The sequence below is a fragment of the Manacus candei genome, unplaced genomic scaffold, assembly GCF_025592945.1.
Source record: "Manacus candei isolate 608988 ecotype Guabito, Panama unplaced genomic scaffold, ASM2559294v1 h1tg000018l, whole genome shotgun sequence".
Classification (NCBI taxonomy): domain Eukaryota; kingdom Metazoa; phylum Chordata; class Aves; order Passeriformes; family Pipridae; genus Manacus; species Manacus candei.
The window spans coordinates 8157482-8445839 of record NW_026138066.1 but is presented as its reverse complement, the minus strand read 5'-3'; the positions used below and the strand labels follow the sequence as shown (position 1 = coordinate 8445839).

The following is a 288358-nucleotide window of genomic DNA, read 5'->3' as shown; positions in this document are numbered from 1 at the left end:
CACTTGTCATAGCCCATGCAGTCCTGTGGTAATGGGTTCTGCAGGTCTCTCAGCCCCTGCCGCCTTTCCACAAGTACCTCTGTCCTTGCTTTGGCGGTGCAGACAGTACCTGTCTGTCTGTGGTCCTCTTTCAGAGGTGCAGCAAGAGCAAAGCAGAGAACTGAGTATGGGATCAGTACCCATAGCCTGCTGCTACTGCTATCTTTGGATATCTTTGCTATCTGTGAGCCTCTGTTCCCAGGCTTGGAAAGAACATCCAGCGATGGGGCTGGCTGGGGAGAGAATGTCCTAGGAAGGGGACTGGGGAGGAGAACACAGTGCAAGGGGCTCTACTTCCATCACCTGCCTTCCTTCCCTCCTTTCCCCCTTTCCTCCTCCTCTCCCTCAGGTATCCCCCCATCCCCATAATCTTTGCTCTGTGCCAGAGTAGTAGGATTTGGCTGGATTTGAGCTGCTGACTGCCAGGGGTGGTCATGTGGTGCTCACAGGTTTTAAACGAGCTACCATCTCAAGGTACATCAAGTTCTGCTGGGTGTTGGCAGGTGCGGAGGTTGGAAATTCTTTTTTTTTTCTTTTTTCATGTTGTTTTCATGACATGGTGAGGAGCAGAGGTATATTTCTGTGGTGGGGATCAGAATGATTGATCTCTTCGTGCTATGAAATGTGTTGATTATATGGTATGAGGTTATGTAAGTGTAGGTACGACTCGAAACAACATTGTTTAGCAACTAATGTATGCAGTGTTATCACAAGAAGTGGAGCTAGGATGTGCGCAACTGGCATTATTTGGAACTTGAGATCATTGATTAGTAATGACTTGTTTTGAACATAGTGCTGCAGATGGAAATTTTGTGAGGAACAGCAGTTCTCAGTTGGGTAGATGCTTGGTGATATCTACATGATAAGGGATTGGTGGTCCTCCTGGTGAAGATGACCAGATTTTTCCTCAAATCTTAGCTACCTGATAAAGGACTGTCATCCTCCTGGTGAAGATGTCTCTTTTTGGTCATCCCTGAAGTACTGGCATGCTGAGATTTGGCATAGAGTTCCTATCCAGGTGTCCTTAGATGACCAAAAATGCTGTTCTCAAATCCAGTGCTAACAGAGAGAATAAAACCAGTCAGGCTTAGCCGCTTATTCCAGAGCAGCACAGCGTTCCCTTACCTAGCCTGCCAACCTGACCTTGTCCCTTCCTCACCTCAGTGCTATATCATTGGCATAGGAAGCCCCTTCCCCTCCTTTCCCCAACCTTGGCTTGTCTCCTTGGGAAGCACAGTTGGATGAGTGTAACCACCCCAAACCAGGCAGCCACCAAGGATGCTCAGGTGCCTTTAATTCAAAGCTTGGGCTGTTGTAGAAGACACTGACCTCTTGCCACATTGGAGTAGTAACTGAAGAACTTGCAGATTACGTGTAATTCTGCATGAGATGCGTTAGTGTGAGTGGACAGGACACTCCAAAGAGATCCAGTCCACTTGGCTCTTGTCAGCATTCTTGATGTCCATGGGAGGGCTGGGCATCTCACGAGGCATCAAGGGGTGTGTCTGAGCAAGGTGCTCTCTGTGTCAGTGCAGGGGAGTGAGCGCTATCAGACAGAAAGTTGTTTTATTGCAAGTAAATGTTTAAAAGAAACCAGAGAAGCCATTCCCTAGTTGCATTTGTTTTTTTCTCTATCGAATACCAAAGGAGGTCAAGGCAATTAGACCAAGTAGGTATTTTTTGATATATCATAGGCGTCTCAAAATGGGGAGACGTGCATGTCCTTCCTCCCCGTGTGCTACACTCCTGTATTGGAGAAAGGCTTAGGAGAAGGCTTGCTTTGGGTGGCTAATTTTGGGGCAGCTTCACTACATTTGATTTTCCTCTTACATTGAGCTCATCAGAATATTTCTGTGGAATGTCAGTGGAGCTACACTACTGTAAAATCCAGCAAAGCTGAGTCATCACATCTGCACCACTTGGATCTCTTCCATCTCTGTGTAGGATGAGAGCTGTTGCAATGCAACAATATAACCTCTGAGCATGTCGTGAGTGTCACTTCCTTCATAAAATAAAACAAAACTGAACTGCAGAGTCCTGAGGGCTATTGCTCAAGGATGTGAGATAAACACTGGCAGGTGGAATATGCTGATGTGGGCAATGTGAGAAATAATCTGATCTGGTCCACCAAGCACTGAACTCAGACGAAGGAAGCTAGGACTCCTTCTCCCTTTCTACTGCTGACTTGCTTGACTAGTTGAGCAAGTGACTTCATCTTCTTGCCTGTTCTGGATAATAACATTTTGGAGCATGGATCGCTTCTTACCATGACTTTTTGTAGTGCCTGGCACAACAGTAACCCAATCTGAGTGGCAGAGTTTACCTGCTGACATAAATAACCTTAACACATTCTAGGGCCTCTCCAGCCTTTGCCAGGCTGAGAAATGATCTCCCAGAGGCAAAGAAATTCCTGTGCTTCGCTCTGGACTGTGTCAGAAAAGATGAAGAAACAAAAGAAGACTGTGGTGCAGCAATGCTGTGCTGCCATGGCATCGCCCTGTGGAACAGCACATGTGTCATGGGTCTGGGTGCCTGTGAAGTGCTCTGCTGGGTGGGGGTATCTCATGCTGAGTCTCAAGTCCTCTAAGAATTTTGACTAACAGCCTATACACCCTAATTCTAGGCTAGGTTCCTTCAAAATCCCAAACCACTCATTCTCCCACAGCAGTGACATCCATATGCTCGCTATTGTTCTTCATCCTGTTTTGCCCATTTTGCAACATCCTTTTCTCCTTCCTGCACACCTCTGCTCCAGATCTCTCCCAGCAATGCCAGGCAGTGCATTCACTCTTCCTACCCTTCACTGCACACCTCATGCCTGCTGTCTCTTCTTATCTGCATGACTATTCGCTCCTATTCCCCTTCCTGGCCATTGTGGTCTGTCCCTGGCCACCTTACAGAATGCCTAGCAAAAGCCTCCCATTTCTGTTTTCAAGCTTGCTGGCTTCACAGGCAGGCAGGACGCTGGGGTGTAACATGCTGGATCAACTCTCAGCACTGCCTGTTAGGAACAGGACACCAAGGGACATGCATCAGAGAACATCCCCTGGACCATCTGCTGCTTCTTGGCCGTTCCTCTCCTCCCTGTGCTTCAGCTTGCATCCAGCCAAGATGCTCCACCTCATCTCCCCATTATTTATCTTCACCTTATCTCATCTCACTTTTTTTTTCCTAATTTTTTTTTTCTTTTTCTCAGACTTTTGTGTGGGCAATTTGGCCAGAAATCCCCAGAAATCTGTGGGATTTCTTTTTCTGACCAGGAAAGCCAGGCAACACTGGTTTATAAGCCCTTTGCACCACACACTTTTCAACCCTCAGAACAAAAGCAGAACCACTATCCTGCTTACCTTGATCACAGTACCACTGAACTGCTTGCTGAGTGGAAAGCAGGTCTGTCCACAGCTGGCCACACACTGTGTGCTTGTCAGCATCCAGCACCTCTGCGGTATAAATAGGCATCTATAAATAGACAAATAGGCACCTTTCCATTCTGGAAATCCTTCACTTGATGGAATCTGTCAGGTTTCAAACTGCACCTGGTACTCTGTGGACTCTGTCACAAGTGCTCATAAAGAAGACCTTCAGTGTTTAACTAGGACTCTGGAGCTAAATGCACAGTGTCTGAGATATTTATAAGGTTTTTAGAATGACAGTTGACAACTCACCTAGCATACAGGTAATATCACTGTCCTAGATCTTTGCACCAGAATAAGATACACATTCAACATTACTAGTTATCTTCTACTTGTGTTTTGTAATGAGGAGGTGTTTGGTGGTCTGACCAGGAGTGCAGAGACTGTAACCAATCTGAGAGGTTCGCCTTTCGTATGGGTCCAGCAGGTGAAGGCTGAGGGCCTGAGTTGGGGAAAATTGAAGGACACAAAAAGGGAAATGGCTTTCCCAGCACCACGTGGCTCTCACAAACTGTTCAGTGCCAGAGCCCTACATACCTGATGCTCAGTCCAGATCTTTTGGCAGCATAGTTGCTGCAGTGGGGTAACTACAATGACTGATTTACCCGGCTTGTTCTGAGCAGACAATTAAAATATCATGGTTTCCACAGTAACATCACTACTGCCATACTGCACCAACCTCACTTTACTGTACCCTATTCAGTTGGAAATGCAACTTACAGTAATGGATATGTCACGTGGGAAGAGGGTGAAGCTTCCCCAGTCTTGAGTTGAGCTGAAACTTGAGTTGTTGAGGTCAGAAGACCCCTTTGGCCCAGCTCACCTGACCTCCTGCATGACACAAGCCTTAGCAGTCTGACCAAGGAGCCCAGCAAAGAACTCAACAGACAAAGCAAATTCTTGGTGGCTGCCTTCATTTGATGTGAAAGTGGTTTGCTTTCCAAGGGGCTGAAAAAGTAAGGACTCTAAAATTGCCAAGAAAAAATGATCTCAAAGGGACTCAAGTTTTCCCATATGAACATCACCAGCTGGTAGGAAGGCAAAGTACAGAAGCACAGGTATCCATAGCCAAGACCATACAAAACAATCATGTGTGGTCATGCAGAATCTGACAAGACATGTTCACTTGTATTTCATGTGATCTGGCAGGTGAATTTCTTCAGTGCCTCCCCATGCCACACTACTTGACTGCTTTCCAAAACCTCAGAGGAGAAAGAAATCAGGATTTCTGCTGTTATGTCTCTTGCACTGGAGAAAAGGGTAACGTTAGGTCAGAGAACGAGCTCAGAAGCCGAAGCCCAGTATTCGAGTTCCTTCTCTATGAGAAAAAAGAGAAGACCTATTTGCCTGTGGCTCCTGCTGCATGCCCCAACTGCAGAGACACACAATTTACAGTCCTGACCCCTTCACCTTTCTTGCTCCTCAGAGGATAAAATGGTTTCCTGTTTATTCCGATGGGCAGCTGTTGTATCCACAGGGGAGAGCAGCACTCATGGCTAATGTGGCTGATATCCAGACATGTTTTGCAGAAGTTGCTTGTTTGTTTACTGGGCCATCCAGCAGCTGCTGGAAGTCCTGCCTTTTGGAATAGGATACTCCCAGGCAATTCTCAGATGCTAGAGCATGGGAGAGGACTTGTTCCCCCCACACTGGGATCAGCAGGCAGGAAAGAGGTCCTGAGGGTTTCTTCAACCTCTGACATGTGCTGAAGTATATCAGGAGCTATAGAACCTCTTTCAACTTCTCCACCTGGTTCATGTGTGCCCCAGGAACGTTCTGTATTACCCCTGGGAAAGCAGAGGCAGTGCTCTGCCTTGGGGTCTCATAACCTCAGCTAATGCTACTGGGCATGGGTTGGGGATGCCAAAGCTATGAAATATCCAGGACCAATCAGGGAAAATCCCTGGAGTCAGTGCCCAGACAAGAGAAGTCTTGGGATGTAGACAATCCCTGGAAATCATCATGGAAATATTATCACCATGGGAGTCACTCCTTAGGCTGCTTTGGCGGTGACTTGGACAGAAGAAAACGTCCCAGGATGTGGAGGAGGCAGCTCCTGGGATGTTCTCTGCCAAACATAAAATCACCAGGGACCATTTTTGATCTCCTCCATCAACCAGGAAGAGGCAGTTAAAAATGAAAGCCCATGGGAAGGAAGCATCAAAGACAATTAAATGCAGGAGAAAGACAAAGTCTGCTGCCTCTGTGTGTTTCTCTTTTGACATCAAGAGTACTTTTCTTGTTTACTTTCCTCCTTTACATCTGCCTGGCAGGGCTGTGGTGGCTGTTTTTGTTTTTAAATGCTACATTGACCCAGATTTGGAGCAGGCGGGTGGTGATCTAGGCAGTGGGTTTGTGTCTGACTCTACTTATGCAGTCAGCTCTGAATCGCTGAAATGGAAAGAAATCAAAGCCTAATCTCCAGTGACCCATACGCAGGTGTCAGAGTCACCATTAGTCTGGAACTGGAACACTGAGATACAGGCTGAAAAGTGGGAACATGGCAAGAGCTAGTCTAATGAATCAGTTGTGCCCTTCGGTCAAGCAATATGTGGTAACAACCCTGTATATTTACTCAATGGCTTTACTTTTCAGCAGCACCTCCTGTGTGCACCTTCAGGATGGAAAAGATGCTGGCTAACAGGCATTGCAATAGTCAAGGGCTTTGGAGAACTCCTATAGAAGTGATAATTTGTTTTAAACATGTAATCCATCTGCTTATTACATAAAAAAGGATGTGAACGGTTCTGTTCTGGGTCCTACAGTGAGCAGTAAGAGGTAGGTGAAATCTGTACAGCCCAAATGGCTCTAAATGAACTAACTTCTCTTGTTTTTCTGGCTCCTTTTGTGGGCTTCCTCATGTGAACGTGATAGCAGAGCAAAGAGCTGTTGGTGCAGTTGGAGGCTGCCCAGACAGGGCATGTGAGAAGATCACTTGGTGCTGGTGGAGGCAAGGGAAATACAAGGCTAATGGGAGCTGTTGAGAGGTGAGAGGGGAGATCTTGTGTTAAAGCATGCCTGTGCAATCTCACTCCTCAATCCTAAACTGGGTCCCAGCCATGACTTGGCACCTTTCAATCAGTAACATATCTATTCTTTCAAATCCTTTGGTAGTAGAGAAGTCTGGTCATCTCTCCTGCAGAGGAAAGAGTGGAGGCACAGAAAAGCATCATGTCTTAGCCCAAGATGCACAAGAACTAACAGCAGAGAAGGATGGATGAAATCCAGCTTCTTTAATCCCAGGCTCTGCTCAGGGGGATTTCCTTCATCCTACAGATGCCATATCCATAGTATTTTCCACTCCTCTTGAGCTCTCTCCTCTTCTTTAAGAGGCAGAGAAATATGTGCCATCTCATGAATCTTCACCTCCCTAATGTCCCCCTCTTTTGTTGTTAGCCTTAGAAAGGTAGCTTTCCCACCTTTCTTCCATGTCAAATCATCCTCCCCTCATGAGCTGAATGACAGCCCTCTGTGTGGAACACCACTGATCTACAAGAGGCTACTGACATAGTGAACAAATCCCCTCTGAAGAGTTTTGCCTGGCTGATCAATATTTGCTGCTGCTTCAATAATATGTCCTCAGCGACTTTAATGAAATAAAAGCTAATTTTCCTGCTCATGTCATTCGTACTGATTTGTGGCAGGATAGTCTTCCCGGCACTGATTCCCCAGGTTCCACTCTCAGTCCCCATGTCAGCAGCTGTGGTGTGCCATGCTCACATCCCTGTTATCACGCTCTCACTGTGCCTTGCCTGTTCTTGTACTCTCTTGTGCTCCTTGCCTGGTGCCCATTCCTGTGGTGATGTATGGCCTCATCCTGGGCATTTCCTGAGAGCCACCAGTGGTCCCCCAGTCACCCCTCCGGGGCCTCCTCCACAAATCATTCCCTCTTTCTCCTGGGTGCAGCACCCTGCTGCCTCATGAAGCTGCTCACTGTCTTCTGGAGGTGAGTCAGCCAGAGCCCATAGGTAACTAAATGATAGTGGTGCTGTGTCCCTTACAGGCTTCCAGACAAGAGGAAGGGGGGAATGACTCCACTTAAAGAGCTACCCAGAACTGTTATGACTGTTGGTGGTGATCATGTTTATTGCAGCAGGATGTCAGGAAAAGTCCAGATCCAGGCCTCACTATCTGGAAAGAAAGGAATCCCTGCTTCAGTGCATTTCAGCCAAATACGTTGACAAATAGCAGAGGTGAAGACTGTAATATGTTAGTGAGAGAAAAAGTGATTGCAGTGCATCTCTGCAGAAGGTAAATGGGTTTCTGTTTAAGCATAAGTTAAATATCAGAGGAATGATGACCTTACAAATGAAACACAACACCCTCAGGGGCTTATTCCTACCTCAGCCACTAATTTACTGTGTGACCTTCAGTAGTTCATTCAAGCTCTCTCTGTCTTGATCACTTTTTTTGTCAAACAAGCCCAGTGACAAATTCCTTTCTTGTAGAGGTCTTGTGAGGACTATGCATCTCCATGAGATCTTGACATGATATACTGAAGGCAAAGTGTTTTTTCACCGAGATTGCATTTAATATCCTCAGTGATGTCATGTGGCACATTAGCTCTCCAGTGCTAAGCCTGGAGCCTCCCACTTAAAGCCCATCCCACCTGCCTCACTCGAAGGCGTGTGTTGCCCTTCCGCAGCCACTTCTCAGCACAGTTCCTTCCTCTCCCCCTGCTTCCTTGGATACCTTTTTAGCCTCCCTAACACCTCCTCCCTTGCCATAGCATACAGGTCTTCAAAGAAGAGCCCTTGCCTTGGCACAGATAGGCAGAGCCAGTCACTTCCCTTGAAAGGGAGATGTTGCCTCAGCAACCAAAGTTTTGAAGTTGGGCAAAGTTCTGAAAAACACCCAATTGTGATGGGAAATGACACTAAGGAACAAATGTACCACGTTGCCATGGCAGCCTGAATATTTCCATGGAACGTGGTGTTTTGAAATTATAAAAAGACTGAGCTTCAAGTGAGTCCAAGTAACTTAATGCCTTTGTCAGGTAGCTGCACAATGCCAAGTGTCTGGCGTTTGTGTTTTATACCTGGTGTGTGAATGACTCCATCACTTCTGAAATGGAAGTAACTTCAGCTCCAAGTCTGACAGAGGAGTATTTGAGACTGCAGGTTTTTCTAGGTTGCTTGGTCTGGTATTGATCTGTTAGGGTTATTTCTGTCATTTAATGTCCATCAGTACTTGGTTGTCTTGGTACTTTCCACATCTGTGTTTTATCTGTTATTACATTTGATGCACTCCTATGTCTCAGTGTCTGGGCTAAAAACAGCAGGTGATTTGTTCAAAACTGTGGGTCCTCTTACTAGTCCCACAATAATCCATGTCTTTCCTTTGAACCATGAGGTGTATGAGTGGCTTTCAGGGGCCACAGTCTGCTTCATTCAGCTCTGTGAGCTGAACCAAATATGATTTTTCTTCATCAAGTAGGTGCTTTCTCCTCATTACAGTGAGGAAGAGGAATAACCAGCCTAAGGGTATTTCTGTGTCTGTTGAACAGACTCACTTTGCAAACCTAAAGGTGAACTGAACTCCTGTGAGAGTCTGTAAGACGATCCAGATCTGGAGTTCATCACCACTTCCCCTAGAAAGGCCTGATTCTCATCTGTCATCTTCTGGATAGGGCTTCCTGTGACCTGTGAAGTGAGAAGATCAGAAGGAGAGCAAGAAACTGGATTATGGTGATCTGTTGCTGTTATTCTTCACAGTCTCAGGCAGCCAGCCCTCTGGTAAAAGCAGTGTGGGTAGGAAAACGGCTGTGAGACACAGAAGAAAAACAACCACTGGTCTAGTCCTGAGAAAATTGAATCCCAGACAGTTCATGGAAGGAGGCAGATTCTCAATATTAAGCTAAGAAATCACCTGGGGTCCTGACACCACATTTTGTTCCTTGCTGCTAAACCCTTTCTGAAAGCTAAGCATGGGGACAGCTCTCTCAACTGGGAAGAGCCAACCAATGCCTTTGGCAAAGTCAGCTCTCCTCTGTTGGCAGAGAAACACCCAGCCAAGCACCCACAGTGCTATCTATGGGTGCAGTGAGGCCAGTGATGGACCCCCATGTGCCAGCTTGGGTTGGATGCATGCATTAAGCACCATGACGTGAGGACTTCCCACCCTAGGCTGGGCCACAGCTCAGGGATCACATTCCACCATCTTCTGTGAAGACCTTTTGTTCCCCCTCATCCACTGGAACGTATGTTTCTAATTGCCCAACCCACCCTTGCATCATATCATCTGTGGTTCTGCTTCATCGTTGTTAGCCTCCTCCCCGTTGCTCTGGGTGGTCCAGTGCTGTCTGCTCTTACTTGTACACTGTGTGGGAGTGACCTAATTTGGAGAAACTGTAGAAGGAGCATCGGGAAGCCCGCAGGGGAGTGGGGATTTCTGTGCTCCTTGGCAGCAACTCAAGCCACGTACCCATCCCCTGCAGCTCCCAGGCTCTCATCCCTGGGTCATCTACTTCCCTGGTCCATCTGTGCATCCCACCCCAAATGCTCTTCTCCAATTAGACTATTAAGGAGATGGTTTATCTCAAGTGCTTTGGAGAGGGCGTCTCTGTTCTTCATTGCTTGGCGGTACAAAGGTTTCTAGTCTCTCACTTCCCCTTGACAGTTTTATTATGGAAATATTTTTTACTTTGGACTCTGTCTTTTGTGTTGTTTTTGTGTGGCGTTTACAATAGGGGCTCCTCAGTGCTTGTTCTCAAGCAGTTTCAATGAGAGGCTGGCTTCAGACAAAACACACAGCTGTCTCCGAGGAGGCAAGCAGAGAAATGCCGACTGTTTCATGAGGACACGTTCTGCTCAGTCCCAGCTCCCCAGCCTCCAGTATCCACACCTGCCTTTTCTTCTCTTGACCTCAGTGACTGCAGCAGACTCAAAGGACAGGACTGGTCCCGTGCCCCATGACAGGTTCCTCTTTGCAGTGCCCTCCCCATGGTAATTGACACTGCAGGGCTGTGAGCTTCATCCCTCATGGAACTGCTCTCCACCATTCCACCTAATTACTGTTCCTTATCTACTGTTTGTACAGAACCATGCCAATAGATGGAAAGGTATGGTACATACTGGGCAGATGAAGATGAGATCTGGAAAAGAAATGGAAGGAATGTGCGATCATTTTAAGTATTCACTTGGGTTGGAGTCCTTAGTCTGAGCCTGTTGATGTCCCATGGTAGTTTTGCTGGAGACTCTTTCCAAAATTACTCAATAAAGAAACCGTATAAAATCTATAATCATTAGTACATTTGGGATTGTTCCAGTTTACCAGAAGTGCTCAAACCTACAGCAATCCCATTCAGGAGGCTTAATTTTTGCCATGAGTGCTAAATATTTTTCTGAGTCCCATACATTATAGACTTACAGGGACAGAAACCTCTCAATCTATAGAAGAAAAAAGGAAAAGCCTATTTCAGACAAGCATCTTTTACTGAAATGAAAGTATTGCCCTGCCCATAATCCTGTCCACCACATTTTGTTGTTTTATACAGAATGGGTCTGTCTTCTGTCTGTGTATCCTTCTGTCTAAGGGTATCACAGTCACCGTGTGAGGAACAGGGGATTGAAAGTAGATGGCATGTAACCCAACCTGAGCCAGTCACACTGCCCCAGTGGTGGAGGCTTTGAGGGAGTGGGATCTTTGTAGGATGTTCAGATAAGAAGTGAAGGTCTGCTTCATGTTATATTAGTATTTTTCCCTGGTGTTGTAGTTTGTATTAGAAGGGATGAGTAAAGTTGAATTGGTGGGAATGAAGCAGAAATGGTTTCCTAGAGAAGTCCCAGTGGATCCATGGTGGTTGCTTTGCTAATATTTTATTGCTCAGAGTTGACTCACTCTGTCCAGAGGGGACCAGATCAGCACTGGCAGAGTCTGTCTTGAAGGACAGAGCCTGGTGACGTGAATTTTTCCAGGATGATGAAGATGGCCACATGCCATTACCTCTGACAGTTCCTCACAGGACCTGTCAGGAAGGTTTCTGCAGGGTGACTCTGTGCCTGCAGTTTTGGTGCACTGCTTGAGTTTTAATGTATGCATGAGTTTGTGTGTCTGTGCATGTGTGCACTCATCTGTAACTTATAAATTACCATGCCCCTCAGCCAAAAGATGCTGTAGCTCCTTGTTCCCAAAGACTCCTGAGAACTGCCAGGTGAAAACTCTATGAGCATAAATAACCAGGGAGACCTGCAATTTCCCACATCCCAAAATAGGAAAATGGCTGCAATTTCTCTCCATACTTAATTGTTTTGTTTTGGTTTTTTTTTAAAGGGGGTTCATGACTGCATAAATCCCCACTTTCTTGTCTCAACAACTGGCAGAAACCTCTGTTTACTGTGTGTGTACAGATGTGCAGAACCAGCCCCAGTCCCAGGACTGGAACAGTCGATAGGGCCCTGCCACCTCCAGACTGTAACTGCAGGAATTTGTTATGAAGTCAGGGAAGGAGGAGAGGGGGAGGAGGGAGCTGAAGGTCACACAGGATTTTGGTACCTGTGGGACAGAGGAGAGAGGGTGGCATCGCTGACTGATGAGCTCAGATGAGGAAGGAGAGATTAGCTATTTGGTGCTAGTGGTTGCCACAGATTATGCAGAAGAAAATATGAGAAAGGTCATGGGGAACATACCCATAGGAGGAAGATCGGGGAAGTGACACTGAAGACATGACAGAAAAAGACAGTAACTAAGGAGACAAGAGCGTGTTAGTTGTGGTGGAGAGCAGAGGAGACCCCAGTGAGGCTGGAGAAAAGATGCCAGAAAGGAGATGCTTAATGAGGGACTGGGGACTCTGCAGCCAGTGCAGGTTCCCGATGGAGGTAAGGCAGGTCCATCAGACCAAGGCAGGGATCATTAACTTGTGCCACTGTGCCACCTACACCTGTACGGATGCAGGGTTGTCCCAGTAGGGACAGTTCAGCAGCCCTAGGAGTGACAACAGGACACAGGGCCAGCACAGGCACCTCTGGAGCTATGGGCCACAGACCACCTTGGCACAGCAGGAGGTGGCTGCTGGGTCTTGGTGCTCTGTCTGAGGAGGAAAACCAGGAGACATGAACAGTGACAGAGCAGCAGTGAGCAGGGTTGGGCTGGGGCCAAACACAGCTTGCAACCACTATAAAAAGTATTGCTGCACACGCACAGCAATAAACAGATGCCAGCTGTTGGTCAGCCACGTACTTGGCCAAGTCAGAAAAAGTGCCAGCACACACCAAGATAAGCACACCCTGCCACTGAGCAGCGTGCTTTCTCCCTGATTTCCTCTACATCAGAGGGACCTTTAGCCCTCAAACACAGGGACTTTTGTTAGCAGGAGCTTCTCTTGGAAATTTGCTCTCTACCTAAAAGGTAATTGTCCTCCATTAAGGCATGTTGTGATATTCCTGAGGCAGTAGGACTAGATACAGCCCAACTCCTTGCCACCAGAGCAGAGTCATTCTTGTGCCCCAGGAGAGCTAAGGCTGCGCTATTCCTTCTTGTCTGTGTCCCTGGGGGCCTCTAGTTTGGTCATGCACTGAACTGGGCTTCACCTATGACGATTTGCTATCATCCAATGGGAGATAGAATGGCGAAATGGGGTTTCCAGCAACTCTTTCCTCAAAAGAGCTCTTATCCCTCAAGATAGGAGCGCCAGCATCTCCTCTTGGGACTGACTTGCACCCAGCCCCAAGCCTGAAGGCACTGTTGCTGTGCAGACACAGTGGCAGCATAACTCCCACATCCAGGGGAATGTGCAGAAGGCAGCAGAAAGAGATGAGAGCATGTTGATTAACACTCAGGAACACCTGAAATCAGAAAGGAGGCGGGAAACGTTATCTCTAAGTACTGAGGCCATCAGGATGGAGCTGGAGTACTGCTGAGTGGAACAAGCAACGACAGGTATACAGAAATAAATTACTCACTCAGAAAAAGGTCAGTCACACTTGATTTGCCAAAGCCAATTTGTGGTGAGTGTGCAAGCTGTGACATGCAGCAGTGACCACTTTCAGATGATTTGTTTTGAGGCCACTGTGAATCCATGGTCTTGGGAACAATTGCCCTGGAGCCTTCAGGAAGTGATGGCTAACCCTGAGGAGGGTGGATTTCAGCAAAAATGGGATGGAGGGGGGCACAGGTAGGGGTCTTTGCATTGCTAATAGGCAAACCTGGTAAGCAAATGGGAAATTTTAGTGAAATCAAAAAAATAAGGTTTTTTTTTCCCAAACTTCACAGAGAAAAGAAGAATCCTGGGATTTCAGAAGAAAAAAGTCCTTTTTTAATTTTCAATACTACATTTTTCACCATAACCAGCAATGGAAATTGGTGAAGATAGCATTCACAGAATCAGAGAATATTCTGAGTTGGAAGGGACCCCCAAGAATTATTGACTCCAACTCTTAAGGGATGGATGCCCATACGGGGACCACACCATGCTCTAACCAACATTTATTTGGGAAGGAAGAAAACAGATAATTTCTGAACACATTAAAGGAAAAGCCAGATGACTTTCCATAACAGTGTTTTGCCATGCTGTGTCCCAGGTCTCTCTCAGTTTGCACAGAGGGTTATTCCATGAGTGCCCACTTAGGACACCCTTTGGTAACAACATCCTCTCAGCAGGATCGTCCTGGGACAGCTCAGATAACAGAGCAAAACATTTCTTCTTCTAAAAACAGCTCCCAGGCAGTCTCTGGGCACTCTGAGTCTGATTATTTAAGTGGTTTTTGAGTACAAGATGTGATTTGGTCATTACAAACTCCCATCCTTAAATAAATTTACACTGGTGTTTCACGGGAATATTTACTCCTGCTTCCCTGAGTTCCAGATATTAAACAAATGGATTTTGCTTAATTAAAAGCACTCTGCAGGGGTGGTCCCTTAGCTGGGATATGGGGGATGGAGGATGAGGAAAGGAAACAAATAGGGGAAAATTAGATGTATTTCTTCTTCTCTTGGAACTGCAGATTTGTGTCAGGATCCCCCATTCTTCATTTTTTTATACATGGGGTTGTTTGGCTTCGGAGTTAAAATCCATAAAGCAAAACAATTAATTTGAAGTTTCCCACGTGGATCTCAAAGAGAACAAGATATTCTTTTGTACTGCAGCACAGTTGGGATTCTTCCATTATTTTTTCTTATTTCCTTACCCTAGCAGAGTGGGATGTATTTCTGAAAGGTACTATACCTCTGTCTTGCTTGAGCTGGACTCCCTGTTTCATGACAGAGAACAAGTTCAGTTGAGAGGGGTCAGGACCTTTACAAAAAGTGTAGTGTTACCACATTGCAGAAAACCTGGATTTAGCAGGCGGATGATTACCATCACAACTGACCCTGCAAATGAATGTCCTCAAATATAAATCTCCAAGATTTAAAAAGATGCTGGTGTTGACTATTAAATGGAGTCAAACTGTTTAAAACACAGTCAGAGGATTAATGCTGGTGCTGCAGCAGCCTCCAGACAGTGGTTCTCAGCCCTTTTCACTGGTGTGTTATGTTTGTTCCAGCTCTAGGAACAGCGCTGCTCCTAGACTCAGCACAGCCAGAGTGTTCTCCGGGATCATGGATCTTGAAGGCATGGCAGCTATTACAACTGCATAATTTCCAAAGTAGGTTCATGTGATACATGTCGGTGGAGCTAAGGGGAACGTAAGGCAAAAACAGCCATGGTGCTGCAAATCCAAGATCCAGCTTTCCTTTGCCTCTTCCAGCAAGCAGTTTTGCACACGTAAGGAAGAGTACAGCATACCTAAGTGGTCTTGCCTCAGAAGAACTCTTCTGAAAATCAGTAGTTACAGGAATTCCTGAGCCAGAGGATGCTTCTGGGCAACTATGTTTAATAATCACCGGAGAAGCCAGTTACAGCTACCACAACACCTCATCAAGAAATTCCACTGAGCAATAATGAGCATTTTTTGGCAAAATCCAAAGAGTTCTTACTGCTGTCATTTTAACTACATTTTCACACTTGGCAGTTTTCAAAACACTATAAAACTATAGAAGAGTGAACTGAATGCAATTCTGCCTGTGTTGGATTGTGAGCTGAAGCTGAATCTGGTGTTTCGGCTTGGCCTCTGTTGCTAGAGAGATAATACTTTCAGCAGCCTGGTGATGAGCAAAAAAAGCCTCCCGACCGTAAAGGAAACTGAGAAAACAAATAACTCTCAACTCTGTTATTACTATTTATGAGATTAGAATATTTCCTATTCTTATGAAATAATGTGTAAAGCTATTTTCCTAGAAAACTTTTGCAGAGCATCTCAGCGCTGAATTCTATGACCAAAAAAGGGTTTCTCAGTGTTTCTGAAATGCTTTTCCCAAATCCAGGTAGCATATAGGATTTTACAGTGATCTTAGACACTTGTTTGGCCAGTGAACACATGGGATGTCACAGTGTTCTCCAGCCAAATGATGTTCCTAGAGCCTTGTCTGATACTGAGCTTACCCCTCCATGCAAGCAAAGGTTACTATGGAGCATTCACCTTATGAAAATTTTCCTAAAGTGATGGTAGAGGAAAAGGTTTAAACAGCTGTTGAGAAAAGAGGGTTATGCAGGAGTTAAATAGTTCACATAATAAGCAAAGTTTAAGAAGTAAACCAAACATTAGAAAATAGCAAAACAACAGAAAGAAAAGCAGAAATATTTTGAAATACATCAGTGCATCCTCATGGAGATGCCCTTTATGGAACCTAGTGCCACTGGATTTGCTCTCTCCTCACCATTTAAGGAGCTCCTTGCATTTTCTGTGCATCGTTGCAACATTGATCCTAGCGTGCAAAGAGTAATTGTGTTTTCTTTTAGTGAAAATCTCCAGCCCCCAGCTTTGTTTCTATGGCCTTGTTCTTGTAACCATTCTTGAGAGGGTGCCTTATATTGTTCCACTTATTCATTAATAACATGTGTTGTGGCTTTTTCTGATGTAAACATTAGCCAGGCTTTCATGAAGTTTTAGTAAACTTGTCCACCACCACATACATTAAGACGAAAAATTATTGATGACCCCTTTTGCAAGCCGTTAATGAGGGAGGACATGCAATTTGGCTGATGAATCACAAGTTTGCTGTAGATTTAGGCTATGCCTCTGTCCATCTCAGTGGAGTCTGTCCCCTTCTTCTCCATGGTAACTGCTCTGCCTCTGACATCACTAGCCAAAATAGAGCAGGGAGGTTAGAAAATCCTGAGGGGGTGTGGGGTGGGGAAGAGTAGAGACAGACAGAATGAAAATATACTTCCATAAGGAAACTTCCTTGATGCTTTAGTCACCAGACAGTGTCCAGTGCACTGATCAGGCAAAGGATGTCTGAAATCTGAGAAATGGTAATATCAGCATTTTAGAGCTGGAAATTTGAGTAAGATTATTGAGACAACTTGGAAAGCAGAACAGTCTGTGACTTCTTTTTGGACTGAGTTATAAAGCACTCGATCTGTGTGATTTTCTTTCTTGGCATCAAAACCCCTCTTCTTCCCAAAGGGGATAAAGACCTCGCCGTCGGGAGTTGAAAAAGTTCTTTGACAACTAGGGAAAGGAAAGCCAAAAGAGCATAAATCTCAGATTAGATGTACTAAAGCAGATGCCAGTACCACTCAGTCTTTATCACAACCCTTATCTGTGATCTGGGATGCTGCTTTTCTAAAGCCTAGACCCCAGAAACCATGAACTAGATGACCATCTTAACTTCAATTAAAAAAAAAAAAAAAAAGAAAAGGAAAAAAAAAGAGGCATACTTTTTATGTTAAAAGAGACAAATTTGACAAAAAAGGCCTACATAACTTGGAACTTCAAAATCAGAAGGAAAGAAAATGAATGCACGGTTTCTCAGCTACTAATATTTTGGAGTTCAAAGTAAAATTGGGAATTTCCTAGACCCCAGTTTAATGCTCTGGAGCCATCAGTACTGAAATTTGGATGTCACTGGAGGACAGAACTGCTTAGAAGTTGCATTGAGGGATGGGCGGAGACAGCGAGTGTGGGGAAAAGGTTAAGAGAATGGGAGGGTGTTTAGGCTCATCTCTGTTCGTTTGAAAAAGGCTGTTAGGCTTGGGAGGGTTAAGTGTTTCCAGTGGAATGGAATCTCAGCTCGAGCCTTGTCAGAGCTTTGATGTGACAACACGTATAAAATAAACAGCAGTGGAGCGTTAAGATGATGCACACAAGGCAGGTCTGTGCAATGTCGGGATCATTTTAGATCACTTCACAAAGTGATTATTCCTTTTTGACTTGCATGGTTAGCCAATTTTAAACGTCCTGAGCACTGTTTCATTTAGGAGAAAAAAGCTAATAATGGAACCCTATATTTTCTTACTGCAGCCCTGCTTTATTTACACAGACAGTACATGAAACCCTCTTTACTTAGGCAGAACAGGAATGAAACTGGAGGAAACAGTTTCTTTGTTCACAACTCTGAGGCAGCATTTAGTCCCAAAATCTTTTTCTCTATGTTCTTTCATTTCTGTGTTTTTCCTTTTTCAGTGCCGGCTTTCCCCCACCCCACCCCATAAACCAGATGTAGCAGACGTTTTGTTTATTTTTACTGTAATAAAATGCCTTCTAGGAAATTTAGAAAGCAAGTTGTCCAATGAACAGCAGAAAGAATGCAATGTGAGTTCCTATAAATTTGTATCCACTGTCCCTGTCTCTACTTCCACTCAGAGCTCAAACAACACAGACAGTGATCATGTGGCTGATATCCATTTGCAGTTTGGCTTGACTGCTTATCAAACTGGAAAAATAACTGTTAAATGTATGCTATGGCCTTTCCCTCAGCAAGTTCCTAGCTTGAATATCTCCACTTGGTCATTGATTTTCATGCAACTTGTAAGAAACGGTTATGTTTGAGGTTTTCACTGTAGAAACTAGGGAGGCTGACGGCCAGACAGCATTGTCTCGTGTCTCATTTCCTTAGGACAGCCAGATGAAAACAATAAATGAATCCACTTTTTTTTTTTAAATTATTTTATTTCAGTGAACTAAAGAATGAAAGAAATAAAGAAGGAGGGAAAGGAGGGAGGGAGAGAGGGACGGAGGAAGGAAGGAAGGAAGGAAGGAAGGAAGGAAGGAAGGAAAGTATGGGGAACAATGGGAAAATTACATTTTAAGCTAATGTGAGAGGAGAAAGGAAGAAGAGAATGAGCAATTGAAGAGGAACATAAACAAAGAATAAAAAGTAATCTACACACAATTTAGGTAAAGGAATTTTACACTGCTTATTTTATAAAATGAATTTAAGCTACCTTGCAACTACAGGTGTGATTAAATCACATTTCTCTATTAAAGTCAAACATTAAAAGATAACACAATTTAGTTACACCATTGGCAGAAACAGCTGTCAGATGTCTGCTGTCTCTGTTTATTTTGGTAAGTCTAAGTTTGGACCTTTGCACATATGCACAGCATATATATCTTAAAAGGACAGGTGACATGATATGGTCCGTCCTTAAGAAGATTTTAGCCAGAAGCTTAAAGATACATGTTCCAAAATGCTTTTGGCTAAAAGGATGGATATTACACTGTGGTCAAACACCCAGTGTTGAGGTTCGGACTGGTGTCCAGCAGGACCAAGGGAAGTGGCAGGGAGCTGTCAAAGAGAAGCAGAAGGTCCTAGCCTGGGTCCTTGGCTCAGCCCCCGATCTGTAGGAAAGGGACCTCCAACCACCTCCTTGGCCCCCCTTGCCTCTCTGAGATGAGGGTCCCCCAGATCATGCAGAGTATCTGCTGCCACACGGCTTTAAACTCAAGATAGAGAGGTACAGTGTGACCAACCACCCTCTGAGCTTCCTGCCCTAACCCGTGCAGTGAGGAGCATCCCTTTCTGCCTCTGCCCCTCTCCTCCCTCTGACATGATGGCTGCCCCTGGTGAGCAGAGAGATCATGCCACCCTCTGATGGGCACACTCCACCTCCAGCCTTCACGGTCATGCACATGTAAGACAAAGGCTGTACCAGCACTGGCAATGATGTGCAGAAGTATTGTAGGCCACTGGTGTGCAACCTCGCAGGATGACATCTTCACTAGCTCCAAAGCCCAGGAGAGAAAATGGCACAGAGCAGGAGGGAGGAATGCAAGCAGTCATCATGGGGTGATTCAGATATGAGCAAGGCAAGCCCAGAAGCACAGACATTAGCTCAGGGGTGATGAGGAAATGTCAGCATCTCTTTCCAGATCAATGTGCTTCATGAGTGGGCACCTGAAATACCAAGTGCACAACTCCCACCTCATCTTCTCCGTCTTGCACTTTCACCACGCCGTGATGTGTGGCCTTTGCAATTCGTCACCATGCTGCAACCACTCCATGGGGTCACAGAAAGCTGCACCTAACAAAGAGTAATGGAGCATATAAATATTTTTAAATTGGTGAAGAGGCAAAGTACAGATGACAAGAATCAACCTGAGAGCCTAACCCCAGCTAACACCACAGCTGGGATCCAGCTAAAGGAGCAGAGAGGATTTAGTGGTACACCTCTGGGGATGAGCCGGCAGGCTGGCTACCCTTTTAAGGCAAAGATGGAGGTCTTTTTTCTAGATGGATCAGATAGTGTTGCTGCCCATCTCAAAACCAGGCAGAAAATATTTTGCTCTTTGGGTTCAACTGTGCTGTTACTCTTCTGTGTTTCAGATAAAGCTTTTTTCGGGGCACTTAATTTGTGCTGATGTGGCTGGTTCAATCATTGGTACAGAGTTTCCTAGAGGTCTGAGCACCTTCATAAGGTCCCCATGTGCCATGAGAGCTTCAGGGGAGGGAGCTTCCAAATGTTGATTAACGTGTTGGTCTCTCCCTTGTCCTGGTTAGAGCTACAGATATGTCAAGTGACAAGTGTGGGTTTGCTCCAGCCATGTGACAATGAATAAACCCTGACTGTGTGATTCAGATCATGCAAATGCTGTGTGATCTGAGTGAGGATGCAGGGGCTGAAGCGTAGGTTGAAAGAAAGTGGAAGAACCTGCAAACTGGTGTCCTCCTTATCAGACAGAGGAGCATGTGTTGGTTAAAACAAAATGTTTGTTTTCTCCAGCAGTGGATTCCCTGTTTCATACTGCCTGTGCCCTCAAGTTTGCTTCAGCAGACACGCAGTGAATCAGGTTTCACATTGTTCGCATTTGATTTCAGCACTGTGTGCCAGGCAAAAGAGATGGGGTGGGTTCTGACTAAGTCCTACAAGAACAGCAGACTTAGATCTAAAAAGGAAATGACAGGGAAGGCGGTGAAATTATCTTAATTGTGGAGTTTGTGGATTCCCTGGTGATTTTTGGCATCTGTACTCAATAGTCCCCTGTAGCAATAGACACATTTCAGAATGCAGTGTGGAAACAGCACTGCTGTCTGGTTGGGATGAGCACTCCCTGGCTGTGGAGGGCCAAGTGGCACAGCTTGGCTTGTGGAAGGTGCTTTAGGAGGCAGAGGATGTCTGCCTGCTTGTAAGCAGAGTATGTGACATGATATAATAGCGTGGCTCACTGCCATTGGACCCAAGTTGTAGCTATTACTGCAGATAATTACAGGTGTTTCAAGTTTGTCAGTGTGCTTTTTCCAGAACTGTGTGTCTTAGCACATTTCAAAAGAAGCAAGCAACCCACAATAAGCATGCTAATCAGCAAGTGGCGCTGATGAGAGACACCAAAGAGATGCTGGAGGACAAAATGCCACAAATGGTTCACAGGATTGGGCGTTGTGACTCTCAACCAAACTCAGATCCTGCAGTCAGTCTCCTGTCTTTGTGGGGTGACATTTCTGGACTTTGAAGTCACATTTTCTGTTGACACCTTTGTGTGTTGAAGATGAGCCCTTGCTGCAATCCCTGGTGTGCAGAATCAGATGTGGATGGGCTAGTACAAATCACTTCTGTGGCAGAACAGAACAGCACACAGCCTGCAAACCCTGCGGCAGGCAGGCACTGGCTGTGGACACGCAGCCCGGCTGTGCCACTGTGCCTCTGGGTGCTGCTGACTGGGCTTTGTGAGGCTCCTTTGGAACAACCATGTCCTTTGTCAAGCCAGGCCAGGTACATGCCCTGCACAGGAGGTCCCAGTTGGAAACCTGACTCCTGGGAATGCCAGGAGGCTGCTAGGACTGCTTCTGGCTGAAGGAAGTGACACCTCACTTCAGAAACAAATCACAGAGTCTTCTCTTTCATATTCCTATAAACCACATAAAATCCATCCTTCTTTTCCTTTTTGTTTTTCTGGGCTCTCTCCCAAGTGTGCTCTCAGAATTTCCATGAATATTAACACACAGCATAATGGAAACAGAATTAAAAAACACATCCCATCTTTTTTCTTGATGACCTAAGCTATTTTAAGGTGAGGGTGTCATGATGGACGAGCAGGGAAGTTCATTTCCATTTTAATTTCAAACTTCAATGGAGTGGGTCACCCACTTCATTCTCTGAATGAGGCATCCTGTGCTGAAAGCTGTTATCACTAGGCTTGGCTGCATTAAGTGCATTACATTAACTTCAAATCTCTTCACATTATATTTAAACTCTAGGTGTGCCTACTGGATGGATTTGCAAAGGCTACTGTTAGCCTAGCAAAGCCAATCTCTCTCAAGGAGCTGCTCCTGTTACGAAAGGTGAAAAAAGTTGTACAAAATTCTGCTTAAAATGGTAGAAATCAAGGCCCTGGCTGGGACTGAGAGAAAGAGGGTACTTCTTAGTGTGTCTTTCCAGTGAAGTTAATACTGGAGAGGTAGAGGGGGTTGTTTGTGTCAAACTGAAGGAGAAAGCTTTACATATATTTATCTCAATATAAAAAAATGTTTCAGGTCATCCTGAGGTCTTTTTGCTCAGGCCAAGAGAAAACACTTCACCACTGTCTTGTGAATCTTCTGGGAATCTTACTTTTTATTTTATTTTCTTTAAACAAAATTGCTAGCCAGCTATCAAAACCTACTGTTTTGAAATTCAGCGACTAGAACACTGTTTCAAAGACTGAAGTCACTCTTAAAATCTTCAATGTGATTCAGGCTTTTCCAAAATGGAACATCTCATTTTGCACATGTATAAGTGACATTGCATGGCATTTTCAAAATTCCTTTTTTTTCTTCACACCTTTTTTTCCCCAGCCAAAATTATTTGCTGATTTTGACCCAGTTTTGCAAGTTGTTCCATTTAGTGTTTGTTAAAAAATTTTCCAGATGATCTAGCTGTGGTTGGGTCAGAGGCCAGGAGAAGACACAAGCTCCAGCAAGGGCTGTGTGAGGAAGGAACAGAGGGGCAGGGGTGTGAATGGTTGAGCAGTGCCACAGCAGCTAAGGGTCTTGGCCACTGTCCTCATTGCGGATGTTTAAATTCAGCAAATGGGGTGTCACAACAAGGGCAATGTTCAGGGAACAAAAAGTAGGCGGAAAACCTGGAGTGCAGACGATGCCAGAAGAACTGACAGGAAACAGAGAAAGAGTTAACTGGAACAACCAAAATAAACCATGAGTATATTTTCTGGTGACAGTAAAGCCACACTAACTCATCAGCTCAGTAAGCAAATGAATGCAACAAAAGTGATTTAAAGCAGACTCCGAGTCTATGAAGACGGGCATGCAGAGGGTTAAGCTCAGCCAGCTGAGCAATATATCTTTGCCTGAGCTGGCCCAAACAGGAATGGGGAGAGGGTGAAGTCCCAGTCGCAGGCTCAAATTTTTTGCCCATTAGACTGCCAGTATTAAGACTGTGAGCTCTCAATCTCACTTGCAATAAGCCAGGCTCTGTTTGCATCCCTATCCCTATGGCGGCTACAGAAGCCAAGCCCCTCATTGCCCAGACACATCCTGGAGTGGGTGATGCGAGGTGCTGTGTACGCTGTGTGGTTCCAGGTGAACAAAGCACTGAAAGCACAGACGATATCCCCCAAATCCACTCCTGCCCTTGGATAACACCATGCTTCTTGAAGGTAAAGCCTCTGTGTTCAGACACTGGCTGGGTTTCTTCACAGCCCAGGGTCTGAGCCAGCCCCCTGTGGTCAGGTGGCAATGCCAGACCCATGGCATGAAGCAGAGATGAACTGTGGAGGACAACGGGGGCCGCCTCTGCAGGCAGAAAAGGAAAACAGAGACAGGAGCACACTAAAACATAAAGAATACAGGAAAGAGTTTCAGGAAACAGCACTGTAAAATCTTGCAGTCAGTTTTCCCCTCTTCCCTTTTTCAGTGGCCATCCATCCCTCTGTGCTGGTCTGGGACAGAAGCATTTGGTTGGGACTACACAGCACTGAGATGTCACAGCACTTAGAGCCAAGCAGATCCTCTGGACCCATGGGGACCTGTCCTCCCTCTTATTATTTACATCTTGGGCTGGCTTCCATGGTAAACTATGATAGATCTGTTTCTCTTCATATCTGTGTTTTTCTGTGATATTTAAGGAGGAGAGACATCCATGGGAAAGAGTACTCACCCACAGGGCTGGGGGAAGCCCACATATTTTAGGTATTCCTCAAGGATACAGAAGTTATACAAGGATAAAGGAAGCCCAGCAGCTTTGGACTTGTGCAAGCAGCGGTGGAGCGAGGCACAAAAATAGAGTCTGGTGATTAAAATGTGAAACTTGTGATTGCCTCAGTCTCCCTTGCTGCAGATCAGGTATCCCATAACTTGTGTAGAGGACATAATACTCTGGCTGTTTCCTTCTCCACAACTCTCCTGGGCCAGATGGAACCAGACGTCCCAGGTGTCTTCTGGTCCATGGTGCCTGGGTGGGAGAGGCACTGCAGTACCACACTGCCACAGGGAGTATACCAACCTCCACAGCTGCTGCTTCCCACTGCAGCCCTTTCCCATCCTCCCTGGTATGCTGGATATGTCTGTCATCACATAACCTGATCTCTCAAGCATTACACAGGAGGATGCTTGGGAGATCTCGGGAAGGAATATAGGGCCTTTTACAGACAGGAGGGGAGGAACAAATGGTACTCATGTCTCCAGGGTTAATTCAAGAGAGTTGTTGTAAGCTCTTGTTTCTTCTCTACATAGAGGAATAATTGTGTAGATCTTCATCTAGAGTAAATCAGCATTGCTGCATAGCCAAATGAGCATCCCTCAGCCAGTAAACTGAGAGCATCCTTCTCAGCTCAACATGAGATCAAAATCTTTAAATTCCCAATGGTACCACTGCTCCAGTAGCTGTCTCTGGCTTTGGCTATGTCCTATATACTCTGCCTTTATCTCCCTGTTTCTCATGGGTCCCCTTTCATTTTATGAATGCTTTTCCAGTGAAAACAACAAAACAGGTAAAGAGCTCTTGGGTATGCTCAGAAAGGAAGAATGACTCCACAGTGAGGGGTCACAGCTCGGCCGAACCATGGTCAGGTCTTTGCTCTAGGCTTCCCAAGCTTTTAAGCCACGAAAATAAGGGTTAATAAAATAAGCATGTAAGCTCCCCTAGCTCTTAACCCATGAAAATAATTTCCTGTAAAAATATCAACTGAAAGCACGAAAGTCCAATGCTAGGGAATGTGGAAGAGTCTTAACACCTTCATGTAGTTTCCATTTCATCCTACAAGTATTTAAGTGTGGTTCTGCCCTCCCTGAATGGTGCACGTAGATGAAGGATGCTCTCTGAAGCACCACCTGGAAGAAGGAGTCAAGCTGTGCAGTGATTGGTTTTGTACAAGGCTGATCTCTTAATGAGGAGGAAGCAGCACTTGGCCAGCTCTTGACTTAGGGTGATCACAGAACACCATCACCTCAGCAGAAGAAGGGGACAGTATAGGCCCCAACCTGACCAAGAACTGCTTGGAAATGTAGAACAGAAAAAGGATTAAATAGCAGTGCATTCTGTTTTTACAAGCAGGGAAATATAAACAAAAATAAGCTGACAGAAACATGTCATGGTTAAAATGAAACATCTAAGCAATGTATTGTTTTTAAACAAAGTATAAAGATCTGGTGAAAAAGGTAGAAAGGTTTTAGCTCTCAAAAAACAATGCTGCACTCTAGGTTAGCTGATTACTAGTCTAATATCTTAGTTTAAATTAAAAAATGTGCTGTATGTCATGCCAGCAGCTGCAGGTACACAAACCCAGCATTGCTATGCCATAGACCCAGGGTACCCCCTTCAATGAAGGAGAAAACTCACATCCCCCAGTAGCCTCTCATGGATACTTCAGGTATGCATTGGACTCCTTGGTTTGCTGATTTGACTCACGAAGTTGGAGGAAAATGAGTTCAATCACAAAATAAAAATGGTTATTCTGCACTAAGCTACTGAGCTGATCTGAGCTCTAGCATGGGAAAGACAAGAGCTTGTGAATGGGTTGATTCAGTTCAGAAGAGAATGGGACAAGGGCACTAAAGAGCACAGGGATCTCTGGAACATTATGTTGAGGAGGAGGATGAGTGATGAGGTCTAATGCACCAGAGAGCACGTTGTACAGGGGTTTCAATTCCACTCAACACCTCTATCCAGAACTTTCTATATATATGAGGGACAAACATTTGAGGCCCCTTTCCCACCTTCACACAAGGCTTTTGCTGTCCTTCACATGCCTCCCCTCTCTGGCTACAGTACATGACTTCGAGCTATTCTGCCTGACTTTCTTGTATCCCCTCCAGATATATTCTCTGCCACCCTGGGATATTTCTGCTGTTATCAGTGAGTATTAAGCCCTATTTTGAATGGCAGACTAAAGGGATTTTTCTGTCAGATACAGACTTATTGCCTTTTGTTGACCTGATGCTTTCCATTCTTCTTGCCCAAACATCTCCTTGACAGTTTCACTTTCCACAGAGTAACAAAGAAATGGTTCTCCCCAACTTATTGTGCAGAGCCACTAGAATGGCTCTACTGGAGCTGCATTTCTCAAACAGAAATGCCCTTAGAGCAGTTTCACAAGCTTTTAAAATCCAAGAACCACCTTTCCTTTCTGAAAGGGCTCCAAGGACATCCTATGCTGTGTCTCCATGGAGGTTTTCATTCACAATCCAGTAACAATTAATCCATTAAAAACACATCTATTCATTTTCTTTATTCCATCTATTTATGTATTTTGCATCTCCTACATCAGAAGAATGCTGAGTGGGAGTAGGTTAGGAAAGAAGGGGGTTTGCAGTCACTGTCCTGGTCACAGTACTATCTGATGATACAATTCTTTAAGGGATGTTTCTATTTTTTGCTCTGAAGAGCTCCAGTCCAGCAGATGAGGAACACTACCCAAGGACCTTAATGCTTTCCTAGATGATGAACTACTAGTATCTTCCATTTGCCTGAAACTGCTTAGCCTCCCTAACATTTTTTTCCCTAAAAATAGTCATATTAAAACTGAAGTTTTGTCTTTAGAGAAGAGGAATAATCAAACCCTGAACAAAGCAAGAGATTACAGGTTTAAGAGAGTCCTTACAAAAAGGACTGAAATTAGGGAGTGCTAATACTTTCTGCTGCCAGCCACTCATTCAAACACAGCCTAGGTCATTAGCAACTGGAAGTATTTCCTGCCTGCTGGAATTTTCATTGAGCTACACAAATAGAGGTGAAATGGAGAGGCTCCTTAGCACAATGGCCAGATGCCAGCATCACAGCCCCCCAGTATAATTTTCAATGGAATTGAATGGTTCAAATGGATTATGAACAGCACATTTTTCACATGGCCTAAGTATCTTCCTCCACAGTCCTCTCCTAGTGGTGAGTAGCTTGCCTTACTGCTATCACAGCTGTAGCTTTTTTGTGGGTAAGTGGAAGATTTCACTCTTACGGGCTGCCAATTAGGTGGCTTTCACTACCAGCTAGAGCCAGAAAGATCATTAAGTGCAGCCTTTTGTCCTGCGCTTTACAAAAGGAACTATCAGCCATTCCAGAGGAGAATAAAGACTTCTCCTACCTCCTGAAGTCCAAAATATGAAACAGAATTAACTTTCAAAATGTTGGAAATATGTATTGATTTACCACAATTCTTGTTTCCCATTTAAAGAGACAGCTTGCCTTTTTTGTATGACCACTGGCATTTTATTTTAGTGGTTTGGCTTTTTCCTGGATCTCCCCTTATAGTGTTAGTGCAAGCTGGTGACCAGCTTTCACTCATAGGATAGACATTTCTTTTCCTGCTACTTAGCATAACTGTACCATTTTCTTTTCTCAGAAACGTAATAATGTCTTTATTAGGAGGCTGACATTCAGGTATCAAAAGACCCTCTAAATTTGGATTAGACAAAAACCCAGGCTATTCATCACTTGTGTTCATTTGCAAGTACCTTCTCGAAGAGCAGCGGTCAGATTGTTCATGTCCTGGTCATATCTCAGTTTGGCAAACTTAAATTGAAGTTTGAGCTGGAATATTTTTATTGATTCTCAGCCTAAAGCTTTCCCCAGACTGTTAAACAGATGCCACATTTCATACCAGATGTGAATTTCCTAAAATAATTCTTGCTGTACATAGAGAGGACTAACATAAAGCCTTTGAAGTAAATAACAAAACCTGTCATCGATTCTGGATCATATATCTATGGGATGTAGAGATATTTGCAAGTTCTTTGGGATAAGAATACCACATAGATGCAGAATATCACTACAGACCAGTAGAAGAGTCTGTGATTCATTTAAGATAGAAATCATTATGCTGTCTTCAATGGGAGATATATTTCAGAGAAATATGTATACTAAATGTATTTTTACATCCTTAGGAGATTTTGGAATGACAAATATTCTTCTATTCCTTCATTGATATGAATCTACTGGGGGGCTTCTCTTTTCAGTTTCAACATTGGCAAAAAGTACACAGCGAAGTGCTGAATGATGACCAATATCCCCCAAGGACAAGTTTCATCCCAGATGATATATCCCTGAAAAAAATCCCCACTTTCAGTGGATGGGCATGACATCATTAAAAAAAAGCTCCTTTAGAAAGTTTCTGCCTGGGAATTTTCTTACAGACAGTTCTAAGCACAATCTGCTACTGAGAAGGAGACTGGGAGGTATTTGGCTCCTGCCAGGCATTGTTTCTTACTTTGATTAAGCTCTTAATCTTGTGTTTCCTCTGTCAGTATCAAGCTCCAGAAAACTGCCTTATTCAGATGCCTAAAGGGAAATAAGATTCAACTTCAAACAAACAACAATCACTGCTCCATTTTTGATCATAATCTAGGGGGAAATGTATCATGAAGCATCGTGGCTCGATACCTCCAAAAATCAAGTTTAGGAGTCAGAATTTAAGAATCTGTCAGAGCTAATCACTTCAAATAATGCTGGAATAGAAGATTGGTCTCACCACAAGAAGCAATTGCAGCAGGAGATAAAAAGATTACATGCTGAATGATCTGATGTGAATAGGAAAGATGCTATTCTTAAAGCCTTGAGCTCCCATGATGCAGTATTTCAGCTTTGGACCAAAATGGTAAAGCTAAACTAGAACTGTGCGCTGTTAACGTCAGAGCAATCAGCCTCTGGGATAAGAGTAGAATTCCTACTTGAAAAACAATTTTTTTTGTTGAATTGTGATTATTAGTATTTAAAACAGCAGCAATTAGAGTCGCTGACTCCGAGCCACACTGTGCTAGGCTTTATTCCATGCATTATAATACATTGCCATTGCCCCAAGGACCACAGAAGTGTAAACATACAAAACAGAAATATGGTTGCAGGGGATACAGAGAAGAAATGACCTGTCAAATGTTTAATATCATATCAGCATCGCAGCCAAAAATACAATATGGGGTCCTAGTCTGCTACTTGCTTCAGCTAAGCACCGCCAAAGCTGTCTTCCTGCAGAATTCATTTTACTTTAAAGGAATCTCAATCTCAATGAGACTTTATCCTTGTGGGAATGCAGAGGCAAATGACAGCAGCTGTGATAAGGTAAATCCCACGTGTTAATCACCTGTTCTGCTTTCACCTCTGAATTGAAAAGCCTTTAGAATGAAGCCTTTGGAAAGAGATGTTCCTAAGGGAACACGAAGTATGCCCAGGTCTTCCTAGGATACATGGGCACCTTTTCAGGGAATTAAAAAGAGTGCTCTACAGATGCTCAGACATCTGAAGAACAGTGAAAGTCAGGCTGGCAGGTTGCATTCAACCCTAGTCGAGCTGTGTTCAGGAAAGGTGAATCCAACAGATAGAGAAAGGAGTTTCTTGGGGAGATTAAACAGATGCTGTCATATGAGGAGAGACCACAAGAGCCTATCTCTTGAGTCTGGCTTCAGCTAAGCTCAGCAGGAGGAAAATATCAGGTTGGGAGAACAGCTGTTCAAGTTATAGGATGACGTTAAAAAGTGGCAAATGAGCAAAAGTTTTCCACAAATGCATTTAACCTTAGAGCAACCCCTGCTGACAGGACTAGTGAGGCAAAAACTAGTGTTGCTTTTACACTGGAGTTTGTGAACTGGCTGTTGTGATGTGCTTTGTTATGGAAAAGGGAATAGAGTTAATTGGTCCTCCAAGGCCTTTGTTCTGAGAAGATACTGCTGTTCTTCAAAAGACAATTTTCTAGAAAAAAAAAAAAGCAATGGATTTTTTAAAAAGCTCTGTGTTCCATAGAAATCTTGTAAAGTCACTTTTCTCTTGCAACACCATGAAATATTTTATAAATATGGGGATATCTGATAGCTTCTTGAAGAGTTTCTTGTGATCATTGAGTAATTTGGTCTTTATTATTCTTCAGCTGGACATTTCACATTTTTAAAAATTATACTTCTAAAACATGAATCCTGTTGGCCAAAAAAACACCCAAAAGTTCCCCCAAAATGCAAGAAACTGAAAGAGAAACTCTCTCCACCTGAAAAGCAAATCCACAAACTGCAGTTATCCTGGAGTTTGTAACAGACATATTTATAGCAATCTTTTGACCCTCCCCCCTGCCCAAGATGATTAATTTTTGAGAAAGTTTGAAGCCTGCCTTTAAAGGATGTCTTTACTACCACATACACCCATATATGTTGCCTCTGTGGGAAAAAAAATAATTATGATACATTGCGTTGGCATTGGTATATTAATCACACATATATGATCATAATTCTTGATAATGCAGCATAACAGTATAATACAGCATTAAGGTAGAGGTCTGATTACATGTCATTCAGCAAGGGTTGAGCCACTATATTTAGACGCTGACAAATTTGAGAGAGTACTTATCCATCTTCCTGAGGAATTTCTGCAGCTCTCCTTCCTGCAGGATCTGAAGGCTTCACATCAGCTGGGCATTTTGCTCCTAGTGCTCCTCCAAGATAGGAATGTGATGACCTCCCCATTCCACACCTGCCTCCCAGGGCTCCCGGTCGCTGCTTGCCACAACAGTACCAACTCTTTTCCTGGCTCTCTCAAGGGCAGCAAAGACCTGGTGTCACCTGGACTGGGCTGAAGCGAAGGATATGTTCCAGGAAAACTGCATCTGTGATCATGGAGATCTGGTGTCTCTGGTACAGCATCACCCAGATGTATGTCCTAAAACAATAGTTTGACGTAACTGAATCTGATTCTTAGTTAAAACACGGGTACTTTCCTTTTTTCCTACAGCGTATGTAGGAGGGGAGGAGTAGAGAGTTCTTGAGTAGGTGTAAATGTTCCCCTTCAAATTCCCCTTTTCAGTGCCCCAGTGTAATTGCAGTTCAGGGCACTGTGTTCATCTGCAAGGTAGCCCTAAGGAAGCATCCTTACCTAGGAGACATGAGGTCCCCACATCCGCACTGCTGCTGAGACACATTTGCTGGGAGCTAGAAGAAACTGCTCACATCTAAGAAGAGGAACCGTGGTTACAAAGCCCTCAGGGACAGCAGAAGTCAACTCAGCAGTGACTTTCCCAGATTGAAAAAGATCCACATCCTGGACAGACCTAGGGACTTGTAGTCAGAGCCTTTTTAGGAGCTTGTGAACTGACTGTGGAGGCAGACCCATCAATGTCAAAAGCTGGAGGAGGCATCAAAGGGCTGGCAGAGAGGTTGGCAAGGAGAAGCTGCAAGAGTGAAGATAGCCCAAGAGAGCCAGGAATTGCCCATCATTCAGCCCAGAGCTACAGCAACATGAAAAGACAAGGCAATCAATCTTTCTAACTTACTTGGCTACATGATCAAGGAACATTAAGCACTGCATCATAAGGTTGCTGTACTTGGAAAGGTATTTCAAGTCCACAGTGTACTGAACCAGAGCATACTGAGCAAGGCTGGATGGTAGGTTATTGATTGATTCTTACAGAGACAACTAACTCCTCAGCATAGCAAGAAAGGACCACACATAAAGATCACGCACATGAGCTATACAGCTCTTCCCCTCCTTTAATCAGACCCCAGGATCCAGGCAAATGAAGCATATCTGAATGTCTCTGGCAAGAACACAATTCCACAGAGCACAAAGACAGCATGGTGCAGGCAAGGTTAGAAATAGCTGAGCCAGAGGACACAGGAACTTAATCTCACTTCGGCACAGGGACCTATCTATCCGTGCTTTGTAACAGGTGGACAAACAAATAACAGGATCATATTTGATTGCCCCCCTCAGAAATGTCAGGTCATCATTGCACGGGCAGCTGACTGAAAGGAATGCATTTTCAAAATCACTGCATTTAGCTGTGACTAAAGCTAGCTAATGGGAAAGTTTAATTTATTATTGTTATTCATGGGGTTGTGGGTTTTTTTGCATTTTTGCTTTTAAATCACTTTTCTGGAAGAAGAGAAGTGGCTTCCCTCCCACCCACCATCCCCCTCCTCCAGCTAATCAGCAGTCAGATTTGCAACTAGTTACAACCTGAAGAATAAATAAGGTATTTCTTTTTGCTAATCAAGAGAATAACTTCTGCATATGCTTAAACATCTTAGTATAGCAGAATGACCATTCACCATTTTCTAAACAGTTACATTTTTAAAATTCCTAATCTACGTTAATATAATTTTTGACAAAGCTGAGAATCCAGAAAACTAGCATTTAGACTGATATTGTTAGCTAAGTCAAACCACATTGCATGTGCTGGAGAGAAGTCATTTATGAAAACATTTTACATTAAAACGTATGGCTTGTTCTCCAAAGAAAACATGCTAATGGAAATTATTTTCCTCTTAGAATTCACCAGGTCTGTCAAATCAGTAGATCTCAGCCTAATTGTAAGTCCAGGCTTTGAAGAGAAAAACAGTTTGCCCTTTTTCGTTGTCTTTTCTACTTCTCAGCTTTGACTGGGTTAAATGTTGGACTGATGTAAACTGGAAACAAAAGCAGAGAAAATGTTATTCAGCTGCAAAAGGGATCACACTTGTCAAAACGATCCACCGCTTCAGTAAACTTTCACTCCTGGCAATTAGCCAGTTCAGCCAGTTTTTAAAATTTACAGCAGTTCATCTCTCCTGACAACTGTTATTTTTAAACCTCGGTCCTTCACTTTTCTTACCCCCCAGAGGAAACTGTCCAGATCCTTAAGGCTGACTGCAGCCTCTGCAGCCTGAACTATCTGTGCTCCCCCGAGGCTGCGAAGGCAGCTCTTTTGGCTAGGGTACAGCAAGGTATAACTGGCACTGCTTACTCAGGGAGAGGGAAGGTGAAAGAGGCAGAAGATGCTACAGGCAGATGTTATAGAAGAGAAGGAGATAGCTGCCCAGGTGGCCCACCCTGAGTTAGATGCCTAAACAATTCACTGGGAGAATTAGGGTTTGCAACTGGTTTCCTTGTAGAGTAAGACAGAGCCTAAACTAGCCAATACACATCTGAAAGGAGAGTTATGGCTGCGTCCCATCCTTCTCAGATGCTTTAATGACTGAGTTGCTGGGTGTAAATACTGCAAAAGATCAAGGTGCTTGAATACCACTGCAAGAGACTGACTACCTTTTAAAGCATGTACGTAACCATGACTTATTTTTGTTCGGAAAGTAGCTTATGTTCTTCCCATATGGGTGTATGTGAATGCAGCCCCAAAATAACAACCTCCATTTGGTTGGGAGTGAGAATACAGAAGAATGAGCAAAGCTGTAAACAGCCAAATTCTCCAGGGAAATAAGTAGCAGTTAGGAGTTCATAATCAAAGGCTGTTTCATGCCTTTATAGGTATTATTAGACTCCTAAAGGAGCAAGTTAGACTTGGAAACTCCCCATCTATGAAATTTGCTCTGTAAAATCTTGGATGGAAGTAACATATCATCTCACCACCAAGTCTCAGATCCTGGGGGAGCACTGATTAGCAGTTGCTGAGGAAATCATCTCAAAAGCAGTTCCCACAGATTTGGAAGGTGCATAAAACTCCTGTGGTTGCTGGGGAGAATGCCCAGGGATTGCCCCGAGGCTCACAGCAGACAGTGCTCTGGGCCAGAGAAAGAGAGAGAAAAGTGCCCTTGGCAGAAGATACATAAGCAGTCAGTAGCTGGGGACACAACACTGAAGGACTGTGTAGGGCTGAGGAAGTAAAGACTGATGAGGACTCCAACTCATGCTGCCTGAAGGGCAAAGCTAAATGTCCAGAAGAATACACAGCCTCAGTAGCAGCTGGTTTATCCATTTCAACAGAGGCTAGGAGTGACCTAACATATGTATAGCATGGATGATCCCATGACCAGGACTTAAGAAAAGCTGGGACTTAAATTATCTGCAGTACAGACATGCTCTCTGATGAGAGACCTGACTCAGAATCACACCAGCCCTGTCCTACTGCCAGTGTGTAGGACACACAGAGTTCATGGCCAAAACAGCAGACTATTTCCCTCTTCACATACTGGAGTCTCTTGAATTGCCTCTTAAAATCAAAAACTGACTTTTTTCCCTCCCCCCATGCTCCTCTGCTGCCTTTTGTGCTGTTAGGGAGGGGCCTCAGTCTGTTCCCAGCACAGGATGGCTATTAGCACTTATACCAGCGCAGACTGGATGGGGAAGCATCATTCCACCATTAAGTGGTAACTGCAACATAGTGTTGCCTTAGCCCATTGTTTCCCCACTGTGTTCTTCTCCCAGGTAAGCTGTGTGCTAAAGCATCCTCTGCACAAAGCTGACGTGTTGCACAGTGTTTGGGAGATGTCGAGTCCCATCTTCCCCCACACGCATACACAGCTTTCTGAACTACGCCAGCACTGAACAGAGATACTCCATTCATCAGCTTCTTGTATTTATTTTCATCTGCCAAAAACCAAATCCAAGCCTGAAGGCTTGCAGGAAGATCCTGGAGTCCAGATTGAGGTTTCAAATAGGAGTAGAAGTCACAGATATTTATACTAACATGTACAGTTTTGTGCATGCAGAACATATTTGAAGAAAGTCAGAATTATCAATTATATAGCAGATTTTTACTGTATCTTTAATGTTCAACTCTACACCCACGTTCATGTTCAAGCTGGCTAATATGTTTTGCAACCATATGGAAATGCCATGTTTTGGACCTGCTGTAAAAAATATGGTATCAATAAAATGCCATATTTCAGTTTTAAAAAAAGTATTGAAAGAATAATCTGGTCTACCAGCAATGAATACAGATGGGGAAATTGCACCAAATTGGCTTTATCAGTAAGGAAGAGAGGGAAACTGGAGAGCACTGGCTGAACCCCATGGCTTATTTAGCGGCGGACTCTTTGTGGCAGGTATGAACCATCTCCAAATTCTCCCCAAGCAAGTGGAAAAGGCACTCTCCAAAACTGACTCCAACCAATGTCTCAGATGATTCCATTTATCCATTATATGCCTCTTCCCACAAGTTTTTTGCTTAAAACCTCTCTTTGGAAGAATAGGGAATTGTATTTTTTCTGGATTGCTGACTATACCAATGCACAGACCACTCATGAGACTCTGACAGTGATGCCAGACTGACATTTAAGAGTTAGACTGTGGATGTGGTTTATTCCAGCAGAAATCACTGCAGCCTTTCACCACTGAGTAGCTACTTACCCACAATGTACTGAAATACTTTGCAGTTACAGATGGGGGCAAAAATGACTTCTATAGGTAAACTGCATTAGTCTGTCTATAAGCCCTACATCCTGACTCCAACAGTAGAAATATAACCTCTTAGTCTGTTGCGGGTAAGGTCCAGTGTAAACTGTGATTTATAAGATTGAATATCTCTTCCAGAGTGCATTAACAGGCTCTGACTCTACTCTCTTCTTTTAACTTAGATGGGGATTTGCAGCTGTGTAAACGAAATGAGAATTGCATCTATATCTGTGCCAAAAAAATTAGCTAAATATACAAATAGGCTGAAATGAATATGATTTAATCCTCAAAGCAGACACATTTTGAAGGATTTTATTTCCTTTCCCTTCTAAAAGACAAGCTCTTTCTGTAGTCTGTATCTACAGAATGATACTGTTTGGGGGGACCCACTAGCTCTTCCTTTGGCTTAGGGACTATCATGACCCAGATCAGCTAAGGTAAGGAGCAGCCTCTGTTTCAACACCCTTATAAAGAGTGGGGAACACTTGAAGGAGCTTGGTGGGCAATTTTATCATCCCATGTACCCAGGACTAGTTGCAATCATAAACCAGATTCACTTCCATCTAAGGAAAGACACTTACCAGCAGGTTGTAATAAGGTTCTCTCTTGCTGGTCATTATGGCAAAAAAATGGAAGAGGCATGAGCCCATATGATGTTCATGAGGAATTGCATACCCAGTGGGCAACTGACAGCAGCCTGATATCAAACATTTATCTGTGGCTTGCTAGCAAAATGAAAATTCACTGGGGCAGGATGAGAGGAGGAAATCCCTTCAGTGGGCGGAGGAGTGTGAAGGGATGTTGCCATTTTGGAAGCAGACTCATAACCAAAAGCTCTGCAAGCCAATATTTCTCAGATAAATCACACAGAGGATGGTTTAGGACATGGTGTCACTTGCCCAGCCTGGATTAGCTCTGTGACAAGAATGCCTTTATCTCTGCACTATGGCATTCTGCTTTCAAGAAGCCAGAGAGGACACAGCTCATTCAGCCATGTGCTCGTGGCCTTTGCAGAGTCATGTCAAAGGTGGGCTTGGGGCCCTTCTGGCAGCATTGTTGGCTTCAGCTAAATCTGCCTGTTTAGTAAGGTAATGTCCCCTAAATTCCCAGTGTGCTGAGAGTTTCCTGTAAGTGTGCAGATAGATGTGTGTGTAAGTGCGGCATGGTAAGACCATGAGGGGAGAAACAGAGAAGGTTTTATCCATATGTGGCAGTAACTCAGTCGGGGGAGGTGAGATGAGCAGGCAGGAGAGGGCACTCCTACTAAAGCAAATGGGAGCACCAGCCCACTCAAGACATGGCATTTAGTGTAGCTTCTGCCACATCTGTGTTTGTGCAGGAACTGTTTCACATCAGGTGTATGGTTTAATGAGAGGGATCTACCTTGCCTTGCAATAGGCTGGGGCACTCACTGGCTGAGCTGGGAGGACTGGGCTGCAAATCTCTGGGGACACAGTCATTTATCATGAGCTGCCCAGATTCTGGCATGAGCAGTGGGTCTGGCTAGAGACAGCAATCATCTATTGCTTATGTTAAAGAAAAAAAAGGAAGCAAGAAAAGAGGTTAATGCTGCTTACTCTTGATAAAGCTTTTAGCTGCAAAATGTCACATTCTTCAAAACCCAATCAGGCAGTCATGCCCTAGGCTTTAACAGCTGTAACTCTAATTGGACCAAGAAAATTAGTTGATCTGCATCATGAAAACACAAAACACAGCAAAAAACCACAACACACATGCTAATCGAGTTAACATGGTGAGACGGTCATGAGTGTTGACTTCATTGCCAGTGTGGCCTTTACAGCCTCCCACAGATGACAGAGCCTGCTCTGAACTCTGCCTCCGAAGTGCTTGAGGCCCTTAGACACAGCAACTACACCAAGCTGCTCCATAAAGAAATGAAGTTTTAATTACTGCTATCAGTCAGACTTCAAGCAGTGGAACAACCAGCTCACCCAGATGATTAACATTCCTGCTGCTGCAAGAGCATGAGTCCAGCCTCATGGAGGGAGGCAAATGTTGATTGACATCTTCCCACACTCATTACGCTGTTGTCTCCTTCCCTGGAAGAAGGGCATGCTCCCTTTTGTCCACATCTGACAGCACCATACATCACCTCTTGGTTTCCTGCAATATTAATCCAGTGGCACCACCAAGAATAGCTCCAGACCTCAGGACAAGGAGGGAACTGCCCAGGGTCAGATTTTAGAAGCAAAAAAATTATTCCAAGAGACAGTCAGATGGACAGCTTCCCATTTTAAGTTGTGAATTCCTTTTTTATTTATCTGCACTGCCTCCCAGCCCTCTTCATAATGGCAGACTAGACCTGGATTTCTGTTTGTGAGAGTTCCCTGCAGTGTTGTGTCTGAAGGGTGAGATGTGCTGCAGCCTACTCTGAAGGACTCCTGGGATTCTTGTCACAGAGTTGTTCATGAAAAACAGGGTTGTTCATGAAAAACATCCGCTTGGATTATTTAGGGGTTGCGATGGTGTGTTCTTGCAGAGTTCTAGAGATGGAAGAGGATCCAAGATGGTACATCCCTGCCAGAAGAGGACTGCTCCCTACAGGGCACTTCCCAGCATCTGAGTCTGTTAAGCTTTATACAAGCAACAAAGAGCAAAGCTGTTTTCAACACTTTCCCTGGAGATTAATCCAAAACTAGTCAGATCCCAGCATTCAAAGACTGTCATAGTATTGAACAGAATGTTCTGCTCCTCAAAGAATGCCAAACAGTTCACTCTCTTCCTTGATGTCTGCATCCTTGGGGTGTTTGTGGACTATAGTTATCTCCTCTGTTAATATCCCTGTTTAAAGCTTCTCCCATATGCAAAGGCCTTTCCATCTATGGAGGGATGGATCTACGGATGCTATCTCTTTCAGAAAAAAGGTAAATTTCATCAGGCAAAGAAATTGTTAATGCCATTGGAGATTTTCTACATGGTCCTGTATGTTTACCAAGGAGCTATGAAATCCTGCTTCCATGCAGCATTTTTCCTCTTGGGCCCTAAAATCTTTTAAAGAGCATACAACACAGAGGCCTTTCTTCAGGCTCTCTTCAAGGCCATCCTCCCATGCATTTCCTTTTCCAAATGTTGCTGCCTGTTTTTCACAGGAACAGTAATAGGCAAAAGCCTTTCATCTGCCTTTAATTTGGGCAGAAAAACTTTTAGGTAGCAGATGCTTTTGTTTTAGTTACTCATTTCACAAAGGAGTTTCTCTGCTATCTACAGGAAAGGTTTTATGGGTATCTCACACATTAAGTTGTATAATTCCATGATTTTTTGAGGTATCATTGTATCAACAACAGCTATCTCAAGAGACCAAAGGGAAGAAGTGTTCTAGGGTCCATGGGAGAGTGTTACAGTCATAGTCACTTTCAAAGAGGAGTAGTCCCAGCAAAATATGGGGTCCCCACCTCTTGAATCATCAGGGATGTGATGGTCAGGTCACACTTCCAGTGGTTTGGGTTTAGTCCCTGCTCTAAACAGGGCAAAATGGGGATGTGAAAAGCAGGTTTCTTCCTTTACAGATTCCTGCAGTGGATTGTGGCAGGGTGTGACTGAGAATAGAGGGAGATGTGACCATCTGGGAGATGAGAGTGATCTAAGTTGGACTCCAAGCAAGGAGCCACAGGACACCCCACCATTCTCCAGTATGTTTCTGGTAAGCTCCCACACTCAAGCTCCTTATTACAAAAGATGGCTGGCCAGGGTCACCTAAATAGTAGGTAATTGCATTTCAAGGCTCTGACAGTAACCAATTCAGCGAAACTGCTTGTGTTTAGTTTTCTGGCTGACACACCTAGCCAAGGCCAATTTGCTGCCCGCTATTTCTCTCACGTCTCTTTAGCCACTTGCTTTGTGTTTCTCCCTCCCAGGGAGCATCTGTGCTTTTTGTTGTTTTCAGCAGTTAGCATTTAACACAACTTGATCTTACTGTCTTCTCTACATATCCCTTCTCTCCCTAGGCTGCTGATGCAACCATGGTTGATGCTTTTGAACCTGGATTGTGTGCATATCTCAGGGTTACTTGTGACTGCATGCTGGGCTTCAAAAAGTAAGTGCCTTGTTGGGGTCCTGTCTGAGAACTGGAGAAGGGCCAAGTGCGTCCAATTCACTATGCAGCCATCCATATCCCTGGAGTTTCATAATACTATCCATCTGTTCTTTCACTTCCTTACAAGAAAGGATTGTGGGGTTACAGAGGTACCAATTAGCACATCTTGTTGAGGCTGTGTTTAAAAATATTCACTGTCCATCTGTGTGGAGAGAAAAATCCATTTCTGTAATATGGTTGTTTTCCTTCTGACACTTGCTGTCTGCAGTACCCAACTTGGAACAATGAGTGTTGGGAAAAAGGGAGAGCTTTACAACCAGTGGGACTGGCCAGAGTCAACACTGGAGAGTGAGAGGGAAATTTTGGATGCAGGAAGGTGGCAGAGGAAGGGGAAATATTTGTAATGTCCCTCTTTCCCACCACAAATACCACTGGAGACAAAGCCTACAATGGTATGGTGCCATGCTTGAATTGCACTAACAGGACTCTGTTAAGTACATTCTCAGTTGTATCTTGCTGACCAAAGAGGGACTACAAAGGGTGGTTTTGCAGAGTGCAAGCACTGCATTGACCACAAACTGGGATTTGTTTGTCTTACAGATGTCCCTAAAGGTCTCATGGCAAGAGTGCCAGCCATTCCCCACAGCCACTGACTTCAACTCCATTGTGCTTGGACACCATCTGTGATCCTCTTTCACTACCCCTAGCAATGGTGGACAACAGAAAGCAGTAGATGTGTGAAAGAATCTGGCTGCCCTCTCATCTGAGGGCGGCTTTTGGTCATCAGGCCAAATCCAAGAAAATGGCTGGCATGGAATGCCTCTGAATCCCTTTGTAAGCAGAAAGATCGAGGGGGGTAGTGGATAGAGAGGAGAACAATGAGCAGCTCTACGCCGTCCCCCTACCACCCCCTACAAGGCACCCCTTCCAAGAGCCACTCAGCCCATTTTCAAATTTATGACCTGTCATCTTCCTTCGCAGAGCTGGCACTTTCCTCCAGCAGCAATGGAGCACTGTGAAAGGCACTTACCATGTCTCCCGTCACTCCCTCGAACACCTGGGATTTGCCTTCCTAGCTATGTCTGCATGCTAGGTTAGTCTTGCTGCTGGTGCTATGGCAGGGAGAAATGCAAAGCAGCCGTGGCCATAGAGACACTTGAGAGAAACAGCAGGCAGCAAATCATGCTTGGCTGTGCAGTCCATGTAGCTGGGCCTACACTTTGCCCTGGACGCTGTTACAGCCCCAAAAGGCAATACTCTCTCTACACAACTCTGGCCTGATGTGTCAGACTGTCTCTTGGGAGAGGCAGTGGTCAATGAGCAAGGAGAATGCTGTCTGCTTGTGTTAGGTAGCAAGATCTGACAATGTGAATAAAGCTGAGGGACAACTCTTTTACCACACGCAGATACAGGATATGCCAGGACCTCTCTGCACTGCAGCTATGGGACAGTTAGGGAATACAAAACCTTTAGTTTAAGCAAGACTTAAAAGTTGTTCTGTAATATATTTCTTGGCTATTTATGAATTTGTGTGATCTCAGTGCAGTTGGGACTGACACCCTGCAGTCTTAGGTCTGCTTAGCTTCTTTCAGCAATAACCAGAGGGGAGGAGACAGTACCTGCCATATCGTTCTTACAGCTACCTGCAATTTTCATCTCAGCGTCATAACCTGGGTTTGATCAAAAAGGAAGCCTGAAGGGAGCTTACAGACCCAAGCCACCAAATGTGGGAGCCTTTCAGTGCAGGCTGGTGTGCAAGCAAGAGTATGATTGCCCAGGTGCTGGCAAATAGACCATAACCTTCTTCATTGTGAGCTCAGCAGGCTCTGGGCAGGCTCTATCAGGAGCGGCAATCCCCTCTAGAGGTGTTGGCACAGTGTCTGAACGTCCCTTCTTCCCTTCCCTTTGCAGATCCTTTTACATGATTCCTGTAGGCCACAAGCAGGACAGCTGTGAGACAGGAGTTGGGGCAGAGGGCTGGAAGGGCTGTTAAAGGGAGTTTGTGTACCTGTTCCCTTTCCACAAGTATATCCACTTTCAGGATAGTCAGGATGAACTTGCCAACTCCTTCTGTCACCTTCCCCTGCTTTCTCCTATCCAGAGGAGGAGAAAAAGTGGAAGCACCCCAAAAGAATGTGTATGTGTTCTCTTTCGTTCATCAAACCATATAATAAATTCCCTGCAGCTCAGTGTCTGTAATGCTGGAAAACTGCATCCTGGCTAGAGATGATTTCTGTATAGAAAATAGCTGTTCAGCCACAGAGCAGGTAGTGAACTGGCTGAGCTCCTCACCTATTTTGATGATCTTAAAGAAGCTTGGTAAGGTTCACTGAGAAACATATCAGGGCACATTTGGGATGTCAAGGCACTGAGGGATACCAAAATATTACTACCTGGGCAGCCAAGGCTTCTTGCTTCTGTGGTGGCTATGTGGGAAGTCCTAGCACCTCTGACTAGGTGCTAATGGGACACTGAAGGTGTTTGTAGCAATGTCAATGCTGCCTTGCCAAGCGTTTTGAAGCATGAGTCACCTCTTCCTGAATCATGAGACTGGCTTACAAGTTATTAATATTTATTTTCTGACTGAAAGTAGGAACGACCTGCCTTTACTTCCAAACCTTTGAATCTGTAGGATTAATTCCAACGATGCTTCCTGAATTTTGTCAGCATGCATGAAAACTTTGGTTTGCTGTCTTTGTGTTGCTTTCGTTGCTTTAAAATAAAAATAAAACTGATGGGTTTTTTCCTTTCATCACACAGATCCAAATCTGGAAGGACTCATCAGCTGTTAGGAGGTTTACTGTAAAACCACAAGGATTTGCAGTGGTTATTGAGCAGCCATATGCTTGGCTCAGTGCGGTGACCTTTTGCACCTCTGACCAAGCTGCCTATCTGTCCACTCTAAAGCTCTTCTGCTGGCAAGAGTTTACATTAGCTCAGCTAGAGTGAGGACATTGGATTTATTCCCTTTTGCCCTTTTCAGTATTCACAAATAAAAATTGTCTAGCACAATAGATACAGTTGCTAGTGGAGTCTAAAAACTTCATAACTGAGGATGCAATAAACCAAGAAGAAAACACATTTCCAATCAACCCCATATGCTGGAAAAGTATCTTGGAGATTCATTCTGCTAAAAAAAAACCCTGACTTTTCTTCACCTTTCCCTTTGCTTATAGGGAGAGGACAGAAAAGCCGCTTAGCGGTTCACCTGAAAACACTTAGTGCCTAAAACTTCCACGCTTCCTATTGGCAATGAGAGTGAAAAGCTTTTCCTTGGAGCTACAGGACTGTGCCTCTGTGGTGCAGACCTGGAGCACATGGTTTTCTAAGGCTGGGTGTGTAAGGGCTAAAGCACAGCAGTCAGGCGGTCAGACATCCTACTTTTAGTAGTGCTCTGTGTACCTGAATTATCCTTCATTGGCTGCTGATGGTGGACAAAACCACTGAACCAGTAACCTTTCTCAGGGCATGCTCTGAAGCACAATGGATGGGGTGAAGGGCATTTTGGAGGCTCCCTCTGTTGCCTAAAAGCTGGTGAAGCTTCCAGAAAGAAGTGCAAGGCAAGGGGGAGGCTTTGCAGGAAGCACAGAGCTCTGGCAGATCACTGATTTCTGATTGACTGCCAAGGACATGAAGTGATGGTTGACAAGGGTTTGCATGTTTGAGAGAAGGGAAGTGCCCTTTCGCACCTTCTCAACCTGTTTGTGGTTGCATAAGCCTGAAGGCACAGAGCCTGAGGTTGCTATGCCAACTTGCTGAGTTCCTCCCATCCACTTGCCCTTCTGAGCAATGGGGCAGGCCTGGAGGAGTGGAAGTTCACCCCGAAATGATCCATCAGTGGCAGAGGGTTTGCTCCATCAGTGGAGCAGACTGAAGGGCTCTGCAAAGTGTGTGTACTCCTGGCCCTTGTGCCACCAATGAGGGAATGCACTAGAGCAACTGGCTTGCAGCACTTCTGCTTCCTTATCCTGAGGGCTTTACTTTTGCTGCTGAATTTCGTTTCAAGTCCTCATTGGGAGCGCAAGGCCTGTGTTGTTACCCATCAAAAGAATCACAAGCACAGCATGAGTCTGTGTGCCTGCTTTCCTTTCTGTAGCATTAAAATAGAGCAAAGTGCCATTCAAAGACTCTGAGAAGGAGGAATCGCTATTTCCAGGTACTTACATAAACTATCTTCAAGTGCAAAAGTGGAAAAACCTGAACTCCTTAGGTTCTCCTCCTACCCCCTTCCTTAAGAAGGACACTATATAGAATTAGCTTGTATGGTAAAAGGGTCTTCGAGACAGAACAAAAAAGCAATGTGGCTTAGGTCTGTACCACATGGAAGAGGGTGGCAAATGAAGCAGCTCCATGTTTTTGCATCCTATCTTAATTAGCAGTGACTTCTAGCACAAATTGTTATGGTTAGCCCCTTCTCTTTCTTTGTTTGACCTGCCACATAAATCACAAACCCTTTTCTCTACACTCTAGCCCTATCAGGAATAGAAATCCTGATGGGTTAGTTTACCAGTAATTAAATTTGTCCCTTCTGTTCATTTCACGGATGCAGTTGCCCTCTGCTTTGAAGCAAAGTGCAGGTCAGTGCCAATGGGAGCCTTTAATAATCTGGTCTTATCTGGCACTGAAGATAGAAAGTTTTCTTGCTAATTGTATTATTGCAAAATTATCTAAGAGGAACAAGCTCTTCTGGACAGAGGGAGGTTGGAAACGTGCAGAGTGATAGAGAAGGTAATGGGTAAATTTATACTCCTGCACACATCCTCCGAGCCTTCAGCCAGAACAAACACACAGAAAATGCCTTAGATCTGATTTCCTTTGACTCAGCAGCTTGCTTTGTCATTTACACCAGAGTAAAAGCTGCTTTGATAGGCTTTCATGTCACAATGATAGCTTTTTACATTGCTAAAACTGGGGTGCCAGGCTAGCACAGACTCCAGCCTGAGCAGAGGAAATGGGCTTGTGGGAAGCCCTACTGCTTCTGCTGGGCAGGGCTCGAGGTGGATGGCCCAGCCTTGAAATCCGGCCCCTGAGGAGGCAGGCAACAGCACTGTAGGCTCCATACAAAAAAGAACTGCTTGTAGCTGTTGCTAAAAAAACTGAATTTTCCTGATTCCAGATCACTGGAGAGATTTGTGGGCAGAGGAACCAGACTGGTTCAGGAAAGTTCTCCAGTTTCACATCAACTAAAGGGACCCATTCAAATTTGGCCCCTGTCAGTAAATATGTGAAAATGCAGAAGCTTTAATCTGACTTCTGATTTTTTAGTTAAACAAATAAGATACTAGTTATTTCCACTGCAGAGAAAAATCTGACCCTGCAGCCTGAGGGCCTCTTTTCTCCTGTCTAGTTGGGTTTAATCTTGCAGTTTTAAAGACTGTTTCATGATTTTGAGGACCTGACATATATTTGTGGAGAGGCTGTAGCAGGCAACACTGCCTTTTAAAAACTGGGCCAAAGCACTTTCGTGTTCTGGTTCCTTTCAAGGACACAGATGAGATTATTGACATGTCCATTCACTGTACTTCCCAGGAAGGTTTTGGTACTCTGCAATGAGTTTGTTATGCACACATCTCTGTGTGCTGTGTCACCTCCTGGCCATACAGCTGATGCCTGGGGCTGGGGACTGAGAACTATTTCCAGTTGTGCAGCCTGAAGGCTATTATTTGTGTGTCCCTTTGCAGACAGATAAAACTCATTCTGCTCATGCTCTGAACTGGCCAAAAGCTATATAATCTCTCAACAGGACTAATTAGCTCATGCTCCACAGCTTGCTCATTAGTAATGGCTGCTCAGTTTTCAGTTAGTTTGTAGTGTGGGTAGAGGGACCTTAAGTCAGGAGATGCTTACCCCGAGTAACCTGGGAGTAACTGCTTAAAACCTGCATGCACATTCAGGTTTTCCATCTGTAAACTGCTAAAATATTGATGTTCCTGCTCTGCAGGGGAGACTTAACCTAGGGAAGCAGCTTCCTAGATATTTGCAGAACACGTGGAGATATTAACAAAAAAGTTAGACTGAGTGCATAGTATTACCATTATTATTATTATTATTATTATGGATTTTACGTTGGTTCTTGAGTACATGATTGCAGTCCTCTGAGAGGGGGAAACAGAACAAGAACAAAATAAATATAAAAGAACAATCTGTCATTTTCACCTCTTCTTCCCTCAGAGCGATTCCCATTCACTGTCTTCCTTTCATGATGAAAAAAGGTGTATAATATCTCTCAGATCAAAGGAACGTGGCATTTTTCAGTCCCCAAAACATTCTTATTTTCTTAATGAAAGGAACTGTAAAGCCCATGCTCTAACATAGGACTGCTCCTTTAGATAGAGGAAGGCACAGAAACAACTAACCCTGTGTAAAGACACGGTGCCCTAATTCATGTTCTTGTTAGCAACCACAGCGAACCCAAGTACCAAATAAAACCTGTGCACAGTCATGTGGTTGTAGAGCCAGAGCCACCACGAAGCTTCAGGGTTGTGGTTGTGCAGTCTACCCACATGGCTTCAGGGAGCTCCATTGGATTTAGACAAGCTTGTCAGCCAGGCATAAAAAGACAATGGTGTGAGAAGAGTTGTGCTAGAAGGACATACTTGTAAAGGCTGACAGGTTTTGCAGGTGAATTAACCTTGTTTTCTGGAGGCACAGCTGTAGATTGAAGGTGTTGGTGGAGTAAGGAAGGAATGTGAGAAACCAGGTCCTTAGAGAAGAAAGTTTTTGCCTTTGACAGCTTGCAAGGCAAAGAGGGCTTCTCATTGGGAGTGTTTATATGGAACCAGCTCATACCAAATATAGTGGCCAGACCCAGACTTGCAATTGCCACTTAATGGAGACCAAAATAGAAGAGCTGGTTACAAGGCAGCATCACATGTGCTGCAGAGGGCTCTGGCTTGTCAGTCTCTGTTTCATCCATTTTTCATGCATCTCCTCTTTTTCCATTTGTTTTGTTTTTTTTTTCAGCTGTATCTGATGAGCCTTAATTGTACTTTTGATTAGATATTTTTCCATGAGGACTTATGCTCTCCTCCACAGTCCTCTTCATCTTCCTCCAACTGTTCCTTCCCCTCTGCTCTCCTTAGTTGTCCATATTCCCATTGCAGGTAAAAATCTTCCAGAGATGATCATCAGCCCTTGTAAGAGGGTCAGAACCAATAGTAAAACAGGGCAGGTAAGGACATATCTTGGGGATCCAAGCAACATCACTGGGGACACAGCTACAGAAATGGCCCAAAAGGAATTATTTTTCTCTCTGTCTTTTGGAAGGTGTCAGTCAGGGGAGAGTTTTGGGGGCCTTTTTGAATAAACCGCTTTCTACCAGCATCATTCAGCAGGAGAGATCTGCTTTGGCTCCTTCACAGGTGTTAATCTGCCTGGACAAGGACCTGGGAGCAGGTAGGGAAGTGGGACGGTAAATGGAAACTGGAAATCATGGAGTATATCTACGCCCACTCCGTGAAGCACTCTGTGTTCACTGTCAGGTGAGTGCATGACTTGTTCTTCTGCTCTAGCAGGATCAAAAGCTACATGGATGGATGTGTTGGGGATTGCTTTCCTCCATCAGAGCATGAGAGTCTACAAACCACCCTTGCCTTAGAATTCACTGAGGGTAAAGAAATTACTTGTACACTTTGGTTGTTTTTTTCCCCATGTCCTACCCTGAAGTATTTTAAAATAAGCTTTTTTTTTTTTTTTTTAGCTTTAATTTTGCTTCTGAATAATTTTTCAAATATGGGGAGTTTTAAAAAGTTTCAACAGTGGAATAAAAATGAAAGGATGAATGCACGTCTGGTGAAGAAATCTGGACATCCTGTGTTGGTGGCAAAAGGAAAGGAGGGGGGGACCAGAGATGCAGTTTTCCTCAAAAATATTTCATTAAAATGAATGAAAAACTAATTCATGTCAAGAGAAGAAGAGGTGACTTGAATTCATTTTTCACAGCAAAGTAATGCTTTTCCATTTTGTAGGGATCTCAGTAAATACTATTAACACATTTTGCACTCTGGGATGCTGAGAAATTACAGTTATACACAAATTCTGTGACAGGACAAAGAATATAAATCAAACCACCACTTTCTAAATGGTATGCCTTCTCCAGCTGTATTCTCCCAATTATTACTGTTCTCACTCATAACTGATGATCATTAGTTATTTTCCCAGTCACTGTAACACCCCTGGAGAGCCCTTCACTGAGTTTAAATGCCGGGAGGGGGTACAGGTAATGCAGGGTCAGTAACACTTGCAGCTGTTCATCTATTTGCTGTTCAGAATATGACTTGGTACCTGCAGCTTACTGAGTTCTGAACACTAACTTTTCAGCACTGCTCAAGGGCAGGAGCAGCAACCAGGAGAGATGAATGTGGGAGGGAGGGAAGGAAGGTGAGGGGGTGGAAAAATGAGCCTGCTTTACTGAATAATGAGGGGAGTAAAAATGAATGGGAAAAGAAAGAGAAAAGCTGGTTTAAATATTTAATCTCTGTTGCATTTGCTTTCGAAGAGGAGACAAAAGCCTTGGAACATCTTTTGTCTTGAACTAATTCTGACCAGAGATGAATGGCATGTGATTGTCACTTCTGTCATTTGCCTTAAGGTGGAGAGAAACAGACTGGTCCTGCTGCATCAGCCCATCACATCAGTCTCTGTCTCCAGCCACGGCCAGTACCTGAAGCTGCAGAAGGCATTAAATTACTCATGACAGTGACAGTTCAGCCTCATGAGCCCACATCTCCCTGGATCCTGGTGCCAGCATGGTCAGTGTGCATGCTGCCTGAGAGCTGCACCTGTTTTCAGGGAGGTGGAAGCTCCTTTGAGGGGTCTGAGAAGCAGTTGTGTCTCACCACAGAGCAAATTGCTTCATTTAGGTCTTCCCCATTTGAAACCAGCTGGTTAGTGCAACACATATTAGTTGTATTTTCCCCTTGTATCTCCCCATTCCTCTGTGCATCTTTCTACCCAGCCTCTTTCTGCAACATTTCTCTTCCGCTTCCTTTGACTCGCCCTCCCTAGTCCTCCCTCTCTTTCCACCACTGTACAGGCAGAACCAAAAAACATGCAGCTGTCTTGTCTACCAGTCACAGCTGCACCAGTACCTTCCAGCTGAGGCAGCCCCACAGATGAGCCAGCAGGACCTGCATGCCAACATCAGACACAGCAGCTACATGTGCTGATGAGCCACTGCATCAACAAACCATGGAACCATAGAATGGTTTGTGTTGGAAGGGACCTTAAAAATCACCTAGTTCCAACCCCTCTGCCACGGCCAGAGACATCTTCCACTAGAACAGGTTGCTCAAAGCCCCATCTAACCTGGTCTTGAACGCTTCCAGGGATAGGTCATCCACAACTTCTTCGGGCAATCTGTGCCAGTGCCCCGCCACTCTCGTAGCAAGTATTTTTTCCCTTAAATCTAATCTGAATTTCTTCTCTTCCAGTTTAAAGTCATTATGCCTTGTCCTATCCCCACTCCATCTTACTGGTAGGCCCTCCTTAGGTACTTGTGCTAAGGTGTTCAGCACAGATTTCTCTTCTCCAGGCTGAGCAACTCCAGATCTCTCAGCCTGTCTTCATAGAAGAGGTGTTCCATCCCTCTCATCACCTTTGTGGCACTCTAGACCCAATCCAACAGGTCCATGTCCTTGTTGGGGCCCCCAGAGTCGGATGCAGTATTCCAGATGGGGTCTCATGAGAGGTGAGCAGAGGGGCAGAATCACCTCCCTCAACCTGCTGGCCACACTGCTTTTGATACAGCCCAGAATATGGTTGGTTTTCTGGGCTGTAAGTGCACACTGTCAGGTCATGTTGAGCTTTTCATCCACTGACACCCCACGTTGTTCAGTTGATATAACTCATCTTCCACACATTCTGTTTCCCTTGTCTCTCACACTGGACACCCAAAAGCTATGGTCAGTGTCACCCAGTGAGGCAAGCACAGCCCTTTGTAGCAATGGTGGTTCTCTGCAGCCTGTCATCCTAAGAGAAAGCCTTAGACAGATAAAAACCTCATTTAGGCTTTCTTTATAGACTGGAGGAGTGGGAGGAAGAAATGCCTCCAGAGAATAATACATTGTAAGCCTGCCTTTTAAATTGGTAAATATCTGTAAGCCCTAAGAAAGGCTGATAGTTTCTGACTAACCAGAGGCAACTGTTGAGACTAGGGACTTTTCCTCTCATTTTGGCAGTGACTTTGTCTCTCTGATTCACTTATTCCCTTTATAACCCTAAAAGCAAAGAGGTGCTGCTATTTCTATTCCTCAGATGGGGACAGATATAACATGACTTCTCCTTCAGAATCCCTCAGGATGCCTTTGAAAAAGTAGGGATTTTTTTTGAGCTCTGGTCTCCTGAGCCGTGGGGGAAAAGTATGAAAGCCTGGCTTTTTGTCAACTCCTTAACTGGGAGCACACCATAGTAAAGGAAGCTAAAAACACCAGTCTAAAAACCTACAACAATGTCTTCCAAGCCTCTGAAGGTTCATAGTTATCAATTATCTTTTGAAGGCTTACTTCAAAACTAATTTATATTTTTCCTAGCTGTCTGATAAGAGATCAAATAAAGCTAGGGTGAATAGTCAAGTATGTTCCTATTTTATTTTGATATCATTTGAGGAACTCGACTGGCTACTTGAAATGCTGGAGAGAACAGCTGAGTAGGAGTTTGGACGCGGTGAAGCCAGCTAGGCAAGAGTTTTGCATTTGGTTTTCAAAAGAGCTTGAGTAGGCTGAGATTCCAGGCTGATGAGATGGTCTCCTTGATGACTACACTTCTTTCTTGGTAGAGAACTCAGTTCACTTGACATGTGAGCTACAGGGATGAAAGTGGAGTTTATTTTCTGTAGCATTACAGGACTTGACCTTGCTGATTTTTGTGGCAGTTTCTCCTGTGGCAATGACACCAAGATGCTGGTTACTCTGTTTGAATCTAAGCTACACAAATAGCTGACCGGACACCAAAGATGGCAGCTTTTGGTCCAGGTTTGATCTGAACCAATGACTTAGGAATGGGAAGCATCATATCTTATGCCAAAAATTTTTCTGAGCCATAAAAATACTCCTCTGCTTTTTGCCAAAGAAAAAAGGCACAGGAGCTGACAAAGGAGATCTGGTACTGTGGTCTAAAAAGAGCTCAGTTCAGGTCATGACCAATTACCAGTTCGGTACCAGGTGAAACACCAGGAGTGTTTCAATGGTGCTCTGCCGAGCTGTGCCCTTCCTTCCCAAATCTGAAGTTGTTTGCAGGAGCTGCTGCACCCTAAATTTGATCAATGCTGTTTTGCCTTTGTGTTAGCCTGGGAGTCCCCAAATGCACATCAGGACAGCTCAGGACAGCCATGACCGACCTTAGTGGCAGCTGCTGCCTCTCACAGACAGTTACAGCAGGACTCATCCCACAGCCTGCACCGTGTCCTTCCATGTCTGTCGGCACAGAGACACTCACAGGAGTGTCAGACCATGTGCCTGCAACAGCCACGAGAGGAGTCCTCCTCGGCAGCTGCTGCGGCTGCTGGCTGTGGATGGCTGCTGTGCAGCGCCAGGAGCGCGGGCAAAGCAGGGAAGCGTTATTCCGAGGGTGGCGACAGAAACCTCCTTGTGCTCCGAGAAGGGAAAAAAAGCAAAGCGTCTCAGAAATTCCTCCAAAGCTACAGGATTTTTTTCACGGGGAATAGGGGGAGAGAAAAGGGGGGGGGGGGGTCATCTGGAGATGAAACGTACATGGTAGTTGGAAGAATCTTTGTGTTCAAAAAAGAGTAAATTTGCTCAGAAAAGGAGGAGGATTGCAGGATACCTGAAACTATTTTCGCATTTGGAAGACTGTGCCTCCCTTCCATTTTCTTATTGTCAAAATACCTTGAAAATCTCAAAGTGTTTTTCTTCCTCTTTCCCCCACCCCGCCCCTGATCAGGAGTTTTAGGTGGGAAATGCTGAAATAGTTCATTTCAAATCTTTCAAAGTCAATCTTTTTGGCATCTTTTAAAATACACTCATGGATCTAAACTATTCCTTTAGCTCAAAAAAGAGAGAAAATTCAAGGTCATTATCAATTAAATAAATTGCAAGCACAACTTTTCATTTGGGGTTTAACAAACTGCTTGGATTCACCCTATTTTTAATTTGTTTCTGTCTGTTTTCTGAGTTTCAGTTCCCCACACTTTCAGTTGTTTGACCTTTTTTTAACATTTCTATTACCCATTTGTAGTTTAGTTTTTCATTTATTTAAATATTAATGAGAGAACAGCAGTTGCACATTATTCTTGTTTCTCAATTAAACCAACCAGCCATTCTAATGTAAATGTTTTTGAGGTTGAGGAAACAGGAGAAAGTATTCCATACAGCAAAAGCATTACAGAAATCATGGACAGAAAGTCCCTACTTGGGGAATGAGTCAATCTGCTATCTAGCAGAAAAGATCAGCACGGAAGTATAGAGCCTTTAGAAACAGCTTATGAATTTAGAGCTTGCAAAGTAAATGAATTCTCTATGTCTCTCATACACACACGCTAACTCATTCCCCACACATGCATACATACAGGTCTCTGGTGGAAAGACAGGGAATGTGCAGTCTGCGATGCATATGAACTTTCTGTTTAGAGGAGAAAAGATTTTTCCAATAGGCACAAAATCCCACCCCCTCAGCACCCCTCCTTCCCCTGTGTCTGACACTGACTTCAAGGGAGGAGTTGAGCCAATTATCTGTGAGTCCTACAGAAGAAAAATCTGCAATTTGCCAGTAGTTGTGAGAGTGAGAAGGAGAAAGGCAGCGAGGGAAGAAGAAAGACTTAATTGGTAAATATAAAGAAAAACCCCTTCTGTCCTAGAAAGAGAATATTTTAAAGCAAATCTCAGACCAGCAGAAAAGAAGCTTGTGCAGAGGGATGTACCAGGCAAGACCTGGGGAAGCGTAGACAACTTCTATGCCTGCACTGATCTTTCCCCATAGGGTCTGAGGCAGCATAGAGGCAGGGTGGGCCAGCCAGATGCACCCACTACCCTGCACAACTAGGTCTTGCTCCTGAAATTCTTTCCCCCTCAGCAGAGCCTACGCAACTTGTAAGAAAAGACAGTGAGGGTGGGAGAGACTCTGCTTTTCCTTTTCTCGAACTGAGGCTGTGAAGGAAAAGGCTCATCTCACCAAAGGGAAAAGCTGTCACTGGTTCTGAGACTCTTCTTTAGCCCATGTCGATTGCCTGATCCAGTAACTACCATTCATGGGATAACACCCTCTGGAGCCCTGCAGTCCTTCCCAATCCTGCTAAGTTCTTGGAAAACACTGGAGAAGAACTGAGCCCAGAATAAGCAACGTGGGAGCCACAGAACAACAGCCTTTTACAGCAGCAGCCACCCCTGATTAAAATTATCAGCTTCATCAGACTGCACCAAGATCCAGGACTGCTCCTCCAAGGAAAGAGAGGTAAGAAATCAGCATGGAGTTTGGGATGAAAGTAGGAAACAAACATCCCACGGGAGTGATTTTGGTGTGCATGGAAATTACAGGGACACTAACAGTGATTAACAAGTGACAGGTCTGTTATGCATGATAGCATTTGTGTCTGCCTATGTCCTTTTTAGCTGGGTGCAGTGATTTACTCTGGGGTGGCAAACAGAGACAGAAGCAGTAGCTGGAGATGGAGGAGTGCAAGAGAGGTAGTTCAGAAGTCTGTTCATGGATGGGGAGTGGTAGGGAGCATACGCCCTGATGGGAGGATGGAAAACTAAGGTGCAATAGCTCTTGGTAGGTTGAATGAAGAATATCTTCCTTAGATATCTCTCTCTGGGTGCTCAGAATCAGATTTGTCAGTACCTCACTGGAATTCAGTCGAGCACTCCTCAGAGCATACAAAAGCAGGTTTGTTGTCATTCACCTGATGCCTGCCTATGAAAAGAGCAGTGGTGGTTACCGGGTAGGAGATGACACGGGGAGTCAAGATAAATGGGATTTAATGATTAATTTGTTCTGCTGTTTCAGCTCTCTCTGGGCATATGAGCCTTTCCCTTTATTAAGAGGAGATAACATTAATTGTTTATATTTCTATGGCATTTTGAAATCCCTGCACTGTACCAATATAAAATACTAATGTAAAATTTCTAGCATCAAGCCAGTGTATAAAGCAGAAGGTATCACTGGGAATTAATCTATGCTTAAGAATTTAATAAACTGGAAGGAAAAGATGTAGATTAAAGCCAGCTGGAGCTTGTTTGTCTCCTCATTCTCTTCTGATTGATTTTGCTTTACTTAGTACATGAACATGTGGTCGCTCTCTCTGTTTCTTTTCTTCTGCCTTTAATCTTTTTCAATGTATGAGTGAGTGCCTCTGCTCCCCCCTGCCACCTCTGGGTGTGAATGCTGAAGTTTCATTCCTTTTCTGAAAAGGAAAGAAGGCAGACTGTGTTGAACTGGAGAAAAACTGGAGTGGGGGGATAAGAAGAGAAGGCACAAAACACAGATATAATATCGCAGTTCAACAGCACGCTCTGGAGTCATATTTGCAGGAGAGGTGATGAGTAGCAACTCCATGAGTCAAAGTACTGGAAAGCATTTTTCGACTTCAAGTGAAATGAAAAACAGTTAAGAAAGCACAGGAGTTCTCTTGACTGAATGCCTTGACAGGTGGAACAAGGACAGCGTAAAGTGATCAGGTCCGTCAGCAAGCATGTTCTGTACAGGACATATAAGGCATTTGCTTAAAATGCATAATTGTGCTCAATCCCTGATGCTTTTGCACCGAGTTGTACGAAACTGATCTCTAGCAGGTGTAAACCAACACAGTCCACTCACCCTCATGCAACTACACTGGTCCATCTCAGTCTGAAGAGCTGACTCACTTCTAGATACTGATGCTGGGCTGTAAAGAAGTTTCTAGTTTTCCTCATTAATCTATCTCCCTATTTTTCTCTGCCAAATAAACCCGAGAGGGAGAAAGGAAGCATTAAGTCTGTTCATGAATGGAAGACAGTATTGAACTGGCTACGCGGGAAAAGGCAGAGACAACGTACATGGCAGTGTTGTTTCAGAGACTGAATATGGTGTTTCTGCACTACTGGAGACAGGTCCTGTGGTGACTAGAACACAGAGTCCAGTTCAAATACCAGATAGGTCCTGTTGTAGCTAGAACACAGAGTCCAGTTCAAATACTGATGTGCTCCTTGCTGTCATTCCCACCACAGCAATCCCAACAGTACCATAACTCTGCATGTATGTGTCCTTTCAAAGTTGTGTGCTGACATTACTGTCTGCCTCTAATATCATGCTGTCCTGCCTGCTGACTATAATTCAGAGTGTAAGCTACTCTGAGGAGAGCATTACATTTTCTTTTGTCCTTTAGGTAAGGCTGAGTATGCTGTTGTCATGCGGCAAATTATATTAATAATGATAAATAGTTGTGTTTTGCTATTTCCTTGGGCAATAGCACGGCACTTGGAATGATGCTGGATCAGAATTCCAGAGACTTCTTTATTTAGCAGTGACTGTATCTTCACTGCTGCTTTGGTGCTTAGCACATGTTAAACAAAGTAAAATATTTTAAGCTCTTGACTGAGATAATTGTCAGCCACATAAAAGCCTGGGAGATAAAATTCACTCAGCATAAAGATAGGAATCCAGATCTGGACCCAGAAATGATATTTCAGTGTACATAAAGTACTTGCATTGTAATATTAAATAAACAATACCTAAGTTAAATAAGCAGCATAGTAGGAACTTGATTATTCTTTAATAAGATCCTAGTAACCAAAATAAACTCTTTACAAAATGTGCCTTCTTTGCTCTAACAGTCAGCTTTCCCCCCACAGGGGTTATATTTTTCCTTTCTGCACACAATTCATTTGAACTGGTACACGAAAAATGTCTGAGTATCACTTTTTCTTTCCTATCAAAGTTTTCTGCATCTGAGTGCTATGTCAAAATGCAATCTCCAAGGTCTCTGACATTTTAGATGTCAGGGGTTGGAAATCATGTCTAATAGCTATTTAAGATGGCTGTCCTTCATCTTTTCCTCTGCTTCTACTTAGCACCCGCAAAGACCATGACACCCACAAGAGCTGTGTATGTATAAAGACTGAAGCTCCTACGAAATCTACATTTCTGCAGTTCTACCCATGGCCAGCCATCCTGCTGCAATGCTGATAGTTTGCTGATAGGGAATTCCCACACTACCAGTCCAAAGAGCAAGATTAAAATCTTGTTTCTAAAAGGTCACTGAAGGTACAGATGTTTGAATTTATCACCAGCCAGTGCTATTTTGTGGCTCACACTCCCTGCACCAGCAATGAAGGTTGCATGGGACCAGCTATTTAAAGTTACTGAGATGTCTAGCTGCCACTGATGTTCAGCATGATTTTTGTTTGTGTCTGACTTTTAGTTGATCTCAGAAAACAAGTATCATGCACAACTCCTATTTAGGCAACGAAATGAAGCGATCTAGGTTCTAGTGGCAGCTGCAGTGGATGTAATATATTGGGGAATCTGACCTCTGTGTTTATGTATCTAAATGAGAACCAAGCTCTACTGAAAAATCTGGTAATGTGTAAGTGATGCAGATGGTGGGAAGAAAGTTGGTGTCTAAGTTGAAGCACAGCTGATGAATTTAGCCCTTAATGTTTAGATGAAACAGCAAATTGCAATTCAAAAGTGTGTTATTTTTCGGTGTAAATGCCTTCATTTTTATATTACTTTAAAAGAAAAGAAAAAAAAAATACCAACAACAACAACAAAATCAAACAAACAAAAAACCCAAAGCCAAATATTCTCTGGAAATGAGACTGAAAAAGTTTAAGCATTTCCCGTTAAAAGATTTCTGTACGGACCATTCATCTACTAACCAGGACAATGCTCCAGAGCACTCTTTGACAAGCTTGTGGCAAGGAGCTCCCTGTTTTATCTTCCATTTTGTTTCTGATCTTTCCTCCAACTCTGCTCTTTCCTCTTTCAGGATCAAGCAATGATGAAGACCATGTCTGGTGGAAACTGCAACCTGAATGTGCCAGCCAAGAACTCATACCGGATGGTAGTGCTGGGAGCCTCCAGGGTGGGGAAAAGCTCCATCGTCTCACGCTTTCTCAACGGCCGGTTTGAGGATCAGTACACTCCTACCATCGAGGACTTTCATCGCAAGGTCTACAACATCCGGGGAGACATGTATCAGCTGGACATCCTGGACACCTCTGGGAATCACCCTTTCCCTGCTATGAGGAGGCTTTCTATCCTGACAGGTGAGAAAGTCGTGGGGAAGTGAGTAGATGGGTAACAGTGGGTGAAAGATCTTAAGGATAGATTATTTTCAAGATTAGCTTGAAAAGTGTAGCATGGAGATGACTTTTTCTTGGGAGGAAGCTAAAGGGACTGCTTGATGTTGTTGCAAGATACACTTCCAGAGAGAGAGATTTCCTGTCTGGGGTGCTCTGGCACTACAGGGAATGCATTAGCCACAGAAGGGAAGTCCACTAGGTGAAGATCTGAAATTGAAATTTCCTTCTAGTTTATTTCCCTTCTGCCTTCCCCTCTTGCTCTGTATTTTTATTGCAGTCACAAATAAATACCTGAATAAAATCTTGAGGACACAAAGAGCAGAAGAGGGCAAAATAAACATGTCATTATAAAACACATGTAGTGAAAAAAAATGTAAAATGCACAAGAAGGGAATTCTAACTGAGAAAATCCCAAAGAATTTTTTATTCCTAAAATTTCCAGCCCAATTTCTTTGATTTGATATTCCAGTAAAAAGATACCTCTTTAGTCTGTGCTTAATCAAATGTGTTAAAAGGAGGGGAGGGGAAAGGAAAATGGGGGGCTCAGTTTGAACATTCTCACTGTCAAACTGTTCCTGTTGTGAGCTAAAATGAATTTTTTAATTGTAAAAGTAACAGTAGAGATATCTTCAGCCACACCTCACAGCAAACCTACTTTCTGGATTCGCTGTCTACCCTTCTAGCTGGCCAGTGAAACATAAGTTTCACATCTGGCCAGGATAGCATGTGCATTCAGTGAGGTCCTAGGACCAGTTCCTGGGATGCAAATGTGAGCTTTTGTCCCTGAAAGCTCTCTTGGCATGTTCTACATGAATGTCATTCAACAGGCAATGGTTTGCCTTATTTTCTACTTGCATAAGGAATTGTAAGTCAGGAAATGTCAAAAGGAAATGCCAGGGGATCTGTGTCATTTATGTATTTCTTTTTTTCCATGGCCTGTTTCTCTTGAGCAAATGCAACGGCAGCAGAGTACTGCACACTGAGAAACTTCTTATTACTGACTTAGGCATTCAGGACTGACCAGCTGTAATCTTTAGTTCAGGTGTTGTTCCATGCATTGTGTAATCAAAAGACCGAGGCTGAGTGGCTACTAGCTCTCCACTCCTACTGGTGTCAGAACAGGCTGTGTTTTACAGGAGATACAAACAAAATGAAGAGAAAGGAAGAGCAATGCAGCAGAGCTGAGATAGAGCCACGTTTACAAAAGAGAGCAAAACACACAATAACTTACAAGCTCAGTGCAAACTAGGAACGTGCTCAGATATCACTGAAGTAACATCATAGCTGAAAGTCTTTTCCGTAGCACTACAGAAAGGTGTGGGGAGTTGAATTAGAAGAACTAAAGTACAGCTGAGTGAATAGATGCCAAAGGAACAACCAAAAAACATGGGGAAGAGATGGCAAATAAACCTATGTCTTTTTCAAAATTTGTTCCTCTGACACTGGCTGCAATGAACAAACCTTTACAGTATCTTTTTTTAAATTGCAGGGGATGTTTTCATCCTGGTATTTAGCCTGGACAACAGAGAATCCTTTGATGAGGTCAAGCGGCTCCAGAAACAGATCCTTGAGGTCAAATCCTGCCTGAAGAACAAGACCAAGGAATCAGCTGACCTCCCTATGGTGATCTGTGGAAACAAAAATGACCACAGTGAAGTCTTCCGCAAGGTACGCACTGATGAAGGTGAGAATCTTGTCTCCAGTGACGAAAACTGTGCTTACTTTGAAGTGTCAGCCAAGAAGAATACCAATGTGGATGAGATGTTCTATGTTCTCTTCAGCATGGCCAAGCTACCTCATGAGATGAGCCCTTCTCTCCACAGGAAGATCTCCATCCAGTATGGTGACACTTTCCAACAGAAATCCTTCCGGATGCGCCGATTCAAGGACATGGGTGCCTATGGCATGATCTCTCCCTTTGCTCGCCGGCCAAGCGTCAACAGCGACCTGAAGTATATCAAATCGAAAGTTCTCCGGGAAGGTCAGTCCAGAGAGAGGGAGAAATGCACAATCCAGTGAAGGAGGCTTGCACTTCTGTCTGAAGTCAACATCCACATGCAGTGCCTTAAAGAAAAAATGGTCCACGGGAACACAGAACGAGTTCATGGGGTTTATTGAGAAAACCCAACGTGGAGAAAGGATAACTCTTCCTGTGGATTCTGCTGAGTCACAAATGTAAATAACATCATCCTTGAAAATGACTGGGAAAAAAGTATACGCCTGAGACACGAGTGCATCTTTTTGTCTCTGTAATGTAGTTCCTCTTCATTCCCCTTTTTGTTTAAAGAACACAGGCCTGAGAACTAAAGACTTTTCAACCTTATCCTTACAAAGAAAATAGGTGAAAAATGCACAGGAGGCATTAACACTTACCCAGCATGCAGCTCTTGCTAAGAGAGAGGAAGTTATGTGTGTGTGTGTGTGAATCTCTATGTGCCTGTGTGTATGTGTGCATGCATGTGTGGAGCTCTCCTTTTAAAAAGTGGGACTTGCATTTCAAAGGGCAGCAGCCCTAACTGAGGATTCACGGATTGGGAGTGGACTCTACATGTGGATGCATGACTTCCACTCACTTCTGAGGGCACTTGCATTAAGAAGAACTTGATTTTATGTTTGTGGGAACAGTTACCATTTGACATCGACATGAATGTTGGTTTATGTTATAGATTTTATTTGGGATTTGGGTTTTTTTTATTGTCTGGGGGTGGATTTTTAGCAAAATCAGATGGTGTGTTTGACATTAAATAGTGTCTGCTTTCTACCACTGAAAGGTGTTTTTCATCTGTAAAATTTTCTAGTATGTACATTGATTGAAAGTGAAATAGTTCTGCAAAAACCAATGCATTTGACAGCTTTTCAAGCCTGGTGTGATATTGTTTCTCAAAGCAGCCACACCAACTCTGAGTACCATAGTACAAATGCCACCCTCTGCCTTGATGGTCACTGGAGTAATGATTTCTTCCTCTGCCTGTATCAGCTGAGAGTGACCAGATTAATATGTAGACTTAGGCCACTTAAGAGGTAGGATTGGGTTGTTCTTCAAAATTAGGAACTGAATGATTATAGGGCCAGCTCCATTGTATTTCTTCTGTTAACATGCCTCTAGCCATTTTGTTCATGTATTCCCCCACTGTCTGATAAAGGTTGCCTGGATGTAAACCTTTGCACTGCAGAAGTTCTTCAGAACAGAAGCTTTGTGCTGGCTGTCCAAACAGGGTTGAACAGACTGGCCAGATAAATCTGGGGCTGTCCATTCACTTCTTTCCTTTCTCAGCTCAGTACAGGCTTCCTTGTCTTCATCTCTCTCCCTGTTCTGCTTTTGGCTCTGTTGTTTGATGAGTTCCTGTATGCCCTCAAAGCCCAATATATTCTCTCAGATATGAGCCTACCACTCTTGCTGACTGAAATCAGATGTGTGCACACATATCTGTGAGCAAAGCATGGCCCCAAGACTGTACACAACAGTAGAATATGTATGTTATATATACCTCAGATATATTCTCCCTTTCTCACCCTCAGTTTCTGTTCTTGGCTGTGGCTGCCTTGCTGTGTCTTGGGCAGAGCTGTGAGCTAGTTCGTGCTATAATTTGACAGGAAACCAAGAATGATGATTGTCTGTAAAAATTAGCCTCTGGGACGCAAAATCCCATATTCATTTATCAGCTCCACCCTTCATTGGTACTGTATATTGACTGGTAAAATACACTGTTCTTTTATTCCTGTTGCCAAGGCAGCATCTTTCTGATCATGTCTCCCTCCCTCTCTATAAATATGTAAATGGTTTATGATTAAACCTGGTTTATTTATTACCTGTGTCCTGGTCTTTTATACTTCCTCCAAGGATAAGGAGGAAGGTCCAGTTTTTGTGTTGTGCCGGTACATCAAGGCAAGTGAGTTCTGGGTTACAAGTCCTGATGAGATCTCCAGTAAGTTCTGGAAGAACCTTCTAAGTCCTCCAGACACCAGGGGCTACACACTTGTCAGTTTGGAATAGAATTATATCCACATCTATCTATCTGTCTATCTATCTGAACATTAACTTATATATACAGATATCTGCAGAGGCCCACAGTTACTCTTCCCCATGCTGCCTCCAACACAAGAAAACAACAACTCTGTTCTTCATGCACAGAGCTGATATGCTGATCTCTGGTGTGACTTAATGTGGTCTCTGCAGACACATCACTGGTTATTTTCTTAGCAGTCTCTCCCTCTCGCCATTCACACATCCCAGCTGTTTGAGCACATGCCCACGTCTCTACAAACTCTCCACCCAAGTGCATGACTCTGGGATTCGTGTGCCACAAGGACATGGAGGGGTTTTGAAGATGGAGTAAGAAGGGCACAGGTGTGAACATTGGTTGGGTTAGGAGGCTTTGGGAAGCTAAATGAGAACTCCTTGCACTATAGACCAGGTGCTTCCTTACTGAGCCTATATCTGCTCTCCCTGGCCTGCTGGATAAAGCTGAATTTCAAAAGAGTCTTCATAATCAAGTCTCTGCCTTTGTCTAAAAACACTGACTTTACAATTATTTTGCCTACTCTCCTTCCATCTCCCTGAAGACACCAGCTTTCCTCACCCTTCCATGTCCTCCCATTCCTGCCTTTTCCGCCATGGATACAAAGGCACCTAGTGTGGAAAAACAATGTTGCAGAGACAACAAAGGCACAAGAATAGGGGAGGCTGAAGACCAAGGTGCTCACAGAGATAGGCTGGATCCCATGGGGAGGCCAGTGAGCCCCAGCTTCACAGTCCAGCTTGGCTGGCCAAGGCTCAGGGTGAGAAGCATCTGAGAAACTGGCTGGGAATGAGGGTGAAACAGTATTACAGTCACCCACAAAAACAAATGGCAATAAGCAGATAATCTCATTAAAGTAATCCTAGTCTTCTCATTGCATTTTGTTACTGATGGTAATTGCTTTTGAAGTTAGATTATTGTGCTCCTGAGGATATTTTTTTTTCTTTTATTATATCATTACAGTCATTCTATTAATATCTATATATTATTTGAGCTCTAGAAGTTCTTACAGCCCCTAAACCAGACAGTATGTGTATCAGTTGTTTATTCACAGTTAGCAGCCATTATGTTCTGTGAAAAAGGCTGGGACTGGAAAACAGAGAGCAAGGCTACCTTCCTGCACAGGGGGTATAAGGTAAGGCAGGAAGAGGAAAGGCGAATTACTTCTTCCCTGCTAACCACTGAATGTGTCTGACTGTAAGGTAGAACAGGGGAGGGCTTTATGAGAAACTCTATTACGTGTGTGCAGAAACTGCAAGACCCTGAAAGGAGCAAAGACCAGACCTACAGCCAGGTCTCAGAGGCAATGGAAAGAGAAACAGTCTTTTTCCCCCCCCCCCTTGGGATTCAAGGCACCTGCATAGAACTTACTGCAAGACTTTACTCCAAGACTTTACTCCAAGAAGAACTTACTGCATAGACTTTACTCCAAGAAGTCACGAAAATGCACAGGACTAAGGGCAAGTCTGGAGGAAAGGATCTGTGGAAAAGATGCTGAGAGCTAGTGTATCTTTACTTGGTCTTACCTGGTGTAATTGAGTTGCTTTATTCCAATAGCTACCTTGTCCTATATTGCAGTATATAAACCCAAACATTAGTGATACAAAGCCTTGCTGATGTTTTTGTGTGCTTACTTTCAGAACATCTAGCAGGGACCTGACTGAGGATCAATCACAGCCCTGGAACAAGACAGGACTGAGATTTATTTTGTATATTGCTCAATACAGCAAGAAAGTCCTTGTCCTGAAGAAATTGCAAGTCAACACATAGGAGCTACTACAAATATTGGTAAAAATCTAATTAAGCCACAGGAAATCAGGAAAGAAACACTGGTTCATGGTGAATTAAGTAAAAAACAAACTGAGTGTAGGAAGGACAGAGTGAAGACCTGTTTTGATGTCCAAAGGATTAAATTATGCTTCTGTTCTGAAGGATCCCCAGTAGAACTTCTGCACCAGGCCAGCCTGATGGTAGAGAGAGGCTTTCATGATGCAGCCTCGCAAAGAGTATTGTCTCCTTGAGACCCTGGGGTACAATATGTCTGATTGTCCAGGAGGTCAAAGGGCTTTTACAAAGGCAAGTAGGAAATGGTGGGATAATTTTTAAAAGGGTAGCAGAAAGGAGCTTCAAAAGGGGGCTAAAAAATGTAGGAAAGCAATAGGAGGTTGTGCATGTAAAGAAACAAAAAGATAGGCTAAAATGTATTCTATAAATCGCACCTTTCATTTCCTACTTCTTTACAAACAAGTTAAATGTGAAGAAATTTTATTTAGCTTTTTTGTCCTTCCTCAGATGTTAGCTGCTGCTTACCACTGTGAAGAACCCACCCCCCACCTCTCATCACACCTTTTGCTGCCTTAGATTTACTCTCCTGTCATGCACCTTATTATGGGTTGCCTTACTAGCCCTGTGCCAGTGTCTTGGCTAGGGCAGAAGCTTACAAGCAGAGGTGTTTTTGAAGTCACTGATGATTATTTGATGCAATTTGAAATCACTATTACACTCAGGAACTTTACTAGCATTATTGTTTCTGTAAAATTACATGGCGGCAGGCTCAGATTAAACGGTCTCCTTGAAAAAGTATGTAAAACATGAGATAATGTACATTTTCCCCACTGGTTTCTATAGCAACAGCCTTTTCTCTGCACTCAAAAAGAGCAGAGAATTTGCAGGGGGGAGATGGGTAGCAGTGGCTCTGCCCTAGATCTTTCAACTCTGAGTCCTCTTGGGAAATTTTCCTCCCTTCAGTTTCTCTTATGTGGAGAAACAAAGACCACCAGCCAGACCCACTTCATAGACAAGTCAATATGTCTCGTAAAGCTGTGGGATGGATATGCTACCATAGATAAGAAAGCCATTGCCATGATGTGATTGTAAACTGCAGCATTGCTCCTGGCACAGTACCTGATACAGGGAATACACATCCTAAACTGCTGTAAACCCAGCTTCTGTACTCAGGTTTGATTAGAGCTAGCTGTGAGCCTTGCCCAACTTCTCTCTAACCTGTGTCTGGTACAGTCTCAGCCTGAGACTTCCCAGAGAAACATTTCCTTTTGCTCTCATGACAACATCACCCAAAGACCTTTCCTTGCCTCTATCATCACTGGTCATCCATAGCATGCAGAACCACCCTAGGTCCCAGGCATCATGTTCCTAGAAAGTTATTAACAGTTTGGGAGGAGGCCAAGAATTAGCAAGAAAAACATTTCATGAGCCTAAAGGGATTGACTTGAGTAAGCCTAAGAAAACTCTGAAAGGGATAATTCTGTGCCATGTAGGCAAACAAAGTCTGAGATAGACTGGCTGAAAACACCCAGATGTGTTTGAAAGGTGGAGATGACAACTGAGACAGCCTTTTATTTAGAGTTGGACATGGGGACAGCTCAGTGGGAACAGGAGTATTAAGCAAGAAAATATAGGCAAGACAGCAGTGAAGACTTTAGGGCAGTGGAATTTATTGGAAACTTTTCTAAGTGATGTCATGAAAGTCCCATTAGGAAAACACAGGGAAAAACATTGAAATCTACATAGCCAGCAGGGGTAACTTGCTGTTGGCAGCGTGTTGGACTGACTGAGCCACTAGGTTATTTTGATCCCACACTTGTTGCTGTGACGGACTCTGATCCCAAGTCTGCTTCAAAGAAATCTCCTGAGTGTCTGTCCTCACTGCAAGCTCCTGGCCCCCAAGTGGAGGATTGGTAGCTCATTGGTCCCTTCCCAGTAGACCCCTAACAATAGAGACCAGACTTCTTATGTCAGACTCTGCTTTTCGGAGCACTTTCAGAAAGATCCCTGGACTGTTTGCAGCAGACAGCTCCTTTGGTGAATTGTCCATGAAAGGTTTCTTGTGCATTTGTTTATTGTTCAGAAGTATTTGATGACTTATTAATGCAAATATGTCCTGTGCTTTAGCTGGGGTGGATAACTAAGATTATTAGTTCATAGTAAACACGAAGAGAAGGAGGAATTAGGTCACTGTGTTTCAGGACATCGTGTAGCAAAGTAAAATAATATAAAAGGAAAAAAAACCTCCATTGACACATTGAATACGTGTCCTCACACTACTCTGACCTGGAGGGAAGCAACTCCCTCTCTCCAGTGCATTCTTCCACTCCAAGATCTTGAAGGAGGCATTCCAGATGGACTGTTATTTATTCAAGACTGTCCTTGCACAAGCATTTGGCTTTCAGCATTTAGTATAGAACACCAACTCACACATGAGAGCCCTGAATATTTTACATGGGTTTTAATGATATGTCTTGAGTCCATATTTTGAGGTTAAAAAACAAATCAAAATAAAAACCTCTACAGTTTCTACAGTTGTGTTAGATGAAGGGGTAAGGGTGGATAATTCTAGCTGCAAGAAACAGTTCCTTCATGCATCATGACCTTACCTGGAAAACTGCACAACTCTATTAAACTGGGACTTGAGGTCCTTCTGTATTACACTGGGAACTAAAGCCACACAGAAGCACAAGAAACATACTCCCAGCAGTGGAGCTGAATCTTGCATTTCAGAACCCACTAGCATCAGGACTGTGACAGATCCCAACTAGTTCTTCACTGTCTTTGCAAAGCTCCCAGGAGTTTCAGAGTTAAAGTAGGTTCAAACTGGTAAAATAACTGTGTGTTAGGTACCATGGATTTCTGTCTTACTCTTCAGGTCAGAGATCTAAAAGGCCTAGGAACAGTTCTACCAGTTTCCAAACTTTACCTAAATCAGCATCTTGGTTTCCCATCCCTGATGGAGAGCCAATAGCACTCATGGGAGAGCTGAGAGAGGATAAGCATCTTCTAGATTGCGAGGCACTTGGGCACCACAATGATGGATAAACACATTAAAAGGTGAAGAGGCAGACTGGAAACAAGTATCACCTCAATCAGGAGCTGAGCTGTTGCAGTGCCAGCTACACAGGAGAGCAATTACATTTTGCATAATCCCTGATTTCTGCACTACCTACAGTCTTGTTCTCCTCAGCATCTGCTGAGCTGGCAGGTCCTATGAACTTCAGGATTAAAATTATACACTGGCAACCCCCTGTTCCTCAGTCACTACACATCTGTGTGCTAAGCAGTAGTGTGTTGTAGAAGGGTTTTTGCTCAGGGACCCTCGGGTGGATGCACAGCACAACCTCTTCTTTCACCCTCTCTCTGCTGGAAAAATGAGTGCCTTAGGAAAACACAGCCTTTTTAAACACGATCTGAGGGGCTAGAGGATGGCATAGGAAAGATCAGTGGCACTGCTTTTGGCTGGTCCAGGGCAGAATGTCTCATCTTTTCTGTCACAAAACAGTTTGTTCCTTGCTGGGTGGATCATTGCCAAGGTAATAAATAGAAGTTTCTATAAAGAAATAAAATAAAAAGGAAAAATAAACACAGAGCAATGACTTGTACTGCAAATTGACAGGAGACTTGCCTGAGGCAATGGATAAGGGGTGACAGGGATGAACAGCTCTCTTGTGGAGTCTTATTAGAGAGTGGAGCAGAGCTCTTCTTAGATACTCTTTATGAGATGCTGCCATCTGGGAGAAATCCAGATTGGCAATTATCAGAGAGAACAATTCCAGCTGGTCACAACACTGTCAAGGCAGAAAATTACCCCCTTACACAATGGTACTGACTCAGACTGCTTGCAGCTTTTGACGACTTTGGGGCAGTTACACAAGGTCTGCCATTATTCATGGTGGTATTTATTTGTATTATGGAGCCCTGCACACAGACCAGGACCCCATTATACCAGACAATGTACAAATGCACAACAAATAGAAAATCCTAATATACGCAAAGACCAGGGCAGAATCCTACTCATTAACTCCTGTACTCCACAGCATCTGCCTTATATTCTATGATAGTTTCTACCTGTTTCCCACCAGCATCCTATCTGCAGCCTAAAGTGAGAAGAAGTTGCTGTATGCAAAATTAATCCACCACTTTCCTGATTAGCATCTGAGAGTGAATTATTTCAGTAGAGATCTTGGAAGTACTACATTGTGGCAGGAGCAGCACCAAGACCTAATACAATTCAGTAATAACCTTCCTTCAGCTGGACTTAGTGAAAGAGAAAAAGCAGATGTAAGGATTATACATTGCTTCCAAAATGCACATTGGATGGGTAAATTATTTATTATTCTTGCATTGGTTCCTTGCAATGTTCCCTAGCAGTCTTGTCAAGGAGACATCTTTTAGGAAGACAGAGCACCTTTGTGGCATTTTGGTAGTCCAGTTGTTGTGCAAACCCCAAGCCAGCTATGGCTCACAGTGATTCAGACCTAACTCTGAACTCTGTCCTGAGACAGGCAGCAGAGCTGTCTTACATATATGGCTTTGTGAAATCTGAATCTGGGCAGGACAAGAAAGTGAGACAGCCATGCTGCCATTGCCAAGTTATGGCAAAGGACTGCTGACTGCCCTTTCCTTTAGTGACCAGATAATGCTTCAAGGAATGTCTGCTCCTCTCCTGCCTGTGAGTCAGAACCTCCCATAGCTCTCAGGAGAAAGAAATGGATCATATACTGCTAGAAGGAGGGTGTACACCCACCTTTCACAAAATCACAGGATATTCTGCGTTGGAAGGATCATTATGTCCAACTCTTAAGTGAAAGGCCCATCTGGGGATCACACTCACAGCCTCGGTGTTATTAGCACGTTGCTCTAACCAACTGTACTAATTTTTGAAATACAAATTGATGGAACAGAAAACATTGTTAGCCACCCACAAAATTCATAGTTGAAAGCAATGAAAAAGCACAGGGAAGACTGAGATTCTCCTCAGCAGCCCCTTTGTACTGCTGTAGCCCACATAAGAGCCATTATTTGACCTTGATCTCCCAGAGAGGAATACCTCTGGCACAGATTTTGACAAAACTTTGGTTTCTCCCTCCACAGAATGATTGTTGGAGAATGGTCTGCCCTCAGATGGTAAAACTCTCACAGACAACACAGAACCCAGCTGATGGAGAGCACCCAGCAGCAGCAGGACACTTTACTGTGCTAGAAAGTGAGGAGATGCATAAGAAATGAACACCCTTGGTGAAAGGGAGAGCATTAAGGATGTTTTCTATCCCTTCTTCTTGGGACTTCACATCTTCCCCAATGAATTTTCTCTTTTCAGACAAGAATTCTGCCAAAGAGGAAAATGTCTGAAAGCACCTCATTAATTAAGGAGCCTCGAGTTTTGATGATTTTCCATGAGACTTCAGACTCCCAACTGACTTTTGAAAACGAAATGAGCTTAGGTTCACTTAAGTGCTTTTTTCAACTTTATCCAAATTGGTTGAGTGAAAAGGGAGCATTTAAGGACTGAGATTTGTGAGGAGGAAATACTTGTTCTGAACCAAATTTCCACTGAAAAGGTAAGTGATTTTGCCTGAGAGGTTCTTGAGTAGTGAAGATTTTCTTAGTAAAGCAAGAACTGTCTGAGAGGCCCTTCCGTTTTCCCACTCATTTATATTAGGAAAAAAAAAAAAAAAAAAAAAAGAAAAGCTTTCTCAATCCTTGAGAAAAGGATTGTATTCCAAAGTGAAATGTTGGTTTTGCATTTTTTGCCATGGTATATTTTTGTCAACCAGGAATTAAAGCAAAAGGGAGGGTGGAGCCCAAAACATAACGTGTTATCCATGCCCCCACCTGGGATTGGCTGGTTCTGTGTTTCCTACCTCTATCTTTCCCCCCACTGGCTGTAGGAGAATCGGAAGCAAGAACAAAGAGCCAGTTTGATTTTGACTAGAGGTATGTGGGGTGCTCCAGGACTCTAAGCCAGTAGGAAGAACATCATTAGCAACTGAGTCAGCAAACTACCTCTAAATTAGCTCTATGTTTTGTGTCTGCCACTACTCTTAACTAGAAAGGTCCTGTCCTCTTCTATTCTCCTGCAACACTCTGGCCCCAGAGCTGCATGCTCACAGGCTAAGCCAGGAGTTTTACTTTAAAATATATATTCAGGGTTCTTTAATACCTTGAGATAGCGTCAAGAGAACAAGCCACAGACTTGTTCCCAAGAGGTATTTTTTATTGATAATTTAGGGGAGAAAACAGGGGAACTTGGCAAAAGTTCAAAAGGGCACCACACAAGCTAGACAAAATGTTCCACCACAATACTGACCCAGCACACACTATTCCACAGCGGTTAAGTCAAAATCCAAACTCTCCAGCTCCAAGCCACCCAAAACACCAAGAAAGGAGCAGGGGAAGAGAAGCAGAGGGAAGAAGAAGAGAGGGGGAGAAAGAGGGAGAGACAAATTATATAGATACCACCAGAACCTTGTGGAAGACCAGCTCTCACATGTCCAGATGGCAGGGCCGTGACATGTGGCAAACATATGTCTATGGTTTTAGGGAAAGATAACACCTATTATTTCCAGCCCTCCTAAACTTCAGGTGAAAGCTTTCTCTTTTTTCTGCTTAGTCGGAATCAAGAGGACCTGTGTTGATACTGCCAGATATTTCCATGTTTTGTATATCAGGTCTTGTGATCCGACTGTCTTCATCCCCTGCATGATTTTGCATACTGCAGAGCCATGCCTTCTTGATGGCTTTTAGTCCATAATCTTGCTGTATTCTCAAACTCATGACCAGAGTCTCCACAGATACAGTTTCCAGAGCCTATTCCCTTTTGGCATGTCAAAGGAGATGGCTGAGGAGACAAGGGCTTTTCATACACATGGCACAGTGACTTTTCTCTGAAATATGTTCTGTCCCATCTCAGAAAGCCATCAGATGTCATTTCATGCCATACAGAGAGAGCCACGATACAGAGAGTGACAAAATACTGCCAGAACTGAGGGTTTTCCCCTGGCTTACTTCACATAAGTAAACATTGGTCCTAGGCAAAGAATTAGAAACAGTACAGTAAAGAGTAAGCCTAGATTACAGAAATATTTCTGAATTTCCATGTTGCAGTGCTTATCCTGTCTTTGTCACACACCAGACATGACTGTTTTGATCTGCAAAGAAAGGAAATCTGGGATAATACCCTAAAAAGAGACTTGTGATATGTTCCAACAGATGCATAGTGTACTCCAACAAGTCCATTGTGGGGCACAGCCACAGACCATCCCAGAAATAAGTGTACAGCCAGACAAAATAACTCCAGAAGTGACAAGTCAAAAGGGGGGCACTGTGGAAGCCTTGCAGTTCTACGCCAGGGCAGTTATGTAAGGCTTGTTGCACAGTGCCATGTTCCAACAGCTTGATTCTGGGGTGCTTACAGAAAAGCACAACTGAGTCCAGAGCTCAGGGTCAGTAGCCTCAGAGGGACAAGAGTATGTTGGTACCACATTAACAAGCTAGTAAGGTAAGTGTAGGGACACACCAGCCTTTGGCACCATGCTAACAAAGCAGCAACCTCACAAAGGCCTGGTGCAGGATAACTGGTCCACCAGTTCCTCTGTGGCAGGAAACGTCAGAGGCTCATGCCTTGACATGACTCCAGCTGAATATGGGCATTTAGCTGGAAACTGCTCTGTGGTGGGATGTCCTGCCTGCCTGTTTGCCAGGAGGGGCAGAGAGGGAGCAGCTGAGTATATCGAAAAAAGGTCAGGCCAAGGGTGATGAGTAAATCTTCAGGTTACCCAAACAGAAAGCCAATTTACTTTCTGAAGCCTGGAAGGTGCAGAGAAGAGAAAGCACAAAAAAGTGGTCAGGAAATGGGAAAAATTAACCAGACAGAGCTGTCATAGGGTGAAGTCTGTCCTGTGGACAGGAAATGTTTCTTTGGGACAGTTTTAAAAGTTTCGTTTTCTGCCTCTGTTCCAGAGGCCAGAGACAAGAGCCTGACTATTTTTAAAGATAAGTCTGACGCATTATGAAGGACCTTGTGTGACATGATAGGATGCTGCAGTCAGGAAATGGACACTCTGACCCAGGAGAGGCATTCCAGCACTGCACTCCTAAGCTCAAGTTCTGGCCGTCCACAGGCTTTGGTCTGTTTCTCAGGAGAAGATAGGAAAAGAAAAAAAAAAAAAAGCCTTTAGTTTCACTCAAGAAGAAGTAATTTAGGGGGAAAGAGGAAACTTTGGGAAGCAAACTCAGGTGGACAAAAAATTGTCTAAGGAGATGTGTATGTCAGACATCCCTTTTAACCAAGTGAGTAGTAGTGCTGTTTCTGGTGTCTGGGATTTGACATTAGCCAGCAGCAGCTGGGCACCAATGGTCTATGACTTGCTGGATTAACAGGAAAGCACCAGACCATGCAAGGTATTCACAAATGCCTGTGCCTCCAATGTAGCTGTGAGAACATGTTGCCAGGGCGAACCCATACTAGCATGTAATCTGATGCAAACCCAAAAACCTGGAGGTGTTAATCCTGAGAGTTAATCAAACACACTGGAACCTAATACCCCAAAGACTTCATCTTTTATATCTCACCATAAAACTTGAGAATCTGAACAGGGGTTAAAGTGACAAGTTATCTCTTGGAAGTATAGATCTCATCCTTAGACAGAAGTCTTGACTTCTTTTCCCAGCCTGGGAACCACAGCTTCACAGTTCTTGCCTCCTCACAGAAACAGCAAATGCACATTCAGGCAAAGGGAGACTACAAAACAGAAGCTACCAAGAAAGGTGGGATGGTTTGCCACCTAGGCAATTACAGTCTCTAGCATTCTGCTAGGAGGTGGAGCCTCTATTCTGCAGAAGAAAGGGCTTTAAGGTGGCAGTTGTGTTAGTGGGTTTACAAAATCAAATGCTCAAAGGCAAAAGACATCTTGGTCATTACTATGTTAAAAAATTATACGGTGTCAGGGTGTGTTCCCAGACTCCAGAACTGAATCACCCACTCTTAAATTTTTTGTACATTTCCCGCCACATTTTTGACCCAAACCAAGGAGGGGGCCCACCAGACAATGCCTTTAAGCAGTCTCTGATTTAGCCCAGGACAGGAACAATTCTTCATAAGGAGTTTACAGACAGACAGCCATTTCTAAAGGGTAATGAGGTTTAATGTAAGTGAATGCAGACCTTTCCATTCCAGTTGGTTTCAGTGCCACAGAAAGATCCTACATTTAGTTTTCTGGTACAACTCTGGCCTACAGTACCATTGAAGGAACAGGGTAGAAAAGGCTGTAGGGTTTGGAAAAATCTCTGCTGTAACCTGCTCATAGTGTGAAACAACATTATCCTTCACGTCTTTGATAAACAGAGCTGTGGCTGCTTCCTTCATCTCTATCTCTGTTAACAAAAGGGCCCACTGGCAAACTCACAGAAATAAACTAGAACAGGCATGAAACTCACTATTTTCGAAGGTAAAGCAGAGAAACAGCAGTGCATTTTTACATCTAAGGCTCTGGAGTAGCAAAAATATATGTGGTGGGGAGGAGGGAAGGAAGACTGCTCAAAAAGAAGACAATGAGGCGTGAAGGCAGGTCACACGGGGCTAGGTTGCTGACTCGAACCATGAGTCAAGGGTCTCATGCCAGTTTACATTGCCCCGCTGATGCTGTTCAAAAAGCCTAAATGTACTTGCAAGCTAAGTCACAAACCTTTAGCTCCATTCGTTTTTTGCATCAGAAGTACTTGGAGCACAACAGCAGTAAATTAGTGCCAGCTCTCCTGCTGAGATAATTCAGAGGATCTTTCCCTGCCCAGCAGGGCCTGATTTTTCATGTCGATTCCATATTGTGATTAATATGGAGGCATTTGCTCATTTAACAGGAGATATAAAAACCCATAAAAACCTCACAAAAATACTCTAAAATCTTCACCAAATAGGGCTTTTGAGGGGAAAACTTGCTTTGTTTCTTCTTCTCCACTCTGTGAACTATTAATTAAATGAAGATCTGTGCCAGCGATGGGCAATGATACAAAGAGATTGATTGATCCACCCTATTTCACCCTCACATACCTACATGTACATGGGGTACATGTACATCCTCAGTGAGGCTTGTCAATCACCTCAGTACTTGATATTGTCCCTGCCTCCCACACCACTGATTAGTGTCACTCACTGAATGAGCAGAGAGGGCGCGGAGGCAGATTCTGCCAGCAGTAAGAAGCTTACTTCCAATCAAACCTGTGGAATATAGCCTAAGATTCATGCCATGTAGGTGGAGGAGGGAGGAGAGGAAAACATCTTTCCCTTGAAGGACTCATGGCTGCTTTTATTTCTTGTAGAAAAAGAAGCAGTCTAGTTTACTAGAGGAGAAGAGGTGTAGATTGATTTTTAGGAGCACTGTGTGATGTCTTGGCAACGAAACTGTTCAGGGTTAAGGGGTGAGAGAAATTATGCTACTTGTGGAGGGTCCTCGTGTTGGTAGGTGATCAATGTCCATCTGCCAGAGATAGCAAGATTGTCTTTGTGGGATTAGTTCCACATTGCAGGAGCCTGAGAGATTCTGTGGTATGATAGAGAAGATAGGGAAGGAAGAAGGAGGGAAGTGGGAGGCAGGATTGCACATCTGCATGTTGACAGCCAACATCTTGGAAGCTCGATGCAGAAGTCTTTTGCTAAAGGTTGGTCTAAGAAGAGGTGACATGCAGTAGCTAGAAATGGTGCTGAGCTGCAAAGAACTGAACTGGAGTCTCTTCAGGTCTTGAGCATGCTTGGAAACCAGAGCTCTGGTTACTGCCCTGTGAAGGCGGCCAAATTCATTTGGATGTTATGGAATTGGGAGGGTGGTTGGAAGGTCCCAAATTATATCTGGTTGAAGACAAAGAACAGGAATTATACCGCAAACTGGGGCGTGACAGAAATATCTGTGTTGCTTAGTGGTTCTTCAGTGCATTTGGAGTCAGGACTTGTCTGCAGTGGGACAGAGATTCACCTGCGTGGTGAGTTCTACCTTCTGCAAAACTAGCCTGTTAATATTGCTGAGATAGACACTGCGAGGCTTGAAAACACTTGCAAAAGGGTACAGGGGAGCCCAACTACCCATCCCAAGAGATACCTGGAAGTCAAACAACAGTGAGCCCTCACCACTTCCACCGATGGCAGTGACATCTGAGTGGAGGAAAGGAATGGGGGAGGCTTACAATCAGGTTGGACTGGGCTTTTAAAAGAGCCACATCTTCAGAGTGCCATGAATTTTGACATTTGTGGTTTGAGGAGCCTGGACAGGTCAATTTTTTACTGTGGTAAGGGAAGTTAAGGAGAGAGGATGTAAAAGGAGATGGAGGGCTAGGAGACAGCTCTTAAGGGTAGGGGCAGATGCTCCCGCAGTCATTCAGAGGAAAAAAACTACTGGGAGCAGGGGCTGCTCTTCCCAGCATTAGTCATCAGCCCCCTGTCGAAGCCTGTCAGGAGCCCCAGCCAGCTCAGCAGCCCTGGCAAAGGCAAGGTCAGCTGCAGGAGCAGGGCTGCTGTGTTCCCGCCCAGCAGACTGCTGCTCAAGGCCTGTCCTGCCTGTACCCAGATCCACCTCGACTGGCCTTTCCTGTAAAAGCAACAGACCCTGGGCCATATTGGCCCTTTGCAGTGCCTGGCACGTGGGATTCCACCCCCTTAGAACTCTAACTAAAACCCATAAAGCCATCAGTGCCATTAAAGGCTGTTACGTGATGACATACAATTAGGGATTACAACACAGTTTGATTCTGCACCCTCTGACATTGCCAACAAAGCCCTGCTAGGGTAGAAGTCCTTTCCAAGGCAGTGATAGGGTTCTCCACATGACGTTCACACTTTGAGGAACTGATCATTTCACTGTCAAACAAAAGCCACAGAGCCGGATTCCATGCACAAATGACTCCGTCTAGAAATAGATGTTCAATTAAGGGACAATATGTTTCCAAAAATCAGTTTGTTTCCTACAGTTTATAAGCTTTCCTTTTTTTTTCCCTTTTTAACTGACTTTTCATTTCAGTCAATTTGGGGTTGGTTTATTTTTAACTGAGTTAGAATTTCTGTACACTAAACCCCCTATGCAGAAAGAACAGACTCCGCTATTTCTTTTTCTTTTAATCGTAGAACAGCTATCACATTTTCCCCTCCATCTTTCACCCCAAAGCCTTTCATGCCATTGTAAACTAATAGATCTAAGATCTGTTTTTAAGGGAAGCTGCAGAGGCTCAGAAAACCCAAAACCAGGCAGGCCCTGTGAGCTCATAAGTGCTCCTAGGACAATCAAGAGAAGTGAAAAGTGAAAATGAGAAGAAATTGGTGTGCTGTTCTAGTTTACACCCCTGAGAAAGTACATCCAACAGTCCTGGCATTAAGTAAACAACCTGTAGTGAGGAAAAATGAACGAGAGTTCACAAAATAGATCCTTCTTCCCAGCAGAGATCCCTGCACCCTCACACATAATCATTCATTGAATTTGGTGGAGACAAAGGGACACACGGATAAAGGAAGGAGAAGCTGCTCAGAGCAGGTACATGTCAGGCAGGTCTGGTTGCTTCTGTTGTTTCGGTGCCACATCTTTCTTTTGGGCTTGTCCAGTGGCTCAGGATTACCACTTTCACTGAGTGCTCAGGTCAGATGGAGGTGAGGGTCCCCATCCTCCCCAGGCTTCCAGCAGGAACTGAAAAGCCTCCTGGAGAAGCATGCTTTGCACGAGTCCTGGGCTGGAGTTGTCCAGCTGGTTTGGCACCGGGTTTCACCAGGATTTCAATCCTCTTATGTTTCGTTGTCCCTCCCCCACAGACTCCTGAGCCTTTGGTACAGGGCAATCACAAAAGCAGGAGGGGACAGTGGTGCGCGTGGAGGTGTCAGTGGGGGCCAGAGGATGGGAAGAAGGAGAGGGGAGACTGAATTATCCTTCACCATGCTTAGTATGCTTTTGAGCCACTCCGTGTATCAGCGAGCTGACCCTCACAGCGGGTGCTCTCCCCGGGCTGGGGGGGAGTAGTGGGGATGCTCCAGCTGCCGTGGGGCGTGTGAGCAGCACGGGGGCTCCCCGGGGAGCATCCCTCACACGCCTCCGCCACAGCCGGCAGCCGCGATCCCGCCGCGGCGCTGCGCAGCCCCCTCCTTCCTCACCCAGAGAACCCAGCATAGCTCCCCAGATTGTCCGTGGGAGAAGTTGGGGGGGAGAAGTTGGGGGGGGGGGGGGGAAGGAAAGGCTTAAAAATGAAAAAAGGCGGAAAAATAACCCCACAAAGGCCCGCGCTGACAGGCCGCCCCTCTCTGCGGGGGCGAGAGGTGCCAGGGCGCCATCTCGCGGCGGCTCTCCCGCGGCGACAGCCCCGTGCCGCGTCCCCGCCATGTCCCCGCCTGTGCCCCGGGGGGCCGGGCCGGCGGGGAGGGCCAGAACCGGCTCCGTCCTTCCCCCGGAGAGCCGACAAAAGGCAAATTTCTGCGCTGACGGATTGGGTTACTTGTGGGGGTAGTTGGTACGCCGTGAAAGCACTTTCCATCATTTTAGCGGCAGCCGTGACCCCAGAGCAGTGGCGTTGAAAGCGTCCCCTGAAATGCAGCCCCTCGGGGCGCTGCGGTGCCTCCCGTCCCTCGCCCACCCCTCGCCAGGGCAGCGCAGCTGTGCGAACACCGTGGCTCCCGGGGCAGCCCCTCCGCCGGCTCCGCTCCCCCCGCCGCCGAGCATGGTGTGAAGCTCCCAGCTTTCCCAGTGGACCAGGGAGGAATTTTCTGGCAAAACGCGGTTCACGTTAACAAATGTCGGTTTGTTAAACGTCATGCTTTAACCACTGTGAAGCCCAGTGGTGTGCTGGTAACTAAAAGCCTGAGTCACCGCTCCTTTGCTGCGTATGCCAGGTGGGAGAATTCTCAGCTGGGAAATTGTATAGCGGTAAGGTCTTTGCCTATGGGCAGCTTGCCCTGGCAGTGTTACAGGAAGGTTTCCATGACCAATCATGGAAATTCTGGTCAAAGGAAGAGGGAAGGCAAAATAAGAGACCCTGTGAGCAGCTGTCGGCAGATATTGTCCTCTGTGCTCACATCAGAGTGCTTGGCCGACACTCAGAGAAACAATGAGGATCCCAAAGACCAGGAAAAGAAGATTGTGAAAATGAATTCTCAAGCTTTATCCCTAGCGTGGTCCTGAAGTGCAGCAGCAGAACTAAAAGAAAGTTTGTTTCTGAATGAATTGTTCTTGACCTTCTTAGTCATTGGACTCAATGTAGTGAGTCAAGGCTGACAGAGTACGACCATCTGCACTTGAATTCCCAGAGAATGGTTTGATGCTGTTTGACAATCCAACCCCTTATATCTACCAAAAGGAGGGAAGTTTGTTGTGACAGTATCAATCACAACATCGTACGTATAACTCAGCACCCTTCAGATTACATTCATGTTTGCCCCAGCATCTTTGGTGTACTTTACAAGTGCAGTTATTTTCTTTGGGTCTTCTTTTTCAGATTCTTTTCTTCAAAGCCAAATCTGTAGCTGAGTCAGATTTGGAAAAGGAATTGCTTTTGTACTCTGAAATAAACACGAGAGAGGTGCAGATGTACAGAAAACAAACTCTTGCATGTAGTTTCTTTCACCTGATCTCCTTAGAAGTTAGCTTCAAATTTTTAGGAAAGGCAAATCGCTTCTTGCCTATGAGTTTTCCAGGTGGTGCAGCTGTTTCTGCCAAAGAAAAGGCTACTTCGGACCAGAGAGCAGCCTCCTATCAAACTAGGATCATAGACTGGGTTTGAGCTCCTCTGAGAGGTTACAGTTCTCCTTGCCCAGTGTTGTAGTATGGGCTGCCATATGGCATGGCATCAGGTATGATACTCTTTAGAGACAATATCTGTCTTTCTGTTGCCTCTCTTTTCCCATCTCAAATTCATATAAAAACCTTTCCTTAACATCTGAGAATGAAGGGAATTGGAACATTTACTCCATAATTCCCCACAGAAGAAGCCTTTGAACTTTCTATTTTTGTTCTTTATGACATCAGCACAAATGTGTCCTGGACAAGTCCTGATAAGATCCTTAAGAGGAACACTTTGTGCTTTGTGTGCTGCATAGTGGTCCACAGACTCACATAGACACTGGCAGAGCTAGGTAGGAAACTCATGTCTTAGAATATCACATCTGTTTCTTTTTGTACCTTGAAATTATCACCCCTATAGTCATACAATCATAGAATCATCGAAACTTGAAGCTGAGCTCACAACTAAGCTCATGTCAAGCGTGTCATGTCTTTATCTAAAACTGAATTCAGTTTTGTTGCCAAATTCATCTCCTTTCCTTGGCTGCTCTGTAATCAAGTCAAGCTTCCTCTTATCTTGACACCTTCTACCTGCTTGAATCACACTGAAATCCTTTGTGTCATGGTGCCTAATCCTACAGATATAGCACATTGTCTTTCACGACTACCCAAAGGAGTTTTGTGAAGAACAAGTAGATCCATCTGAGTATATTTCGTATACTCTGACTGGTGTTGCTTCTGTACAGTTTAAAGCTGTGTTGAGTGTATGAGGTCATATAATGAAAGAGTGTCACATTACCTTGTGCAGCAGGACGCAGCATTTGGAAGCAAATGAGCCAAGGTCTGTCTTTTTGCTTGAAGTGACCGCCTTTTCTGAAGCAGGTTAAGCCTAGAAAAAAAACAGAAGGAGTCAACAACTGCATTTTAGGCAGGCTATGCTCACACTCAGCTTTTCTAGAGGAACACTAGAAGTTGCTCTACAAAACTGCATGTAGTCTTCAGTAACAGTTATGTCACTGCAAAGGTGGACCTCCAACAGAAAACAGGCAGGTGACTTAAGGAATGATAATCATGCTCTCCTTATTTTTTCACAGTCATGGGGAATGAAGCGGATATTAACTTTACCTTATTGGGAAATGACCTTGATACAACCCTCATGGGCAAGAAAAGTCAGCTCAGCAAGGTTATCTATGGAGCAGAGACTATTTATCTTTGGCGTCTTGTGCTTTGTCCACACAGTCATCCCTCCACCAATTATAATAAAGGTAATGCCTCAAACAGATCTGAAGTTTTTCATTGAGAAAGAATGTTGTTTTCAGATAAATGATGTCTTGTGGAAGACTGGGAAAGGTGCTGTATAATGTAATTATGAAGCCAGTCCTCTGAATGTGGAACTGACATAGCTCATTACGATATCTTTGATAAAGAAGCAGGTAGAATCTGAAGGTACAAATGTCCTTTCCCCTGTTCCAGTTCTCATTTCAGTGTCTAATCAGACCTCCAACATCTAGCTAGATGCTGCTGTGTGAGCAGCTGTCTCACACCTGCGCCGTTGGACAGTAACAGTTATCTGAGTGGGAGAAAGAGTCTGAACCAGGAATCCCAGCTCAGTTGCTGTCTTGGTTTGAAAAGAATTGTAGGATTGATCAGAGGATTGGGAAGAAGAATTCCCTTGGGCCAAACAATATCTCCTCCAGTAATGCAGGTGACAACCTGGAAATAAAGGCAGGAAAGAAGAACTAAAACTAGTCACTGCTAGTTAAAGTGCTTTTTTTTCTTTCCCATTTTCCCCTGCTCAGTTCCCCAGAGGACTGCTTCTTGAGTCAGCTGTGCTATGGTACCAGGTATGACTCAAACTGCTACTTGACTAATGTCATGATTTACAATCTTTCTCTGCAGCCTGGGTGGGCAAATATGCTTCCCATCCCTGTTTCTGTTACAGGCCAAATCCCAATTATTCAGGGAAAGAACCAAACAAACAAGTGATGTCATGACAAACTAGTTTAGGCTGTACCAGGAGTTTGCATTAATTCCTGCATAAAAAGGAATTTTCTTAGAAGACAACAGTCAGCAGCTCAAGAGTGGAGCAAAACTTGGTATCATGTGATCTCAGCCTTCCCCTTTGAGCCCAGCAGGGTGTTCACCATTTGTCTGTGAACTCCATAGTCTCTTCTACCACCATCTATCTGAGCATGATACACACCAAAAAAGTGGCTGCAAGAGAAAAACTGTCCCTGTTTATGTGGCTCTCATGTCTCCTGATTTAGCCTCACAAAGCTTGGTAAAACACAGCAGAAGCCCTTTTGGACTACCAAAATCCAGATACAGGACCTAATCTGAGAGAAAAATAACTGTTCTCTTCCCTGTGGCCCACACCTCTTCCAAACAAAAGCACCCAGCTTTGATATGCATAAGCTAGGGCTTAAAAATTTGATTCTCAGCCACACTTTTTTTCCTTCATGAGGTTGATGGGCCTTTCAGTTACTCTCCTGAGCAAGCATAAATTGCATTTGTTCTTATAACTTCCATGTAAGTATGTGGCTTACAGGAATAAGGCTGCAACCACGATATACAGTACTTTATAGTATTGTATATGGTAGTTATTTTTTGTTTCCTGTTTGAGAGTGAGATGATTGCATTCATCCAGGCACTGATAAGAAGGACAGAGTGGGGAAGCAGAGTGACACACCAGTAGGGAAATAAGTCATAGAAACATATAATGGTTTGGGTTAGAAGGTACCTTTAAAGATCATCTAGTTCAACTCCCCTGCCATGGACAGAGACACTTTCCACTAGATCAGGTTGTTCAAAGCCTCATTCAATCTGTTCTTGAACACTTCTAATGCTAGTGCATCCCTAGCTTCTCTGGGAAACCTCTTTCAGTGTCTCTCTACCCCCATTGTAAAAAATGCCTTCCTTGTATCTAATATGAATCTACCCTCCTTCAGTTTAAAACTGCTTCCCCTTGTCACTACAAACCCTGGCAAAAAGTCTTCCTCCATCTTTCATATCAGCCCCCTTTATATACTGAAAGGTTGCTATTAGGTCTCCCTGGAGCCTTCTCTTCTCCAGGCTGAACAGCCCTGCAGAGAAGGACTGTGCTAAATAGTACTAAATAGTTTTGGTCCCTGTATGGACCCTTGAGGGACACCACTCATGAGAGGATCGGGACACATTACAAGCACACCACTCGCATACCTGGTGCCACTTTTGCTCTTTTCTCCATTTGCTGCAGGCTCATTCCAATGAGAACAGCCTAACAGGAAACAACTCTGACAAATATGAGCCTTGGTTTACATAGCAATTTGTAGCCAAACCTTTACTATCCAGAATTCTTGGTAGCCATCCATGGTCTCCTACCAGGCTATTCTCCAAGCAGAAGAACCCTGCACTTGGCCAGCTCTGACACCAGTGAGTGTAGTGCATCTCAACAGTTGCTCCAATAAAAAGATCTGGTTGAGCCCCTCTGGTTTCCTGCGAGACTTATCCTCCCATACAGCTTTAAAGTTAGTATTTAAGGATCACTTGCTGAGATGAGAATGAGTTTGCTGCTGTAAACAGGGGACCATGGCTGGCAGTCATGCCACATGGATTTAGGCATGATGTCTTTAAAGAGGCAAAGCGAGGCCACAAGAACAGCAGTGTCTCCTCTTTGTATGCTCTTTAAGAGGGAGAAATGAAACAGAGTGAATATGAAGCAGGGAATATAAATGGCAGCAAAACTTCCCCAGGAAAACTAGCCTCCCTCCAAGCCCCAAACCACCAAAGAAGGAAACAAAGCCCGTGTGGCAGGAATTGGGTAACTGTTGCTGATCGGGATGAAGCCCAGCCTTTGAGCAGCAAAAGGAGTTCATTTTGACTGATTTCCATGGATATCTGCTTCTACCACATCTGCTGTGGGGAATTACAGTTTGAAGGCTTAGCACTTTAAATAGATCACAGCTATTGCCACAAAAGGCATTAATAAAAGGGGCTCATACTTCAGCTGATGAATAGTTGCAGAGCTGATTTCCGACTTTGTACTGCATCATGAGCAGAAAGAAATCACTGGTCCTAACCCTGTGGCAAAGAATTTGCTGTATGAATCCAGGTCTTTGAAAGGTCTCACGCCCACTGAAATTAATGAGTATTGAGAGGTCGTGTACCTTTGGGGTTCCAGAACAAAACATTTAATTCTGTGTACTAACTACAGGCTTTGTGCTGTACATACATACACACCCACACACATGCGCTCTCATCACAGACTTAATTGTAGGCAAGCGTTTCCAACAGGAGTGAAATTAAATGCCCAAAGAAAGGTTATTCTTTAAATTTATTTCTAAGATGTTATGCCCTCAAGATACAAGTGATGTGTGTTCAATCTCTTCTCTCTCTCTCAATAGACACCCTCTAGTATGTATTATCTCTTATCTCACCAGCACCAGTACTTGAAAGCATGATGTACTCTGGAGCACCTACTCTGTTTTGGTCTATTTCTAATGTTGAGAGGCTCTAACACACTTTTCTTCACTGATATAATTAACCCCTTTACTGAGGCGGATGCAGCGTTGTCCATCTCCAACCTGACCATAGATGGAAAGAAAAAGCATTGCTTCCATTTCTGTCTATTTTTTTTGCACTGTATGTTGCCAGAAGTATTGGAACTGAAGACATCCCGTCTAGGAACCACTATGTGTATGAACAGGGATGTGATGAAGTCAGGAGAGGAAATGTTTCTTACCATCATACATGAAATCTCTAATTTCCTTCCAGTCAGGCACAGATGCAAGGTCTCCTCAGAGCAATGAGGAGAGAAAATCTTCTTTCTCCTCTTGCACTCACTCCTATTGTGGGTAGGTCCAGATGTTACTGTCAGTGTGGTGGGAGGGGATGTTGCGAGCATAGCTCGCAGGAAAAACAACTCCAAACTCTCGGAACAACACATAGCAGGCTGTCACATAGCCTGTTGTTCCCAAGCAGACACTTCTTGCTTCGCAGTATGTCATTTTATGCCAGTTGTAGAAATATTTTCTCCCTTCTCTCTCCATTTTCAATTGTTCAAAGACAATCTTTTTGGGAAGGAGTGGTCCCATTAAGACAGTAACAGCCTCAAAGGTGTATGAAGGCTTTTAGACAGTCCTGGTTGCTGGAGTAGAATATGAAGCCTGAGCCACTTGCCCAGGACTCCAGCACACCACTAGAGAGTTTGGTGGTTTAAAAGGATTCAGCTGGCTGTGTGTTGAGGGAGGAGGGCTAGCTAAGTGCAGCTAGTATGAAATCCAGCTCTGGCATTTTTTAGTTTTTTTTTAAAGCCTACTGCTTTAGAGCCTAGCACACAAGTCAGGCAGGGATCCATCACCAAAACCTGGTCTCCTGAAGGTAAGGCCTTTCCAAAACAGAGTGCAAGACACAGCTCATTTTTAAAAGACCAAAATATTATGAGCTGAGTGATCTATGAGATAAGAGGCATGCACCTCAGCCTTGTTCACTAACCATGCTGTTGGATGAAAGTATCTGGAACAGCACTTTTTGGAGGCCAGATGTAGGCAAAATATGACTGGTTTCTGCCAGAGTAGGCAGAGCAAGGTCACTTCTGTGGATTATAAATTAAGCTAGACAGATGCACACTGAATGGCTTAGACGCACCCAAGCTTGAGGAAAATCAGGGCATCGCAGAGGCTAAATGTTAGAAATCAAGGAGGGGGTTACAGATGAAAATGTAAGCATGTAAATAGTTACACAGGAGGATTTGAGATTCATACACTTGGATTTAGGGACCTCACTTCTGTCAGTGACCTGTTTTAGATGTTCATGTCCTTTATTATCTCAGTCTGGGATTCTTTTTCTTTGAAAGTGAGAAGATTAGCAGTGTCCCAAGTGATACCAAGAGAACATTAATCTCCAGAGAACTTCATTCCAAGTTCAGCCCAAAAGTCACTACACTGCTTCTCTTTGTATGCAGCATCTGTAAGCTATCTGGGTATTTACACCACACATCATTTCAACTGCATGTCTACATCCAGGATGTCCTTTGACAGCTGCTAAAATGCCACTACATCAGAGCAAGAACTGCTTACTGGAAGATGGCACAACTTCACACTACACAAAAAGATCACTGTCATGCAGTCAGCAGCTTGGCCTAGTGGACAACTGAATGAAGAAAGAGTGAAACAATGTGCTGGTGGCTGACTCTGCCTCAGTTTACCGTCTGTAAAATGGGGCTAATTGCACAGTACTGTAGATGGAAAGCACAGATAGGCCTCTAAGGTCTAGGCTAAAAACAGTATAGCAAATAACTCAGGCATATTGTAAGAAGGGTGCTGTTTCAGTATTTTATAGACTGAGAGTTTTAAACGGGATGAAAGAGAGGTCTTAATTACCATTAGAAATTAGAACAGAACTCTCCCCAGATGACACTCACAGTCAACAAGTTTTTGATCTAAAACAGACAAGGAAGCTACAGCACAGCTGAACTTGAAAAACCATAGTAGGAAATATGTTAAGGATTATTTTCTAATTGCTCTTGTTGTTATGAGCTAGCAATTTGTGACAGTTACAAAGAACTCCATTTCAGGATAGGGGATTTTGACTGGAAAGAAAAAAATTGATGACTTTATGCACTGAGGGATCATTTCAGCTGTAAAGGGAACATAGCAAAAGACAAAGGGACAGCAGCTTAAACGTGACATGCTAAAATTAGCTGGGGAATTAGCTGGGTTAGCAATACATGCTATTACCAAGACAAAACCAAAATGTACAAAAAGTTTCTTTCTCATGATTTATGGGCCAGCTTTGTGAAAGCATCATATCCGTAGTGCTTGCACCACCATGAGTAAACTCCATCTTTCTTCCCATACAAAAGCACACTACTTACCAGCTGGAGTTAAGAAACTCCCTCCATCACATTACAGCAGAGTGACTGTCAGAATGATGCTGTTGCTCTTCAAAAGGCACTAATAGCAGTAAAAAGCCTTTGAGGGGAGACAGTTGTGTCTCCATTTCCCACCTGTATTTCATTTTTCATTCTCCCTTACCAACCCCACAGATCCACCTGCCCTGAAAAAGAGGAGTAGCTGCAAGTGTGGCACATGGCACGCCCTGCCTGCTTTTCCTGCATCTCTGTACAGCTTGTCTGAGCATGCCTGCTACAAACTCTTTTTTCAGTGAAGGCTCTCCCACAGACTCTGCAGGGACACCATATGGCTGGTTTAGACAAAACTCTGTGGTATTTTTTCTCCTTTCTCCCCAGCCAACTCACAGTTAATCCATGACATCCCTCAAAGGGCACCAGACTATTCATCCAGCTGCAAAGTGAGTGAAAAAACACAGACTCACTTTGACACTGTATCAGCTAACTCTCCAGATAACCCAAAAGCTCACCAAGACGACAAGCCTGATGTCATGCAAGCCCTGGGCAGAGCAATCCCAGATCCTGGTGAGAGTATCAGCTCCAGGAATTTTCCACCCCTTTGGTGAGAGCTCAGACACTGGAATCGAGCTTGCATGAGGAAACAGATAGGCATGTTAAGGGAGGACAGAAGATAGAAAACCATAACAAAAGCACCATTAATAGAATACACTGGGAAGTAACAGGAGGTCCAAGCTAAGCACAGAGACATAGAGAACTAAGTGCTAATAATACAGAGGGTCTTCCACCCAAAGCTATTCTGTCACTTGAACATTTGAACCTGCTTTAAGGACAATCTAAAATAAGATTGGGCACCCAGCAGCTGCATTCATACCAAGCTTTCCTTGGAGAAAAGAAATGGGAAAGAGGGATATTTTTCTTTAAGCTCTCCTCCAGACATAAGGCTGCGACTAGGGTGTATACACCAGTATCAGCTTTAAAGTAGCCTTATTGGATATCAATAATAGCATAGCTACAGCCTCCTTCTCAGCCTTACAGCCTGAGGAAATTCACAAATTCCTGGACACGAATATCTGTGTTGTACTCATTTTTAATACCTGAGGCAGTTAAGCGGAAAACTGTTTTGGGGTCATGTCTACTGCTGGATTGCAGAGTAGCCATACCAGCGACAGCCTCCTCTCAGCAGCTCTGGGCAAATCCAGTAAACCAGCCTCACAGCCCCACAATATGTATCCAAGCCAGTGTTTAAATGAAGTGAAATAGTCTCATATCCAGGCTGTCCCCCCTCGCATTTACATGGGCATAACCCAAATGACCATTTGGCCAGCTCAGGGTAGCTGAACTGCTGTTTCTCTCAGCATGAGATGCCTTTCTTGGGGCATAGAGGGAGGAATGGAGACTCCAATACCCTCCCCATCCCAAATACATATTGCCTTTTCCACAAAAACTACCAGCTATGCTGCTATGCCCCATGCCAGGGCTTGCTTGCCTGCCTTGCCAAAGAGAGCCCCAGACCTGCCTGTCTGACATGGCTTGTCACAGGTAGTCACCACAGGGCTGGGGGGAAAGGTGGGAGCAGCTGGTTTCATTTATTTATTTATGGAGTGAAAAGCCAAACTGGGAAAGGACTTTGGTACAGTGCAGCCAAGTGACTATTAAGTACTGCTTTAAAAAGCCGCAAGGTCACCTTTACTGACATTTGGATAAGGATTTTATAGAAGTCACAGGACTGGGAGATGGACTTGTTGTGCCTATGATCACAGGGGAGAGAGGGATTTACGTGCTGGTCAAGAATGCTGCATTGTTGTGACTCATGTTCATAAATGCTCATTTATTAGCCTGTTGGATAAAAGAGGTCAATTGGAATTTCTTTTTTCACTTACTGTAGTTCCAGGTGACTTCTGGACTCTGTTGGCACACCTTCATGAAATTTAACAGCCCCCTACCTACCGATACTCTCCAGGTGTCATGTCCTTGCATAGTCTGTCTCCTCACTTGGTTAGACCTTAGCCATTTCAAGTCTGTACTTTTTTTGAGCATGATGTGAGAATTCATATATATCATCCTCTCAAAGGAAGAACCAGCACACAGGAATGCTGGAATCTGAAGGATTTGGACAGATGGGCTTTGCTATAATGTGTGTTTTGAAGCTGGTGGTTGTATATAGATGTCTGTGTCTGTGTCTCTGTGTGTGTGTGTGTCTCTGTGTGTGTATGTGTGTGTGTGTGCGCTTAGAAGCAGAAGAGACTCTAGTTGTTAAGCCCTGCACAGCCTGAACAAGCAAGGATGCAGCCTTGAGCAAACCTGAGAAGAACGAGTCCAAGAAGAAGAGGATATGTTCTGATGCCATGCACCTTCGGAAAAAAATATTATTGGCAAGCATGTCTACGTCAAAGAAACACCTGGTTCCACCATTTCTTCTCCTCAGTGGCATAACATACAGGATAGGTTTTGGCCAGCTGGTAGAAAACATAAGGATCATGGCAAAAATAATCCTCATCTGAAAGCATGTGGTATAGGTGTGCATTTGAGTCTCCTTATTAAATTGATGTTATATAGACATTACATCCTTAAGGCACTGTCTGTGCTTCAGTTTCCAGAAACCAGACTTACCTGTTCAGTGACTATGACTTGGACTGAAAACTTCCCTGCCCTTTTCTCACGTTAGCCCTGCAGGGAGGTGCAAACACGAAGAATGTCAGAAACTTCATACTAATTTGCTAAATATTTAACATAATTAGTCATTGGAGCCCTGTCCCTTTCACCCATTGAGGTGACCAAGAGACAGATCACAGGACTTGTTCTGTGATGCCACCTGATGTTGGAAGGTGTATTGGAGTCAGGCAGGATCTGCAGGCAGAAGGAAAGAGAAGGGGAACAGTCAGCACAGGCTGCAGTGCTGTTGTACCTTGGCTGGGGCTGACTGGATCACTTGCACAGCGTCTGGGAAGTGAGGGCCTGCTCCCTGCATCTGAGATCCTGACAAGTGGCCAGTGTCTTACACCAAAGCCCAAGAGAGGGCAGTGGCTCGGTGCCATGGTGAGTTGTGCCATGGAATGGAAACCTCGACAGTGAGAGCAGCCTGACCTGGCTGCAGTCAGCATGTACGTGCTGGAGCAAGGAGGCTGGCAGCCACACCATCCACATCCCATCGAGCGACCCGAAATGTGCATGTGACACCACACGGTGCTAACGGGGAGGGGGCCTGAGTCCAAGTCCCTGGGACCCATCCACCTTACGTAAAGCTATTCCTGGAAAGGAGGCAGGAAAATGTCTGGGCTTACGCTGATATGGTTTATCTCCACTGAAGAACTTTGTCCCATATATGAATCAGAAAAACTCCACATGCTATCAGCACAGTAGAACAACAAAGATTCTGAATCAATATAGCATGGAGATAAAAAATCCTTTCCCTATCATCCTCTTTGCTCTAGGAAACTTGCCCTGTTCCTGAAGCAGAGGCCATTGCAGGAGCTTTATAGACCCACTGTGTAGGAATTACTGCCCTTTCACTGCAGTTATGTCAGGACTCAGCCAAGAGCATAATCAGTATCCAGAGTAGCAAAGGTTTGACATTGATTTCACCATAAGCATCCCAGCCCACCGAGCCTGCTGGATATAGCTCCACTGTCATTGGTGTTTGAACTTGCTGGTTCATCTCAGCTTGTCTGTCTTCACTGAGACATAGACACAACCAGAAAACCTCCATCAGATCCCACAGATGTGGGGTGGACTTAAGGATGGTCTCTAGTGCACTGACACAGTGGGGTAAGGCAGGCAGAGAGAAGGGGCAGTGCTCCCAGTGGACTGACATTTAGTCCATGTACCTAATAAAGGGTAGCTAGGCACAACATACATGCAAACACTCCCTCCTCCACCACAGTGCCCTACATAAAAATACCTGGATAACTCTAGTCCCACTCAGACTGACAGAGGCAGCTGCTGTAGCAGAGTTTTTAATCCTAAAGCAGAGTCTGTTGTCATTGGCAGGAAATCTTATTGTGTTGGACAGGCAATCCTAGGCCTTAATTAAATACATCGCCCTCCCCACAGAACCAGACAGACCAGACTGGAATCAGACGAAGCATGTTGCTTAATCCAGGGACCACCTGGCTGTAACTTCATCTGGGTGACAGTACGTGCTTTTGTGACCCTCTCTGAAAGGCTGAAACCCCAAGCAAGCTCCCAGAGGTAAAGTGAGGATTTATAAACAGCAAGAAACCAGAGATGCACTCTCCTGGGAAGGAATTTATTATTCCTTCTCCTTTTAGAGACTGAAATTTTGTAGCCTTTTCCCTGACCAAAGACGCAGCAGTTCATGCTGGTTCAGGATTGATTTCTAAGGGAGCTGGTGGCTCCTCCTCTGTCTCCACTGCACAGACTATAGTAGGGGGTACTTTGAACCAGATCCCGCCAGTAGCCCCTGTTACCGAGCACCTCTTTTTTTTTTTTTCTGGTGCTTGCCCTCACACTGTCTCAGTGAGATAAGGCACAATACTTTATCCACACAAAGAAGAGCAGCCACGTCACCTCCACACATTTCCCCTAACCACAACCCAGTGATATCAAGATGGGGAGAGGGCAACCGGCAGAGGGAGGCATCTTGCCACTCTCTCTGTCCTTTAAGTCCACCACAGGACGTGGGTGTGCATCTGTAAACAGAGTGCAGCATGCACTGCAGAGGCACCTGAGCAAAAATTCAAAACGCTACAGAGACCAGAGGTTGAGTCTCAAGAGCACATGCTGGTGTTGCAGCCTCCCTCCTGAGCTAATCGGTCCTTCTTTCCAGTGTCTGGAGGGAGCAATGCACTGTGCTGCTGCTGGAAGCTGAAGCTGCTTGCACATGCCACCTCCCCATAAATAAACGAAGGACTCTGCCTCACCACATCCCCCCAGCAGTGGCCACAGCCTTCAGTCAGGGAGCACTTCTCAGCCTAAGCTGCTCTTTTGAGCTGTGAGGTCCGGTAACCAGGTCAGGTCCCCATGGTGACATCTGAGTGCTCTGAGCCCCCGGCTGAGACAGATGCCATGTGCTGCTGAGGTCATGGACTGACAGTGCAGGATGCAGCACAGCCAAATAAGTAGGCAAAACCCCTTTCCACTTTCTCCTTCTCCCCCACTTCTCACTAGAGCGTTTGTAAAGCCAGGAGCAAACACACAACACCGGTGCAGGGATTTTTATTTTCTGAGAAACACATACTTTACTTCCCAGTGCAACAGACCTTCAGATACATAGTGGCGGCCGCCAGAAACGTACAGATCACAGGCAGTACTGCTCTTTATAGTTTTGCTAATGCAAGTTTAACACCTAAACCCTCCAAGAGCTGGCAGGCCCTGGAGACTGACTGGCTGCATTCGCCCTCACAAAGCAAAGTAATACTGTGCTGGAAGCTCGCCATAGTAACCTGCTAACAAACTGACCTGTGGGAAGAATGGGAATCTGTGTCCTTGCTTGCCATCCTTACAACACTTTCATTTGGGTCATCCTTTCACACTCTCATTCACCACACAACACTTCCCTTGTTCCTCCACATCCCTTCATCTCTGGTCATGCCATTTGCCTCTCAGATGAGACTGAGGGAGGGAGAGAGAGAAAGGATATAGGATAGGCAGAAGCTCACAAATAACCCCTAACACTATTTTTCCTAAGAAAGCAGATTATTTCTTTTGTATACATGAAGCCAAGAAACAACAGTTTATCATGGATATCACTCTGAGTGCCTCTATTCTGCCTGGAGTGACTCTTGGCCTCTCATCAAAGCTTTCCCACACATCATGGATGGCCAGTTGTGAGATGTCCAAAACAGTGCTGGGGAAGCTATCTAAGATGCTTGGCCAGGTCTCCATCATGATATTCCTTTGTGCATGTGTGCTAACCCTGGAAACCGAACTCCTTGTACTTGGCGGCCATATCATTTCGGAACAGCTCCAGGGCCTTCTTCATTGCAGCCTGGGCATCAGCCCCAAAGTCTGCAGCATGTTTTTCAGCAAGGACCTTGATAATGACTTCAGAAATGAACTGTGAGGAAGGAAAGAGAGAGAGAAAAACTGAAGGGACACTCAAGGTTTATTTTCAGAAAAACCAGACTAAGAAATAGGTTGCAGAGCCTGGAAATATCTCTGAGCTAATTCAGTAGCCTTCTGTGAAGTCTCTGGAGAGACAGTGAAGTTTAGTATGCAAGGAACCTGGCCTAGGCAGAAGAACTGGGCTCTATTCCTAGCTCTGACACTGATCTGCTTCATGACCTTGAGCAGACCATGGCCCTTCCCACTTTTTGTCTGCCTCATCCATTAAGACCGAAAATTCATGCCGTATGTTTGTATAATATTTAGTTTTATGGGTTTTGCTTTCCAGTGGATCCTCTAGGGCTTCCTATAAAATTGTATGTCCCATGTGTCCAGCCACTGACAGGTCTTATGTAATACAGCTTCCCAGGCATGCAGAGGCTGCATGGGTTGGTTTGTTGTTGTCAAGGGTTAGTCAGACTGTGTGTGGTGTTTGCAATGGGAAATCTAAATTTGGATATTCACATACCATTCGCATGCCATTAGCCCTTTCTGTGCCTCCTGCTGCCTGTACACAGAGACTTTGGTCTTGAGGGAGAACTCACTGAAGTCCAACTAGTCATTGGTAAATAAAAGCACAGCTCTCACACAGATGTCTTACACACATTCACTGCGCTTCAGACACCAAGATTCCTTGCCCTTTTCCATACCTCCAGATATTTGACAGGGATTTTGTGCTTGGTCGCATGGGTCTGAGCCAGGGGCTTCAGCTCTGACTCGTGATTACCCTTCTGTTTCAGGATTTTTCCCAGCTGGGTAAGAACAGTAGCTCCATGTTTTTTCAGATCCTCAGAGCCTTTCATTGCATCAGGGGTCTTCAGGCCTTTGAATTTTTCAAACTTTTCAATGGTCTCAGGGTGGTCCTGAAAGAGTCTGTGGAAAAAATAGAGGGACTTGTCTTTGGAGAGCAGAAGCTCCTGACATACCTCCCTTTGAGTATTGAATCTACTGTAATCCCATCCTTTTACACATGTCCTGATACGATCACCATTGCCTATTTCCATTCCCTCTGGTCGTGACAGAGACACTGCCCTAAACATGTCCAACTAGAGCAACAGAGTAAGTGTCTGTATTTTTTTCATATAGCTCTGCTAACTCTTTGGCACCGGTCCTCTGGGCTACGTTAACTGTTTGAAGACAGAGACAAGAACCAAGGCTGGCTGTAGTACTGAGAGGTGAGTTTTTGCATTCATCTGAAGGAAAACCAAAACCAAACAAAACCACTTGTCTTCATTGAGTTACTATTGCTGAGGAGCCAACCTGTAGACCTCTGGCTCTCACAAGGACTCTATTCCCAGCCCATTGTTCATTTATCAGGAAAGGAGAGTTCTAGAAGCTTCTCACAGATAAAAAAAAAAAACAAACAAATGATGGTAGCAGTCCTCAGCCACAGGTCCCTTACATCTGGAGCTCAGGTTTTCTTGAACATCAGCTGGATGGGAGTGCTTACTGTGCCCCCCAACCCTATGATTGCAAACACAAAGGAATTTGGTTCCTGCCTTTTTTTTCCCCACCCTCTTTCCCTTGCCTCTCTTCTCCCTCAGAAACTCCTTGGAGGAACAAGAAATTGTTTGGCTGGGGAGCACAGAGTTACAGAGGAAGGGCTGCCATCTATTTATTTAATGCCACGCTCTACCATGCGATATTTGTAATGAAAATTGTATTACCTTTCCATTTGGAACTGCTTTTGCCATCATGTGGCAAATTCAGAGCCAAAGTAGCCACCTCACAGAAACTGATACGTGAGGAGGGCTCAGGTTCCTGCTACCCCTCCAGCATGCCTGCTCTGGACCGCATGAGGGGAAAGCCATCACACTGCCACTCACTTCATTCCCACTTCATTCCTTTCCCTTCAAATGGCAGCTGAACTGGGCCATTATAAAGAAGGTAAATAAAACAACTGCCTGCTTTGTCTCATCTTTGAAAAAAGGTTTTCAGAGCTCTTCAGTGGATATGCCTGATGGTGTGGGCTCCTTTCCTTAGCCATGCTTAGGGTAGGAAAGCCCCCAAGCAGGTGCCATATCCCCAGGAGAAAAGGACAATGAGATTGGCATGGGAAAGGGAAGGCCTTTTGAGTGATGGAGCCAATGCTACTGACTTTCCTGGCCTTTTCTGTACCCTTCCAGCGCATTGTACTCTGCACCACCTCAAGGGAGATCTGAAGAGAATTTCCTCAAAGTCTCCATCCCTGATGGTCTTTAAAGGACAAGCTAGGCTCCAACACCCACCTAATGTTGTTTCCCACTGCAGTATCTGGGTGTTCCCCAGTCAGGGTGCCAGGATCTCGTGGAGTTTGGTGTCCTCTCAGATGGAGATCTCATGAGCACTCCTGCTCTGACACAAGAATCGTGGAGAAGGGAAGCAGGGGGAAGGATGTGCTTCATTTCACACACCCAGACTGCAAATTCATCATAAAGTAATACACAAGTGCTACCACACAGATTTCTGGCCAGAAAGCAGGATGAACAGGGCTCTGTGAGGTGACACTAAGGTGGGGAAAGGGAAACAGTCAGGTACTTCACAGATAATTTTACTAAAATAGTAAATTCCAAGAAAATTTTCACAGAGGGGATTTTCCTCTCATTTCCTTCCCTGCCTCCACATATCCTTGCTGCAGAGCACCTGAAGACTCACAACACACAATTCTCCCCAGCATTTCTTACTGTAGTGCTTGGGAAATGGGGATCCAAAGCAAACCTTAGCCACCAGAGGCAGAGGGACAAAGCACCACCATCTTTTAAAAAAGCAGCACCGGCCTGCTCCTGCACCCATAGAGAGATGGAGACAAAGAAGCACAGCCACTTTACACAGTGAGTTACTTTTAACCCAGAAACCACAGCACTGGAAAACCCACCACCCTACAAGAAAGCAAACAGCTTGTTGAAATAAACACTGACAAACACGTCTCTCATCAAAGGCTCAGCTTTAATCTTAGAACAGAACTTTCTTGCCTACCTCATTAAAATTATATGCCCATGGCCGGCGAGGTCAGACTCCACCTTTCCCCAGACGGTCAGGACCTGCTGCCATTCCTGGTCACTGAGCCCCATGGTTCACTGAAGGCAGATCCTGAGTGCTCCCCACAGTCGTTGGTGTTTCCCCAAAGGGTGGCTGGAGAGCTCACCTCTGGGATTTATAGCCCCTGTTCACAGACCTACACCTGTCAATCATTAGCTGGAAATCTTGCTCTCTTTCAGGCTTGTCTAACCTAATCAGCCTCCCTGTTTTTTCCTAGGGAGCTATTTTGGGTCAGGTACTATTGTGGATGCCACTGATGGCATAATTTCTGCTTTTCGTATTGGACTGGCACATGTCCCACTCTACACATAAAGGGCACTGCCGAAACACAGTGCCAGGAGCCTGTCCTAGGTTCCCAAGGACCCAGAGACAGTGTCAAGCTGTATGCCAGGAGATTCCTGAAGAGCACTGTCATCTGCAAGGCCACCCTGCCTCCCTCTCCCCTGGCCTGGCAAGGGCAGGCAGGAGAGAAGGCCAGGTCAGACAGAAACATTGGCTCCATCACTCCAAAGGCCTTTCCTTTCCCATGCTGATCTCATTGTCCTTTTCTCCTGGGGTAACACACCGTTTGTTATTAGAGCAGAGCACAGTGTTAGAAGAGACATGTCCTTAACCATATCCAAAGCAGCCCAGTCATTTCCCCAGCTGCTGCAGGAGGAAGGAGAGGGAAAAGAGCTGTATGGGAGCCAGTTATGCCACACCTGTTTGCTGGGATCCTGCTGCCTGCTCTTCTGGGAAACACCTAGGATTAGCTGTTGGATGAGCCTGGATATTGGAGCCAACGGATGTAGAGCTGAGCCAGGAGGGTAGTTTCCAGCAGGCTAGAGACACAAGGACACAGCAAGGCTTCACTCAACACCCACCCAGCCAGCAGTTCTGGTCTCTGGCTACCTCTGTCAAGCCAAACAAATATCAACCAGTGTTGAAGGAAAAGCCATTGGGCTAACAAAACACATGGGTATGTTTTGGGACACCTCCCAGACTTTCTCCTCTCTCTCTGTCAGGACTGGTAACAGCCTGGCACACCAATGGGATGACTAGTCCCTTCCAAGGGCTGGCTGCAGTCAGAGCACAGCCTGATAACAAAGCTGAGCTAGCACTGCTATCCCAAACCATGTGGAAAATGTGTCCCAAACCTATCTCTGGATGTTTCCAAGACACAAGCAGATGAGAAATGTCAACAAAGGGCTGAAGATACCTACCTTGGGATTCAGGAGCAGAGATGCACCCTATGATCTCTACCACAGTGCTGCACAACCTGAGGTGCATTGCTGCCTCTACACCCTTCCACTCTCTACAACACAGGAACAGGTTCCCTGTTCCAGCCTTGCAAGGGGAGAGAAGTGCCCACATTACAAGGGTAATCAGGCAGCAAGGATGATGGAGGCACAGAGCCTCACACCCCTCAGAAACACAGAGGTTTAAAGGGAATAGTTTGATTAAGAAGGGTGGCAAAAGCCAAATGGAGGTGTCAGCTGGTTTCCAAGTGTAGAGGTACAAAAATTTTGGCCATTACATGTTACAAGCTTCTGTCAGCCAAATGAGCCTGTGACCCTGAAATCCACCCCTTCCCTCTCCTCTATGCACCAGTTTGCTTCACATCCAAAAAGCCACATCCTAAACACTTCAATTCCAAGATTTCATCCTGATATATCTGTGCAAACACCAGGTTGCTACCAGTTACCTAAACTAAGATAAGCTGCCTCCAACTCGTTCCTTGTGCAGTTTTCCACAGCACAGGACTGAGAGGGGAGAGATCACATACCTGCAACCTCACTGCCCAAGTACTCAGAGCAGTAAACAAGCATTTGTACCCTCTCAGGTTCAGCCTTGGGTAGAATGCTGAATATTGACCTTACAGGTTTACAAGCCTTTCAAACGTGGCAGAAACATGCTCCTGGTACACAAGAGGCTGCTGCTTATGCACCGAGCTCTGTCTTATTCCCCAAGCTGAAACTACTCAATTCAGTGTAAAAATAAAGCTGTAATAGCTTTGTTTGAAATTGGTTGACTCTTCCCTCTCTGTAACTTTCTCCAGGGCTGTGAAGCCAAAAGTCCTGGTATGAATATTAATGTTAAATGGTCAGGAGACTTAAAACGAGCATGAGATTCCATATTGCTCCTTTTGCAGGTGAGGTAATAATGAAATAAAATCATAAGCTTTCTCCCTAGAGCTTAAATAAATAAGTAGTTCTACAAAAATACTAAAAGCTTTATAGCTCACCTGACTACCCCTCAACCCTGCAGCCTTGAAAAGGACATAACATTTTAGTATCTACAGGTCTCTTCTTGGGGCCAAATCGATCACTTGCATAATCATCTTGATAAACACAAACCATAGAGAGCCAGCATTTTGGCTGCCTCTTCTAAAATGCTCCAGGTGAATGAATAGCCTATTTCAAGCAGCCCTGCCCACACCAGAGCCATGCTGGCACGCGTGGCTGTGCCTCTGCACCCACACCTGAGGCACTCTTGCTAAACCAGCATAAAATGGACCGCTGATGCTTTTGGCCATTTTGCGGTTTGGGCCACAATGTTTTGGGGTACATTAGCCACTGTCACCTCGTTGCAAAGCTCCCGGGGTGGACGTGCTCCAGCAGACCTTGCCTGAGCACGGTGCGGTGGACTGGATGACCTGCAGTGGCCCCTGCCCAGCCCAGCCGTTCTGTGGCTCCGTGGCCAGCGCGGGTCCCCCCGCGGGTCCCCCCGGGGCTCCCCCGGCCCGGCCCGGGCAGGACCCGCCGCAGCTCCGGCCCCGTCGGCCAGGACTTGCTGCCACCTCGTGGCCACGGATGACTGAGCCACGGGCACTGGAGGCCACGTCCGAGCCCCTGCCCGGGATTTGGAAGCGCGGGGAGATGTCCGACAGGTAGCCCTCGCATTTCGGAGGCAGGAGGGTGACCCTAGGGCAGGCAGGACTTCAGCATCCCCCCGCCGGCAGCGCCACGGGGCTGCGGCTGCGGTCGGGTGCAGAACTTCTGTAAGGGGCTCATTTTCGGTGTGGGATGTAGAGACGTTGAATTCCCTGGTCACTTGGGATGCTATGCCTCCCTCCTTTCCCCACCAAGCCTTAATATTGAAGAGGTCTGGGGTGGTGAGATCGGGGCAGAAGATCCCATGTGACAGCAGCAGAGCCACAGCCAAGACTCAGGGTACTGCGGAAGAGAAAGGCTGTTCTAGAGACTTTGTGGGGCTTGTTTCTACCCAAAAACGTTCCCAAAAGGTGCTTAGGAAAGGATCCCCCCATGTAACGAGTGCAGCAGGTAGGGGAAGAGCCATCTCTGGCAAAACAGTGGATGCAATCACATCTCTGCCTTGCTCCTCCCTCCACATATGGCCAGCCTTTCTACAGGTATTAATGAATTTAGAACATGCCCCAATCCTGCGGATGGACAAGCCACTTGTTCTCTCCATTTCTGAGTGATCAAAGAAGTTCTGTGACTTGCTTGAGCCCACAGATACCCCATTGAAAGAGCAGGGACTGGCCCTTGGGTATGGTTTTAGAAACACCAGCTGTTTGGTGGTTATTACTATGGGGCTCAGCCACCCAAGTGGCACTGGGAGGCACAGAGGAATCGCACACCGGCCACAAGGATGGACCAGATCCACGTTTGTTTGGCCACATTCAATTTTTTTCTTAGAGTATTGCTGTTATGAAGAGAGAAGTCCAACCCCAACCTGTAAAGTGAACATCAGAGAGCCCAGCAGTCCCCCACATTGCTTTGGTGGTTAAGAGAACAAATATCTAGTTTCGTTTCCTCTGCAGCCAGACCTGCTGCAAGTAGGAAAATGGGCACCCAAGAAAAAGGCACTGGCAGAAATCATAGATTTCTTTCTCATTTGAAATAAGCTCGTGAAATAAACTTCCCAGCAAGGAAGAGAGAGAGATGCTCTAAAACCCAGTTCATCCTCAAGAAGGGAGCCAAGCCATCTTGTGTGCTTACACAGCAAAACATCTCAGAGGAACAAACAGATATTTTCATCAAATACTTTTTTCTTTTCAATGAGCTTTTTCCCCCACAGTACAATTTTTTAAAAGCCCTGAGAATAGCCAAGAGTCCCATGGCTGGGAGAAGCAGTGACAGCAGCCCCAGCTCTGCTGTGATCCTGGGTTGTGACGTAAGTAGTACACACTGCTGTGGTCAGGGGGAGGCTGGCACTCCAAAAAAACTAGGAACATTATATAACAACAACTTACATAATTACCTATTGCATAATGCCAGGGGAAAGGCCCTCCATAACGCAGCTGTGGTTTCTATGGCATTTTGCTGAAACACGGATGCTTCTAGGGGATTCATTTGCACTTTGTTTCAGGAGCCTGCAGCTCAGTCCATGCAGACAGACAGGTGAGACCCCTGTACTCACAGCAGCTTTAGCTAGAGAGGTAAGGGATATAGTAACTGGATCTTATAGCCATAGCAGGGCAACAGCATTGAGTTTTCTGAAGCTGTGCCATTGACTTTGGTATTCAGAGGATCAGAAGACGGTCAAGTAAGAGCACCATCTGCAACTACTTTCGTTGTGTAGCCTCTATGGCTTGTAGGAAATGAGGTGGAGTCTAACTGACTATGGCAGTGGCCAAATCAGGCTCACTCCTCTCTTCCCCTTGCTCTTAGACACTATTCTTAGCAGCGCCTCTAGGCAGGGCTCCCGCACACTGATGCATTTACACAGTTGAGAGGTGACCCGACCTGCTTGCTTAAAAAGAAGAGGAAAGGTTAGGAGGAGAAGATTTCAGCATCAGGACAAGATTTGGGCTGTGAGTTTGCAGAGATGTGCTACGTACTTACCAGTATCTTGGCATGGATTCTTTCAGGGATCATGCCCTGTGCCATAAAGTCAGAGGTAGCTTTACCTTTGCTTCAGTGCTCACAGGATCCAGCCTTTGGTGACTATCAGACATAACACAGGCATGACCCACATCTCCTGTGCAATCACTGAGGCATCTCACAGTGTATGTGACACTGCACAGCACCTGGACAAAACACTTATCTCGGTTAAGCAGGACACTTATTGCAGACCAGTGCTTGGATTCAGTGGGAGAACATGTGGGAAAGTAGCAGGGCAATCCAGGACAAGAATATTTAGGCTACAATATAGAAACTGAGGCTGTCTCTAAGGCACATGAGCTCTCCCTGGGGATGTAAACCTTCTCTGGAGGACTCGGTAAGCAGAGCACAAAAGGACTGAGGTTTTTGTGTGGGAAACTGAGTGCAGTTAAAGGAAGGAGGACTATGATTAGAGAACAGGCAGATTTTAAAGTCTCACCCACCCCAGAGCAAAAGGAGGAAATTACTGTTTAGAGGTAAGAACATGGATGATAGCAGTGAGACCCCAGAGATCTTTAGGAGTCAGTGAGAAATGTGGCATGCAGAAGTCCCTTCAGGTGGATTAGACTTCATAACAGCATAATGGCACTCAGGGATTTGTGTACTACTTACCCAAGCACTAAAGCAAGAGAGGAATTCCTCCCTCATCACGAATAATATATTGTAACTAGAGCCTGCTGAAGGACAACTGAGAAAGGCAAGGGCCACAGAAATTCATATGGGCAAAAAGAGTCAAGCAATGAGCCTGCATGTCCAAACATGCACTGCCTGCCACCGCGGAGCTCTGCAGCTCAGAGCTACCCACAGGAAGCTGTAACAGAGACTCTTGCAGCATGGCTGAGGTTCAGATTTCATGAACAGGTTGACTGAAATCCAGGCAACTGGAAGGGGTGGCTGTTCCCAGACCATGCTTTATGCCAGAGAGTGTCCTCATCCCCCTCTTCCCAGTACCTTGGGAATATGGGTGGTGCCTTGCAAGCTGCCTTGCCATATAAGAGTATGGGGTGCATTTTGGGTGTGGCTGAGTGCTGCTGGAGAGGTGTTCTCATGCCTCCAAAGGCAGCAGCAATTGCAGCATGGCCAAGACCAAAGCAAGAGCAGTATCAGCAGCAACAAAGTTGAGCCACTGTGCAAACAAGCACACTTTTTGCAGTCCACCTTTCCTTGGGACACACCGACACTCATGCCCAAAGTTTGCAGGGAGCCAGAAGTGTCTGACTGCTGGTTAAACTCACAGAATCACAGAATATGCCAAGTTGGAAGGGACCCACAAGGATCACAGAGTCCAACTCCTGGCCCCGCACAGGACCATCCCCAAGAGTCACACCATGTGCCTGAGAGTATCATCCAAATGCTTCTTGAACTCTGTCAGCCTTGGTGCTGTGACCACTTCCCTGGGGAGCCTGTTCCAGTGCCCAACCACCCTCTGGGTAAAGAACCTCTTTCTAATATCCAACCTAAACCTCCCCTGGCACAACGTCAGGCCATTCCCTTGAGTCCTGTCACTGGTCACCACAGAGAAGAGACCAGTGTCTGCCCCTCCTCTTGCCCTCATGAGGAAGTTGTAGACTGAGATGAGGTCAACTCAGCATTGAATAATTTTTCCTATCTGAGCTGCTCCTCGAGGAAGAGGAGTTAACCTGGCCTCAACACACAATACACAGCTCAGACTCCCAAAAAAGAGTGGGAGAGCCCATCCCTACATGGTAAAACTGGGTGATACAACTGGAAATTGCCTTCTCAGGCCCAGTGGGCAGACAGTGGCCCTCAAGGTACCAGCACTTAATATGAGGCTGTGCATGTTTTAAGTTGGATTTGGAGGCAATGCCAGCAGAGCCTGCTCCATTCCACAATGCCTGTGCAGCTCTTTATGAGGGCTTGAAATGAAGTGGATCAAGGAACTGGTCTGAGTTTAAAGTAACTGTGTTTATCTTTTGGAGAGTTTATTTTGAAGCCAGATAAGTTCTACAGTCTGATTTGTCACACAGCTGGACCAACATATGCTGGCAGGGGGAGTAGGAGGACGCAGAGCTACTTACGCAGGCGTCGCTTGTAAAAGAAACACCCATGGAGCCATCCTCCAGAACCCCAGGCAGCACTGTCTAACTGGTGGAACAGCACATACAGATTAGGGTTTCCCTTTGCCTGAGTTTCATGGGGTGAAAAGCGAGAAAACAGGCACACTTTTTATTCTCTTTGCCTGCAAAACAGCCTCTCATCCACAAAGCATGAAGCTTCTGCAAGATAAGAGCCCGTGGGGAAGCCAAGATCTACCCCTCATTTGTATCCATGTTTACACTTGGCTTTTAATGAGCTCCAGCAGGTTCTTGCTTCCAGCTGCAGTTGGCCCTTTTCAAAGTTCAAGGTCTCATTTTGCATTATCGTTCCAACACCAAGTGCTCCCTTAGGGAGGAAAGGAACAATCAGGACTTCTTCTCTTCTGAGAAGCAGCACCAGTTTAAGCAGCCCCTAATCCAGTAGTGCCTTCTGTGCTCTGCTAGTCTTCTGGGAACTTCTGGAAGTTAACTGATGCCTTGGCAAAAAATAAGTGTTTTCTTCAAGCAGATCAACACTGGGTAGCAGTGAGCACCCTAAACACAGTGCTGGTGGCTTGGCTGCCTGAGCAGAGGATGTACACTGAATTTGGGGTGGCATCTGTGTTCTGTATCTCTTCCCTGTTATTTTCAATGCTGTGCTTGCAATCAGATCTTTTGTCTTCTGCCCTTTAGGGTCCTGCTGGCAAGACAACCACAGTGGTGGGACTTGCTGCTGACTGCAAGATACTGGCACGAAAAAAACACTGGAAGATTTCACCTCTGCTGCGACTCCTGGTCCCATGGTACAAGTGTAACATAGCATTCCTGCCACATGCTCAGCCTGGCTAGCCCCCTTAGCTCTTTGGGATCTAGGGTTGCATATACAGATGTCCCAGGCTGGTCACCTTTGGAAAGCTCACCTTACACACACAGGATCCATGGACAGAGAGAAGCTCATCTAGCTCCTTCTTCCAACAGCACTAGTGGCAGATGCCCAGGGAAAGTGTAAGAAGCAGGAACAATTCTACTCCTGTGCAGCAACTTGAGGCTAAAGGACTTCCCAAGATTATATCTGCATGCTTGCATTTAACAGCTGTAGGCAGAATTCTTCACAAGTTTATAATTTTTTTAATCCTCTTATACATGCTCCTCAAAATATATTTCAGACATGGTTGCAGCCTTACTAGGTCAAACTGTTTAAAACAACCTGCTGACTTGATGACTCTGCAACAGATTAGCCAATGCACAAAGACAAAAATCTGATAGTCACTTTCTAACCATTCACAAACAGCTTTAAGGCATGATCATTCAAAAAAAAAAAGCCAATAAAAATTAAGTTCCATTACCATCGAAGATCTCTAGATCTCTGTACATGCAGGGGTCCCACCTTTGGTGACTTTTTAATTGCAAGTTCCTCGAACAACATGGTTTTATTTTTCAATCTTCCTCCTCCTGCTAAGAGGTCCAGTGCTGGTGGCTCAGCTGGTCAGATCCAGCTGCTCTGTGACAGCATCTGTTCTGGAAGTTGCTTATCTTAGCCTGTGGTCCTTTTATTTCGTTCCCCATCATCTTCAGCAGAGATCTCATTCCACTCTTTGCTCTAAATGAATCCATGCTCCTTCTCTGGGTTTCAGTGCTAATTTTTTGACTTACCTATGGGTTTACAGCAAAGGCCAAATTACACAGGATTTATTATCCTCTTGAGCAAAAGGCCAGGATTTATCTGCTGCTCTTGCAGACCTGCAACTGATGTAGCTGAGAGAGGTACATTGGCCCCCACAACAAGACAGCCCCAGCCTCACCTGTTTATTGGGGCAGAGAGGGTCCAAATCATAAAAGAAAAACAGACAAGGACAACAGTGGGACCACAGATAAAAAAGTCAGGAGAAGAAAGGGGACTGCAGATAGACCAGACAAAGCAGGTAGACATTTTGTGTGAAAAAATGTATATTACAAATATCTCACCCACTGAGCATAGCCTGGGCCAAGAGGGAGTCTTTGGGGTCAGGGTTCAGATGGAAATTCAGGTGGGAACATGGGCAAGCTTTGATTTGTTTGAGTTATTAAATAAACTTGAGCAAAGTGAGAGGAGAGCAGGAAAGTGAAGTCCTGGTCAGTATGATCTGCGAGGAGTGAACATGGCAAGTAATTTATTCAGTATCTGCCCCCTTGTCATGGGTCCTGCTTTTGGGTGTTTCACTTTACAGACATAGATGTGCCTCTCATCTGCTGAGTGATGAGCCTGATGCCAGGACACTCCAGATGCCAGTTCTGCCAATCAGCCCACCCTCTTGGCCTAATTTACATGGATATTTAATACAGAAGTTATTACGAACCATCTCATCACAATGAAGCCATCATAGGTTCAAGGCTGCTGGCAGCAGCTGCAGATACCAGACTCTACATAAGACAGAGGAGAATGCCCACAAGAGGGAGAGTTGGTGCCAGTCTCGACAGTGATTTTGTGCAAACGGCACTTCCCTGCCTGGCAATTGAAGATCCATTCCTCTTGCTGCACTTCTCCCAGTAGAAATGTTTCCCACTCCTGGACATTCCCCTTTCCACTCTTTTTCCCCTCCTCTTCTTTCTCCAGATGACTGGTATTTCATCTTCTTTGTGTGCAGTAAGCCAAAAGGTCACACTGTACAGGCACTAGATACAGTACTATTGGAAAGGTACTGTGATTAAGATGGTTTCTCTCCTCTGCTTCCCTTTCCTTCCACGCACACTGTGCTGTGCTGGAAGGGCAACCCTGCACCAGTCTCAGCACAGGCATCCCCTCCTCTTGCCCAGCCCATAACTTGGAGATGGCACCCCACATCTGCTCCTCTGGGGAGCCCTCCATGGGCACACATGCAAAATACCAGCCATTCCTGCTGGGCTCTGCTCAGCCTCAACACCTCAGGTCTAAACTAGACTCCATCGAGACATGGGATTTTCAATCCATTTTCCAAATATAGTGGGTAGCTACCAGCAACAAGAGCCAAGAAGTCTCTGAACTTCTGCAGGACAAAGCTTATTGTGAGGAAGTGCTGGAAGACATTGGTGATGTGGAAATAGCCGCTCTGCAGCCTCTACAGTTGGAGGTGCTCCTTGGTGCTGGTGCAGCATGAGCACCAGAGGGACTTTTCTTGTGGGATCACCCCAACAGCTCCAGAAACAGCACCCCTAAGTCACCAGGTCCAAAAACTTTCAAGATACATTTTGATGACTTTGGCTAGTGATTTAGCAGAAACTCTAACAAAACTCGTAGCACTCCTGGGGCAGTTTTCTAACCTGAAAGCCTAGAGAAATGCCTTCAGAGGAGACCCACATGAACCACATCACCAGGATCACCACAGAGCCACCAGGTGTGGCTCCCAGCACGTTGGCCACCCTCTGGCCACCATTAACCTCCAACTGCCAGAACAAGCCTTGCTTGTGCCCAGCTGGCTGCAGTGTGGTAGCAGCAGCAGCCAGCAGTGTTTTTGCAAGCATGTAGGAGAAAAATCAGCTCTCCGGAGGAGTGGAACAAAGCAGGGAAGCTGCTGGTTCCCTCTGAGGAGGGGGATTTCCAGCTCGAGGCAAAAAGCCATGGATGCTTCCTCTGAAGCACATTGTTCCTGCTGGTATTAGTATGTCAGGCATTGCACACAAACTGCCCTGGAAAGCAGCATCCACGCGAAACCATATGGGTTCCTAAGCCTGCTCAGTGGCCAAAGAGCTCACCAAAGCAGGGAGAGTGGTTCACAGCCTAGCTTGGGGCATTGGACAAGGAGAGGCCTATCATGTCCAAAGCAAGGAGATTTATCAGCACACCTGCATGACCTGCCTTGTAGCACATCCACAATGCTGTGCAAGACACTGCACATTGAGATGGAGGAGGGAAATGCAAAAAGAAAACAGAGGGAGGAGAGACATGCCACCAAGATGATCAAAGGGATGGAGTACCTCTCCTATAAGGAAAGGCTGAGAACAGGGTTTGTTCAGTCTGGAAAAGAGAAAAAATAAGAGTTACATAATTGCAGCCTTCCAGTACCTGAAGGGAGCCTATGAGAAGGATGGAGAGGACTTTTTACAAGAGCATGTAGACAGGACAAGGGGGAATAAGTTCAAACTGAAAGAGGAGGTTTATACTGGATAATAGGAAAAAATTCCTTACTGTGAGGGTAGTGAGGCACTGGAACAGGTTGCCCAGAGAAGTTGTGGATGCCCCATCCCTGAAAGTGGTCAAGGGGCTTGGACGGGGCTTGGATCAGCTTGGTCTGAGGGGAGGTGTCCCTGCCCGTGGCAGGGAGGTTGGAACTGGATGATCATTAAAAGGTCCCTTCTAACCCAAACCAGCCCATGATTCTATGATTCTGTGCTAGCTTTACTGTAAGCCTTAATCACTCTGTTCCAAATTATAACTGTGGGGCTGGGCTCACGAGCTCATGCACCCAATCGGCCTTTTAGAGCAGCTTCTCACCATCCAGCTGATGCAGAAATGCACAGTGTGAAGAGCCAGCACCTAATCCCAGCTCCTGCAGTCAATCAGAGCATCTCGTTCAGCATTACCTGCTCGGATAGGGTCACCTAAGCAGACACAGTAAGACAGCTGTGTAAACAGAGGCTTAGCAAATACAACTGATTACTGTAGGCAGCATGTTTTTACTTGGTTATGGGCATGCTGACAGGAAATAACATAACCAAAAGGCATCAGAGGCGAGAAGGTGAAGATACGGGCCACCCCTTGTCAGGGGTGAGGCAGTGAGGTTATTTACAAAACAGTCAGTGGATATATGTATTATTTGTACAGGATAAGAAAATGAAAAGCAAAGTTACCTTGTGTTGAGTGGGATCATTTAATAGTACACAATTACTTCATACAAATTTGGATAGAATTAATTAAAAGTAATGTCGTGCTCTGAGGCAGAGTTCCCCTGCCACTGAATTCAGGTCCAAAGGGAAGCTCTTACTTGTAGACACTCACAAAATCAAATCCCTAAACTTCAGACCAGTTTCCCTAGCAGCTTAGCTGTTGTGCCCTTTGAAGTTATATTTTAGGTTTAAATTTAAATCTTTATCCTTCTTTCTTACCTTTAATTTCTCTCTAGTTTGAAATCCAGAGGCAAATTCCATCTGCAAAGCCAAGCACGCTGGTGCACTGGACAGGATCCCATGATCCTGCTGGGCAGAGCAAGGAAGACACCAGTTGTGTAGCTTCAGGCAGCCAGGAGGCAGCCGTGCCACTGGCCAGTGTCTTGCTCCCCGCCCCAATGCAGGACCTGAAGGTTGGAGTTCAGAAGTATAGTACAGGTTACAAGGAGACCTACCTTGGGACTGGGGCTGGGAAATGAAATGTTTTCATCTGAAAGCAAAATCAAACCATGTAGACCCCTGATGCAACACAGGGCCAGGATACCAGGAAGCTTTTGGCTTGCCAGAAACCTAAAAGAAATATTTTTAGCCCAAGTGAGGTTGACATAAACATTTTTGCTTTTTCTTCCCCCCATGAACTTGCAGGTGAATCATAAGCTATCTTGGGAGTAAATTTACAACAGCAGCAAATGTTTCTCAAGTGCCTCAGTGAAGTATGAAACTTGCTCCTTCCCTTCTGTCTTTGCCCACATGTGCACGCATGAGCCCTCTGTCTCTGTGAGAGCATAACTTTTAGTACTCTGGCAGTGGAAATACATTAAATCACATTTACCCCAGTTGTCCATCATTTTTGATCCCTGCACAGCACTCACAGGCCGTGACATGGACCACAGTGCTGTCAGAGATGCACAGAGATGCCTCCAGCACTGCACAGCACATCAACTGCGTGGCACCCACAGTGGGGGGACCCAGAGAGCATCCTTGGGCCAGGGCACTGATACTTCTGCAGGGATGAGAGCTCAGCTGGGGAGACAACATCGAGGAGCATGGTCAAGTGTGGAGAGGGTGGGATGGGCTGAAGACTTTTCCCTCACCTTCACAGACACAGCTGCAATACAGAAACTAATAGAGCAGATCTTCACAGTGATGAGATAGGGGGGAAAAAAACAGAGAAACATTTTGTGAAGGCTAAACACCCACACCAGCTTTGCAGAAGCGTTTTGCTTTTCCACCTGCATATTTCCATCCACTTAAGCAATCTAATACTGACTTCTCATTCATACTTTTTTTTTTTTTTAAAAAAAAGCATTTGGAACAAAACACTCTAATTACAGAATAAATATTTTGCTTGAAATGAGCAGACAGATATTCAAAACCATTTTCTGACATGACAGATGATTTGAAAGGAGCTGCACTGTGGGCATTGTACGCCATTCAAGCCCAATTTAAAAATACATGGCGTTATAGTGAAAATAGACATGACCCGAAGCACAAACATCACCACACGGGCAAATGTCTCCTGTAAAATGCCATCGGTGATTTGCATGGCAGCTGAACCCAGTGGCAGTGGAATAATGTCGTCCACTTTTGTGGGTGTTGCCGTGGTAAACCCACATGAACACCATTGCAGCAACACATGCACATTGCCATGGCAGGGATTGCCCAACTGCTCCAGTTTTGGGACCCCAACCTGGGTCCCAGCCTTTCTGGAAAACCTAAGGGAAATTCCTGTCCTCTTATGCATGTGATCTGACTTCAAACTCTTGGCATGCTGGAAGAGACCTGAAGGACTCTTGCTACCTTTGCCACATCTAAATTATTTTGTGGCATTCCAATGACAGGTGGGAGCCAGGTAGTGTGTGAAAAACAACCTTTTCACCCTTAAATGCTGAGGAGCTCATGTCCAAGTGTTCACATCCCAGAGATGCTGAGGAACTCATGTCCAAGTGTTCACATCCCAGAGATGCTGAGGAACAGAGGGACAGAAGAACAGCTGCACCCCCTTAGCAGCTCCAGCTCCAAGCCCACATGGCATGCTTGGAAATCAACCCATTCCAAAAGCTTTGGCTCAAACTCTGGTGCTCCTGAAACAGCCCTGAGCTTGCAGGAGAATTAGACAGAGACATGACTCCAACACCGGTGAGTGGAGTTGAGAAACAAGAGCTCTAGGGCCACCACACCACCCACACAGGGGAAACACCACCTCCAAATGGCCAAAGTCTGTACTGGTTCCCTACGGAAGTGAAGGGATATGACCAGATGTGTGTGTTCCATGTGGGAAATTCAGCCAGAGGCATGACCTGGGGCAGCCAGTTGAGAGGTATGAGAGACCTCACTACCCACATGCCACATGTGGGAAACCAGCAAGGCATTTATGGGTTTAGATAGAGAAGGAAAATCCTCAAGGAAGTAGCTCTGGGATGAGAAAACAATAAGTGAGTATATCACACAATATCACTGAGTCGCTGTGCCACATCTTGGGAAATATGTTAACTAAGCAAGGCAGTGTCTCCACGAGGTCATCCTGATGTCTAATGACCCACATGTTCTGATATCAGAAATATGTAAAACTGCAGCGATGGCAATGAAAACATGGACATCAGTGGCTCCTGGCAGAACTGTTCTGTAGAGCACAAATACTAATGAAGCCAACTTCAATGATGAGGTTCTAGTCCCATTTTTCAAATGGAAGGGCTGAGCAGGAGGCACCAAGTGGTCATATGGGCAGGAAGAGGCGATGCCCCTACCCAGAGGACTGTGCCCCACCCTGCTAACAATCCTTTGGTCTTTCAGATTTCCTACCCAGGGTCTTGTTTTGTTTGCATGAAGCAGCTGTAAAATCAGACCACCAGCGGGCCAGATCTGAGACTGGGTCCTGGGTTTGCTGCTCTTCACTGGTTAGTGACACCTGCAAGGCCAAAGAGGAGAAGCCAGTCCGGTTTCCAGTGTGACCACAGACCTTCAGAGATGCAGCACAGCTCTGGCTTTCCTACACTTGGAGAGGCAGGAGATCCCTGGGATATAACAGACCAGGTGCTGTACCATGATTCTGGGAGGCAAGGGCTGATAACTCCGAGATCTGGACCTCTCCAGGCTGTTTGCAGAAACACTAGTAAAAGGAAAGAGGTGTTAAAAAAATAAATTGTAAAATTAAGTGGAATAATAACAATCCTGGGTAGAGGAGTCTCAGAAATATCATGGCCTTGATTACCCTGGTGGGTAAGACACAGCTCTGGGTGGGTGTTCATGGTGCTGCTGAATCCTGCAACCATGTCCAGGGCAAATCCCACACAGAGCAAGTAAAGAGGGGATGGTGTGTCCTGAGAGGCAGGCTAAACCCAGATTTATTGGTCCTGGTTCTCCTTTTAATTTTGTCCACATGATCAGACTATTAAAATACCATTCAAAATCTGCCTTTCTGCTTTTTCTGCCTTGGATCATCCTGTCCATTCAAGCCCTGTTGATCCCGTGGGTCATTCCTTTGGGCACATTCATGGCACATGGTTTCTCTGACAGAGGATGAGATGGCAGTTTTTAAAAGCATTCCTATTTTCCCCAATGCCTGGAGTGAAATTGAGGCCAGAAACATCTCTGGGCATGTTAGGATTTTGTCCCATGGAGATTGCCTGGCTGCCAGAGGGCAGTGAAGGGTTTAGAAAAGATAACTCCTGTACTGCAGCACTCCCTGAGCAGCCACCTACCACCAAGCCAAGGAGTCAGGGCAGCATAGCACAGCTCAAAGCTTGGGATCTGATTGTTTGCAAAGCAGAAAAGAGGAGATTCACCCATCGCCTCTTCTCCTGGCAACTTTCACTGTATTTTGGGCACAGATGCTCAGACTAGGTGCTGGTAACTAAACTAGAAACCTGTGGCCTCAGGAGACCTACGTAGCTCCAGTGGCAGGGAGGGAATGAAGTGGACGCACGTGATGAGCGAAATTTCCAGGGTTCACATCAGGGATGCACTGTACTGCGCTTTTCTTCAGGACATGCTTTCTGCACACACAGGCTTGCCGAGATCTCAGCCTTGGCAGTGCCCATAAGGATGCTGCTCTGTGCCTCTAGGGCCTCTCAGCTGTGAGGGTCCCCAGCAAGGGGACAGGAAGCCATACAAAGGCACAAGGGAGTCGAGTATTTCACATTTTCTCAAGAAGACCAGAGTACAAATCCACCGTGCATCTGCCCATCTTCGAGTATTTCACATTTTCCCAAGAAGACCAGAGTACAAATCCACCGTGCATCTGCCCATCTCCAAGTATAGCCAGGCACTGCTGCCTCACAGGGATAAACTGGCTCCTGGGTCTGCACACAGGCACACAGTACATGCCTTTGGCGCCATCAGTCACCAGCAGGGAGAGAGATGCTCAGTCAAGGTGTTTCTTGCAGGACCCTTCATTCAAGGTGTTTCATTTCTAGTGGAGGGCTTAGAGAAAAACAGTTGCCAGGAACTTGTGAACAGGATGAGGGCATGCCAAAGATGGGCAGGGCTCCAGAACAATTACTTTTCCACAAGTTCATTTACTGCCCACTTGCTAGGGAAGGGGGTTGGTTGCCTTTTCCCAGTACGAGAAAGTGAAGGAAGCTTGCAACTTACCCCTTGCCAGAATTCAAACCCTCCAAATGCTTTTTCTTCTACAAAATGAGAAACATTTAAACATAAACACAAAGAAAAATGGTGAATAAAGCTCCTTGCATGCTCAGCAGTGGGCATTCACTGCCATTGAGAGGCAATCTCCCCGGTTCCCTGCTGCAGTGCTGGGTCACACCTGGTCTGTAAATCACAGTGGATTTTCTGCAGGTGCCAGGATGTCTCACCTGTGACACCTCCCAGGAGGCTGGCGTGGCTCTGAGCACACTGAGCCATTGCCAGGAGCCATTGGACAGTCACCACTCCTACATACAAGCAGCTCTATCCAAGTGCAAATGTGTACAGCCCCTGGAGTGAAATTTGGCTTCAGCCTCATTTTTTGTTTTGAGGGCACCATTCCTTAGCAAAATGCAACATGCTTTTGAGCCTGAAGGCTCCAGGCTCAACTGGAGGAAAACCAGGGTCTGGCATCACAGCCCTAGGGTTATTTATGACCCTCCTTGGTACTAGGGATGGCTTACAGCCACCTCCTGCATGCTGCTCTTCAGGGGAACAACCAGAGCAAGCTCCCTTAGCTCTGGTTGGGGGTTTTGCCCAGTTTGGCATGAGGACACTGGCTGATGGTGGGAAGGTGTTTCACCATCCCCCACAGCTCATGGATAATGGTGGGGACTGGTGACTTACCAGCATTCGTGCTGCTCAGCAAAAAGACCCCAGTACTTAGTTGTGCTGGTGTTGACAGGTCCTAAATCCATATTGTAAGAAGTATTTGATGTCACTAACAAGCCTGTGGGAATGGCATGTTTCACTCAACCCTGCAGTAAGTCCAGGTATTTGCTCCTTTCAAGTCAGAGCTCTTTGAGAGCCCAGGGCTGAATAGGTATTTTGCACAGCTGCTCAGTGACCCGAATGGCCAAGCTGACCTCTGCCTGGCCTCCCCTCTGGAGCTAATGACGCTCTCAAACATGGCAGGGCCTGGATTTTAACCAGGGATGAGTCGGCTTCACCACTAGCTGTCATCTCTGATGCTTTAAGGCTGTCTCACCCAAACTGACCCTGTGAAGTGTGTCAGACTCATCTCTCCAGACCTCTGGCTGCACTGGCTCTCGACTTGGTGCCTGTCACACAACAGTGTTAGCAGGGAGCAAGGGTGGGTCATTTCCATTCCTGCATCACGAATCCCATCGCTGGTCCACAGAGGAGAAAAAGAGTGTTATCCCTGGGCCGCAGCCTTGCAGCCATCTCAGCCCTCACCCCTCAAGGCCACTGAGCAAGCTCAGCAGACACCAGCTTTTCCCCAACCTTGAATTTTTCATTTCATCCCCAAACTTTCGATCAGCCCCCCCCCCCAGCATAGTGTGAAGCTTTCTACCTGTGCAAAGCTTTCCAGGGATGACACTGACTCTCCCGCTTCCTTTCTCACCCTCGAGCCCCACAGCCGAGTGGGATGGTGGAGCAGGCAGCTCACCCACATTCACACTGGGGTGAGCTGAAACTCCTCCTCACCCCCTTGCATTCTGCACACAGGCATCTGCAGCTGCCCTTCGCTGGGTGAGACCTGTCTCCGTGCTCAGTGAGAGCGCAGGGACAGCCAGCGGCATCTTGCCCACGTGAGCTGCACTTGGCCAAGAGCAGGAGCTATTTCTGGAGAGCTGCTTCTCTCAGAGCAGAAGCGGCAGAACTCAGGAGCACTGACCGAAAAAGAAAAGCCCCGGTGTTTCAAATGGGAAGCGAGGTTTCCCAGCCTCCCACCGGGGAGGACAGGCAACATCCTTGCAAAAATAAGGGAGGACTGCAGTGCTCTGTGGCAGGAGGACTCCAGAGGAGCTCAAAGGCTACTTCAATAAGACCGTAAACACGCCAGATCGGCTGTTGTTGCAGAGCTCCGTGAAATCGGTGATGTCTGAGCAGAGTTCAGCTGGAGAGCGCTGGTGCTATAAAAAACAAAATGACTTTGGGCTTTGACGCTTCCTTCTGACACACAAAAAGGTGATTTGTGATTCAAAAGACAAGGAATTTATCATCAAAAGGAGCTGGGACAGAGCTCAGTGTTTACACATGGCAGAACAAGACAGGCACCAAGAGCAGATATATTTATACTCATCCATTAATAAAAGAAGCCAAGTCAACCATACCTTTGTGCTAAAGTTAGAGCATAGCATTCTGCATGTCCTTAAAAAGGCAAGAAAGTTTCCACAAACTGGGACAGCTGCTCCCGGTGCCAGCTCTGTGCTTCCCCTCCTCAGTGCGCAGTGGGCTCCCAGCATCAGCACACTCGCTACCCCAGGAAAGGGGCCAAACATGGCAAGGCTTCTACAAGTGGGAAGGCTGACTAGATTCTGGTCATGGGCTGGTGGCCACTGCACCTTAGGAGCTAAATGTTCCCTTCTCTACCTTCAGAGACCTGCAGGAGACAACTGCCTCTTCCCAGACACAAAAATCCTCTGTTTTTGACTCCAGTACTCTCTTTGCTTCCCTGGTTATAGTGCTTGTGCAAGCCAGCAGCCTTCACTGCTGCTACAGGCAACATGGGGGAATGCTGGTCTTGGCACACTTGGGCTGGCTCTATGGGTTTAAGACTTGGCTTGTAGGGCTGCCTTCATCAACCAGCAAAGCAAAGAGGAGCAGCACCCAAGAGTCTGGGCTGTCATTGAAGGGCCAGTGTGAGCCCAAGGTGAACAGAGAGCACCCAGGACAGTGGATGGTTCATCTCCAATGAGGTAAGCAATAGGGCTGGATGGTGCGAGTCGCTGGAAACTCTTGGATTTGACACTAAGAAATACTTTAGAAACCACTAATTGCAGCAAATTCCTTAGCCCACAGGTACAGCTGGAGCTGCCTGGCTTCACCTGCAGTGTGCAGGGGAACAATACACCAATTAGTAGGAAAGACCTGGAAAAGTCAGATCTCTGTTCCTTGCAAGGTGCTTCTAGAAAACAATCAATTATCCTTCTGCCTGACAAATAACAGATGAGCTCTCGCAGTTGTTTCCCTGTTTCCCCTCTCTGCCCCCACCCAGTTCCAGCCCTTGAACAACGCTGGAAGCTCTTCACTGAACCTCTCCCAGTTCCTCTGGAGCAGCAGGAGCCAGCACTGGATGTGCTATGCCAGAAATGATTATGCTTCAGGCAAACTGAGAGCAACCATAAAAAATACATCTTGTCTAAATCAAAGTTAAGCCCACTGCAGTTTTTCCTCTCTACACTCCAGTAAAACAGCCACAAGCAAAAACTGACCCCAGCTGCACAGGAAGGAAACAGGGCTGCAGGCACACACCAGAGGCCACAGGTCACCTCTCACCTCCCAGAGCACGTTGAAGTTGTTGTCACTGCAGAATGCATTTTGCCTTTGAGCTCATGCTGAAGATGCTTCAGTTACATGAACCTGACTGACCTTTGAGCAAGACAGAGGACTAGATGGCCTCCACAGATCTCTTCCAACCCAAATTATTCTACAGCTTTGCAATTTTCTGTATAAAGACAGAAAGAGGGCATGCAAATAACTCTGCCTCCCACACCAGCTACTAAGCTAAGCTCTCCTATCAAAGGGTGCTCAGGCTGCCATCCCTGAGCCAGTATAGTCAATAGAAGTCCAGCAGCAAAATCCTGACAAGAAGTCAGCTTTGCCACTGGCACAGGGATCAGGGCTTCTTCCTGAGTTTTCGGGTCAGATCTCCTGATGCAGCTTGTCAGTGCCAGCCTAAGATGCAGCCTTAGCAGTAACACTAACCTCACCCTTGAGCTCTTCTGCAAATTCAGTTTGAATTCATAAACCATTTCAATGTGATCCAAATGGTTTCCAGCAAATGTTACCATTTATTGACTATATCCCACCCTGCAGCTGCCAAGCACAGCCATGTGGCACAGGGATTCTCACTCAGTAACCATGCTGGTGGACCTTGGGCTGGCACCAAACCCCAGAGCCCACATCCAGGTTGTCACCAAACCTTCCTCCCAGCTCTTCCCTGATGTGACAGTGGTACTGCCACTCTCAGCTGATGCTACCTACACACATTGAAATGAGCACCGTGGCTTGTGATCAGCTGTGATTTGTGTGATTTGTCTATCATCTATTCTAAGTATTTACAGCCTATAGAAAGCAAATGTATTAAATCAGCCATGTTCACTTCCTCAACCAACTTGCAGTGCATTCAAAGAATCTCTGCTTCCTCTGATGAGCTTTACTTTTGATAAATCATATTGAGAAATGCTGAATATTACAATACTTTTACTGACTTACTAGTGAATTCCAGGATCAGCCATTTTACAGCTTTGCCTTAAAATGAAGGTAGGTTGGAAGACCTAAAGCTTCTTTGCTTTGCCTCTGAAGCAGCTCTGCAATGCCTTTCTCCCAGCACAGCCAACCTTCCCTTCAAGACCACTCCCAGTTCCACTGATGAAGAATCCCTTAACCAGCTCTTCTTCAACAATTTTCAGCCCTGATTTCCAGGCATCTAATTTTAGCAGTCACTGTTGAACATCCTCTTGAGTTATTGTTAGAATGAAATGAGGATCATCTGACAGGAACATATCCTTGGTAAGTACTGGGAAGGAATGCTTACGGAGTTCGCATGCCTTCCTGCATCCTAATTGACAATCCTACCACCCAGAGACACACCTTATCCCACCCTTTTTGTTCCTGGTACCTTGTATTTCCAAAAGCAATAAAATCCTGCACCAGTCTCAACTGTACTAGGCATATTTAGCTGTACCATTTTGCTCAGTTATTGTTTCCATAATTACTTCCAATTAGCCATAGGGATTTATTTGTTATTTTTAGGATCATTTCAGCTGAAAAGGCACCTGATTATATGGATCTATATTTGCATGACATCTTTCACTGCAGGATCTCTAAATACTTTGTAGGATATGAATGGATTTCTGCTTGTCTGCAGTGATCCTCCTTCTATAAGCAGGAAAACAGGAGCAGTGATCAAAAGACACGTCCAAACTCCCAGAGGAAATTTACACCAAACATAGTAACAGCAGCTTCCAGTTGTGTATGTTAACTATTAAACCTGTGCTAACACAGATGGAGTGAGGTTGGCTACACAGGCATTAAAGGAAATGCCGATACTGTAATTTGAAACAGTTCTCTCCTTCCACACTAACAGGTTCAAACAGCGATTGAGCTTGAGGAGGGGGAAAAAAAAAAAAAAAGGTTCCTTATCAAATACCAAACAAATGGCCCTTTTCTGCTAATAAGTAGCAATGGGAAAGAATGTGGATTTTCAGAGAGCTCAGTGTACAAACAGATGGGGCTGGGATTTTGCCAGCATGACTTGCCAAGGTTTTGCCCTTTATCACTGTTAAGAAGATCCAATCTCCCAGCTCATTCTTCACACCAGCTTCCCTTCTTTGCGTTTTACCTGTCAGGGAGATGCACCAGCAAAACTCATCCAGATGCACTGAAAAACAGACAACACATGGGAGCCAGTAGACTGGTGTTTCTCTCTTTTATTTAAAAACAGTGCTTCATTACCATTTGCAAAGGGTTAGGAAGGGTTTCCCCCCTTGCTTAGAGTTTATAAAAGCCAGCAACATGATCAATAATTTATACACATGGATAGTAATACAAAAAAAAGGAATAAAAGCTAAAGATCTAACTACTCCAACCTTCACAATTCCAGCTACTTGATAATAATAGGAATAACCCAATGAATACTGTATGGTCTGAAAGCTACTATACAATATGATACTTAACGAGGGAGGGCGGGAAGTTAGAGGCTGTCACGAAGCCCTGGGATGCAGATACTGCTTCTCCAGAGTCAGCAGGGAAATGGGACCCTGGGCAAGCGGCTTGGGCGTCCTAGGAAATGATCCAGGGGAAGGGAACGCATCCCACCTGGGACACGTCCTGTTCCCCGGCGGTACCTGGCAATGGGAGGTGCTGGGGAGACTGCAAGAAGGGGCAAGTCTGTCGCTGCCATTGGAGGTGCTGCGGCGTCTCAGCCTTGCACTGAAAATCTGCAAGTCTCAAGTAGATCAGCCTGTGAGGTCAGTAAAATACTCCACCAGCTCCGTATCACTCTATAGCCCTGGTTCTCATTTGCTATCAGCCCCAGGTTTTAGCTCCAGCTATTTACAAGCAGGATTTATCATATTAAAAAAATAATTCAAAAAACAAACGAACAAACAAAAAAAAAACCCCATTAAAAAAAAAAACAAACAACCGAAACCAAATCATATCCCCTGGGGTAAAAGAGGATGATTTCGTCACTTGATAATGCAGCCAAACTGAGCTGCCAAAACTACAACACACGCAGCACACACAAAATACTGTGAACAGAAAAAACAGAAAAACATGACCAGAACTGAGACTACTAATGCGGGAGGCCTGATTTCTCTAATTTACTCTGTGGGGAATCAACAAGCCCCTCCTCCAGCAGAGAACTGGGAATCTGGTAAGAGATTTCTTGACCCACTTCGGAATAACAACAAAAAAGAATAAAAAAGCATTCCCAAGATTAACCAGCATTTTGCTGACTGCCAGCCAAATGAGTATCTGGGTGGACGGCTTTAGACACCAGCAATCTCCTGGTGAAATCAGGCAAGATTTTTGGCTGATGTGTTCTTGCTCTACCATGAGCTGAGAGGCAGCATGGGAAGCTTGTCTCCTGCACAAGCCTGGATCAGCTGCAGCCCGATACCTGGAGAGGACAACCACTGGCAGCTGCTGACAAGAAGTTGCCTTCCAGGGTCAGCAGTGGCAACGGAGATGGGACTTGGACATCCCAAGACCCATTTAGGCTGCCATCGATGCAGGCACTGCAGAGGGACAGGGGCTATCCTGACAACTCCTGGCTAGAGCGAAGCATACCAGGGATAAACCCCAGAGCCTACTTGTAAAGGGCCCCATTTCATGCTCTTGCTATCAGACTCCTGCTTGCCTTGTTGACTGGAGTTTTCATTGTGGAAGAGAAGTTTACTGGGGTTGCAGGGTGGAGAGGGCAATCAGTAAGGTGGGGGTGGAGGAACGGGTTTTTCAGACATTAACATCACAAAAAATAGTGTTTTATGCAACAAAGAATCAAGTCTCACTGGTGTATACTACAAAATGTTTGACATTATCCAAGAGCATGTCAAAAATAAAAACACAAAGAAGTTTACATTGGATGTTTTTCTTGTTCACTATGTTGGTTCCCCCCCTCCTATTTTAAAACAGTGCAAACAGGTAAAACACTTTAAAAATCACCCCTCTGCACCAAGGACAGCATTCCCCCACCCTGCCAGGCTGGAGGGTCACAGGCAGCAGGTCCTCTGCCATGCTGCCTGTGCGCTTTCCCTTTGGAGCTAGACTCAGCAAAAGCGCTCCCCAGAGCTGTTGTTTGAGTTTCCCTTTATTATATTCCTAAGTGCTCCCCAAACCTGTTCTCCACTTGCCTCCATCTTCACGGCCAGGATGGGAAGATACAGATAGGGATGGGCTAGGGAAAAACATGGGTAGAACTGGGAGGCTCTGCTTTGTATTTCCCGCTGATGGAGCTCTGGGTGCTGGAATTGAAAGCCCAGCAGCCAGTGTCTCTTTTCAGGCAGGGAAATGGCTTCATTAACCATTCCACAATTAGCACTTGAGCCAGCTATTCAGAAAAACCTCCTCAGTTCTTGCTGTGCACTTCACATCCACAGATGTCTCAAAACAGGTAAGAACAGGGGGTAAACTTCAACTTCACTTTAAGGACGGGGAAGCGAAGTCTAACGTAGCAACACAACTGCTCCACGGTGGCCCTTGAGGATCACTGACAGAGCCCTGCCCAAACACAGGTCTCAGACTCCAGAGCTGTCACTCTTTCTTGCTGGGCAAGTCTGCTCCCTCTCAGGCACTGAAACAGCCAAGCCACAGCTATCTTTAAACATGGCTTTGTCTATCTGAACTCATGACACAAGATCCACATAACTGCTTAACCTGGGAAAAGCTGGCTATAGCAGGCTCATACTGAGCTCCCCATTGCCTCCAGGTCCTGTCATGGCTTTTCTTAGAAAAGCTAACCCACCTACAACAGAGCAGCCTCCCAAACATGGGGACAGGGATAACAGTTTGCTAATGTGCTGGGCACCAATACAACTTATTCCCAGTTGAGAATATGCTATACTAGTAGAAGTCATCTTTGTACCAGCACAACTGTACCCACAATGAAATACAGACCAGCACATTAAATAAATCAACTCTTCAAACCAAAATTTTATCAGTATATCATCATGTGCTGGCCAGACCTATTGCAAGACAGTACAAACAGCTACACTTAAAGAAACATTTTTATTCTGCATCAAGAGGAATCCCAGATGCCACCAGACGAGAAGGTGACAAACAGCAAGCTATTTGCCATGCTGCCTGTGTGGTTTCCCTCAGAAAGCCAAACCCTGCTTTGCAAGGGACCTGTGATTGCAGACCCATCACAGGGGCAAGCACTAGCTGCCATCATTCAAATAAGCCAGGGCCCAGTTTAATTTATTAAACGTAATTCATTTTGCATAGGGAGATATAGGCTTTGTCCTCACTTCTTCAGAAGATGGATATAGCCACAGCTTGGCTACTCTGAAAGCATCTCTAGCCAGTTTATAACACATCAGAGCGAAACCAGAGCTGTTGTTCGCCAACAGGGAAGAAAGGCTGAAGAGCTCTCCTGTCATGGCACAACACTCTTTCGAGAAACCTTGCTGCAAAATTCCAGCTGGCATGCAAGTTTTTGGGAGGTCCGGTGCTCCGGACACCTAGAACCAGTGAGCTACTTCTGGCCCCCAGCCATGCAAGTGTCCCAGTGTCCCCTCTGCAGCTCACTGCTGAGAGCAGGAAGCTGGGCTATCAGCAAGCTCCCTTAGCAGGGATCTGGCAGCACTAACTATGGAGTCATGGAGACACTGGCTGGGTAACGCACCAGAGGATCCTGGCAGGGAGTGACCAGAGCAGACCAGGCTCAGGTACAAGAGGAATCAGGCTGGATGGTCTTAGAGCAGGTATTACTCGGAGATCAGGGGACCACAGCCCCACAAAGGTTGGGTGCTTCTGCACTAACCCCCTCACATTCCTAAAATATACTCGGGCGGGCTGAAGCTGCCATGCATAGACTCTGCTCGGAGGCAGAAATGGGGCTGGCCTCCCTACTTACAGAGAGGCCAAGTGGCAGGCGGGGATTGCAGGCAGCACTGCCGGGGCAGGGGAGGGCACTCAGGGAGGGAGAACCCAGCTTTTCAGGAGCCGCAGTCAGAACCAGCTGAACTGAACGCAGGAGAGGGGCAGCGGGGGGAAGGGGAGGGGGGCAGCGCCCCCGGGGGTGCTCTGCAAGCTGCGCTCCTCTGCCCACAGCCTGCAGACCTGCTGCCTGAGGAACTGCCTGGGGGCATGGGAAGGGATGGCCTCACTCAGGCCCTCCATTTACAGCAGTAGAACAAGTCCGGTAGAGGCTTTTGCTGCATCCCAGCTCCTCAAGTACCCCGGCTGCCCTTCAGTGGAAATGGCTCCCCTTGAATATAACTATTTGTACCACAAGTCCTCCCTCTTCTACCCCAACTCAGGCAGTAAAAGCCCCCAAACACTCCGAGTCCCTCTCATTTCCTAGATTTTGTGAAAGCCCCAACACCCTGTTCCCCCCCCCTCCCCATTTTCAAGCTAAAATATTTATATACAAACAACAAAAAAATTGTCATAACAGCAACAAACCAAACTTTGGCTTGGGGGAAAAAAAAGTAAAAAACCAACAATAAAACCAGAAAAAAAAGTGGCCAACAGGCTGGCAGTTTGGTGTCCTCTTTATCTGTCTATTCCTCCATAGAATCAATTGCTTCAGCATCTCTAGTTTAACTAATGGCTTCCCCATTCTTCCCATTAGAGGTGCTGTGCACAGAGAGGCTCCATATGTCACTGGGGAAGAGCTAAAAACATGTGTGGTTGCGTGTGGCTGGGCCAGGACACCTCCCCAGGAGTGGAACCTCCACTTGGTGATGTTGCTTAGTGTTAAATGCAGGAAGTTTCCTATTCTGTATCAGTGGTGGACGGAGAAGCACATGTACAACAGGAGTTGGAAAGGCTTCACCAACAAACCCACACTCCAAGCTGCCCTTCTGGGGGCAGTGGCTCACCCCAGCACCAACTGATGGAGTCGAGGCAGCCTAATAAAATTAGGGTTCTGCACTTCTCTACCAGGTGGTGAGCACTGCCTCTAACCACTGGAGTTACTGGGAGCACTCCAAGAGCCAGCAGCTGAGTAGGGAGGTCTGGAGAGCAGCAACTCCCCATCACACCACAGCTCACACTGTCATCTAAATGTGCTATCTTTGAAACACAGCGAATTTGATTATGTGGGAGCAGAAGGGAGATGGTCTTGGGAGTTGTGGAGCCTTCTGCTAAATAGTCTCTATGCTTCTTCTAATATGTAGTGTCTATATGGACTCAGCAGACCAGGTGCACAACTTTCTACGAGAGGCTGGGCAAAACAAACCCAGGGGCTCCAATGCAGCTATGTAAGGGCCTGACATAGCTTGTGGTAGGAAGTTCCTATGAACTCAGAGCTTGCACAAGCTGCTTCTGCCAGAAACAAAACCACTTCAGGATCACATTTAGATATAAAAGATCCTCTTCCCCCACACAAACCCACATGCTTGTCCCTCACCTCAAGTAGCTTATACATGACTGTTTTTACCTTACTCATGTTGTTTGAAATACATTACTTGCAGAAGCACCTAAGCAGCTCAGGATGAACAGGAGCAGAGACCTTGCACGCTGGGCCTCAGAGCATCTGCCATGCTCGACTCTTCTGCTAAATTTCTTCCTCTGCAAGGCTGCACGTGCTTCACCTCTGCAAGTTTAACCACTTGCTGTCTGCAGCAGAGGTACTCTGCCTGATCCTGCACTGCATCTGCCACTTCTCGAGGAACGGGACAGCAAGGGAGAAAGATCTTGAAAAGGAGGAATGAAAACTAAGATAATTATAGCCACCAGCAATGGACAACGATCAGCTAGTAAAAGTTCTGTGTGTGGGGGAAAGGTCATCCTCATCAAAAACTTCTTCCAAAGTCTTGTCCCCTATACAGCAGATAACAGCAGAAGTCTTAGAGCAGGTTGAGGGACTCTTCTCTTCTGAAGTCTAAAATTCTGACACTGCTGAAGCTGTCCCAAACCTGTGCGTGTCAGATGATGACAGGAACGAGGAAAGTCTCTGCATTTCCCCCATTTCCAAATGTAAATGACTTATTTCCCACCAGCATTTAGGTCCCAGCCGCAGCCAAAGAGTGCTTCCTTCTGCAGACCAGAAACACGGCAGGTGGAGACTTCTCCCTCACGTCCTTCTGTCTCACAGGCACCAAGCACCAGACCCAGGGAAGTAACTCTGTCTGCGTGTTCCTGATTAATTGCATGATATCAGTTTCTAACCGCTTTCCTTATCACTAATTGCCTTTTCCGTGATTGGTAGGATAAGCTATGCACCAACATACAGACACGGAAATGCATTATTTTTACCACAGTTTAAAAAAAAAAAAAAAAAGAAAACAAAAAAAACCACAAAACAAAAAAAAAAAGCACAATCTTTGGAACAAAAGAATTAAAGGCAGAAATTTAAAGGAAAAAAAATACATATTCAAAGAACATAGTGAGGTATAAAAAAGTATTTTCTCTTTTGTTTTTTTGTTTTTCCTCCTCAACTTGCTATAGAGTTCCTCTACTAGTAAATATTGCAATAGCCAGGCCTCATGACTTGGGGGGGCTGTCCCACTTGCAGGGGGCTCACGTCACTTCAGTAGGGGGCAAATCGGCTGTAGCCACCTCGGTATAAACTCGCCTGTAGAAATGAAACAGGAGAAGAAAAGGTTGTTAGGAGAACTGTGAAGTGATACCTAGGACAGCACCCAAATGCTTTTGGAAGGACCAATGGACCTGTCCTGGCACTGGCCCACCACCATCAGCACCTCTAAGAAGCAAGAGAGAACTCTGTCTGCAAATCCAAAGACGTGGCTCAGGAGAACATGCTCATGGCCAGCCAAGCTGGAGGCGAAGTTTGGCAAGTCTTAGTGGAAGGGAGCTCAGTACCAGAGAGGGGATTCACGAGTCCTAATCTCAAGCTACATTTTTAGGCTGCCTTTATAGATAGATAGCAGACACCAAGACTTCTAGGATGCTCTTTACCTCACCTTAGGGTGATATGATGACCAGGTACCCTAGAATCACCTGCTTTTCCCTCACTGACCCTAAAAAGAATCCACATGATGAGCTGAGGCTGAAACAGAGGTGCTACACTGCAGTTATCTATTTTTAGGTGTCTTTTTCTCTGAACACATTTGTATTCCAGCCTCTGCAACAACTTAGCTACTGCGCTGGCTAGCAGATGGGCAAGCGTGTGTTTTCACCAAGCTGCTCCACTCGTCTCTGATGCCAGCATACCTCATTCCTACCCTTGCGTAACTACTGCTGGCAGGCAGGACACCGCATCCTTCCACTAGTGGAAGAGGGAACCAAGTGAAGCAGCTTTGCTGCAAGATGTCACAAGAACAACTTATTCCCTTGCTTCCTACAATGGAAAATGGCACAAAAGGGTGTCTTGAATCTCAAACTATTGCTGATTTTTGCTCTATATATCACTTTGATACAGTTCTACTGATTCACCAGCAGTGTTCTGGCTCCTGGCACTTCTGGTCAGTTTTAATTTTCATTTTTTATTGTACTAGCTGATGTGCAAGACCAAGTAATAACTGGCCTCCTACAACCTGGTTCCTTTCTTAGTGCACACACACATATGAATGCAGAACAACTGGGAACCCAGCACTGCAGCTAAGGACCTCCTCCCTCAACACAAAAGTCTTTCTGGGTGAAGTTTCATTGCCTTGTACCCAGTGAACAGCTGTTCCCCACGCTGGAAATGAGAAACAGCACAAGAAAGAAAATCCCACTTACCACAGCGCCAACTCCGTAGCTAGCGGCAGGGGCAAGGGCATGGTAAGGATCTGCTGTGTACACCCTGCCATAACTGAAGAGAGGGAGAAAAGATATAAAAAGAAAAAAGTCACTCGGGAGGGGCAGAGAAATAGCTGTCTGACCACAGGTAATGGAAGAAGCAGCATGCCCTTCCACACACATGTATGCACACATGCACACACAGGCACGCAGGCAGCCTCTCTGTGAAGAGAACCAATGGGCATGCTGCCATGCATCGGTATGAGATGGGCAAGAGAACGGCCTGCATGGAGGGATATGGTAGAAGCCATGAGCTTGACCTGTAGGGAAGACGTCATCGCCTTTGAAATGACAGCTAGTATATCCCTTACCTCACGTGATGCAATTTGGGAGGAGAGTGACTGCTGGCGCTAGCGCTACTGGCACGGTAACAGCTGCTACATGGAAAGCAGTGAGGGATTCTCCATAATGAAAAGAGAGCATAAACTTTAATGGTCTCGCATGTGCTAGGATTAAAACACGGCCTCACTGCACAGGAGATGAAAAATCTCAAGGCAAGCACTCTGGTGATGACAATCCTTTGTATCTATTCAGAGCTGCATGTTACAGCATCCTAGAGCACTGCATAAGCTGAGTCATTTTTACTTTATGGATGGGGAAAGAAATGCACCCAGTGATTAAGCAACCTGCCCAGAGTCACAGAGCAAGGAAAGCCAGATCTCTGACTCTGAGGCTGTAACCGCACTGCCTCCTTTGTGCAGAGAATCACAAGGATAGGGAAGAGGCTAGGATTTGTGCCAGCTCACATACACCGGAGTGCAATACTGTCTGGGAGTAGAGACAAACCGTGCATTCAAGTCTTTCGTGTTGGGTTGTCCATGCATGTGTGCGCATGCGAGTGCAAGAAAGACCAAAAAATGGGGGAAAGAAGTAGAAGTTCTGTAATGGATCGATGCTCCTTGAATCCCTGAGCACAGCAAGCTAACCCCCATGGACACCTGTCCCTTACATACCCATCGCTGTAAGCTGCTGCAGCGGCTGCAGCGGCCGTGGCTGCTGTTGCAGTAGCAGGTTGTGCATATCTGTAGGCTGCGTATCCACCCTGCAGGAGAGAAGAGAACTGACTTTACAGATACCTGTCCACCCACACAGAGCATAAAAAAAAAAATTTAAATAAAAGTCACACACATCACAAGGAGAGGAAGTATTTCAAACTGCATCAGCTCCCATGTCTTGTCTATCGCAAGCATCACCCATTAACTCATGTAATATTCCTTTCCTTAGAGGGACCAGGGAGGCTCTTCCACTACTCTGTTTAACAGAAAAAATATACTGAAGAAGACTAAGCATGGTTATAACCCTGCAGAAAATGCACTTTGGCATGGAGGAACTGAAAACCAGAATAGACCTGAAATCTTGCATGTAACGTAATTTTAATGGTCCCTTCCTCTTAAGCTGGAGAAATTAGAGGTGGACACTTTCTGTGAAGTGTGTATTTTAGAAAGGGGACCGTTAAGAGAAATTCCTGCATTTATTTATTATTATTTTTTACCTCTCTTTTTTTAAGCCTGGAAAACACAAAAGACTAGAATTTAATTTAGTCCACATGTGCAAAAGTACCAATAGCCAGAGAAGCAAAAGAGCAGTCAGGAAAAGACGGTCAGAGAAGACAGTCCCTAGTGGGTTCAGGGCTGTCAACAAGCAAACAGACAAGGAAGCCAATCAGACTGTTCTACCTTCCCCTCCATATGAAAAGGACATAGGTCAAGGGAAATTATTCCAGAGCAGTCTGTACTGCTGCTGCTTTTCTGCCCGTGCTACACACTGTAGCAAAGGGGTTTACACTGAGCAGAGGTAGCTACTAAAAATGTGCTTACAGCTGTGTTGGCAAAACACGAATCCTGACTCAGAGAAAGACCTGTGAGTCTTCTCCTGCAACTCCCACAAGGAGCTCCTGGGGCAGAGCAAGGCTTGGCCCAGGCTCTGCACACCCTGCAGTACTGAAGGGTCAAGGCCAGCCACCTTTCAGACCAGGGGCAAAGGTGGCACAGCAGGAAGCAAAGGGGACTCTGAAGCCCTGGTTAGGTCTTTCCTTACTGGACACTTCTGAACACATTTTTGTTAACTTACAGGGGAAGGGGGAATGGTAAATGAACCATGGTTTTGACTTGCTTGAAACACAATAAGCCATTAAAAAAAAATAAATCAGAAAATTCCAGATTGTTTCTGGTCTTTTCTTTTCTTTTTTTCTTCCAAATGACATTTCAGGTTTTGAAGGAGCAGAAGGCAGAGTTATGCTCTTCACCTCCAGAATCAGCTCAACATACCTCTACCACTTATATATCCTTTGCACATATGTAACTAAGAGTACAAGATCAGCTCTACCACAGAACTGTGTTTGCTCAGCAGTGCTCAGTTTGGGGCTAGGTAGCTTTTAAATTAGAAGTAATGATTTTAAACTAATTTTGGTTGCTTTTGTGGGGCCCGCGTTAGTCCCATGGAGGCTAACATGCTATCAAAAACATGTTTGCAGACCCCTTCCTACTCCAGAGGAGAGGGACCTGCAGCCTCTTTAATTTTCTAGTTAACAGAAGAAAAAGTAACCCATATCTACACCTGTGAAACATCACCACATGACCTGGAAGAGGTGTAACGTTGCAGTTTTGCCCTTTTAATCTCACTTGGCTGTTTCAAACTCTGCATTGTGGATTGATGGTTTGGGGATCCTTAGCTTGGTTTTGTCATGGTATCACTGCACCATTATTTCCACCTCCAAAACATGATGGAGGCAACCGCAATGAGGCGCAGCCTTAATCCAAACCAAACCTTCAGCGATCTCACCAAATTAAAACAAGACTTCATATCATTGTTATTGAGTTATTCCCTTAGGTTTATCAGTTTCCTGAACCCTTGATCTGTTACTTGGGCACAGCTAAGAGGCACTTTCTCCTGGCACCACCCTCTGCAGGGCAGCTGACTTCAGCATGCACCCTGATTCCCACCCTGCCCCACACTTGCCAGTCACATTTCTGATCAGAAGCCACTTCAAATGTGCCTGGCACATACTCTGAACATGACAGCAAGATGCAGTTTGAAACCAAAAAGGCTTATCATGTAATTATCTTTTAACTCATGTCTCTCATAAAGGAAAACGAAACAAAACCAAAACAAAACGAAACAAAAAAAAAAGAAGAAGAAGAAGAAAAGAAGGGTTGGAATCAGGTGTGGGGGGGGAATGGCGTAACATTTATTAATCAAAATTAAAAACTAAGCATGCTGACATCTGGAGCTAGAACAACCAGCAAAGTCACCACGTTCAGACTCATATTGGCTAGTTCTATCCATCCCAGCATTCTCTTGGGACAGCAGTTCGCCCTAGGCTCTACCACAAGCTCAGTGAAGTACACAGCCTCAAGTACTAGAGCGTGCAGCCACAACAACCTGCTATTACGGAAACAGTCAGTCACCACTGGAGTTAACATTCCAACCTTAACGACTCCCGCAGCCTCCCGCCCTCGCCCCCCAAAATGGCTCCCACCCTAGCCCTGTCCCACACCACAATGTTAATAATTATAACAAGCAATAACCCATCTGTTATATCAGAGAAGGGAACAGAGACTCCACTGAGAGATTTAGAGCGGGATGTTAACATTTCTTCAGTCAACTGCACAACAAACAAAAAGAAAAAAAAAAAACAGGAGAAATAATTCATTGGAGAAATGAAGTTAAGAAATAGCTGACGTGTATTGCTTTTTAACCATGCACTGATGCAAAATTGAAGCTACTGGTTATTTAAAAAAGGAAAAAAACAAAAAAATCTCAGGATAGAGGTACACACGTACAGGCAGACCTGCTCAGTTCAAAGTGATCTGCAAAGTCTACTTATGTGTACTTCAAATAAAACCAAAAATGGGGATTATAATGGCCATGGTGCATTCCTGTCATAGGAGCAATGAGTGGGGACAGCTGGGAGATTTCTGACACAGGGATGTATTTAGCATGACCAGCAGGTCCAAATACACCAAAACAGGGTGAAAGAAAGAGGAGGAACTATTGCAACTATTATTCATTATTTCATAAATCCTTTCACCAAGCTCTGGGACCTGTACAGAGCAAAGCAGACACTGTACAGGTTGCCTCATCCAGCTGATGCTCCTGTTCTTCATAACCCAGTGCCCACCTACATAATTCCATAAATGCATCTAAAGCCCTGCTCAGTTTGTCCAATGCACCAGATATTTTCTCCTGCTATTCCTGTTCACATAGAACTTTTAACTGATATGCAGAGCTCATCTGTAACCTCAGCTGCATAGTCCTAAAACCCCTAGTGATTTCTGGTGCCACTCACTTCAGGTACTCCAGTAAATATAAACTATAACAGAGTAGAGCATCTGCAATAATGAGGAATAATCACGTTTACCAATTAAATAAATAATTATTAAAAAAAAAAAAAAAGGCCCTTGCTAGCTTCACCACATTCCTCCAGTGCCACACAGCCAAACTGCAACAGAAGACACCACTGAGTGACAGAGTGCCTGAAACCCAGGACAGCCATGCAAACTCCCACTCCAATCTATTTGATTCCACAGGGACAGGTTGCCCACCTAGCTTCATTTTTTTAAAATCTTTAGCCTCATCTCAAAAGAGATGAGTCTGTCTGAGCTGCTTGCAAAGATGTTAAGTCAGAGACCTTTCCATTACTGGGACAGTTTAATCACTGCCTACACAAGGAAAGAGGAACTAATGAGAAGGGTTATGCATTTTTACTGGGCAGTAACAACCAAAAGGACTGTGTAAATCAAGATTATACAGGCTTTTGGATTGTCTGGGGAACATGTGAGAGAGGAACACAAGCCTAGATGTTGCTTATATTAATTCAAAGTTCTCTTTCTCTGGCTATCTGGCCAGTGTTGCTGGGACTACGCTGAACCCTTTCCCCATATAGCACTTGGGCCTTCAGACCTCAACTGCCTGTATTAGTCAGGTATTCACAAAAGCCCAAATTTAAAATGATTCTTCTGCAATGTTACTGTCCTTGGCTCATCAACAAAGCAATTTATTTTTTTTTAAATTCCTTCTTTAATGTTAGATGACAGCTTTTTCAGTACTGTCTTATATTCTCTGAAATAATACAAACATGGAAGAACAACATACACAGGAAGCTGCAATCCCAACTAAAGCAGCATTCCAATTACTGAGCATGTTAATGTAAATAAATGAGCACAATGCAATTCAGCTCAAAATAAGTCCATCTTCTCTTCCACTCTTCAGGTCCATATTAGGTGATCAATCCAAAGAGAGCGGGAGGAAGTCCAACACTACAGCTTACTATGCCAGTGTATCCTATGGTATAAGCCTCCTTTTTTTTTTTTTTTCCCTTCCTGCCTTAGACAGGCACACAAAGTATGTTGCTGGTCCTCTTTACTTCAAAGAGCCTTAATACCCCTAAGGCACAAGCACACACATAACCCTGGAGAAACGTGTAACTCATGGTACCAGTTAGATACGTTCGACCACCTGCCAAGTTTAGGCAGCGAGCCCAATTTTAGGATCTTCTATTTGTCATCTCTCAAATGTGCCTTCTCCACCCCCAAACTGCCATATAACAGAATTTAAGAAGCAGAAAGGGCTAGAACCCCTTCCGGTATTTCTGTATTAGAAGGGTGGCATATGTGCACCAGGAATGAGCATGAATGAATTAAAAGAGGTGACAGGACAACGGTGTCCATTGCAGCAGGTGCTTCTAACATGGTAATGGGACAAGCATGACCTTGTTAACCCTTCCACTGAATTTATGTTTTGTTGGTTTTTTTTAGTTTTTGTTGTTTTGGTTTGGGTTTTTTTATTTTGAATGAAATGCCACTCAGTATGAAATCTGGACACACGCCACCCTGCTACAGCGGGGGCTTGGATCACACGTGAGTCTGCGCTGCCCTAAAAAAGCCTCTGTTCCCATCTCTAATGTGGTGCTGGAATGGTTAGTATAATTCAGTTTGTTCCACTGCAATCCACAATCTGATTGGTTGGCAGGTCACACTGGCACTCCTACCTGAGGTATTTTAGCGCTAATGATTGGTTCCTGTAAGACTATTCTATAACAGAACACAGGAAGAGCAGTTCAAAAAAACACAGCTGTGGAAAGAAACAATCATACAAACAGCCCGCAGCGGGGCTCACCAGCCTTTTCTTTCCAGTGGATGCAAGCACGCTTTTCACAGGCAGGAGCGGTCTTCGCATGGGTGGGTTTTTTGGGTTTCCCCCCCGCCACCCAGATTGACCCCATTGTAGAAGAAAGATAACCTTTCTTATGATCCGAAATGAAGCCCTCTGCATCCTGGGGCAGGTTGTTTTATCAATTCAGGTGTCTTGCCAGAGTGGGACGCATCCAACAACAGATGGAATGCCTTCTTCATAGAAGAAATGGCTAGCAGGATGGTTGCCCCAGGAAAGAAAAAAGGAGTGAGGAAAAGGAGGAGGAGGAAAATGAGAAATCGGTGCGTAGCATATATGCAGAAAAAGCAGCCCAAACTTGGGACACTTCCCTTTCATCTTGCCTATGACTAACCACTCCCTGCCAGCTCAGCTCCTTTTTCTACCCTTCCTTCACACAACCCTATGGGCTCAGGCGTCCTAAGAGAACCTCAATTTAACTTCCCCCCAGTCCTAACTGAAGTATCCTCTGCCATCCCTTCCAGAATCTGGACAAGTCTATCACACCAACCAGAGGGATGGAAGCACTGCAGTGAAAAGCACGACAAATCAGTGGGGCACAGGGACACTGCAATCATTCCACCTGTGACAAAGAAATTGTTTGGAAAGGCAATTTCAAGTTTGGATTATAACTTTTTCCTGAGCTCCACTGGAGGGCTTTGAGCAGCAATAACATAGGAAAAAGCACCACCATCTACCTTGATGGAGTTCCCTCTTCTATCAGCCTGCTTTCTGACAGAGAGACCATAGCCACCAACAGCAGTCATCAGAAGTCCACCTAATGGTTCTAACCTGACTTGGGGGCTTGCTTTTGTGTTACGTGATGGTAGTGCACTGCAGCACCAAGTCGTTACGGGTATTCTTCATTACTGAAGTCTCTGTCCTTAAAACATGTTAAGTCTCTCTCCCCACCTGCAACAGAAGCTCTGAAGGAGCTTTCTCAAAAGAAGCAGGGAGTAACCCTGGCCAGTCTTTCCTTTCAGTGTGGCAGACTCTTACATGCCACACTGAGGGAAGAGGCACTAAGCATCACTCATTTTCTTGGTTACTTGCTGTAGCAAAGTCAGTGGTGGGTAAAGCTAGTGTTTTAGGCGTGAAGCAGGAAAACCCAGAATCTTCTGTTGTCCTTGACACAGTTTTATAAAGAAACACTTGACTAGGCAGATCAATTTTTAAAGGACTGCACACATAACAGTATATGTAAGAATGAAGAAATGCACCCAGTATCTCTATGCTCAGAGAGCACATCTTCCAACTGGTGTACCTGGGCTGGGAAAAGCACCTCTACAAGACTTGATCCTCTACATAAGCCAACAAAATCCAAAAGCTAGTTCCATCCATTATCCTGAGTGTAACCCCAGGATCCTCTTTATAAATGTCAGGAATAGCACCTTCAAAGGAATGGGAATGTGAAATTCATGCTGACAACTGTGCCACTACCCAGTACAAAAACTTCCCCAGCTCCAAAGAGCTATGACCTACAATATCACAAAAGGAAACTCTGCTAGAGCTAGGCAGGCCACAAGTTGCAATGGCAGTAGTGAACCTGAACATATTTGCTTTGAAAGGCATATTCCTGCTCTGCAACAGCTCTCCCCCTCCCACTTTTCTCACTGGCCAGTTCGAATACCTCCATCTACAACCCACCTAGGTAAACATAGTTGCCCTGGAGATTTGCAATACAGACTGACTGGGTAGGACAAAGACAATGACAGGACAAAGTCTCCCATGGTATCACAGCTAATTCCCAGACAGGAAGAGGCTGCTGACTCTTGTAACCGAACATCTCAACATATTTGTACTCTACAATTCCCCAAAGAGATGAGAGAATCTAGCCTATTTAGGTACCATTTCTACTAGCAAAATCAGATGTCAGTTTTCACTCTAGCATCTCTGTCTCCATTTTTAATCAGTCCCAGTGTCTTCCCCAAAGGGAAAATCTCCACATCCCAGTGGCACATGAACATTTTTAAACATACAGCTTGCTCAGTTTAGTGTGGGCTGCACAAATCAAACCTGAAAGGGCCCCAAGAGGGAAGAGAAAGGGGAGGGTGAAGGGGGAGAAGGAAAGGGAAGGTCTGAGGCTAAACCAGTCCTGTTATTTTTATATTCAAATTATGAGAGAAGTGTTGAGAGAAATTTTAATTTGCTAGTCGTCTCTCAGGCTGATTAGTATCAGTGTGCGTGTGGGGGACAGGACACCCAGTGAACTGACCCTGGCAATGATCAGGAAACCCAAAGGCTTAGGTCTTGCACCCAGGGGCAAGCGCAGTGACAGAGAAGCATGCTTGCATTCCTAAATATATAAATATATATATCCACAAGGAAGAAGAAAATTAAAGTAAATGATATTTAAAAAAACAAACCAAACCAAACAAACAAACCAAAAGAAAAAGAAAACGAAACAAAAAAAGGCTGGCTTGTCAGGGGTTGGGGACGAGAAGGCTCCGGTGTGTGTACTTACATAGAGGTCAGCACCGTAAAATCCGTCCTGGTAAACCACACTGCAGAAAATCCACACAAAAACAAAAAAACAAAAAAACAAAAAACAAAAGAACAGAAAACACATTCCGGTTATTGAGGACGGCAGCATGCACATGCGTTGTACACAGGCAGGTGATGTATGAATCCACAACCTGGGCTTTTGGCAGGAGCAAATCAGCAAGAGAATGTGTGTGCGCACGCACGCTAGACGGCTCCAAGTCATCTTCCATGGCATGCAGAGGGGGAAGGGGCGGGCAGAGGGGGAGACAGTATGCGAAGGAGAGAGGGAGGGGAACCACCATCTTGTACAATAAATATAGACTCAAAAAGATCTGATGTCCTGAAGAAGAGAAACAAGGGTTTAGAAACCTCCACTCTTGGTTATTTTCCTGGAATGAGTTTAGTTACCCCCTAAGCATGTGGAAACATTGGCTTCCTGAAGTGGGTTTGTGAAATTGAGAAGCCCCTCAGAAGGCATCCCACGGGGGCTGGAATCACCTATGTCAGGAAGTGTGGTTCAGAGACTTGTGCCTGATTACATATTTCAGGCTTCACAGGGCTGCATGACTTTGTTTCTGACATCCATACATCACCTGCTTTTACCCTGCACATTAGACATGCGATAAGATTTGGCTGATCACACAAGCATGCAAAGTATTATTATTCAGCATCTTAAAGAACCGATGCAACACCTCAGGAAAACAAGTCAATCAATTCTGATCAAAGTAAACACAGAGAAATGTAATTGAAAAGAAAAAACCAAAAATACCCACAATGCATTGCTTTCACAAGCAGAGATAATGAGCTAAAAAGGTTAGGTGACTGGTCCAAGGTCCGAGAATTGAAAGGTGCAGTGGGAGTCCCTGGTAGTAACAACCTATTCCATAGCAGAAAGGAGCAACTGGAAGGGTTTCCATGGGATGGTGCTTTTTCTGCGTTAAGCCATAGTTTTCTTTCTCTCAGAACTTCAAGCAGGAAAACTGTTAAACAGAGCCTGGGATTCCCAAAGAGCTGCTCTTACCAGAGCATTCACTAGCTTAAGACTATGCAGCTCGCTCTGGGGACAGGGGTTGGGGAAGGATGAGGAAGGAAGAGAGGGTATGCCCCCCACCCATTTGAGTTCAGCGTGTGCTTCACATACTGAGGAATTTCCTCCTGCTTTGTCCTATCAATAGCTCCGCACAAACTTGCTCAAGGCTTTAAAAAGCATTAGCCCCACCACCTGTGATGTTCATGGATCTGATGTGTATGACTTACCCATAGCATTAAGGAAAAAGAAGGTATGGAACACTAGCTATTCTTTTGACTATTATTTTTTGCTTATCAGATGAAATGTGAAATGCTGCCAAGAGCCTGCCACCCTCAGACACCCACCTATTGTAAGGCACACACACGCAAAAAAAGCCCAGCAGATCTTGCCAAAATTCTGCATGCTATTACTAAAAAAAAATAAAATTAAAAAAAAATCTTGCCATGTTAGCTACTGCTTGAATAATTTAGTCTTGCTGTCTTCCCCAGGAAAAGTACACTCCATTCCCAATGGACAAAGTTACTGTAGTCTCCAAGAGCGCTGGGAGCAGGTATGAAGATAGAGACCCTTGTTAGAGGAAGAGGGGAGCCACTTCAGCAGGGAGAAGCAGGCCATAAGATCATGTTTGTTGAAGCTAAATTTTTACAACCACATAACAAAGAATTTGGCTCCTGGGGCAGTGACTTACATTGCTGGGTTCTCTATCTAGGACCAGGAGTGTTTTAGCAGTGATACTCCACCTGCTCCTGCAGGAAAGGCAAACGCATGACAGAGGAAGTGACTTGGTTTATGAACAGGTTATCAGTTTTAACAGTTATTCCGAACACAATCAGTTGGATGAATATAAGCATTACCACATTGGATCAGGCCGCTATTTCTGTCAGCAAGAAATGCTAGCATCAGCTCTCCAGAGAAAACTGCAAGGAACACTAATAACAGGTAAGAGTAAGACTTCCTGGATCAAAATAACCAAGCACACGTGCATCCTCCATCTCTCCTTTAGTTAGGACTTGACTGACATCAACTCGCAGGGTTGAAATTAGCAAGGTTTATTTATATGCTAGAATATCCATATTTGTTGCTTCTTAATGCTCGCAAAAAAATGAGAGAATTCCATCATTTGAGAATCACAGAGGCCATTCTGGTAATGTAGCCTGACCAGAAACATAAAGCAGTCCAGCAGCCCATCAAATCTGTGTCATCTGCAAAAAACACACTAACTGAGCTAAAACACGTCCACGGGAAAAAGAATTATGCTGGGTTTGTAAAGCAGCCAGCATATCATTTAGGTGTACCAACAGTTGACTGTGCTGTAAAAAGAACCAAAAAACCACTCCAAACCCGCAACGCTCCCTGCTGCCTTGTACCTAGTCTTTTATCTGCTGTGGCTTTGAACCTGTGAATCCTCTACATATTTACACTCCTAGACTAAATTACTCTTTACTAAGGCAAGTCCACTCTTCATATAGGTACTTAATGACCACGAACAAGTCAAAGACTAACCTACAGTTTGAGAAATAAAATTTATCAAGCTTATTTAGCTTTCAGAGTTTTACAGTAGGCAAGTTTTTATCACACTATCTAAATTCTTACAGCTTTTGGTCTGAAGTGTAATTTGTCAGCATTCTCATTTAAAAAGCGTGGCTGCTACAAATCAGGGCAATATTCCAGTACAGTTTTTACTCATGCTATATATCAGAGGTCTCCTTATTTCTACTGAGTGGTATCTCAGTTATAAACTGAAGGTGGCATTTGTATTCAAAGTCAGGCTCAGGTGACTATCTAACACCATCTCCAAGAGTCGAAGCAACTGCTTTCTGAGGTATGGATAGCCTTCCCTGGATAAACATCCATGTCCATACATAAGTATGGAAATTCCAATTACACACTGGTAAATCTTAGTTTGAGTTCTTGAAATAAATATTAAATCATTAAGAGTTATGATTTCTTGCACCTTCCTCTGGTCTAGCACTTGACACTGTCAAAACTTACTCTAACCTGAATGGCCCTCAGGTCTGATCCAGTATGGCAATACCAACGAGCTTTTATTAATCTATATTCTGTGTTTTTTAAATTCTGCTAAGCTCTCAAATGCAGTGATACCATTAAGTTTTGTAATTTAAACACCACTGAGGTTTGTGAAAACCAATTCCTTCCACCAGGTTTGAGTTAAACTGCAGCTTACTTTACCGTACTTCCACATTACTCACTATGTCTTGGTCACTCATGTGTTGCTGACTGATCTTGTAGTGTCATCTTTCCACTGGCCAGGAAGAAACTAACTGATGCAGGGCAAGGTGTCAGGAACATGTGCCTGTCCCTGACCTCATGGAGGTCAACAGTGCCCACATGGAGCAGTGGTTGTCCAGGTTACTGCAACATGGAATTGAATAGCACATTTTGTATGATTCCACTAGGAAACAAATTTGGTCTACAAAAAAACTTTTGGAGACTCAGACTATGATGACAAAAAACACCAGCAGTTAATTACACCCAAGTGCTTGGACTAGGGACAGTCCTGGGCCATCTGTAAACCTGTCTTGCTTACTGCTGCCCTTGTCAATGTTTACTACATAGTGTCCTGCCCATGAAGACATGGAATCAGTCAGCACAGTCGAAAAACTCGATGTAATGTAAGTAAATACAGACATGAGACAGTATTTGGGATGGCTAATAAATGGAGCCTGGCCCACATTCCAAATGGAAATAAACCTTTTACAGGGACTCAGGCTGGATTTATATCAAAGACAAGCCCTCCCAGTGCCCCACTCATGACAGCCTCTTGCTAGGAAAGCTTAGCCATTACTCCCAGGGATGAAGAGCACATTTCCTCTCCCTGGTGCAAATATTTCATATTCTGCTAGAAGGCAGCACTTAGCTCAGCTTTGCTTCTCTGTTAAGCTGTGGAGCACTTCCTAATAAAACTTGACTGGGTAATTTTTAGAGCAACAGACAAGTTGCAGGTCAGAGGTTATGTTTAGAGGATAACATGAACTAGAAGTGGTAGAAGAAAGAGGTGGATCTGAAAACCCAGAAGAAACACTGTTCAGAAGACCAACATTCAGGCAGGAGGTTTCATTTAAAGTCTTCTGGTGAATTAAATACAAACATTGTCTAGCTTTGCTCTCCGGCAAATCTGGCAGACACATGACCACTGCAGCTTGCTTCCTCGAGCTCCACTTTAAATATCAGATGGGACTCTAAAAAGAAAGGGCCACAGAAGCTCTCACCACTTAATCTGCTATAGAAGGTACTGTAAGTTTATCAGGTCAGCTCCCTGCACTGATGTGTGTGGATTCCACCTTTCTTTTTAATAAAAGATTTGTGATTTATTTTCTTCCCTTTTGGGCCTAGTCTAAAGAAAAAAAAGAAAAGGGTCAGTCCACTTCTCTGTCTCGGAGGATTCATTCCTACTCCTGTTCTTTCTGAGAACATGGTCTGGAAAATATGGCAAGTAAAACTCCAGAGACAATATGAATAAAGCATCCTCAAAATCAGAAACAAACAAAAAAAAGACAGTTTGGAAGGGATTTGCTGATTTATCTGTCATTCCATCACATTTACACAAACCAACAAAAACCCCAAACAAACTCACATACGGACCTAGTTCCCTGTACTTTTAAACAGCGGAATATTCTTTTGTAACAGCATCTATTCCACTGCATTACTAGTGAAAAGTCTGAGGGCAAAGAATGCTAAGGCCATGCATTCACTGCTGCTTCATTGCACTTTTATTTTCCCTACATCCCAAACACTCCCAGCTTTAAATTAATGGACTTGATTAATCTTTGTTTTAAACCTTTTTAAACCGTCTCCAACAAAGAAAGCAAATCCATTGTGGGTAACTGGCTCTTCTGTGTCCTACTGCCAGATGGTGAGGCATGAAGGTAATGGATAATATTCCTCAATCCGGGATACGAAAACGCAAATGGAGTGCAAAGAGCAGAACCTTTTCAGGAATTTTAGATCTTCTCTCTTTGTGTCCTTCTCAGCAGCACTATAACATTTGGGTCAATGGATGACAAACGCCCCATAGACAAATTGAGAAATTATGAGAAGGAATTCATCAGCGCTTGAAGCTGTCACAAGTACTGAAAATTGTTTCAATCAAAAACTCAACACAGAAAAATTTAGATTTGCCCCCACTGGATTCCATCATGTGCAGAATGCTCTGGCACTAGCAATATCTTGACTCTCACCATCCAGACAATTTTAGGGTTGTTTTGTTAACTGATTAGCTACTTGACACAGTTGTGCAGAGCACTCTGCTCTTGTGACCTGTGCTTACCCTGGGTAGGCAGGGATGGCCGTGGGAGGTACCGCCCGGACTGCCCCATACACTGTCCTTCCACGGCCCCTCAGATGGGCACCCCGAAATGCGGCTGCTGTGGTGGCTGCAGTTGGATAGGGGAAGCCTGGAACTGTAAAGACAGACAAAGTGGAAGGTGAAAAGGATCTGAGGTCTTTCCCAGAGAACAACCACCTGCTTCAAACAAAGTGACACAATAGCTCCACAGCAGTGGGACGTTTTGCATCAATCCTGCAGAGGGACATGCTTATAACCCAGCAAGCATCCCATACAGACTTCCTTCTACACCATGGCCCTTTGTGGGGAGAAGGGTTGCAGAGAGGTTTGGCATGCAAGATGTTAATGTTTTGGCATGCCTTACCCACCCCAAACAGGGTTCAAATCCCCCCACCTTCTGACACTGCCATGCAGTCTGGTTAGAGTCTGAGAAGCGCGGGGAGTTACTATCAATACAGCACGCGGTTCTTCCAAAACTGCAGAGGCTCTTTAAAATAATTGGTCAAGAGGCCCTTAAAGTCAACCAACTTACATCAGTCTCTTCCCTCCTTTCCCCTCCCACTCTTTGCCACCCAATCCTCTGTATGTTCATTTTAAAGCCTGAAAGACAAGATAGCCCATATAACAGCAGCAGAAATTTCCCATAAAGTGCCAGTTTACTGAGAGCCCACCTTCATTTAACAAGCGTGACCAATAACCAGCACCACATATAGTGATGCCTATATTACACTTTAAACTGGAGTAAACTGGCTCGTGATGAAATGACGTAAAACCTCACAGGCATCTGCAAACACGTAATAATCAGATACCGAGAGGGAACGAGTCCCAGGGCACAAACCAAACCCAACCCAACGTGCGTCCAGGTACATGCCACTAGGGGCCCTGCAGACTCGCGGTTTAGCAGCTTGTATAATATGTACTTTAGGGATTTGTCTGTTTGGTTTCTTCGATTTCTAAAGCGGGGAGGGGGGGCAAGGGAATGGTCTATTGCTCACACACACCCTCCCCTTGTTCTGCAGCTTCCTTGTTGTTCAGAAAGACACATTCAGTAGTACAGCAACACACTGCAGATGAACAAGTTACAGCAACTGCACAGTATACTTTGGCTCAAGGTGAACTCATTCCCAGTGAGACCCATCCTTTCAAGTATATATTATACAGACTGGAGAGAAGAAGGGTAACAGGTCATTGTTAACTCAAGCACAGTAACAACACAGGGGTCAACGGGGGTTACTTACTGATTAAAGGAATGTAAGTGTTAATACCCCCCCTTCCTGAGAGGGGCACTGCGGCGTCATTGCCGAGCGAGACATCTGCTTGAAAGCTGGACGCTATTTTAATTTTAAAAAGAATAAAAAAAGAAAAAACAAAACAAAACCATAAAAAGGTTATAAAGAAACAGCAGATTAAGAACATAAACAAACACCACTGCAGTTAAATGGCAGAAGTGGAAGTGTCTGCTTAAGCTCTACCTGCATATAACTCAGGGCCGTACACCGCTCCAACCACAGGACTCAACTTCCAACCTGAAACAACAAAGACTGCAGTGAATGCCAAAATCTACACCAAGAGAAGGAACGGGCAGCATGGGTAGGGGGAACAGTCTCTTGCATGCGGCCCCAGCTTCACATGCATAGCTCTTTCCAACTTCTGCTTCGCCTCAATCCCCCTTGGTGTAGATGGAGGCCAACTGCCTTTTTCTAATGTCAAGTTCTAGGTACAGGTCGCTGTATCAGAGGGAACAGCAAAACATCAGCTGATCCGCAGCACGGCAGAGGCACCGCTGAGGGAATGCCAACTGCCTTATACGCATATTCGCCGTGAGCACCATGCGACCTGGCATTCCCTGCTGAACCTCGCTGCCAACTCCTCCCTCCTTTACCAGGAACACCGCAGATCCAAGCCCTCTCTAAAGCCACTGGCCCAGACTGTCATCTCAGGCAAGTCAACCTATAGCCCTGAATTCTCAAAACACCGTTCTGTCTTGTTTCCTAGAGAACTGCTGAAAAATAACAGTGTCTGAATTTCCTCATTAACTGCATTACACAACTATGGTTCATAAAGCCTATTAGCATTCTGTTCATCTCACATTTTCTTCTCTCTGTTATTTTAGTATTTCCTGTCTTCTTTGTGCTGCTTTTCAGGTGAAAGCCTTCACAGAGAATTGATTTTAATATAATCTGGATAATTGGCAAGAACTGCAAATCATCAACATAAGATGATTCCCTACAAGAGAATAGGGTTAAAAAACTATGGGTATGAGGAGGAACGTATTTCCAGTCAGATCTAGAAACCTATCTGTCCTTTTCCCCTCCATCTCTCCAATAGGGGAGAGAAGGGGTGTAAAGCTAACAACATAATCTGGTTAGCTTCCATGAAGCATTCCTTTCAGGAAAGATCTCAGCTGTTCAGCTAGGAATCACACAGGCTTTATTATTTAAATAAATCCATACCCTTCCTCTGTCTTGGAGCCCTGGTGCACTTACTGAACTTTAACACCTCAAACCACTCTAGAAATCAAACTTTGTGAACTGCAGTCCATCAACACCACCCCTTCATCTGCTGGCAGGTTATCAATGAGAGATGCAGTGCAAGCTCCCTCTATAAGAACAGGCAGGCTTCTGTTGCACTGCCCACCCTGATGGCAAAATACTCCAGTGGCTGCAACAAGTGGACTGGGAATCAACTCTCAAATTGACTAACAGTTGTACACCCACTTGTCAGTATGCCCTAAGCCTGGCCTAATACTAAATACCTCTGCATAGCTTTGAAGCGAGCTTTAAACTCCTGGTTGCAAAAGCAAAATATTCTTGCCTCTTATCAGTTTCACAAGTACACCAAGTTCTGTTACCAGTCACATGCATGACACTTTATGCCCTTGTTTTCAGGACAATATAGCACGGTTGCATTGCCTTTTGCTACAAAATCCTTTCAGGTACTGAAACTCAGAATACCAGCCCTTTTGCCTGGCCCTGTTTCCCCAGCTCTGCACCCAAAATCAGATTTATTTGCCAGGAGCCACTCAACAGGTCAGCAGTAGAGGCACATATAAAATTTTTATCTTCTGACTTCAGAGCCTTATGTTACAATCAAAAAAGGTTCTCACACTAGCAACTAACTACCTGTACACAGTTTCCTGCCTTGCTGAAGCTGTTTGGGAACATTTTCAGACCAAAAAGAACTTGCCTGCCTGTTTCAAGACAAAGACTCAGATTCAAAATCTTTATCAAAGCAGCATTCATTTCTGCCGGGAGAATGACTTTTTATGCTATATATGCCTATGCAATAAAATTACTGTACAGAGGACCACCAAGATATCCCGATGAAACAGGATTCTTCATTATCCAAACAACTTGGCCTTTCTCTATTTAGGTTCACTAGAAAATTACTGAACACAAGCAAAATCTGTAACAAAAAGCGAGCACAGCAGCAGTGCAAAGCCTCTGTTTTCCTGGTTGCTTGGGGACAGCTATAGTTTTACAGACAGAACCTAAACTGAGATACAGCTAATTACGCATCTTAAGTTATGCTTCTGCATTCATGTTTAGGTATCTATGTGATGGCAATGAGACACAGGAGCACTGCATATCCCACTGTACAGCATCAGTTTGAAGTAGGAGGGCAGGCAACTCATCACTCCTTGGCATCTTCACTTAGCTTGGCCATGTCGGGCATATCCCTACTTCTCTTTGTCCCCACTTCTCCATCTGGAAAATGGTATTTCTCCACAAAAACTTTCAGGTTATACTGAAGAATAAATTAGGGTTTGTGGGGTTCTGTTGGTTTCTTTTGGTCCTGAGGAGAGGTCATGACTTTTCCCTTTCGTCTTTCTTCAAACGTTTCAGCTCATCAGTAGTACAAACAGTCTCTCTTACCATTTGCATAAGGTGTGACCATCTTCTTATTGGTCATCACTCGCGCAGTGGCGTTGTTAACCTAAAAGTAAGAAAAGGGAGGGGGAGGAGAGGGAAGGAAGCATAGGACGTTAGGGAAAATGGTGGAAAACTCAGATACCACACATACACACACACACACACACACACTATACTTCTCTGAGCAAAAAAAATTAATTTTACATTAATGCGATCTTTAAATTACTTTTAACAGTTGCCATTTAATTATAAAAGTTACAGCTAAATGTGGCATTTTAAAATTATGCATTAAACAAAAGGCCAACGAGAGTAAAGTGCAGATTCTCCACCGCCCTGCCATCCTTCGGCACAGGATTATTTACAGCTCAGTGATCCAAAGGGCAAAACTTGATGTTTTGTCCAGGTTCTGTTCAAGAGGCAGCAATAATTTCTGTAGCCCAGGGCAGGAGAACTGAACCAGGTGACACACAAACTGACCTGTTTCTCAAGCTCAGTGCTGGAATTGGGGCCCAGCAGGTCTCTGGCAGGCATGCTTTTGGATAGAAAAAGGTAGCTTGGAGTCCATCAGCTTTAGATTTGAACTCCCAAGGTTTGAGGAAGTCTCTGGAACACCACGAACTGTTTGGACGGTCTATATTCACTGATTTCTTCCCCAAAATCTTAAAATCTTTTTCCAGATTATTTTTTCCTTGTCACATATCTCACAGAGCAAAAAGAAGAAATATATAGCAGCAGACCTGGGTCTTTTTTTGGTTTTATTGTGTCCTCCACCCTCTTTGCAGAGCTCTTTATAGTTCCAAGCAGTTTGATTGCTCAAGCAAGTGGGGTGTTACCACAGAGATGGTGCTGATAAAGAAAAGATGGACTAGTTTGGAAGCCAAGTTACTGCAGCCCTGTGTCAGACAGCCTCAAAGTTCCTGCAAGGAGGGTGAAGTCTTTATGTATCATCAATAATTTACCAAAACCCATGCCAAATGTGAATTGAGGCCAGGGTGAAGAAGGAAAAAAGTGGATATAAAAATAAAAGCTGCCTCAGGCCCTTGAGATGTATGGATGGCGAGCATACACAGGGTGGGGAGTCCAGAGCTACATTTTACTCTTGTTTCAGCCCCAAAACAATAGAAACATTACACATTTAAAAAGAGAGAATGGGAAACAACAATGATGAGACTGAGAGCATGCAGTTAAACACACACAGATAAAAAAAAGAAAAAAAAAACACCACAATTGATTCAGAGGGTGGGGAGGGGAGGAGTGAGGGGATAAGGTCTCACAAACAATCATTTAGATGGAGCGAGTGCCTGAAATCAGCTGCTACAGCAAAGTGCAACACAAGCACTTAAAGGAAAAATTGCCAGAACCGATCAGAAACCACCAGTCAGCAAAGAGACCAACAGCTGCATTTAACTTAGTAAAGAAATAAACTGGGGAGGGGGGAGAAACAAAAAGAGAGAAAACAAACAGTAACAGCTACAAACAGGTCTCAGATAGAAAGAGCAGCAGAAAGAAGGGGCAGGAGAGAGAGAAGAGGAAATGGGTGCATTAATAAAAACCAGCCAAACTGGAGTTCAGTAACTCTGAGTAAGATGTGCAAGGGGAAATCACCATGAAGTCAGTAATCAAACAGCTCAGACTGCTACAAAACAATATGTACATCCAAAGTCCAGGCGGCATTACTCAACAGCATTGAAAATAAAAGGGGGAGAAGGGGGAAGGAGGTGGGTGGGGACAACAAGTCAAATCACATTTCGTAGTGTTAATGTGAGATGGCAGATGGATTTTTTCTTTCTTAATTTTTTTTGTAATTTTAAGAAAAATTTAAAAAAAAAAAAGAAAAAAGCTTCTTCTCTAGCGCTTTCGTTTCACTTACCGCCAACTCGTACCATCGCCAGCATTGTGTATAGTTACCATGGAAAGAGTGAGTCAAGTGAAGGGCCCTAAACGCTAAACCATCGGAAAGGGAAATAAAAAAACAAAACAAAAAAAAAAGCAAAATATGCAGACATCTTACTCAAAAACGGTGGCTTTTTCTGTTTCAATATTCTTACTTTTTGGATTTTTGTTGGGTTTTTTTTTGTTGTTGTTGTGGTTTTTTTGGTTTTTTTTAAGAAAGAGGGAGAGACAGATGATGCCAGTTAGCCTTCAACACAGTGGAACACCAAACTGGTCAACACCAGGCATGCCCAACATCTGGCCACGTTGGCCAGTCACACATTAACCCTTCCCTCCCCTGTGGCGAGAGCTAGAAGTTTTAAGGATTAGCTTTCACCGAGCCTACTTTTGACCATGGGCAGGTCAAGAAACCAGCAATGTGTATAGCACAGCCCACCTGGGGCTTCTGCCCCCATGTCTCCCAAACCCTCCCCACCACAGGCATCATCTCACACTTGCATGGAGGAGAACTGGCCTCAGAGGAAAGAGAGGATACTGACTGGCCCCCTGCTTTCTTTTTTGGACACAGAGTTAGAAGTTGGACAGTACTCTTTCAGTTAGTTTTGTTCAGGCCTGGTAACAGGAAATCGGAGCCTCGCAAACTGAAGCAAAGGAAAAATCAAGACAGCAGAAGGGCAAAAATTTGGAGTGGGTGGGAATAAAACATAATAAAAGAAGAAAGAAAAGAAAAAATACCCAAAACAACAATAAAAATATTCTGTAAAGGGTGTAAACTTCTATACATTTCAGTGCAGGGAGGTGAAGGACACAGACACAAACACACACGCACACACAAGACTGGGATCCAAATGTGAAATAAGTGAGGCAAGACACAAAAAGAAATCAAAAGAATAAATATAAAGAAGAAATTGAATTACTGAAGACATGCACCTCGATTTTACGGCCCTCTACCACGGTGCCGTGTAATTTCTCCCTGGCCCTGTCTGCATCAGCACTATTCTCGAAAGTTACGAACCCGAATCCCTGCATGCAGCGGGAGAAGGGGGGAAAACATGCACATCGTTATATATTGAAATACTGATCTCTAGGTAAATAGAGAAAAAATATCACAGTATGAAATCAACATCAGCACAACTCAGCAATAACCTCCTAGAGTCACATTGTTGGTTCATGCATGTTTCATAAATGAAAGAAATTAAATTCAATAAAAAAAGGAACCGTAATCATAATAAGAATAATAAGAGTAATTAAAAAAAAAAAGAAAACATAAAAGCAATTGAGGCCAGACCAAAAAAGAAGTACAAAGTTACTCGAGACAATTTTTCATTTTGTTTTGTTTTCTTTGGGTTTTTTTTGTTTAAAAACACTAAACCCTGCTCCAACATAGGTAAGCTGGTCAAGCCCAAGCAGGGCTTCTCTCCCCTCTGCTAAGGAACACATGCTTTGCAGGACCCCCACCCACCCCAACACAGTACAGGACATTGAGCAGCACTTTGTTCTCTTGAGAAACTGCTACAAGAGTAAGCAGCAATCTGAGTTCATGCCTGGCACCAGGAAGTCTGCGAAGCTTTGGGCAAATCAAACACTGAACCTTGCTTTTTCCACCTGTAAAATGGAGACAATAATAATTACCTACCTTAGAACACTGTTGAGAGGAAGGGCTCTTTGTAAAGCATCCCTTGTAAGCTCTTCAGGGCACAGCTCATGTCTACTCCTAAACCTGTAACTTCCCTAATGACATATGAGACCCTGAAAGTAAGCAGGGCTTCTAGGTGGCACCATCAAATAACATTACTTAATGTGAAGATTTAGAGTATCACATACTGTAGTGTCAAAATCTTCCCATCTCTGAGTACTGTGTTGGACTTGACTGTAAATCTAAACACCTAAATACCAATTCAGTGGTCAAGGCAGGTTTTGTCTGACGCTGCTGACCCACTGCTACCTCCCTCCTACCCTGCTACCCACCTTACTTGGCTTTGTTCTGAGATGGCAACCTCTGGGCTGTGGATAGCAACAGATCTCTGCCTAGTTAGACCAGAAAGCTTCAGAAAAACTGACATGCCCTGCTTGGAGCAACCACAAAGGCCCAAGGACTGCCAAAACGTTGCTTTAGCTGGACGAATTTAGGTTTACCGCATCCATGAAGGCACATGCAACACGCCTGTCCTACATGCTCATGCTGCTGCCAACTCGTGCAGTCGTGCAGCAGGGCAGGGTAAAAGATCATGCTTCCTTCCACAGAGATGAATGCACTGACATTAAAGAGAGAGCCAACATGACTAAGTGAATTAGGATTTTAACTAGTAACAAATGGCATCTTAATAAGGACAACTGTGATGAGATACTCTTCATGCCATTACAGAGAGCAGACACAAATGAAAAATGTTGTTGCATTCTGCTTTTAGGGTATCTTAAGAACAGAAGTAATTGGCTCCTGTGGCTTGGTATAAAGCAAATACTGATTTAATGTACTGGTTTAATCTCCACTAGCTTCAATACCCTCAGGAGCAGAACAACAAAGCTTACATTTGATGCAATGGAAACTCACAATGTTCACTGAAAAGCAAGGTGATGAGAGTGATCTACAGCTATGCCTGTCAGGGAAATGGCATGCTGGCCACTTGGCCTCCTCCATGCACCTTGGGGTCCCATAGGTATGGACTGGACACCCCAAAAAACAGACAGCATAATGATTTCTAAGCATTGTTAGCAATGAGACACAAGCAAGCTATTATTCTTCAAGTGTTTTTTAAAGGTCTTTACAATACTAATCAAACAGTCCAAGCCATTTGACAAGCTGGCTTTTACAACCCACAGCTAGGTTTCCAGCACAAAACTCTTACACATTTGTAAAACAGAGGGTTGGGGTTGTTTTTGTTGTTGGTTTGTGGTTTTTTGTTGGGTTTTTTTGTTGGTTGGTTGGTTGGTTGGTTGGTTTGGTTTTTTTTTGGGGGGGGAAGGTTGGTTGTTTTTTTTTAACTTCCCTCAAACCTTGAACAGCAATAATAAAAAGAACTTAGCCAAGTAGTGCAATGTTGAGATCAACAAGAGTGCTCCTTTGGGCTCCAACCCAATAATCTACAGCTTCAGATAATTTCATTTCTCCAGCTATAAATAAGGAGCTATATAAATATCAGACTGATGCCTTTTTCAGAACAGCATAAAAGTTTGCTGTTTAAATGATTTAAAATCAGAGCCACAGACACAGGAGCTAATAAAACAGCCCAACTGCATATAACTCTCAAATATGTCACAGAGAACCAAAGGGGGTGCAGGGGGTGTAATAGCAAAGCTGATTATGAAGGAATAGGGCATTGTGTCTGCTTCAAAGCACCCCTACAGAGAAAGGCAAGCCTGAGAAATAGAGCAACACCTTTCCCTCTGGTTCTGTATAATGGGGAAAAAGTATCTTCTAAAGGCTGGAGGAGGAGGGGAGGTAAGGACTGCAACACGAATCTCTATTTCCCTCTTCTCTTTTTACATTAAAATTTCTGTTTGTTCTAGACAAGCCTGTGGAGACTGAATGAAATTTATGTCTTCGGTGATGATGTGAACTGAAAGCTGGAGTGCAGATGGAAGGTAATTTTTTAGACATTAAGCTGTGCAGGCTAGAACCAAACTAAGACTATTTTAATTCACATCTGCTTGCAATTAGTGAAGTCTGTATGGGTTTTTAAAAAACTACATTAGCATTAATTATCTTTAAACTGAGTAGGAATTTTCAGTATTTTTATTAAGTTGACTCAAGGTAGCATACAATCCACATGCAGACTATAGGAATATAATTAACAATGTGAATTAAACCAGAATTAATCTGATTCAGAACAACATAACTAATTAACCATATTGACAGATCAGTCCTTAGCAACTCACTTTGTTGAGAACCATTTAATGTCAATGCTGAATTAATGCTTTATATAGTTGACTATGGCAGAGTCAGTATTTGTGCCCTCTTGGTTTGTCATATTAATGCACCTCTTACACATTCAAATTTTCATCAGGAAAAACAGGTGAGCCATGCTTGACATTTTTGTTATTTCAAAGTTTAAAAACTAGCAATTATATATATATACACATATTTTTGATGTGGGAGAGAAAAAAGCACATACATATACTTTTTTTCCTTCTCATAGATGACCTGTAAAGAATAGGGATTAATTTGTAACTAAACATATACAACAAACAATTCTCAGTTTTCCCTCCTCAAGGTTGTCTTGACCTTGGAAAAAAAAAAGAAAGAAAGGAGGAAGGAAAAAAAAAAGAGATGGCAGGTATCCAATATTTACTAGCTTAGCTTTATAGCAGGTACTGGATTGCTCCATAGTAGTAGGTATGGAGTCAGAGGAAGGGAAGATCCTGGATAAAAAAAAGACTTAGGGCTTCTAAAATTTAGATTATACAAATAGCTTGGGTTTAATAATACTGTTATGATAACAAGGCTGAAATTTTCAACAATTCCTCCCCATCAGTAACTGCCATGAACTTCTCCCAAGCAGAAAATAAGTTTGACCCAGCGAACACTAAACTCCAACAACATTTTTAGGATTAGTGAGTAATTTGCAGTACCAGACTAACCCCTTTTTACCCAAAGGTTTATTGAAAGGGCCTGAAGAGACCGAGTAACTGCCACCCTTTTAGTCTGGCCTCAGACTCTGCAATAAATAACAAGCAACATGATGAGCAGTGAAAAAAAAATAATAAATGTATATATAGTATTTGAACGTTTCCATCTCTGAAGAATGAGAAAGAAAATTTACCATGTAACCGTAAAGGGAGAAATCAAAAGCAGACGGTTCTCCTGGGTGTGGCCAGAACACAGAAATTAAACAAAAAACAACAACAAAAATAAAATAAAGTAAAATAAAAAAATAAAACCAAAGAAAACTAAACAGAGCCCCTTGAAATCCATGCACTGTTATCCCTTTGTTTGTCATGGAGTTTAGACCAGTCACCCCAGCAGCAGCATCTTTGCCTTGTACCACTGGAGCACACAGCCAGTAACCAGCCTTGCTGTCATCTGCTGCTGTGCTTGGTTCAAACCAAGTTTTTTTCTTTTGTTTCTTTCCCCTTATTTCCATAATAAACAAACTTTTAGAAGCCTGAAAAAAACGGCCAAAGAGGCAGCAGTTTAGGCTACCTGTTTGCAAGACATTTGGAAAGACTAGGAGGGTTTCAGCTATAATCCACCTGAGATGAGCAGGACTGAATGCACCGACAGCATCACACCAAAAAATCCAGAAAACATGTTACTGAAGTCACACAAACACACCCTTCAATTGGTGACAATCAGCATAAAACAAGTGCCACCATTTCAGCAGCTCTTCCAGCTCCTCCCTGCCCTGTGCCTCACTTCGAGTGCATTAAAGCATACGTGTAAAACACCCATCTGCGTACCTGTGTGATCTGGTGAGGCAGATACAGGAATTAATCTGGTTAAAAAAAATGTAAATGTATCTTCAAAAAAACCCTGCGGGGCTATTTTTAAGCTGTATCATTTCCACAGTCCAGCTTGTGTCGCTCCACTGCCGATCCCTGCTGCAGAACAGAGGAGGGGGCAGAGGCCGGCAGTGGGCAGCGGGAACCCAGCTAGCACTGCTGTGCAGTGAGAGCTTGGGGCTTCAGGGCAGCTCCAGCCAGCCCAGGGCAGCTCCAGCCAGCCCAGGTCAGGGGCTTCACGGCCCACGTCATCCCTGGCTGTGTGCTGCTCCTCCTCCCTTCAATCGATCGTGGATCTCACTGTGTGGTCTGTGAGTTCAACAGGCTAAACTGGCTGAAAACAAGCTTATTTCTGTCTCTGTCTTCCTGCTGCATCAGTATTTTGCCAATTTAGCACCCTAGATTCAATTCCCTACACAGTGAAACGAGCACTCCTGGGAAGGTGCTCCCACAGGAGCAGTAAGCCAGCTTATACTATGAAAACATCAACTTCAGCCTGAAATTCAAGTTTAAATAAACCAGTTCGGTGTATGGACTAATTTAACTTGTTAGTTTAGTATTGCAGACTTCAAGGCATAAAACTACTTCAGTGAACTAGGATAAGGGGACACCAGTCACATCTCCTTCATGCCACTGGCACTCTAACGGGATTTGGTGACCTGAGAAGGTCATGCTGGTTGCCAGTACCTAATTTGTTTTTAAGCCTCTCTGTGTTAACAACACAATTTGTATTTCTGGCTCAACTGATGAAATCTGAACAAAATTTATAAAAATAGAATTAAAATGAAAATAAGACCTCTAATTCATTTCATGTAAGAAGGGGCTTTCCACTGACAGGAAACTAGGCCCAGAACAAGAGTGGCTCAACTCAAAGCACCTAATCCATTAAAAGAGAAGTAAATGCACATGTAAGCATACAGTCTTTAAGGCTTAATTATCAAAACCCGTATTCATATTTTTATCTTAACTTACAGTTAACTGCAAACATAAAATCCCACACAGCTTCCTGCACAAGCTTTTAGTTAGGACAGGTTTACTTACATAAATCCAAACACCAATAGATGCAATTTCTTTGTGAAGACAAGATGTAACCTACTATACAACTAAGTTTTTAATTAAATATGAAGCACTTCAAGTCACTTCAGTCCTGTACAGGAACTTGGAGATCTGGATCTTCCAAGTGGAAAGCAGTGAGGGACAAACTTACAGTATCCTGAAACCATGAGCTCATCTGCACTGATATGAACTCTTATAATTTAAAAAGCTACAAAAAAAAAAAAAGCTCCCTATTCAGCTAAGATTTCGCTATGTGCTTATGCACTCTTGGTCTCTGAATGTCATCGAGGACACATCTTGGAATGCCACATGGTACACAGCTGATGAGTAAAGAGCTTGGATTCCCTTCCCCTGCAGCTTTATGAATGCCACAGGGTACTCGTTACACAGGCAGACTGCATTAATTCTGCAAATATGTCCACTTGTTCAGTTCAGCACAATAGTGATAAAATACGCATCTAGAGGATGCATCTCCACTAACAAAACGAGCAGGAATCCTCTCATCTTCCTCTGGAGGTGTTTTATTCACGGTTCAGTGAAGTGCATGGTAAACTGCAACCATGGGCAGAATGCTATTTAAAGGCACTTGATCTGAGTCAGAACTAGAAATGTAATGGTAAACAGGATAAATTAAACAAACAGCTAGTTTCCTGGAAGCAAGCAAAAAAACCTGAAACAGATCAAGGGAAGACTTATTCTTGTTTAATAGAATGACATCAAACAAAATTAAATTCAAGGGATGTTTAAAGTTTGTATCTTCTTTCTTATACACAACAAAGCAATATAAGTGTAAAGTCTGCCAGGGCCCATATAATCCTACTGAACAGATTGAATCTGGGAAGAAACTGAGTTACAAAACAAGAATTCACATTGCTTTGAAAGAACAATCAGCAAAACTAATTATTAACTGCCTCCTACTCTGCTGTGATACAGAAAATCAACAAATAACACTTCTGAGAGAACCTGAGGCCGTGGTGGACACACTCTGCTCTCTCTTTGGTCACCAAACTTCCTAAGTACACAGAGATCCTGAATATGCAGCCAGTTTGATAGTTCCCCCAGGCTGTCGAAGAAAACTGCCCAGTCATCTCAGGTGGATTCAAAAGGAAGAATGCAACCAGCACACTTCCTTCAGTCCCTCCTACTGACCAGCGCTGGAGTGATCCCAGCAGAGTTCTCCTGCTACAGTTTGGCAGGGACAAAGCGCTGCTCGACCCCATCGCACGCTGGGTGGGGACGAACCCAGGGCAGTTTGGGATTCACCACTGTACCTTTTAAATATTTACAAAACATATACACAAAACTCTACAACCCTTAGGAACCCAGGGAAGGGAAGGGAGCATTGAGAACACAGCACAAGGCAGGCAGCAGGAGCATCTGCTTTCGGATTCCCAAGAGAGAGGAGAAGAAGAAGAGAGAGAGGTTTCATATCATTAGATTAGAATGGAAACCACAGGGCAGGAAAATGCATTCAGAATTTTTTTCCTAAGGTGGAGGAAGAACCCAAGAGTGAGTGAGCGGCCTCCAGAAAGATCCATTTCCTTTGCTTCACCATCAGATCACCAAACTGTTGTTTTTCCATTATTATGTGAATACCAGGTGCTTCGTGCAGCTACACCCCACTCAAACACTGGGGCCTCCCATTTTCATGCTAAGCAGGAAGAATCTTGCATTCTTTTTAGAACAGGAATTACTTTGGGTAGAGAAGGATGCAGAGATACCATGAAATAACTCTTTGGCTGTTTTCTCATTCTGTTCAGATTCTGCCCCATCCCTCAATACAGGCTACCAGTTTTGTAACTGCTTTTTGCTGTAAGATGACAAAAAAGCAGTAGAAAACTGCATGGTCAAGGACTGGAAGAACATCTCTGCTTTTTTTTTTTCCCCCAAATATTTATGAAGGGTTCAGGATAAAATTTGTCATGGAACTCTTCAGCAGTAATTTTTGTTTTAACTGAAAACCGGAAGCCTTGGGCTTTAGCAACTGCACAAGAAGGTACTTTTTGTAATAATAAATCAAGTCTTGATAGAAAAGTCTTCAATGTCAATGTTGCCTAGAAGGGAAAGGGCAGCCGTGGGTGTTTAATACACAGGGCTGCATGGATGGGACAGAGAGAGTGAAGTTCATGTGTGGAGAGGAAAAACACTGCTCTGGAAGGCACAGGCAGTGGGGTATGAAAGACAGAGCTCACCCCTTTGCCAGGCCAATTACTTTTGCTCTTTCTTTTGCAATAATATCCAAATAAGCAGGGATTTGATAGAGGCCAGAGGCTATTCCCAAAGCCAAACAAAATTTACTAAAATCAAGAGTAATTCAGAGATAGCTTTGGCCTATAAATATCAAAAGAACAGCAGAGTGCAGAATAAATATTTACAAACTCAGCACAGCTGATTGTTTTGGTAAAGCATATAGATTTTTATCCATTCGTGGAAGAAAAACACTCTAACTAAATCATATAGATATTTACTTTTTCAGACTGTCTTGTAAAAAATCAAAACAAAAGAAAACCATGGTATTAAGCACAAATAAAGGATGGGAAAAGGGTTGAGACTCATTTATTTAATATAGAGATCAATGGCTTTCTGGTTTCCAGCTAATACAGAGACTGAAGAATTTCAGAATGCATGTTGGGCAACATGGGTGGAAATTTGCAGAGAACTCGGAACATGAACATACCCCAGAATATATGTTGAAGCAAAGAGGCCACCATAAAGACTGTGAACCTCAAATCCAAGCAAAAGGCATAGACTGTAAACTGAAACTGCTTAGCTGATTTGCAACTTCAAAACTTCTTGTGTGCATGCACACATGTGCACACACGTGTGTGTGGGGAGGAGGGAAATTTTGTTTTAATTGAAAATGGGAATCTTAGCATTGATTAAGTCAAGCAGAGTATAGACATGCACTGTGCAAGCTGCCCCCATAGAGCTTTGGCAATGCACCTTGCTCCTGACCTGCAAAACTCCCTGCTATTCCAGTGCTGAACCTCCTGGGCAGAGAGAGAATCACATCAATTTGTCATTGTGGTGATACCGGTTATGTGATGAGAACCAATTGCCAATTAGGACAGAGATCACTGAATATCTCTGCAGCTGACCTAAGCAACATCTGAAATCTCATCTTCAGAGAGATAAATTACCATTAACCCTCAACAAAACCTCCCTCTTAATATATCTGTAAGATGAAAATAGGTGTATGAATGCAAATTCTGTGGGGGAGGTCCATATGGGGCAGGGCAAGTGGAATGAGGATACTTAAATTAAGCATCAAATATCTCAAACATGAAAGGTCAGTGCCTCAGAAGCACCAAGTAAGTCTACAACACAGAGTAAATAAAATCCTTTCACATATGAGATATGACAGTTTTCTACAGAACTATTTTAATGCAACGAAATGGGGGGATGGGGGTGAGTTAGCCTTTTTCTTACAGTCTCCCATCACACAAAGCTGCTTTATCTTATTCTGCCTTCCCCACAGAGCAGTCATTGCTAGTGCAATGAGAACAGCTTGGTATGAAGGTTCAATTGACTGACTCCCTGTTTGTTCAAAAGGCTGTGGAACCTGATCACACATTACAGACAGGAGTGTCCAGGAGCATTTGTACATGCTGCCCAGAATTGACCATGCTCAGAGTCTCCAGTCAGAGGGAACAGGAGACAGTCCCCAAAATAGCTTTTCCCTTCCCCCATCACACTAATTCCTGCTGATCTCTACAGAATATATTCTCTAGGCAATGAACTGCCTTTTACCCTGCAATCAAATCAAGAGAAGCGGGTACAGAAACAGGACTTACCTTCGAGCCACGCTCATTAAAGATTATCTCTACATCAAGGATTTTGCCGAATTGCTGCAGAGAGACAAGGGGGAAAAAAAAGATTTATTTTTGGCAATTCATTTTTTCTACCTTTTTGGACCTGGCTTAGTGCAAGAAGGGAGGTGAGAATATTTCCATTTCTAGCATACAGGCAAAGGAATAAAATCCCAGTGACGTGACCCAATTCTCTTGGGTTAAGACATGCAGATCCTCTTGGTAGCAAACACCAGGTTTTCTCACAAAAGTCTACAGGAAGAAAAACAATCTCCAGAAGAGTTTCAGGGATTTGAGGTATCTCATCTTTCCTGCTTTTAATCTAAACAATTCTTTCTTCCCTCATTCTACTATTTCATCTACAACATCTCAGGCATCTAACAACATTTCTAACATGTAATTCAGCATTTCAGCTTCCTCCTGAAGTGGCTATCACAAAGAGAAACCTAACAATGATGTTTCTCTGGAAGGGATAGTAACATCTCCCAACCTCAGAGATTCCAAACTCTGAATCTCCTTTCCTCTTATTTACCAAAACTCCAAGCCTTTAAAAGAATTGATGGCAGATTCAGAAACCACAAAAATGGCAAACTCCCAACAGTCTGTTTTTCAGAAAAAAAATAATTCAGCTTCAACCTGTGACATGTTGTTGATGGTCTGTGCAAGTCTACCACATGTGACAGAGTTCTGACCTCTGTCTCAGCTTGGACACCCTAAGGAGAGCTTTGGGTTCAAAAGAGTTCCCTATTTAGCACAGAACACAAAATGGAAAACAAGAGTTACATCATAGAAAGGAGATTTACCACCTCTGTGGAATGACATCTTTCATCTTGCTTGAAACATATTAAAATATTTCTATTGAAGTGGCCAGACTCAAATCAGTAACCTAGAGCAAAAAGCATCATCACTTCAGAGGCCCCTCTGTCTTCGAGAATTGTCATGGCTCTATTTCCAAACTGGAGGTCTGCTCTCTAGAAAGACAGGTCTAGATGTCATTTTCAGGAGCCATGTATATAAGTAGTCTTCATTCTAGAGAGACATACTGTGCTCAGACAAATGCTACATCTGAGTGTTTTTCCTATCCCATTTTTTAGGAAAGCTTCCAATGACATCGTTTTGATCTCACTACTTGCAAAAGTTTGGTAGCATATAAAGGAAGAGTCAGCAAGAAAATAAAGGTGATGAACACAGCCTCCAGGCACTGGGACACTCTCTCTCCCTTTTGCCTGTTGCTCTTAATATAGTATTTGCCTTTTTTTTTTTTAATTAACATTTGCATTCAGAGTCAAATGGGTAAAATACTCAGTTTGTGGGAGTCCTGCTTGAAAGGCTCGTGGCTAGCTTTGAAAACACGGAACATTTATAACAGGGAGCCATGATGGCTGAGCAGAAGTTTTGAATACGTAAAGCAACAAAAAGCTATTAAGTTCCTTGAACAAGTATTCCACAACTGTCTGCAAGCAAGCAAACCCCTTCCAACAATTTTAGCTATAGTTTCTGTCCGCTTCCATTCTCCAGTCTTAAAAAGAAGATCTTGGTTCACAGATGTTGTTTTTGCTGTTCTATTGTTTAAGGACAATACTTGATCTTCTATTCATCACAAGAACAATTGAATTCACAATATTCCACGTTACATGAAGTTTGAATAATGCTAATGTAAACACGCATCTTCCTTGAAAGGAAACCTCAACATCTCAATAGCTTAGGCTTGATCCATGCTGGATCCTCTTTTGACTGCGGCTGTGCCAATCACCGCTAAAATACATTTTCTATTTCTATCCCACGCTTGGCGTGGGCTTGTCAATAAAGAAGATTAACCGTTGATTGCTTTTTATTGTCTTTGTTGCATATAGCTTGGGCACTGCCATGAAAGAAATCAGTTATGATTGCTTTCCTGGTAGACTATTCCAGCGTCATTACATGACATGGGCTGAACCAATTTAAAAGCTCGTGGCTGCGGAATAGCTGTCTCTGCTCCCTTGTCCTTCCTTGTCTGGTCTCACCAGCCTCCTAGAGATGGCCTCAGTTTTCATTCTCACTTGTAGATAAACTGTACAGCTCAATGATTCTGTAAAAACCTAACCCAACAAAAGGAATAAATACAAAGCTTTTTTTGACAATTTACTGATCTGTAGTGGCTTAAAGGGTCAGGTGAGCATTAGGGCTCTAAGAAGCACAAGGGATCCTGAGAGCAGGATCTGTCCCCTGCCACATCACCTCAGCTGCCTAGCGTTGCCATACACACACTCAAACAGCCAGCCTCTCGATAAATGCAAGTGCCAAAATTATTTTCAGAATCTTCAAAGCCAAAATCACCATTCTACCCCGTTAGAATCATCCTGAAAGCAAACAAACTGTGCAGCTTCTGGTGCACAATTACGCCATGCCATCTTCCCTTTTCTGCACACCCAGCTGGGCCTGGATCCCCAGGTAGTACTACCAGCACTGCCTCCCAGTCCCATTGGGCTGAGTTCCTCCCACAGGGTTTCCACACCAACAGGAAATCCTGTCTTGTGTGTTTAACTTCTTGTGGCTGACAAAATGCTGATGGTAACATTGAACACACATGGTCTGACCCAGCTCTGTGAGAGGCGGCAGGTTTGCCTCCCTGCCTAGCAGATGATGGAGGTACGTAATTTCCTAGATGACAGACTTAAGATCACTAAATCCTGTGGCTGCAGCAAGCACAGGCTTGACATCTATTGTAATAGACTACATCCACCCATGCAAACTGCCCCAATCTCTTTTCTGCCTAGGAGTTGTGGGTGTTTGAAGAGGCAAGAGGGAAGGACCTCCTTCGGAGAGAACAGACAAAACGGGGGCTAACTGCTGAACTGAGGTTTGCTGGGGAGGGGCTTCCAACTCCATGAAAATCCCTGGAAGAAAGCAGCATGACCATGAGGCAGTTGGATGTGCCCTGGGCTCTTCAAGGCTCTGCTGTTGCCATTGCAGCTGCTCTGACAGCTCCTAACACCATGACTCTTGTCCTCGCTGCTGCAACAGTTACAGCAGATCCAGCACTGGAGGCACTTTTTTCTGGTAGCATGCCAGAATTTTCCTGAAGAATGGAAGCAGGGAAAAAAAGAACTAGTTCATTTTAACAGTGTATATCTCCTTCAAAGCTGAATCTAATTTAGTGGAACATAAAAAGGCACTTTGTTCTCCGATGGTGCTTTGCCTACCAAATGTCAACAGTGCAATGCAAACAATGGAAGTTTTAAGAGCTCCTTACTGAAAGGTCACAATTTTTGTATGGAAAATGGTGGGCCATCTAAATACAAGGGTCAACAACAAGTGCCCTCCATAATAATTTTTTTAAATCATGTATACAGGCATGTTTCTATGTTCCAACAGACAGAGGGGTCTAGCCAAATGAAACAAGTCCCATGCTTAAGTCATCCCTGAGGACTAACCGTCTAATCTCTGACCCTGAAGACATGAGTCACTGGGCTGATAGACTTGACTGGCTCATTCAGTGATTACCAAGAACTTCTGCTTAGAACCCTGCACAGCCTCTGGAGAAGGCATTGCATGCTCACCACCATGAGTTAAAAAGCTTGCTATGTGACCGAGAATCCAGTATTTCCCCACCATATATCAGGTTGTGCAAGAAGTCACCTCCATGAACTGCTCATGCACATGCCATATGACAGAAAGATATACACAAACACACTCTTCCAATTATGCCATGGCATAGGAGCTATAGCATCTTGTTTTATCTTAGTGGTCCCTTCCCTGGAGTCCCTTCCCTGAAAGCTTGACAAGCTTTCAGTTATTTTCCTGTAAAGCAGATAAATGAAAAATCAGCTCCACTACAGTGGTAGCAGGGAGTGATAGAAGTAACAGTTTTTAAGAGGCATAAAAATAATAACAGACATGAGTTATGACCAGAATCCAGTTCTCTTGTTTGAACATCTACCTTATCATTGATGCAAGGGCATTGTGCAAGTAAAGGTATATGCATGCTGTGTGTTTCTTTCCACCCAGATGACATGAAGGCAACAGATTTTTCCAGCTGAGGCCATAGCTACATTCAGTATAATAAATTTGAGAGATCTGGCACCCGAGAGCTTTTGCCTTCCAAGGTACTGACAGTTTGGTAATGCCCCTCCTGTATGCTCTGTTCCAGCTGGCCCTGCCTCCTCTCCCTGTCTAGAGCTTTCAAAATCAGCTCCAATGTGCCAGACAAATAACTTAATCCTAAGGATGCAAACAACAGGGAGTACAAGGCAAATTCTCTAGAAATCATGGAACAACAAAAGGTAATGTAAGACACCATGTGACCACATCACATCCCTACAAGAGAACTCTGTAGCCTTACAAAATTCACTTAAGAGTCCAGGGAGCTATCCAAATCTCAAAGGTGTCAAACAATCCATTCTTAAAGATGGTCAAAATTCAAAACAGCCAGGAAACCAACCTCCTGTGCAGGAAACTATTTCAAGTCCTCAAGCTTGAGATGCATGAGCAAGAGCACTTCATAAGCAGAATAGGTCCATGCTGCAGAGAGTGTCCTTTCCCTAGCTCCTAGTTCCATGGAATATACTTTCAGCTGAACACAGCTGGTTCCATCCTAGCCTGTATTAGTCAGTGCTTAATTATGGCAGCATGGGGTCTGCCAGAGCTATGCTGTTATCAGTACACGAACTTCCTCACGCAAAGCTGAGTCACATGTCTTCAAACAGTGGGGCCAACCCTGTTCAGCCAAGCTACACCAGTATGTTTTGCACTGACAGGAAGATGGAAGCATGGAGCATTTATAGACCAAAGCACTACCACAGTTTACCAACTGAACAGATAATAAACAAGCACCAAGCAGCCCTTATTTGGGTTGACCTGTTGCCCAGCAAAACACGCATTTTCTAAGAAACCAGACTTTAACAAGAAGCCACACAAAGAGCACAGATTTCTTACAGGATTTACAGACCACAGACATCCCAGTAAAAAGAAAAAAAAAAAGGTGACAAGGAATACAGCTTCTCAGTCATTTCTTATCCTCTGACTCACAAATAAAAGATTTTCACATGAAACACTGAGACAGGGGTGAACAGTACAGGAGGGTACCATCCAGAAATCTTAACATCATCCAGCTTCCAGGTCTGCACTTCCAGCTCCTTGCTGCTGCCTTGTGCCATTCCCCAGAGGTCTGACTGCAGTGTACCTGGTACTGCTGCCACAGCAAAGGTACTTGGACCCATGCCCACAAAACTAGCACACATTCAAAAATCAGTTTGAGAGGACTTAGCATGTAGACTGAGTCCATATGAAACTGGGTTAATAAAAGTTAACTCCATGTAATTTTACCCAGGCCTTTTACGTAGTTAAATCCAGCTACAGCACAGCACTATTTACTAAATGACATTCAGCCCAGTCTCGCTGCAGACTCTCCTAGTAACTCACATGAAAACCTAAACAAACCTCAGACAAGTATGTACGCTCCAGTCATTGCTGCCTTCCAACAGAAAGTTAGTACAGAAGTTTCCACAGCAGATACACTTTTGCAGAGCAAGACTGACAGTACAAGAGCTGCTGACAGCTGCAGTGACAAGCACCCCTGTGCAGAAGCACCGTGGTCCCTGCTGCGGCCGTGCAGCCAAAGCATGATGTTCAAACAGCACTGAGTACACAAGTCCTTAGCAAAAGGTGGTTTCAGGAAATGCACAAGTGAAACACATCAGTATAAACAACAGTGCCTCTTGTAACTCTAACCAACATCAGCAGGAACGAAGTGACAAGGCTGGGGCTCACTCTCATGGAAGAAAGAGCTTGGAAACAAGAAAAGTCACAGAGGCCACCTTGTGCCAGAATATTTGTTCTCCAATACTGGCACATAGGACTTGTTACATGCAATTGGTGGCCAATACTATTAGCAGATGAAAAACTTAAAATATATCTTGATATCCAGAAGACAAGACTTCCTCCTTCAGATGTCCAATCCACTAGGAAAGCAGAGTCCCTTTCTGCAACTTTCCCACTGCTGTATTTCAGGCTTCAGTGCGTGAACACCCGCAGATCAGAGCTTCTTGGTCTATCATATTATTCACCTATATGCCTTAACCCGTAATGAGTAGTTTTCTACCATCACCAATACTTGTGTATCATGAATTACTTGTGTATTTTAATTTATTTACTGGCAAATACAGATTTAAAATTCTATTGAATTCTTGGTGACAAAGAGCTGTAGTCTAAGTTGTTATTGCTTTAGCCTCGAACTATAGGCTCATGGAGGTGTTTTGCACTCTTGATACCAGAATGAAGTTGGATGAGAAATTATATCCACTGAGTTATTTTAGGAAGTGCAAAGTGACAAAATGTTTCCTCAGAGGCCAAGATCTTAGGGTTACAAGAGCTTCCAAAAATATCCGAGCTTGCAGAGCTGCAATGCTTGGGTCATACAAAGAAGTGGTCTACCACAAACTTACATTATAAAGAACCATAGAGATATGAATTATGCTTAGAGAAGGAAAATTATAAGATTACCTGCCTTAACATCCAAAGTAAAATAAACCAAAAAAAAAGTAGCTACCATTCTGTCACCTGTAATAAATGATGTTATTAATGACTTCATAAACTGAAAGTTATTAAATGTGACAGAATAGTCACCTTCATAGAAAACATCTATGGGTTATTACTGCTGTAGCTGATAATGCACAAAACCCCTTTATCAACTGGGCTGATGATGCTTCCCATCAGAAGCAGTAAAGTCTACAAGTAGTAGCCATGCAGTAAGCATGTTTTAAAAAAGCTAATGTCTCCATCTGAAGCCAAAGCCTGAGAAAATTCACACCCTGTACAGTGCTAACCCATCTCCATCTGCAAACATCATCAGCATAGTCCTTATTTTTATCTTACTATGGTAAAATGCTCTTTGCTTAAGTGTACATTCTGAAAAACATCAATTCTGACTCCTCATATTGTCGCTCTCACAACAGATAAAGATTTAGTGCACAGACACCCATTAAGACTACCAAAACAATCCACTTTACTTGTTTTTGTAGAGGCAATTCAAGATTCAGCTTGAGAACAGAAGAATCTTTATCATGTGCACTGTCCAACCCAGCCTCCATCTTCACCAGGAGACTCCTAAGTCCATCCTACTCTGAAGTCCAGAAACGATGAGACTATGCCAGCCAATTTTATAGTGGGAGGAGAACTGCTTCTTGAAGCATGAGAGGGAAGGGCTGAAGCTATCAGGAATAAGGTACAAGCACAGACACGATCGTAGCACAAAGTTGAAACACACTGAGGGAAACATGAGCTTTTCTTCTGCATACATAGTCCAGAAAGGAAGGGGACAACCTATTAGAAGTTAAGGAGAAGACTACTACCATCATGTCAGATCTTTACACACACTAGTCAAAGAATGTCTAGTGATAGTAAGATTTTTAAAAGGTTTCTAATTTGTTTTTAACACTGATAGCAATTCTTCTTCTCCCTGCTAACTTGTTCCACTGTTTAAATTAGTCCAAATGATTATTTAATGAATTTTGCCCTTATTTCAAGGGTAATTGAGTTAAATCTCAGCTTCCAACTGGAAAATCTTATTGTGACTGTAAACAAGAACTAAACCCATTAGTAGGTATCATCCGTACATAAGCACCTCTATAGGACAGACTTGTCATCTCCCAACCTCTCTTTTTAATAAACTGAGTGTAAATAATGTACCTAACACCTTACACAATTAAAAAAAAAACCACACATCTTTCAAGCCCTAGTTGGTTTTTTTTTGATCTTAAACTGATCTTAGACCTGAGTAAAATTATGTAGTCACAATCTTTTCAACTTTGAACATGAGCAAGATCACACCCCTCCTTCAACCTGATAACTCCCTTTGAATTATTGAAGCAACTATCTTCAACGATCACTAGTACTCTTCCAAATCAGTATTTTCCAAAGAAGGCTTTCCATCCTACGAGCACAGACCGGTTCCCATATAGTCAGTGCTCTGCACTGAGATGCATCAAACACGTTTTTGTTGGATTTATCATCAGTCAACCAGGCATTTCAACTCATTCTCTAACAGTAACCTTATCTTTCTCTTTCCTCCTCCTCAAATATTTTTTTAACTGCAAACCTTACTGGCAAGGTTTTAATAGTACTGTCTCCATGGGTTGATATAGATACTGAACAGAACAGAGACTGAAACAGATTCCCAGGGAAACTGATACTAGAAACAGTCTTGATCACAGATGTCTCCCCAGTAACTACTACGTTTTTATTATCTGTCATTAAAGAGGTTTTTAATCCCTCTAATGTGTGCTGTGCTTGAGATAAGTAGGATTTTTCTTAAAAATTGGTCACTTGGACAAATTCAATTGGTTGAGCAGTGTTTAATTATACCAGTATTGCTTTGTACAATCTTGTCAAAATAAACGAAACAGTATTTGTCCGCAAAGATGTATATTACAAAGTCATGCTGAATAGATACTAGCACATTTCTTCAGATTCTAATGGGTTTTTTTAAAAACTTTCTAAAGTTATTTTTATCTTGGATCAACATACGGATAGTTAGTTAGTAGCTCTTTGGGTCATTCCTTTCAGATTTTTTCAACAGTAAATTCTGGTTGGCAGTCTTCCGGCCTCCTGCAACTCCTCCTAGCTTATAAGAACTGGCTAAAAACCAGCATTAATGAATAATCCATCTCCTTGCTTTGGCTATTATCTTTAGATGTACCTTATCTAGATCTGCTATTTTTAAAATATTAGTGAGTACTGTCTCATCCTCCTTTGTTATAAATAATATAGAAAAGCAGATAAGGTACAAATACCCTAACTGTGGAATCATGCCTTTTTGGCCATCAGTATGATGCTGTTGAATACTTTACAGCTTCCATTAACACTTTGCTTTTAAAGATACCTTCCTGGACAGCTATCCTGCCAATTGTTTAATGTCCAAGAAACAGACTCTTCTAAAGCTCCTTACATTACTGCCTGATGCCATATTCTGTTTGCACAAAGCAAATACAGACAAATAACAATCACTGGTACCTAGGCAACGGTGGGATTTCAGGTCGGCTATTAACTCTTCTTTATCTGCTAGAACAAGGTCAACTATTGATTTATTCCACAGTGGGTGCAGAACTGTGTGCATTAAAAAATGACCTATTCCTTCCAGAAGCTTTCTGGAAGTCTTTTTAATGGCCTCATGAAATGTCAAGCAAATATTACCTGTTCTAAGCAGGCCATTTTATTTGCCTCCCTGTAAGATGCATATGCATAAGGAAATGTTTGCTCCTATCCTGAGGATATTTCAGGGACCCGTCAGAAACACCTAATAGCTGAGAAATGGTTGGAAACCAAATAATTTGAATTTGGTAAGAAATCCTTATGTTTGCCCCTCTCACAAATCGTGCAAGTTCAAAGAGCATTATGTAATATCCATTTAATCACATATGGGACAACATGTCTGAAGTCCCCCTCTGCTCCAGTCTGGACAAAAGCATTAGATAGTTTCTGTGCCTCAAGGCTGGGCTGACCTCTCGCGTGCTGTTGCATCCTTGAGGGGACTTCTTTACTCCCTCCCTACCATCACATTTATTTCTTCTTCCACAGCTTCACTGTCTACCCAATTCCTCTCTTTGTACAGTAGCTTGGGAAAAACACTCCAGGCAAGGATTTTGAGTCTCTCAGATATGACGTTGAAGAGATGTGACCTGACACACAGAAGGGAGAGGGAGAAGATGGGGGTTACAGGCCAGTCACAGCTCAAGACTCACACAACCGTGAGTCCCCGTTAGGAGAAAGGGTAGGTTTCAGTGAGTCACCCAAAGGAAAGCATCCTGATCCTGAAAAAGAAATAGGAGCAAGCAAGATTTAGAGAGAATTGCTCTCCTGCTTGAGGCTATGAGCATGGTAAGAGAAGCAGCACTGAAAGAAAAAGGAAGATGCACAAGGATCATTATTTCCTTGGCAAAGTAGCAAAGTTCTCTATTACCAAAAAATGGCACATGGGAGTTTTATGCCCCAGAAGATGAAGGGTCAGGTGAACTAGCAAAAGGTTTTACAAAAAATATACCATTTACGCAAGTTAAAATCACATCACTGTGCTGGAGCTTGAGATTATGTTTAGAGAAAAAAATAAACAAACAAAAATAACTTGAACACATAGTGTTATTTTCCTATCCCTTCCATGTACAACAAGGGTACCCTATGGGCCGAAAAAAAGGACAGGAAATCTTAAGGTAAGTAATTAGGCTGCATTTTCTACAAATCACTACTTAGGACAGCAGTTCATTTAAATTGCCTGGGTCATCCAATCTGTAAAGCAGAGGCAAGAGTCACTAGGACAGGGATGTCCTTGTCATTTCCATCTCATCCATGTCTCCCACACCAGGAGCACATGGAGGAGGAGCATCAAGGTGAAGGAGTGTGAAAAGGGCTAGTTGTCAAGCCAAGCGCCAGTCCCAGGAGAAGGGACAGCAACGTGTAAGTGATTTATGTAAGCGATGCAGCTCCCAGGAGAGGGGAGCAGCAGTAGCAGAGAGCAGGACGTGATAAATACAGATTGTAGCAGGTGGTCCAAGAACTGTCTGTGATTTCAGCAACCATTTATCCAAACCGGATGGAACTGCCTACCACACAGCCCTGCAACAGCAAAAAGCAAGCTAAAAAACCACAAAAGCAGAGCAGGCGACTGAGAATATTCAGCAATCACAGATTGCCAGGAGATGAGTTTCATTATGAAAACATTCCAACAGATGGCAAAAGTGTGACAATCTAAGGTATGAACAACACGGAAGTAAACCTAATCCTCCTGCAACAGAATCACAGACTCACTGTTTTGGCTGGCAATTAAGTCCAGAGGTTGCTTATTGTAACCCTTGCTCACAGCAGGTCTAAGAAGATCTGGCTGGCCAGGCTGTGTCAGTGAAGGCACACACCTTCAAAGATAGAGTTTCCACAATCTTCCTGGGCAACATTTTCCACTATTTAAGCATCCTCACAGTAAAAACAAAATTTTCCTGATATCTAATTGATATATCAAAGGCAGAGAGGCCCTGCAGAGAGACCTAGACAAACTACAGGGCCGGACAATCACCAACTATACAAAGTTAAAGAAAGACAAGTGCCAGATTCTGCACTGTGATGGGGCAACCCTGGATGTTCATGCAGGCTGCGTAATGAGGTGCTGGAAAGCGGTGCCATAGAAAGGGACCTGGGGGTCCTGGTAATTGCAAGTTGAATATGAGTCAGCAGAGCCCTGTCAGCCAGGAGGGCCAACCATGTCCTGGGGGGCATCAGGCAAAGCATCGCCAGCTGGTTGAGGGAGGGGACTGTCCTGCTCTGCTCTGCATTGGTGAGATCTCAGCTTGAATATCATGTGCAGTTTTGGGCACTGCAATATAAGAAAGATATTAAGCTATTGGAGAGTGTCCAAAGGAGGGCAACAAAGATGGTGAAAGGCCTTGAGGGGAAGCTGTATAAGGAGCAGCTGAGGGCACTTGGTTTGTTTGGCCTGGACAAGACAAGACCGAGAGGTGATCTCATAGCAATCTACAACTTCCTCACAAGGGGAAGCGGAAGGGTTGGCACAAATCTCTTCTCTTTGGTGGTGACCAATGACAGGACCCAAGAGAACTGCATGAAGCTGTGTCAGGGGAAGTTTAGGTTAGATATTAGGAAAAGGTTCTTCAATTAGAGGGTGGTTGGACACTGGAACAAGCTTACCAGGGAAGTGGTCACAGCACCAAGCCTACCAGAGTTCAAGAAGCATTTGGACAACACTCCTAGGCACATGGTGTGATTCCTAGTGGGTTCCTTGCAACTCAGGATATTCTATGATTCTACTTCCTATGTTCCAACTTGTGATTGTTGTCTTTGTCTCATCATCAGATACCATTGAAAATAATCTGGATACATCTTTTCTGTATCCTCTGATCAGGTAGTTGCAGACAACAAAAATAGCCCTCCTCTGCCCTTTTATTCTCAAAGCTGCAAAAGCCCAGACCTCAGACTCCACTCACATGCCAAGTTCTGCAGCCCCCTGATCATCTCAGTGGTGCCCACTAGGCTTCCTTCAGTATTTCATTTAGATGAAGTGCACTTCTTGCACTGGAGATCCTCCACTGGACAGAGTTTTCCAGATGCAGTCCAACAGCTCCTGGAGACAGGGAAAGGATCCCTTCCCTGGGCCTGCTGGCTACTCACTAACAAGGCCCAGGGTGCCATCCGCGCCCCTTTGCATCGAGGGCACACTGCTGCTCATGTTAAAGGGGTTGTCCATCAGGATCCCACATCTTTTACTGCAGGGCATCTCCCTAGACAACCAGCCCGTACTGCTGCAGGGGTTATTCCCCCCCAAACGGAAAGCCTGAAATTCAGTTTTGCCAAGTATCTTAAGATTTCCCTCAGCCCATTTCTCCAGCCTGGCCAGGTCCCGCTGAATAGCAGCCTTGCCTTCATGCATTTTGACCACTCCTCTCCATTTGGCCTCATCCACAAAACAGCTTCTTATGGACACAAAAAGTTTCAAGAGCAAGGAGCAGAGATCTCTCACAATATATAGCAACTGGGGCTTTTGTTAAGACCATCAGTGAAATTTTTAACATTTCTGCATGTTTTGTTCGCTTTGTACTGTCCATGCTATGAACAAATAAGCCCAATTCTTCTCTCATTTATAGGAGTCTGAGCTTGAAGTCCATGAATTTGACATATTTACAATATTGCAACACTACTCTGCATGTGAGTGTGTGTATGTGCACACATGTACACCCACAGAGATGGCTCAGGAGATACAACAACTGAAACAGGAATACTGCAGAATTTGGAGGAGCAGCTGGATTTGCAGCTAGGACCAAGGTATACACTCAAAGCCTAAAGTGACAAGAGGAACTCTAGGTTTCATCTTTCCTGACTTGAATTCTCTGGACTGTATCTTAAACAGGCTGTTAACTTAAAAGCTATTCAGAAATATTTTTTTAAGACTGTAAAAAATGCCATCAACCAAGGATTATATTGTAATCATATCAACAAGTCCAATACTCCTGATGATGATGATGATATATAGATAACTTCACCTCAGGGTTAGGTCATGAAGCATCTATAACATTTATCTCTGTGTTCACAAGGAATGAGTCACCACCTATACTCATGTAAACAAACTCTTCCTTGAAGAGCTTATAAATTGAGAATCATGAATAGCATACAGGGATTAGGGAAGACAAACTATTTGGTCAAAAGAAACAGAATGTATATCATACGCAATGTAAAATACCATCTGACTTGCACTAGCTTTTCCACATGCAATTGCTAGGTGGCAAATACCTTGCAGCAATTTTTCATCACAGAAATGGATCACGGAGGAGGACATAAATATTTCATCAAGTTTCTATGCAACTGAAAAACAGTCCTTTGCAAGGGATACATTAAGTCAATGTTTAATCCAAGTCTTTACTCAGAAAGAAGGTGAAGTTTTGTTTTGGGTTTGTTGGTTGTTTTTTTTCCCCAAACCAATTGTTAGATTACACTGAACATTGCTGCCCAGAGAAGCTGCGGATGCCCCATCCCTGGAGTTGTTTGAGGCCAGGCTGGATGGAGCTCTGAGCAGTCTGGTCCAGTGAAAGGTGTCCCTGCCTATAGCAGAGGTGTTGCAATTAGATGATCTTTGAAGTCCCTTCCAATCCAAACCATTCTATGATTCTATTACCAACTTGATAGGAAGAACACTGATAAAGTTCTCATGTGTATTTACCAGCCAAGTTAAATGCTACCAATTGTCCTAGTCCTTCAATTATTTTACAGTGTGTTGACTAAATTGAGGGGGACAGGCTTTTCATTCACATAAGTACACCAGCACCAGGTGTCCCACCTGTGGGAAAGGAGAATCTGCCATGCCCTAAAAGGCAGCGATAACTTACCCCAAACATCTGCCGAAGGTCAGGATCTCGGAAGCGGAAGGGAATGTTAGACACATGAAGTCGTTTTGGAGTGGATTTGCTCTCAGTATTCTCGCTGCTCTGCGTCTGTGATTGCTGTCCATCTGTCTGTGCCCCTCCTTCTGTCTGCTGAAATCAGAGAGACAAAAGCACGTGCATGAGTAGAAACCATAATTCTTCTCACATGCCATGTCTACCTTTTTTTAGGTATTAGCACTACACTTGTAATTGCACTACCTAGCACTTGACAACTATTTTGATAAAGCCAGCAGCCCTTAACAATTGATTTGTTGTTCTTCCCCTCCCTTTCCATGAGTAAACAGTAATGAGATCTCAGCCTCCCTCCCCTCGTATCACCTATCAGCTTAGTAGAGTTGTCTTTGGTTTTCTTAAATTGCTTCTCTCTTTTAGCCTGTTCTTCCTCACTTCAGCTGCCACCATATGAAAGCTCTAATGAAGAGGCGGATCTTTCATATCCTGAAGCTGGGAGGTAGTACCGCCACTCTAATCTCATGTGGCAGGATGTTCATACAATCATCAAAATCCCACAGCTGAAGTGGCAGCTCTTCACTGGGCCAATACCAGACGTGCATCCCCAAGCAAAACGGCATTTGCTCTGTCAAGCTCCCTTCAGAGAAACATTACCCCAAAAGAAGATCTATAATTAAATGGTAAAATCCATGTACGAACAGATTATGGATGTCTTTGATTAACTTTTCTCGTACATTTAAGTGAGCCCAGGAAGAGAAAACAGTCATCATCATCACCACAAGATTTATAAAAATTTCAAGTGCTACTTTCTGCTACCAGTTCCATAGCTAAGAAAAGGTATTTGTTCCACCATTCTCAAGCACTGACTGGCGTTGCAAAGCAAGGCCAAAGGGTAGGCCAGGAGTTCTTGTTCACAGAAAAAGTACAGCACACAGGCAGAGGAATAAGGGGGACCTGTGTGCCAGAGGAGAGACCTAATGCCCCGCTGAGATAACTGGCAGAAGAAAAGAAAGGAAGAGAACCTCAGCCACTTGTGTGGGCTTAGACTGAAAAGGGGTAAAATTTGAGCACAGCACTAAATATAACGGCAAGGCCCCTTTGCAAAATGGCTTGATGGAAAAATGGCATTCTTCACACTTTAGTCACAAAAACGAGCTCAAAACCTCAGAGCTACAGAACAAAGCAGACTACAATTTGGTCGGTTTTATTGCTCTGTCCCTTTCCAAGCGCATGCACTGACAGGCCACGGTATTCAAAGAGCACTCACCCCCTCACTATCTCCTGCTGCTCTCAGTCTCCTAGGAGTCATGCTTTGACTACCTGTGTGATGCACTTTTAAGTGTCATTTCAACTCTTTAGACGCCAACCTGACTTCTGCCTTAACTCATCAAGTAAAAAGTTCTACAAGAAGGCAAGGACTGTGCAATTGCTAGAGTCAGTCTTTTTAAGGCATTTTTAAGTACACACATAGGCCTTAAAGATGGAAGAGTCGGGGTGAGTTTTTTACTGGTTTGGGCCCTTTTTTCCCCCATTTTAAACATGTGATTTGTGTATCAAAGATGAAAAAAATCTGAGGGGAGTTGCCCATAACATCTCCCCAACCACTGAATGTACTTGCTAGGCTGATCTGTACATCACTCAATATACAACACTTCACGTACATTTGGAATCATCTCCACAGATAAGCTCAACCGGCAACATTAAGAGAGTGTCTTCTGTCCAGAAATATCACTTACAGACATGACCTTGAACTTGCACATTGGTTATAAAGCAAGTAAATATAAAGATAAGGCAAGGAAACAGTAAGCACTGGGGTCTTGTCATGCTGAGCAAAGCAGTGGCAGCTTTCCATCTCATTTCGGGAGGGCTGCGCATTCAGCAGCACAAAACACGTTTGATCTGGTTAACACAAATTAGGCTGTGGCAGGAAGAATGAAGATACTGCCCTGGCGAGCATCTCTACTTCCCACAGTTGTGCAAGTCTTAGGTGAAGCCTGGTAGAATGAAGAATTTTTATTTGGCTAAGACTCATCCATCCCACAAACATAAAATTCTTAGGAACAACCTCAGAAACTTCCATTTGCTCTTATCCAAAAGCTGTCTCCACCCACCCCCACCATCTCCCCTCTTCTCCTGCCCTCAACCCCATGACAAAAAGGTTCTCCAAACATACAGAGAGTGTACCCTAGGGGAACAATCAGTGCAGCTGGCCTGCGATTTAATCAGACCATGCTATTTAGTGGGGGTTTTTTTACTCCATCAGAGTGCTTTGCTCCTCAGGGCAAATCTGTCCAAGAAGGACAAAACACAGGAGTAGCCTATCTATCATCACTGTATACAACACCTGCAAGTGAGTTCTTCAAAGTAACTCCCAAAAAACACCAACACTCCTGCTAAAAGGGATATCTACAATCCACTTTGGAGCCCTGCTAGTGCAATTTGCCAAATCCCATGTTTTCTATGGCTTTGCATGGATTTGGCAAGTGAGCAAACACCCATGCACAAAGTGCATCTTCTGCTGTGTGAATGAGGAAATGCACAGATCTTGAATGGTGATGACAAAAATGTTTTAGTCTTTAAATTTAAATACAGGTTGCACAGGATTGGATCTGCTGTTTCCACAGGGGAGGAAGCCAGAATGTTGTCTGCACTCCTCTCCCATCCATTTGTTCCTAGGCAAAGGGCAGAACTCCTTTCTTACCAAGGGTGTGATGTATCATGTAGAGTGGCCCACCCAAAAGCACTCACAGCTGGTCCTGCATATGGCAGTGTCATTTTGCATCATGTGAGATGTGTACAGCAAGACAAATGCTTCAAAGAGGAGAAACAATAGAAGGAACAGGGGATTTTGGTCCTTTACCTTTTTAACTACACTGAGAGTCCTCAAATGCTTTTCAGGCTTTCACATACCCTGATTTTTCAGTAGAAGTTTAACATTAAATACTTTGTGTCTCTGGATGCTGTAGCTCCCTCATCTCTATGGTCCCATGGTCCTAAGGTAAGATTTGAACTTTCCACCACTATAACATTAGCTCAATATATATGACTACTGCCACACATTCAGCTACAACATAAATGAAAGAAACAGTGTCCTCAGATCTTTCTTTTTTTCCTTTTATAGTTATTCCTTGGCTTAATTCACTAGGAAGGAGATGAAAGGAAGGGCCTGGAGTCTGTTCTAAGGCAGCACATAACAGATGCTGGCAACAGTGCTACTCTGACCAAGCCAGACAACAAAAGCCCACATTTCACCAAGCGCCCACTCCCCACCTTGACTCCTTCCCCATACGGAGTTTAATCTCCTTCTGGCCTCATGTCAACACTTCACAGTGAAGAAATGGACCTCTCCCTTTGCTATAGACAGTGATTCAGCTCGGAAGGGAGCTAACACACATTCAATGCCTGTCATCAGGCAACACAGAGACATGCTGTGGCAGAGATCTTGCATTTAGGAGCTGTACTGCATTCTCCGTACCTCCTCAGCACACTCCGTGTAACATATACTGATGCAGGTGATAATGTCATTCATGCCTGCACACGCAAGCTTTGAGCTCTGCTCAAGGTCACTGAGAAACACATCAGAGCTCAGGACACGAGCAGCATGTGCTTTACTTTTAACTACTTGCTGCCTGTGCCCCCATGTCAGCTCCTCCCTTACACCCACCAGCAGCAAGGAAATGCAACGCAAGAAGAGGCAGCTGCAAAGAGAAGCACAGATATATACATGTGCACGTGCCCATGTAAAAGGGGAGGAGGACACCTGGCAACATGAAGGTGTTCTGAAAGGTTTGGGGGCATCTTCCCACCTCTCAGCTGGACTCCTCTGTCCTAACCCAGGTGGTGATCAATTAAATGCTGGGGATTTCTCTGCAGCAGCAGGGAGGATGGGGCTCCAGCACCACCTGAGCTCCGAGCAGATCTCCATCTGCATGGCTAGACGGAGGGCTACCTCCCCAGCAAACCAGACAAGCACCAGTGTGACAGGCTAGCACAGAGATTATTAATACCCAGAACATTCTGTTTACATCTCCCACTTGCTTCTAGAACTGGAACCGCTTCAGGTCCAAGTTAGAGACAAACAAAAAACAACCCCTCGTTCTCTCCCCCAAGAAGCAGGCAGTCCAAAATGCTGTGAATCATAATGAGGAGGTTAAGAGCTATAAATCACTGCAAAGAAAATATTTACAAAATACAAACTGTAACTAATAACTATATTTAAAAGGGGATTTGGGTGGCTTACAAAATCTAGGAGACAGCCTGTGCTCACTCCACTGCTCCTAGACCAGTCTTGAATTCAAAAAAACCCAAAACCACACATCCAACCTTGGTTGGATCAAGAGCTTGAAGGACTCTGGAGACAAGGACTGAAAGCTACAAGTGGCAGAAGGCAATCTTCCCATTGTGAAGCAGAGTGCAGATAATGTGGAAAACTCTCTGTAACTTCTAGTGAAGAACCTGTGTCAAAACAACCAGTCATCCACCAATGAACAGACGCCCACTGAGCAGGTCTGGTGGAAAAACGAGTGAAGAATTAGGCTCTAGACACAAGATCACTTTCCTGCCCCAGCACAATCTACTGAAGTCAGACTGAGGTCCTACACATCCAAGAGCAAAGGCCATGGGAACTTTGGCTGCTTAAAAAACTCGTTTAGCAGACAGAAGACCACAGGGCTAATCATCATCTTTCAACAGCAGTAAATATAGTTTTACAATTATATCCATGCACTTGATTTTTCAGAGATGTCAGCAGCGTTATATTAAAAAAAAACACATTTGGGCTACTTACAGGCACAATTAACTATTATCCAAAGTACTCTGTATGCCAAAAAACCAGACAAAAAAATGCTAAGGACATACCAAATTACTTCTGCAAGATTTTTTTACTATTTTCAGTATAGTCAGATGAATTCAGGGCATATTTTTTCAATTCTTAGTTACCTATTTTCAGACACACTGAAGCTTAAGTAATTTTGTTCACTTTCCTCATTAAAAACATACCTCACAGAACAAAAACCTAACATAGGAAAGCACACAGGAAACTTTGCTATCTCTCCTGTACATCTCTGATTTGTCAGGTAACACTTTCAATCTAAAGGTGGATATTTCTAATGGGATTCACTTTTTCTTTTTTCTCCCCACCTTTCAATGAAGTGGTGAAATGGAGCCCCCCAAAACGCCTGCTCTGCTGGTCACAGCCAAACCCTTTGTCAGCAGTTCCAGCCCATTCCTCACAAAAGGATGCCCTTACAAGGTGAAAGAAACAGCAAGATTTCCCCAGCTAGTAGTCAACCCTGGACCGTTCCATTGACAGTGGCAGAAGAACAGTCACACAGTGACAGACTTCAGATCCATCCAGCCCATTATCTTCTTTCTAACAGCAGCCAAATCTGTGGAAGAATGCAAGAACAGGGCAAATGTTCACTGGCTTTTCTCTAGCAAGCTAAGCCAGTTGATGTCATAACTTGCAAAGCACGCAAGTTGTGGATAAGAGTTGCAATGACAAGTTCTTCATTATATGAAAAAAAACCCAAGTAATAAAACCTGCTTTTTTTTTCATACGTGGCACCCAGTTATTTCATGTGTGCGTCCTAGTAAGCGAAAATGGGAAAGTTCCCTGTTTTAGTTCCCTTACCATCCAATATTCTGTGTGCTTCTCATATGCCTTCACTCCTGTCAGCCCTTTTTGTAAGTGAAGATTTCACTTCTTTTCATAAAGAACCTGCTACATTCCTTTCATCATCACTATTATCCTTCCCTGTACTACTGCTAGATCTGCTACAACCTTTGAAAGATACACAGAAGTACCACAGCTGTATACTCTAACATGATATGTGCTGATTTATTTCCCATTTCTCATTTTAAAACCACCTCACTAGACACAAGTCTGCAAGTGCTGACAATAATCTGCCTTGTACTCAGAATAATAAAATAATCTGCCTCATATTCAAAGAAAACTCCTGATGTTAAATGTCAGGGTTTGCAACCTCAAGACAGCAATTTCTAGGTTGAGGTGGCCAAACAATCACCAGCCAACTACTTATGTGAAGATAGTTCTTCCTCGTGTCCACCTGCTCAGCAGTATCAGAAAATAACTGAGGATATTCATTAAACATATTCTTCACCTGAAATACCTCACATGAGCAATTGCTTTAATTACTAAAGGGATGAAAAGTAATTACAGAGGAAAATTCTGCAATCTCAGTCTAGGCAAGAAATACCCAAGGGAAAGTCATCATTATAACATCATCCATGTGTTGCAAAAGCCAGTTGAGGAATCCTTGGTGCTGTTGGCTCCCTTCCATCTAAAGTCTTGCTAGATGTACAGGGCACAGCCAGACGACCAAGCACCTTCCCTGCCTTGGTTTTGAACATGACACGTATGGGTCTCCCACCACAGAAGTGTCTCCTTTGAGAAACTGGAAAGTCGAGATCCCTTTATGGTATAGTGGATGAGTTAAGCATGTTCCAGTACGACAGCACATCAAGAAGCCGAGGCACGATGGTCTGCAATTAAATAATGCTTTATATTGGTTCATGACAACGTAACATCAAGGCAACAGCACCTGCCATTTTCACGCAAAATAATTTACATAAACTTATTCCTCTACTTCCGTATCTCCAGCTGCATTCCATAATTTATACAGACATACAGATTCTTCCCTCTGACATTAACAAGAGAAACAAGTTGAATAATCAGCTCGCAGTATTAAGTGCATTGCATTTACTATCAAGCAAGCTTTTTTAGTTCAGCAGATGATTAATCTTCCCTCTGCGGGTAGAGTACCAGGGGATGCAGAGAGCTGACAACTGCTCTCGGCTTCTGGCCATGCTCTCCATACGCTTACCTTGCAACAACAGCATTTGCTGGATCCCTCCAAGAGCTGCTCTAATTCATTAACCCAGCAAAAGAATTGGACAGCTTTCTGCCAGGTCAGTGAATTAAAGTGGCTCACGTAAGGAATGCCAGAGCCAGTAAATAGGAGTGGGAGTTTGCGCTTGGAGCCAGATATCTCTTTTCTGACAGCAGTGAATCTTTTAGATCAGCTCAGCTGCCAGAGGTACTGCAGCCTAATTAGCATCTCCCCTTGCAGCTAACTATGCTGGGTGTCTCCATTAGGGATAAGAGCACTAAAGTAAACCAAGAAGGGGGAAGGGGGAAAAAACCAGGCGACCCAGCACTGTAAGCAGTGAAATGCAGAGTGTCAACTGTTTAAGAGACAGGCTGCAACAGGCAGACCAAGTAGGCCAAATATGGTCCGGTACCTCAGTCTATTTTTAATCCAGTTCTTTCAGCTGTGCTTTGGGACAGTATCAAGAGAAAGGACAGATGCCTGGAGATGAAGTATGAGAGATCTGCATGCCAGGCAAGAAACAAAGCCCCACAGATGAGGCTTGATCCTAAAATAAAAAAAAGATTCTAAAATATGAAGTTGTTTGTATTACACTACCTATTGTGTCAATTTCTTTTCCATGTCTCTGTTCTGAAAGCTCTGAATGCTTTCCACTACACTCACACTGCCAGAACCAAGCTCATCCTTAGCTGGTGACACCAACCAGTCGTTCCCCTTTGCTCAGGGCTTTTAGACTGCATAGGAAGGCATGGACTTTGACTCTCAGAGTTTATTTTACGTAAGTTCACTACTGATCTTTGACCTCAGGCTTCCAAATCACTGTCTGTTAACTCAAACACCACCGCTAATTTCAAATCATTCAATCTGACTCACCCACAAGAATCTGCCAAGTTTCTATGAAAAGGTGCTCCGACCTGGTGTGTTAGGGACCTTGCTATAGACCCTTTCACACTGCTGTGTAGCATCTTACCAACGAGATTAAATTGCCCTTTTCATGAGGGACCCCTAAGCCACCCCATGTTCTTTGTTACTTTGGCTATTATCCTAAAGGCTATCAGCCTGAAAAGCAGGAAGGCCCCACCATCTGACCACACCTTTTGCTATCTCACCCTGTCCCGCCAACTGGACCAAGCACAGGCCTTGTTCTTAAAAGCAAGCAGGGAACTTATCTGTCTGGTTGAATGAATTTCTGATTCATCCCATGGGAGCACAGGCTTCAAGTCAGCAGCTAGAAAACCTACTGGCTGTTTGGTCTGGGGTATCACCTTCACACAAATGACAGCAACTGTGCTTGTCAGTCACAATAATGAGAGGGAAGGCTCATACCTCACCCCTGATGACTTTTCACTCTATTCAAGTTAGCACTTTTGTTTGAGTAAGATAACAAAATGGTGAAAGGAAAAGATACCTTAAAGCATAGCAGTCTAGTCCATATGGACTGAACACGTGTATCCAACAAGCAATAACCAGTGCATGTCATGGACAAGGTGCTTGACATTACCTGTAAATGTTTAAGGTGAAATACCCAACCTGTTCTGCTGTATATTTTAATAGCACACTTTAGCCTGAGTAACTACTGAGCCTTTTTCCTTCCCCTAGATCCTACATCATTAATCAGCATACTGAGATGGAGAAAAGTTACATGGAATTACATCCCAAGGCAGCCCACAGAATAAAAATAACTTCATACAGAAGAAGTCCTCTACAAAAAGATAAGGGAACTTGGAAGATCCAGGATGTAGTGGATGTGAAAGCGGCATGTGAAAGGCCCTTGGTTGAGGCACCTTCCCCCCTCTCTCTCCTTGGATTTCTTTATGTGCCACCATCTGGGATCCTTTGGGCTTGATGAGTCCCAGCCACAGCAGTCACAGCAACACTGTGCCCTCACCCTTTCCCAGCCAGCTGTGGCCCTCGAGCCTAACTCTGCACGCTCAGCTCACACATCTTTAACCACATCAAATGGTCACACCAGATGTGCCCACCTGTTTCCAACAGCCAGTACAAGTGTTGTGTGTTATTCAGCCTGTTTCTTGGATAAACCCCTGCCAGTCAGGCTCCCTCTGCAGACTCCTGGCAACACCACTGCCTCCCAGCAGTCTCCCAGCAACACTCCCTCCGCACAGATGGGCTCCCAATCCCTCCTCATAGGCTAGCCACACGCTGTGGGCTCCTTGGAGCCAGCTTTAGTTGATAAAACACAGAGCTCAGCCCTGCAGAGCCACCGAGATGGCTCCTAATATGGAAGAGAAGCAGGAAGGTTGGCAAGAACTTACATTCAAGGTCAAGAGTCACATCATTTCCATTAAAAAGAAATGCTCCTAAGCTCTGGACAAGGATGGCAACAGCAAAAACACATGGGGAAAACCACTGCCCTGTTTTATTCCCTATTTCCAGCTTCCCCATCCAACCAGCAGTGCTTGAGAAAGTTGCTTGCTGGAGACGGGCAGCCCAAATCTTACGGCTTGGAACGACATCGGACAATCTGGTGCTAAAACGATGACTTGCATTTCTGCACACTGCACCAGCTCTAAGTTTTATTTCCTGCCTGACCTCTTCTCATCTACGTTTGTGTTTACAGAGTAAGGCACTCAAAGTTCCTTTTACACACTATCAGTGTGCCTTACAGGGTTTGTACTCTTTTGCTTCTCCAAGATGCTGAAGTTGAGGCATTCCCAGGATGGAATCAAAGATATCTTCACAAAGTCATGACCAATAGAGCCAAGCCACTGCAGTGGAGCAGAGGCACACACCGGGAACTGTGCACACTTGAGCTGGCACTATCAGTTCTTCCAACTGTTGGCACTGAATTCATTCAGTACTTACCAGGGAAAAAAATAATCTCTACAAGCCAAACACCAACTACAAGTAAAACTGAAAGCATTAACAGATTAAATCCGCCCCTGAGCGCCGAAGGCTCTCACCATAAGGCTCTTTATTAGGAAGTTAAGTCTTAACAAGTGGCTTAAGGGGTGGATAAAGCTTTTCCTGGGATAATCTGCCAGCATGTTGCCCAGTGCCAGTTCCAGGCCATGGGAAGAAGAAAGCAAAAATACAGAAGATGCTAAAAATCTTGGTTTGGCAAATGGATGACCAGTAGCTAAAAGCTCCTCTCCTAACTTTGCCCTCTGAAGCTCCCTGCCATCTTCAAAAAGTCAAATAAAAGTGATTTTCTACTCTGGTAGTTTCCTGGAAACAAAACCACATTGGGATTACACTTAAAATGCATGTGCTCACCCTAATTCTGTGTACCATCAACCTTCCAGAGTTTGCCTCCATCATGTTTATTTGAACCATTTGCCAATTAACACAAAGTTATTAACACTTTTATAAAAGACTGTCTTTGGACAACACCGCCACGGTAACAACATCATGATTTCAAATACTTTCCTTTTTTTTTTCTTTGCAGACACCAATTCACAAGGGGAAAGATGGAAACCTAGTAATGGAAGGTCAGAAGCCATGTTTTGTTTATAATTCTCTCCTTTTCAAGTCTACTGCTGATTTGCCTTATACTTAAGAAACAGCAATGCAATCAATGTCTGCTTTTCCCCAAAGCACTGTGCTGCTCTCCTGGCCCTGCACCCTTGTGCACTTACTGCAAGAGATCCGTTCTGCGTGCTGGCCGTGTTCGTGCTCTGCTCTCCGTGCGGCTGCGTGCTTCCGTAGAGTGTCAGATTGTGCTCGCTGGTCTGGCCTGCATAGTCCTGAGTGTGTGGCACCCCGTACTCTGTGGGAATCCCATTCTGTGGGGGTGGCGGAAATGGGATTGTGGTGAATGGCTGCACCATTGCATCAGGAGTTGCTGCTGGCTCCTGGTTACCCTGAAGAAAGGTAAAGGAGAAAACAGATTTATACTACAGAAGATAGATTGAAACGTCAGCCCGAGAAACAACACACGTGTACATGTGAACATCCCACCCACCATCACCATAATATTGCACAGTCTTCTATTACCTGTTCTATCAAAAAGAGCATGCCTTACTCCTCTGAGCCATGACACTGTTTTCTTAATCTTTTCAGAGCAACGTTTTTGCTAATGGCTGGTGCATGGAGAAAAAATTATGGGGTATGCAATTTGCAAATGACTGTGACCTCACACAAAGCTTTACACACAGTAAACCATTATTTTGGAAGGGGGAAGAGACACTGAAACATTGGAACAGAGAAGGAAACACAGAAAGAAGATCAGGCTTCTTTAATATCCCTGAAAGTACCGTAACTGGGTCCATCTCCTCCAGCCTGACACTCATTGCTCTGCTCACAAGCAAGCACATCATGTGGTTCAGAGCATGACTCTCTGTTATGTTACAGTAATAAAAAGTTTACTTTTTCAAACCCATCTGTGCAGATGCCCCCTTCTTTGCTCTGGCAGCACTGAGTACACAGCACAGGTGCTCAGGTATCAATTGCTGGAATATCCAATTTCCTGCTTGCTGGCCACACAGAAGACATCAAGGACCTGTAGGGAACTGAGCTGAGATTGCAAGCCTGGAGCACACTCACTCTTTCCCATTCCTGAGCATCCCTGCTATCACACAAGACATTAATCACCCACTCCTCCCTTAGCTTTGGGTATCCCACAGAGACCTCTGTGCTAGGATAGTGGGCTTTTTAGAAGCTTTTAGCACTGTCTTAGATGTTGCTGACACCAACCAGATGACTCAGAAACAGAGACCTGACCATGCAAAAGAAATCAAAAAAAAAAAGTAAAAAAATGTTACACCATCATGTCAAAAAACCCACAATAAGCAAACAAAAAAGCATGCAGCTCTGCAGCCTCTGCAGGGATCTCACCAAAGGGGGAACAGGGAGCTGCATTCAGCCACCTGGGGTGAAGGAGAACAGCCTTGACATTGAAGCCCAACCCTGGGAAGCCCAGGCTGCTGCACTGCTCCTACTGCTTCATCGCCGCAGCAGAAAAAAAATCCACAGAAAAGATTTATGATAGGAGGGCTGTTTGATTTATGTGCATGTCAACAGACTAATCCTGATTTTAAATTTTGGCTGCTGTTCCAGCCCTGGGTCCTCCCCCATAAAGTCCGGAGGTGCTCGAGCCTATTCTAACACCAGCATGCTTAAATCAATGGAGTAAAAGTGAAACAGACCTTATCCCAGGGGTAGGAAAGGCAGAGTGGGAATTACCAGGCAGCCTTTCAGCAAAGAGCGCGCAGGACCTGACAGACCTCCAGTGAAGCTGGACAAACCTCTAATTCCTTTTATCAGCCTACCTGCAGCTTTCCCTTCCGGGCGAAGGAAACAATGATAAACGCAGCACACCTCCAGCCAGCACCGGGTCATTCAGACACTGGCTGAATCCCAAATTTGCTCTGACATTAGTCTATCTGGTCTGCCTCCCCTGGGGGCCACGTGGCCACACGCTCCTGCAGCTGGGGAGAAGGAGAGGGAAGGGCATTCAATACCACTTAGCAGAGCCAAGCTAAAGCCTTGGCCTGCACCGGGAACGGACCGTTTCATTAACTCAAGTCCAGCCACTGCAAAGCCCTGCTGCCTGCAGAAACACAAAACTCTGCAGCCTTATCTGAGAAAGAAAAATCCAGGCACGCACGCCAGCCACGGCCAGTGCTCAGTTCCTTGCACGCACTCCCCCAAGCCGTTGCAGCCCTGCGTCGTGTGCTCGCGGGTCTGCAGGGGTTTTTTTCACACACCAAGCGCATTTTCTGAAAGCAGAACAGGATTTTTTAGTTTTCTCCCCCAAAAGGAGGGCAGTTCCACCAGCACTCTGCTTCTGCTCATTCCTTTGCCATTCTCAGCTTCAAAGCAAGGCACTTCTGACTCAATCTAAACTCACCAAGATCTGCAGAGCTGAGTTCTGAAACGGGAGGCAGGAGAGGCAGAACGATGGCTGTCCCACTGCAAACCAGGTATCAGCAAACCCTATCGCTCACTTGCTCACACTGTTTATCCCCTGACATGACAACTCCATTCCGTCCACACACTGTCTCCTTTCCAAATTCTTCTGCTTACAATATTTCATTGTATTTGATTGTCCGTGTGCTACGGCCCACACTGTCTGCCCCTTTCTTACATTTAAAACAGAACTAAATATGAAATTGATTTTTTATTTTAAGTTAAAAAATTGATAGGGTAACCCCAGAAAAGATGCAGGTGCAGAAACTGTTTCCAGTTTTCTCAGAACAAGCTAGATTTCCAAGCCAGTAGCATCCCAGATCAGAGGTACAAAATGCTAATTAGCTCTAAACAAAACCTATTCTGCCATCCTCTCTACAGTGCAGGGCTGCTCCCCAAAGGACACAGTCCAGCATCTTGTTTAATCTCACTCTTAGACTACTTAAAATGCCAGCCCATGAACCTTGTATAATCTTATTTTCAGTGGTTTTACCCCTCAGTTAATACTGTTCCCTCCAGTTTAAATGCATTTGAACCTTTTTAAATATTTTCTTTCCCTTCTTCTATTATCTACAAATGCTTGAAGGATGAAAAATGCTTACTCTCTCTTCTGTTGCTTGTGGCATTTTGATAATACGTATTTATTTTGAGTTTAATCACACCTCTCAAGCCAAAATATCCTGGTAACTTTATTTATTACTTCTCTCTGACCTTCCTAAGATTTTCAAAGAAAGGATTTCTGGTGCCAAATGAATGTTTTTAATACCATTGTCACTTCCCTCCCCCTCAAATCACATTAACATGCAAAAATCATATATCTTTTATTACAAATGTATCCTTCATTTAATGTCTCAGGTTATCTGGAGATTTATCACCATTATGTTTGTCCAGGTTTCATCTTCCCATGGAGCATCTGTATCTCAAATTATTTCTCTCTTTATATGATTATGGACATATTTCCCATCTGATTTTTTCTGTAATTTTAATTTCCTTTGGTGCTTCAGAATTACTTTTTTCTCTGTTTCCACTAGTGTCTGCAGAAAAGGACTCCCGATGAGATCTCTGCAGGTTTCACAGCATACTGATATCCTCCAAACCCAGAGGAGATTCTACCTCTTCTATTATTCTGCTAAATTTCAACATTTACACACTTCATATTTTCAAGAACTAACACAGGACACGCACAAAAAAAATCCCATTGATCTTCAAACATAGAATCTGAACTGGTTTCCCTCGTTCTAACCCACCATAGAGAATTCTGCAGTCAGAGGTGCTGCTTCTCATACTTCTCAGGAGGTACAAAGAGCACGAAGAAACCCCAAGTTTTCCAGCTGAAGGTACGTACTTGGGAGGAGAGACTCAACAGAAAGTATTTTGTCCACCCAATCCTGACAACATACCTCACTGTATTGCCAGTCCTGCCTGCTCTAGCCATGAAAATCTCTAACATCTACTTAAATGCAACAAGAAACCCAGAAAGGTATGTCCAAGGCAATTACCATCCCCAAACACACACAAGGACACCATCACAAGACTAGGAAAACCCGGCTGCAGCTCCCCCCAAAAGCTAGTGTCGTCTTAAACTTCTGTGAGGGCATGAAATAAATCTTAACTAATGATCAGGAGCAGACAGACACTTCTCTTGGCCACAATGCATCAGGCCAGCAGTCTTCAGGAGGGGAGTGTGATGGACATTTGGTTGCAGGAATAATTGTGGCAATTCCAGATCATCCAATTCCCTCCACAAATTTGTGCTGCCATGCACCAACCACAATAGCTGTCATCCCATGCTCAGTCTGGGAAAGGCTGGTCAGTGCAAGTGGAACTCAGTGTAATTAACACATACTGCTTAAAAAAAGGAAAACACCTCAATAGGATACATGGTAACCTCAAGTTCCAAAAAGAAGTAATTCCTGTGTTTGCTATTCATTCTGTTGCTCTACTCCCACATTCATTCACATCAGGTGGGAATTCAAAGCAGCCCTTCTCTTGCAGAATGTTGGCATCTGATTCATCAGCACTCAAGATTTCAGAGCACAAGAAGGATATGGGTATTCATCTGGGCTCCCTATTCTCAGCCCTACAAAGGTCTAGTCAGGTCCTTGCAGGTGCCAACTTTCTTCCGTAAGTCAGGGTTTTTCCTACACTGCTCATTACAAATCCGTCCCACATTTTGTTTAAAAAACAAATTAGCTAAAACAGTGACATTCCCTAATGGGGACACATTTCTTAGAGTTTATGCAGCTTTAACTTAATTAACGAACTTTGTAGCTCCAAGCTAAGCAGAGGAATGATAAGTAAATGCACGTAGTGGTAACTTGTGGAAGGGTGGGAACTGGAGATGATGTCTCAACAAGGAGCAAAGTGGTTCAGCAAATGCAACATAGGATGAATTCTTTCAGCAGACAGCAGGTGGTGATCCAAGATCACTGCACTGGAGCGCCAAGAGCAAACACCAGAAATGCACACAAAGGCCTCCTACTTCCATAAAACTGTCAAAGATCAGTGAGTTTTGTGAAGGAGTGGTTTTGTTTTGCTCATTAGAGAAACGGATGTAATTACAGGAATATGAAAGGAGCCTTATAGCAATGCAGGTCCAGATCTCTTCTGTATTGGTACACCATAATATGCATATTTAGTAAAGCATAACCACCCAAATAAAAATTATTAACCTGGTAAAGCTAAACTGGTACAATTTCTGTACAGACATGGCAAACTGCCACGAGGTAACCCATCTGAGCTATCCATAACCCTACAATGAATCATAAGCATCACAGAAAGGTGCAGAGAAATGGTACAGCATATAAACATCAAATAATCTCTTAAAAATGCCTTTGAACTCTGCTAACCCCCAAATCTCTGGTATAGATGTGAGTATAAGCCTATTAGTGGAATAGGGTTTCTAATAGTTATATATCTTCACTGAACTAATTTTATGAAACCTTGAAGCAACTGACTTGCAGCTAAGGGAGGTAATTAACCTGTTTGTGAAGACCAGAGTGTTCCAGCCTACACTGTTTGCTCTCCGCACTAACCTAATCCCTTTCGTAAACAGCAAAAATGTTTGTAGCTGGGATCTGAAGAGCCTGGCACGACCGTTCAACCTGGAGCCACTGCCCACCCTCAGCCCTGCGTGAAGGGGATCCCTGTAAGTGAGGGGGATGTAGGGACCACACCGTCTCCTTTCTACAACCCAGCTCGCAGCCTCCTGCCAGGGATGCAAATGTGACACACAGCTCTGGTACAGGAAGCAAAGCACTGCTCCCCAGCTGTACACAGGCGAGAGAGAAAGGGTTTACAATACAAGGCTCCTGCTTAGGAGCAAAAGAAATAATAATAATAAAAATAATAATCGGCTGGGGATTTTTTCCCCCTCCCCTTCTCACAGGCGAACAAAAAAGCTGCCCTAGTAGGGTCCTCTTCTCAGCCTCTTCCAACACAGTCTCCCTTCCCAGTTCTGAGCTGCAGGTTCAGAGACGATCTGGTTGGAGCTGTCACCATCCCACCTCCAGCTGTGCACTCCTGCCCTCTTCTCCCTGCCAGCCTGCCCAGTGCTGAGCCCTTTCAACACATATCCCAGGGGAAAAAAGAAAAATTACTCACTTTTTGTTGTCAGGTTAGTTTTGTTGCCACTTAAGAGTGCTGAAATGCCTTGGCAAGGAGCTAGAGGAGAATCAGAGCCAGAAAGGACAGGGGGTGGAGAAGCTGGGGAGGGAAGGGCCATGGGCACCAGCTCTTGGATGAGCTCAGGCTGCCAGGGAACTGCAGTCTCCAGCATGCATTAACCCTCTCCCCAGGCAATCCCACAATTTGCCCACTGATAACAAGCAATTTCTTCACAAATGGGAATAGATACAAACCAGCGTGAACAATGCTCCCCAGACACACCCGGAGCTCCAGCATTATCGCTGCCAGAAAAACAGAGGCTGGGGCATTTCATTACACCAAAGAGGAACCCCACCCTACACTGGTAGCTCTCACAGCACATAGAACCTAAGCTTTAATTCTTTAATTTTTAAAACTGTGCTTTTGCTCTTTAGAGCCATGAGGATACTCAAACACAAGGGAAAGTGATGTACAGGATGATGAAGTGATGGCTTTCCAACTCCCCAAACACCCCAAACCAGTGTCTTGGCCACGCCAACCCTGCAGATGCCCACAAACACCATATGAGCTCTCTATATAAAAATGCAGCAGTAACAGTTCCTCCATCATGGCCATTTCATTACAGATTAGCTTCTGAATGGGAAGAGCGGGGAAAATGCCTACAGAAAGGAAATCTGGAGGTAAAAAGCATATATACAAAGGATATAACCATCTCACATTCATCTTTGTACAAACCTGTTCCTGGATTCAGAGGGGTATGTGACCCTAACCTGACACCCACAGTCCATGCTACAAAGGCATTTCTGTAACTCCAGAGAGCAAGACTGGCATGCCTGTGTGTCTGGCGACCGAGACTGATAAAATCAACACTCTTTCTTGGTGTGGGTTGATCATAAAAGCACCTTGAAGAGGATCACGGTAATAAGAAGTTTTGTATTTCATCTGCACATCTGGAGCTTGATCTTTGTTTGATCTACAACACACCACTGGGGTAACAGAAAAGGATGTTGGATTTTCACTTTACTACCATGGGCATAAGAGCAATTCCTCCTGAATCCTCCTAAAAGCAGGGCTCTATCTGTAGGTAGTTCTGCAAATGTCTGCTGGACTTTTATGCTAGTTCTGTAAAAACAGAGAAGAGTTCATATGTATTCCTTTCTTTTCTTTTTTTTTTTTTTTTTTTGTAATTTAAATTGGATGTAATCATTTCGGAAATGCTTTTTGCATTGGGTTAAGTTAAGCCTCAATAAGCTAATCTTGCACCAAAGGGAAAAAAAAAAAATAGATGCCTGCACTCAAGCTTGCACCTAGCTAACCATTTAAAGGCATGTTTCCTTCAATTTCCTGGTGCAAGCTTGCACTAGATTATCTAATCTTGCCCTTCCCTCTCCTAGATATGTAAAGCAAAGGAAGAACAAGTTATCTTCCAATACACACTCTATCATTCCATGCCACCAAAAACTGTTCTGTAAAATAAAGCAGATGGCCTTTTTTTTTTTTAATGCATCTAAGAACTTTATAGAGAAGAAGTTCAAGCCCCCTTCTGTAAGAAAGGATAAAAGAAAATTATAGTCTTATCTTACTCTTATACACAGGAAGCACTCACTCATCCCCATGCTACCATCATGTCCACTAATGGCCAACTTTTACTCTATCGCTCTGCACAAACACAGGCTCTCAGTGCTGAATGCATACACACTTGGTAAGAAGCCCTTGGGCAACCTGCAAAGAGGCTTCCTGTTGGATACAGCCAAAGCTTTAGAGTTATGCAACATTAATAAGGCCCAGGGCCACATCTACTTACCAGCCTGAAACACAGCTTTCAGATTTTAAAAAGCACTGATTTCTGCTCCTGAAATCTACATTATTCCCCATTCAAAAAAAAAAAAAAAAAAGTTAAATGTTACTAGCATAAAGACATCCCAACAAATGCTTTCAATCAATTCACGCTCTCTGGGGTTGATTAGAGAGAATTGTGCTTCAAGAGACGACACTGGGGTCTCAACATCTGTTTCCATTCCATATTAGGAATGAAACTACCTCTGAGAATTATTGGGGAGAAGGGGGTAGGGGTGTGGAACAAAGGAAAAAGTCACCAGGATGGATATATCTTCAGCAACAAAGCCAGCAAGTAAGAAAAAAGCTCAGGCTCAATTTTTTGTTCCAGATTGGTCCTTTAGCACCTCTCCTGGCTGTATTCTCCCCACCTCTGCAGTATTCCAAGTGACTGTTTTCCACTTCACATTCATAGTCAAACATTCTTGGGGGAAAAAAGATTTCCGTAAGATGACTAGCTTTCAACAAATCAGCATGAAAATAAAGTCTCAAAATACTACACATCTAGTCCTATGTTAATCCAGCAGGCACCCAGAGCAGCAGAAGCATGTCCCACACAGGGGAGATTACTCTACCATCAGGAAAAGGCGCTTAAGTTTCTTCTGTCGGACTAGAATTCAAATGAGTCACAGCTAAGAAACAGTGTGCTGCAGATGTGTCACGTATGTTTAATCCAAACTAACTGTGATTAGCTATTCAGCAGATTAGCAAACCAATCACACTTTCAGCTGCATGATTGCAGATCCTCTCTCAGGGAAGCAGAGGCCAGTGGTGGGGAAGGAATGTGCTAACTGCTCTTTCAGGAGTGTTCCATGCTTGCATCAGGGTATATGGGCACTCATGTACATGACACTTTAAATGGCACAGAGGATTTTCCCGTGCTGGTTTTCTGCCTTACTCTCGATGCTAACCAGTGGTTCCTGGTGCTGCTCAGAAAAAGAAGGGCTACAGAATATGAAAATATAACAGGGAAGAAAATCCCACCTGGTGCCATGGTATCTCTTGACCAGGCTGTCAGGGTAGTGTCACATCTACTGTCACCTCAGCTAATTCTGCAATCAGATTGCTCACTTCAGACAGCTTTGTTTCAAGGAAGACAGTAACCCTCCAGACGACATATTTCAGAAAACCAGTACTGCTTCTCCAAGCCCAATCAGGTACCTGGTGCTGGACAGATAAGCAAGTTTTCATCCCATGTCTCTGCTCTGCAAATGGACTATCATCATGTATCTGCAAGTACACCACCAAACCCCAGTGAGTGTGAGGAGTTATTCCTGCAACGTCAAGAATTCAAACGGCTTTCCTGACTGTTTAAATCCTCATGAAGCTCATTCAGCCCCTTACAAAGATTTGTATCTACTTTAGTCACAAGAATTTCTCAAATCGACACAGCTATCTGTAATAGACTCTCCCAGATCTCTCTCTATATCCAGTGCTCTTTTAGGAAGGATTTTGAAGATCAGTTTTGGTACCAGGCTTTCCTGTCCCCCTCTTCCCTGCTGTGAGGGCTATAAGCTGAAGGCAGTACCGAGCTGTGCAGAGGTCTTGCTCTGAGCTGACTTGGCTCCTGGAGGAAAGACAAACCTTAAAGCCCTGTCTGGCAGCTTCACTTATACTGCACTTATACAGGCCCCTTCAATTCCCCAGATTTCAGTGGCTAGCAGGAAAGTCCTCCCGCCTGCCTGCGCTAATTCCAGCACCGCACAGGAAAAAAAGCAGCCCTGCCTCTGCTGCCAGCGTAGGAGGAGGAGGGAGGGAGAAAGCGCTGGGAAGGGGAGAACACATCTGGAATCAATTGGAGAGCGCCGAATGCCTCGGAAAGAACTGCAGAGCTGGCAGAAACCATAGCGAGGAGCCACGTGTTCGGACGTGACTACGAAGCAAAGGTGGGGGACGAGACACATACAGCATACTTAAACACAAAACCAGAGCTCCTCCTGGGGCTCTTGGGGTTTTTTTTGTGCAAGTAGCTAAACATCTCAGTCCTGTCATATTTTCACTGCCCCTGGCCTATCATGGATATGGTCAGAATTCCATACAGAAGACAGGAGATGAGATGAGGCAAACGGGACCCATCTGTGACTCGAGTACCAGGACTCAGTCACGCAGCAGCAATATTATATCAAGCTGCTCTCAGGGCACAGGGCGGAGGAAGTCTGTGACTGACTTGGCACATGTTTGAGAACAGAAATTTGCCGGTTTAAAAACGCAGATTTCTTCCCACAGTTACTTTCCATTCCAGCAGTGCATTCTGCTATCTCCTGCTACTCATTTGTTCCAAGAGTAGTTTTCCATTTTTCAAGGAAGCCTCCACTATGTGTCCTGGAAAGCAGAGGTTCTGGAAAGGAGCAGAGAGTCATGGAGAAGCAATTCACCAGTGCAGCAGCCTGGCACAAACAGTGACTACAGCTGTTCAGATATATTACCAACAAGTAAGATGTGGGAAGCACTGCTACTTTGGTGCGTGGCCTTGGCCAGATGAAAAATAAGACACATGCTTCCATATATGAATTTTAAAAACAAAATTAAAAAATTCAAAAGGAACACAAAAGAGTCACAGAAATGACGACAAGATTGGAAAAAGCCATATGGTTGTGCACTAAAAAACTTGAAAAGCCCAATTTATTTTGCTTATAATTTTTTAAAAAAATTAAGTGGCAACTGATTATTTTGTGAAAGTATATTAATTGTGAGGGGGGAAAAAACCACATGCTTATAATATTTAATCTAATTTAAAAAGGCATCAAGAAATAGCCAAAAGCTGAGACTGATAAATTCAGCTCTGGTAAAAGACACCATTTCATTTTGTTTGCTGATTTCTAAATGACGGTCATTAAGTCAGCTGCTGAGAAGGACTCAGTCCTTTCCATCTCTCAGTGCCTTTGTGCTGAAAACATTATGTCACTCAAAACAGAGGTACCTGAGCAAGACATAATGGCCCACACCACAGGTACAGCCAAAAGACGCTATCTAAAGCCAGATCTATAGGACAATATTCTGGAAAGCTAACAAGAGCTGGTGGAAGTCAGTGCACATAAATGAATGATTAAACTCAGCATACACATTTATATGCAAAATGACTTCACCTTATGGAGAGGAAAAAGCTATTGAAAAGCATAGGTGCAGTTTTGTGTACCACCTAATAGGACAAACTACCAACTGGCCTCAGAATCAGTGGCTCCGCTTCCCTCCCCGGCCGTTGAGAGCTCTTGTCATGCCACGGCCATTGCCAGAAAATTAATCCAAACAATAGTCATCTGTTTGGTCATAAACTGAACTGTCTCGCTTTATATCTGCTTAAGCACGATGCCCAAAGTGGTGAGGAGGCTGAACATATGGCCAGGGCAGAGAGACGAGGGGGACTATTCTTCTCACAGCAGCCCACAGTTACACTACATTAAGCGCAACTTGAAAATGCACCTGAAAGCCACTTCATACAAGAACAAGAGGCTACGTGGACATTTAGCATATGTTACTGCCACTACCTGTTTCACTTATGCTTAACTTCTAAAGCACGCCCATGTAAGCCAGCACAAAGCTGGTTTGTACACAGTGAATTTGTCAAGTATCTCAGGAAAGATTTCCCCATTGTTATAAAATCCTTTTAAAGCCTCTTTCCCCCAGGCCTTCCAGCTAATGTATGTTTACCAAATTCCTGCTGTAACCACAAACCAGTATAGACTTCTCCCCTACACAGGCCACCTGCACAGCTGAAAGGTAAAACTCGAGGTCAGCAGCACATTTGACCACCTTTCAGGTGTCTTCTCCTGGGCTGGGTGAGATTAATGCAGCTCCTGTGGCCCCCCGTTCAGCAGTACCTTTGGAAGAATGCCCCTCTCCCTTGCGACCACCACATCAATGCTTGGTCACATAAAGCGTGTGTGGGTCTCACAGTAGTGATATTCCAAATATTCACATTAAACTACTGGCAGTCCCACTTTTAAACTGTTCTATTTTACTAAAGCTTAAACTGATAAACCTCAAAAGCTAAACTGAGATAAGGGCAATCCCGTTTCAGTGGCATGCCTGTCAGCATCTGCAGCTCCCTTAATACATTACTGCAAAGGTTCCCGTGAAATTTACCCCCCTGCATAATTCCCAGCAGATCTCCACCTTCCACAGCCAAGTGCATTAAAGATACTTCTTTCTCCCTCCTCTTGCACCTACAGAAAGACAAGAGCACAGGATATGCAAAACTTAAACCCTTTCAGCCAGTCGGTTTGCCCTTCTGTACATCCCCTTTCACGCACACAGTGTCAGGCTAAACAAAGCCGCTCACTCCAGGATACAGGCCTGGAAAAAAAGCATTAGCATCTGGCAACCAAGAGCAGCACCCCAGCATAAGAGCCTGAGAGCAAATACAAGTCTCTGGCACGAAGAGGAAACACCGAGATGTACGCCTGACTGCTCCTGTCAATCTTGCAGTGGGGGAATGCCCGATTATTTTTTTTAAAATATATTTTTATCATATTACTGAAAGAAAATGCCAGGGACTGCTGTGGCCCCTGTCCCTTGAGGCTCCACTGCTGCCATCAGGCTGCACTGCCTTTGCAGCGATGAATATTTAAACAGGGCAATAAATATTTCAGAGCACATTCATCCCAATGAGAAGTCTACTAGCACAAGAGAGCTGAGACAACCACGCAGAGCCGGGGTTGCTCCCTGTTCTGCCTCTCCGGTTCTCACACTGCCTGCCCTCCCTTGGCCTTACTTCCCTCCAGACCTCAACAGAGAGCCTCAAATATTCACAAGCACAGCTCCGGTTACTTTACAAACAAGCAGAAACACCCATGAAAATGTAAAAAAGTGCTCCACTTTTCAGAGAGGTGCAGAACACAACGAGTGCGTGCTTTGCTTTCACCTCTTCTGGGCTTTTGGGTGCTCGCTCTCAGGAAGAAAATAATTTCCTTGAAGACTCCACAGGATCTTAAATCTTTTAATACTGCACCTCAAAAAAGCAAGAAACTAAGAGCAACAAAGCCAAAAGCTTGACAGCACCCGGTCGAGCGAGAATGCATGACAATCTTCCTCTTCCCCCCACAACTCCCTCCTTAATTTCAGTGGTGCATTTCTCCAGTGCGAGCAGCTCTGCTGGCCTCTCAGTGGGATGCTAACAGATGTACACAACTTGGCCATCACTGGCATGAATAAAATTGGCTAGAAAACAGGTTTAGGACGTAATAGAAAATGCATTCATTTACTCAGCTATCACCTGCATGCCCTTCATGTACTCAGGGCTATTTCGACTGTCATAGTGATAAAAGCTTGGGTTTTTAACTAGGACCTTAGCTACAGTCTCGCTTTTAAATTTTTGGGTTTTAAAGACTATTTCACGGGGTAACTAAAATTTTGCAGAAAATCAAAATCACATACAAAGACACTTATTCAGGATCAAATTTATAGGGCCATGAAACCTTTGGCCAGAATCAAAAATTATGTTTCATAACAGCTTCCACTGCGTATCTCTCTAGATTCAAAAGATCTGAGATATTTGCTGGTTACACAATACATGGAGAAGGCTTCAGAAAACGGGTACGGCTACTCTGAGTGAAAGGAAGCCAAAAAGACACCCTCACAAACAGCAGTCAGCAGACAAAGGGTTATCTTAAATGACAGGCACAAGCTAGTCTGCCCTGGCTAACTGAGCTGCACCAGGACATCTCCTTTCCAGGTAAAGACAGTAAAAAACAGTATATAGAAAGAGTCACCTCTGCCTTTCTTGGTACCCATGGACCATCTTTTAAAAGGTGATGGTAACTAAGCTGCAATCTCAATGTACCACATGCTGTCCAAGATGCCTCTTGGACTGCGCAAGAACACACTTCTCATACCTGGATCCTGGCCCAGCTTAAGGTACAAACTGGGCACCAAATGGTTCAGCCCTGTCACGGCTTAGGCACAGCAGGGAGTGCGCAAGGGTATGCAACAACTCAGCAAGGTCTGCAGATGCACAATCTTGAATTAAACTGCTAAATTCCCCTGCAGTCTCATTTCAGCTGCTTTTAGTCCTTTGAAGGAGAACAGTCGGGTCTTTGCTTTGCGCAGAAAGGGCCCCGCAGCACATCAAGAGTGAGCTTCCTACGGCAAGCCAGAGCTCCTGTCATTTCATCCCTGGTCCTCATAGCCAAGGGAAGAGACCAAGGCAGGACCCAAGTGCTGCACAGCCTGTTTGGGATGGCTAGTTTCTTATTAATGAAATTCTCTCTCATTCTCCTGGTCTGTGGCACGAAATGGCTCCAAGCTGAAGTACTGAACTGTACTTCAGTACTGAACTGTCAAATAGCAAAGCCTCTTTCCATGCATGTCAAGGAAGAGCAGCTGCCTACTGAATAGGTGGATCAATCACCTGACGCCACCCTCTGTCCCTTCTGCTCCTGAAAGAGCGGTAGCATCCCTCCTTCAAGACTAGTGATTGGTCATGCCACCAAAAAGATGCTGTTTACATTAAAAGTATAAAATAGCAGTCACAGCAGTGTAATTCAGAGAGTGACAAAAATCCCGCTGCTTTGCCAGCAGTGAGTCCTGGGATTTTACATCTCTGCCTCTAACCACCACCCCAGCTGCCCTTTATATATCACTGAAACTAAAGGATCCAGTCAGAAGTCAGACCCAACCTGACCCAAAAAACATCTTGTACTTTCCTATCTTATTAACAGACCTCATACAAAGATAGAGGAAAACTTCTCGGAACATGAGTATTACCTCACCAAGTCATTTCGAGCAGGAGCCACCATTTTACAGCAGACATCAAAATAACGAGTGTTCCTCTGCTGACTGTGCAGCTCTGTGTTATTCCCATGATGGGTCGCATACCCAGCAGCACACTAACATGGAAAAAACCAGCATCTGATCCCAGGCAAGAATAAAAACCCGTGTTTGATACCATACAAAAAGTGTTAGGAAGAAAAACAAGGTTTAATTCTGTGGCTCCTGAGGACCTCTCATGACTCAGAAAATAAATGCAAACAGATGTAAAAGTTAATTTGGATCATATCAGCTTCACTGGCATGCAAAGGGCAGAGCAGGCACCCTGGGGAGAGGGAGGGAAAGATTTGCCATAGATCAGGTTACTATCGCTGACAGCTGACCTAAAACACCCCAAGATTTCAGCAGACTCTGCCAGATCTTCTAATTTTCAAAGGTGCAACCGCTTCCTTTAAGAGATGTGATGTGTGAAACACTAACACTAACTGAGGTCAGGGATGAAGGAGATTCTGCAGCACAACTATGTAAGTGGTCCAGATGATAATCCTCACTGCTTTAGAACGAGCCAAATTAACTGAAACAAGAAGAAAGCAGAAGTGAATTGTTCCTTTGAAGATGTAAAATTTTCGATCCAAATCAATGAGGACATAAGGAACTGAAATAATTTCTCCGCAGTCTGAAGCTACTGCACGGAACAGACAGACAGGGACAGTTGCTCTGTCCTACAAACATGCTCCTTCAAAACAGATGTCTGTCTGCAACCCAACACACTCAGCTTATGAAGTTGGAAACCCAGCTTGCTGGAAGGGCTCCATGGAATCATCTCCCAGATAGGCCAGCACAGCCCACAGATATACTTCATCAGTGTCAAACCTGAGAAATGTTCTTCAGCACTAGCCCTCAACACTTGGTTTTCACTTTATTTCATTTGACAAGTTCTGAACTGCCCATCATCACAAACCAAGCATTGTTTCTGTCCTATTAAATTTCTAGGAAGAGTTAATGTTCAAAAGTGGTCAACGACAGCATGTGTAGTAGCCCACAGCAGTAAACATATCTATTGTTAACTGCAGTCCCTTTGCTTTGTTAGGACTTGAAAATGCACTAGACGATTCACAGGGAGACTGATGTATCTGAAAAACTTCCTTTAAATCCTTTAAAATGAAAATTGCTCTTTTAGCTTCCCCTTGCATGTCTAGGACATAAAGCCTTTCCAGAATCCCAGTATTTGGCACCACAGGGTACAAGGACCACCTGCATTTTATAGCCATGGTTCATCTTAGATGATCACAGAAGAACTGGTTTGAGCAACAGCCTCTAGTTTTGTGTTCTGCTTCTGCTGAGTACTACCAACATCACACCTAATCAACAGACTCATCTCCATGCACTTAAGCAAGAGCAGGACTAATACAGCTGACCTCACATGGGGGCACAGGAGCAGCTCATACAGGCACAGTAATCCCGAGCAGAAATTTGGGACAGACACAGCTGAGGGCAATTCCTGAACCACTTCACAGCTGGATTGTGAAGATGTCCCTGCTTATGACAGAGGGGTTGGACTAGATAACCTTTAAAGGTCCCTTCCAACCCAAACTATTCTATTATTCTATGATTTTATGATTTGCTACAGGAACACTTCTGCTAGGATTGCCTGAAAAGTAGCCAGAAGGCTCATCACAACTCTGCATTTAAATCGTGTCAATCAAACGTGGTTCTTTCCTGCCATCAGATTCTTTTCTCCTAGATTTAGGCCACAGAGTGTCTCAGAATAACTGTACAGTGACACACAGAGCCTCACAGCTAACCTAGAGGCCTACTACACTTTTGAAAGCCACTACAGCCTTCTACAAACGTCCTAGAAGAATGAAATTTATCTTCCTTTATGCTCCTCCAAAACATTAAGAAATTCCTATTACTCAGCTCCAGCTATTCTTCTCTGTGTTACAAATAACATAGGTCAGAGTTTCCTACCCACCCACTAAAAAAAAAAGCCACCGGCTTTCTAAATACTTCTGCTTTAAGCAGAAGGCTGGCTGGGAGATGCGTTCTGGGCCACGTGGCTGAGCTCTGCCAAGCAGGACCCCGGCCACCCATCAGGGAGGGAGGCTTGGAGCTGGCAGGCAGGAGGCAGGGTAGGCACAGATCTGAATGGAGACTCTCAGCTCTGCAGCTTCCAGTGCAGCTTTCTCCTGACCTCTGTGCCACACTTGCAGTAAGTCCTGCAGCTGTCAAAACCAGTTAAGAGTACTCCTAACAAAACCCCAAAAAAGCCCTGAGAAATCACATTTGAGCTGAAAGGGACAGTAAAGTCACCGCCTTTCTTACCTCTTCATAGCAGGGCTTGTCACAGGACCTTCCTTTTGTCTAGGGCCAGTCACCATTGGGCTGCTCAAAGCTACAGTTTCAGACCTGATGGAAAATACAGCTCAGGGATCTTTAATCTGATTAAACCCGATTTAGATTCATGTCCCTGAATAAGACAAAGTATTCAGAAATCTTGCTTTCTGACAAAGCACTGAGATCTCCGCAGTATTTTTTCCACCCTTCTGAAGTCCATGTTACCAGATAAATTCATTCTCACACTCTTTGCAGCATTTTGATCAAAAGAAGCTTTGAAGACCTAGAGTCCCTCAGAAAAATTCTCTTATGATGGAGGTTTGCAACTGGCTTTGGATGACCTAAATTCTTTCTGACACCAAGGGTCAGTCCCTCCTTGACTACACCTCTTCATCAGTCACACCTACTGTATGCTCATCACAGTCTGTCACCCATATCCCTGTGAAGGACACAGGGAGCAAGGAACTGTCCCAAGTTCCCACCACAGCTTTCAGTCACCACCTTCCTCATTCCTATATTTCACCCCACCATACTCTTTGCCATAGATTGGCTCCATCACACAGTCTAACATGACTCCCAAAAAGCATTAACACTTCCCCAACCAAACTTAGATAAGAGGGACTCCTGGAACTACTTTTCCTCCCTTTCCCACTGCTTCGAGACAGAAGTAACTTCATCCTGGAGGAGGGTGGAGACAGACCAAAGAATGGTTTTGCAAAGCAAATGTAACAACATTAAACAGCATCACATACACAAAGAAAAGCAAGGGGCGAAGTTAAAGCAAACTAAGCTGCATTAAATATTTGAGCACTAAGCAAAGTTAACATACCACAAATACCTTATAGTCCAACCAAGAGTCAACAAATTGACTAATTCACTAATTTCACCAAATTATCATGCTCTTCCTCCTCTACCTCCTGATTCAGGCTGGAAGAATCCTTTGTAAGTTAAATTAGATCTAAAACTCTGTCTGTTGAAGCTCTGAAATCCTTTCCCTTGCTGTCCTATTTATTCTCAACCACATTTTACAAAGCAGGAAGGGACACATGCTGGAAAACAAAAGCCTTATATACTCCTGCTCCCTAATATTCCTAAGTACTTTGCATAATTGTTCAGTTTTGATAACCTCTTTTCATATGCTGCAATAGCAAAAATAGGAAAAGCTACAAAGAACAACAAATCAAATTAAGGGTTTCACTCTACGTGGAGGGTACACAAGACAAAAGAGGACTAGTGCAATCCAAGAAATCCAAATTCGTCTCCAAGGCATTTTTAAATCAGTCTTTTTAAGTAATTTAAAGCAGGTTTTGCTATTAGGACTGGAGGGAGAGTATAGGCTTCAGATAAGGAGTTTCAGTGAGACCTGATAGATGAATGATGGTCCACGCACCGCATAGGTCAAACTCTGATTATCTAAATCTTGGTTAATCAAAAGCAATTATCTGAAAGTCAAATATGCCCTCCAAGTCAGATAACTCAGCAAGACCAGGACTTATATAAAGCACACAGAAATCCTAAACTCCACAGGACCACATCTGCCGACAGTATGAATTTTAAGCAGGATAACTGGGAGGACAGTTCAGAGGGTTTTAACCATACTCAAGACTCCCAGCCTGAGGGCAGACTTCAGAAGCTAGAAAGATTACCCTTGCAATTACTTGGACATTTTTGGTGTCTCCATGCACCCTCAGATTACAGGCTACTTGGAGTGCAATTCCAGTTGGGTATTTAGAGACTACTCAGGGTAAAAGTCTCCATTACAGGCAGGCTGATAGAGCCAGCCTGGCTGATACTTCTCATTGCAGGATGTAGTTTTCAGTTGTTTATAATTCTGAGAAACCATTCAAATTGAATTTTTTTTTCAAGCTATCTGTAATTGATTTTGGGGTTGGCAATTTTTTTGTTACTTCAGCCATAGCAATCCAACACAAGAAAGAAGTAGGGGGAATATTTTGTTTTGTTTATGATTAAGGGGAGAGGAAACCACCCCACACAATTTGAAAAGTCTATGAGGACTTCATATTTCACAGAAAAACTTGCACTTCAGGAATCTATATTTAGCAACCACATTAAAAGAAACACCAAAATCTGACCAACATTATAACAAAGCTATGGAAAACTACAGTACCTGTCTTATATTTTATCAGCTAAATCTGCTAGTACAGCTGTATGCAATGGTCCAAACTGGTTAAAAAATAAAAGGTAAAGTAATAATTATGCAAAACCTGCTGAAAAGGAAAGAATTGATCCATTCTTTATATTTATTATGGAAAGAACAAATGGTGGCAAAAAAAGTTTTATGTTAAATACTAGGAAAGACTTAGCAATGCTCAGAAAGGCTGGCAGTGGCATTGCAAATGTTTTTAAGGCAGGTTACTTGCCATCAGGAATGGTTTAGATATTGTTTATTCTAACAGGAAACAGAGATGCTCTTGAGGGTGGCTGGCAGTGCTGCTTGCACCCCATTTTCTGTGATTTCATGCCCTCATTCGGGGCTCGTCCACAGCTTCACAGGAGATACCAGCCATATCAGATCCAGGTCTGTAGATCAAGGACAGCAGGGAGATGACCCATCTCCTGTACTTTGCACCATCTCCTTTGTAGGGATGATGTAACATGAAGTAGCAGTTTCCTACCTCAAATCCAAAAACCCCAAGAAACAGACCTGTAAGCACAGCAGGAGGTAAGTAAATTGGGACAAGAAGCCTGGGCACTAACAGGACAGACGGTGACAGTGAGCAAAGGGATAGAACAGACAAGTTTGACTGCAATAGGAACAGAGAAGGCAAACTAAATGAGGAATGCAAGGAGGTGGAGAATTAAAAAAACCTATGACAAGGAGACTGTAGTGAGGACAGGGAGGAGGAGGAAGAGAAGCAGAGAAAGAATAAGCAGGTCTAAAAATCAGCTCCTTCAGAAGGAACTGAAACGATTCAAGCAGTAAAGCAGTAGTCTGCCAAAACAGGAGGGCATTTAACTGAAGAGGAATGGAGACAGGGAGAGCACAGATACACATTTGTATGGGACAAGCTGCTGACCAGGGATCATGAGGAGAGAGTGAGAGGAAGAAGACGTATCCATCAATCAATGATGGAAGGCAGAGGTGAGACAGGAAAGGTCACGCAGGGATGGAAGAGAGGGGAAAATGTGCATACCAGTGTACAGCCCCAAAGCTTAAACCAGAGCTTCATACTGTGAAAAGACACCATTCTTCTGTTGTCAGCAAATATACAACTGGCAAGCACTGACCAAGTCGGCCCGCACAGAAAATGACAACTAATTACACATTCAGTAAAAGTGGCAGAGGTCTATGGGATGCATTTGGGATGGCCAGCTCTGCCACAGATAACTTGCAGAGGTCATCATGGTGCCACATATGCTGAAGCTCATGGGGACTGGTAGAGGGTTGTCTGGTTTTTCTTTTCTTTCTTGTGGAAAAAAATAGCATACAATCATGTTATTAAAGAGTATCATAAATAGACACAGAAACAAAGAGAACAAATGAAGGTTTCTTTCCCAGCTCAAAATATGGAAATGCCCTGGAATTGGAGTGCCTTCCCATCGCCATCTTGATCACTCTCAATTCAGTTTGAGAATAATATTGCTCAATGGACAATTTTGCAAAGAAAAAAAATCAGGTATTAACGCATGCTGTTTAGCAAGCACAGCGTTTATTCTATTTTCTTTTATACAGACAAAACACGCTCTATTTCTTCAAAAAGCTTTCAGTTGAGTAATAATCGCTCTAGCTTCTGTGAACCCTACAAAACTAGCCTATACATCCCCTGCTCTCACTGGTCATAGAATAACCTCCAGAGAAGCCCAGCAAAACACCACCCTGCACAGGACAGGATCGTAAATAACTCTACAAGAGGACACCAACATACTTCTGGTAGGAAAGTTAACATTTCTCTACTCTAATTCCAGGGAACATGTCATATGGGAAGAATACTGACTACATCCTTTTACATAATATTTGAGAGCAGACTGAGGCAAATTAACCATCTCTTTCCCATTACTTAAGACCTCCAAGGGATGCCTGTTGGTGAATTCTGTGACTGCAGCTGGGAGGTAAGTAGGTTACGGAACTCATTGCAAAGGGGCAGCCAACTGCACACATCATTTGCTGAAAATGGATCTAAAACAGGAACATCGAGTATTTTACCTGAAGTGGTTAATAAGACCAGAATCCATGTCTGAAAAACATCACATGCAGACACACCCATTGCACTGGTGTTATAATTTTATAGAAGACTGGTCAATACTAATTAAGTACAATGGAGCCATCATGAATTAATAACCTGGAGGGAAAGACATTGCTGGTTTTAAGGGCATCCCTCCTTCTCAACCTTGAACTTTTCATAATTTTGGGTAGCTCACTACAGCCTTTTCACTGATCCAAATACTTCATAAATTAATAGTTTTTAAAATACAGTTCAACAGTATGTTAAATTTACACAGCCTTGGCAACAAATATCACAGCAAACTTAGGCATCCTCATTTCTCAATTCCTGGGGATAGCTACCTAGTCACCTGCAGGAGAAATGCATTAGGGAGCAGCGAGGTTATTTCTAGGACAGGGACTCAAGGAAATGGCAGTGCTGTATCAAGTTCCCTTTCACATCTCCATCCTGCCTAGGCGACGCTGAATACAGCTTCTGCCATCCCAAGGCAGCTCTGCAAGCGCCTGCAGCAGTTTGCTTCTACTCCAATGCATGCGAAAGTGCTCAGCTCAGGTGGTAGAAAGACTTTAAAAAAAACACTCACTGGGTTCTGACAGGCTCCACTGATTTGTAAGCCCTTCTCAATCAGGAGTTAGTGAGTATCACAACAGTTATAGACACAATGCACAGCTCCACCTCAAGCAACCATGTCCTAACATCTGGGAAAGTGAGATGGAAATTAATCTTTACATTCCCCAGGGAGATTCTCCTGGAAAAGTGACTGGCCAGGATTCCTCTCACACAAACCTCTGATGCTGCCAATGGTGTCTGCAGCACTAAAAGAAGTCCTACAAGAGTAGAAGGGAAGCAAAAGCTAGGGGATAGGTACAGGCACTGAGTCAGATACCCTGCAAACAAGCACCACTTTCTGAACAGCAAAGAAAGGGGAAGAGTACAAGTCCACGGACAGAGAAAAGAGCAATCCCCCTCAGACAGCTCATGCAAGTTTGCAAGAGCAGCACCAAAGCAAGGAGCAAACAGCAAGGACAACTGGCCCCAAAGGAAAGGGAGATGGAATCCTCAAAGCCGGGAAAAGCGACAAGGGAATAGTGGTAGCTCCTGAGAGTAGTCAGAGAGGAAAAAAGGAGGCCTTCCACCACACATGGAAAAAGCTTTTCTTTTTTAATTCTTTCTTTTAGGGGAGCAAGGGAATCCTGCAGCATTCATCTTGCCTGGGGGGGAACAGAACCTAAAGCAGACATACAGGGATGGGAGGAGGGAGACTGTTCTGGGACTCATCTCCTTTACAGACAGTTCAAACAAAGGAGGACGGTCTCCTATAATGGGATGCATTGTACACTTTTAGCTAGCACAAGGTGGCTGTCGTGACAGGGTTCCCCATCTCCTGTCTTCCCCCTTCAAATACACACCCCCTGCATGATCCCAACATGGAGTTCAGACAAAGATCTGTTTTATCACACCATTACTGTAACAGGAGATGGAGAAAGACAGGGAAAAGGAATGCGGCAGAGAAATGAAAAGGAGACAGAGGTCTTTAATGAGTCAGCTGCTGCTCTGATTTAAATAAGATCTCCATTTAAGGAGCACTGCAATTGGGTTTTTTTTTAATTTAAAAAAAAAAATCACTGACTGAGCAAGCAACTTTTGGCTGCACAAGGTTGTCTCACAGTTACACATGGGATCTGGGAGGGAAAGGGTTATGGAAGGGGGAAGGGAAAGGGAAGAAAACCTCTGGAAAAAATGAGGCTGCTTGCTGGTTCATTTTAACAAGGACATAAATTAGTCTCAAAGCCACAAACGCCATCACCTCCCCAAGCCCTGGGCAGAGTGTAGCAAGTCAAACACGTGCCAAGATAAACGGCGCTAGCTGGAGCCTCCAAGGGGTGCTGGGGGGGACAAGAGGGGGCATGCTGGCAGGCAGGGCAGCGAAGATGCTTCAAATGGTGCCACAAAATGGAGACTGGTGATCCTACAGCTGCACAAAAGCGGACCTTCAGATGTTTCTGCCTACACCCACATCAAAAGCTGGGAACTCAAGACAGAGAAAGACGGAAAATGGGGTGCTGCGGTCGGAAAATAGCAGTTCTCCCTGGTCTGGCTTTAATTACCACAAGCAATCCTTCCTCCTCCTCCTCTTCCTATCTTGGAAGAAGGCCCGCCAGCAGGCAGCAGCCCAGGTGAAAGGTTCCACTGCCGACAGCAGGGAGGGGAGCAGACAATGGCGGGGGGCGGGGGGGGGGGGGATTCATTACAAAGGCAGGCATACATACATACACACACACACCGGCTGCCAGGGCTGCCACATGGGCTGGCGTCCGGGACTCCTTAAGGAGGCAGCAGCTCCCTCCCCACTCTCTGAGATGCTCGACACCTTCCCCCTCTCCCAACCCTGATGGGAAACAGATTCGGAGGAAAACGCCAGCAAGGCACTGGGCTGTCCAAGAAAGGGAGGGCTTTGTGCTCTATGCAAGCCAGCAACCTCACCATGCACCACATAGAGAAAAAGCCTTTTAGCATATAATTCCCATCCACAGAAGAATCTCTCTTTTATCTGCAATTAGCACATAATGTACTGGGCCTCGTTTAACACTCATTTTCACTGATTTAGGATTAAGGGGGATAAGGCAAGGGTACTTTCTGTTAATGAATCTGAGCTCTTACGCTCATTAGCAATTTTGGTTTCCTCTTTTTCAAGCATGTTTCTGCCTTCCAGCATCTCTTTCTTTCCATCACTGTTTCTAGTCTTCCCACTCCACACACTCATGTTTACTTTGTTCTACCAGCCTCTCATGCCTCTATAGAAGCTGATCTCCCAGACTTCCAAGGGAGATAGGCAAGCTTGCTCCCTAAAACACAACAGAACTCAGACCAGGCAAGCAATAATGTCTGGAGATTGAACCAAAAGGAACAAGAGACTGTATTCATTCATTGGCAATTACCAGCTTAACATACCAACAATATTTATTTTTCATAAATGAGAAAGAGCCCCAAGGAAATCAGTTCACAAGTTGTAAGTAAGGCCATTCCACTGCTTCAAACAACACTGCAGAATGAAAATAACGTGGCTGGGGATATTATCTTGGATTTGCCATGCTCCTTCAGCCACACATTCAGCCAAACCTGCAGTGAACTATTGCTAAGGACCAGCCTAGCAAGCCAAATGCTCCCCCTGAGAGAAGGTAGCACTGTGCTATAGCTGAACTCACCTATGCTGTCTTCCTCAACTCTGCATTACAAGGGTTATCCATCATTCATCCAGACACCCAACTGACACACAGTCCAAGCTCTCCTCCCCTACTGTTTTTTTAAATATGCATCTTCTTCAGCATCAGTGTGTAAATACACAGCACAGATCCTGAAAACCTATCCCAGATAGCACATACTCCTAAGACAGTTTGTAATTCAAGGTCAAACAATACTAATAATGCACAGTCTTGATACCTCCTTCCCCAGGTCAGTAAATTAGGAATTTCCATGGAAGACAGATTTCCCAGAAGTCTATCAGAATATCCCCAACCTTTAGATGAGTTTATACCCTCCCCTATTTCAGCCAGCGCTCCAGCAGAATCCCATCCTTCCCAGCTCCACATGTCTCCAATCCACCAGGCTCATGCTTCAGGGTGCTTGGTCCTAGGCACACACGAACTACACACTCTTGCATACTGGTGACCCAGGCACCTTCTTGCACTGCACAGACACGGGCTCTTTGCGTGACAGCTGTGGCTCAGAGCACACTGCAATACAAGGCTGTGAGGAACAACTCTCCAAAATGTGCACACATCAGTCTGCAGCTTAGGGGTACACACCTGCACCTAACCAGGCAGGCTCTGAGCACGCAGCAATACACAAATGGACCCTGACTGCAAAACACGGCTTTTCAGCATCACTCGCTAAACTAAATATAGGTCCAGAAAGCCTCAGGAGATTTCTGCAGAGCTCTTCTGTCTCAAAACAGAAAGCCTCGGTCCAGATAAAAAGGAATGTGTAATGAAAGGGACTAAAAGCAGAAGGTGGTGCTTGGGACTCTGGGAAGATACCTTCAGAGCGGACAGAGACCTATTTTTCAGCCACTGACAAAAACATGGCAGAGGGAAAGGGTCAAAGGGGGTGTCACTTCTTGCAGCAGATCATTTTGAGTCAGATGCCAGCAAAAGCATTGCCTCTTGCAGTGGGACAGGAAGGATCTCAGTAACAGCTAACGAAGAGGGATTCAACCAGGGCTAAAGAAAGCCAAGGCAGTATGCACCTAGTCTAAGACCTGCAAAGCTCCAACGAGAAACAGCACTTGTGAAACCCAGATCTGGAGAAAAGTTCCTTCTGAGAGTCCTTCCCTCCACCCCCTTAGGGAATATCCCCCAAAGGTTTCCATCTCTGCAAGGCACTGCGGGGGCATTATATAATGCCTAACTCCAAAGGATTTCAGCTCCACGATGCTGCTGCTCTCCTATTCCTCCCTTTGCCCGCTCCCTCCGGCGGCGACTTGCAGATGCCATGCCCAAAAAAAAAAAAAAATTTTGAAAATCCAAAAGCGCACAGCAGCCTTAAAAGGCGAGCACTGTCCGACACGAAATCCCCTTGCGAGGCGGTGGATGCGCGATGGCCCTGGCAGTTGGGCGCGCTCCCCAGGAAACGTCAGCCTCTTTCCCCCGGGAAGACACGGGCAGCCCCACGCCTACAGCTACCTACAAGGTCTTCCCGGCCCCCGCGGTGACCAGCAGCCGGATGGAGAAACGGCTGGGAAGACGTTTACCTTCGGGATCGGCCGCTCAAAGGCGGGTTTAGTCTAACTCGGAGCAGGGGCACCCTCACGCACCGCTTCTCTCTAGAGGGCACTGCGAGGTTGCTCCGGCCAGGGGGACCGCAGGAACCCCTTCCCCGAAGCGCCCAGCCCGAGTGCCCGGCGCGGCGGGGCTCCTTCCCGCAGCGCTGCCGGCCGCTCCGCTCCGCTCCTTCCCGCACCGCGCCGGGCGCCCGCTCCCCGCCCAGACAAAGCCGGGCTGGCAGCCGCCGGCAGCCCGGCCCGCTCGCCAGCCTTACCTGAGTTACCATTTTCTTTTTCTCCATAAACCAAAATGGGGGAGCCCGACCGCAGGGGGGAGGGAGGGGGAAAAAAAAAAAAACAAAGTGGAAAAAATAAAATAAAAAAAAAAATAAAATAAAAAAGCAGCAGCCCCGTGGAGGCGGGCGGCGGGTGCCTGCGCTGCGCTGCCTCGCCGGCGCGGTGCCCCCCGAGCCCTTTTTCCTCTCTTTCTTCTCCCGTGTTCCTCCCCTTCTTCCCCCTCCCTCCCCCCGCGCCGCCCCCCCGGCTCAGCCAGATGGCTGCGGGAAGCACCGCCCCGAATGCCGAAGGTAATTAATGCGAGCCGGGACCGCCCCCGCCGCGCCCCGCCTCGCCCCGCCCGGCTGGGCTCGGCTCGGCTCGGCTCGGCCACCCCCCGCCCGCCCCCCGCGGCACCGCCCGCAGCCCCAGCCAGGCGCTCCCCTCGCCGGTCCGCCGGGACCTCACCACCACCCCGCGGGAACCACGGGGCTCGCCGGGGGCGCAAACGCGAGCTAGAAACAAAAGCGAAGGTGGCCCCGCGGAGCGCCGGTCCCGGCCGGCAGGACTGCACGGCGTACCCGCGCTCCTCCGCACCTACCATGCCTAGCGCCCAGGCCTCCACCACCTGGACCTCACCAGCCGGCAAGGAGCATCTCCCGGCTGGGGGATGCTGGCGAGATAGCTGTCAGTTTTGCACAGATCTCCCTCCTGCCACAAACGGGAGAACGCGTGGGTTACATAGCGTGTTGGATGAACCGGAAGCAGTATCCCTGCCAGGATCTGCATTTCTATCATCATAAAATCTGGAGACCGCTGGACTCCTTCCCAGCTTGCTTTTTTTCCTCCTATTTATCTTAAGCAAGCATCTGGCCCATAACACCTGAGCACGCCACGGTTGGCAGCATCTGTTCTCCCGGCGACCCCGTAAAACAGAGCGATACACTGCTACCCCATTTGCCAGACGGGATCTGAGATGCTCTGATTGATTTTTCCCAACATTGCACCCATGGAAACCCAAGGACAGGGCTGACTGCAGGTCTGCCAATCCCGCGGTTAGACAAGAAGACTGTATTGATGCTCCAGTGCTCATGATGCAGAGATAAAACCAGCTCAGGCAAGTTGTCCCTCTGATGTATCTCTTCTTGACACCTGGTACTCAAGAGACTCCCCAGGCTTTAGCAGCAGAAAAGTCAAATTATGGTGCAGTAACACCTTGCATCCCCATGTGCTCTACTTTACATGAATAGGCCCAGTTATAATTTACACACTCAAAAAAAAGACTAGTGGTTTTGCTTCATGGGCTTCTGCTACGGTCCTGCTCTCTAGGCAGCCCGTGCTGACCCACAGTGCTTTTCAGTTTCCCTATTTCATTCCCTGCAAACTGACCTCTGGCTCTCTCCCTTCCTCCTTCCCTTCCCCCTTCTCTCCTCACTGAGCAAGAGGTGAGCCGGAGCGAGTGTCACAGCCTAGTCCCCTCCTCTGTCATGAAAAGCAGGAGACCAAGACACCAGAAGCCCTTACATCCCACCAGCATATGGAGGCAGACAGCCACGGGCCAGCTGCCCAACAAGACCAAACTGTGGTTCTTTTGAAAAGAAGCCAGCCCCCATGGCTACAGCCTGCAGGCCTCTGAGTCAGAGTCCACATTTTTTCTGCTTTATCTCATCATCGCTGGTAACTTGTATCTTACTGTACTACATAACATTCAATGTTGCAAAAACAGCGAAAGTATTGGATCTGTTTTTTCCTCCCCTATTACAAACCTGAGATTCTGGAGCACAGTTCTAGGCCAAGTATAAATTCCACTTCAAAGCAGCAAAAAACAGTGACCTCCTTAAACCTTTGACATGACAAAGCACCAGGTTTCAGCATTGTAAATCCCATTCATCAGACCTCTGCAAGTGACTCAGGATAATCTCTTTATTCTCTCCACTTGGTAATTTAACTGTCGTGTTTACTCAGTTTCCTCTGTGCCACCAGGTAGCAACTTCTTGTCCCAGATCTGGTGTTGTAGCACAGACCTTCAGGACAAAGGAATGACATGCTACCATCATTCCACCACTGTTAACCAGGATAGCATCATTTCCACTCCATTTTGGCCTTCACCTGAGGAACCTCTAGGAATACTTGCCATCGAAAAGTCTCCTAAGGACACAGAGATGCCCAACCGTGCACTGAACCCTCCCCTTGCATTGCCTCCCACCACCCAGTTGGTACAACTGCTTTGCTCATGTGCCAGCAGAGTGGGAATTCCCTTCAGTGTGATCTACCACTGGTCTCCCTCTTTCATCTCCATTGTAGACCAGAAAGCATCTCTTCCCCCGTGGCTTGGAATATATCCACCTTTGCTCCTGTTGAGCAAAAGAAAAGACCCAATTTCCAAAGGATGTGCTCAGCCAACAAGAAACACTGGCCTGCAGGAGTTCCAATTGCTGCAAAACCAGCTGAAATGAACATCTGATAGAGAGTTTCAAAAGCTTCAAAAATACCACACAAAACATGACCAGACTTGGCAACACTTGAGATCTTTGTTGTCTTGGGTTTTACTGGAACCCACAGAGCAACACCTGATAATGAACAAAACTGACAAAATCAATTGGTGAATCTGTGCAACTCACCTTTCCGCACTGAGAGCTGGGGGTTCAGGTGTTGTCTCAGCCATGCGGAATAAGTTTGGTGGGCCATCACTTAGCTTCTCCTACATGAGAATTATGGAACCACTCCTGAATTTACCATCACCATTTGCCACCCTCTGCTGAGCAAAACCAAAGACCCAAATTGGAGATCTTGGGGCTGAAAAGAACTGAGAAGCACGAGGAGAGCTGGAGGCTGGGAGCCTGAAGAATACACAGCTCAGAGCCAGGAGATCAACCCTTCCTACTTACTGCATTTATTCAAAAAGCAATATATTCAGAATGGCTCTAGATGCCAATACTTGTGAGTTCTTACGATTTCTTGTGCATCACAGGCACATATGTGTTGAAACTTCATTACTGTGCTGCAGAAGTAGCATTTTGAAATAACTGTGGGCAAATTTCACTAGTCTGCCTCTGCAGTGCCAGGGCACAGCTGATCATCCTCGCCATGCCAGGCGAACCTCATTGCTCCCACCTGAACATGCCTGTGACACTTTTATATTCTCTTCTGTGTTCACGCAGATGTACATGATAGTTTTTGCTTAGCTCCTATCATTCAAATTCTAATGGAAAAGAAGCTGGAGAAGGATGTTTATGCAGCAGGTGACAGGATAAGGCCACTGAAATCACACTGGTGAGAGCACAGGTGAAGAACTAACCACTAGTTTGACAAAGTGCACACTCTTAAATGCTTGGGTTAGTTTAACACTCATAGGAATCATGGAAATGAGGAGGCCACAAATACTCTGCTTTCAGTGAGTTTCAGAGTTTTCCTTTTTTTTTTTTTTTTTTTTTTGCTATGCTTATAATTCCCCTTTGCTGCTAAGGGTGGAAAGCAAACACAGCCTTCAATTTTAACATCCCATTACCTGCATTTCTGTGCTGGCTCAAGTTTACATGGAGCAAATCTGCCAGCTGGACCAAGGCCAGAGGGAAAAAAAAAGAGTTTCAAGTGCAAAGAAGCAATTTATCAGGAACAAATCTTAACAACCAAAAGACACACTTCTGCTGGTGGATTCTATTCATGTGCGTAATAAAACCCCCCCGATACAAGGTAACCTAACAAAATACTCTTTAGTGGCTATCTGATGTATCTCAGGGTAGATAATCTTCAACTGCTAGTCTATGTTTCACATTTTCTGGATAAACTTGGTGCCTGTGAGGACAAGGAATGCTGACACTGAATAGCCAAGGACTGCCTAGAGAACATCATCTTTCACTTGGCTCCAAAAGTATTTGAGCCTGACCCACAGCCTCTGGCTTCTCCAAGACTCCACACACTGGGCCAGCAAATCTCACGTATGCTCCAAATATAGCCCCCTCCCCCAGCGGAGGCTGCAATACAGGCTTCGCCCAGCCCTGAGCGCTGCTCGCAAACCCACCCCTTCCTATCACCCTACACATCCTCTCTGGACCTCCAAAAGCAAAAAGGTGACAAACAAGACTTTTATGGGGGTTTTCTGGGTGGTTTCTGAGGAGGGAGGAGGCGAATAGGTGAGAAGCTGCTCTGGGTGGCTCACCGTCCCTGTGGGACAGGCTGCAGTCACACGCACAAGTCACATGCGCTCCGACAACGCAATAAGATACGCAACAACACAAGTTTGCAGAGCACAGCCTTGCTGTCAGCTCAACCCCTCTAGAAACAAACAAACAAACAAATGAAAAAGGAAAAAAATGCAAACCAAAATACACAAATCTCAAACAACACAGATCTCATAGTTAAAATATCAAATGGTACCGCTTGCATGCAGCAGTTTCAAAGCCCTCCGCAGAGTCTCCGGGCTGCTGAGGCCTGGGACACACCAAGCCAACAAGCCCAGCTTGGAAGCAGTGTCCTTCTACAAAACCAGCATGTAAGCTCCAATTTTGTCCAAAGATCGTATAGGGCAAACACCAAAACTCATTAAAGTTGCCACTGTCCTTTCGCTTACCTGGACAACTGGGTATTGGTAATCCATACAATACACACCATACATAGCCAAAGATCCTCCAGCTAAAGGCCAAATGGACACAGGACTGAAAGCTTCAAATCCGAGTCTCCGTCTTTCAGCCTTGTGGGAAGGACTCTGGCAGCCCTGCGCAGTGCTTGGCTCGGGCCTCTGGGGCCACTCAGGTTGACACTAGCTCAGCTGAAAATAAAAAGGAGCTGCCTGGCTCAACACAGCTCAGCCCCTCTCTTCTGGGATCCAGCGAGGCAGTGCTCAACCATAGGCGGCACAGGCTCCTAAAATTAGAAATCCCCTACTGAAAACGGCCCTGCAAGCCTTGACTGAGGAGTGTCCTGCGACTCCCAGGCAGCAAACAGAGCAACTGCCAGGAAGAGGGGGACACAGGATCTTCGCAGCCACTGCCGCCAAGGCTGGGAGGAAGCAAACAGCACTTAGGATCTGAAAAGAGCATATGTTCTGGGCTCTAGGTGCGTCACAGGGAACACTCCCAATCCAGGACAGGGAAAAACATATGGGACTGTTCCTCCCCCACTCCCATACCCTTCTTGCTGTCCTCGGCAGGGACAGGTGCTGGGATTAGCATAGTAAAACCCTTTGGTGTCAGGGAGGGAGGGAGAGGGGAGAAGCCACACTGACATCTCGAACTGAAGGGATCTCTTTCACAAGGGAGCATGTGCCTGTATCATTTAACGTTTCTCCCTCTCTCCCCACTTGAGGCAAGCAGGGACAGCTGCCGGAACTGGGGCTGGCGGGGGGAGACGGGCCCTGGAATGGCCCCCACCACCCCAGCCTTGGGCCAATGGGTTGCCCCCTCAGCTGTTCCAGTCAAACTGGGGGCGGCAGGGGGAGGATTAACTCTGCCATGGGGGACGGTGAGCAGTGGGGAGAAGGGGGCAAGGCTGGGCCGGGCCAGTTGTTGTGCCCGTTTTAGGAAGCCCGTCCTCCTCATTCCCAGGGAGGAATCTGCTCCCTGACCGACGGGGACAGATGGGGAGCTGCCTGGCCAGCAGGCTCACCCCACCAGCCCCACATGCCGGCTACGTTACCAGACACCCGAGAGCCCGCTGCTGATTCTTTAAAGATACACCATGACCAGGGGGTGCCAAGTGGCCCTGACCTCCCATAGCAAATTGCACAAGGTTACACCCATCACTGCACAAAACCACTGGCCCAAACCCGGGGTCCTAAAGAGTTAACAGCCCAAACCCACAAAAGATTCCCACCTTCCTCCAACAGGCAGCAGGGATAAAACCCCTCCCTCTGAGGTTTCAACAATAAGAATGTTGGGATCAAACCCAAGAAGGGCTAGCCAAATTTCCCCTCCACACACCATTTTAAATGCATAAAGTCAGGGGTTTTTTTGCATTTCTAATCTTTACCTTTTCTGTAGTCCTGCTGTGCACCACTAAACAGCTACCTCATCTTACCTCTGGGGCAGCTGCCTTTCCATCATACTGTTAATTTCCTCCCCCTCAGAAAGAGTTAAACTTAAGATTTACTTTTCTTCAAGAGGTTAAATATGTGGATCATTATCTAGCACAATTGGCATGTGTGGATCTTTGTAATTTAGGTAAGGGATGTCTAATCCACAGCCCTCTGACCCACTCAGCCCAGCAGGACAACTCTTGGCTTGTCCTCTGCTCCCACTGTCCTTTCTTTCTCAGACGCCTCAGAAAAGGACAGCTATGAGCTGGGTGAGTGGTTACAGCAGCTGTCGCCCACTCTCATCATCTTTCTTAGGGCAACAGGGCCACTTCTTCCTTACAACAGGAGCATGACCGATTTGGGGAGTACAAAGCATGACATTTTCTACATCTAAAAAAAAAAAATAAAAAAAGTTTCTATAGCCATTGTTTCTGTGTGAAGATTTGCACAGAGAAAGAAATTAATTGCCCATAAATGGGAAAGCAGCTATGCTTCTAGATCTCTTCACCGGGAAAAAAGGATGAGGCTCCCACAAAGAACTTCCATCTCATTCTGCTTTTGGCCAATTTGTTTTGCCCCAGACACAAACCAGCTTCCTGAAGCTCACATTATGCCTCTTTCTCCTCACCTTCAGAGTGCTGTTTGGCTACCTCTGAGCACTCCCCCCACATGCCCTGCTTCAGGGCACAGATAGCATCTGGTTTCCTCTGAACCACCAATACTTCTTTATTTCCTTCTCCTTTCTGTAACCACATGCTCAAAAGGTGCCTACCCTTCATTCTTTTGCATAGCTCATTACTATGCACTCAAGCAATTTACTATCTCCAATAAAATCTTTTTATGAAAAGGCATTAATTTATACAAACCCAGAGCCTTTTCCAGTAGCCTGTTTTTTGCTACTTCATATTACTGCCCCAGGTTTTAAAACTAAATCCCTAACTAAGTTAAAAACCTTACATTTATTTCACAATCCAATTCTTGTCATTTCCAACCAGGCCTCGGGGGAATAAAATGTTTCCAAATCCTAGTGCAGATATCTTCCTATCTATAAATAACCATCAAATGGGCAAAACAAAACAAGGAGGGAGAGCATCACCTAAGCTCCTCTGCTGTTTTAACTACAGATCCGGATAGAACTGCCGTGCTTTAAAGTTTTTGATGTAGCCTTAAATACTCTGCCTAACCAGCATTAAGACACTCAGGTGACACTCTGGTAACAAAGTATCACACCTCCTGTGTCCCACAGACAATTAAATGACAAAAACTAGTTTTAAACTCACATGTGCCAAGATGGATAGAAAAGGACTTTACTGGCCAGCAGTAAACCACTGAATTTTCTGCAAGGCTGGCCACAAGGACTGGTTTACTACTGCACACTGACTTGCAACAAATATTAGTCAAATATAAGATGGCGCTGCACTCCATAATTCTATTTTGAGATAATGGTCCAACTACATTACCATACAACCTGCTATGCTCATGCATTTCCAGTAACACAAGTTAGGTAACTTAGAAAATCAAACCCTTGTTCCTGCAGATGCTTACACGTATGAATAATTTTAAAATTACAGAAATATGAAGACTGAAAAAGATCTCCTGACACACAGAATCAGATCAACTGCTATCACACAACATCCTCTTAAGTTTCATAAAATGTATCACACTGTATCTTAGAACTGGGTTTTGCAGCTACACTACACCAGCAAAAAGGCTGCTCTAGAACATCTGGGATCATCTGTGTTCTTCTCCAGCTTAATGCTATTCCTGAGCAATTTCTGTTTATTCTCTGTTCTTGTGCCAGTACTGTCCTCTAGCTTAGCTGTATTTTCTCCTTCCCTTACAATTAACCTTCCTCGTGTATCCCCTCTCTAACTATCCAAACAAGCAGCTGTTCCAGTCCTCTGTCACATGATAGGCTTGCTATTCCCCGACCTCCAGAAGCACTTTCTTGCACCTGATCTAGCCTGCACTCCTTTTTCTTTTTTAAAGACATCACCCAGATCAACATTATCTCTGTTTCACAATTTCAGCACTAAATGGCATCTTCTCTAGTCTCAGTACTTTCCTCTGCAGCACCACATCAGATGGTGTAGAACCTGTCTACAGTAAGAGACATCATCCCATTAAGAAAAATGCACATTACCAAGTTAAGAAAATTGGTTATCTTAAAAACAGATAGGCTGATAAGGCACACCCTGATTTTGATGGATTTGTGTTGCCTTTTATTGCATTTTTCATTTGTGTCCAAGCCTTTAATTAATATTGTTGTGTCAACATGCAGCTGAGTTTGGGCCAACAGGTCTGTATTTACTCAGATCATCCCCCACCAGCAGCAGGTCTATTACGCTTTCTGTTCTCCATACGTACAACAGCTCTGCTATTTGATAGTTTAAAACTTGTATCAGAACTGCAACTGCATTAACCAGTTATTTCACTTCTGGGAATGGGCATCCCGCTTCCCCGGGCAACCCTGCTCTCCAGCCCAGCCTACATGCACTAACTAAGGTCTTTGAACGTCCAGCACAGTTGTTTCTATGGTAGGTTCACGCCCATTACCCATCTTGCCCTTGCTCCCATGACCAACTCTACTTACAACAGATTTGTTCCATTCTGTGACCACAAGAGCATCCTCATTAACTACCCTATCCTCAACACTAAGTGGCCCCACATCTTCCCTTCCCTCGAACTGTATTTTGAGAAACTGTCACCCATTTCCTTAGCAACATTTACAAGGTTTAATTCAGCCTGATTTTTGGCAGTTCTCATTTTATCCCTACTGACTTTAAAGGCACAGCAATCTCTGCTGATAAATTCTCTTTTGTAAATTTTTTTTTCACCTAATAGCATTTATAAGGTTAGGCTGAAGTTTCTTCTTAGAAGGTCTTCCCCCTTTATATATACCATCAATAATTTGTATCCACAGTGCCTCTAAAAACAAACAAACAAACAAAAAACCCACCCAAACAATAAAAACCCCTCCAAACCCAAACCGCACAATTCCAATTCTACATTCAAGGCTGCTTTCAATCCACCTCACTGACTTCATTAAACATATTGTTTCATGTATTAAAGCTTGTATCATGATCACCCCATCCAAAGGTGGGGAGGTGGAGGCTTCTAAACAGCTTGTTTTCCTGTAATAGTCATAGCACTGATAATTCACTCACTGTGTCAACAACAGGTGATGATGTTACGGTGACAAAATCCTTTTGACCTGATGATTATTAGCAGCATTTGTTCTCCAAGCTATATCTGAGAAATTAAAGTTTCTCAGACTAATATTTATCTCTCTAATGGTACTGGGAATAATATCATTTCCGAGCCTCAAGTTTGTATCCGAGTCCAATCCTATGAGGGATTACAGCAGACTCACAGTACTCCCCCAGGACCTCTTTTACCATTCTTCCCCACAGCAATTTGACCAGAAACAGATCCTGCATTATCAGTATTAACTCTGCTTTCTTCTTTACAGTCTACTGCATACAATGCAGCCTATCACCTTTTACATCTACCCTATCTGAATCACACATAATCTTGAATGCATGTTAAAGCCATGATTACTATTCTTGCAGATTGATATTATCCCTATAATATCCAGTTTCATGTTCTGCACCAGTACCTCTGATTCCTCTATTTGTTATTTCTAATGCCAGGAGCCTGAAAAAAAACCCCAACCCTGATATGTTTGTGCATTTATTGATCACACAGTTCCCAGCTACCTCAACTAAGAGTATCACCCATCTAGTTACTGCTGAATTCTATTATTCTTTTCATAACATTGGATTTTATTTTTTCTATCTCCTACCTACCCATTCCTTTTTTAGAGATATTGTTTTACATGCTACTGTAGCAGCATTTACCTAATTTTCCTTTTTCCATGTGCTAAGCAAGGCATGGAGATTACACAAGTTCTTCCAAATGTTCCCAAAACCCAGTATTTTCCTTCACATACACTGCTCTCTTTGATGTCTGCAGACTGAGGAACATTTTTGGAAAATGCAAGACCACAGCCCTGGGCTTTGCTTTGCCTGCTTTGTTCAGACTGCTTATAACAAGCATGCTAAGTCACAATTACAAGTACAACTATAAGAACATAATATAGCCATAATCTCCCGATGCTTGAAGTGCAGCCATAGTAGTTCCAGACATTTGACAAATACATTTTTTTTTAAATTGATAAAAACTGGTACTGTGGGGACAGAGCAATACAGAATGGAGTCTGAGCTATTTCCATTCTACATAGTCATTACACCACCTTGATCTTTACTAAGGAACTACACCAACAGTTTCATTTTACAAACTAAATTTATAAATCTTTTGTATAATTCTCTGTTCTCCAGACAAATTAATCCAAGCCTTATCTAGTTACTCCCACTAAAGAGCTCTTACCTCCGCTGATTCTAACTCTTCATCGTTAGAAGCCTGGCTGATGCTCTTCCTCTCACTCACCAAAAATGGCATCTTTAACAATTAGCCAATCACTACATCTGCTAAACTGGGTCATCAGGGATCTGATGAGCAGCTTACAATATGTCTCTGCTTTTTAAAGACTGATGTAAACGTAGGAAACATGCCAGCAAGGATGCATTTTCTGGCTGGGTATGTACTGATTTCCATAGCAGCTAAATAGATCAAGCAGCTCAGCCAGTTCATACCAGTGTTAGACAAACAGCACTCGATACCAAGATTACATCTATAGAGCTGCAAGAGATTCTCATTTTGCACCAAGGCAAGTCCCATGTCCTGAGTACAAAGATGGCTTTCGCTCACTCCAGGTAAGAATTTATACTGGAAAGTCATCATTCCTCTCTAGGGCTACATTTTCTGGGCTTTATTGTTTGAATGGTTTGAATAGGTATAATGTTTTTTAAAAAACTGGATGATTTTTTTTTTCTTCCTAGATCTAATATCATCAACAACTAGAAAAATTACTTATGGTCTAGTTGTTATTCTTACCCTGGAATCATTAGGGATTCAAGTGGGGAGGCCATAAATGTAGGCAGAGCATACACAGGAAAGCTCAATATTCCCAAATGGCAAGTAGAAGCAAAGATGACAATACACAGGTAACTGCAGAAACTGATTTTTTCTCACGTTTCAGAAACCTGTAAGTTTTACATAGTTGTCCTGATCTCAAGAGCAAGAAGATCTGGTGGTGGATTAGTTATGCAGGTGAGTAACTCAGCACCAAGCCAGTGCGTTCCCTGAAAGTGAAACACGTTCAGCAGGCAAATGCTGCAGATCAGGAATGAGATGCATTAAGTAGAAATGAAACCAGCAGTTCTGGGCAATGTGGAGTAGCAGTAAACCAGAGTGTGTTGGATTAGCATAATAAGGACATCACAGGAAAGAATTTAAATGCGTTGGTAAAGCCATAGGAGCCACTACTTGCCTGAACCCTGTCTGATTAGTTAGTGCTACTGATGCCTCGTGTTCATTAGGATTAATAGGCCTAAAGCACATTAGCACAAATGAAATTACCAAGAATATACTTTGAATCCAAGGAAACTAAAAGCCCCCTGGCAAATGGCCCAAGAAGCCCAAAGTTAGAGAAGGCAGCAAATACCAGGTTATGTGTAGCAGAGAAGACAGCCCCATCATACTCGCTGTTTCTGCCAGAAAATACCACAGGCAGACAAGGAACTTCAGTCATTACACATCCAGTTTTAATGGATAAAATTCACAATTTCAAAAAAAAAAATTGAGAGAAAAATACCACAGACAATATTTAATAAAATCGAAGTTCTAAAATAGCTCCTGGTCATGTCTTTTCCCTTCAAAGTGCTGGAGATCTCCCCTTTAAATCTTTTGCTGCAACACATTCCCCTCTTGCAAGGCAATTTACCTATGAGGGATACAGTTTGTTTGCATCTGCCTCTACCACTCTAAACACTTTCTAACTAAGCTCTGTAGTCCTGAGACCCATTTAAAGTGGCTTAATAGCTAGGCACCATGCATGCTCTAAACTATGGACATAGGATACCTGCATTCTGTTACCACCCTTAGCTCTTCACTGCATCATCTACACATAGCTGGTAAATATTAATGGTTTGTCTAGACTGGAAAACTAGCACAGTTTTAAAAAACAATTACAAATACATAGCATAAGAGAACAGGTTCGAATTCTAAAAAAAATTACTTCTTTACTACTGCTTATTTTCAAAGCCTCAACAAACTCTGCTTTAGGGAAGGACATGGAAAAAGGAGGCACAACAAGAATATGACGTTGGTCTGCTAAAGCAGCATATTGCAAGACCTTTGTTTGCTGGACAACTGGCTTTTGTTTTGTTCTGTTGAGCTTTCTTACAGCCATCCAGTAGAACAGTAATATTAGCAAACTCAAGAAACCTATATACCAAACAGGACTCATGAAATGACGAGCCTGGATCTTCCTCAACCAGAAACCAAGCTCTACGAATACACGACCTACAAAGTCATGGCTGTCAAGAGACAAAGGCTCTCGATCCTGAAGTTAGGTTTCTGTAGGCAGAATCTTTCTTAAGTTGGAAGTACAGATCCTGCCCACACAATTTCAGCTGCTGGACAAGGACTCAGAGTCAATTCAGGCAAAACTCAGATTGCCCAAAGTCTATCTCTGAAATTATTACAAAGGAAAACGTAAGGCAGTGATGAACACTCATCTCAAGTTTGAAAAATCCTCTGTCAAAAGACTGCACTCCCAAAACTGAGGTTTTATGCATGATGCTAACGAGCTGGCTCCCAGGAAGGCAGCTTTAACAGAACAATAACTCACAAGAATATATTCATGATTAAGTTGCAAAATAAACCTGCCAGCAGTCTGGATATACCAGCAGCAGATAGAAGACACGACTTTAGCTTTCCTTTCTACCCCAACCCAGTGTTTTACATGCATTACAAAACAGGTTTTAATTACACTATCTTGAGACAACTCCAGAACATCTGAGTACAACATGCGACAAGTCCAAAAGGAGCTTCTAAATTCAGACAGGCTCCATCGCCTTAGTTATCTTCAGAGGCACAATATAAAAGGGGGAAAAGAAAGTATACACAGCTTTTCCAGAAAAAAATTATCTGTATGTTGGGCCTGGGCCTCCTTTCAAGGAGAACTCTAAATGCTTGGCATTGCTTCAGGAAGCAAAGAAGTGTATTTTTGGGCTAAGCCACTTGGCAATGAAGGTCATTGTATCACAGCTTTCTTTTGGGACCACTTGTATATGCACTGATCTTGGTAATGCTACATCTCCATCAAAATGCTTTTTGCCTTTTACATGAGAAACAAAAAGGTGCCCAGATGCAGAATTTCAACATCAAAGAAAAGAAGAAGTTTTCTCTTCATAGTTTAGACATTACATAAGAGCCACACTGCCTTTCTATATTCCTTTGGGAGCAGTGGACAAAGAGGAAACAAAAGAACAGACAGTTTTCCTTCACTTCAGAGGCTGCTCCAGAACCTCAGTCAGAGAAAAGCTTTGCCCATTCTATCTCTCATAGTCCCACTTGGTTTTTCACTTAACAAGAAGCAGCAGTTCAATTAGCTGATCCTTAAGGGGACAATGTGGAGATCCAAAAAAGAAAGACTTGACTCTTCTAGAAATAGAGCAGCTTAAGCCCGAGCATTTCTTCAGATCTACACTAAGCCTACAAAAATTAAGGTTAATTCCTTAATTAAAGAACCACCTTCCTAAGAATAAATACTATTAAAAGTCACCAGATGGTAGTATCAGAGATACTCTCACCAAGTATTTTTAACTGAATGAATCACAAACTAGGGCTGGTCTGCACTGGCGAATTCCCCCGTAACGCAAGCACAGTTCTGCCATTACCTCAGTCCTAGCAGTGAGTGGCCGCATGGGGCCGTTGGAAATGCCACTTGCATTCCCAGTCTCTCCCAGCAAATGCTCGTGGGATAAACCACCTTCACCAAGGATTTGAGCTAACACGTTTTACCCCGCCCTTGCCTGGGGTGAAGGGAGCACATGATCAACTATCACAGAGCATTTCAGTATGTGGCCCTGTCTTACTCATCCAGCTGAGCGCTTGCTTCCTAACGGAGACGGGTTTGCTATGGATTTTCCTCCCCACCTCACCTCCCAGCTTATCAAATTGCTTCCACGTGACAGACTAAAATAGAATAAAGTACTTGTTCCAAGTTAAAGGATGTCCACACAATAAATTATGCTGGTATCAGCTTAAATTTATCCCTACCACAGAGCGGAATGGCTTCCCAGCCTCACAAACAAAAGTAGAATTTGGGGGAAAGGTTTTCTCAGACAGCCTTCTGTTCTTCTGACACAGGAGCAAAAGCATTCCCTGCTCAACTTGGTTCAACCAGAACAGCAGAGCAGCTGCCCACACACTGTAAGCAAGAGGCAAAACATGTCAAAAGTATTAAACCAAACTCTTAATGGAATGAAAGTAAGACAGAAATAAACAAGCAGCACAGTCTACACGTGATAGCTGGGTCCGAGACTTCATTACTGGCAGGAACTGAGGAATTGGAGAACATCACGCAGACAGGACCTTTAGCTGCCACAACAGCAGGTCACCAAATAAATCTCAGGAAGTCATTTGGAAACACTTACAGCACAGCAATATTCAGAATATGACACTTTCAGTGTAAATCTGCAATGACAATTTCATGATAGAAGAATTACACATCTGTCCATTAATTTCTGTAGGCCTCAATTCAAAATCTCACTTGCCTACTAAGCTTCAGATGATGAATCCTGCTTTTTCCCCATTCCCATTTAAGAAAACTTCAAAAATCCCAAACTCAGGCATCCCTAAAGAGATTCAAGAGCAAAATACCAGAAGCGCTGCAGTTAAGAATTTGGTGCATTTGCTGAGTGCACAGAAAGGATCCAGAAATAGCATGCAAAGCCGAGGTTTGGCAAAAACGAAGCAATTTACCCTGAAAGAGGAAAGTCAAGACACTAAATGAATGGTGACAGCAGCAAGTCATGCTTTAATGTAGGAGTGACCCCAGGGACTACTCTTCTTGGGGCAGAGGTGCTAGTTATTATTGTGTTCCTTCTCTAGTGGTTTTAGTGGAGAAGTATAAGGCTGTGGTGGAAAACAGAAGAGGTATGTTGAGGCTACGCCAGCTCAGAGGTAAGAAGTTGTCTTCACATCACTTTCTGCCTGAGACCAAGACAAAAATAGTAAAGGGCAGCAAACACCTAGATTTTTTTTTTATTTTTTTTTTTTGTTGAGTTTTTGAAATCTGTATATTTCTCAGAAAGCAGGAGAGATCAAAATTCTGAAAATCTTTTTATCCTCACACAGAGTCCCAAGAGATGGGCACAGAGGTCTGCTACAGGCACAGAAGCTAACTGCTACCCACACTTCTCCCATGAGCCAAAAGAAAAGAATAAAGGCTGACACAGCTCGGTCCAAAGTCCTTTCCTGCAGGCTACCTTCAACTCCCAGCAAGTTCTAAAACAAGCCACAGCAGTTGAAATCCCTGGACAACAAACACCGAGGGCTTTCTCTGGTTGCACCATCTGCACAATCAAGATACCTGCTCTTTTCAGCAGTTTTCTGTGACCTTTACAAAAAAAATTCACTCATGTTTATTTGCCCCAATTTACCACACTATCTGCATTCTCTGTCCCAAAACCAGGATGCCATAAAGATGGTTTCCTGGCTCCCATGAAAACTCATATCTCTGCTTTCTGTCACTATCAAGAAATCTCTACCAAAGCACTTGGCTCATGTTCTATGCACATTTCTCCAGTTACTCTGCAGTGGAGCTACTCTCACTTCATGGTAACAGGCCTACTAAGGCAAAAATTCACTGCAACCCCCCCAAATTATCAGCTTGGATATCAGCAGCACTCAAACTTCAGCCTCTATGGCTTTATGGGTCTCTTAGCATGAATTTAAAAGAACCACTTATCTCAGGCTAGAGATTGGTGTGCAGGCCAGAGTTAAAGTAGGGCAATACTTAAGCTGCATCTCAAGCTCACATTGTAATGAAGCAAAAGCTGCAACTTCAAGCTCTGAAGGGGCACAGCAGGCACATCTCCTGCAACTGCTCTGAATTAGATAGCTTCTGAGAAACTTGCGCGAACCTTAAATATGCAATACAGCTCGACAGGCAGATCAAGCTGCAGCACCCTCTTTCACATACACTGTTGGGTCCTCAGCACAGTGCTAGGAATGGGACTTCTGTAGCAGAGGAATGTGGTAGATATGCAAACACCGTAGGAAGCAAACTTCAGAATGGCAGATTGCCAAAGGCACCTCTGGGCAAAATGAAGAAAAACCATCATTGCCACCCAACTGTCCCAGATTGTCTGCAATAGAACAGGAAAATATGTAACCCCCACCAAGATGAAAACAAAGAAAATGACAGTTACTTCTAAAAAGAAAAAACAACATGTTTACTGCACGTTCTCTTCCTGACTTACCCTCTTTACAATTACGGAACAGATCTAATAACAGCCCCCAAAAATCCAGCTGTCACATTTTGATAATTCAGTGATTGCCCACATAAATCTAATTACCTCAGCAAAGTCCACATGCCTAAAACCTCATGTGGGCATGGCCACTCCTCAGCCTTGCCCTGACAGAGGTCTGGAGAGTGGAAGCAAGAGCAATGCTAGGATGATCAGATGTTTTTTGGAGTCACCATGGTCCAAGTACAGAGAAAAGAAGAAGGGAAACAGCTGCTCTAGAGCTAGAGACAACAGAAAACCTAGAAAAATAATTAAACAAACTGATGAGCCATAGTTGGCAAAGGAACAATGGGTCAAGGAAGATACAATTCCTCAGTGGGGGGAGAGGTGAAGAAGGGGAGAAGCTCTCCCATGTTGGGACAGAAAGGAACCAAGCTAGCAGCTCCACAGCAGAGCTGTGGCAAGAAGGGTAGAGAAAAAAGGACATATCAAAACAAGAGGTGATTAATTCTTAAGTTTCAGTGCTGGAAAAAGCAGTAGAAGACGAATAAAAGGGAATGTCTGTGGTGGATCCAAACAAGAGACAGGGGTGGGATGTCAATGCCACAGGGCTTGTTTTGTTATTGGGTTTGTTTGTTTTAAAAGGAAGCTAATAGAAAAACACCAGTGGCTTAAAATGCTCCAAGCATACAGCCTGCCACTCCTCCGAGGTTATGACAAAAATTCCCACCCCATAATGAGAAGGGCTTCTTGGGATCCAGCAGCCCTCATCCCCAGCTGAGGGGTGGAGGGGGTTCCCGTATCAGCAACTCAGCAGCACGGAGCTCCCCGCGCTGGCACCGGCCGCCTGCCCAATTCAGACCTGTAATCTCCCTCGACTTTGATTTAATGCAGCAATTACTGGTAATGTGGTTTGAAGGAGATAAATGCCCAGTACAGGGCTGGCTGGCACTGACGCTCATTTCGCTCATGATGCGAGAACAGTTTTAATTAAAATCCCCTTTATGATAAAGGAGCTGCTTGACTGGATGTTTCTGTGCAGCCCTGATACGGAGCCTCCTCCAAAGCGGATTAGAAATCAAAGTTTCCCCCTTCTCACTACTGGCAACACACAAAAATAGGGAACAGTCACCGTGTCACCCCTCTACAATTTCCTTAACCCTAGAACTGCTAGGAAAATGCCCACGTTTCCTTAAAAGCCATTGCTACTTCTTGTCATGGCTCTAAGTGTTTTCCAAAAACTAAGCACAAGGGTTGCTTTAATGGGAATAAATGCATCCATGGAGCTCATCCTCTGTGATCTGAACTCAGTTTCCTCTCTATCTGGTTTAAAAGGGAGTCAGACCCACACCTACAGCCTGCATTCTGGCAAGGAGAGAAATCAGACCCATGGTGCTCTGGCAAGGTGGTAGGAAGTCAGGATTTGGCTGAAAGGCTGGAAAAGCAGAAGCCTCTGCTGGGTGAGGCAGAGCAGCATGGATAGGGGAAAGGGAAGGCGCAGCACTGCAAGATAAAGGCACAGAATTTGGCAGAGTGGTCAGGATCCCAGCACAGACATGTTCCAGAAATGGTCTGTCAGCTCTTGATCAAGTTACAGCAAAAGTAGGTGCAATTTTTGGTTGCTTTTCTTCTTTACAGTATAGGAAATACCAGAGATGAATACATTAAGCACAGCTAGTTTCTATTATTGCAAGTGCCAGGAGCAGATTGTCACAGTGAGAAATTGGCCTTGTGCATTACACAGAAAAGGCAGTGCTGGGTTTGGAGGCCTGCAGACAGTGCAATGTGAAGATAAAGAGCCTCAAGTCTGAATGCACATTATTCCTCTCCTCAAGCCACCGAACACACGTAAACATAAAAAGGCTGATTTAAGCAGCTGAATTTCTCTGTGACCTTCAGAATATATCTGTGAGCCATGGGACTACCTAAGCCTTGACCCGAGTCCGAGCCTTTTCAGAGTGCTTGCCTCATCACCCGAGCAGTGCTCCATGTTCCTTGACATTGTCTTCAACTCCAAAGCCCTCAATGCCAGTCATTGGGATTCTGTTCCAAAAAACCTTTATCTTTAAAATAAGAAAGTAATTTCAAAGTGGCTCTCATGTTTTGTGATTCCCCAACCCCTTCATGCAGTACAATATCAAACCACAATGAAAAAAAAAGAAAAATCCTGACAGAATCAGGAGGGATTCAGCACAACAGCGTACCTAGTTGAGTCCTCAGGAGTCTGCAGAAGCAGCCCACTGGACCACCAAACACACTGGTATGAATAGTGAAACCAGCCTTCAGGAGCACCTTGCTCCTCAGCAGGATGAACAAAGGGTAAAAACACCAGGTCAGAGATAGCAACGTGAAGATTTAATGTGGTTTTGCTGGTCCACAAGGGAAAAAAATGAAACCAAAAAAGGCCTGGTATAATTAACAAGATTAAAGGGGGATTTAGGATCAGGACAGAAAAGCAACGGGTCAGATTGATCCTTACAGGATTAAAGCTGGAATCCTACTAAGAGTCCAGTGGTTGAGAGATCAACGCAATGTAATGGGATTAAATCAACATCAGCTTTTGTTTTTACACAGCTGAACCTCCAGTGCCTGTGTTTTTACTGCTCCAGATAAGCAGCAGAAAAGTTGACAGGTATCCACAGAGAACCTGTGCACAGGCTGGCCAAGCACGTCCCCTTCAGCCCTCTTAGGCAGAAGAGCAATAGGTTAATGCCACTTTCAGAGACAAAGGACAGAAAAATTGTGCTTTATTACAAATTGTCCAAACAATTGTCAAAAAAAGCTGAGGATTTACCAAAGTCCATGTTCTGGCCAGCTCTAAATTAACTGTTTTCAAGTGTGATGGGATCACCCCAGGAATGATGGATAGGAAAGCCAGGAGGACAGTCCCAGCTGCAATCAGACATGCTGCCGACGGGCAATTGGATTTTGATAGTCTCTTGCCGGCAAGGAACAAAGGATGCAGTATACTCAGTGGAACATATCAGCAAATACATTTAAGGCAAATTGTCGCATGTCCCTGTTGCACAACAATATCCAAGAATTACAAAAGTGAGAAAAGCCTCTTTCAGCATGTATCATTTGCATTACAGCTGGTGCAACACATGCAAGCCAGCTGCACCTCTGTCCCCCTGCCCCGAAATTTCCAAAGCTTGTTGGTAATTTGAGTTGGTAGCAAGGGGGAGGGAAAGAGGGAAACAGGACAAGGCTAGATATTCTTTCTAGATACATAAGCTATTTTTAAAGTTTTTAATTCTTGTAGGAGAGAAAATCATGCATGTTTAAATGAGAGGGTATCTATCACCACCACACTTGGTTGAAGAGGGAAGGAGTGTTTATTGCACACCTGTTCGCAACAGCTAAACAGCTGCATTGAAGAGCAACATTCCTCATGCAAGGAAAAAGCATTAAAGCATCTCATATTTCTACAGCACTTCTCAGTCCAAAAGGTGTTTAAAATCAGCAGTTACACATACACCATACACACTCTGACAAAGTTTTTTCTGCAGAGAAAAAAATTTCCCCAACACTAACATTTTAAAATACCAATACCGCCCATTTCTTAAAAGATATTGCAGTCAGTAGCTTCATGTATGCTGAACGGGCTTCTTTTTCAGCTATCTGGACCAAAAAAAGTAATTGCCATTCACTGTTCCTCCTCACTCAAGCAGCAGCTAAAATCACAATGTAATAAATTTGGCGGGTGGAGGGGGGGAGAGAAGCTCCAACTACTTCTGGATCCAACAGGCCTCGGAGCAAAGCTCCTCTGCAGTGCTACTGAGATGGTCCTCATAGGGCTACACACCCCACTTGTGCTGCACCAAACAGGCTTTGCCACCTTCCTGAGGGATGCTTTGTCTTTACTCATAAGGGTTCTCCATCCAAAAGATACGTCATGGATGCAAGCAGACATCACCATCGTGACTGAGAGTGGGATGAAAAAGGAGGCTATTACAACAGAAATGAAAAGTAAAAAAAATAGCAACAGGCAGTTCACACTGCACATTTTCTATCTTCTAGTCACATATACATAATTAAATTTCAGCATTTTTCTGCATTTAAACTTTGTTTCAACATGAAATGATTTATAAATTATAAAAAAAAGGAGTGTTCTAGAATCATCCTATGTCAGCTCCTTAAAACACAATGAATAATAATCCCTAAGAATATCTTTAAAAATTGTCATCTGGTCAAAATATTTTCACTTCATCATTGTCTTATGTCCAATATTCAATTAGAGCATTGTGTGGGGGACAGCATCTTTCATTTGAGGCAGGAGAAAAACTAAATGCCTTTGCCCTGGATTCAGCTACAGACCCAAGAACCATCTGGTAAAAAATCAGCCAGCGCATTGTGCAGGCAGTATATTAGTCATGAGACATAGGACTCTGAGAACAATGAAACCTAAATTTAAGGGACAGACGAAGGAAACTTAATTACTTGTTTAAGCTTCTTCACAGCTTTGAGGAATCTTTAACACTTTCAGTAAAAGACTTTAGCACCGGAGGGCACAAAGCACATCCTCAATTGATTTCCTAATTTTCTGCAGGCCTGTTTTCACTTCCAGCATGGAACTATCTGCACTGGTCCATCAGCACAGCTTGTCTATCCAATGCATGGCCACAGGGTGCATCATACGGCCCTCAGTACGGGGTACCATCCAGACCACAGATCCTCCTCCACACTGACAACTCTGCAAAGAAAACATTTTGTGACTCAAGCTCCTGCTGACCCAGTAGCCCTCACTGAAGGATGAAGGAATCTTTTCCAGCTAACTGCACAAGCCATCCAATCATCCTTTTGGTTAGGCATGCACACATACACAGTTGCTACCCTAGTGACTGCTCAGAGCTGTGGCAAAAAAGCCACTCCAATTTAGAGCCACTCAAAGACCTCTCCTATACTGCCGCCATAGCCTTGGGGACTAGGACAGCCTTGACAGATTGGAAAGTTGGGCAGAGAGATATCTAATGAGGTTCAACAAGGGCAAGTGTAGGGTACTGTAGCTGGGGAGGAATAACCCCAAGTGCCAGCACAGGTTGGGGGCTGACCTACTAGAGAACAGTTCTGCAGAGAAGGACCCAGGAGTCTTAGTGGGTGACAAGTTGACCATGAGACAGCAGCATGCCCTTGTGGCAAGGAGGGTCAATGGTATCCTGAGGTGCATAGAAACAAGTTTGGCCAGCAGGCCAAGGGAGGTGATCCTCCCCCTCTACTCAACACTAGTGAGGCCACATCTGGAATGCTGTGTCCAGTCCTGGGCTCCTCAGTACAAAAAAGACAAGGAGCTACTGGAGAAGATCCAGCAGGAGGGTCACAGAGATGATCAGGAGTCTGGAGCATCTCTATTATGTGGAGAGACTGAAGGACCTCGGCCTGTTTAGTCTAGAGAAGAGAAGACTGAGAGGGGATCTCATTATTGCATATAAATATCTCAAAGGCAGGTGTCAACAGGATGGTGCCAGACTCTTTTCAGTGGTGCCCAGTGACAGGACGAGGAACAATGATCATAAACCAAAACACAGGAAGTTCCACCTCAACATGAAGAAGAACTTCTTTACATTGAGGGTGGCAGAGCACTGGAACAGGCTGCCCAGGGAGGTTATGGAATCTCGTTCTCTGGAGACATTTAAAAATCACTTGGATGCATTCCTGTGCAACCTGCTCCAGGTGACCCTGCCTTGGCAGGGGGGTTGGACTAGATGATCTCAAGAGGTCCCTCCCAATCCTAACAATTCTGTGATTCTGTGAAAACAGTTCTGGGGCTAATGGAATTAAGATTAGCAAATAAGCACCATGGGAAGTGCAGGAAACACAGATGTTCAGTCCCAAATCGCTATTATCTGTGCTCTTCCTCAAGCTTTCAGCTGGAAATCAGGAAGGCTGAGGTTTATTCTCTCCTTATTCTCTTATGGTTTATTCTCTTCCTTCCAAGATAAACAGGCTGTTTTGTGAAAAACTAACTTAAACATGACCCAGTCCCTGTCAGTCTCCCAGGACTTGGACAGGCTTACAGCAAACAGAGTCCCCTGTGCTCATCACTGTTTGGACAGGTGGGAATACAGCAGTCAGGCAGAAGAGCTGCTGGAGAAATTCACACCAACTCAGCCAGTCTACATCCCCCTAATTCTTTTGTTTAGACTCCTCAAGGAAGGGAATTCCTTAATATGATGGCAATGTGCTGGACACTTGATTTATACAAAACCAGATAAAATCATCCTACAGAAGAGATCATTCTGATCCTGAAGCCATGAAATACCTTGTCTTTTTGAACTGCACTGGGCTTTCTCATCTCGGTTGGGACCTTGACATCTTCCACAATTACAGGCTTGCAGGAACACAGAATTGGAAAAGATCACCTGGATTATCAACTTTAGTCCTCTAATAACACAGACAGTCACATTATATAATCTCTTTCATAAACTCTTCTTTCTCTGTTTCCCAAAACTCCAAAGCTTTTTTAAAACTCTAGATGCAAACAAATGCAAGTCGCTTTGTCACACTAACCCCCAAAAGAACACAATGCAGATATCCCCAACCCAGCTGTGCACGGAACAGTTCAAGTGTGGAAGCAGTATAACCATGTTCATGAGGTGCTGCACCAAAGTTAATAAACCTTATCGAGCAGCAGAACTCATTATCTCAGCTGCAGAGCTGGACAAACATAACTATATTACTTCTGGATTCAAGCTGCTATGTGTGCATGCCACAGTATGGCACCGCAGGGACTTGCAGGCTGGGGAATCAGCTTTCAGGCTACTCACTCGAGGATTTTCACATGAGCTCCATTTTATGATTTTCCAGAGCTTTCCTGCTCTGGAGCAAGAATCCAAAAATCAGTGTTTATATTAACACAAAATGTCTTTTAATACACTCGCAGAAATTCACCCACACCTGACCTCTAATAGGCAATCAGGAAAACCTTTCTACACCCTCACAGCCACAGTCTCCCAGAGGCAACCCCATTTTAACCTCTCTTAGCACTGACCACGCCACGCACGCACCTTTCACATACAGCAGCTGCGCGTTCTCCCTCCCGTCAGAGCTTCATTTGCCATTTTGGCTGACGTGTTCATTTGCCATGCCTACCAAACAGGTTCCAGCCAAAGACCTAGAGGCACAGCCAGACTTCCCCAGTAAGAGCTGCCCCAGGCTTGGCACCAGAACAAAGCAGGGAGGCAGTTTTCCCTGGATAGCCACTTGCTTTGCTGCTATCAAACGCACACTTCGAAAACCATGCCGTAATGTTCATACTTTTCACTCTCATGAAAAAAGACCAAACAAATAACAGAAAGACCTGGCATGAGGAAGAGCATGTTGCTAAGACTCAAGTTTGGCATCGGAGTTGGGTTTCCAATCCCTTGGTGGTAAAGCTGATGAGCTTGCAGCCTAGAGGGAAAAGTTGTTCCAGTGAATGCAAGGAGAGACTTTTAAGTGACAAAAGGCAAGTAAAAGACAGGTCGGGAAGAAAACTAAAAAAAAAAAAAAATCCAAAATGAGCTTGGCAAGCTTACTAGCATTATTCTTGCTGTATGGTAATTAGCGGGTCTAGGTAAGATCTTCACTTTCACAAGGCTCTAGAGAAAGGAATCATTTCTAGTTGCAATAGGCAGCCAGCCCTCTCACAGACACTCAGCATGTACCCTGTACGTGGCTGCGAGAAATGAGGAAATTATCCATACCCACTATAAACTGAGATCAGAGCAATGAATCCAGTGCTTTCCTACGAGAAGCCTAGCAACAGCATGGACCTCCCATACCTTGGTCCCTCCTGCCTTTGATAGTTTCAGCTGTCTTTGAGCACAGGAGAAGGATGATTGATAAATTGCTTCATAGGGCTGCTGCCCCTTCCTTTCAACCTTTCTTGTAAAAACAGACCTCCAACAAGGCGACATTCATACATGCAACTCTCAGAACACATCATGCTCTTTAGAAAATACTTGGAATGAAATGACTCTAGATTATATCTTATGACTCACAGTACACAAAGATTCATCTGCTCATAAATGGGAGGAAAAAAAAAAAAGGAAGGAAAAAAAAAAAAGAATCGGGCTTTCTTATCCAGTAAAGGGTTGAACACTTTTTCCACATTCAAACCACTCTGCTCCTGGCTGTCACCAGCAGAACACCTGCCCCCATGTTGTCAGTACTGACTTCCCTCAAAGACCCTCTTGCCTTCATAGTCCAAATTACCCCATGTCCCATTCAGAGAATGGATGACTAGGAGCCCTCTCGAGCAATTCAGGAGCCCAGACAGCTGCATGCAAATGGGGACGAACGAGAGAAGAGACAAAAGCAGAGTTAAATGGTGTCCCCCCCCCAAAAAATACTCTTGTCTGCAAAATAGAATTCCTATACACACCTATACATATGGCAAAGCACCCACCTTGAGTTTCAACACTGACGATGCACTCAAATGGTCTACGCCATCAGAGGGACTATCATACCATCTCTGCCTCAGAAAGACTTCATACAACTGCATCCTACACAGTAAAAGTGTTAAGATAAATAGTCTCTCTTGATATTTAATGGCACAGATAGTCTGCCGCCTTCACTTCCCTCACAATGCCAAGCATTAGGTCATCACAACAGATATTTTAAGTTTCCCACTCTCCAGATCTCCACAGCCCACAATCTCCTGTAGTCTACAAGGCTCTCAAATATTTAAGAGTATCCTGCAACAAGTTTAACCCGAGGGAATACAGTTCATCAAGCAAGAATGTCAGTCTGAAGCAAGGCTACAGCACCACTTCAATCCAGAGACAGCATTATGATCGGGGACTGTGATGTTGCAGGTAGCCTGTATGTCTAGGCTCGGTATCCATGCTATACCACAGTTGCAGAGAAAGACATATTCTCCTTTTTATTTTACTATTTGTCAAACCTGACAGCACTCAATATTGCACAATCTCTTCAAAGAAGATAATTCTGTAATGTGCACCCCTTGGGGGGTGGGGGGAAGAAACATTATGGTTGCTGTGGGAACCTTAATTCTGGATTTCAGGACTTGCATATTTAAAACCTCAAATTTAACATTGCATTAATGTAGCTTCATGCATTGAATTAAGGAATGACTCAGTACAAATCTCCATGCATCTACTGAAGTCTTGACATTCCAAGGACAAGAGGCACAGAACAGAAAAAAAGACAGCATGGGAACAAGGAGACAATGGGAGGTAGGGGGGGGAACCTGTGAGCAGGGAAGCAAGAAACTGGCACAGGCGAGGCACAGCAAACCCCACACCAAACCAGATCTGTCACTTGAGGCTCCTTGTTCTCACTGCTAAAGGTTATGCAGCCTGTCAGATAAAAAGAGCTTAAAGCAGAAACACAAATAGGCACGGAAGAAAAGGTTCCTGAAAGGACCAAGGAGGAGAAGATTCCGCGAAAGTAATAAGGTAACCTGTACTGAGAAGGCAAAGATCATATATAGATAGCAAAAATTCACTAATTTCTTTAATTATCATGGCACAGTGCCCAGATGAGGCCTTTAAAACCCCTTCAGCTATTTTCAAGCATTTAACATTTCTTTTCCCCACTTCTCTTAAGTTTAACTGCAATGCATACACAGCAGCAGTGCTGCCCTAAGTTTAGGGTGCAGGCAGAAGCGGCACCCCACGGAGGGTTACCAGCCTTCGTCTTGTCAGCAAACATCCCAAAACTCAACCTTCTTTTAAGAACCCAGGACAAGGCTTCACCTTTTGGGCCAAAGCTGGTCTTTAGGCAGGCTAACACCTCTGCTTTACACTACAGTGCTCACACACCCCTCAGCATGAGGAGGCGAGATAGCAGGGCAGCTCTAGTCTGCTCCCACACTCATCCTCTTCGTTTTAGCAGAGTAAGGAACATCTCCATTGTTTACCCCTTATCTAAAATCATCAGCAGCATGGCTGAATTACTTTTCCTCTTACCCCACCCACCAAACCAAGCACAAATCTTAGCTGAGCCATGGGGCCTGCCCAGTCTCTCTCACTGAAAACCAGCACCCCAGCTGGGGTCCCGCACACCAGGCTGTGGCAAGAGGAAGAGCAGAGGAGGTGGACGTGCCTGCCAGCAGGGCCTGCTGGACGAAACCAGGCAAGTGTGCATACCCCTGCGCAGAGTCAAGTTACCCTGCAACAAAGATAGTGTGTGTATGTGCAAAGAAGGGAAGTCAAATCCTTCTGCCTGGGTTCCAAGGCTTGCTTTGTTGCTAAAATAAACCAGTGTTTGTTCCTGGGAGTGATGGGGAGTCAGACTCTAACAGCAGCCAGCAGCAGCGAGAGCCCCCACACTCAGTGTTAGGAACGAGGGTGGGTTTTAAGAAAAAAAAAAAAAAGGACAAAAACTTGGAACCCAATTATTCTTCACCTCACATATCTAGGTAAGGAAACCCAAGGGCAAACTGCTGATCTCAGGGGTGCCCAGGAGCAGACAAAACTACACATAGATGACTGAGCACTCTAAGAGAACTGACTGCTCCAGAGGAAATTCCAGTCCTTGCTCAAAGGCTGAAAATATATATGCCTTTATATAAGCTTTTACTTTGCTTGCTGGATCTATATAACACTTTACACATGTTTTTCCTGACATTATTTTCCATACTCCACCAGAAACTTGAGTAACTGTGCCACTTCTGGAAAAACAACCTTGCATCCAACTTTTGAGAAACAGCTTCTCTCTCCCAAACTCCAAAACTATGTATTCCCTTCCTGCTCGTCTCCTAACCTTCAGTGACTACAGATCCCTAACAGCAGCAGTCCTTCACTACCTGGGATGTCTCTCAGTAACACCAAAATCCCATAAAGCAGAGGCACATGGGAACAGTGTTATGCAACCAAAGAAAAATTATATATATATATATGTGTATATATATATATACACACAGAGGTCTCTCAGATGGCAGACAGTGATGAGCATTATACCAAAAATCTTGTCTCCAAGGCACCTGCCCAAAACTGTTCTCTCCAGAGAAACCTATAACCACAGGAAAAACCTGCTCGATACCCAGTTAATAGTACCTGTCCGAAATATTATTTTTTACAAGGGAAAAATAGCCCACTGTGTGTAGAGGCTGCAGAGAGCTAAGCCCAACAGTGAAGGCCACTCACGTTAGTGCAGAGTCCTTCAGCTTTCCATTCCTTATATGTGCAAAGTGTGCAAGCCCTCACACACGCTTCCTACTCACCCAGAGGTACATCATGTTAGCCTGGGTCCTTCAAACCCAGCAGTGAGATGATCCGGCAACACAAGAGGCACTTCAGTAAGATTGTCGAGACCGAGGTTGGTTGAGGGTGGTTTTTGGTTTTTTTTTTCTTAAAGAAAAAAAAATCCGAACGGCTCAGTTTGAGGCTTAGAAAGCGTCTCGCCTCCTCCACCCCCCTCCTCCAGCTCTGGCTGCTCTGCGCTCTTCTCTCGCACTTAATCTCTCTCTGGGAGTTCCCAGCCCCGTGTGTCTGTACTGGCGTGCACAGCACACACTCTGCATTCGCCTCCAGGGAATTTCTCTCTGTCATTCTGCTTCTAAAAACACAATCTCGGCCTCACAAGATTCTTGCAAGAGGCAGGGATGGGTGGGGTTAGTAATAAATGCAGCCCGGCTCCCAGTGCCGGAGAGCGCTTACTTTAGAAGAAGGGACCTCTAGCCGTGAACGAGGCAGAACAGAGCATTGTCCTCCAAGGTCACTGGGGGTGAGGACCCATTCCCTGACCCACCCACTAACTGCTTCTGCAGGAATCATCCATAGATGCAGGAGCCGTGAAAGGTGCCATAGGCAGGTTCTGCACGTCTTCATCTACCCCACTAGTCAACACCCCAAATTCGGTTACAATTCAGTAGCTGTATTTAATCATTAACCACTGACAGGAATCAAGGGGCACAACTGTGGGGATCCTGAAGCTAAGCAGAAAATCTGTGTGTGCCAGCCACCCTGGAACTCCCTCAGGAAAAACAACCACTGGCGGCGTGAGCTGGAGAAAAGAAGCGACACAGATAAAGGGGTTAATCTGCTTTCGCAGGTGGCTCCACATGAGTATTTTACAGACTTGCATATTGCTAAAGGGAAAGCAGCAGCTGGCTCCGGTTCCTCAGAGTGTATCGGGTTCCCACTTGCTTGGAGGCAGCTTTCCCCCCAAGTCTGACTGGGGCAAGTGCCCTTGCAGCCTTGCGCTCCCAGCCTGCTCCAATTTCAGGACAGCAAAGCTCTGCCGGTGGGGCGGCAGCCCCGGGGAAGGCGCGCTGAGCAAAAGACACTCGCCCCAGCCACCAAGACAAGCACCAGCAAGCCCTTCCCTGCAGGAGCGAATCCTCGTCCCATCCCCCGTGCCCGATGCCACAGGATGAGTGTCACCTCACATCTCATTAATCAGTTAAACCGCTCTTCCAAACTAGGAAAACGGGTTTCTCGCCCCCTTCCCTTCCCACCTCAAAATGAAGAATTGACTTCCCTCGCTGGGCTCCAAAAGCTAAGTTAAATATGGCCCTGTGTCTAACAGGGGAGGAAAAAACCAAACCAAAACAAACAAACAAACAAACAAACAAACCACAAACAAAAAAAAAACAACCTTGTTTTCATTGAGGCACTGGTCTCTTTGGAAATGAGTTTTGAAGGAATAGTTTTATCTCAGCTAAAGATATAGAAACAGTGCTATTCCACGTATCACCTCTGCTCCCTGTACTTATAGATTACTCAAATGCAATCCAGTGGGCTTCGAGCAAAGCAAGCATCCTGTGGCCTGCCAGGCTCCACACACAAGTGAAACCCTACCTACATGGGGTGACAAATGGATGGGCCTCCCACCACAGCCAGACCAGACATCCCAGACGTGCTTTGCACTCCACAGGCTCCCCTCGCCTTCAGCAAGCCACAGACACACCCCAGGGCAGGCTTGTCCCAGGAACAGGCATGAACACACAGGACACCGATGGGCTCTAAGGAAATAAATACATGACTGTCACTGCAGTCACACATAAAAACCAGGAAAAAAAGGCTTATTGTCATGACCAGGACATAGCAGTCATAGGGATGTACTAGTTAGGGACTAGGCAAGATGACACTCCATTTTCCAGCCAGGAAAATTCAGGTCCTGCTTTTCAGGGGAAGGAGCAGAAGGTCCTCCAGGAACATGGGATGTCACAGGCCTGTTCCACTATGGCATTGCGCAGGTCCCCATCTGTTCTCACCTTTTTGCACAATGGGTCAGGTTGGGAAGGTGAAAAGCAATGTTCCTAAAAATCACTTATGGCACCAAAGCCTATGCACCACAGTCTCCAAAGAGTGAAGCATGTGATCCATAAACCTGTTCTCAAAGGCTCTGAGAGGAGTGAAACAGCAGCAATGCTGACATTTGCATCATGGTTAGACACTTCTGTTAACATCTCTGCAGCAGGGTCACACCAGCAGCAGTGACTAGTTCAACCAGCCTGCAGACTCAAGCAGACACTTCTGCACCAAATAACCTTGGTGGCATTTTTAAGGTTTTCTTCTGATCCAGAATCGCGATCCAAAAATGATCTTAAGTAACATTTTAATGAAAGCTGAGATTCCTTGTGTGCAGAGGAGAAAGTGAGATGACACATGGACCAGGTGAGCAAACCCAAATAAATCCTACTTCATATGTATTACCATAAAAGACTTGAAAATGATGAGTGCTTAAAACTAAGCCGAAGAGTTACTATCAAGTTCCCTAATTTAAAAAAAAAAATAAGAAAAGGGAAAAAAAAGAAAAAAATTCTCTCCCTTCTTCCCCAGGATCTCTCATCCTTTAGGTCACTCTTCCATGGGGGAAAAAAAAAAAAAAAAAAAAAAAGAAACTTTCAGAATAAGCCTGTTCCTTAATTTCAACAAGTGAGACTTGTCACAGATCATCCCAGTCAACAACTGAAACTAGTTACAAGCATCATCCCAGCAACTCCACAGCTGTGCAGGTTATATTCAACCTCCAAATCAAAACAAGACCCATGAACCCTCCCTGAATCATCCAAATACTGACTCAAAATTTGTTTCACTGTTGCTACAAGGCCACCACCTCTCCATGGAAGGTATATGGGAAGATTACAGAGAAGAGCAGTGATGTAATACCGTTGTCCTGGAGCAGGAGCCCTGTTTGATGAACTGCAAGAGCAGGTTTCTCAACACTCAGTATTCTCAAGCAGTGAGAGGAGTACCCAGCAGGTCAGAAAAGGAGGCTGCAGGATGACTCCCTTCGACAGAGCCGCTGCTGCTGCCCAGAGGCTCAAACCAACACTAGGAACATGAGGTGCATGCCTAAGACTATCCACAGTTGTAGACAGGTGGCAGTGGGGTAACCATTTTAGCCTCAGAAGCAAGAAAAATATTTACTTGGTCAATACAACTATTGGAGGGGGAACAACTAGACAAATTATTATGCCTTCTTTAAGCTTTTATTCAGATTTTTCAACTACATTAGACAGTTTGTACAAAGTACCAATACAACCCACTTTTTTCTAAAAAAATTTATCCTAAAAAAACCAAACCTATTCTCTAAAGAGCAAAAGACAGCAGTATGTCAATGCATCTTATTCCAGAAAGACAGACATAACTAAGACAGGCTTCTGAAACAGGTAGCTAGGATCCTCTGCAAATGCTTTGTCTTAATCCTAACAACAGAGCTTTACAGGATATGTGTCAGGGAACTCAGAGAGGCTGCTGTGTGTGGGAATACACATGATCTCTTAGGGATCTTTCACGTCTCAAAGAAGATTAAAAGCAGAAAGAAAAATATTTTAAAATTAATATATACCAAGCAACTAGAAAAATGTTCGGAGAGTTGCAGCCTAGTGAAACATTGGTCCCTCTTCTCTGATGGGAGGTTGTTGTGTAAATCAAAGTGAAAGGGGAAAAAGCAGTCTGGAAAGACTAATGTTTGTTAGAGAGGTAAGGAAGGCCTTAGCAAGCAACAAAAGGAAAAAGAGAAAAAAAGGATCAAGTAACCACCTATTTAATATTATTTAAATGTCTTTGGCAAAATAACAGGCACTGATAAAAAGGAAAAAAATTCTACCTGCTTCTGTACCAGTATCAAAAGCCTTAATGACACAAGAGTAATCGTGGCTGCTCAGTTATGTACACAGATTGAACCCAAAACCAGTGCTGGTATATAAGTTTCAAATAAGCCAAATGCTTAAAAAATATTCTACAAAAAGTTCTAGCCTATTTAGGAGAGATCAGAGTGGGCAAATGGGGAATGGGTACAGCACAGTTTCAAACTGACATTATCTCTTTCTAGCTGATGGTGTCTCAGAGGCATATGATTTCAAATGCTCGTGGATTAACATTCTAGCAGATAAAGCTCAAGACAGGGTACAAGCTGGTGTGCCTGCTACACACTACTGAAATCACATTAGATAGCACACAGGATGAGTGGCTAGCTGAGCACCTCTTCATAACAGAGGGAAAAACCCATTTGATCAGGAATTTCTAATGCAACGACATTCACAGGAGGCATCGGGGGGCTAATGCCAAAGAACGCCCTCCAAATTTCTAAATTACAGAAAACAATTTCTTAGTTCAAGAAGTGTTACATTGAAAATGAGTAAGTCCATATTAGATTCCATCTTGACAGAAAAGAGCAATCAGTTGTAAAAACAGAAATTAGCAGTAGCTTAGTTAAAATGATTGTGACAATTGCATTTGGATATATGTAAGGAGAATAGAGACCAAACCAGTGTATCTACGTACATACTGAGCACTTGAGTGGGACCAGAGGTACACTGGTATATTTTTCCTAGACAGACAGATTGCCTATTGGGCTTCCTTGTCACATCCCCACACTTGAACATTTGTATATATTCTAGTAAGTGGGGAAAAAAAAAAAAGAAAAGCTGAGAGAAGAAAATAGAAAGGAAATTAGAAAGGGGAAAAATAAAATTTACAAGGGAATCCTAACAACAGGAGGCAAAATCCATAGTCAAAGCTGGAAGACGATAATGAGTTTTTTCAAAGCTTCTCAAGAATAGAAACTCCAGCAATTGCATTGATTTGCTACTATGGGGAAAAGGTAGACACACTCCCAATACTGAAGAAAGAGCCAAAGGATTCAATACGTATTTCTGTTCTATATTTGGAGAAAAGTCAGCTGTTGCAGTCTGTGATAACGAAATGCTTTCCATTCCAGCAGTAACTAAGGAAGATGTTCCAACAGTCACCCAACAAACAGCTCTGTAGTTCTCTTATCTGGCTCAAGCTTGCAAACAAAAGGGATGTAACCAGATAACAAGTGGGTTTTAACCAAACTACAACTGTGAACATATTTAGATGTGGACACTTGGGAAGGTGCGCGGTCTGCTTTGAACTGCATCACCTGCACTTGCAGCTCTAACAAGCCCTAACTGCAGTACTAACATTAAACCTGCTGCAAGGCCAAAAGTACTGCTGTGGTGCAATGGCAACCCCAAATGCAGGTGTTTCTTGAAGCCCATTATTATTAAAGTGCTGCTGCTGCTAGCTGAGCTCGGCCAGCTTCTGTCATACAGAAGACTGCATCAGGAAAGCAATGCTACAGGGGAAGGCACCAATACCAATTTTCGCAGCATCTGAACTTTCCTAGAGGCATCCATGTTGGAACTCTTCCACTAATGAGAGCTAAAATAACAGTCCAGTGCTGAGCAGAGTGAAAAATGAAATGGGGTCTGATAATAGAATGTTTGCGGAACAAAGATGCCAGTGGAAAGCTACTGGTAGGGAAGTGCAAATTAACCTGGGTACCTGAACACATCTGGGAGAGCATTCAGGATACATGAATAAAGAATAGTGATCATAAAAATATCTATTCCTAATGTTTAATAAGGCTTCCTGGCAACCTTACCTGTCAAACAAAACTGTAAAACACTTTAAAATAGGCTGAACTCTAAAATAAAGATTATTCTTTTATGGTTAGTAAGTGCTATTGAATCTACATGTTCATCTTCACCATGCAGTTTTCCATGGCTGGGGAGCGGGAGGGAAGGTACCCCAAGGCTGGAGCAGATTGAAGAGGGAAATTTAATTTTAAACCAAAGGAAAGCAGTGACTTTCACAGCCAACAGCCAGACCAAGCTCTCATATTTTATGCGGAAGCTGGACTTAGACTGAGGATGAAGAATCAGACCATTGCCCCACCACTACAAACATTTCAAGAACTATCTACAAAAGGTCTGTCTGGAGATGGGAACTGTGACATGTTCTGCAGCACCCAGAGAGAAGTTTCTCCAACTCAGCGGCTGCTTTCCATGGCTTATCTGACTCTGGCAGAAGGTCCTGGTAAGAGAACAAGGGAACCAGACTCCTGCTAGCTGTGGGTTTGGGCTTGCCTTGTGTCTTGCCATTTTTTATTTGGTTTGATTGGTTGATTTTTATTTGGGGTTTGTTTTGGTTTTTATAAAGAATGTTAGAAATGGGGCTGGAAGCTATCTGGGGAGAAGCACAGAAGGCAGCCCTGGGCACACATGCAGTTCCTATGGAGATAAGAGGATCTTCTTTGAGGTTGGTTTGCTCCTTTCGGTGCCGCTGGAGACTACCCTGGCGGCAGAGTACTGCTCATTTGCAAAGACTCCCTCTGCTCAGGATCCTGGCATTATCTATGATTATAAGAATTTCTGAGCCACAAGGTAGATTTCCTCTTAACATCCGAAAGGACTCCAGGAAGCCTCTTTCTGCATTATCCTGTTTATGAAAGGAAGCAAGAACACAAAGTGCATACAATAAATCACCCAGAGAAAAAATACCACAATCCCTTTCAGATGTTTTGCCAAGCAAATAAGCCAAACGTTGGCATATTACAAGGGGAAAAAAAAAAAGGCCATTTTGTTATAGAGCAACCCATTTCATTACTGGAAAACTGGAATCCTATTCTCTCTCCTGCAGGTATGGTTCAGCTACACAGCAAGAGGTTTCTGAAAAGAGACTACTTATTTAAAAGCAAACTATCAAGAGCTAGTTTATCTTCCACAAAAATCAGAAAGCTTGGAACAATAAAACACCCTCACATGCAAACAAACCCAATAATTTTCAAGGACTGTCCTGCTACTGACTTCACACAGTAATTAAATTTAAGTCCTTAAATAAACTTCAGGAGATCTCAATTCACAGCTTATCATTCAAGGGGGGAGGGAAGAAAATGGATCCCAAGAAAAGCTTTTTTGAGTTTGTTTGGTATTTTCCTCCCCTCACAACTATGCTCAAGAGCACCATTGTATAAGGCACTGTCAATTCTTCAAGAGAAAAAGCTCAGCAATACACTTTTAAACTAAAACCAAGAACACCCACATCAACAAACCTAAACTGTGAACCCAGAGAATTCAAAGTTAAATGCTCAAGAGCATGTGAGCATTTAGATGTAAGGAATTCTTAATGCTCTGGTATACTGGTTTGGGCATTCACCTGCAGAAACAGAATGATGATGCAGCCACTCCCAGGATATAGCAAACATGAGTTTGGGCAGCCAAGTGGGATTTTCCGTGAAATATACCTGTCAGTCTTACTGTGGTGGACTAGGAGCAAAGTCTGCAATTCCCAGTACCTTCTGAGGAGATTCTAGCAAGCTGCTGTGTTGCCCCCCCAGACTTGATTTTCGAGCTGTATCTTCTGCAATTCTGTCATACCTAGATCTAGTCTAAAGTCCATACTGAATTGGCATACAGCAAATACATTTAGGTACTTGTAAGAGGGGATCAGAATAAGCTCTAATCCTGGTATTTAAATATATACTTTTTAAAGTTTAGTTAATAACTGCCCTAATATCTTCACTAGTAATGTCCAGAGCACAAATTTTGATCTCCTTTCAATTTTTCCATTAAGTAGCAGAAAATTATTAGACAGCATCAAACTCCAACAAAAGTCTATTTTTAGTGTTAAATCAGGAGTAAAATGTCCAGCTGAACTGATAAAGGGCAGAAAGATTCTCTGTGCCCTAGACTTATTTAACAGTGCTAAATAGGGTATTTCTTTTGTTGTGGACTCTGAAGAGGGAGTCATAAATAAATAAAAAATTTTTAAAAAAAGGTAACTCAGCTCCTACATCAACAATTCATCTTTCTATAGTCCACAAGGGAAGTTATACAAAAGGATGAACTGATGGCATCCAATTCAAGGTGTGAGATTTCACATGGCAACAGAGAAACTGTTTCCAAAACCTCATCAATGGAGCTACAGCATCATTATACCATTTTTTTGCCTCCATGCTTACCATGTCAAGTGGCCATACTACATCAGCAATTCATCAGCACAGCAACAACCCAGCAAATTAAGAAAGGACATGAATATGAGAGTATTGTAACAGTAGAGAAAGAGGAAGAACAGGGCATAGCTCTCTTCCTTGGACCACATGGAGGTTTATTAATATGCTGAAACTTTGGCTTAGGCCTGCTGGTGATAAAGGGGAATACAGATGGAGAGTAATACCATCCTGCAGAAAGGGACTCCTCCTGGCTTGTTTGTGTAAAGGAAGGTTAACAATGTTAGCGAGTTATTCAGGAAGTAATGGATACCCTCTTGCCCTGAGCAAATTCCTTTTCAATAACAGTAGTAATTTCCTAGGCAATACAACTGTATCAAGGTATAATGGCTACTATATTTATCTAGAGGCCCTGTACTGCTGAGATCTAATTTACTATAGTGTAGAAAGCAGTTTACAAATCCTGGGATAGTAAAGTTTCTGGAGACAGGAATAAAATTCTATCCTGTATTGCTCGGTTTGAAGACTGGGTTTTAACATTCCTTTTTAAGAGCATAAAATGCATTCACTCCAACTTAGAAAGATTCAAAGACTAATAAGCCCCAGAAGTAAACTGCAAATACACTCCTAAGAGGGAAGAAATCAGCTTAGCAAATACTACATTCTGTGCATTTTTTTATCCTCATTGTCACAGCTGCTTTATTTCTTCTTTTATTCAAATAACATTCTTTCATTTGACCCTCTGAGAAGAAAAATAATCCATGACATTACCTAGCAGCCTTACGTACCTAATGAAGAAGACAAAACAGCTGAATGCCTGAAGTACGGCTTCACTATGGGGAACGGCACAAGTACATAATCAGCAAGGAAGAACGGAATGACTGCAGCTAATGAAGGGGTAACACCAATAAACACTGAATGACATCTCCTGAGGAACAACAAAACTAAACTGCTAAAAGACTTTGGTGGAACACAGCATCAACCTGAGATAACTACGGGTGGGTGGAAAGAGACCAAACACACGTGTCAGGGACTGCAGATACTTCCATTACATAACGGCAGTAAGAAATCCCAGGCAAAATCTCCATTAACAGAACTAAAAGCAAAATATTTCAAACAGGAGTATTGGCAGTTGTCAAACCACACAAAGAAAAGGCAGACTGTTCAAATGTAAAAGGCATTAATAAAGCAGAAGACAAGAAGTATAAATAGATATAAAACAGAGGAAGATTTCTAGATGACAGAAATGCTACTGGAAAATTTTAGTTATAGAATACAATATCCCAAAATGATCAGCAAAGGTCAGTTGTCAGAAAAGCAATTCTGCTTCTGATCTCATTCAGAGCAAAGCAGTCCTTAACCATACCTGCACCACCACCATCCAGCTGGATTACTCTCATGGCTGCAGTAAACAGCTCACTCCATCTGACTGGTCCCTCGGGGAATTATGAGCATAAGACAATTTAGAAAAGTGTGTGTATGTAAAGACTAACTGCACTACTGTTCTCCTGCTTTATAAGCAAAAGAAAAACCATCCTTCAAAGTCTTTTTAGTGTATATATTTAATATGGGACTTCCAAGAAGGCATATGGATAGATAACTACCTGTATCTTTTAACAGGCCATTTTACCATTCTGCAGATCTCACATGCAGCGAGTACTAAAAACACAAAGAGTTTGCAACATGGGATGTTCCAACAAATTGGCACTTGTGTCAGCTGATTAACTTGAATCAGGAGGATTTTGGCTCTCACAGAAGCAGAGCAGCTATAGATCTGGTCTTCAACATCACTGCAGTCTGTGTGGGGTCACATACTGTGACCTTCAAACTCCTTCAGCTGAGCTCACATTAAGGCTTCTTTCCCCGACATCCAACTATGAATAAAAAAAAAAAAAAGAAACAAAACCCCAAAACCAAACCAACCAAACAAACAAAAACAACCAACCAAACAGTACTGTAAATTCCATTCCATTGCATTTTCTGATCAAATCCTGGCAAGAGTAGACTCTTCCATTAGAGACTGATTGCAACTTTCTTACTCTTCCAATCCCTTTCTAAGACAGACACACTGAATGAGTAGCAACTCACTCACACTGAGTTTAGATGAGATGAATGGTTTGAATGAATTATGGCTAGTCAACATGTGCATTTATTGTGTCCTAGGTCCTATGCAATACATTCTCATCTTATCCTAATCCAAATTTCAGCTCTGAAGTGTAGCCATACTGTCTGACAGCTATTGTAACTGCTAGAGAAGCTACTCATTCAGATAACAAAGCAACAATAATACATTAAATTCCTCCCTGTTCCCAAATTTCCAGAAAGCAACAGTAACCAGAACAATCTTTTTTCATCCTTGTGTGACCTGAAGAATGCACGTTTCCTTTCAGATAAAGGCCTTGCTATGGTTATCTAATGCTAATGTCACTACAAACTGGATTAGAGACGCCCAGAAACCTCGAAATACGTACATGGATAGTCAGCTGTATCCAGATTCTAAGTCTGAAGGAAATCAAGTGCTCCAAATTGTGCCTAACGTAGTTAAGTTTGCCCTTTAGGTAGCATAGACCAGTAAGAACATATTACACAGTGATTAGATTAATTCTTGAGTGAAATTCAGATGGCTGGCTCTATCTGTCTATTGTGTCAGTATATTTCAAATTATTTCAGAGACGATCACTTTTCCCATACTCTTCTCCACAGCAGCAGCTGCTCAAGAAAAACAGCAGTTCTCTGTCCGGGGTAAAGTTGGCAGCAACTGGGGACAACGCTGCTGTCAGAGTTCAGCTCCCAGCTCTGAAATGCCATTCTACTGGAAATACCAAAGAGCCTAAATCTAGCTACATATACCATGGGATGTAAAATATCTCTATCTCAGCTTTCAACAGAAAGCTCTGGAGTCTCATGACATTTATTTCTTTGGCCCCTGTCAGTCTTTCTCCAGACCCTGCAAAGGATCAGAGCTAGCTGCCATAAATGGCTGGAAAACAAGATGTTCCAGAAGCACTTGGAAATGCGCAGCACTGTTTTAGCTTAGGGAGACCATGGCAAGGAGCCAGGGTGACAGGTGCCCCAGAAATATAGATGACGATCAAACTGTTGCCAGTGTTAGCCACTGCTGTCCTCCTGACCCGTAAGAAAGGATAGCCCAGGTGTTGCAGGAACAAGGGATCAGAAAAGGCAACGATGAGTTTGCTGGCAGTACCTGAAGTCTCTCCTCAACAAAATCCAGCTGCAAAGGAATTTCAGTGGGTCTCATTAGATATAATCCTACTGCTAAACCTTTATTAGGCCTGGCAGCAAGTCAGTTTGGTCCTGCTGTGACATCAGAGTGCAGCTCATCAAAATCCACAGGCACCAAAAGAGTTAAAAACACAGATTGCTGCTAAAACTGCCACGAGCTACAAACCTGCTACAAACATTCTCCTTTGTGGGGCAGCAGCAACTAAATCCACTCCCCAACAATTGGTTGGCCTTTGGAGACAGAGGCGGGAAGAGACAGGTTGTGGGGGACTGCCCCCCCAAGTAAATAGCAGCACAGCATCTGCTCCGGTTTTCAGTTAAAATCAGTGAGATAGTGCTCATGATTTTAGCAGCAGCCTCTGGAGACAGCAGCCTCTGACCTTTATCAGGAAGAGCATCCTTGTCCTCTAATCACAGACTTCCTGGAAAATGCAATCTAGCTGGTAATTAATATAGAATGGAGGGGGGTGGAAAAAGACTCATAACATCAAATTACCACTGCAAAATTTTTTAAATACATCCCCCACCAAAAGGCAGAAGAATTCAAGCATGCTCTCACAATCCATCTTGCTCCCATAAGCATTGTTTAACAGTACTTACTAAAAAAATTTTTTCCTGTCTCCCACCATCAAAAAATCCTGCCCCCCCCGCTCCCCAGCGTTGTTTTGCAGATGTTGCCTGCAGCAGCCCAGTATCTTACTGTGAAAGCTTCAACACAGGTGTGCAGAGCATGACCTGGGCAGAATTACATGTGCCATTTCCACTGGGAAATCTAAGAGACTTATTAAGCCAGGACAGTGCCGATTAATCTACTAATGGAATGAATCAGAAGTGTGTTCCTGGCCCTTTCCCTTTCACATCCCAAAGCCTCAGGGGAGCTGAAACCATCTGGCAAATGCCTGCTCCGAGCAACGTTATGCTACTCCTGGAAATACCTCTCCCTTAATACTAAGACGAATGAAACCATCTTCCATCCACCAGCTATTCTCGGGAGCATCTGCGTAGCTCACTGAGGTAGTTCTGCTTGCACACAGCATCCTTGCCCAGCCAATGCAGAGCTGCTCACTCACCATGCAGGAGATGTCAGCAGAACAGAAAGCGATCCCATTCATTTACTCGGGGTCCTGCTGAAGCAGCCGGACTGAGCGGGGCGGGGAAGCGGTTGCTGCACTCGGGGTAAGGCACACGGGCTGCCCTCCCACAGCAGATCTCAGCCACAGGGAAGCACTCTCCGTGCCCAGACTGAGGAAACGCTCCTCCCGAACTCTCTCAGTCCTTTCTTCGTGCAGGGCGAGTTGCAGGTAGGGTAACAAGGAGAGGGTTGTTTATGTTAATTAAAAAAAAAAAAATAATAATAATCTTTCCTGGAAACACATTCATAATGGAGATCTGACCAGAGAGCTTAAAGGGAAATCTAGACACCAAACAACTCCAAGGTTCATACATGATATATATTATTACTGTGAGACAGAGGGAAGGACTGACTCAGAGATGCTGAATACCCTGCACCCTTTGAGTAATAAGCAAGCTCAGGAAAAAACAGAGCTGAGGCAGCTGTCACAAAAACAGGAACTCTGTCACTTTTAAGATCATATAGGAGCAGAAGAGCATCCTATCTTACAATTTAGACACACCACAAAAGAAAAAAAAAAAAGAGAGAAAGGCCCAAGACAACAGCAGTCATATGGCTGCGGAACAATGTAGATGGTAACAACTGGCTTTTGACTGTCACAAAACAACACAAATACAGGGCAGGGGAGACAAGAGGCCCTCCATGCTCAGAGACAGCACAGAGCATGTTTAGACAAACATCCATCAGGAATTGCCTAACTTGTTATTACAGACTCCTAGAAACTGGAACTCTGGTCTCCTAAATTACCGTTCCACTGCTTCACTACATTGAATCAGAAAATGTTGGTTTACCCCATAATATCTAATTTAAGCCATCCTTGATGCAAATTTAGCTGTCTTCAATGGACATAATAAATAATCAACCCCCATCCTCCATACTTTCTACTTTCTTTTTTAAACGAAGGAACAAGCTTGGTGTTTTCCTCCTGTGTCAGGCTCTCTGAGCCTCTGTTTCTTGTTCTTCCCTAGACTACTTTCAGATTCTGCCTTTGTATTTCCTGAAGTGCTAAAAGTAGGTACAGTGCTCCCCTTTCTGTACCAAGCTGTAAACAATAACTACCTTCTGCAGTTATGTGACACACCTGGAAATGCATTCCAGGTTTTTAAGATCACAAAAAACAGCACCAAATAATCAGTCTGTTATTTCCTACTACCCCAGATCTTTCCTTGGATATTCCTTGTTAGCCAGTAAAGTCTCCATTTTATACTGCATATACAGTTCCTTTTGTTAATACAGCTTGGTTTTGTTTAATTTCACATTGTTGGATTTCAGGCCATTTCTGCAATTCACTATGATCTTTCTGACGTCTAATCCTACCTTCCAAAGGCTACCAGCCCTTGCACATACACATATTCAGTCACTGTTTTATTACCCTGATGTTTGATGAGCAGTACAGAACAGCAGAGTAGCCAGGCCAGACCATGTTAAGACTCCAGATCACACACGCAGAGACAAGCATGATATAATTGCTCCACATACGGTTTTCCAATGAGGCACTCAGCCCCTTCTTAATTTCACCTTTCATTTGCCTAGTTTATGTAAAGGTCATGTGGGACGGGGTCCAAAGCCAGTAGCTTTCTCCATCTGCCAGGCCTGCTGCCATGTCAAAGGAAAAAACTAAATTGATCTGACATGATTGGCCCTTAAAAATTAGTAGTGTATGTCTGTTGTTGCCTTAATTTCCTTTAGTAAAGGATCTGACCATAAGCATCTGATGTTTTTCAGCATCTTCCCAGGTTCTGTATCTACACTGACCAGTTGAATTTCTTGGCATTTCTAGCCTCCTTTAAAAAAAAAATTAGGATGGGAGAATAATATTTATTCACACATACACTCCATTTGCTTGAAAGCTGTGAGATTTCATGATGTGCGGAATATACGCTGGAGAAAACCCACCACTCCAGCACAGCCTCTGTGGGCTCGAAGGAGACCATCCTGCAGTGCCCTCTGAGCAGCAGCAATGCCGTGCAGCACCGTGCCTCTGGATCAAACCAGCTCGGGCCAGGAGCCTGCCCAAGCCAGGAAAGCCTAGAGACCGCCTGCTCAGGCTCCCCTCTAAAAGCAGCTCTATTAGGAGCACTCCTTCTCAAACATCCCTCCTGTGTGTCTCCTCTCCTCACCCTGAGACATTTTGGAACAGATTAAAGACTCGCATAATGGAAACGTTTTCCACCATGACTCTCGAAAGAACGAAATGTCAACACAGCTCCCGTGGAGGGGCTATCTGTGCTCTCCCTGGATGCTGCCCGTGCTGGGTTCAGGCAGTGACCCATCCTCTCCCCATCCCTCTGAACAAAACTTCCCTTGTCCAGAACACACGAGGAGTCACCCCCAAAACGCTCGCGGGACGCCGAGAGGCCGAACCACCTCTCCCCTCTCTCCCTGCTGCTTCAGCCCTTCTCGCCCCACCGCCCGGCGGGAGGGCCGCGCCAGGGCAGCCCCGGCGGCAGCGGGACGCGGGTCCGCGGGCGGGCGGGGCGGGGAGCGCTGGCCGTGCGCCGGCTGCCCTCTCCCGGCAGCCCAGCGCCAGCGCCGCCCGGCCCGCAGGGCTGCCCCCCGCACCTCCCGGGGCCCTCCCGCTTACACGGCAGGGCAGGGCAGGGCGCGGAGACCGCAGGCGAGGCTCCAAGAGCCCAGGCTGCCCACCAGCAACGCGCTGGGGCACTTATGGGTACCTAGAAGCAACAGCTGCGCAGGTATTATTCAGGAAAAAAATATATACAAAGTTCACATAAGCTGCTTAAATTTTCTTCTGTGATTTCGTTTGTTTTGGTTTTGTGGGTTTTTTCTTCCAAGAAGGAAAACCCTTTCCAGGAAAGAAAACCCGCACTCATGCGGTGACAGTGCAGCTGTGCAAGCTGAGGATCCCAAGCCCCCCTCGCCCAAGCTTCAAAAGCACTTTGGTTTCAAGTTGAGCAGCACAGAAGAACTTTTTCCCCATAAAACATACCTAAAGCAGGGACTTGTTGCCACAGGATGTTGCGGATGCCAAAGATTTAGACAGGCTCAGAAACCATTTAGACAAATTCAATAAAGAAAAAATCTATCACAGGTGACTTGAAAAAAAAAAAAAGAATAAAAATCTATGGCCAGGAAATCCCAAAGCCACAGGATTGCTTGAAGAGCACAGAGGAGGGGAAGTATCACTGAATCTTGGCGGTGCTCCCTCTGCTTTAAGTACTTGCTATTAGACACTGTCAAAGCCAGAACACTGGAAGGCAGAGACCTTCTGTCTGACCCAGAATAGCTGCTTTCATACCCTCAATAGGATATCATATCCATCAACAGGCTGTTTTCTCTGCACCATTTGGTTTTGGTCCTCCAACTGATCCTTTTGCAGACTACTTCTAACACGCACCACACTCTAGCATAATCATTCAGCAGGGAAAATCTAAACAAGATGCTGTCCCTCTTGCCAAAGGAACTGAGGGTCTTAGGAGTCTCCAAGACTCTTGCAGACACTGGGTAACACTCCAGTGCTCACATCACATGAGAAAACGTGGTCCTTTCAAAGGATGACTCACATCTCCTCTTTAACCCCAAGCAGAGATGAGAAATTGCTTGAATCAGAGGACTCAAACATGAAAGGAATTCGTATTACATCATCCAGCCCATTTCCTGCCAACGCCTTATAACCCCAGAGCTTTGGCCGGACTATTCATCAGCAAGGTATTTGTTACTTCCCTTGAGAAGCTGTTTATAGGACTTAAGGAGCTTACTGTCAGGAAGTCTTTTCCCATGTATCTGAATTAGATGCACTCCTTAACTACCTCTCCTCATACAACTTTTCTCCACATGGTTACTTATTCTCTCTTGTTATTGATTAGGAGACAGGCATGCATCGGTATGGATGCTGGATTGTTTATGGAAGGTATTCAGGGTTCTGTAAGGAAAGGATCCCCCACCTTGAAGGCTACGAAGGCAGCAGACATGAGGGAAAAGAAGAATACATATACAGCCAGAGTGATCTGTTTGCAAGACTTGTGTCAACTGCAAGACATCATGTTTCCCGTATTATTTATGGATTTTGATGCTAGGAAATCAGCTAAATAAAGGAAAGGAGAGATTTAGGGGAATGTGGCCAATATAAGCAGAGAGACTTGGTTCAGAGGGAAATTTCAGAAACCAGGTTTATATCAAGTTAAGTTATTTAGTGGTATATGTTTTACAATTTTTTTTCTAATCCTACTTGCTGTATCTTCCTGTAGCTTCTTCTGGATATAGTTTGGCCTTGAGAAAACAAGGAACCACTTCTTTGTGCTTCAAGTGATCAACCAAGTGTATGGCCAAGATGGTTCTGGATCTAGAGAAGACATACCACTAGATTAGTCTCAGTGGATCTTACCTGTCCTCTTCCAATTCATCCTTAATTATTTCAACTTCAATCTGTACATTCTGTTCTCTATTTTCCTTCTCAAGATGTCACAATTTACATTGCTTTAACTTAACTCTCTTCCACTCTATCAACACTTTCTTACCTTTGAATGTGCTGAGAGTTCTAAGTAGTGTGGGATGCAATCCAGTAGAGGATCTCTCAAGCTCCTCCTCTTCTGCAGTGTTAAATGGCTTTCCATAAGCACATCTGAACTCTCCCACACTTTTCACAGCTTAGTGAAGCAGTAACACCCCCAGTAGTTACCCCACTACACACCTTTGAACCCCTCTGTGTGCAGCTGCCTCGCAGATGCTTCTCATCTCCTGAACAAGTTGGACATTTTTGCCCAGACCAGATTCTCTGAAATGAAGCTTGTTATTTTCTATGGGACGCTGCAGTTAGGTCAGTAATAGAATATCCCTTCGGTCCCGTCTAGTACAGTGTGAAAACATTTCATTGCTTGCTTGAAGAGAGGCTGTAGGAGCCAGGACACAGCAGATTTGGCAACCTTACCCTAATTCACCTCATTTTGAACATAAGGAAGATGTTTAGACCATCACTGGTATGGTCCCATCACAAATTTTGGTTTGATTGCTTTCAAGCAAAGAGGCACTCCTCAAAAGCACTAGGAACACCAAGCCTGGTCTTCCTCATTTTACAGAGGACCTCACACGCTTCCTGATCTCTGTCCTGGCTATTTACTCGAGGAGTAAGGCGTCAAAATTTTATTTAAGCCTCTCTAGAACCTCTATCTGTCCCCCAGTTTAAAAATTTTTGTCAAATACACTCTTCAAACTAAGAGTATAAGTAACAAACATATCAAAAATCCACAAATCACCCTCCTTTATAGGTCCTGAATAACTCAACACTTCCACTGCCACCATCTCAGGGGCTAACGAGCCAGTTAACTTACATACTAGAGGGATTTTCATAGTGACAAGCAGGAAAACAAATTAAAGACCAAAACACTTGTCAGGAACACTACTTAGATTTAAACTCTTAGACAGGAAGTCTTTGTTCCACAAATAGGAGGGACCATGGCTGGTGCTATCATGGTACAAGTAAAAACAACAAGTGCCCAAACCATTTTCCTCTGGGTCCCTCCTGGAGGGAGCATGTCTTGCTTCATGGTAAGAGCATGTCAGTCTGGTGATACGAAACCAAGAGAATTTTTTGTGGGTATCCTAATCCATGCTGAACCTCTCAGCTGCTAATCAAGTTGTGACAATATCCCAATTCACACTTCATCCACAGGACAGAGAAGAGGAAGATAGGTGAAGGGGTCTCAGACTCCACAGATGAGCAAGGACAGAGGCTTCCTACTCTGACCTCTGTGCCGAGATCCCTGCTGCTTGCTGCAGAGACCACCAATGGGAGCAGCAGTGCCCCTGTGCATCCAGCTCCAACAGAAGCCTGGTGACCTGCTGTCCTGCCTCCCTATGGGAGCTCACACACCCCCTTCACATCTCAGGATGAAGGGCTTCCTTGCCAAACTCCCCGCATCTGGAGGGACTGGGCAAAGAAAACAAACAGGGGGAAAAAAGCAACAGGAGAAGCTTCCTGTTCTCACAGACTGCCACCACTGCAGTTCAGCTCCCCCAGACCAGCTTGCAGCCCCAGGGAAGTAAGCACATGCATCCTCCCGCAGCCTATGATGCCCCAACAGATATCCCAAAGCAGCAAGTGAGTAAAGACCCAGGGGAACAGCCTGACAATTGGAGAGGATTTAACAGCATTTCACCTTAAGCTTGAACTCAAACCGAGGGGATACTGATAAAGCTGTTCCTAGCAGTTGCCATGGGCACCCACACTACTTTGGGCTGCAGTCTCATCTACACACACGAGAACAACAGGTCAGACTTGGTGAGTGCTCAGATGGAAAACCAGTCACTGAAATTAAGCTGTTGAAGGAAGTGTCACTTGTGATAGGTAACAATGTTTCCACCACATTAGCACCAAGCCAATGGCCCAGTTTGATTTAAGAATTGTACTCAGAAGTACAAGCTTTTAAAAAAGAGGCTTCAAACCAATATCCTAACCGGTTGTGATAGCTGAGGATCACTTTCCATAACAGAAGAGGTATAATAGCTCTAACATCCTGACCCAGTTCTAATGTATGCAATTACCTCCTGCTTCCATAAACTCTCTCTCCTCCTCTCTTCCCTTCAGTGGCAGCTAAACAAGGTGTTCTTGCTCATTTTGTTTCCTGTTGGGGAACAAAATTATTCTGTGCAGCTGCCAAATTCTGCCACATAAGTGCCAGTATTCATCACTCTAACAAATCTCAGATATCATGTCTAATACAGTTGGACATAAAAAGCACTAGAGCAATACAACATAGGTCTTGGCTATATACAAAATGAGCTGGCACAGTCAGCGTGGAATAGCTTTTTGGAAGCAGCGGATGTGCACTTGATGAGTTTGTCTGTATGAAGAAGTATATCAGGATAGCTGTACCAGTCATTTTCCGTATTGAGACCAACTCACGGTACCTCAGAGCTGTTTGTCACAGCCTGGGAAATGAAGCAAGGAAGTCTTGGTTCACTGCATTTTAGGCAGGCACTCGCATTACAAAAAAAGAAATACCACTTTGCTGGCAGAACCAACAGAGAGATGAAGAACTGAATAGTCCCCAGAGAATAAGCTCTCCTCACCAAAAGACTTGGTTCTCATCTCAGTTAGCAATGTTACACTAGCACTTCCCTTATTTTCCCTTTACAGAGGGCTTTGTCCCTACCGTCAGCCTAGTTCTGGGGAGAAGGAAGGGCATCTCCCATTCCTGAACATCCATTAGACATCCCCAGGGCAAACCTTGAATTCTTGAGAACAGTCCCAGAGGGCTCTCCAGATCCTGACACGGCTGCAAGACAGATCCAGTAATGCAACACCTCAGCAACAGAAAGCCTCTTTTTAGGCAAACTTACACAATAATGATTTAGCACACGTGCTCCCCAGGGCCTATCACCACAAAAGTCCAGTAAGCCAGTGCTTTGGCAGGGCAGGTGAGGAACAAGAAGGCTGTGCAACAACCCAAAGCTTTGGGTTTATCATAAAGCAATCACATAACACCAGAATTATGAGAGAAACAGCCTCAATATGAACCCCATCTCATATGCTTCAGTGCTGCTGCCCATGTGTGATGACAAGAGAAAGCTTAAATACTTAGGAGAAGATACAAAAAACCTCTGTACTGGAGAGCTAAGCATTCCCAAATGGCCAAAGCAAGGACTCAAACCAATCACACATTTCCATTGGCAGGAAGAAAATCCACAGTAACCTGGAACCATCTGGGTATGATTTAACCACTAGGGGGTGTAAAAACAGCATAGTGAAAGGTTTGCAGACAGCAATTAACAGCATTTAGAGCCTGAAGGAACGAAAAGGACATTCAAACAATGGAAGGAGTAGGATGCTACATAAAGTGAAAGAAAGGGCAAGTTACATCCACAGAATTTCTGGCACGACTACTGTGGCCACCGGATGAAAAGCCCTAAAAATAAGCTCTGCTTTGCTACTTCTCCTTAAGAAAACACTCTGGAAAAAAAGCACAGTCCAAGTATTTACAATAAAGAACTGCAACGGGAAACAGCAAGACACGCTGACTTACCCTCACCAGCTCAAATCCAACACAATTGCTCCTGCATCTCATAATTGCTCTGTTACAGGGTGAGGATCCCTACACATATTCCCACACCACTTCCTCCTTTCCCAGTGCAAAAAGGCAGGTGATGGATCAGCCATTCCTGACTCTCCCACACCATCCCCAGCCTGTGGCAATAGAAGACTTCTTTTTCTGCTGCTATCAAGTTAGAGGCTCCCAATCAGATTAGCTAAAAGCCTTGAAACCTCATTAGTGAAAATCAGATCTGAATTTAAGCTGCTTCAGGGACACAAGCAAGACAGAAGGACAAACACTTACCACAGATCAAAATGTTGTCAAGAGTAGGAAGAAAAAAACAAAACAAACAAAAAACCCAACAACAACAAACCAGCCAAAAATATTTTTACAAGTATTTGCTAAATGAAAACACACAAGTTAAACTGAAGCTGTTTGTCCTCCAAGAAAATTCCATAAAGCTACCTGCCATTGTAAATACACACACTTGCTAACATTCATTATTCCCTGTGTTCACCCATACAGAGCCCTCCACGGCTGCCCAGGCTGTAATTCTCATTTCACGCCCTGGCTGTTGTACAGCTTTCTGTGCCCATCTCTGCTGATCTGGTGACCTGCCAGTAACAGCAGTTCTGGACATTCAAATCAGAAGAGTTCTTACAGGACGAGAAAGAGGAAATCTGTGAAGTGGGACATACTGGTACATACCAAAATAGAACATGCATAAATGGGTAGGTAAAATGAAGCACAAAACAGGGTGCAGAGGGTGCCACCAGACTGGGAAAGCCAAAAGCAAATACGAACCACTTTAAGGATCTGAGACTGGCTCTGCCTCTCAATCTAGTTTACCTTACTTAGCCTGGGTAGAGTAGGAACACAACTCTCCCAGCATCCCTGTGCATAGTATTTATTTGTGCTAGTTAGCAGTTTAATATATCCCAGCAGACATTCTGAACAATTTTCTCCTATATGAGAACTCACGCACACGTACCAGGCACCAAAGGTTGGAGCTCTTCAGTTGCTGAGGCTGCAGTATGCTGCACTTCCTTCATAAAAACATCTCCCATTAAGCTGTTGTTACATATACCCAGACCTCATCAAGAGATGATGAAAATCACTTTCTTTATATAGCAGTACCTGAGAGTATTAAAGAATTTGATTTTGGTTTTGTTATTTGCTCATTACTGAAATGTGCTGCATTATTGATTTTCCGTGCATATTAATTTCCTGCTACACTGGTTCATACTCTGCTTTGCAGTAGCGCTGCAGAGCACTGGAAAAAACTTCATTCTAAGAAGGGAGATTTAATGTGTGACAGTTGTATCTCACAACCATTAAATTTGTTCCAAAGCATCTCCTCCTTCCGTCGCGCAAATTCATCAACTGGGATTTCTCTGTCTTCTGTCAGGAGCCAAGAGAATGCTTACAGATGCAGTGCACTGAACAGTGTCATTTTTACTGCTGTAGAAGGAGAACGTTCTGAATAAGAGCAAGGGGCAGGGGCCCTGCAGGACTTGAAAGGAAGGCAAGACAAGTTTACAGATACTAGAAACAACCCAACAGGACATGTCATTCCCTACTCCACCAGCAAAGCAGACCCTTACAAAAACTCAGTGTTGTTTTGCTTCCCAGATGCCAGAATTACAGCAATAAGTATAAAACAGGGCCAAGCATGCACTGGCACTGAACATCTACATTCATTAACACTGAGGAGACAAAATGGGAGTTTAGGACAGAGATTCTAAGTTTTGACGTTTTTAAGGATAAAGAATTTCCTGAACTGTTGGTAATGTGGATGATATTTAACCACTTATCAGGCACCTTGCCACATACTGTTGGAGGCCAAAGAAACCCATTCAATTTATCACATATGTCTCCAGAAACATTCCACAACAGAACAAAACTATTTCCGCTCCATAACACGACAGCCAGGAAGCTGTCGGACAAAACATTCGTAAGTGTACAGAGACGTATGTACACACACATTTACTGCAATCAGACACTTACTTGATTGTCTCTTGCTGGATATCCATGATAACCTGAAGTCAGAGGCTCGTTCTGCAAGACAAGAAAACAGGGTGAATGTAGGGGTTACAAGGAATAGAAAGCAAGTAAATAAATGTCTGTGTTAACTCGGCCAAAGACAAGAACCTGCATGAAATGGGAGAAGAATGAGCTAAAGTATTCTGCCAACTTTCTTTTTTCCAGGTAAGCCAATACACCTAAAATTTATTTTCAACTGCGTATGCCAAATTGTGCAGAAAAAAAAAAAAAAAGAAAAAAAATCAAGGCCATAAAATAAGCATAAACTAATCCTACCTTACCCTCTGTAATATCAGTTGTGTATAATTTTTGTCATTTTCTGAAGAAGTTTTCAGTACAAACACATTTACCCTCATGAAAACTGAACAAAACTGAACACAAAACTACAGAAGCTATCGCCCACCTCGTCTAGTCTTGAAGAAATGCTTCCCTAAACATTAAAGTGCCATTTTTGTCCTTTTCAAAACTATACTCATAGCTTAACATGAACTTAAAAAGCAGTCAATGTAACTTCAAGCACCCTGGTAAGCCTGTGCAATACCTCAACACTCCCAACAGGAAATCAATCCTCTAGGCTTTATTTCTTCAACCCAGAAGGGACTCTGAGCCTTCACATTTTGTGATATTGGCAGCTCCATCACTCTGCTCTGCGGGAAATATATGAACCTCCAACACTTCTGGAATTTCTCCATGAAATTCCCAGACTAGTCACTATTTTAGCAGTGCAGTGAGGATTAAGATAAACATACTTCATGATACTTCCTAAACGTTTATTTCTGTTTCTTAATTTATTTTCGGTTACTCTCCCTCCAACACATCCTATGTGGAATGGGGAAAGGGCACTCACACATGCCCCAGGCGTGCATCTTTCTCTCGAGGTGGAGGATAAATTAAACTAGACAAAGCCTATATAAATTCCACCCTGGTACCCCTGTGTGTTCACAAGCAACTCCTGGCAGAACACTAAGAGGAGAAGGAAAGGAAACAGCCACCCTCCATAATCACTTTTTAAGTCTGTTCCTATCTCCTGTTAGGACTTGTGAGGAGGAACTCCTAAGTCAGTCCTGCACTTTCTCCAGCAGCTCTTGGGGAAGGGAAGGTTGAGAGAAAGAGGCCCAAGGGGAAGACCCTGACAAAACACAGTGAAACAACCTCAAATTGTCCAAAGCAAATACATTCTGGGCATGAAGCTGACTGAGATGTACAATCGCTGTCAGAAAGATTTTGTTGAGATGTTTTGGGTTTTGTGTGGGGACATTCGAGTGAAACAGGCCAGCTCCTACCAGAGAGAGGTGGACTGCCCTACACGGGGCATGTGGCCACTGGCACAATTTCACAGTTTACACAAAACACTTTAACACAACTTCTGCTGAAAAGCAAGGTGCTAATATTTCAATGCAGGAACTAGCGTTGCTATTTTAAGTTTGTATCCATCCTCCCTCTCTTCCTCTTTACCTCAGGCCTGCCCAGGGGATTCTCCATGGAAACTTGCCAGGAAACATCCAGCCTCTCCTCATGCTCTCATGCTAGAGCTACAGTAGCATGCACAGTATGAGAGCTTCAAGGACAACAAAACTTCTGGCAGCCAGTTTTTGGGGATTAACAGTAATTAATTAGGCTGACCACCCTGAGAGTACATTCCTCTCAAATACCAATAGCCAGCAAGCAGGTTAAGCACAAAACTCCACAAATAATTCAGAAACAGAAGGAAAGACACAGAAGTTGGACAAAGCAAGTGGTGACTGTCAACTATAGCACCACTCAAAGCTTTTGGGCTTTAACTAAGAACTTAATTAAAGAATAAGCAACACCACGCACGGTTAGTTCTTTGCTCCCCCAATACAAGTACACCTAAGAAGCACTGTGATTGTTTCTCAGACAAAATATAGTTTACCAACTTTTGTCTAAGTGTCATAAATATCCAAACAAAAAAAAATGTATCAAGAGAGATGGTCTTCTCCTGAAAGACTATTCCAGGTATGCTTTTAACAATACTTGTACACACACCTACAAGGTCAGTACCTCAGACATGCTCATGTGCCAGTCTCTCAACACCTTGTAAACCAGAAAGATTTCCACACAGAGAATGATGCACTAATGGACAAGTTGCCCTTACGGGTACTAAAGACATGAGCAGTGAATGCAAGTTGAAAGTTGTAATGAAAAAAGGGAAAAAAGAAATCATTATTTTGAGGATGATGTTCTTCACATTGAGGACTAATAAAAGCGACTGTCACCACGAGGCTTTGGTAGAAAAGAAACAACACTGAACTTCATGCAATTTCCTGAAGTCAAAGAATCTGGATGCAAAGAAACCACATCTATAAACAGAAGAGTTTCATAAGTAGAAGTAAATCAGAAGAGTGTGAAAAGGAAAAGAAAGATGGTTACAGAGATCTCAGAGCAGTCCACCATACATGAGAAGTCAGAAAGAAACAAGAAAAATCAAATGGAGGGAAAAAAATCCCACATTCACAATCTCCACTTTGCTTTTTGGAAAACAAACCCCACAAATTGCAGACTAAAAATGTCTGAGAGATATGGTTGCATCAGAAGGTAAAAGAAGAGGTGAAAGAGGGTTACATTAGGAAAGCAAGAGTTTGGAGATAGCAGAGGTTAGAAAGAGGGCAACAGCTGGAGCATTAAGGTCACAAAAAGGCCAAAGATATCTCTTCGTCTTTCATACAGCAATGCTACCATCAAGTACTGGACTCTTTGCAAAATCCCTGCTGTGCGTATCATTGCTCTAATTGAACTTAACTCTCCAAGAGAAGGCAGGAAGCGCCTGGGGAAACCGTCTCCTGCCAATAATCTCCAGTGCTGCCAATTTTACAGGTCACTAATGGTGAATCTGGGGCCTGCTGCATGATTATTCCATACGGAGTTTGCTTTTGTTGAAAATTAAACAGAGCAAGAAATGAAAGCGTTAAACTCCTGCAACTGGAACAGCACAGTCCAGCAACATCCAGACAGAAAACCCCTGCTAGTAGGCGACCTAAGGCAGCAGAGGCTGGGGATACAGCTCAATCTCCTCCTCTGACTTCACAAGCGCAAAACTAATCTCACAAAATGGAAGTGAAAAAGAGAGAGGGAAGGTTTGACACAGATAAATACCCTACCCACAAACACGGAGGGACCCTACCTTCTGGCAGCAGCCTGATGCAAGAGGGAATCCCCAGATAACTCCATCTCTTCTGTGCAGCTCCCTCCTGCCAATTACATTCTCTTTCGATGCCAACATGCAACCAGACATTCATAAAGAAATTGAGTTAGGCAGCACTAGCCTGCAAAATCAAATCTAACTGACACTGGGATGTTTCATTACTTTGTTTACCACTGAAAGGCATTTCTCAGGTACTTGAGATTTTCTTTAGAGTGGAGAGAATAAAACCAGAAGCTGAAACCGTAAATCAGCTTTCTACAACACACACGGGCATTTTATTCAAACCGTATCAACGATCTCACACATGGGTTTCCACACTTCCATAGGATGTGTGACCACATCCTATGTGCGACTGTACCCCAGTGATAGTCTCTGTGCAGGTCAATTGGATTTAACAGGATGAAAGTCACGACTCAGTTAAATTCACTAGGCCTTTAACCCCGGCCCCTTTATTTCAAATTTTTCCTGTTCCTTCATTTCCCAGCCTTGCTAACATGAGTTCTTTTCCATTGGCACTTGCAGTTTGTGGCAGCCCTTACTATTGCAAGTCACAGGTACTGCCTCAGGTCAAAGGTAAACACGGCACAGCCATTTGCAGATGACTGAGGCACAAAGGAGATGCTCCTGCACTCGCAGAACAGCCAGGCTTTGAGGTTGTTGGGATTTTGACACCTCTCAACTTGATAAATTTTAAAAGTTGCTGAATTAGACGCATCTTAAAAATGTAAGGAACTATCGATAAACCAGGACGCCAGTAAGAACTGATCAGATCTGCAGGTGGTATTAACTTATGAAAGGCCACAAAGGTCTGGAGTAGAGTCATTCCTCTAGAGAAAATGTCACGGCTCTAACACATAATGAAAAGTCCTCTTACCCTTCGCTCAAAATTAAAACTAACTTTTAGCTTAAAGAGGTAGTAATCCTCTTTGACTAACCTGACCCCAGAACAAATTAATTTTACATCACAACTTGCCATTTTGCCAGATGCAACAATCACTGAAGCCTGATTAGCAATTGTTTCTTTACACCCAAACTAAACCTAAAGCCTGCAGATTAAAACTCTGCTGGTAGGAACCATTAGCTTAGTGAGTTCCTCCACATTTCCCTAGCAAGACAATGAATTCCAAGCTTCCACTTGAAGCATTGAGTCCTTTCAGTTGCAAAGATAACCTCAGAAACATGCCCAAGCAATCCCTTCCCTGGATCTGCAGCATTCTTGCTTTTCTGACAATGCCAGGAAAAGTGAAGTTAATGTAGTTCTTTCAAGTTTCACAGCGGGCCTGCCGGGTTCTGAACAGCAGAAGCAAAACTCATGAGAGCAATTCATGTGTCTCTGCTCTGGCTGCCCCCAAGAGTACAGCAGCCTGGTGGTTTGGACAGAAGTGACAAGGGAGAGTCCCTGCACCAGAAAGCCAGAAACCCCCAGACTACACAGAGTAATGAAATAAAAGGCAACAAGAAATTATTTGTTCCTTCCAAAAGCAAAATAGGATTTTGATGTGATGAGATAGCACAAGCTACACATTTATGAGAGACTTGTACTAGACAAACAGAAGCCACTTTTCTAGAACACAGTGAATAAGATGTTCACAGAAAAAAAAAAAAAGGCTGGAAACACTGGCAACGAAGCTATTAATCTGAAAGTGACAGTTGCGAAAAAGTAAAGCTCATGAGCCAGACAGAAATCCCAGCGCTGTTCATCACAGCCCAGTGGTTTCACCATCTTTTTTGTTTTACTTCTTGCATACCAGGAAAGACAGAAATCCTGTGCTGAGGGAAGGCGGGGTGAGGGGGGGATTGTCTTGAAAAAGGCTTTTTAGTACTTCAACTGTGGCAGAGCACTAATAAAACTGTAAACGCCTTGATCTTATTATCAGTTACCAAGAAAATGGGCAATTATTCATCAGACCCTTACTTGCACAAACTGTTGCATATAAACAAAAAAGAAATAACCGTTTCTTTGTCTAAGTGTATCTGATGTGTTCAGTCTGCCTTCTCAATTGTGTGTGCTGTCTCCTACCCCAAATTGTTTTGGATAAAATTAATGGGAGAAAGCAGCATCTGAGGGTGAATTACCAATTATTAATGGAAAACTGAACTAAGTAGTTTTTAAATGGATCTTAATGTTACCCTTTTCCCTCAATACTTATCCCAATTTGATATACAGCTCTTGCTAATCACTCTGCGATCCCAATAACTGTGTCTATAGTGTGGGACGCTTCCCTTCAGCTGTCTTCAGTTTCAATTAAACTTGCTTCATGGCTTTGGCCAGTTTCCAGATGAGCAGACGTCATCTAGTAAAGGTCTTCCATTTATCCGCTTCCTTGTTAGTGCCCTGACATCAACAGCCTGTACAATTTTCTGGATGCAGGTAACAGGACTTACATTTTACTCCTTACACACATTTTTTTTTCTTTTTTAACTGTATTTAGGGACTAAAAGCTTGAGATTTTGATAAAAGGCACCACACCAAGTACACTGTGCACGGCTGCCCTTGATGGCTGGGGAGACACATGCTGGCTAGCACAGCCTTGGCTTCCGACACGCGCCTGAATGACTGAGGCCACTTCTTGAGGGACAGAAAACCAGGGGTGCAGCTGCCAGTGCAGGGCGCTGGCTGAGGGGGGCCTGATGCTGGCAGCCGTGCCCATGAGAGCAGAGAAACACCCACAGGCTCCCCGCTCTGGACCCTGGCAGAGGCCAGGATGGAGGCTTATCCGGCTCCTCTTCCTTCCTGGAATTCTGGCCCTGTTGCTGCAGTAACAGCAGCCTCCAGCCTGGCCCCCTCCACCCCACTCCAGGCTTCCCCGTATCCTAAAAATATCATGTTTTCTGCAGAAGCCAGTACGATGTTGGATGCATGGGGCAGGAGAGCTCCTGTGCTGCCAGGTCCCCAGTGCCTCACAGGGCTCCAGTGAATGCAGCTCCCCACCTCCAGCCTCTCACCGACTCCAGCCCCACAGTACAAGGGGGTCACCATCACAGGTGCCCACACTGGCCTCTCAGCTCTGCAAAGCTGGACACCCAGCTCTGCTGCAGGGACATGGTACCCACGGCCCCAGGCAGCCCAAAACCTACCGTGGAACTGCAGGTCTTCTGCTTAGCCATCGTTACGGAGCAGGACCCCAGCAGAGCCCGTTGGAGGGAGGCCAGGCCTGCCAGAGGCTCCCCGGGCGGGAAGCCCAGTGACACAGTAAAGACAAGAAAGGAAGGTGATGTAAGATTAATAAAAATAGCCTCCTGCCCCAACCAGAGTTTGAATAGTCTGGAGCAGTCAGCTAGGGAAGCCCACGAGGTAGCCAGACAGAACAGGGCAACTCTGGGATGGCTGTGTCCCCACTGAACAGAGCCCCAGGGACACCACCCAAATATGTCAGTGCAATTTTCTGTATTTTGAAGTACCTATTTCCTCAGTTCTAACCTCCTGGCACTTCTTTTCCATGAAACTCTATGTATATAAAAGAAACAATAACTGACTGATACAGCAGAGGCTGCAGAGTGGAATACAGACAAATACACATCTGACCAAACCACACAGAAAGGTGGTATTTAAACCTGTAGATCTGTTAAAAGATTCAGGATGCAACAAGTTTACAAATACATACTCAGGCTTTAAGCTGACAGTGTCTGTATGAAGTTACAGAACAGATGTCTAATGCTGTAGAGAGAAGGGGGACTTTTATACACAGAAAGCACTTCCTCAGCTAAAATTGAAGTATTTTACAGAGATTCTTTATAACAATGCTGACTCCTCCCTGACTTTCCCCCATCCCCCCCAAATAATGGAAGTAGCTCTCTGGAGGTCAGAAGCAGCTTTTCCCCAGCTAAGTTTTTCATTTTCCAGATCAGCCAAGGGGTGTGTTCAGCTTCTCAAAGAAGTGGGATTTCATTAATTTAGTGTAATTTAAATGTGCAAAACATATACTTTTTTTGGACTACATATGGCAGCATCCTCATACTGCTCCAGGCATAAAGGAAATACAGCCTGACTCTGCTGGTCCGTGACCTATGTCGGCAACAATAGATCCAGTGCAAGTTAAAGCCCCTGGGAATACTGTGCACAGTGTGACGTCTATGATCCAGCAAATACAAGGACACACTGCATGCATAGAAGTCAATAGCACAGAATATTGATTTCCCTCCTCTTTTACTAAGCAGAAGTATTTTAAAATGGCAGCTCATCTTCATTTATACTCTTATTCTACAGTAACAGGACAGGGGCCATAACAAGGCTTTAAAATCCAGCACTGGGGGCACCTTCACATGCCGTAATTGTTACACGGGGTTGAGGAAGCATTTCACACGTAAGTCACTCTAAGCAAACTCATTACGGGACAACATACTCACACAGGAAAATCCGGCTTGCTCAAACATGATGGCTACAAGTTTTCACAAGGTGAAGAGGGCTACAGAGTTATGCCTTAGTAACTAGCTTCATTGCTTCTGTTTGCTTAAAAAACCAGGATGGAGAATACCGGAGAGAACAGGACAAGGGAGATGACAGACCACAGATTCAGAAGGGAAGTCAGTTGATCACAAACTCCTTGGCTGATTTTACAAATATTCACAGGCTCAAAGGCTAAAAAGGAAAGAAGAGTACTCCTACTTCCCAGAACAAAATTATTGTTATCATATTTCCTTCAGAAGAAAAGGCTGAAGCTAATTTGTTGCTTGAGTGCAAAAAAGCTGTGATATAAAATTAAACCTGCCTTGCTCTGAGGGAAATTGGCACGAAAAAGAGCGAGAGGCACAAAATCATGCTGTATACCAAGTGCCGCAGGCAAATAGGTGTGAGAGAAATTTTCTGTGCCCTGGACACACTGGCCTGATTGCATAAGCTGCCCTACATAGTTGCAGAAATTATTTTCCCAGGTTTGCATTACAAACTATCTTCCCTTGGCCCAAAGATATAACTTCCTCGAGCAGTCTAGCCAAATGGAGTTTCATCTCTGGAACACTGTGAGGGCCCACAGCCAGCTAGAGAAAGGAGAGAAGTGATGCAGGCAGGCACAAGGGCTGAAGTTGTAATGGCAAGGAGCTAAAAAGCCCGGAGGAGGGAGAGAGTACAGGGTTTGGGGCACAGGGTGAAGCAAAGGCAGGCTTCAGGAGTGCCTCAGCAGCCAGGACTGCTTCTGATTAAGCCCGCAGGATTGTGGAGCTGCACAGGAAGCGCTGGGGAGGGGAGGGGGGCTGGAGGTCTCAGAGCCACCATCCCAAACACACTAGAAATCTTTGTGTTCCAGCAACACCATCTGGAAACAGTTAAAGAGAAACAACTCCCAGTCCTTCCTTCACAAAATAGAAAAAAAAATAATAAATCCACTCTTAAGACCATTAAGTCTGGCCTCTTCATCCCCCTCCTGGAAAACTCTTCTCCCTGCAACAGAGGGGAACAAAAGGGCATCTATAAAAGGGAACGAAAACCCCTCGAGTGCTGCTGCAAGGGCAACTTGCACGTTAGCTCCCTCTGCTTTTGAGGGGCATCCCAAAGTGGCACCCCAAGGGATGGAGAAAGACCAAACCCTCGTGTCTCCTTGGCACACACCGCTTCAAAAACAGCCCTGATCAAAGAGTATCCAGTGCAGTAATTGCACCTTATATGATCAACTTGACAAAAACATGGACAGCGAGTCATCCTGCAGCTAGAATATCCCCAAATGAGCACTGTGCACATTGAGGGCTCACCCTGAACTCTGGCCCTTTGGAATCTCCCATTTCTCTACCATAAATCCTCACATGGACGCAAGAGAACCCAGTCCACCAGAGACAAACATTCCAGACACACATGAAAGATTTAATTCTGTTTTTAAGAGGACAGAAAGACTGTGATGCAAAGCACATCATCATCATCATGCTATTGCTCCCCTACTGCCTCAGAGGTACCAAGGATCAGAAAGGCAACAGAGATTGATCCAGCCATTTCCAACCCCTGACAAGCTCCTTCCGATAAGGACAGGGACAGCCTGTTAGTGCCTCAGCACATGTTCTGAAGACAAAGAGGGTGTCTGTCTCCAAGGCCCCATTCACTACTATTTTAAAAGGGAAAAGTAGAGGTCATGACTGTTGAATTTTACCAGAATAAATCCCCACGTAACAGTTTATTATAGAGGTACTCCCCTTGCAAGGGTTGCTATCTCCACAAGGAAGTAAAGCCTGCAGGGCTTTTACCCTTCCCTCCTTGCTTTTACCTTTATTCTTCTCTCCCACACACATCAGTATTTCTCAGGGTTTTTCTTCTAATTAGACACCAAAGTGCTAAACACTTGCCTGCAAAAATGTCGAAACGTATCAAAACAAAATCGAAGCTAACCTTTCAACATCCCAATTAAGCAATTCCATATAAAACGTAACATGAGTGATTCCTGCTATAAACCAATGCCATTCCACTACAAAACAACACACCTTTGCTTTTCTCTTTACATCCACCCTGTAGCTGACTGCCACCTTCTTATGAGCCACAGACAGTCTGGATGGGATGTGGCCACATGCCAAAGCTCTCTATAACCAGAGTGCAATTCATAAAAATAAATTCTAAAAAATGTCTTGAAATAACAGGTTTTCTAAGCCATTAACCAAGGACTCCTTGGAATCCACTTTTGATATATAAACCTCCTCACTGCTCTCATGAAGCTAACTGTTGCTAATCATGACCGCCCCGAGATGCCCGCATGGTAGCCGTGGTCACACCTCTACTGTAGGGCATATGAAAAGTGAGAAATCCTACCTAACCTACCAGAAATACCCAGCCTAGATAAACAGCACAGGCTGGCAGGCTACAGCTGATGCCCCAACCTAGTCAAATAACTTATGCTGGAGGGACAAAACATCCCCATGCAGGCAACAGTCACCATTAGAACAGGATTAAAACAAGGAGAAAGGGAACACTAATCAAAGGATCTCCCTCCCTCACAGAGGAGGAACACCTCCTCTCTGGAATAGTTTTGAGGAGTTTAACTAATGCTTTGTTTCAAAATTTTAAGAAAAAAGGAAGAAAGGCCTGACCTTCCCTTAGAAGGCTGCATCCAAAAAGTTGGGAGAGTGCTCTGAAAAGAGAGGAAGATTCAAAACAAAACACCACCCAACTCAGCTATGGGGACAAAACCAGGCATTTACAGTAAGTTACTGTTTCCATTTCAATGCACACAGAAGCAAGGCAAGCCTCTCTGAAGGCGTTTCTAGGAAAGATCGTGTTACTGTGGAGAGCAAAATTAACCAGCGAGGTATCTGCAAGTGGTCTGAATTCTTCAGTTTAGCCCAGATGGGATTGCTAGCCCTGCTTATAAGGGAATAGCTGCCGCTGCTTGTATTCCACTCAGTAGTCTCAGGCATTGGATATTCTTATACATCCTGTATTTAAATACAGCCATCGACAACAAAATGAAGAATGTAATTAAACAGCACAAGCTCATAGGAAGAAATTGGACCTGTGAAAGGTCAAGACAGGTGCCAGAGGTCTTTGCAGTGACTGTAGCACTAAAGCACCAGGCTGCTGCAACCCAGGTACCTGGGAGACTGCAAGATCTGGGTCTGTCAAACAGGCAGGAGACAGACACAGTTCTTCCTTGCAGCATCCTGCGCGCCTGCACTGCCTCCAATGCATTTCTCTCTTTCTACCAGCTCTAGGTTTAGTTAAAGCTCAGGAAGACCTCAGAAACAGCACACAAATTCCTTACAGGGCCACAGTTCCACCCTATTGTCTTTATGGATAGTCTGAAGCCCCTGGAAAAAGACCTATGCCCTGCTACAGGAGGTCTCAAAACCCCCAGACTGCATATTCCTGCCAGCACCACACAAAAGCATCAAAGCCCTCTCCCTTCCCCGCCTGCAAGACAATGTAATAAACAAGGCGGGGGAACTAACCCAAACTAGTTCCTTGCAGATTTGTACCCTCTTTCTGCCTCCCCCGGCTGCTTCCCATTCCAGCCTCCTGCAGTTATAACCACAGCCCCCCTGACTATGTCCCCTGCTATGGTTCCTCCAGGCAAAAGGGAGCAAACACCATGGCATGGCCAGACAGATCGTCCAGCTGCTCCATATGGAGTGCATAATCCACGAGTCCTGATTGCCTTGCCTTTTGTGGGGCACTTGTCTGCATCTCTCCCATCCCATCATCATTTTTCCACAAAGCTTTTAGGAAGGTGATAGCATTACAATTCCTCCAACTTTTAAATGTGATTGAAATTACCACTTGATTTGTAAGTGTGCATGTGTGGGCAAGGATTGTCACAGCACATTCACCTAAAGCTTGTTTCCTTCATAATTTAGTCTAAAAACCTCTCCTGTGTGCAATCCCTGGAGACTCCTTTGCATTAAGAAGTAACATTTCCCTCCCTGAGCCTGCGGATGAAATGCAGAACAGAAGAAATCTAAAAACACTGGGCTCCTGAAATTACAGCATCCTGTATCTTCCTATGTGACACATTCAGATGAAGGAAACAAAAAAGGGAGCCACCCTCCCACTGAACACACAAACATCTTAAATTAGGTACAGAGAAACTGGCAGTATAGCAAACTCCTGAGCTGGAGCAGACTGAAGGCACCCTGGCAAACAGCAGACAAGAGCCAGTCAAAGCTTAAAACCACGCCAAAGCACCACTTGCCTTTTTTGTTTTATTTCTCACGGTTCCTTTGTAAATATAGCCAACATTCTTAGTCAAAGCTCTAGACAGTTGCAGCCCTATAAATTCAGTTCTACTTGCTCCTTCCTTCTGCCCATTTGGTAACAACTGTTCAGCCCAAGTATAAAGGGATTAAAACTCAACTCCCTTGAGCTACACATTGATACAAACCTTTTAAGAGCATGGTTTTTACAGCCAGATTAAGCCAACCTCAGAAATCACTGTGCCAACAAAGGGAATTGCTCTGGTTTTTTTCCCCTCCTGTTCCCAAGTGTGCATCCCTACCTCACCTCTTGCATGCGCAGTAGGGATCACAGAAGAACATGGCAAGTCAGATCAGCTTGTTGATCCTCCTGGAAACTAATCCCTCAAAAAGGAGAAGGATTAGCTTCATGAACAAAAGTGGTCGCTACAGGCCACGTAATCCCTAACACCTGTACATGGAAGGGTGTCTGACCACATAGTTGGAGTCAGGGAGAAGGCAGGGCTGCTCTTTCAATGAAAGCATGGTTTTCCATCTGCGTAAACCAACTTGAGCAATGCGAGCTTTGCTGACAAGACTCCTCCTTAGAAACTACCAACCCTTGACCTCCATGCATTTCAGAGCCTTTTACACAGGCATCTTTAACAGTGCTTTAAGATTCAGAGTTTATACTCCCATGAAGAATTCATCATAAGAAACATTAGGTAATCATCTGAGGCAGCAAAGAAACTCATGGTTCTCATCACATTTAATGGCTTCCCTTCCCCATGCCAAAACATCTCCAGTGCTGTATGGCCTAACCAGATACAAGTGATGTTTGCTCATACTTTGCCCCTTTCTCCATTCTCAGAAGCAGGGAGCAACTCAAGTCTGCTACTGCTCTACCAAAGACTGGAGCTGCTTAAGAGAGTTTTCATGAGCAAAGTGATGCTCTAAAGATAGTAGCCCCAAGTATCCAAAACCAAGTTGTCATGATTGGTCCATTAATTATGTACAGAGCTGTGAGAATTCAGGAGGGAAAGAGCATTTTTATCAATTAAATCTACCCTTGGTGGGTATTTTTCAGATCAGTAATTGGAGAGGACCTATAAAACCAGATGCTAATACTTTCTTCTCCAATGAATTTGCAAAAGCACACACAGACCCCTTCTGTTTCCAGTGCTTCGTATTTGTGACCTCTGTGACTTTCAGACAAGAAGCACTGCTCTTTGCTACAGGCCCATCTACCACTGTCACAAAGAGACACCAAGGATTTGACAAGACCAACTGCAGAACACTGATTCTGGGGAGAATGTCAAGGGTAGGATGAGGCACGTAGAAGACTTCACTATTAAACATGCTAAAAGCACACATCCTCTGTCATCTGAGGTATCCATATTTTAGAAATGTTCCTGCTTCTCAGCCTGATGCTACAGCCTTCAACAACAAGATTTGCACACATCCAAGAGCTGAGAGACTATCTTAGCTTGGAATATAACTGGGTTTCAGTGATTAATGGTTTCATTACACCTCAGCTGGACTACAGCTGGTGACGGTGACAGCACAAGACTTCAGCTTTAGGAAACCACAAATCACACAGAAACTAGAGGTGACGATTTCATGCCTTGAACCACTACTGTTCTCCATACAAATGGCTAAGCATGTCTCAGGGTGAACATTTACAGAGGTCATACTAAAAAACACATTGAAACCAAGGAGGACCACAGATGTCATCACTTCCCAGGAGCAGCAGGCACATACTTACTTCAAATCCCCTCTGTCTCAAAAAAAAAAGGCAAACTTTTTCTTTCACATTAAAAAAATGTACAAAAATCTTCAAAAACTAATCTTGAAGGAATATATATGGCTTTCCCTAAAGAGGATAGCAAAGAACAAATAATCTCATTATACTAGTTGCATTGCTTAACGCAACCTAAATGATGACCACAAAAGATAATGTTTTGTTATAGAAAACATACATTTTACACATATATTTACACATATATTATATATATTTATATATGAACCTGACCAAAACTAAAATGTAACATATGTCTACACTTTCTAGGCAACTACCAACACCAATGGGGATTTTGCAGCACTGTCACATAAAGGCATAAAGGCCTAGGGAAGTTGCTGAATTTGCAGTGCATCTTCCTAACGCCAAAAACCAAGTCCCGAGGCACCAGCACTACCACCTGTAGTGTAAAAATGTTTGTGTCAAAATGAAGCTTGTAATCCACCTGGGTGAAAAACCGCACCTCCCAAATCCCATCCCATATGAAGACAGCATTGCATCAGTCAGAGTCTATTGAAAGATAGCACTGGTGCCTGGAGGATTACTTGCAGCTTTGAAGCAGCAGCAGGAAAAGAAAAAAAGAAAAAAATTAAAGGATCCTGGAATTTCACACAGATGTGGCTGCTGCATGGGAAAGCTGTTATCAGCCGCACAGAAAGGCACTGTACAGATTTGGGACAGAAGGGCTGAACACATGCAAATCACAGATTGAATGAGATTGCTTTTGTCCCCCACTGCTCTTCAATCAGATCAGGAAGATGAGAAAAAAAGACTGAAATCTGCTCCCTTCTGAAAACAGTCAAAAATCTCCTGGGGGAATAAAAAAGAGGGAAGGAATAAAAAATTTTCTGTTTCTCCTGCCATTACTCTGGGTATGAATGGGTACAAATGAGAAACTTCCAAACTTAAAATCTCTACTAGCCAAAGAGAATATAAAAGAACAGAGCCCCGCACTCTGGTGATGGCAATTGCAGCTCTCCTGCATCCTAAATGCCACATATTACAATCAGGTTTAGCTTCTCAACTGACTACATGGAGGCCTTACCATTCATGAGTCCCAGTCTGCCAGGTTTTGTATTTACTTCTGGAGGGGTTGAATGCTTTTGCCCACAGCAAAAGCACATTTGCAAGTTCTGTGTGCTAATTGGGAAGTGCAGTCCCAGACTTTCTCCTGGTTGCTGCATGAAGGCTTCACACCTTTGCAACTTGTTGTCTCCCACTCATCCAACTTTAAAAGCAAAAGGCAGAAGCTTGTTTCAGACATGTCCCTCTCCTCTACTGTCAGGGAATACTACATTCCTCTTGCCATTCCTGCCAGTAAAAAGGTAAAAAAAAAAATTACTTTACCCTCTGTTCTCTTCCTTCTAGCCTTTTTGATTTAATAGCCAGTGGATGCTCATGGACACATGCAATGATTTAGGCTTTCCTGGGGTTTGTCCTGCTCCTCTCTCTCCATTCAATTACTCTGCTGTTTGCTGTAGAGCAGCCACAGCAAGCAATATTGCAGCCATTGCTTCACAGGTAACAGCACACTCCACTGCTCCAGGTGTAAGAGTCAAAGTGGGGAAAAAGGATAGCACATTCTTCCCCCCGTGAGGTTGCCCATCACAACCACACACTGCAAACTGCAGCCAGTGACTCTGAGAGACTTTTGTCTTTGGCTGAGGGGAGAACATCCATCCAGCCCAAAAAGCTTTGCATTTGCACAGGCATGAAAGGACTGAGTTTCTCTCTGGGAGGGAGCTCTGTTTTGTCCAGCATCTGTCAGACCCTGGGGACCCCTCAGCACTCTATCAAACACTAAAATCCAAGAGGGCTGTAACTGCACAGGATTTAAAAAAAAAAAAAAAACCAACAACAACAAAACAAACAAACAAGCAGGGGGAAAAAAAAGCCAGCCCTTTCCACTGTGTACTCCATCATTTACATATCACCTCTACTACAGAAATTGGTTTCTGAGGGAAACTATTGGTCACAATTCTGATTATTACACCTAGTTTGTTCATGAGATATACTAGCTTTCAAATATCAACATAACTACTAAAGAAAAATTCAATCCAATGTCAAGGTTGATTTATTCATCAAAATCCAGAAGGAGATTCTGCACAAAGAGGGTGAGACAAAGAACGAGCCAATTTACATGATCCAATTAGAGGTGAAAAAACACTCCTCTGTGCAGCCAGGAGGAGGACCTGAAACTCCATCCGACTCTGTCAACCGGGACCAGAGAGCACTCTGGTCAAAGGAAGCTTCCCCAGGGACCAGCCACCTGCTGTAATTGCTTGAAAAAGAAAATACAGAGGAACAAAGCAGAGGATCAACACAATGAAGATGGTACCAAACATACACCCAGAAGTTTTTGTAAAGAGAAGTGATAATCTGCTTCCAAAAGTATAAAATGTCTTCAGTAGCTTTTATGAATTGTGATAATGTGAACAGTACAGATCTTTTAAACGTTTAAGAAAAAAATTATTCAGATTACTAAGAGTAACATCATGGGCAAAAGGGAAATGGTTTCCACTAGAACAATAAAAGCAGCATTTCCTCTCAGAAATTGTGAAATGTGATTTTTCTTTTTTAGCACAACCATCCCTGAAAACTTGGTATACAGAAGAGAGGAGAACCCCAAATGGTATGAAAAAAATAAAGATTTGGTTTGCAGAGAAATCCATGCCACCCAGACAAAATACATATAGGACACAATTCCAGATATCACGTATAGACAGTAGGAAAAGATTAGGATCTGGTAGCCCAGGCAGACTTCAGCACGGCTGCAAGGCAGAGACACACACAAACCTGCCAACAACCCTCTGAGCAGCAAAAGGGCCGGCGCCCACCCACGCTGCAGATGGAAAGACCTTAGGGCTACCTAAGTCTCACCAACTTGCAGCTACAGAACTCCAGGGCGAGCCTGGCGCAGGCGGCCGCCCCCTGTCCCCCCCAGCCCGAACACACGGGGCGCGGGGTGGCCCCGGGCAGGCGCAGCAGTGAATTCACCAGCGGGTGCTGGCAGGGTGCCTCGACACCGGGAATTCAATAGGAACAGCAGGCCGAGGAGGAGTGAATAATTCAGACGCTCCACTCGCTTACACCATGCCGAGGAAAGGCGAAGCCTGCTCACGCTGCCTTCAGCCACCCCGCGCCCTCACGTTCGGGCTCGGGACGAGGAGCCGGTGCGGGAGCGGCACATGGGTGGACAAGGCCCGCGGTGCCGGGAAAGCCGCCGGCTTGGTGAACCGTGCCACGCTGGCAGCAGCCAGCGAGCCCGGCCTGCCCTTGCCACCAGCGGGAGTGGAGCGCCGACGCGCTACACAGCACAGCTTGTTCCCCTCACACACACAGCTCCCTGTGTCCCGCCTGGAAGGAAAAGCCACCGGGAGCGTCATGTGCTCTCCATCAGACGGGCTCCCAAAGCTTAAAGCAGAGGAGGATGGAGGCTATTCTCTCGCAGCCACTGCTCTGCCCCTGGAAATGCTAGCATTATATTAGTCTAGCAAAAATGGGAAAAGCTGGGGGGAGGGAAAAGGGGAATAATAGCAAGACAATATATAAGTGTTGGGGATATGAAAAATGTTAACCTTCAAAGTGACAGGGTTACTGATTCAACACTGCATCATGCAGGAGAGGAAAAAGCTTTTGGAAAAAATCCTCTGTGCCAGTCAGCAATGTCTAATGATGAGCAGGAGCGCACAGAAACACTGGGGAGAGTCTCCACCTCCTCTTTGCAGACTGAGAACAGACAACAATTACAACTAAACACATTCCAGAAACACAATTTCTCCTCGCCACCACTAGGAACAGGAAAACCTCAAGAAGGGCAAAAAGTATCACTGGATTTCTTTCCTCCCCTTCCACAGAGACATCTAATGCTGAAACTGTTCTGCCAGATCGACTTTTGAGGCCAGAAGAGACCTGGCAGATCAGCCCAAAGTTCTAGGTAGTCTCAGTTTTAAAGCATGCCTCTCCAACCACATGCTGCAACAAGGCAAAAATGCCTCCAGCACATAATGAGCGTGCTCCCTCCTCCTCCAGCCCAGCAGCCAGCTTTGCCTTGAGACAAGGTACCTCACAGTTATCCCACTGGCCAGAACAAAAGCATTCCAAATTGGCCGGGGCATGAACAAACAGCAGTTACAGCAGCCCAGGGCAAGACACGGAGCCTCACCGTGTACCAAGCAGCTGATAACAGCACTAAATCAGTCTTCCCCATGAGGAGCTCTCCCCATCCTTTCTGCTCTCAAGAACTTTCCAACCAACTGATTCAGGACCAAACACTTCACACAGTGGCCAGCAGTGCCAGCTGTACTTCTCAGGCATCGCGCTACAACTCAGGGACACGCTCAAGCAAACAGCACTGTACAGGGCTAAGCAGATGGAGGTAGATTGGGTCCACTGTGTTCAGTAGGAGCCTCGAGGGGAAAAAAAAAAATCTCATTTGATACCTATTCCTTTTCCTGCACAGCAGACGGACAGGGTAAGGCATCTTAAACACAGATGTCTGTCCCATCACAGATCTCTCTGGGGCCTGCTAGGACTTATCCTGTAGTTCGGCAAAGAAAGAATCCCAAGCAGAACACAAAGCCCTACGTAAATCCTCGCAAGCCTGGGCTCCAGAAGCAGCTTCTTTATCTTCCCTGCATTTTTTATTATCTTTTTAAATTTTTTTGGCACTCTGCTGACTGCCACAAAGGTAATGTTTGGAATGTACAAATCTGTGCCAAAAACTGTGCAGAGAGAAAACCTTACAACTGTATTTTAGCTGAATACAAACTTAGTTCACAGTGTATTTAGGTCAAGCCTTTTGACCTTCAGATCTTACTGTACAAACACCTGCAAACCAGTAGCTCTTCCTTTGTAAAACAGAGGTGGGATGAGAGAAGGGAGAAGAGTATGAAGTCCCTCTCAGTCTAAATTCCCCATTCCTTTTTACAAACAGGAATTACCGCATCATTAGATTTAGTGGCAGTACTTAAAATCAAATCAGATTCAGCAAGAGGAGAATAAAGCTATCAACTCCTGACATTTGCAACTTCAAGTATATTAGACCAGCTCCTCTATTTATATTTAGTACACCAGTAAAGAAAGCAGCAGTCTCTAATTAAACAGACACAGCATAATCTTGACTGAGGGAATCAAATGCACCAGAAACCTTCCCCTTCCTGGTGCCACAGCTCCCTGGGAAGCCAGGCTCCCACACGCAGCGGAAACCATCCCAGTGAGTGAGTCAGCGCAGCTATCCCAACGGGCATGATCCAGAGGGCCGTTGGAAACAGCTGCTGCGAGATCAATCGAAAGAGATAAATAAATTCAGACAAGGTCCCAATTTTGCCTGCTCCAAGAGGATTGTTTTATTCTTCTCACTTTGTCTGGGGCACAAGCCTCCCTCATGCCTCCAGGGACTTGTCTCCCCATTGAAGGGGGCAACAGACATCATTTTAGCTTCACTGACACCATCAGGGACTCTAGAAGCCAAAAGAAACTAATGTGATGTGCCTCTTGCTGTCCGAAGAGAATCTCCTGGAAGAGCTCCTATGCAGCAAAGTCTCAGGTCATTTCCTAGCACAAGAGAAAGCAGCACAAATTGGAGGGGATAGAGGGTTGCAATTTGGGAGTGCAGGGCTCTGTCAGACACTGTCAATCAGTTTTGGATATCACTAAGATTTACAGAAGCTGCAGACTTATAGCTCTCACTTACTTTCCCGACTCAAATCTTTCAAGGAATTTACTGATTTCCCTTAAGCTCCTCACTATAAAATGGTCCCCATTTTTCTCATGTTTGCACTGGGCACAAACAGTGCTGGCACTGCTTGGGCACAAGTTGCCCAAATTCAAAGAATAAAGATGAAGGATGCAAATTCCCTTTAGCTGTAAATTTACTATGAGAAGCAGTTTTCTTAACTGATCCTTCTCACTCCAAGAAAATTGGAGCTTTTTTATTTCATGACCTTTGACCTACAGGAAACAGCAAAGTAAGAGCCGAAAAGGAATATTCACAGAGAGAAAACAGCAGGAAAGGGACCAGATGAGTATCTTCAACATGCATAAAGTTTTCCAGATCCGTGTTTCAGTTTCTGGGCCAGCTGAGAGTCACTGAGCAGCAATGCACTGCACCCAGCTGCAAACATGCATCTCAACCTCGAGATTCCCCTTCACAATCAAAGGAAGGGTGGGAATCTCTCCGTGAGACTGCCCAGGAGGTGGAAACACGGCATATTTGGCCAAACCTCATTACAGGGCATCTCCGGTCTTTCCTCTGCTGCTCGCTCACTGTGACAGCCAACTTATCCGTCACACAATTCATCAGCATGCAGTCGCCTGTCCCCCCCTGCCCACACTCTCCCTGTACGCTCCCCAGCATGCAGCAGTAATTGCCTTTCCTATTAGCCCACAGCGACAACAGCTGCCATGGCAACTAGCAATGATTTTAATAAGTTGGGTCTGTTTTCAAGGGCAGCACACGCGTGCCGGCACATGAGCACGTTGCGGACGCGCGCCAAGGGAAAGGAGGACCTGCCGTCAAATACAAAGACGGAGGTGGAAACACAGTTGGATCAGAGAAACCGTGGATGAGCAAATGTTTATCGCCCTCCTCTGTGGGAGGAGCGGACAATCACTCACTCCTAAAGCAGTATGGATGTGAGAGAGGTTGACAGTGGCATGGTGGTACTAAACACGCAAAGGGCTCTCCTTGCCGGAGCTACAGATGCTGCCCAGGTGACAGAAGTGATGTGCAGCTGTACTCTGGATACATCGTGCCACATCAACACACACACTGCTACTGCTGGCACTGTTGAGATGGGCACTGCCAGCACTGGACAGCACCTTCCCTCTCAAAAGGACAGCAGAGGCAACACATCCACCATAGTGGAGTCAGCTGGATTTAGTGATAAATTCTTCTCTTTGGCATTACTCATTTTCTGTGAGATCACAAAAAAGAAATTCTGAGCCAAATGGAAAGCAGAGGGAAAGGATCACTTCTTTCAGAATCTACTGACCCCCAGACCATCTTAGACTTGAAGAAAGGTTTCACACCATGCACCCCAACACAGGGAGTCACTACACAGGGGCTGTACCTACTGTAACTACCCCTCAGACACAAGCATTCGGTGGCCCAGAGCAAAGGGGTGTTATCAGTCAGACCAGGTTACACCAGGTGGTCTAATGCTGTTTAGCCCAGAAGTACTAATACAACATTTGCAAGTCATAAATTTAATACTACTGGGTTTTTTTCAGAAGCCGTTTGAAGGTTTAGCTTAATCAGCTGTCCGTCATCCACTCATCAGCTGCTACAAAGGGACACTTCCTGCTATGCAAACTGCACCAGTATCTGTAAACACATAAAAAAGTTGGAGCAAACAGACAAGAAAAGCAAGCATGGCATGGTGAAGCCTAGAATTCCAAACCAGCTGCAAGGCTAAGCACATAGTATCATAACAGTCTCACAAGCTATGCAGACTCACAGGAGAGGGCATTAAAAAAAAGATAAATCTGTACAGTTATACCATGTATTTTGCACAAGCCTAAAGAAAATATTAAACATGTAACAACAGGATGCAGATCCATATATGTAATAAATTTTAACTGAATTCTGGAGCTAGGGAAAGATGCTGTAAAATGCTGCAAACTCCCTCCTGCTAACACAGCAAACTGATGAAGCACAAGACAGGAGTAGTGCACAGCTCACCAAGCCCCAAGGACCCTCCTTTAGATGGAGGGGGCAGCATTAAAGCAAGGAGATCACCTAGTCCAAACTAGGGGAAAAAGATGGCCCACTGAACCCAGTGCTCCAAGATTTCTGCTCCTTCACAGGTGACCCGGTGGAGTTGTTTCATTCTTCTGTGCATTACCTCACACCACTTTTCTTCCTAGCATGAATACCATGCAATTAGGATTTAAGAAGGGCTCAAATCCAGGATAACAAAGGCTAGGCTAAAAAATACAGGGATATTTAACCGCTAAAAACAAAGGATTAAATCAATGAACAGGAACCAAGAGATCTCTTTTGATTCCTGTAATGCTATCTGCCTTGAACAAACTCTGTGGATACATTAGTCTCTGGCTAGCCCATACATGAGAAAAAAAAAAAAACAACTTCATGCTACCTAGTGACTGACCCACGCTGGAAGCTGTGGGGAAAAACAAGACTTCTGGGAACCTACACTATTCCCTTAGTCTGACACCTGAGCTGTGCCTGTGAATCCCTCCCCCAAGCAGCAACACTACTTCATTTTGCTGTACATCCTCCCTTTCCAAGCAGCACATGAAAATGATGCTCCATCCTTGCCAGATTCATTGCTGCCCAGGGGGTTAAATACAGCAGCAATGAATTGACTGGTCTTGTTAATTTAATTCAGCTACATGGGAAATCTGTAAACAGAAGCAGAAGCCATGACAATACTATCAGAGGGCTCTGAACACAGCCTTGAATAATTTGCTTTTGGTTATCACTGCTAAACCACTCAAGGAAGAAAAAAATTTTCCTACTGGACATTTTACATTTTTATACCTCTTCCAGGCAAGAAGAAAGTTTCCTACAGGCAACATCACTTTTTCTACCCTGTCAATAAGCTTCACACGTAACATACTGAACTAGCATTGATTAGACCCGCTTCCAGCAACTCCAACCCAGGGCTAATTTAACAGAGGTAAAAGCCCCCCTTGAGTAACCAGGGAAGGCAGGACCACCTGCCCTGGCTCCATGAGGATGGAACAGCCTTTGGAAGATGAGCGATACCACATCCCATCCTCCCTTCCCACTGCAATCTTATTTGCTCCTGTTCAAACACAGCCTGTACAAAATTAATGGTTATTTTTTCTAGCAACTTCATGAAGATAGTTGTCTCCATGAGGAGCACTCAGCAATAGCCATCTATAAATAAGCACGTCATTCTGAGAGTGAAGTTAATCATCCAACAGCCTCCACACCCCAGGAAAATCCATACAAGACAGAAAAATATTACCTAGGAAGTAAAGTTGGGAAGTGACCTATTAAGAAGTTCTCCACTATTTAATGTGACTGTATTCATCATCAAAAATCCTGCCCAGGAAGTCAGAGGCAGGGGAAGCCTTACAATGGTGGGAATTAACCCATGGAAGAGGAAAAATGCCACATGTTTACTCCTGCCCAAAGGGCCCAGAGATTTCAGGACTGTCTTTAAAATCCTATTCTAAAAACAAAAGTAAAAATCACAAGTTGCAGAACCAACCAGATAGATCTACAGACCTCACTATCTTAATTGCAAATTCCCAACAATTCAGGCATCAAGAAACTGGTGAGCCAGGAGAATGGACATAAAATTTGTATTTCAGACTAACCTTGAGGATCAGGTCAACTACACGAGGCAAACAGAGCCCTTGATACTACTGTGCCAGCAGGGCTGGTCAGTCTATCCAGTGTACTGCATTTTCTGCAGAACACAAGCATCATCTCCTTATCAAGCACGAAATCGAAGAGAAGCTACCTCACAGAACACCTTACAATAGATATCTGAGCCCAAGCATAGAGATTTTATGCTTATTTAAAGACAGACTTCACAAAGCAGCTTGCTAACACCTTGTCAGCAACAGTGACTAGCTGAAACCAGGCATCTTGGAAAATTTCAGTGCACATGGGAGTCAAACACACCCACCTCCTGCTACACCTCCCAAGGAGTAAGGAACAGGCACTACTTCAGGAAGACTGTCACCACATTCACGTTGTAGCCAGAGAGTTCCTCATTCTGAGGGAACAGAACCATTCTCCCGAATTTGCCTGCAAATTCCACACTAACAACTACTAAAACCCAACAGAAACAAGAACACTTACCAGAGGATGAAGCAGACCTAGTGAATTACTATCCATTCCCCAGCTACATGTTAAAACATGCAGATTGGCTAATCTTTTCCCTGTACATAGAGATGCCTCAGAGGTTTTGATGCCAGCATGAGAAGGAAGGAGAACCAGACCACCAAAGGTGAAAAATAGAGGCTGGTTCAGAAAGGATGTAACAAATACAGTAAGGATGAACAAATGCTGTATCAAATGCCACACTGCAAAGCAACCCAGTATCCCTATCAAAACTTCAGTGGAGCTGTCAAACCCTGCCTCACAAAGCCTATGAGCTACTTCCACCATAAATGTCTGCAGTAATCATGAGTTCCAAAAATGAAACAAACACCATGCTCAAAAAAAAATCCAATGCAAAAACTATCTTCCTGTTTTCACTAGAAAGGTCATGCCTATTTAAGGAAACCTTCCCAAGCAACATGGACATGCTCCATCTACATCCATCAACTAAGAGTCCAGACTTAAGTGAAATCATTCATCAAAAAATTCCTGGTCTTTAAAGGAATCATGGTCGAAGCTGCAAATCCAACCCATGCTCCTCCTGGTATGCCAAGCAGTTACAAATACCTGATCACTCAAGATGAAAACATCAACCCATAGCAGAGGAGGAATTCTTACTCAACCCTTTAAGCAATTAATAACAGAAGGAAAACAAACACACACAAAGTCTCATTGCACTTTCATCTATTCTAGTCAACACCTTTCCCAAGGGAAGCATCCCCAGGAGAACCTATGCACTGATCTGACTGAAACAGATACACTCAGTTCTCAGCCCTACAGACACACAGATTTCAAGACAGAATATGAAGCACCAAGAATTCTTAATGGTGGTAATTTGTGATTAATCAACAGAGAAAAGTTATTTTTCTGAATCTGCAGTATTTGACCACATGATGTTCCCATTAAAAGCCAGAAGAGATCAGGCAAGATGATGAAATGCAGTCAGCCTCTTCTGGAAGGATGTAATCAGTGGACAGAAGCACACACAAAAAACAGACCTAATTACAAGCATAATTTCAATTTCCTGGCAAAGTCACACACAGACATATATATATATAGACACGCTTATCAGCTGGTCAGACAATATAGACTCAAATACCAGTCTCAGCCTCATTCACCACATCCAAGTCCATCACAACAGTCCTGACAGGTCAGAAGTGAGCACTGAAAGAAGGGATGGACAGATGGTGTCATGGGTTTGGCTGGGATAGAGTTAATTTTCTTCACAGTAGCTGGTATGGGGTTGTGTTTTGGATATGTGCTGGAAACAGTGTTGATAATTCGGGGATGTTTTAGTTACTGCTGAGCAGTGCTTACACAGAGTCAAGGCCTTTTCTGCTTCACCCCAATCCACCAGCAAGGAGGCTGGGGGTGCACAGTAAATTGGGAGGGGGCAGAGCTAGGACAGCTGACCCCAAATGACACACGGGATATTCCATACCACATGGTGTCATGGTCAGCATATAAAGCTGGGGGAAGAAGGAGGAAGAGAGGACATTTGGAGGGATGAAGTTTGTCTTCCCAAGTCACCATTACATATAATGAAGTTCTGCTGTCCTGGGATGCCTAACACCTGTAGGACATGGTGAAATCATTCCTTGTTTTGCTTTTCTTGCATGTTTGGCTTTTGCTTTACCTGTTAAACTGTCTTTATCTCAACCCACAAGTTTTTTCACTTTTAGTCTTCTGGTTCTCTCCCTCTTCCCAGTGAGTAGGAGTGAATGAGTGGCTACATGAGGCTCAGCTGCAGTTGGGATTAAACCATGACAGATGGAAACACTACAAAGGGTTAGTTCCACTGTAACTCTTTATTTGATTATCAAAATCCACAATTAGTCCATTTCATTTTACATTCCCCTTCTCTGAACCATTCTCTGGTCCATGGTTGACACCTAACCATCACAGAGACAGCACTGTTCACAAAAGCCACTACCCCCTCCTGCTGAATCCATTCCACCATGGCATTGCAGAGGATGGTATTGCCTCCTGTCCGTGATTGTGACCTCTCAGCCCACTTGGCACGTAGACCACCACTCTTAGGGAAATCTAACCAGCCCAGGAAGTCAGAATCTTCCAAGTGCTTAGGTACACAGGTCATACAGGAAAAAAAGCTGTTAAATGCAGCTGGTGACATCAGCGGATGTCAGGTCTCCACTGGATTCATGTGAGCATTGGAGAGGACTCCAGCCTCATCTCCTCCTGTCACTTCAAGGCAACAAGAATTCCCAGAACACATGCAGAGGCACAAACAATGTATTGCCAGATTGCTCCTTATCTCCTCTTTTCAAAAAGCAATGGGATTGATTTGCAGCCCTAATGTGTCACAAAGTGTCCTCAGCAAAACATGCCTCTCTATCCTCCTGGATAGTCCAAGTGACCACACTGAGACCTGGGTACCCAAGAAGGGAGAGAGTTGCAGGTCCCACATGGCAGCCAGCGTAGGAGCAGGTCAGGAGCCAGTTCCTGCCTTTCCTGTCCACACAGCAGCTCTCTGATTGCTAACAGACAGAAACATGCTTTTAACTCAAAAGGCAAGGTAGCTACATTCTCTCCTAGAATAGCAACTGCAAAAGTCAAGGCCTGTGGATTAAAAAATAGCAGCTACAGCTACCCATGCAACTTGCACTGTTTCCTCATGTGCAGGGATGTTACAACAAATCAGGATTATATGCTATTTTTTCCTGATTCCCACTGCATTCAAGCCTAGGAAGTGCTGTGTTCTGATCAGGAGAAACAGCTGCAGAAACCAAAAGGTACATGGTTTTGTAGTTTAAGACAAACAATATTCATTCTACTTGAAAAGTTAGATTTCAAACCTCATTTTCCAAGTGAAGTTTAACTACAATGATGACCAAGTTACTTAATTCAAGTTTTTCTGCTGTTTCTTAAGATGAAGACAACATCACTTAATATCTGCCCAACGTGACACACTTAAGGATCATCCTGTGGAAGCAGTGGCATTCACATACAGAGTGGATGTTGTGGAGAGTCATAGATCAAGGATTTAAATATCACCAAAACCCCATCAACTACAATAAAAAAATACAAATCAAAAATAAACCAGGTTATAAGTGTCAATCAGATTTTTGCAAAACTGGTCTTTTTACCAGTACGACAATTCCCCATTTCTACAATAAGACAGAATATACCTTTTCTACATCTCAGTATAGAAAGTAATAAGATTATCAGTATCTCTGAAGCACGGTGGTGAGTACCATAGAAGAGACCATTAAAAATTAATAGTTGTGTTTTCAGTGCAAAGTTTAGATTATCTGCAGTAAATTCAGTTTGGGGTCATACGTGAGATGAAAAAGAAGAAATGAAATACTGGATAGTTCTCGGTCCAAAACCTGACCTCACACCCATTTTAACTGGTTACAAAATTCCCATTAGATTTAATAGCGCTCAGTGAGCACTATCCATTTGCTACACTTGCGGAGATGAAGTCATTTCTAAAAACATAAAAGGTACAGCCACATAATTATGACCTCACACGATGCCTTCTTGCCACATTCTCCTGCTGGGCACTTGCTGGGCATGAACTCCGACCCCTACCATGCGGGTGCTCCATGTATCAAGTCTCCCCAGTGGCAGCCTGCTGCAGCACAGGTTCTCACTCTGGCATGTTCTCTGTCTCCTTTGCATTGAGGACACAGCACCCAGCACCTTCAGACCACAGAGGGTCAAACCCCAACCCCCACAGCACCACCGTAGCGTAACACACCTCTTCCGAAAACTGGAGCATTGAGAGCATTCTGCATTTTCACATGCTTCAACTTCTGCTCCTGGACAAAACAAACAGCAGGATGGGCAGGAACTTCAGAAGCCAACTGGATTCTCCTGCAGGTTGCCCAAGAGACATTCAGATCCACTACTGCAAAACAGCAGCAGTGTTGCAAACGCTTTATTGCCACAGTTTTCTCCACAATCTGAATCATTCCTAAGGCCAACATAACACAAACTCCTGCTTCCCACTCTTGTACATGCCACCAGTCCCAGGACATCTGCCCATATCACAATGCCAGCTCCCATTTCCTTCAGTATGCCCCATGGTTCCATCTGCTGCAGCAACACCACAGCCTAGATTTCCTTCCATGAATGAACCTTTTGGATCTCCTCAGGCTGTATGGTTGGTCCCACTAATGGAAGTAAAAGCAGCATCACTCAGAGAGAGCAGTCTTTAATCCCAGGAACAACCCCACATCACTCCAAAGCTGAGCTTCAAGAACAGGCAAGGCAAAGTACCTACAAAATACACTCCCTCCTGGTCCAGCTTCACTTCAATGCCACACAGGGCTTTTAACATGAAACAAGGATAGGAAAGAGGCCTCTGACGGACCTGCTTTCCAGGACAGAAGAGTACAAAGGGTAATGGAGAAGCCATTCCTTGCACTTCCCCTCACTTCTTCCCACAAAAAGGAAGCAAAGCCACAGAACAGAATAAAACCAAAAAGACAGGCAGAGATGGCTCAGAAGCACGATCCCACAGAAACTCCTTGGAGAGTCACGCTTGGCTCCTCCGTCTGCAGATCTGGGAACGCAGAAGGAAGGCACCCAGCCCCTCAGCAGTTCAGAGTCCAGCCTTCCCCCTGCCTCGCTGCCTGAGGTCAGTGAGCAGGCTGGAAGAAAGGCGACCTTCCTGCCCCTATCCGGATAAGGGAATGGCAACCACAAGCAGCAAATTATAGCACTAGGATCCCAGCTACAGCCTCCCGTCAGCCCACGCAGCACTAAATCAAGGCTTTTTAGTGATGCTTTGGTGGGATTTTCTTCCTGGGCATCACCCCCAATGGTGATAACCACCCCCAAGTGTCTGCAAGGATCTCCTACAGAAACAGCAGTGGGAAAGCTGTGCAGAAAGCCTCCGTTAAAAGAGCACAATTCTGTTGTTCCTTGAAGAAACCTGAGCTGGATCCAGATCCCAAGACCTCAAAGGCCTCTGGGGAGCATAGTTTGATATTTGCAGCACACAGAATGCCACATAAAGTTGCTTCTTTAGTCTCTTTATTAAAGGAAATTTAGCTACATACAGCCAGAGGGTAAAAAGTGCTGACACGCTGAGGTTTTTTTCCCCCCTTAAATGGTGCAGCTTCTTCCCCATCTCTATGCTAATACTTGCATTATTGCTGAGGCAATTACGAGCAGGCAAAACCCAAGAAAGTCATACCAAAAAAATCAACAATTGCTTCTAGCCCATGCTCTTTGAAGCAAGCATCCAATCTTTCTGCACAACAAACTCTCCTAGACAAAGGCAAGCACAAGCAACAGCCGCGTGAAAGCACAGCCCCTTCCAAAAACATGCCAGAGTGAATCCCACTGTCCTATCCAAGTAAAAGATCTCATTACCTCTTTTCTAATCAGTATGAATTACGAGTACACTCTGCCCACACTCCAAAGGTTAGGAGGTGGCAATGGTATAGCTGATTGAACACCAACGTCGCACTAAGTGAGCTGACAGAAACTGCCAAAATTTCCTGCTCTGCCCGAGCAGATGCTGGATCCAGCTCAAGTTCAGCTGATGCCCCTCATTAAACAATGGAGCTTTTGTGTACAACCTTTCCTTCTTTGTGGCCACTTAAATACATCATATCACTGCTAAGGAGTTAAAGACCCATTTCCTTCAGACCAGCAAGAGAACTGATAGGGGTGGTTTCGATAGATGCCGTATGTATGTGTGACAAGCCAAACAAGAGAGACACTGGAACGGTTCACAAACACCCTGGAAATCTTCCAGAGCCGAGAACGAAGGTTAGAAACCTAGAAAACTATGTCGGGCCTTTCTCAGCAAAGGTTTTCTGCAGGAAAGGTGCCCTGGCACAGCTCAGCAGGACAGCTCAGCAGAGCCCTGACAGGGAATGCTGTGGGGTCAGGACAGTGGCATGGACCAGGACTGGTGAGGACTGTTTCATACAGCCCCTGTCATTGTAGATTTGGCTCCTACAAACACCTCTAACTCAACCTAGAAAAAAAGGAGGTGCGCTCAGGAAAGTGAAGCAGAAGGAGGGGGAAGCATGCTGGGGAAAATACACACACATCTTTCAAACTGAATTTACAAGATTGCTGGCAAAATTAAATTTATTGGAGAGCAAAGGGAGTTAAGGCCCAAAATGCAGCCAAGCAGCTCTAATCCCTAAACATCGGGATTATCTCATGACAGCTACACTCAGGCGTCCACTCAATACCACTGTAAAATGTAGATCAACAGAATGCTTCAATGAACTGGAACTCGTTACCTCTAATTGCTTCTCTCACTTCTCTTCTGGATGTTCCTCTGATCCCTCAGCCACCACATTTCAAAAGCAAACACACACACACACAGAGAAGGTCAAGTAATATCAGAGATGGGCAAATTAAATAAGAGGTTTCCAGACATCCAAAACATCTGCCCTTCTCTTTCACTTCATACAAAAACCAAGGTTTACTGCACACCAAGAGACAAGTCAGCAGCATAGTGATAGGTTTTGAAACATCTTCAACTGATGTGATCCCTAGCATTTTCCAAAGGGGCAGAGGTTCCTGTGCAGCCAACCAAATGCTGCTAACGACAGGCTTTATTTTTCCAAGCTAACAGGGGTATGTCCTTCAGCAGCAGTTTCCAGGGGGCCACAGACCACACACAGAATCCAGTCCAGATTCGACTCGACTTCAATTTGGCTTCCCTACCACTAGTGCAAATGAAGCAGTTAATTTTTTTTATTTTATTTTACTGCTGCCTCCTTTGCATCTCGTGTGCTCTGGTACTCCTACTGCCACAAGCCTCACGCAGCAGAGCCGCTGAAAGCTCTCAGCACAGTCAGGAAACTCTCAGCAGAGTCACAATAAAGCATGAAGCCAGCACAGCAACACGGCTGCTAAACCTTCAGTGAGCAGCACTTCTTTGAGACAACCTTGAAAGCAGAGACACAAACCCCCAACACAGAAGGGCAAAGCGGGAGCCCTGCTTGCTACATCACTGGAAGGAAAAGCCGACAGAGGGTATTTCACAGGATGTGCCTGGAGCTGCTCCAAACTCGGCTAGGTGGGCAACCTTTCCAGCAGGCAAAGGAGAGGTCCGAGCTTCCTGCAAAATATCAGAGCACTCGTGTTTCTAAATGGGAATTCTGAAAAGGAAAAATAAAAAGCATATGTCTACAGCTGGTACACATATGCAGAAGGAAACCATCTCCAGTAGAGCCAGACCTCTGTTCGGCTTCCAACCTCACAACTGCGGCCATCACCTTTAAACAGAAACCTCTGGAATCTACAGAGAAATAATGAGAGAGCCTGGAGGGGTACTAAAGCATCCAGAATACTTCACTTGGGCTTTCCATTTTCCTGAGTAGGGCAAGAAAAGAGCCAACATTAAAGCATTCTCAACAACTCTAAAATCCCAACTTTCAGTCTGTTTGCCAAAGGTTTTCTTTGAACTGGAGATTTTCTAAGTGTTCCCAGACTGTGTCAGGTCTAACTCATATATTTAAAAATATTTAAAAAAAAAAAGGACAAAAGCAAACAGAGAAACAACAACACACTTAGAGGTGATTCATTATGTCTCAACACATCAGCAATAGTCTGTGGAAAGCATCCTAGGAAACCTCATCCTGGATCCAAGGCAGGGGTCAGCTTCTAAAGGTTGGAACTTCCTTTCTTTTCTACAGTATCTTGTATCCCCTGCATTGCTCTGCATCTCTTTACAAAGACAGCCATGCCATGAATAATAAGAGGGAGGAAAAAGCTAACCTGATTACACAGCTTTTCCACCATTTACTGGAACTAGATGTTCTCTTCTGTAAGATTTAAAAATACAGACTTCCATAGGATCCCTCACAGCAGAAAAGCTGTTATACACTGGCCCCTTCTTGATTACAATCCCAATCAGCCCTCTTACTTATAAACTCAAACCTGTCTTAGGAAATTATCAGCAGACTGACTTCTTGCTGTCCTCTGGAGCACCACAAACAGGCCACAATTTGAATGAGGACACTGGTGGCTGTCATGAAGCACAAGCCATGTTCCTGCTCCCCCCTTTCTGTGGCATACTGCAGTTCAAGGTTTCCAGTCATTACGGTGGAATGAGCCGGGCTGGTAGAGGGTGTTACAGACCATCTTCTGGCTCACAGCAGGAGGAGAAACCGTGGACTTTCTTGCGGAGGAAAGACTTATCGTCTATTACATCATTATTTAGTCACAGGGGACTGATCTCAACACCACCAGTCATCTTTATGAACCCTATGCAGACATGGCTGAATGACAACACAAAGTCTCCACTCATCGCTGCCACTAAAGGTTTACGTGGCCTGGGTGAGGCACAGACCACAGCTGCACTGTCTGCCCCGAGCAGTTGGCCATGCTCATGGCTGCAGAACAGTAACTCTCCCAAATACTCAGGGATGCTGAGCACAAAAGTCATTCATGAAAGAGGAACAAGGACCAGCTCTGTTCACACCTTGCATATAATTCCACCCATATATTACCCCCAGGTATAAACTAACCAGTCTAGACCCCATAAAAAAGTTAAATCAAAATTCAGCTTGGGCACTGAAGGAGGAGTTGATTAACTCATTCAACCAAGCAAAGCAAGGGGAAGATATTTTAGTAACTTTCTTCAGCAGTGTAAGATGTCTGATACACCTCTAGCACTTGGAAGAAGAATACAAAAACAGCATCCTGGAATACAAAAACAGGACCCTTGACTGCAGCTCTAAAGAGAAAGGGACACTTTCTAGTTAGCCACAACATTTCTCATCTTTCATCGTGCGAGGAACAGAGGAGGAGAGAGATTATTGCAAGGGTACTTTCTCTTCCATCTGTGCAGCAGTCAGTCTCTTTTGACAAGCAGTAAATACAGCTGCATCAACAACTGCATTTCAGTGCAGTATATAACTTTTTTTTTCCTTTCCTCTGTTAGGCATTATTTTTACTCAGCAAGCTGATCCAAATGACCCAACCATCCAAGCCAGCAAAGAGCACAAACTAGTCACTAGCTAGTATTTATACAGTTAAAAAGCAGCAGCACCTTTGGGGCACTTCACTTCCAAAGCTTACAAACCTATCCAAATACTTCCAGGAGACATTCCTGGCTGGCAGTGTTTGATTTTTGCCACTTATGAAACAGAGGGAGCTAAAAACCAGCAATTTCTGATGGACCTTTTCCTCCCACGCCATGATTAACTGAAATATGTCCCAGAAGCAGATAGCAGCCATGATCCGATTTGTCCCAATCCCAACTCAAGCAGCTTTACACCACCCTCCTAACAAGATCAGCACTGGCCAAACACCATTTATCCGGCCTGATCAAAGATGGATTAGATAATGAAACCCTAACTGCATAAGCTGTCTGAGCATGCTGGCCTGAGACAGCAGAAAACAAGAAGCCCAGTAAATATAAGGGCTGCTTTAAGCTTTTAGACACCCTTTGCCCCAAGGTCTTAATAACGAGCTACTATCTTATCTTCCTGTAGGCTAGTTTTGATACTTCATATTAATAGGACCCAAAAAAAGCTATGAGTTTTAGAGTTACATTAGTAATTTCTACAGCTAAATGATTTATTTCAGCATTACAAGCCGTGTTCATATCCTGAACCATTGGTAGGTACAGGTCATGCAAAGAAGAAATGGTGGTAGGCACAGCACTCCATGATTCCCTGCTATCAGCCCAGAGACCCGAGGTCACCAAGTTTACACAGCAACAGCCTGTGGCTCTTGGAACAGGAAGTAGAAAATTGACAGGATCTCCAGGAAAAACAAGGTACGACAGTTGCTGGTGTTATTTCCAGCTTCCAGAAAGCCTCTAGTACATATGGGGGGGGGAGAAAGAAAAATCAAAGAATAGGCTCTTTATTCCTCTTGTAAGCGTTACATACAGCTAAACATAGAGGATTTACTAAAAAGAACCCGTTATTCTGAAATAAGATACTCCAAAAGAAGATACTATCTGAACCAAAATCCTTGTAAAAGGCAATCTTGTGTTTTGACTTCTAGGTTAAAAGATACCGAATTTCCCAAACATTGGAGAACACTTTTTTCCTACCTCTGATATTATTTGTAAGTTCAGCTTCAAATTTGGTACTTCTTGCTTACAAATATGAAAAGATTCTCCAAATATATAAGCCACACGCTTTAACAGTAAAAAAAGTCAAGACAAACTTCTGGACATAGAATCATTGAATGGTTTGGGTTGAAAAGGACCTTAAAGATCATCTAGTTCCAAATAACAGTATGTATTTGTGCACACACACACACATATATATATGTTCATTTTCATATTTTATATTGAAAAGATTGAAAAATCTTTTCCATGCATATACATATGGATTTATTAAAATTATGCTATAAATGCCAAATAAGTACAATATGGGTGTCCTAATCTGAAGAACAGCTATACTGACTATAGACATAATTAAAAATCAGACCCTACTAATAGCCCATCACCTAATTTCTCCACTGTTTGTCACCATTTGATACAGAAATAAACCCCAACTTTCCACTAATTAATTCCACAATTAATCCCTAGTATCATTAACACCAGCATTACACACTGCTGCACACACGCACTGTCGTAGTCTCGTGGCTGAACACTGCAACCTTACTAACTTGCACTGTTCATTGGATAGACAACAAAACACTCTTCCATGTAAACATAAAGGGGAGTCTTTTATCTGTACAGAAATTGTACTCATTTGCAATTTAAAAAAAAAAATTCAGACTTTTGCTAAACCAGTCCAAGTCCCTTCCTGGGCAATTTTCAGTTGATTTACCACTAGTTTACATGAACACCAACCAGTTTAACCACTAACTGCAGGTAAACTGGTGCATCTCCTGTGGTTACACAGGACTTCTGTCTCAGTTCAACTCTGCAGAGCTGGAAGAATTTCATGTCACCGTGTTTGCACGCTCATTCATAACTCCTAGCTAGACTCAACTCCTTCGAGGCTGAGCATCTTTCTCCTTGCAACTGTACACATTGTCTGAGTCATACCTGACACCTACGTGTGGGAGAACACACTACTCCAAGGCATAAAAGAGTGCAGCACGATTTTTGCCAGCCCCTGGGGAGCACAAGCGGCAGCACTTGGGTGCGAAGCTCTAGCACACATTGAGGCCGCACCATCACACTGGGAAAAACACGATGTTGTGGTGTGCAGAGACCACCGTGAAAGGCTGAACATCAGACAGAACCACAAACAAAACTCCCCTGCTGCAAGCCGTTTAAAAAATAAATAAATCTTGAGCATGAAAACTGCGGGCAGCCTGTGAAGCAAAAAGGGAAGAGTATTGGCCAGCATTCGGTATCTTGATGAGAAGCACAGTGGAGAACAGGATGCTCCCCTTGGAAACTACCAGCAGCGCTTACCAGCCCAAGAAAAGGTAAGAGGAGAAACAAGTTGAGATGAATAAATCACTCCACTTCCAAAGAGCTCTCATATACTCATCACGAGAGACAGAAGCAGAAAAGGCCAGTGCAACTGCCATAATAAAACAACCCTCCACAACACCCAGACAAAGGGAGGCAGAAATACCTTGCCAGCATCATCCCACAAACACAAAAGCCAATGCACCTGGAACGAGCGATGTTTTGGGGCCGATCAAACCGCGCTGGCAGAAGACAAACAGGAACGTGAGATCCCGAACCAAGCTGGAAGACGCCCCACTACTCCTCTTCTCCCCCTTCCCAGGCAGTACCTGGGGTTTCTCCTGGTGCCGCGCGAGCCCCAGGGCGGCGCGGGTGAACCCCGCTGGCCCCGGAGCGCCGCCGGTGCCCCGCGCCCGGCCCCGCACCGCGGCCTCCCCGGGCTGCCCGCGGTGCCCGGAGCGCCGGACCCGGCGCCGGCTCCCGCGGGCCCCGCGCCGCCGCCCCACGTGCCGGGCTGTGCCCCCGGAGCCGCCCGGCTCGGCCCGGGAAGCGCGGGGGGAGCCCGGGGGAGCCCCGCTCGCCCCGCTGCCGACGGGAAAGGGCCGCACGCCCGAGCGCAACGCGCCGAATCCCGCAAACCGAAATTAAACGCGGCCCGGCCCGGCCGAGCCCCCGGGAAGGGAGAGCCGGGGACGGCCCGGCCCTGCCCGCTACCTGCATGCCGCCGCCGTCGGCCTCCGCCTCCGTCCGCAGCCGCTTGCTGTGGCCGCCCTCGGCGCCGTCCCCGCCGGGCATGGGCTGCTCCAGCTCCGGCTCTCGCTTCACGCCGCGGGCGGACCCCGCGCCGCCGCCGGCCAGGAGCTGCGGCTGTGGCTGCTGCTGCTGCTGCTGCTGCGGGGGCTGGCCGCCCTCCGCCATCCGCGCCGCCGGAGCCCCGGCCGCCCCCCGCCGCGATCGCCCCGCTCTGTCACCGCGGCGCCCGGCGCTGCCGGAGGAGCAGGAGCGGCACAAGGAGGAGGGGGAGGGCGGCGAGCCCCGCGCCGCGACCGGAGCAGCAGCGGGAGCGCCGGGCTCCGACCCACCGGAGCGCCTCGGTCACGGGCTCGGCGGCGGCTGGGGAGGGGCCGGAGCCCCTCGGCAATCTCCGGAAA

The 288358-nt window shown here is 44.5% G+C and overlaps 3 protein-coding genes across 23 annotated transcripts; 1 reads left to right on the top strand and 2 right to left on the bottom strand.

Annotated features, from left to right (window-relative positions):
• Positions 1-51875: 51875 nt before the first annotated feature.
• On the top strand, positions 51876-60317 carry RASD2 (RASD family member 2). The gene is made up of 3 exons (XM_051784638.1): positions 51876-52678; positions 56196-56475; positions 58001-60317. The coding sequence occupies exons 2-3, from the start codon at positions 56205-56207 to the stop codon at positions 58528-58530; spliced, it is 801 nt and encodes a 266-aa protein (XP_051640598.1). The 5' UTR covers positions 51876-52678; positions 56196-56204; the 3' UTR covers positions 58531-60317.
• A 28751-nt stretch (positions 60318-89068) lies between these two features.
• Positions 89069-93175, bottom strand: MB (myoglobin). The gene is made up of 3 exons (XM_051784642.1): positions 92928-93175; positions 90623-90845; positions 89069-89925 (listed from the first exon to the last, which is right to left on the bottom strand). The coding sequence occupies exons 1-3, from the start codon at positions 93020-93022 to the stop codon at positions 89779-89781; spliced, it is 465 nt and encodes a 154-aa protein (XP_051640602.1). The 5' UTR covers positions 93023-93175; the 3' UTR covers positions 89069-89778.
• A 21547-nt stretch (positions 93176-114722) lies between these two features.
• On the bottom strand, positions 114723-288149 carry RBFOX2 (RNA binding fox-1 homolog 2). 21 transcript variants are annotated; one of them, XM_051784610.1, is made up of 14 exons: positions 287922-288149; positions 252473-252523; positions 176575-176799; positions 166119-166265; positions 152248-152301; positions 142889-142981; positions 140069-140129; positions 137666-137719; positions 137432-137524; positions 136176-136308; positions 130838-130877; positions 123177-123265; positions 122164-122236; positions 114723-121054 (listed from the first exon to the last, which is right to left on the bottom strand). In XM_051784610.1, the coding sequence occupies exons 1-14, from the start codon at positions 288123-288125 to the stop codon at positions 121010-121012; spliced, it is 1362 nt and encodes a 453-aa protein (XP_051640570.1). In that variant the 5' UTR covers positions 288126-288149; the 3' UTR covers positions 114723-121009. The 21 variants fall into 21 exon arrangements, 12 of the variants coding, with proteins under 12 accessions (XP_051640570.1, XP_051640569.1, XP_051640573.1 ...); XM_051784609.1 differs by lacking the exon at positions 130838-130877 and adding an exon at positions 128213-128255; XM_051784613.1 differs by having other exon boundaries at positions 166119-166262.
• Between the last annotated feature and the right edge of the window lie 209 nt (positions 288150-288358).

Excerpts from the sequence above, each read along its gene's own strand:
- RASD2 (XM_051784638.1), top strand. The coding sequence starts at position 56,205 with ATGATGAAGACCATGTCTGGTGGAAACTGCAACCTGAATGTGCCAGCC. Across the intron at positions 56,476-58,000 it reads GAGGCTTTCTATCCTGACAG|GGGATGTTTTCATCCTGGTA; the intron begins GTGAGAAAGTCG and ends TTTAAATTGCAG.
- MB (XM_051784642.1), bottom strand. The coding sequence starts at position 93,022 with ATGGGGCTCAGTGACCAGGAATGGCAGCAGGTCCTGACCGTCTGGGGA. Across the intron at positions 90,846-92,927 it reads GGGCATATAATTTTAATGAG|ACTCTTTCAGGACCACCCTG; the intron begins GTAGGCAAGAAA and ends TTTTTTCCACAG. Across the intron at positions 89,926-90,622 it reads TCCCTGTCAAATATCTGGAG|TTCATTTCTGAAGTCATTAT; the intron begins GTATGGAAAAGG and ends CCTTCCTCACAG.
- RBFOX2 (XM_051784609.1), bottom strand. The coding sequence starts at position 288,125 with ATGGCGGAGGGCGGCCAGCCCCCGCAGCAGCAGCAGCAGCAGCAGCCA. Across the intron at positions 252,524-287,921 it reads CCGACGGCGGCGGCATGCAG|AACGAGCCTCTGACTTCAGG; the intron begins GTAGCGGGCAGG and ends CTTGTCTTGCAG. Across the intron at positions 166,266-176,574 it reads CGCAGAACGGATCTCTTGCA|CAGACAGAAGGAGGGGCACA; the intron begins GTAAGTGCACAA and ends CTCTGATTTCAG.